This window comes from Microplitis mediator, chromosome 10 (assembly GCF_029852145.1).
Source record: "Microplitis mediator isolate UGA2020A chromosome 10, iyMicMedi2.1, whole genome shotgun sequence".
In the NCBI taxonomy this organism is placed as follows: Eukaryota; Metazoa; Arthropoda; class Insecta; order Hymenoptera; family Braconidae; genus Microplitis; species Microplitis mediator.
Window position 1 is genome coordinate 3472099 of NC_079978.1, and position 275681 is coordinate 3747779.

Genomic DNA, 275681 nt, shown 5'->3' on the forward strand with positions numbered 1-275681 from the left:
AGGAGGGGGCAAAGTGGGCCTCTTAAAATTTTCAAAACTTAAAAAAATATGGGGGCAAAGTGGGCCCCTAAAAATTTTCTGTACACCAATAAATTCGGACGGATAATAAGCTTATCGAAATTTCTTATATAATGAGGGGTAAAATAGACCACCAAAACTGTTGATTAAATATAATTTATTAAGAAAGTTAAAGATAACAAAATTACGTTTTAAAGTTATATCGCAGCAGACTATTAAAATGACTTTTATATTATTAAAATACAATTGTTTTATAGTTATTTGCAAATATCATACGTGTAAAGAATAAAAAATATCAAATCCGAAATATTTTGGAGCGCCCACTTTGCCACTAATTTTCGATTTTTCAATTTTAATGGACGCAGCATAATAAAGTGAAAATAAATATCAAGGGTCTAAAAAGAAATAAAAAGAATTAATGATATTATAATTATTTTCCTTAAGGCGCTCACTTTGCCCTCCTCTTCCCTACTACAATTAACGTCATGTTTTACACGAAATTTTTACTGAAAAATTTCTTCTTTTTATTTGTGATTAAATAAAAAAATTAAGGGAGAAAAAGCCAACCCCTAATTGACAATAAAAAAATCAGCCATGTTCATTTTACTCCAATCCCCTCTATTTGCAAAAATATATTACTATTGGTTTTTATTTTACAGAAATTTTAATTTCGTAAGTACAAAAAAAATATGTATCAAAGGAAAATGATTTTATAAAATATAAAACAGTTTTAATTTTGTCGAATTAGGTGGTCCAGAGTGTAGAAATAAAATAATGAAGTTTATAAAATAAAGTATATTATAGAGAAAATAAAAAAATATTTGAAAGACATATGAACAAAGGTAGCCACCACGGTAGCCACGGGAAACATGGAATTTATATAAAAGCGGCAAGTAAAAAACGATTGATCGCGCGCGGTGGGCCATCGGGAACTTTTCCTAGCAGTGGGAGGTGGCCCGATTTATTTTCTATCCTACACCCAATAACCTTTTTCTTTATTACCTTTCTCTCTACATTATATTCCCTTTGCTCTATTAGTTTTTATTCCTCAAAAAGAAAATTTAAAGTAATAACTCGATCCAAAGCTGTTATTGCTTACCTGAACCCTAAAAAAAAAAGAAATCTACCCTCACTCGATTCGATGTCATTGTGAATTTCCATGCTTATGAATATCAGAGGGTAAATTCAAAGTGTGACAAATCGGAATGACTTGAGGGATATTGTTTGAAAGAAATAAAATAAAGAATTATATATATAATAATATACAATAAAAAAAAAATATTTAAGTATATTAAAAAAAATCTATAATATTTATCACCATAAGAAAAATGATATATAGACGAATTTCAAAAGATCACGCCTATATTTTTTTATTTCACCGGATTTCCGTGTGTATTATAAGAAAAAAATTATATATATCTCTCAAGGCCGCAGGTTTTCAAATAATTTTCGTTACATCCCATAATTATCTACCTACATCAATAGTTTATTATTTTCTGTATCCAAAATTTTATAATAATAAAAAAAATTGTTATATAAATCACGTAAAATTTTACTTAAAGATATTCTATTTACCTAAACCTCTTAATTAAATTTTTTTTCTTAATTATATTTAAATTGCCATAAACAGATAAATTTATAAAAACAAATAAAGAAGTCTACAGAAGAAAAATAATGAATTTAAAGTATTAGTGAGGTAGCCAAAGGTACAATAGATAAAATAATAATAATAATAAAATGAAAATAAATATGTAAAAAGTTTATGGGCAGTGACATAAAAATAATGAAGATAGGGACAATATATCTTAGATGTGGATGCTAACCAAGGATAAAAATAACTAAAAAGATATACGACGTTGTTACAAGGATTGGAACTAATTACCACCCAGAAGCGACTTAGGTATCCCTACTGAAGAGCTTCGTGGCTGGGTAATAGTGAATCAACGGTAGGGTTGACCTCCTATCGCTGGTGCTCGTAGTAAAAGCCCCGACCTCAGCTCATCGCCGACTCGTCTCGGCTCCCGCCGATTTATTCGCTTGTAACGAGCCACGGCGGAAAAAGATAAGGATTAAAAATAAAATAAATAAGAGATGCTGCGAGCACAGAGGAGAGAATAAACACCGTATAGACCGTTGTGATGTGCAGACTACAGTGGAGTGACGATATATAAGTGAAGTAAAGAGTTGGAAGTAAAAAAAGACAAGTAAGTTCGTAACTTGACTCAAGGCGATTATATTCCTGGTCGTCGTCCTCATCATCATCACCATCACCATCATCATCATCATTACTATCATTATCATCTTTCATCGACTCTCGCCACGATGCTAATTGTGAAAGATGTCATTTATAGTCACAACTTTTATTTTATTTTCTAATACCAGGAATCTCGGGTCAATAAATATTACCCTGATATTTTTATTGTCATTTTACTAATTACTGATATTTATAGACAAAAAAATTTTTATTATTGAAACAATAACAGTAATTCATGTTTATGTTATTATGAATAGAGTAAAATTGTTATAAATGTATACTGCAGTAGCGGAGAAAAGTTACTGTGAGCGATCAAAGACATGAGGTCAATAATGTTAACCATGCCTCGCCCATTGTTAAACCAATGTAAAGATACCAGGTACAAATCGCGAGCTGCTCCCGCACTGATAATCAACCACGAAATTAATGACGTAATTATGTGGATTAAATGATTATAATTTAATGTTGAACTTACAAATTTTTTAGATTATTAAATATAATAATGTACAGGCAAGAGCGAAGTACAACCCCCCCCCCACCCCCTAAGCCGTTAATTATTTTTTGTGGCTTTTGTGCATCGGGTACAAGTTATTTTGATTTATCGCGAACAAATTCAGATAATTTTGTCATAATTTTAAATTTCACTACACAGAAAAAAAAATTCTTGACTGAAGGTAATTAATCTTGATTCAAGAAATCTTTTTTGGAGACCTAAATTTTCTCAGATAAAGTAGAAACCTCCGACCAAGATGAATTTTTTTTAACCAAGAGAAATTCTCTTGGCTCAAGAAAATCTTGACTTGGTTCCCGAAAACGTTTGTCTTCAAAAATATTTTCTTGACTCAAGATAACTTTTTTTTCTGTGTAAAAATAGCCGATTAAAAAAAATATATATATATACATACATGTGTATGTATATTTATATAAAATGAAGATTGAATTAAATAGAAATAGAATCACATAAAAGATGCATCTATAAGAAGAGATAGCAACGATAAAGAAGTAGAGAAAGGGCGCAATGTTGGGTCGTATATGAAAACAGGCAGCGGTATGTTGGTTGTCCGCGAATACGTGCCAGGAGTAGTTTCCTTGATGTTTGGTTGTCGTTGTGTGTTGCGTATGGTACTATATACAAACATATATGTTTAAATATATATATATAATATACATTCATATATATATATATATGTACATCTTTCTTTCTCGGCCAGGTTTTTCAAGGTACCGCGCAAGTCGACGGGGCGAGTCCGGTGGGGAAGGGGGGATGCCTGATTGCGCGGGATTCCCGCTTTGAAGTGGCACCGCCGATGTTTCTGAGCATCTCGACTCGTTACCACTCCGCGAAGAGATCGAGACTTGGTTGCCGCCACCTATCAGTACAGCAGAGCTACCACAGTGCGTACATACTGAATACATACACTACACATTGATATATATTTATACATATACAGTTGATGTGTGATGGTGTGTACATATATAACATGTCGCCGCGAGACTCACGGGAGCCTCCTCTGAAAGGATAATGCCAAAAGGCTGTTTGTCGCTGGATCGCAACGCACGTCAAAGTCTTTTTAAAAATATTTTTTGACTTCATGGAATATTTGCTTATGCACTTTGTCCTCGCAGACACGATTGAATTCTAATTGATCCTTTTATTTTATTATTTTTAAATCAAAACATAATTCCCATTAGTTAAATTTTATTTATGGATTATTTTTTTCCCTTTTAATTCCATTCATGAGTAGAGTGTCGATGTTGTGACTGTTAGAGAGGTTTTATTAAACCAATTGGAATGAGTTTAATTAGGCAGGACGTTGGTTGACAGCCACTTTTCAATTTCTCACCCCGCGACTTGTCCACGCAATAAGTGCCGTGAGATCTGAAAGATGCTGCTCTGAATGTCCGAGCATCTTTCATCTGGCAAAAAACACTTTATCACCTGCGTGCGTCGACTCCCGTCAATTTTTAACTCTATTATTTACTTGTCAATAAAAAATAACAGGTGTCGATAAAAAATACACAACCAAGTAAATAAATAAAAATAAAACCTCGCATTGTTTGTTGTTGTAATTAAATTCGAGTTAAGTTTTTTTTTAAACGCCCAAAAATTATAACATGTTAATGCTCCCTTTTCAATCATTTTGACAACGACATTCTCCGAAAAATAAATATTTAAAAATTATAATTACATAAAAATATGTCTACTAAATTATACGACGAAGACAATTGAATCACTTACATATATGAATACAAATACCCTTCGAAAATATATGAGCCTCGTAAAAAAAGTCTACAGAATTCTAATACGAAACAGAAATTTAGATAAAACAAAAAAAAACATGAATCAATTACTTTTATACACAGAAAAAAAGGATTTCTTGCCACGAAAAATTTTTATTCACCCCAAGGAAATTTTTACTTGCCCTAAGAAACTTTTTGCATCATGAATTGAAAACTACAATTTTCTTGAGGCAAAAAAAAATATTTTTGAGCCAAGAAAAAGTTTTTTAGGGCGAGTTAAAATTTCTTGGACCAACAAATTTTTTCTAGTCCTCAGAAAATTTTTATATTCATTACATAATGCCAAAATTTTCTTGCGCCAAGAAATCCTTTTTTTTCTGTGTAGGAGAGGGAGGGGCAAAACGGGGTACTTAAGGAAATACTAAATTTTTGAGGACTCAAATACACTAAATCTTTTTTTTTTAATGATATTCAAAGTAAATAGAAAAAACTTTCAGTTACCATTAAAAAAAAAATTTTCATTTTTTTGGGCAAAATGGAGCACCCCCTAAAAAAGGTAAAAAAAAAATTTCTGGATTTTAAATGAATTTGATTAAGTAAAATTTTTTTGTAAGTAATTTCCATGAAGAAAAATTATATTTTACATGATTATTGGATACAAAATAAGAAAAAAAAATTTTGATAGTTTTTATCACAAAACAAAAGTCATTAATATTTTTCAACTGACAATTGATTTTTGAAAAAGTTTGACAAAAAAAATTCAAATTAATACTCAATTATATTTACAAAAGTGATTTTGGAATGTTTAAAAACCATTTAAAATATAAAATTTTGGGGTACCCCGTTTTGTCTACCCTATCCCCTTTTGCCCCTTCCTCTACTTTTCATCGCAAAAAAAAAATGATAATTATATTTATTTTTTATACGAGTTTTATTATGATTGCGAGGGTTTAAAAACCCATAACGACCAGGATGATTATTGTTTATTTGTGAATAAAGTATCATTAATACCAAAACAAACTTGTTATTTTCTCAAGTGTCTAAACCCCAAGAATGTAAGTCTGAAATAATTATAGTTGTGATCGGTGCACACAGCGTCTTCCATAAATGTATCGATCCTTAGTCGTGGTGGTTGTTGTCATTGTCGCGGTCTTATTTTAACTTAAAGCCTACACACAACAGTGTTATTGCTCGCTCCTTGTTTCACACGGTGCTCGGTGAGCCCAACTACGTCTTTGGTAGTGAACTCGATTACATCTCCCGCACTTCTTCTACTTCTTCTTCTTCTTCTTCTTTGTCTTCTTCACCTCCTATAGGTACTCGATGCTCTTTATACTATCACTCAGTCGCTCTCTTTAAGATTACTTTCTTATGCCGCAGCAACGGCACCTCTTTTGCAGCCGAGATAAACTACGTGATGCTTCGACAACAATTTCAAATCGAGTTTGCGCCAAAGGAAACTTCATTGACGCACGTCCGTCACCATAACTCTATACACATATTTTATTATATATGTGTATATATATGGCTAACAATATTTAAACAAATTTACGGCAAAAAGTCACCCAATGAAGAAAAACTTCCATATAATTAAATGAAAAAATGAAAAAATTTTTTCATTTAAATTCCGGCATTAACTTTGTGAAAAGAATGTCGTAGACAGAATAACGACAAAATTAATGGAGTGACTGAAAATAAGTTAAGTTAAAGTCACTGTTTTATGGTAAGAATTTTCGAGTGTTGACCGCGGCCACGAATTATCCAGGGTCGAATATCCCGCGCGCGCCAAGTAACGGCCGAAAGAGTTAAGAGAAGCATGGGCTAAAATTATAAGAGCGCATGTGAGAGAGAATGAGAGGACTCAGGTAAGTGAGAAGGAGCGAGATAAAAGAGCAACGGGCAATTACATCGAAGAACAATTACAGGTTGGCACGTCCACCTCTCAGTCCAATCGTCGGCTTTTTCTGGCCCAAGATTCCTCAGGTTAAAGAAATAAAGAAACTTTTTAAGTATCGTTCGCTCTCTCTCACTCTCGGGTGTCGGTATTAAATAAATAACTACCGCCAATTGAACTTTAAACAACCTGGACTTGTCTCCCGTCAATATTCATTTTCAATAAACCTCTTTAAAAAAAAGTCTTTTTATTTTCATTAAAATAAATTTTTTTTAAATCATTGGAGTAATGAAATTTTTTTTTACCAATCACTTAAAATTTATTATCCAAAAATTTAATTAAAAACCGGAATTTTTAATTCAAAATTAGATAACAAAATAATTATTAAAATGAAATACAATAAAGTAAAAAATTATGTAGCAAGATAATTATAGTTCTAATAAAAAAAAAATAAATGACAAATATTCATTTCCTACTTGAAATTACGCTATTTACTTTTTAGTTTCTCAATAGTCGCGCCTAAGATATGATAATACTCAAATGAATGTTTAAATAAAGTGGCTTTACTGTCGTGCTTAGGAAGAAGGCAGTAAATTCACTTACTCCTTTTCTATCTTCCCAATATTAAATTAACATTGGAAAGATAGAAAGGCAGTAATTGGTTACTGCCTTCTTCCTAAGCACGGCAGTTTACTCTTATAAATTTAAATTGATAATATTATTGAAGTGTACACGGATAAATTGTTCTCGTTTAAAATGCTATGGTGTCATAGTTAAGCCGAACCATGTTGGTCACCTTACGTAAATTGAAATAAACCCGTGCAAAAATCGATATGACCATTGTAAAATGTCAAATGCTCACAGTAATTTGTGATATAATCGATGTCTATTTTACTATGGCCATAGTAATTTTATTAAATTTACGTCAGGTGGCCAACATGGTCCGGCTTTACTATGACACCATAGCATTTCAAACGAGAATAATTTCTCCGTGTAGAAGTGTTGAAACAAAGTATTTTTTTAAAAATTTACTCTCTAAAAGTGAATCAGTGAAATTCGCTTCAAATTAGTGAATATTCACTGGGAACCAGCTATAAGTATACCACTGGTTGAATTAGTGGTATACTTATACTTATACTTATAGCTGTAGAAATAGTGCACAGAAAAAACAGATATCTTGAGTCAAGAAAATATTTTTGAAGACAAACGTTTTCGGGAACCAAGTCAAGATTTTCTTGAGCCAAGAGAATTCGTCTTGGTTGGAGAAGATTTCTACTTTATCTGAGAAAATTTAGGTCTCCAAAAAAATTTTCTGGAATCAAGAATATTTACCTTCAGTCGAGAATTTTTTTTTGTGTGTGACTATCCACTGGTTCGCGAGAATTTCACTAATTCATTTTTTGAGTATAGTAAGAACACGGAAAAAAGAGCAGTTGAAAAATTACAGTTTCTACAGTATAAATAGGCCTGCCGGACAAAAATCTTTAAACATTAAAGTCTAAACTGTAATTTTAGAGATTTGTTATAGTAATAAAATTAATACAATTTCAAGCAGCAAATTTTATAGTTTATATCGACAATATCGAGTTTGAAACTGTAATATTTGTTATTTCTGTAAAATTTACTGATAAAAAATGTAATTTTTAGAGTTTCAGACTCAGAGCGCTTTACTACTATACGAAACTGTAATTTTTCAACTGCTCTTTTTTCCGTGAATGAATAAGACAAGACCTGATCGCTCACGTACCCGATCGCTCAAGTATCTGTATGTCTATATTTACTAAATTTTACTAAACATATATATACAAATACATGGAGTGGTCGAGCACTAGTTCCCTGATCGGGTACTGGACCTTTTACCTTATATATATAAATATATATATGATAATAACAAGGTGAAAGTGTAAAGAAATTATATTGGTGTCGGTATTGTTTATTAAGGTAAGTAACAAATCAACCCAACACCTGTAAATACTTGTAATTTGGTAAATACTCGATAACAACTTAATTTTATGGTCCTGAGTGGGCCCGATCAAACAAAGTTTAACCATCATATTCGATTGAGTTAATAAGCGTGTGCTAAAAAACAAGTTGAAAAAAGGGATGTAGAACCGACAAGACTTTTGGAGGTGCGAAATAACAACAAGAAAGGCCACGGCCCCGATCAAGAAACTGAGTAACCAACGAGCTCGCTGAGCCTCAACTCACATCAACTCTCTTCCTATCCGGTCTTTTTGCCAAACACGATAATAATATTGCAGTTTAAATTTTTAAAACTCGACTTCTCAACTCGACTCGAGTACTATACACATCCCACCATATGTGGTCTATATGCTTACACACAAATATCTACCCGACATGTACCAATTTGTAATTTATATATTTTTTAACGCCATTATACATTAGATATCAAAAGTTAATAAGTCTTAAAATACAAATAATAATTTTAGTTGATGATACACATTTGTATCAGAAGAATAAAAATACGTATTAAAAAATCCTATAAATCTCAAACTAAAAATTAACTAATAAAACTTTTATTATAGGTTACAGTTGTGAAGACTAGTGTTTGTCTAAATTTATAAAATAAGATTTAAAAAAATGATTTTTTTCCTTTATAAAAATATACAGTGTACACAACACTATATGTTGAAATAAATACATGAATCGTGACACACGCGGACTAGCGGACGACAAACGGCTTCTACTTTTCTATTATTTTAAATTGGAAGAGCCTCAAAATGAATGGGGGATGAAAATCAGGCAGAATGGAAGAAACTTAACCGATTGAAACTCAGAGATAGCCATCGATTTTGCATCGTGATGGCCAGAAAATGTTTCTATACATTAGGAGAGCCTCCAAAATAATGCACGATGATGAACTATAGGCAGAATAAAAAAAAATTGACGGATTGATACTAGGAGGAGATGGCCATCGCCTTGACATCGACATGACATCGAGATGTTCAGAGACATGTTTCTGGGAATATTCTAGGACTCAAAAAAATTTTTTTTTCACTATTTGCTATTATTTTACATCGAAAAAGCTTTGAAAATAATGCAGGATGATAAACTATAAGCAAAATAAAAAAAAATTGACGAATCGATACTAGGAGAAGATGGGCATCGACTATGTGCCTGAAGATCAGAAAGTTTTTCGCGCGACGAAAAAAAAAATTGGACAGTAAAATATCTACTGGATGACTAGATTTCCGAAACGTTTCGCATATAAATGCTGGTATGTCAGCTGGAAATCTTAGGTCACCCCCCAATTTCCGGAACTGCCTATAAGCAGTCGAATTACATAAATTTTTTTAATTTTCGTGGCGCGAAAAACGTTCCGATCTTCAGGTACATCATCGACTTGACATCGACATGACATCGAGATGCCCAGAGACATGTTTCTGGGAATATTCTAGGACTCAAAAAAATTTTTTCTTCACTATTTGCTATTACTTTACATCAGAAAAGCTTCGAAAATAATGCAGGATGATAAACTATAGGCAGAATGAAAAAAAAATTGACGGATCGACACTCAGAGATAGACATGGACTTTACATCGAAATCCCCAGGACATGTTTTCGAGGATAAACACTAAGTCTCATTATAATTAATAGACATAATTATTTACCAAAAATTTAGAGCGAAAATTTTCTACAAAAAAATGTGGTCGAGATTTAACTTGCAAGATTTGTATCTTTTGTCATAAAATAATAATATTTGTAAAAAATAGTTTTTAAACGAGTGATGGTTTTTAGTGAATAAATAAATAGACCAAAAAATATATCAAAGCGACGACCATAACTATTAACCCGCGGGCAAATACTTTTCTTTCATATATTCTCTCGAGGCCTATCACGCTATTGCAATTTTTCGGCTTTACAATCCACACAATAATAGTGTTCGAAATCGTCACGTCAACAAGTCATTGTCTTCTTCAATAACGAATTTCTCCCGAAAAATAAAAATTAATGCTAAACATCAATTGAATTTTATAAAAAATTGCTAATAAAAATTTATAATTTCAAATGAACTCTGACAGATCAATGCGAAATAATCCACTGACGATAAAAATTTAAATAGAAGTCAAATTATATTATTAATAAAACAACCAAATATAAATAATCAATATTATTAAATAACAATTTGTTTTTCATTTGAACCAGATGTTTAACTATATATTTAATCTAACAAATTCATGGTTATATTAACCGTCTGCGGTTTAATATCTGAAAAATAATAAAATGAAGACAGTCTTTTTCTAAAGTATCGAAGACAAGACACTATTTTTTTTTTTTTTTTTATGTTACTATCCTTTCTCTAGACCTCACCAATCAAGCTCTTTCAAAAAATTATCATACACGATATTCATTGTGCTCCGTCCTCCGTGATAAACGCAGAAGCAAGCCGACGAAAATTGGTCGATTGAAAGTTTAAAGAAAAAATAACAAACAAACGAATTAGGAAACGAAAAAAAAAAATTATCACTATACAAGTACAAGATAGATACAATATAAAATTAGGAGGAACGGCGCCCAGTGCCTAATTTCTGAGGTTTTAACCTACTGGGCGCCGAGCTAATGTTATTTAGAGCCCAGATATCCAGCGAAGAAGTTAAGGGTGAGAAAGAAATAAATAGCAAACTTGAATAGCTTTCGCCATTCTATTCAATTTCTTAATACTTATGTTGATGCTTTCACAACAAATAACAAACCTACCACCATTACCATTATATCATAGCACCATCATCATCACCACAACCACGAGACCAACCAGCCGGGCCTTCTAAACAAACCCTGCACCCGTTCTTCTTCTTCTTCTTCTTCTTCTTTTGGTGATTCTTTTCTAATTACTAAATCGTCGCGATCCCAATTCACTGGTTAGTCTGATACTCCAGACGGTCAATCGGCAAATAAAAAATTTAAAAAGCAATAGTAGACCTTTGGTATAAAACCGGCCGCCGCACGTGGTGTGTACGTATGTCGTGTGAGACATAAATAAACCACTAGAAATATATATATATATATATTTATGTAACATACAACTCGTCTACTAAAAACTACAGCTCTTAGCAGAGTGCGTGTGTTGTTTGTTAGGATCATTAGATAAAAATAATTATTAACTCAATTCAACATTTCTTCACCTCGGGCTATCAACAGAACCGTCAAATTGAAATAGGGCGCCATCGCGGCTGCTTTCAATGGACATTTTTTTTTACTAATTCTTTTCAATATGATGTAGAGCAATGCCGGGGATTTAATGCCTGCATACTGTAGTATATTCCTCTACCCGGTATAATCCTAAACTAAAATTAAACGAGAGTAAATAAAAAACATATGACCATACAAGGGATTGAATAAAGTGCGAGTTAAATTATAGGGTTTCCGTAATAATTGTGCGGTGTTCAATGATAATCACGTATCGCGTATTTTATGCAGCACGAAAGGCTCTAGATTTATACAATAGCTATGTAATGATTTTACCATTTGGTTATTTTATTTTAAACTCTAGACTTGAGCGGACACTGTAAAAAATCACCGGGGTAAGTCCAAGTGGTGTAGGTGTTAAAATTGGCGGTGTTAAATTTCAATACCGAAAACGATGTAAAAATCATGCCGCCGCCGGTGTAAATATTTTTTACCGGTGTTAAATAAAATTTTCCGGTGTTAAAATATTTTACTTTCGGAATGTGCGCAAGCGTGTGTGTGTGTCAAGATTTTTTGCGTTTTATAAGCTTTCCAAAGTTAATACTCTGAGCGGACGTAGTTTACCCCGCTTTTACACTGGTTTAACACCGCCGAATTACGCCTTCTACACCAGTGTAATTTCTTTTTAACACCGGTCTTTTTACGGTGTAATAATAAATTTAATTAAAATAATTAATAATAACATTGTATTTAATAATAAATAAATAAATACATAAATAAATTGTTGGAAAACATCGTGAGTATACTTTAAATACAATCTCAATGACGAGATAAACGCGCAATGATCGAGTATATTAAATCGTCAGACGACGAGAATCGTATATTCGATTGCACACAAGAGACAAACCGATGAATTATTTAGACTGAGTGAAGTCGAGGCAAGAAGAAGAGGAACCGAGTTGCGGAACAAGTTCGAGACGGAGATGGAGATACAAATAAATATATAATATAAAATAAAAAAAAAGTAAAATGAGATATAAAACGCGACGGGTGTATTATAAAAGTTGTATCTGTATTAAGACCCGTCGGGTTTTCGACTTGATTTCTCTGGATAAGGAAATGGAGACGTCGTCGACGTCGTTCGGCGAGTCTCTTATTGAGAGACACGACAAAAACTAAAGAACATTATAATCAACTTGACTCATTGAATAAACTAAATGTCATATTCTGCAGAACGAGTACGAGTATACTATTAGTTTTCCGAGAGCAAGTCGCCGCAAAGCCGCTTTGATAATTTAATAAGCTTGATAGTAATTAAGTTAACTAATTGAAGTTGGATGTTCCGAGTGAGGAAGCAGTAATTTCAATTAGTTGTTTAATTATAAGAATGTATTTATCATAGTTGTCAAACAGTAGGATGGAGAGAAATAGAGGGAGAGAATGAGAATGAGAGGGGTGATGATACGGTGGGAATCGTAATAAAGGAGTCGAGAGAGCAGTACAAGTTGATTCTTTGGTATATAACTTGATGTATGATCAAGGTAGAAATGGCTGTCCGCGTAAGAGTGCGTCCCGATAAATCTCTCGGGTTTTTTCGTGGCTGAGGCGCCCCGAGGCCAGGCTGCACTGAAGCATCAACCGTGAAGCATCAGCAGAGCCACCGATATACAGCCACCAGGACGATGGGAAAGGACCAAGTAGATAAAGATGAAGATGGAGATCGAGATGCTGGAGGTAGAGGTGGAGGTGGAGGTTCAAGATGTAATGCTGGAGGATGACGTTCAATGCTGGATGCCCGGAGATTTAAAGAATGAGGTGAAGGTGGATCATACTGAGAAAGGGAAACCTACGGCAGGGGGCGGGAGTTACGCTTATAAATATAACGTTTTCATAAATATTAATGGGTTCGAACCAATTGCGTGGTCATACAGTATCCAGCTCTCCGGCAGTCGCCGATACAAAGGAGCAAAGATAAAATATATATTTATAATGCAATAAGAAAGTTGCTGACTGAGGATGAGGAATCCTCATCCGGATTCAATGAAACTTGATAAAGACATATCCATTACTACCCAACTATATAAAATACATTTGACTTAATATTTTACTCACCCGTTCGCCAGCATCACCAACATCGCCAGTAGATAGTAGACTCGCTTGTAAAACGTTCAAACGGAGAATAAGTCACGGTTGTCTACCGTAAAGAAATTCTCGAGGAATCACGTCTGTCACAGGAACACCCAGGAGCTTGTAACCTGCAAGAAAATCTCCAGACATTGAGAAACATAAATATATATATATATATATACCTCATCATCAAACTACTACTATTCCGGTACACTAGTATACCGTATAGTTATTTACTGTAACAATCGAGACTACCCGCAAGTTGGTCGTTAGCTAGGAATGATCATACTCAACTCACCATTTACATTTAACGTTTGCTGCATCCCTTTAGTTTTAAACTCGTACCAGTTGTCTGCATGCAAAGCAATCCTCAGACTTGGAAATTTAAAAAATCCCCATCCGTGGAATTTACCCCGGCAGTGGTTGCCAGTAAAAATAAAAATGAATCTCAAGCTGAAACAGACAATCGTAGTTTTGAATCAATATCATCAGTAGCGTTTGCTGTTATCATCTAGATCTTGATCAGTGGGATTATGGTCTCACTTACTCTCGTTTATTGAGTTAAGCTGAGGGACTCTTTCTTGTTCTTCCGCAACTCACTTACTCACTCACTCGCTCATTCGCAATATATCTCTCACCACTTTATTTATCCTTCGCGGGGAAATAAATAAAAGTCAATTTTTTTAGCCGAACCGGTTCGGATAAGCGACGGCGTTCCCTCAAACGTGACCGTAAGCGCCTGGACGCGCGCGCGATCAGAATTATTTAGCGGTTTATTAAACTAATTTAATAGCCAACGAAAAGGCTTCCAAGTGAGTAGAGATCGAGAACACGGCCGCGGACGAAGACGCGGATGAGGATGAGGTGGTGGAATGAAAGAGATTGAGGTATTGATGAAAAAGTAAACTAAGGCAAATGTCTTGGCGACAGCGTGAGCCGAATGGCCCATCGTTGATTCGTATTAACTCGTTTACGTTGAGTCGAGTCCGGTGGTGGAGTGGAGATCCCCCGATATCATTGACGACGATTACGATGCGAGCGATCGCTCCAAACGGGAATGTTTTCTTCTAAGGGGACTTCAGGATGCGGCCCTTTATTGGATTTAGTCCCCTAATGATTTCGTCAAGTCCACCGAGAACCTGCCAACATTCCACGACCCAGACTTTCTGCATTCGAATTTGGCGCTACCGAGACCATCCGAGACTCTTATTTTTACTCATATATATTTATTTTTATTTTTTTTACTTTTACCACAATTTCAAAACCCTCACCCCTCACTAAAAATTGTCAACCCGCTCACTTGTTACTTATGGATATTTTATTGTAATCACTGTCACTTTAGTACCTAATTTGAATATTTAAAGACTCACGGACGCGTAATTAATAATTAACACTTATTTTCGCGCTTTGAAAATAATTAATTAAAATTCATTGATGTAATCATGGCAATTCTCCCGCTTACTCCCGTTAGACTGGTCCGCCATCTTTAAATTTTGAATCTAAGCTCGCAACTAATCGACTTGATCGATATTTCTCTTAGTATCGATTCATAGTAAATTCAAAATTCAAACGATTCGATACTTGATGCCTATCGATAAAATAAATTTCGATAATGCCTACAGCCAATATGGCCGCCACTCACGAAAATAATTTTTTTTTTAAATAAAAATATTAATAAATAATTAATTTATAATTATAAGTCAATAAAAAAGTATTCGAATCATTAAAAATAAAAATTTAAAATTATTTAAATGATAGCAGATCAAAATCACTATAATTCTGACAGCGCGCGTAAATTTAAAATTCAAATAATAGAAACTTAATAAAATTCAAATTTAAAATAAATTTAAGTGGTAAATTATTAATTTAATTATTAAATAATTAAATTACACTGACGTAATGACTAAATAATAATAAAAAATAAATAATTAAAAACCGAACGCAGCCATTCCTGGAGTTGCAACTGCCAGTAACTAAAAACTACAAAAATCAGTCACCAGAGTTCTCTCTCGTCTCGCTCGAAATCAGAACCAATCATCGGCTTTCCCCTTAGTCCTTTGATCGTCATTCGTTCTCCCCACCACAAAAACTTTCTTTATCTATTATTCCACCAGCTCTCTCTAAACCCCAGGGCTCGGCAATCTCGTCGCTCTATCTACCAGTGCCCTCTCCTAAAAAAACTAGAGTCGCTCCTCGTTACCTCCGTCTCACGTCAAGATTCGCGAGTGACCGAAGTAACTCTCGCTCTATAATACGCTCGGGTGTCGCGTGTGAATTTTTAAAACAAACTAATATAAACCAAAGCTCATATATTTACTGTCACACAAGATATTACTCAATACCCAGCATCATTTATGTCAACCTGTCTCGCTATTTATCAAACATCTGACACATAACCAGTGCGACTGCAACCACAACCACACAATAACATTGAGAGATAAAATACAATAAAAATAATACATATATATACATAACATAAATATAACAATGTTACAAGTGTGTATGTTAAAAATAATTAATCATAAGGCAGTCGCCTGATTCCCAAGTTATTTTATTTCAGAGTTGCTTGGAATGGACGGACTCCGATTTAAATTAAACTTCAACAATACCTCGATAATTAAAAATCTACACTCACACAAAAATCTAAACCACCAACACAATAATTACACATTTATGTGTGCATGTGTCACTATTGTTGATGATGCACGCTTGAACTTTGGGCGGGCAACGACGTTGTTACCTTCATGGACAACTGAGAACGAGGTGAGTGTACGACCAACGATGCTTCAATATTTTTATTTTTTTATCCTTATCTATTTCTATGCATTCACATCCAACGTTAACACACCTACCCGATAATTTTTACACGATCCAATACACAATCTCTCCTCTTGACACCAACAAAACAGCTACAAATACACCCATAAAAAAAAATATAAAACAACATGACGTACATAACATTTGTAAAAAATAGTTTGAATTCCAAGTTATTTTTTCACGTCCGCCTCTATGATACTGAATTTAGCAGATGTCTAATAGTTTTTAAATTTTTTAAAAAATGATAAGTTATAAAAATAAAAATATTTCAAAAAATTGCACCTGTAGTTTTTTAAATTTTCTACATGTGCATAGTTTTAGTTTTTTTTTGTTTTGTCTCTAATTGGTGTAAAAAAATTTTCGGATTTTTTTCACCAAATCAATTACAAAAAAACGAAACTAAAAATATGCACATGTGGAAAATTTTAAAAACTACAGGTGCAATTTTTTCAAATGTTTCAAAAAATCAAAATATTATAACGTCTGTTAACTTCAGTATTATCTATGATAGTAAAGTTAGCAGACACTTGACAATTTTAAAATCTTTTTAAATAGTGAATTTAAATTTTTATAAAATAAAAATAAAAAAACGCATGTTTAGAGAATTCAAAAGTCAGTACATGGATTTTTTAAAAATTCATTATTTTGATAATTTATATTTTTTATGTAATTAAAAAATTGTATGTCTGCTACATTCACATCTGGGTGCTGAAGACAAACCTATTTTATTTACCATAAACTTTCTCGCTTAATAATAAATCCATACATAAATTAAATATACTTCCGTGTTTTTTACATTAATTTATATAACGCTAATATTTAAAAATAATTATGGCTGAGTTTAGTCATAATTAAATAGTTTATAGAACACATAATAATTTCCTTTGTATCATGCCCCGGTGACTATTATATTATTTTCTCCTGCACTATGTTGTATAGTGCGTTATATTATGGTATACTACATATATACACATCGACATGCACATATGTGAGATATAAACTGTCAATGTATGCATACATTACTTGTAATCTCAATGAATCATCAGTTTAAAAGATAGCCCTGGAGCTCCAGAGGTGATAACTATTTGTGATACGTAATACTCTTGTGCTAATATAATTTATATAGATATATATATCATACATATTTTTATTTAAATAACTTCATTCATTAGTAGATAAGATCTGTTCATTACTCACTTATGAATATATAAATATAATTATTGCCAATAGTAATAAATATAAATAATTGTGTAATTAGTCACTGATTACTTGAAATTTAGATATCAATTAGTTTTACTCAAAAATTTTTACATTAACAAATTATTAAATGGTAATGGTTATCAGCAGTGAACTGGTACTGATAAGTTTGACAGTTTTTATGTTTGTTTGTGTATATGTATGGATAAATTGTTTGTTTACTTTGAGCAGATTGATTGCATGCATCGATGCACAACAGCAATCGGGTAAATTAACTCGCCGAGAAGAGGGTGATGGCTAGTTTGACAGTCGCAACGTCAAGTAAAAACAATTCTCGCGGTAGTTCACCCAACAGAGGAAATTTACTAACTCATCATCGACAATCATCCGCTAACCTGGAGCACGTGCCAAAGATATGTAACACTGCAGTGTAAGCTTATTACTAAAAAAAATTAACAAATATTATTTTAAGGCTTTTTAGACTATGGTATGTATCTGAAGATCGTAACGTTTTTCGCCCTACGAAAAAAAAAATTTGGAAATAAAAAATCTACTGGATGACTAGATTTCTAAAATGTTTCGCACGTAGATGCTAATTTGTCAGCCGAAAATCTTAAGCCAACCCTTAACTTTGAAACTACCTCTTAAGGGGATACGCTACCGGACCTCTTTCTCACACTCAGAAAAATAAACGGGACTGTCTCTGTTGCACTCGTAGAGTAAATGAGAATTTTAAAACAATTTTTCTTGGAGACGAATTAGAATTTGTGAAAATACGAAATTTCTAGCTCTTTGTTAAGGTTATAAAAAACGCTAAAGACTCTCTATTTTACGTTTTCAGTGTTTGTCCGTGAATTAAATTGAATTGAAAATCGGTTACCGTTACCCCTGAAGCAGTCAAATTTCATCAATTTTTTTCATTTTCGTTGTTCGAAAAACATTCCGATCTTCAGGTACACTATGGTCGATTTTAAGTTGTTGGGAATGTAGGTATGATAATCGTAAATGAAACAAATCAATTTATTAAACAAATTAAAATTATTTCTTTTTATTAAAATACGCGCTCTAGGATATGTCTTCACTCGTAAGAGATTTTGCTTAGCCTAACTTATTCTTTTAATATTACTTAACACTGGTCTAACAACCTCTCCTTTATATGTACAACAAAGATGTCTATGTTCAAAATGTATATGACTGCAAATGAAGAAAAACATATTACCTTGCATTCACTTGAAACATGGGCCTCAATCTCTCGTCGACCATAGTACCTAAGGTCATAAAATTTGATCCATACTAGCTTTCTTTTCAAGTAAACATATACATATTTTGAACGACATAAATAATATATATAGGGTAAAGGTACCGTTTTTGGCCAGTTTTGGACACAAAAAATTCAAATAAAATAATCTGTAAAAAACCCAATAACACAATAAATTTTTTAAATATGTCTAAAGATACTTCTATCCCACTATCAAAATGAAAATTTTATTTTCCACTTTTTCATTAATTAAAATAAGGGATTAAATGTTCAAAAAATGGAGCAGTGGCCACAAATGGTACCTCTACCCTTTCGACTTAAATGTAACGCCGTTCGAAATAAAATTTCGAAAAATTTGTCACTTACTGTGTTTTGAAATCGGGCAGCCGATTTGATAATGCTAATAAATCTTGACGTATATCGCATCTTCGTAGTTTTGGCTCTAAAATATAAATTTTATTACGAAGTAAACGCATGTAACCCATAGTTATTAAACTGATAAATTCACAGGGAGAACAGTGAATTAAAATTTTTAATTTAATTTTTACAAAAATTTGACGTTTCGTATAAAACTGAATTTAGACGTCTAATAATTTTTGGATTGTTTTTCAAAGCGATAAATTATAAAAAAAAATATTCGAAAAAATTGCACTTATAGTTTCTTTTATTTTCTACACATGCAATTTTTTTTTTTTTTTTTTTTTAATCGATTTGTTGAAAAAAAAAACCGAAAATTGTTTCCTCATTTTAGGATCATCGTTTCGTCCTTTTATTGGGACATCTTCAGCAACTGGAACAAGTCATCATTATAATCACTTACAATTTTTCGAATTAGATATTTAAATTATACTCTCACAGTGAACATAAATTAATAGGGAGGGTCCATCCAATAAATTTACCATTTTGTTAATTAATCTATACATGATTTTAAATTACATATATTATTATTTATTATTTATTATATAAAAGATAAAAGATAAAAATTAATAATCCGATAATGATGACCCAGAGCTTTAAATACTTTGAACTAAATATTTATTCAAGTGAGCGCGGGGATATTTTACTGCCACATTTAAATTTATCTATTTAGCATTTATTGTATTTATAAATTATTATAATTATTTTTTTTTTTTTAATTAAAATCAGTGGCCAAACTGGAGAAGGTAGTACTGGAAGCGCAGGAAGCAGTATTTGTGGAGCGACGGTTATGAAAAGTAGTTCAAGACAAAGATCCCCAGGTGCAATGGCACGTTCTGGTGATAATTTCGAGGAGTCAAGTCAATCGAATCCGTCCAACGTCGAGTCCGAGGATTTTGTGTCAAATGTCCACCCGCCAACAGATGACGAAGGAGTAAGTTCTGTTTATTTTATTAAACTAAATCATTGCGATCTACAGATACGTCGAGATAGACAGACATCAATAAATAATGGATTGAATAGATTAACTAGTGCAAGTAATTACTATTTATCTGTGGCATTTAATAACTCAAACGTAATGACGTTCGTGAGACCGTGAATTGCTGACCGGGATCGGCGTTGTCTGATGTGTGTAACTGATTGTACATGCAGGGTCACAGGTCACAGCAATGGACAATTTAATTTGCATAGTTATTTATTAAGTATGACTGACAATAAAAGTCTACATGTGAACAAGTTTTTTTTTAATTACGTCAATTATTTATAAATATTTTTTTTTTTTTGTTTTTTAATAAATTTAATACTTTTTTCAGGAAACATTTCATACTACAACTCAATCATTCTTATCAAATGGATCGTCAGAATTAATATCCGAAGACGTCGACTCGAGTGGAGCTCGCGTCCGTCAGGCAATAGAACAAACTCAGAATAAAATAACGAAAACTCGCGAACTCATTCGTACGGAGCAAAAAACCCGCGATGGTGAGTCTTATCATGTTTTTTTTTTTTTTATAAATTTAATAATAATAAATACTCATATATATTTATATAAATATAAATATCTGTGTGACAGTAACAGCGAAATTAAATATGCAAACGTGACAAAAGATTTCCGAGTAAATAACCGGTGTTTGTTGATAAAATAAATTTATGACTCGGTAATTTATTGCTCGCGTGTTTCAGAGAATGTCAACGAGTATCTCAAACTCGCGGCAAATGCAGACAAGCAGCAGTTAGCGAGAATAAAGACGGTGTTCGAGAAGAAGAATCAAAAGTCAGCACACAATATTGCACAGTTGCAAAAAAAGTTGGATAGTTATACAAAAAAACTTAGAAATTACGAGATGAATGGCGCGCCAACGAGTCATCGGCAACCGCGAGAAGTTCTTCGAGACATGGGTCAAGGATTAAAGTAAACGTTTGATATTATTATGATTATTGTTATTAATTTACTTTTACTTTTTTTATTTTGAAATAATTAATTATAGACGTAGGAATCGCGGATTGCTAGTCTATTAATAGTTGACGTGGTATAGAATTGAATGAAATGAATTTAAATGGAATGTATAAATAACTTGCAATGTTAAGGCCGTAAATGTATACTATCTATAGCGCTAAAAATGTATCCGTCTAATTTAAGCTTGTCTTCCAGAAACGTGGGCGGTAACATTAGGGACGGAATAAGCGGATTTTCGGGGTGAGTTAAAATATAAAAATAGATATCTATCACTTTCACTAACGCGATTTAAAATAAAATACAAATAAATCATTTTACTTTCCATTAGCGTCTAAAATATTCCCCTATATATTTTTTTTTTTTTTTTTGACTTTTATTACTCAATAATAAAAAAATAAAATTACAGAAGCGTCATGTCCAAGCCCAGAGAATTTGCACATCTTATAAAAAATAAATTTGGCAGTGCCGACAATATAAATACTCTATCACGTAAGTTAACCCACTGAAAATATTATTGCGCAATTATTTTTCACTCAAATTTCCACACATTTCATGACACCGCAATCTGTTTGGGAAAATCCACGTCTGCATTTTTAATCATCTAAAAAAATAATTATTTGTTGCGAATAATTGAATTTAAAAACTAATATGATTAATTTATCTGTCAATAAATGTGAAATATTTTGTTTTGTTTGGCTGCCACGACAGTTGACAGTAGTAAGTAATAGACAATTAACATGCGTGTTACGCTTTGTTGAACAATGATAGAATACTTAAAAATATATTATTATTATTATATTAAACCAGCATCATTCTTGTTAATGTATTGCTCAAGTTGCTACTGCTGATTCTATATTTATCCTTCCATATTTTACATTCACTTTGAGCACATTGTATATATACGTGTTATTATTTGGCCTCTTAACATTTCTCAGCCTTAAAGATCTGCTTCCTCAATTAATCCGAGCTTTACAAACATTAACTCAAATTCCGCTTACACACTAGATGTGCTTATGAAATTACCTATTTTATTATTTTTTATCTGTACCTTGTACTCATTCTACTGCTGCAGTATGCAATTTACAAATCTCTTTTTACAATTAAGTGAGTCATGTCGCTTAATCATTGCTGGTACTTCTTGCGCCCACAACTAGTTATCCAATACTAACGAATTTACATTTTGTTTTTTACCAAATAAAAGTAATCGTGTCGTTTTAAATTTATTTTATTTGTGTATGCTCGTGTTATTAATTTATTTATTGTTGTCTTTAATTTTCGGGTGTGCGAATAATATGAGTCGAATTGAATCTGATTATTTTGAGGACATTCTCAGACAGTGAGACTTTTTAAAAATTTTTAATGACAGCTGTCATGAGCGTATCAAAATTTTATCAATTGGGAGGTAAACGAAATTTGGGAAATAAATTTCAGCAAAATTATGTCAATTTTGTAGTTAGAATTTGAAATTTTTTTGGGTGAAATTCATCAACAAATTTCGTTTAGCTCCTAATTGATGACAACTGTTGATAATTTTTTTTAAATTCTATCAGAGATATTTTCTTTTTTTCAATTAATGCTTTTATTTTTTTTTTAATTGATAAAATATTGGTAGTTGTTATTTAAAATTTTTTAAAAATAGGGAGCACTGTCTGATAATGACCTTGGTGAGTCAGAATATCCATCATAAAAATACCCATCGCCAAAATATCTATGAAAAATATCCATTGAAAAAATTATCCATTAATGCAGAAAATTAATAACTTATGGATATTTTTCTATTCGATATTTTTGCACTGGATATTCTGGCCTAGAACCAATGGCCTCAATTATTTGAATTTTGATTCAAATTTAAAATTTGAAATTTTTAACTCATGTAAAAAATTAAAAAATAAATTTTCAATGAATTAGATTTTGAAATAATTCAACAACTCAATAATTCTGACTCGAATCATAAATTTTAAATTCACAGAAAAAAATTAAAAAAATTTATCAATAATTTGAATCAAATTTTAAAATTCATACTTATAAATTTGCACACCCATAAATTAAATTGAATGATTTAATTGTATGTTTAGTTTAAAATTTTTATAGACTAGATACTTAGATATTTAGATATTTAAAAAAAAAAATCATGACAGTTACAATTACAATTACAATAAAATACAAATGAAACATCATAATCCAAAAAACAAACATAAAAACCCGAGTTTTATTGTTTGCGGCACGATAGAATTTAAAAATATAAATTGGTATTGGATAACAGAGTCGTCTAATGCACAGCATTGTCTATCCCATCCAGATGGATCTACTTTTTATGTAAACGATCCACCACGTGCAGGTACCGGCGACAATGGCAGCGTCGAGGAGGAAAAAACTCATCACGGTTCAGCGACATTACCCGGTGGTTGTAGTTTAGGTTCAACCCACAGTGCCGCGCCCGTTAAATTTCCGTCGGAAGAGGGTTCCGAGTGCTCGAGCGTCACCAGCGAAAGTGGCCCCGGCAGCAGAGGTCAAGCGCACGCATGCCACAGCAACAATGCCGCCTTCAGTTTGAAATCTATTTTTGCAGAGCTGCAGGAGCATCGGGAAAACTTTGAACGTATGAGAGAAAAACTGGATACGCTTAAGGTAATTTATTTATTTATTTATTTTATATATCAGTCATGTTTTATCTTACTATTTTAAATATCAGACACTTCAACAAGAAGTCACATTTTTATCAAACGCTTTGCAAGAGGAACGTTTCCGGTGCGACCGGCTCGAAGAACAGATGAACGATCTGACGGAATTGCATCAAAACGAAGTTGAAAATTTGAAGCAAACGATAACAGACATGGAGGAAAAAGTACAGTATCAGAGTGAAGATCGGCTGAGAGACATTCACGAGATGCTGGAAAGCTGTCAGACTAAAATATGGAAAATGGAACACCAGCAGCAACAACATCAGCAATACGTAACACTTGAGGGTCTTGACAATAGTAACGCGCGAGCGTTAGTTGTTAAATTAATCAACGTTGTGTTGACTGTTTTACAAGTTATTTTATTACTTGTAGCCACAGGCGCGGGAATAATGATGCCTTTCTTGAGAACGAGGTACTTTTGTAGACATTATCGACGTCCTCATTAGCAAACTTCCTGACTTCATATTTTTTACATAATTATTTTTTCATATTATTGATAGTTATCAATGATAGACATTCTGGTATCAAAAACTCATCGACTTGACATTAAAATTTTTTTTTTTTATTCAAATTCAATTCGATGATCTATAGATTGTTGGTACCACGACAATACTTATAAATTTTCTTACCTAAAAAATATATAAATATAATAATAAATTTTTTTTCTTTCAGTATAAAAAATATCTAAGCTTGCAACGCGTTCATTAAAAAATTTCAATTACAAAAATCGGCGTCGGCACCAAAAATTAAAGGAGACTAAAAAGTGAACGAAATTTTTTTTGCATCGTAGTAAAAAAAATTGAATTCTAAACAAAAATACTTGAATATTTTACTGAATAAATAAAGAAAAAAATTAATTTACTGTCTACTGCCTCCGTAAAATTAAAAAATTGAGTTATAAAGTTTGCTACTGGACGTCGATGTATAAATAAATTTGTTTGTACTTTCTTTTGAAATATCGTAGCTGCTTTAATCTCCAGCCTCTCCTTCAAATTTACGACATAAATATAAATAATCCTTTAGACTTTAGACAAACATGTAGACTAACAATTAATTACGCACGCTTAGTTTTACAATACAATTGTCTTTATCTTTTGTTAATTCATTTCATCAATCATCGGGGACTGGAGACCAAAAGAAAAAAATGAAAAGAATGCACATGGGGTTTCACAAGCTCATCCTTTTTGTTTTTTGTTTCACACGTTTGTTTCAGCTGTACTAAGCCTCATTGTTTCATGTGCAGGGTGCGCATATTGACGACGACGTTGGTCGTGCTGGGCATTGTTTTTGTCCTCAAGCAGTGGCCCGAAGTCCACGACGTGGGAAGTCATCTAATGCGACATCTCAAACAAACACTTGCTGTCAAGTAGCATTGTAAGTTTATTTTCTTATTTATTTATAAATATATATTTATAAACTGCTATTGATTATTCACCCCTTGCATAAATTTTCAAGTTTACCATCTTCCAGGAATTTTATTTCTTAGTAAACTGTATGCATACAGGATCAATAAATTTATTTTCATTATACCAGCATTGAAACTTGAAGTTTCAGTGTCTCTTGAAATGACAGCCAGTCGAAAGAAGTTAATTTCAGTCCAATGCCGCGAATTAATATTAGCAAGCGCGTAAATTTTGAATGCCTTCAGTTAGCGGGGAGAAACAAACTGGTTTCGTTCCTTAGGAATTAGTATATTGCACACCTAGGGAGGAAAGTAGGACATTTTAACCCACGTGTATAATTGCCTAGCCGAGCTGGGCTTTTTTTACGATCTGTACCTGAAAGTTTAAATTTTTGCCTCTGTAGGAAGACTAGCGCACGTGGTAATTTTTATAATTTGATTTCTCATAAAAAAAAGAACGAATTCCTTCGATGTAAATAGAGCAGGAATTTAAAATTTCGGCGCAGGTATGGTGAAAATAATGTCTCTGCCTGCTGACTGAAGGCTTTGGCAATTAAAACTCTGATACTTGTCATTTATTTAACCCTTCAGCACCCGCGCTATGAGTTTTTTTCTCACACGTGACTTGTAATATTTTTTTCCAAGTAATTTCAAATGGAATGACCTAGTGAAATTTTTTTTATCTTAACAAACTTGAAATTTAAAAATTATTTCGAGCACAATAAATATTTTTAAAAGATTTATTTTAAAAATCCATGAGACTTTTTCTCATCACGCGAGTAAAGTAAGGCGTAAAAATTAATATGGTTCGGCTCAGTTGAGACAGTTCCGAATCTTTTCAGCAATCACCGCCATTTTTTTCAGCCGTTACATCTGTCAATACTTAGAAAATTTAAAAATAAAAACAAGCGAAATATTCAAATAAATTATAATTACGCCATTACTAGGAAAGTCCATAATATTTCATTTACGTGAATGACAGTTCTGACTGATAACGTTTCATAAAAATTAGTGTGAATAATAAAAAGTATTTATAGTTTCTGCTCAAGTATAAATTGCAAATGACAATTCACGCTTACGCTAATAGTTGATGATACCATTGGTCGTAAATTACCTTCTTTCTGACTGGCTGCTGACACTGAAACTTCAAGTTTCAATGCAGGGGATCATGAAAAATCTAGTGTGTAACTCAAAATGAAACGGATTTCAGACTGCGGGTGATGTCAGCCAACTTCACTGGTCTGAAATCCTTTTGTTTCATCCCTTGTCTATCTTCTACTTACATGTAATTTTTTTTTTATTAGGGTTTGGATAAATAGCCATTTAAATAATTGCCTCGAGTACCCGGATACAGCAATAAAATATCAAGAAAAAAAAAGTAAATAATAAAAATCGACGGTCGTCGAATCGGATTGAAAGACAAAAAAATAAAATTGATAATTCGCTTAAATATTTGTTAGTAGGTAAATATAAACAGTTAAGATTTTATTATTATTTATATATTATATATTATTATAAATGTATTGGATGTAGATGAATTATTGTACTATATTATTTAGTCAGTAAGGTATGTGATAACGATTAACATGAAATTTAAAAAATATCGAGAGACAACGGGAGAGTAACAGTAATAGGCAAGTTTATATATTTAATAATAATAATTATTATTAATATCAAGGAAATATTCTAGTCTGGATGAGTTTAATTTAAAGAATTTTTACGGTTGAATAAAAAAGAAAACATATTTTTACTACAAATTTTCTATTTTCTTTATTTATACTCAGATAAAAATATAAGAAATTTAATTCATTTTAAGTATCTCTTAGCCCTGATAAAAAAGGTGTGTGTTGGTTCATATCTCGGGCTCTGTCTTACCGATCGGTTAAAATTTGGTGTGCATTTCAAGTAGATGTTTTATAATTACTCTTGTAAATTTAAAATGATTATTAAATTTTTCCCACCGTTTTTTCAGTTTCATTTTTTTAAAATAATAATTTTTTCATTCCCTAAGACTACAAAGTAAAATTTTCTAAAAATGCACACCAAAGTTTTCCAGTCGGTAAAAGAGAACTCGAGATGATACTCAGTCACACCTTTACTATGGCCATCAATAGATCCTTAGAACCCATTAAATTTTAATTTTTTATCCAGAAACTTTTTTTGTCTATTAAAACTTACAGTAAAAATATATTTTTTTTCTACGAAACCTTAAAAAAAATTTAAAAACTCACACCTCCGGACTAGACTACTCCTTAAAATAAACTTGACGATCCGTGGTAATTTATTACCATCAAGATTTGTCATGTGGACAAAATACTATAAAATAATAATAATTAAAGATTGATAAATTGCATGACAGTCGAAGTGAGACTAAGGCTGAATTTGACTGACCGAATCAGCAGTTTGTTTTTTATTTTATTGACAGCATTATAGCTTCGAGACAATTAAGATTGATATGAGAAAATTAATAACAATAATAGTAATACCTCAAAAAAAACTAAAATTAATAATAAAAATTTTTAGTATCACTTTTTTCGTACTGCTAAATTAACATAATTTGATATTTTGATATAAATATTTCGCCATTTAATAATTATTTTTAAAAATGGCATTAAACAAATAATTTGTTAGAGCTATTGTTAAACGATGCACAAATTCAGTATTAAGTACACAGTTTTTAAATGTTCATTTTATTTAAATTATTATTATTTATTAGTAATCTCGAGTTAATTTCAAATCTCGATATTATTTTAATAGTAACTACGCTTAAATAATTATCACTTTACTTATAAATATATAACTATCAATACTTGATATATATTTAATTTTAATCACACCAACAATAATTAAAATAATTTGCTAATTAAGGGCATTCTCAGACAGTGCACTCGACTTTTTAAAAATATGAAATGACTTTCAACTGAACCGTATTCAAATTTTAATAATTAATTAAAAAATAATTAAAACCTTTAGGCCATTCTCAAACAGTGTCCCCCACTTTTTTAAAATATTTAATGACTTTCAATTGTAATGACTGTATTAAAATTTTGATAATTAATTAAAAAAAATTTTAAGCATTAATTGAAAAAAGGGAAACGCAGTTACAATTTCGCCGAGACATAGATTTAAAAAAAAATTATTTACAGTTGATATCAATTAGGAGTTAAACAAAATTTTGAAAATAAATTTCAGTAAAATCTTTTTGTCAATATTATAATTTGGAATGTCAAATTTTTTACGCTAAAATTTATTTAATAAATTTCGTTTAACTCCTTATTGATTTTAACTGTGAGTAATTTTTTTTTAAATTGTAACTGCGTTGTTCTTTTTTCAATTAATGCGACAATTTTTTTAAATTAATTAATTAAATTTTAATTATGTTATGACACTTCAAGGTCATTGAATATTTCAAAAAGTGGGAGGCTCTGGCGGAAAATTTGAATTTGGCCTTTAATTGAAAAAAGGCCAACGTAGAAGTAATTTCGTTGAGATATAAAATTTTAAAAAAATTACTTACAATTAACATCAATTGAGAGTTAAACGAAATTTTTTGAATAAATTTTAGCCAACAAAATTTAAAAATTCTAATTATAAAATTGACACGACGGTTTTACTGAAATTTATTTTCAAAATTTTGTTTAACTCCTAATTGATATCAAGTGTCAATAATTTTTTTTTAAATCTATATTAAGAAATTACGACTACGTTGTCTTTTTTTTAATTAATGCTTAAATTTTTTTTTAATTAATTGATAAAAATTTGATACGCTTATGTCAGTTGAAAATTTTTAAAAAGTGGGAGGCACTGTCTGAGAATGGCCTTAAAATGTTGCTCTCTCGTATTTTAAAAATAAAAACTGTGACTATAATAAGTTCAAATTAAATTGGTAATTATATAATTAATAATTTCTGGGATCAAACTAAAAAAAAATAATTATTATTATACATAACAATATAAAAAAAATTCGCTGACAACCGCCGGATATCTGCCAAAATATTTTTAATTAAGGGGTTAGGGGTAGTCAGAATTTTCAAAAAATCGATTTTTTTTTTTTTGCATTTTCTTAAAGTATAATATTTTAAAAATATTGTGTGAAAATTTGAAGTGAATCCGACAAATTCTTTTCGAGTTATTTAACAATGACCAAAGGACGCTCGGGTGCTACGTGGCATTCGAGAGCAGGTAGCTAGAAACAGCTGCAAGCAACCGACCTTTCGGGTTTCATTGTCATGAATATCTCCCCATTTTAATGTATTTATAATTATATATATATATATATATATATATATATATATATATATATATATATATATATATACATATATATATCCTTCTACATATATTCACAATTTGTAGGTAGTACAAGAACTGAAAAATAATTTTTGGTTGCCAGTATACCTGTAGTCGTTGCACTGATCAGTCGATAGTTTTGTGATAAATTATTTCTCAAGTGAATTAAATTATTAACCATGGGACGTGATTCTAGAAAGGTTTCAAGAGAACTTCGGAGTTCTGAAAAAATTAATAAGTCGCGTTCAGTCAAAAGAAAGAATGTTTTTAATCCGAAAACAGCCGAACGTGATGAAAGTATTCAGAGTACATCTTCTAAAAAATTAAAACAAAACACTGAAGATGATGTACCTGAAGACAGCAGTACTGAATTTCGAATAATAAATTTTATTCAGGTATTCACTGCAATTTCTGCTCTTATAAAATGTAAAAAATGTGATGGAAATGTAGTGTTTCAAACAGCAAGTACACGTGGGCTGGGATTCAAAATTGTAGTTGCATGTAATAACTGTGGAAATGAATATATTCCTTCCTGTTCTTTCGTTGGGCATTCTTATGAAATAAACAGACGTTTCATTTTTGTAATGAGAATACTAGGAATAGGATACGAAGGATTGTGCAAGTTTTGCGGCCTGATGGACATGCCGTCTTTTTTAGATAAATCTACGCATACAATTTTACTGAAACAGATTTTGAATTGTAGTAAAGCCGTCGCAGAAACCTTCATGACGAAAGCTGTGAATGAAGAAAAGCAAGCAATGCCAACAACTGAAAATGAAGATATAAATCATCTAACTGTATCGGGAGATGGAACCTGGCAAAAACGGGGATATACATCGTCATTTGGAGTTTCTTCTATAATTGGCTATTTTACTGGAAAGATTCTTGACATAAACATTAAAAGTGCATATTGTAAGCTATGTGAGTATTGGAAAAAAAAAACAAATACTGTTGAGTTCGAGGAATGGTATCAATCGCATGAAGATGTGTGTTCTGCTAATCATCAAGGGTCTTCTGGGAAAATGGAGGTGGATGCGATGGTCGAAATGTTTTCGTATTCTGAAACTAAATATGGAGTTAAGTATGCCAACTATATTGGTGATGGTGACTCCAAGACCTATTCAGGAATTATAAAATCAGATCCTTACGAAAATACAACTGTAAATAAAAAGGAATGTATAGGGCGTGTCCAAAAGCGGATGGGGAGTCGATTACGTACGCTGAAGAGTAAACAAAAAGGTCTTGGTGGTCGAGGTAAGCTCACAGGAAAATTAATAGACAAACTAACTGTGTACTATGGTTTAGCAATACGCCGGCATTGTGATTCTATTGAAAATATGAAATCTGCTATAATGGCAACCTTTTATCACTACGGCTCGAGTGATGAAAAACCGAATCATGATATGTGTCCAAAAGGCGAAGAATCTTGGTGCTCTTACCAGCGCGCTGAAGCAAGAGGAGAGCTTGATACCTTTTCTCACGATTATTCTCCTTTACCTTCTGATGTTTTAAAAGCTATCAAGCCTATATACGAAGATCTTAGTAATGAAAATTTACTTTCAAGATGTGTAGGTGGATTCAATCAGAATAATAATGGAAGCTTTAACCAACTAGTATGGAAAATATGCCCAAAAACGGTAAATACTAGTTTTACTATCGTACAAATAGCTGCATACGTTGCTATGTGTATATTTAATGAGGGTATAAATTCATTATTAGTCTTGATGAATACACTAGGACTTAATTGTGGGCCTAATTCTCATCGGTATGCAGAAAGAATGGAAGCTGCACGTATCAAAGTAGCAGATAAGCGCGCTAATGATAACACCCGAGAAGGTCGATTGCAACGTAGGCACCAGCAAATCGATATTTTGGAAGCTGCTATGTCGGCTGAAGAGCTATTATATGGTCCAGGAATAGATGACTCAGTGTAAGTTATTAAATAACTCTTATAATTCGACATAAATCCATAGCAAAACTTTAAATGCGTTTTTCTCAAAACTATGTTTTCTGAACTGGTGATCACTGTAACTTAAAAACTGCTCGGTAGATTTCAATAAAATTTATTGTACTTTTGAAATACATTAAAAACTCGTGCCTGATCGAAGGATTTTTTTTTTTTTCAAAAATTTCGATTTTTTTTTAACAATAAACTGTCGGTTTTTTTCTCGAAAATTTGAAAAAAATTTCCTGAGGCCGCCATTTTGTTAATTTCGAAAAAAAAAAAAAAGCTTCGATCAGGCACAAGATTATCTATTAATAAAACTAATTTTTCTTGTCCGATTGATTTTAGATGAATCTCCAAGGACTTATGATGATCACCGCAAAGGACTTCGGGAGGAACGGGCTCTACAAAAACAGCGATAACTTTTTGAATTATTAATTTTTTTTTTTTGAAATTTTCGTGAAGTCAAATCGAAACGTGTTCCTTTTTATTTACAGTTGTATTTTCGTAAGGATCTGATTTTATAATTCCTGAATAGGTCTTGGAGTCACCATCACCAATATAGTTGGCATACTTAACTCCATATTTAGTTTCAGAATACGAAAACATTTCGACCATCGCATCCACCTCCATTTTCCCAGAAGACCCTTGATGATTAGCAGAACACACATCTTCATGCGATTGATACCATTCCTCGAACTCAACAGTATTTGTTTTTTTTTTCCAATACTCACATAGCTTACAATATGCACTTTTAATGTTTATGTCAAGAATCTTTCCAGTAAAATAGCCAATTATAGAAGAAACTCCAAATGACGATGTATATCCCCGTTTTTGCCAGGTTCCATCTCCCGATACAGTTAGATGATTTATATCTTCATTTTCAGTTGTTGGCATTGCTTGCTTTTCTTCATTCACAGCTTTCGTCATGAAGGTTTCTGCGACGGCTTTACTACAATTCAAAATCTGTTTCAGTAAAATTGTATGCGTAGATTTATCTAAAAAAGACGGCATGTCCATCAGGCCGCAAAACTTGCACAATCCTTCGTATCCTATTCCTAGTATTCTCATTACAAAAATGAAACGTCTGTTTATTTCATAAGAATGCCCAACGAAAGAACAGGAAGGAATATATTCATTTCCACAGTTATTACATGCAACTACAATTTTGAATCCCAGCCCACGTGTACTTGCTGTTTGAAACACTACATTTCCATCACATTTTTTACATTTTATAAGAGCAGAAATTGCAGTGAATACCTGAATAAAATTTATTATTCGAAATTCAGTACTGCTGTCTTCAGGTACATCATCTTCAGTGTTTTGTTTTAATTTTTTAGAAGATGTACTCTGAATACTTTCATCACGTTCGGCTGTTTTCGGATTAAAAACATTCTTTCTTTTGACTGAACGCGACTTATTAATTTTTTCAGAACTCCGAAGTTCTCTTGAAACCTTTCTAGAATCACGTCCCATGGTTAATAATTTAATTCACTTGAGAAATAATTTATCACAAAACTATCGACTGATCAGTGCAACGACTACAGGTATACTGGCAACCAAAAATTATTTTTCAGTTCTTGTACTACCTACAAATTGTGAATATATGTAGAAGGATATATATATGTATATATATATATATATATATATATATATATATATATATATATAATTATAAATACATTAAAATGGGGAGATATTCATGACAATGAAACCCGAAAGGTCGGTTGCTTGCAGCTGTTTCTAGCTACCTGCTCTCGAATGCCACGTAGCACCCGAGCGTCCTTTGGTCATTGTTAAATAACTCGAAAAGAATTTGTCGGATTCACTTCAAATTTTCACACAATATTTTTAAAATATTATACTTTAAGAAAATGCAAAAAAAAAAAAATCGATTTTTTGAAAATTCTGACTACCCCTAACCCCTTAAAAAAACAAACTTTTTATCGCGCTTACAGACAAATTAAATTTCAATGTCAGGTGCATAAAAAAAAATAATTAAATTAATGATATTTTAAATTGTTTTATCTAAATTGACTTATTTATTTATTATTTATAACAAAAAAAAAATATTTATATTTATGGTAATTGTCTGTATATGAAGATTTTATGTACATAAATTCTAAATTAGAAATTAAAATTAATTACTTATAAATAATTATTTTAAAATTTAATTAGACGGTAAAATTAATAAACTAATTAGTAAAAAAAAATAATAATAAAGAAAATCATGTCCATTAATTTGCCATCGTCGTAGTTAAGTAAAAGTGAATAGTTTAAATAAAAGTAAAACTATTATCTAGTATGCAATTAAAATATAAAATGTAATTAGTCATTAGCATCGAGCATTCCTCGACAAGCTTTATAAAAATTTATAGTAACGCGATTTTATCTAGTTTTATTTTTAAGCACAAATTGTTAATATTCATTTATTATTTATGAGTATGAATGAACCAGACACCAGACAAATTTAAGGCCATTCTCAAATAGTGCCCCCACTTTTTTAAAATATTCAGTGACTTTCAATTGTAATGACTATTAAAATTTTGATAATTAATTTTAAAAAAGTGTAAGCATTATTTGAGAAAAGGGCAACGCTGTTACAATTTCGCAGAGACATAGATTTTGAAAAAAATTATTTACAGTTGATATCAATTAGGAGTTAAACAAAATTTTGAAAATAAATTTCAGTAAAATCTTCATATCAATATCGCGTGCAAAAAAAAATTGTTAAAAAAGTGTTGACTGTTCTAAACTTCAAAACGTGACACAACAACGAACTTTTTTTAAACGTTCTTTGAACTTTAGAAAATTAAAATGGTCAGAAGTAGTTCAAAATCCGTTTTTTCTGAACGTATTTTGCATTGAAAAATGTTAATTTGTAACATGAAGTCAATGGTTTTTTTCGTACATTTTTAGAATTTTGAAAATCGTTTAAAAAAAGTTCGTCATTATGTCAAGTTTTGAAGTTTAGAATAGTCAACATTTTTTTAACCTTTTGTCAACAATTTTTTTTACACGGGATTATAATTTGGAATGTCAAATTTTTTAGGCTGAAATTTAATGATATTGAAGTTAGCTGACGTCTAACAATTTTTGGATTTTCTTTTAGACAGTAAATTTAAAAAAAAAAAAATTTGAAAAAGTTGCACCTGTAGTTTTTTAAATTTTTTTCATGTGCATATTTTTAATTTTTTTTTTCTTCAAATTTAATTGTCCTAAAAAAATCCAAAAATTTTTAATTGTCTGCGAACTTCAGGATCATGAAATTTATTTTGAAAATTTCGTTTCACTCCTTATTGATTTTAACTGATAAATTTTTTTGAAAATCTACATCCCGGCGAAATTGTAACTGCGTTGTCCTTTATTCAATTAATGCTTCAATTTTTTTTAAATTAATTAATTAAATTTTAATACTGTTATGACAGTTCAAGGTCATTGAATATTTCAAAAAGTCGGAGACCCTGGCGGAGAATTCCCTTAAAATTAATTAATAAAGAGACTAAGTAATTAATAAAATAAAATTTAAAAAAAATGCACTTATCAATTTTTTAATTTTTTAAATGCGCATTTTTTAAAAATTTAATTTTATTAATTATTTAATCTTTTTATTAATTAATTATAAATTTGTTTAATGTCTGCTATCCACACTCATTATTATTCAAAAAATAATTATATTATTTTAATTAATTAATTAATTAATTTAGTTAATTAAGAGGACGTATTATAATTATAAATGATAAATTATATAAATCTATGACGTAGGTTTGGTGCTTGTATTATATTTTAAATAATTGCATAAGTTTATAATAATTAAGTTATCGGAGTTCCCGTAATTTAATTTTAAAAATTATTTTAAATTTAATGACAAATTGTTTAAGACAAAATTATTATATAAATAATTAATGGATTATTTAAATTTATAAATTTTTAATTTTGTACTTTGTCAATAACAATTTGTAAGGATAAATTAATAATAATTAGAAAAAAAAAGACAATTTTATAAGCATTTTATAACGAAAATTTTAATGAAAAATACAGACACGGGAACTCTAGTTGATTTATTATACGCAAAACGAAAAAAAAATATGTTATTAACAATACTGTCATTGATGCCTTGCTTAGATAATTATCATTAAAGTATAGAGTTGAAGGAAAGAAAAAAAAAGACGAAAATAGAAACGATCCTGAAGTTGACAGACAATAAAAAATTTTTGAATTTTTTTTTTAACACTTAAATTTGAAGAAAAAAATACTAAAAAAATTCACATGTAGAAAATTTAAAAGACTACTAGTGCAATTTTTTTAAATATTTTTTTTTTTCATAATTTATCGTTTTTTTAAAAAATCCAAAAATTATTAGACGTCGGCTAAATTCAGTATCGTAAAATAGAAATTGTCAATTTAAAGAACGATACTGAAGTCAGCCGACGTCTAATAATTTTTGGATTTTTTTTAAAACGATAAATTATAAAAAAATGCACTTGTAGTTTTTTAAATTTTCTACATGTGCATATTTTTATTTTTTTTGTAATTGAGGGCCAGTCAAATCGAGTTTACTTTCAATCCGAGTTTAAATTATTATTACTGGTATATTTATATATTCATTAATATACAGATATACTATGATACTAATTTCAACCTGGATAAAAATAAACTAGAAAACCTGCCTAATTTTTGGAAAAAAAATTCCGAAAACTGTTGTCTGTTAACTTCAAAATTATTAATGAATAGAAAGAAATAGTTGAATTGTGCAATGGGTTTTTAAAATATGTGCACTCGCGTGTATACTTAATGCTCTCTCTTTATCTGATAAGTCTCTCTGTACCGCTGATAAAAAATGTAAATGATTGTTTTCTTTTTTTTATTACTAAAGGATGTTTAATTAAGCAAGCTACGATTGTCAAATAATTTCTTTTTCTAAATAATAATTGTCAAGATTTTAAGTCTATTCCATTAACAATTAAATGGATTGTATGTTTATTTTAGTTATAGTTTTAAATATCGGATTATTGTTTATTACCATAAATAAAGAGCATTTTTTAGTAAAATAAATTCTATAGCAAATTTTCTTTGCTGGATGTTTAAACCTTCCCTCCACCGTTCATCTTACGGCATTCGAAACAGCGTAAAATAATTTGTTATTTAATTACGGGATCGTTACCATAAGCAACATATATATTAATAGTCAGGTAAGAGACCCAGTATCCGATCAGTTATATATTAATATACCTATACATTAGGGTGTATCAAAAAATTGGAAATGACGAAAAAAAATACCGTAAGTTATTTGCAATTAACTGAAAATTTAATATAATTAATTTTAAGCAACAAAATTTAGATTATTTAAGAAAATTTTCAGTTAATTGCAAATAACTTACTACTTGTGAGAAATATCGAAAATTTTCTCTAAGATAAGTTATAGGAAATAAAATGCTCTACAAAAAATGTCCTATAAAATTTTCCGATAAAGTTGATGGTTGCGTCAAAAAATTTAAAAAATGTAAAAATTTGTCGTTAATCTAACTTTAACTTCAAATAACTTTTGAAGAAACAAAAATATCGAAAAGTTATAAGAGACCTTTTTTGTAGAGCGTCAAATTTTCCATAAGAATATGTCTTGAACATTTGAAAGTATTGGTCCCACCATGAGCTACAAAATTCCAAAGCTTAAAAAATAAATTTTCCTATGTTATTTAAAGGGGAAATAGAAAATTGCGATGCGGCAGCTGTCAATATTAATATTAAGAGCTCAAACTTTCACAGTATTTTTATTTCGACATTTCCAACAATATTTTCGATATAATGAAGAAAAAAAAATTAGTCGATTTTTTTTATACACCCTACTATACATATATTTTTACTAAATATAAATATACAAATACGTGGAATGATTGAGATGAGTGTGAATGTAACAGACACCAGACGAATATAAAATTATAAATAAATAGTAAATAAAAAAAAAATATTTATAAAAAATGTACTTATTAATTTTAAAATTTTTTAAATGCGCATTTTTTAAAAATTTTATTTCAACAATTATTTACTCTATTAATAATTTAAAATTTGTCTGACGTCTTCTACATTCGCACTCGTATGATTGAGTACTAATTCCCTGATAATATTAAAAAATATAGATAATTAAAAATTAATTTTATTAAGAAATTCGTTTTATTGATACAAGAAATTAAAAATTAACTTGATTTACATATTGAATAAATATAATAACTAATAATAGTAATAATAATATATAGTTCGCGTGTACTACAAGATTACACTGAAACAAAATATATTTAATTTAAAATATACCCAATACAAGATCATATCTAGAGATCTAGATAAATATTCATTCTAACCAGCTATTTTTTTTATATAAAAAAATAATTTATCGATCCTCTGCAGACCCGCGCTGTCAAAATACGTAAAAAAATCAATCACTCAATTAATTATAATCTTATAGTACATAACTTACGCGAAGTGTTGTTTATTTAATTATTAAATCTTTATCAGCAACTATCACTCAATACTTATTTACACCTAGAATATATATATATTTTTTTACATATTATCATGAGATTAATTTTTAATATTATTGTTTAATTATAACAGTATTTATTTTTAATTGAAAAAAAATCTGGCAAATTCGAACTCGATTAGTCACGTGATGAACAAACGAGACAATCACACGTGAGCAATTAAATGCAAATGTTTAATTATTTTTTTTTGTTTACTGTTATTATGATTATATGAAGTCTGTATATTTAAGACTTTAAAAAAAAATTACTGTGGCTCTTATTAATTTTTTTTACAATCAATAAAAATGTAAAATTTTTCATATAAATAATTTTCATATTTAATACCCGTAATTTAATTTACAGAACTTAGAAAAAATTTATTTTCTTAATTAATAATTAATATACATTTTTAAAAATCGGATTCAATAAATAATTGTCAATATTTTTTTTTTAAATTTATCTGAAATTTAACTTTGAATTTTTTACTCTTTATTTAAATCCTATAAATATTCAAATTTAATATTGGACGTAATTTTGTAAAATATATTAGATTTACAATTTTTAAATTAATTATTTACCCTAGTCAGAACTTTTAATAAATTTTATTATCGATCTTTCGATAATACTGTAAAAAATTTGTGGAGTGAACGCGGATTAAATCCGGAGTCAATGACTGCGTATTTATTTAATCCCATCCCTGGTGGAAATTTTCCGGAACTTTTTCAGAGTTTTTCAGAGAAAAGTCCGAAAAATTTCCGCCAGGGATTGGAGTAAAATTCACTGCAAAGGGAAGTTTACTTTAATATTAAAACTCGGAATCGGAGTGAATGTGGATTTAAATAAAATCCAGATCACTCCGAAATTACTCCGCTGAAAAAATAAACTTCCTATTTACTCCGTGTACGGAGTGATTTTTTTTTAAACTCCGCAACTCCGAGTGACGGAGTGATGTCGGATCTAATAAAAATCCGTGATCACTCCCGATTTTTTACAGTGTAGTCAACCATTTTAAAATCTAAGTCACCTAAATTTTTTAAAGTCTTAAATAACTTGAAACTTTTCGTTATTTTTCTCATTATCTGCATTGGAAATAAAAATTTCAATGCCTGGAGCCAGCTAATTTAAAAGCACAAACATTTAGTGGGTTAAAATTCCCCAGTAAAAAAAAATTTTAGTCCGCGACCGCTAAATAACTTCCAGCTCTGGCTCGTCGCCACTGACTCCAGACATTTAAACTAAAATCCCAGTTCCAATGCAGGTAATTATGGTAAATATATCGGGCGACATTTAAATCGCGAGCAGACTCGATGTGACGGCATCCAGGTCTGGAATCGCGTTTTACTTCTCGCCGCAGAATATACAGTAAAAATAATAAATGAATAGTAATAATTAAATCAACATGACAAAGGGTATGTAAAAAATCAGTCTGCATGAATTTCAATGCCGTCAGGAGTCTCAATGACTACATTAATGACGATGTCATTTGCCGAGTCATCGTTACCACTGGCAATATCTTTTTCCGCGGTAGAGTCATTGTCGTTTGGTACGCGATGCTTCTTCCTGTGGCACATCATCGTTGACTTTGAAATAAAAGTTTTATTACAAATATCACACTGGTAAGGCCGTTCGCCGGTATGTAACCGCTTGTGAATAGCCATTGGACTAAACTGGGTGAAAGTTTTCCCGCAGACGTCACATTTGTAGGGTCGCTCGCCCGTGTGTGATCTTCTGTGGCACCTGAGAGCCGCGCGTCTGGCGAATACTTTATTACACATTTCACATTTGAAACTTTTTTCTCCCGTGTGCATTGTTGAGTGTATGCGTAAATCAACGCGCGTCAAAAAACCTTTACCGCAAACTTCACAGAGATAAGGTTTCTCTCCCGTGTGGATACGAAGATGCGTGTTCAAGTAACTTTTACTTACGAACATTTTATTGCATACTTTGCATGGATACTGACGATTATCGGTACCCGAGTGTATCCTCTGATGACTTTTGCAGAGACCTTTCGTTATAAAACTACGCCCGCAAATTTCACACATGTAGGGTTTGACACCCAGATGACGGTTCTGATGATCCAACAGCGACTGCTTGGTCTTGAAATTCTGGCCACAGGTCTCGCAGGGATAGGGCTTTAAATCTGAATGGACTCGCTGGTGAACGACCAGATAACTCTTGCACTGGAACCCTTTGCCGCAGGTCGAACAGCTGTAGTCAAACTGCCCTGTGTGGGTCGCGGTGTGCTGGGCCAGACCTATTTTGCTGCGAAACGCTTTTTCGCAGAGCTCACATTGAAATGGTTTTTCCCCTGTGTGCTTACGCATGTGTTCCTGGAGCTTGTAATTTGTCCGATACTGTTTCCCACACTGGGAACAAATCTTAGGAGTCCATTTTTGTCGTACGCCAGATTGCGATTTTTCATTTCCTTCGGCTTCGGTGTCAGCGTTGCCGACCCCGGCATCAATGTCAGCAAGATCTACTACATTATTGCCGGTAGCTGGAACAGATTCACCAGCTGACAACTCATCTTCCCCGTTAGCTATCGAAGACTTTGAATCATTTAAAAAAGGACACTGTTGCTCATGCTGGTTAAACTCCTCAATGCTGATAAAGTAGGCCCCGCATGAGCAGGAACAAAAGTGCTGGTCGTAGTGGTCTAGTAGAGTGGCCGGTTCGTTTGCGGCTTCATTACAAAAGGGACAGATGTACCAGTTGGCACCAGTCGCGTCAAGCGTCGGATTGTTGATGACATTTTCAATTAAACTGTCTTTTGATTCCTTAGTATACTCTACCAACTCAACCGACTTTGATTCCTGACTCGTGGACGGCATCGTGTTGGCATGGACTTCCGCTTCCGGGATTTGCGAGCCCCGCGCACTGTCAACCTTATTCTCATTCTCAACGGCAACGGCAGCAGCAACAGCGTCAGCAAAGCTCTGAACTGAAGTGCTCGCCTGAATATCACGCGTCGCCGTACCATCACCAGTCAAGTGATCTTGCAGTCTTCGATACTCTTGTTTAACATCAACTCCCTCGTACTCAACATTCTCGCAGTAGTGAAGAATCTGCTCTCCATTCTGCTGCTCCGGAACTATTGCTGTCACGTAATTTATTCCCAGATGATTGTCCACCGTCAAATTACCTACCACAGTAATCTCACCGTCTAAGTGTATCGCTATAGGATGATTGGACACCTGCAATAATAGTAGAGAATTAGTATACCCAAGTAGCACATGCTGGAGCAAGATTCTGGTGCCAGTGCTTTGAGCAAAACTTCTAGTCACTAGTGTCTTTTTCTACGTATGGGTCTTGCGCAAGATCATGTAGCAAGAAATCCTCATCAAGACTTGTGCATGACTTGCTGAAGGCCTTGTACACAAGAACATTTAAGATGTCTTAGATACGGCAGTTTAAAAGTTTCTGGCGCATTTCTTACAGCAGATACTTACGCATGGCTTTCTCAAGATCTGCTCAAAGCTCAAGGTCAATGTTGAGCCTTGAGCAGATCTGCCAGTGTTACAATTCTACTCAAGGCAAGTAGCTACAACTCTACTCAGCCTTAACTCTACTCACAGTATTTTTTACTCAGGTTTAACTTTACTCAGCTACAATTCTACTCACGTATTTTAGCCTATCGATAAAATAACAATTCCTTGTGAGTAAAGTTGTCGCTGAGTCTAGTTGAAGCTGAGTAAAAGGTTTCATGACAACTGATCCCCGACAAGTAATCACACGATAATTGATCCCACTGACAAATTCATAACATAATTAATTACTATGACATGAGTAATTAAAATTCACTATTGTAAATATGAAGTTAAAGTATGTAGATTAGTTGTTGATACAATCAATTGACGAGCAATTGTTGATGGGATCAGATGTCGGTGGGATAAATTTCTAGGGATCACTTGTCGTGGTATAATATTTTTGGGATCAATTGACGGCACACCTGAATAAAGATATAACTGAGTAGAATTATTGTGAGCAAAATTGTAACACTGCCTCTGCATCATACGTAAATAGGAAAAGACACTAACGTTTATCGAACTCGACAGCAGACTTGCTCGAGCCTTGGACAAGATTGTTACATGGGCAAAACATCAGACAAAAAAAAATATAACAAATAAAATAATTACTTCATGCATGTGTTCATCAAGACCCTCCATTCCCGTGACCTCAAGGGACTCCTGAGGGGTAATTTCTTCCTGGCTCACAACCTGCTCACCTCCAGCGAGCTCCATGTCGTCCATAACTCTCATCGAGTGCATACTCCTCGTTTCATTGGCACCCTCAGGACGTCTTGCTGTGCAGTCTTGTGTCTGCATATCATCAATACCGTTCTGCATCCTACTTATATCATCAATACCATGCTGCTGGAGATGGTTATGGTTATGATTGTGGTTATGATTGTGGTTATGACTGTGACTATGATTGTGCAGAGCGTCGATGTCTGTTTGTATGACACTTGACATCTCATCGACACCTGCCAGCGTATTATCCACGATATTAATCGACTCGGTCTTTATTTCCTTCAGCATATCCAAGAATAATCCTTCAGTATGCAGACATTTTTCACGAAAATCAAACAGTTCGTTTAATTTATAGGCACATGGCTCGCAAATTATTTTCGGGAGATCATCGCACCTTGACACCTGATGATAAAATGCAACAAATAATTTATTTACTTACTTATTTATAATTAATATCCAATAATCATTAATGTAAAAATAAAAATTCTTACTCGTACTGGCAAACAAGCGGCGATTTTTTCTTCAATATTTTGCAATCTCTCACCAGGTTCAAATATCGGCAGTCCCATCATCATTATTCCTGTCTTGGCAGCACACAGACGACATAAATAATTAAATTCTTCAATAATCGCCATAGCAATTTAAAATTCAAGTATTTTAAATCCACTTTAATTATTTAAAAAAAAAAAAAATTAATTTAGTAAGCGGCTTTGATAAAAAGTATTGAGAGAAAGCTTTTACTTTTACTCGAATTAATTTTTTTTTTTAATATTTTAAGGCAAATTTTGTCAACTGGATGACATTTATTCTTTTTACTGCATTTTTCTAGTGTTAGCTTTGTTCCATGGTAATTAAAATGTTTTAATTGTCAAAGGACAATTAATAATTATTTAACTTGCACCATTAAAAAAAAAGCCCGACAGTCACTGATGTACATTGACGAGTCGGACGAGTCCTACCCTGGTATTTTTTATTTTTTTTTTTATCACTTTTATTGTTTTTATTTTACGTATGTAAACGTGAGCGAGTGTATGAGTATGAGATGAACAGAGATGATGATCGGTGAGAAAATGATGAGCGGGAGGAAGATAATATGAGACACTGGCTCTCACTGCAGTGCTGGTATTGCACACAAGTTACAAACAGAAACAGCTTTACCACCGGATAGATCCGAGTGTTTTTAAAAAATTAAATCCCTAAAAAGTTGAATGGAAAAAAAAAGACTAGTTTTCTTTGATGATAAAGGCGCGTTGGGTGGAAGTGTTTATTTGAAACAAGAGATGGCGGCACCTGTTTGAAAAAATTCACGCGGGAGATTTTAAAATTTCCAAAGGAACGGGAGACAACTGATGAAAGATGTCCCTGGTGGAAATTTTTCGGAGTTTTCTCTGAAAAAGTCTTTAGAATTTTGAAAAATCTTTAGGGCTTTAGAACTAAGTTGTTCGGAGAAAATTCAGAAAAATTTCCACCGGGATCACTTTAAAAAGGCGGGAAAAATTGGCGAAAACTAAACTCGGAGCGAAATTTCGCTACTCTGGCGCAAAGATGAAATCTATACTCAGTGACAACGATATTCAATTACGAGTGTACTCTGTAATGGATTTCTGATCGTGAAATATATGATGATGTCATCTAGTAGGAGAAACCCTAAAAAGTTCCGGGAAAAATTTATTTTTCGAATCCGGACCTATATGAGGATGAGTGAACATGGGTGTCTATGAAGAGTAGCCCGTAATTTTGTTCCTGTTGGGAATAACCCATCACAATATAAACGTTTTTTGTTCATTATGATGTCCTCTAGTAGGGGAGACCCCCAAAAGTCCTGGGAAAAATTTTTTTTTTAGTCCAGATCCATATGTAGATGGGTGGAGATGAGGCTATGCATGTCTTCCTATGTAAAGTGGCCCATAACTTTGCTCATGTTGGGAATAACCCATCACAATATAAACGTTTTTTGTTCATTATGATGACCTCTAGTAGACGAAACCTTAAAAAGTCCTAAGAAAAATTAACTGTTTTAGTTGAGACCCATATCAAGATAAATGAAGATAAATGAGGATAAGGCTGCTCATGATTTCTTATGAAGACCGGCCCATAACTTTGCTCCTGTTGGGAATAACCCATCACAATACCAACGTTTTTTGTTCAGTATGATGTCCTCGAGTTGGAGAAACCCTAAAAAGTCCCGGGAAAAATTCATTTTTCGAATCCAGACCTATATGAGGATGGGTGAACATGAGGGTCTATGAAGACCGGCCCATAACTTTGCTTCTGTTGGGAATAACCCATCACAATATAAACGTTTTTTGTTCATTATGATGTGACCCGATCCATTGATTTCCGGATTTTTCAGAGCCACCCAAACACCCAGACTAGCGATTTCAATTATTTTTTAAAGGTTTGGAGGCCGCTGCTGAGGATCCTACTCAATTAAAATAACAATTATTTAAATAAAATGAATATTGTTTTAATTTATTAATTCTATTAAGTACTGATTAAAGTTACAGTTGATAATTTAAAGATCGGGAATTTCATGGATTTTATTGTAGATTGTAAATTTTATTTTCAAATACGGGCTTACAGATTTTTATTTTTATATAAATCTCTTTTACCGTGATATTGGTACGGAGAATACATTTGTCTCAATGCTGATTGATTAAATATTTATTTAATCATTACAATTAGATGGTATGTTATGTAATTAAATTTTTTTTTTTTTTATGAAAGTACAATAGTGACATTGAGGTCTGGTAAAAGAGAAATGGAATGAATAGAATAAATATTTTTGAACAATACTACGAAACCTGCTGTATTCCGGTCAATAAATTTAATACACATCAGTTCAGACAAGCTTCTAGTTACTTTTTTTCACTGAATCGTATAGAAATTTCTAATACAAAAAAGCCAAAGCTTTGATATTTTGGCTTTGCACTGATTATTATTATATTTTTATTTTTTTTTGTCATTTCTCTTATTCATCTTTACATCTTTTTTTAATTATTATCATAACGTACAAAATTCTTTGACATAAAACTTTTATTTCGAGGTAAATTTTAGTTATTGATATATATTATATTGTCAGAGCGTATTTTATAAATAAGGACGGGCTATTTTAAATTCAAATTTTTTTTTATCATCCCCGCACTCAAGTATAAGTTTCAATTAGTGTTTAGCCAGTCAGTCAATTAGTTTCTGCCCAATTAAAATCGCACGTTTTTTTTTTTATAAACCTCAAACCAATCATGTGGCATTCGAGCCACTCAATATGTGTCAAAAAAAATCAAACCATAGGAAATTCTATAAAGTATTCGCGATACAAAGTTCGAAATTCGATATAGAGAATTTTCGAAGATAAAAAAATAAAAATACAGTTTTCAAAAATCAATACGAAGACATTTTGACTTTTACCGGAATTTTTTCTTTTATTATCAATCGATTTTTTTTTTCATCAAAAAATTTCGGTATTTTTGCTACGGAGTAAAAATCATCTAAAGTCCAAACTCGGTCATACAAAATCGACATATGTTCAAATTAATTTCCAAACCAAGTATTTTTATTTTAAAATTTTCTAAAGTTTCAAACTCAAATTTACAGACTTTGTATAACGAACTGGAATTTTTAAAAAAAATTTTTTCACACTTCCAATAAGAGCCGATATTCTATTGGTCTAAAATTGTCTCATTTCCGGCTCCGGACATTCAAACTCTAACTTTCAGTGCAGGTAATGATGGAAAATATTTTCTGTGCTACGAAATGAACCGAAATTTCACACTTAGTGTGACGCCACACCCTCACCCCATTTTTGTTAATTCCTCTCCAAAAAATCCACTTCTAAATGCGTCATAAAATAAAGCTCTGACGAAAAAATAATAAATTACAAGACTCTGAGGTGCTTTTAGGCCATAATTTAAGTGTTCGCATTAAATTATAACATCAGTACAATAAGTGATAATGAATAATAATGATAATATATACAAATAAAATTTAAAACAGCAGGAATTTATAGCAATAAATTAATTTTTTAAGTAAATTATTTGTCCCTGTCATCTTACTATCACTATAATAATTAATAATATCTTTATAACCATTTCCAACTAATAATAAAAATAATAATATTTACAATTATAATCTACAATTGAATGACTGTTACGTTGATCGCGCACTTTTGCCTTTGTCTCAACGTACCCTTTTATTTGCCACCGACTATACAATAGAAATTTGAATAACCGAGAAAATTACCGGCTCGAAGCCAAGTCAATTGACCTCGAAAATTTATTGCATTTAATAATTCGAAAAAAAAAAAAGAAAAGAAAATACAATTGCATGGAAAATAAAAATACTAATGATAGTATTTTGCTCCAATTACTAAACTTCTAATTGTATAGTCGTAGCCTCGTTTCTTTTTCTTTTTTTTGAATACTGTGGAGCAACTATTCAGTAGTTTTCGCGATTACAGAAATAAATTTCAATCGCTTTACTAACGAATTCACAAATATATATAAACTTTCTTTTATATATACAAATTAAATTTAATCTGCAACTAAAAACATAAAATTTACAAAATGAAAAATTAAATTATTTTCTTTTTTATGGAAAATATATATCTATATATATGTATACAAACTACATAAACAAGCATCAATGTTACGCATTGTGCGATCGATTTATGGAAATATTCGTCTGTCTCGCGACTCGCGTGGTTACTTTTTTAAGAGACGGTATACATGATTTAGGTACTTCAGGCTTTGATTCTTTTGTGAATTCGTCATCGATAATCTGATTCGTTACCGAGTCGCGAGATTTTATTATTCTTCTCACTACTGAATTTTGTTGACTTTGCGATTTATCTTTTTCTAACTCGGTAACTCCGTTCGCATTTGAATTAACATTTCCATTAATGTTTCCATTACTGCTGCCATTTGGTAAACGAATTGATGCTTGAATTTGTTCATGACGTGATTTAACTGTCCGCGGTCGATCGATCTTCCGATTACTTTTGACGTTACCGCTGCTCGCACAATTACTGCCGATTTCTGCAAGCGATAGCGGTCGTTGTGATGATTTTTGATTCCACGTTTCACTCCAACTAAAAAAAAAATTCACCATTTATTAACGGAGCTTAAAAATTAATTAGCAATTAATTTCCCAGGGGTCTTGCACAAAAAAAATGTAAGGTACCCGCGGGTAATAAGACCTGTCGGGTAATAAGGCCTAAGTGACAGAATTAATATTTAAAATAATCGCCTTGACTAAAGGCTACTCTAGTAGGAGGATCTTGCATAGAGATGTTGCGACAAGTTTATAGAGTCCTGATACCACGTTCCCTGTCTTCTATATTTCATCATCCGTCATATGCTGTTGTAGCGCAGAAGAAATTATAAAAAACAATGACTAAGGACAAGATTTTCACCTTAACTTCGAAATGAATGGTTCGAATGTTTTATATTACGGCGAAAATATTGGTCTTATAAAAAAACTCTTCAAACAAAAGTTGTAGGAAATTTAATTTCCTAAAGAAAATGTCTCTTATGATTTTTTTATACGACCAATATTTTCACCGTAATTCCAAAATTGAGATTCATAATGACTTATTCAAATTTTTGATAATTATGAAAATCTTAATTTTGAAATCACGGTGAAAATATTGGCCGTGTAAAAAAATCATAAGAGACATTTTCTTTAGAAAATTAAATTTCCTACAACTTTTATTTGAAAAATTTTTTTATACGGCCAATATTTTCACTGTTATTCCAAAATTTGTAACCATTAATTATTAATTGTTATTTTTAAATAAAAGCAAAAATCCTGGTCCTAGTGATGATTTTTGACTTTATCTCTAATACCAATTTTATTAAGTATAGTTTAACTATTACAGTTTGTTTAACCCGCAGGCCTTATTACCCTGTCGTAGTAAAATAAGGCCTACTTCATTATATTTTATAGCTAACGTATTGAAATAAACATTAATGATATTCGATAATTAAATGCAATATTTTCGATTCTATTATAAATCTCCTTTAGCTAGGCCTTATTACCCACCAGTACCTTATTTTATATTATCAACTCACCCCACACGGCTAAACGCAGCATGAAAAATTATTTAAATGTGAATTTATTATATTCTTTTTTTAAAAATATTACTCTAGCGATTTAATATCACACTCATGCTTGTATTCAATTTATTAAATAATTCCACAGGTACTTAATAAATATAATACATATTATACAAAAGTATAAACTTTGTTATTTAATTAGTTTTTAAAATTAATTATGAATTTACAAAATTAGTCTCAAGTTTTTTCAGCAGAAGTTCTAAAGGTCACGTGTTTTTTTTTTCTGACGCATGCATTCTATTATTATATTTATAATGATATATTTTTATATACATATAGAGGCACTAAAGATATGCGGAGGTAGGAAATAAACGCAAATTAACTAAGTAAGCATAAAACATGATATTGAATGCACACAAAAGAAAATATCCCAATAATAAATCACATGGACTGACGCACTCTACCTTCCCGATCCTGAAGCTGTTTACGAAGAATAGCGCAGGATCGACGTTGAACCAGGCCAGCAATAACAATTTATTTACATACATTTTTAGAGACTATTGTCAAAAATTTTATACATGGTGTAATGTAATGGTTAGTGGTATGAAATTAATAATAATTATTTATTTTAATTACTGTAAGTAGACATTTAAGGCGATAATTACCTAACGAGAGGCCCCATGCCATTGTCTTGTGGAAATCCTTGCAGTAATGACGGTCCTGCTGATATTGGACGAATCTTTTGACATTCAAGTGATACATTAATTAGTTAATTAATTGGCAGGTTAATTTATTTATTCATGAGATCATCCCAGTGTTAAAATTTAAAGAAACATTATTTTTCTGAGGTAACTTTAAAAAATTACTGAATTATATGGATGGAACGATCCTCCTATCCCTGTTCATGCTCGGCACCAAATAACGCGGTCTCCGTTACCCGAGTAAAGGACTTCAGTGTCTTGACTCAACATTAAGGGACTGAGATATATGTTATGTTTATCTGGATGTAACGAATTTCTATCTGGAATATTTAAATTAAGAGATAAATTGTCGGGGATGAGTTGTCAAAGGATGAACTGTCGCAGGTTTGAATTATTGCGGGGAAGAGTTGTCAGAAGATGCATTGTCTAGGGTCGAAAACGCAGTGGACCGCCCACAGTTTAAAATTTCAAATCCGTCTGTCCTAAAATTAAATTTTTCGACTTTTTATGCAAATTTGATATTTTGGTTTTTAACATCCGCCATTTTGTATTAAAAAAATAATGAAAAATTCCTACGATTAATAAAAACTAAACCTTTAGTCTCAAAGTTTTTAAAATTTTTTTTATCAGATGATTTTTTAAAAATTTATCCCACGTACTAGTCACCCGGGTCATAAAATACGTGCCTAAAAAAAATATATATGTGTCATATCAACCCCTTGACAAATAAAAAAAAAATTATTAATAGCCCAGTAGTTTAGTTTCTATTGATTTTTCCCTACACCCTAAATTTCTAAGCGCACTGAGGTGACCTCTTAATAAAATTATAAATATTAATTGACTGATAAAAACCTTTTCAGTCTGAGTAGCAGCATTAGACATATCTTTAGACGAACTGGCATACGAGACACTACTCTGTGAATCAACGCTGTTTATTAAATCCTGTTGTTTGGCAACTTGCAGTTGTAAATTTTGTATCGCTCTATCCTTGTCTTCTAATTGTCCTTGAAGAAATATAACTTGTCTACGTAAATCAGTCAATTCGTCAGCAATATTAAGTGCTCCGTTAGTTAGTAAACCGTTCGAATCGGTACCGTCTTCATTCAGATTGTGGAAGAGACCATTCTGTACCCAAATAAGTCCATTGCCATTAATAATTAATAATAAATAATAAATCATTAATTAAAAATCTAAACGTACCAGCGAATTGTTGAATGGATTGAGAGTATCCGCCTGTAAAATTAAATCCCCAATAAATCGAGTGTCCATTAAATTAAAAATCGACGAATAAAGCAAAAATTAAAAAAAAAAAAATAATAAATAAAACGTACCCTCGTCAAATCTTTCTCTTCAGACTTGAAATTGAAAACCGAGAAGACAAAACACAAAACAAATAAAAATAAATGTTAACAAAAAAAAAGTAAAAGTGAATGCATGATATGAATTATTAATAAAAAAATAAATGAATGCAGTGCAACCCATAATTAATTAAAAATACAAGTACCTCCTGAATGATGCGCATAAGTTTCAATAACCCGGTCTTTATGTAAACGATATCCTGTTGGTAGTTGCATCGCTCTAGCCTCGGGCTTCCTTCGTCGCCGGAGTCAAGACTCGGGGATTGACCCTGTTATTATTATATTAATTATAGTTAAGTATTCAATTAAATTTTCCTTGATTATCACCACCAATCATCAGTCATCAAGTATCGAGTTAATTAATGATTAAATTAATGAACTAGGTGTTACGAATGACTTACGTTTCCTGTTAACACCGGCCTGAAAGGACTGGCAACCTGTCGGGTTCGCACGCTATCCAAAGAACGCGGTGAATCGGTGCCAGTTCTGCTGCGCAACAGTCGAGATGTTCTTGCACTGCCGATTCTGGATCAAACAAATGCACACTTTATATTATTATTCTATAAATAATAATAACAAAACAACATATCTGCACATAGAATTGATGTCGTACACAAGGCTCAGGTTTAAATTAAAATAAAGCATCAAGTTTTAAATAAAGAGGATACCTTGGGTCAATTTTTCCCCGACTAGCGACTGTAAAATTTGTTATTATTTTGGGTTGTCTAGGAGGCGGAGATCCACCAGTCGGTGTCGTGCTTTCGGATGACAATCCCGAGTCTTTTCCCTCAGCATGGTCATTTAGCCGCAAATTATTTAACTCGAGTGCATTCACTAGACCGTCAGAGCGAATCTTAGCACGCGGAATCAAAGTGACACGTCTTTTGGCACCTTTGTCTTCGGGATTAGATGCCATCGCTTATTTTGTTTATTTATAACAGTGGAATAAAGTTTAGTCGTGAGCTGATCATGCTGAGAAATAACTGTACTGTGTGAGTTTAAGGAGAGTGAGATGATAGTTAACTGAAACGAGAGGCCGGTTTAAGGCTGGAGCTGACTCATCTCAATCCCACACAAAACTGTTCCTCTACTCGATACATTATTAAGCGATGGCTTAATTTAAACAGCTTATCCAATCATTAAGCATTTGAAACTTTAGAGGCCAACTATACTCGAGATAAAAAGACCTGTCATACAACAGTTGTAATCTTAGACTCCGCGTCATAAATTACGGTATAGTATTCAAAGTCAAGGTCTTAGTTTATACTGCTCTCAAGTTATTAACGTTGCTTAAATTAAATTTATTTAATTACTATTGCAATTAATTTTATTTTTACACTCGCCACTTTACGCAATGCGACAAACGCGGCAGGATCTAATAAACAATTTCGCGGGTTTTTATTTTATTATATTTGTTTGGTTTATTGTTATTTTAGTCCACTGGATTTAAATTAAATGAAACTTAAGAGACCGACGCGAGAAAACTGCGGAGCTGCACCTGGAAAGACGGAAAATCGCTCGCGTGAATTTTCGCGCAAGCGCCTCCTGGAGCTGGCTCGGGCGCTCAATATCGTACTCGGATTCTCTAGGGGAAAATAAATGAGAGCATTTTCAATATCCAATAAAATAAATTACATTTAATTCTTATAAATAAAATAATTTTTTTTTTTGTAACACAACGTAATTATTTATTATTTAATTTAAATTTACATAAAGAAATTAATTTAAAAAAATATATATTTAGTAACGACCTTGACTTTGGAAGGAATGGCGCAGACTGCAGTATCCCATCCCCATAAAAAATCAGCAGACCACAAGAGCCAAAAGAGCACTCGGCACTTTAATAAAATAAAAAAAAGTCAACCTCTGATGTATGATTTTGGTATCCCAGCAACCAAATCGCTCGATTCTTGTGCCAAAAACTCAAGTCACGCTACATTATGCAAACTAATTTATTCTTATGTTTATTTATTGTTATTATCATCAGTATATACCGCGAGACGATTTTATACGCGATAGTCTGCATTAAAAAAAAAGTCGCGGGTTAACCGCGAGCAGAAAAAAAATTAACGTCCAGCAATGATAGGATTGTTTTACAAACGCACGCGATATCACCTCGTCCTTGTCCCAGAAAAATAAAAAAAATTACACGATGTAAGCCAGTAATTAAGGTCATCGACTGTTCTTATAGGCCGCAGCCTATATTAGATGCTCGTCAATAATTACTGGACTTAATCACTTATTCCTCGGCTCCATCGACCATTCGGGTGAATTATTAAAGTCAATTTAGAATTAACTGGGTCCTAAATAAATAAATAATTAAAATTATGGTTAGCAAGTGCGCAAGTGAGCGGCGAATGAGTGAGTTAGCGTGAGTACGGTAACTAAATAAATAAAAAGGAAGGATTGAGTAAAAGAAAGCAAAATGGCGCAACCGGACAAAAGAATAAGTTGATACACCGACTGGGCAACTAGTGACGCTCTAATTAACGAATAAATAACTCGGATTATTTTTCCCAATCATGTAACAAAAGCTTTTTCACGTTCTTTCTTCGCCGACTTGAGAATCTTTCAACATTCCTCATTATTTTATATAACAGCCGCTCTGTAAACAGACAGATCACTAAAACACCGTCAATGTCATCGACCTGCTGATTGTCATAAAAAAAAAAAACATTCGTTCTTGGAATAAACGACACTGCTCACAATATTTGACCTCAATGCCAGACTTAGCTCAACATCTAGACCAAAAAATTAAATGATTCATTTTTACGTCGACGATTCCATTCCGTCTGATATTTAAACCAAGTAACGGCCTATCGCAGCACAGCAGGTGGTATAAAAAAATCAAAGCCTTGGTTTCATTAAGTTTTTATTTCCAAAAGCAAACACTAGCTACTACATTGTTATTGTTAGTCATGCTTTAAATAATCAGTAAGCATGAATGAGTTATTAAATTATGCTTTTCATTCTACAGACATGCTAATCAAGTACAAAGAAAGCCGTGTCCGAAGCTACAAGCAATCAATTCTATTGTTCATTATCATTATCATTATTAATAATAATTATCAAGTCAATTAATATGTCCGTGGATTTATCGAGGAATGAAATCTTCGGACACGCGCCCACTTGTACGGACAAAATTTGATGATCCGAATTACAAATAATATTTATCATTTCTCAGATGCATTGCATGTATATGTTTACTTATATATTTTATTTATAAATATAAAGGTAGGGGGGATGCAGATATTTTTCGATTATTTACCCATTGGCTGAAGCTACAGAAGCAACGAGTTTAGATCCGGAATACTGGACAGCTGGTTCCTTCATTGTTGTCTTGACTTTTTTGTCTTCAATAACTTTTTTCATAAGTAGTATTTACTTATTTATGTGTTTATATATTTAAATATATCTACTTGAGAGCAGATTATTTTCCAAGTCAAATATTCCTCACAGTAATGGTGATAGTGAGCACCGGCTACAGTATCATCACTAGTAAAATTATTTTTTTTTACTCCACACTCGAGTGTTTCACTTGAAAGTCACCAAGTGAGTACGTATAATTTTCTCAGGCACGACTTATTATTGTTATTACTCTTTGTCATTGTTCATTATATATATATAGATATATGTAAAGCAATTTTCACTGGTTATTGTCCTTTTTTATTTATTTTCCGTCCAGCAGATTAAGAGATCAGTTTGCACTCTCACGCCCATTTATTATTATTATTATTATTTTTATTCATTGAATATTAAGGATCACGATCACAATCATAATTACGATCGAATGAATTGATAAATATCATCAATTACAAGCTGCTCAACAATATAATTAAAAAAATTTAATTACTTTTAGCCAACGGCTGAATATTTTATGGAAGAATTTTTAAAAATTTTAAATGCTAATACTATTGGAATGGAAGTTAATTAATTAAGTCCTCACTATGACCCGTAGAAAAACATTAATCAGCTAACAATAACTTTTTTAAAAAATTATCTCTACCGCTATTATCTATTGCACTGAATAAATTCAATGACTCATTACTTGAGTGGTACTTGATATGAAATTGGAAAAATATTAACTCTTATCGTATCTACTGATTAATTTCATAACTATGGTACTTTAAAAAATAAAAATTTTTTTTTAAATTTTGTGCGTCGAATTTAAAAATTTAAAAATTTGAATCGGATTTTTTTGAAAAGGTTGATTGGTTAATTAATCAAATTAGTAAATCTATTTCTAGGAATGACTCTACTCGGCTGACAGAAATTTCCTGTCCTGAAAAACCCTCGCCCGAGACACGATCACTAGCACCTGGTGTTATTAGCGGAGTTAGTCATCAAGGGAGGGCTGGTGAGTGTTTGCTAGTTAGGATAAGTCAGTTGATAGTAGTCCCCACCCGTAGCCTCCTCATCGTCGGTTTTCAATTGCTTGACTCGCTTAATTAGTGCACTAGAACACAAAACAACTACCTCTCAATCGACGGTCATCCAATACTTTGATTTTTTTTTTTTTAAATATTTTTATTCAAATGCAGTCCGGGTTTTTAAAAACTATTCGGTACAAAGCCAGTTCTAGCCCGAGGTACTCAAGGACGACGATTATATATTGTTATATATATTTATGATTTTAAAATTAATGCAAAACCCAAAGCTAGCTTTTATTTATTAATTTTTAATGATTTAACTGATGAAGTTCATGCTTGCGATTTTTAAAATTACATTTGCAACACACATGCAGTTTTGAAATAAGCATGAGAGGATTTAGATTTTTAGGAGCAGGAATAATAAATATATATATTGTGATATATTTAAATTTAAAGGGACGGAAAGTAGATACGGTGTAATTTAATCAGACATTTGACTTTTAAAACTTGATACCAATTAACGTAATTGAATGCCGGTAATTCAATTTACGATACCTTCAAATAATTATTTTGCGCAGACGCGTCAGTTTAATTAATAAACTAAAGTGGGTGTAAAAAAATCTGGAGGCTTAATAAAAATATTAAGAGTTAACTAAAAGTGTCGGAAAAAATTTTATGGGCTGAGAGCACTCTGGCAATTCGGTCTGTTGATTAAATGAGAGCACTTGGGGTTTTTCTTTTGTATGAAAAGTAAATTTTATTTTTTACAGTGAAAATGAGGGAGTGAATGAATAAACCATAGAATATAGAATCGACTACAGGAAGCTGATACACTGGAGCGACTCAGCCGAGAGTCAAGAGCGAATGAACCACGACGACCCTAACAAACGCGAGAGCCAGACTACTCGCGGTCGCGATATCTCCGACAGCGAGTTTAGCACTAAAGTCAGCGTGGTGTCTGAAAATATACCAAGCCGTGGGTTCGATCGTACCGTAGTTATGCCGTTCCTGTACGCGTCAACCACCGGCTGCGCCGCCAGCTAACCGTTCAATAGCTTTTAGTAGTAGGGAGTATTATTATATAGATAGACGGATTTTACAACTATACAACTATATGTATAAATATATGTATATATGATATATACAATGGTAGTAAGTACTACTACGATACTATTGCGGACTGTATAGACTACTACTGATGCAGATTGTGGAGTAATATCGCTTCCTCGTGCTCTATAACACTTTCTATAGCTACACCGACTACATTATGCTCCAGAGCGATTGTTTTATTTCCCGTGGTATGGATTCGTGTGACTCATACCGTGAACACGTCAATGAGACACGAGCCACGAGACACACATCACTCTGATGATTCAGTTTGTTTATATGTTGAATAATTGGAGATGGAAACGTGAAAAACCGGTTGAATTTGAATTTGAATTTTTTTTTTTGGTACCGTCACTTATTATCCGCGGATCAAATACTTGATAGATAAAATATCCCCGACAAAATATCTTGTAATATGAATACTTTTCATGTAAATAGTACGGTACCATTTTATCAGAAATGTTTAATATATTTGCACATAAAATTTGAGTGTGAAATTAAAAATAGATCAACTCATAAGTTTGAAATCGTACTGCGCCGTTTTTCACAGATTTTGGGAAGGTTTTATTTTGGAAATAAGTCAACACATATGATTGGAATGGTTCGGTACCCGTTTATCGAAAACCATTAATTATTTTTTCACTTAAAATATATTTTTCTGAATAAGATTTATCGACAGGATATTTTGTCACGAATTTTTGTCTCTGGAATATTTAGTCCGGGGATATTTTGTCTATCGGATAATTTGTATTCGAATATTTTGTCGGGGATATTTTATCCGCGAACTACAAGTCGTGCTACCTTTTTTTTTATAATTTGAATCTAGACAAATAACTCAAGCTGGTTTTTAATAATTTGTTTAAAAAAACATGATCCGAAAGTTAACAGACAATTAATTATTTTTGAATTTTTTTTTAAACGAATCAAATCCAAAAAACAAAAAAATAAAAAAATCCACATGTAGGAAATTTAAAAAACCACAGGTGCAATTTTTTAAAATATTTTTTTTTTTACAATTTATTGCTTAAAAAAAATCCAAAAATTATTAAACGTCGGTTAACTATAGTATCATTAAAAAAACATTGTGATAAAAATTGGAGTATTTAAAATTTGGTCTTAAATCGAATGTTTATTTGAAAAATATAATTTTTGATTCTGGGCATGTTGTCTTTTAAAGGGAAGAGGGTAATTTTTAAATTGTTGTAAAATTTTTTTTGTAATTTTTGAAAGATAAAAAATATTATATTTTTATGTGGAAGAAAATGAAATAAATATACTAATTGATAGATAAAGAAGTCACGAGTACTCAAAATTACGTAAAAAAAATTAATTAAAAACATTTGAAAATTATTATTAGTCTGTTACTTAAATTTTAATTAAATAATCGTCGGTAGCTTTATCGTGTATTTTTCATAAATTTTGTATCAACAAATAAAAGTTTTTGTTATGAAACTTTTAATTTAATTAAATGTATAATTCAATTTTTTTACGATTACTTTGATAAGAAATCTAATGCAGATTAGAGTACACGCCAGTTTAGATTAAATTACAAACCCATTAAGCTATCACAAGTTTTAATATAAAAATTAATTGCTAATAGCTCTAGGATAATTAATTTTTTTTCTGCATGTGAAATTTATGAAACAAACTTGAATTATTTAAAATTCAAATTTGTTAAGCCAGTGTATATTTTTTTTTATATTTATTAAAATTGATTACAAGACGTTTTTATGAGCTGCATGGTGTAGGATGAGTGTAAAGCTGCATATACTTCTCGGAAATTCAATAACTGTCTTAGAATATATAATAAATATGTAAAGTTTATAACATTAGTCGATGACCTGGATACAAAACCGTTTCCCTGCTTTAGTCGACATAGAATACAAGCGTTTTTGACGAGAATAAAAAACAGGCATCATAAGTCGCTCTATAGAACTTCTCTATCGTAAAACAAAACCATCATCGAATTGATTACTCTATCTAAAAATTCCATATGGGAATCCAGCCTAGATTCCTATGTGAGTTCCCATATGGCGTTTTCGGATTAATTCCCATATGGTTTCCTGTAGAAATATTACTCTGTTTTTTTATTCATATATGCGTACACTGTAAAAAGAGCGGTGTTAAAAATGGACTCATTTAACTCCACCCGGTGTTAAAATAAAATTACACCGGTGTAGGAGGAGTAATTCACCGGTGTTAAAAATATCGGTGTTAAATCGGGGTAACCGGCGTAAAAGTGGAGTGAAATCGGTGTAAAAGCAGGGTAACCGGTGTAAAAACGGAATAATATCGGTGTAAAAGCGAGGTAACCGGTGTAAAAGCGGAGTAATACCGGTGTGAAGGCAGGATAAACTGTGTCCGCTTGGAGTATTAACTTTAAAGATTATAAAACACAAAAAATGTCAGTTCTTTATGAAAACTAATAAAAAATATCATTTATTAACAAATATAGGGATCGAGTAAGTAAAAATATTTACAAAGTAAAATATTTTAACACCGGTCTAGAATATTTACACCGGTAGTGGCGTTATTTTAACACCGGTACATAATATTTACACCGGTGGCGGCGTTATTTTCACACCGCTTTCGGTGTTGAAATTTAACACCGCCGATTTTAACACCTACACCGTTTGGATTTACCCCGGTGATTTTTTACAGTGTATCAATAGGCGATAGACATAGAAATTTAGATACCTCAGATTCTATAGAAATTACTTATATAAAAACCCAGATTCCTATATGAATTTCCCATGAAGAAATCCATATATCCAAGTTTGATGTCAAGCTCTCATATGGGAATCCAGATACCCATGGTTTTCTACATGGATTCTTATATAAATCCATACACTCCTATACACACTAACACTTTTACACGCTGAAAAAAAATGCTAACTATCACCACCTTGTAATAGGGAATGATTACCATCTGTATGTGATAATCATTATCATGCTTTTATGTTAACTATTACTATCAGAGATGGTAAGCATTCTTGTCTAGATGGTAACCATTCTTATCCCTGATGATAATCATTACTATCTTAGAAGAAAAATTAAAAAATTTTTCAGACATAAGAAATATTACTGTCGAGATGGTAACTATTACTATCGGCAATAGTAATTATTACTATGAGAAAAAAATAGTTAACATAAAAGCATGATAATGATTATCACATACAGATGGTAATCATTCCCTATTACAAGATGCTGATAGTGAGCATTTTTTTTTCAGCGTGTATGGTAATGATTATCATCTCCATTATCCATGATCCATTATCGACTTAACTATAAAATCATTAGTAACTGAAAAAACACATGAATTTCCATGTTAACTAACATGTTTTCTTAGTTGCTGATGATTTTCTAAGTCGATAATCGATAGTGTTATTTCGGAGTCTTGTCATTAGATAGAAAATTTTCGGAGTAAAGTTTGAGCTTGACGAGAGCTGATTTAGATAGAGATGTTTTGGAGTAATTCAAGAATAGTTTTGTTTTACGATAGACATATTTTGAGAAGAGAAATGCTATGGAGTCTGCGCATAGAGAAATTCTAGAGCGACGTAATAATTCCAAAAATCAACCTCCGTCGTACCAACAAAAATGATGCTGTATTATAATAACAATAAATATGACAAGTGTGCGGGATATTGACTAAAGGAGAACATAAAGCTAACAATAAATAAGCTTATTTACAAGTAAATAAAATTCTGTAAAGCGTAAAAATAATTTGTATAAAATATTTATGATCCATGGCTTGTCTGAATCAATGATAAATAAATTTTTTATAGATATAAGTTTATATTGGCCAATTTGAAATACGATATTGAAAAGTCATGGACCACGATATTTCGTGATGGATAAATAAATACATACCCAGATTCGGAGATTTGTTGATTGTTTATGTTGTTGTTGTTGCTGGAGATCAAATTGTTGTTTGTCAAATTTGAATTTGAAATTTGGGGGTGGGTTCCTAGTAGTGATGACCACTCTCTCATTACTTCTTCGCCCTGGGCTTCTAATTCTGAGAGGATTGTCGCGTCGTCCATTTCATGAATTGCTGGACTTGATTCGAATCTAAATAAATAAATAAATAAATATTATATATTATGTTAATTATTTATTAACTGATTGATTGGATTGTTGGGTTACAAAATATTTACCTGCGATGAGGTTCATCATAAGAGCTGGTTTCGCTGCGTTCATAATCCAGCATCATGTCATCTGACGTTATTGACTCACAGGGTGACAGGGTGTCAACGCTACCGGTTCTGCTGATTCTCCGGCAATTTAACGGACTGTTTTCAATATTCTTAGCTTGTATGGAATCTAAAAAATATAATAAATAAATATTAATTGATTGAGAGTAAAAGTCACGTTGGGAGTAAAAGTAAATAAACAACTTACGGGTCTTGGTAACAGGTTCCATCAGAGTGTTGCTGCTGTCGGTAACTTGTCGACTAATACGACCGGAGTGAGTTTCATGAGCGGTCCGCATTGTGTCGTCGAAGGTCAATCCAGGTTGGTCTGCGATTTCGTCATCGAAATATTCTCTGCCCTCGGAGAGACTCAGGGAATTAGAAGCGTTTGTCGGAGTACCTGGGGAGTCATCGTCGGGAATGATACCGGGACACTTGTCAGCGACGATTTTTTCTTTCTTTGAGGCCTGGCCGTCAGACTGGGTGATACTGGCGGTGAGGCTGTCGACGAGACTGTCTACGGGTGAGGTCTCGTCGTCGATGAGAGTAGTCGAGGACGCGGCGGCGGCAGCGAACGCGGGATCCTCGATGGTGAGCATCACTGAGCGCAGAGTGTTCTTCGGGATAGACAGAGGGGTGACAGAGCTCTTGGGTGCTGGGTTGGAGATTGTCTTGAGATGCTGTTGAATGTTGTTAGCACGGCACTCGTCGCTGGAACTGAAAGAGTACTCATCGGCCATTGCCTCGCCGTGTCCGTACTCGGGGTCGTCTGAGCTGGGAGGACTGAAGTCAGACTTGATAGAGGGAACTTTTTCAGAGCGCGAGCGGTCCTTGAAGACCTTCTCCTCACCCAGACCCTCGTCGTAGCCTTCCGACGAGGTCGTTGACATCGAAGTTATGGACTCTGTTGTACAGTACCTGTTGTCTTTATTATTTGTTATTCTCTGGTGGTACTGACTCGTCCGTTCGCGCACCAATCCCGTGTTGAGATTTACGCTGGCAAACGTCTTTGGCAAGGGTATCACTGAGATCTCAGTGACAGTGTTGTCATCGTCGACGTCGCGCACATCAAAACTCTTGCCATTAACGACCATTCTCAAATTCCGGGGCCTGACTTGTATCCGTCTGACTGCAGATGCGCCATCAAGATAATCCATGCCTCCGCTGTTGCCGTTCCCACCTCGAATTAGTGTCTGTTCGTGCTCGATTAGATAACCCGGCTGACTCCCGATCCCAGAGTCCTCAGTTCCCGAACCGGATTGTGAGCCCGCGGAGCTTTTCGACGCCGTGGATACTTTTCTATTTTGATTGGCAACTGTTTTGGCAATCTTTGGGTTCGTGTCTGCAACGCGGACCGCGAATTGTGGCAACGGAAGATGACTCGTGTGCAGAGTGTACTTACTAACCGGTTCGGGAATATTAGTCAACTTGCGGTTTATCTCAGTCGCGTTGTTCGAATGACTGTAGGCCGGTGGATTGTTGACTGGCGAGGGCCTCAGCTTTGCACTCGGTGGAGTAGCATACTGCTGATTCCTCGCAGATGATCGCGGGACGTGAGTTTGCTCTTGTTGATGCTGCTGATGATGTGTTTTGTCCTGATTAAAGTGACTTGCACTGTGACTGGAACAAATGTCCGCAACTTTGTCGGTATATTTCGCAGCTTGAGGCTGACGAAACCCGAACCGATTCATTCGCACGTTACCAGCGACTACCTCTTTCTTGGGCGGTGCCAATCGCGGTGTTGATCGTCCGGACGAGGCACTTTGGACACGCTGGTGTCGTTGGTCATCGTCATCTACAATCCGTCTTCTTACCTGCTCCGGACCGAGCGACTTTGACCGCTGGGGTACTTCGTCTTCGTAATTTTTTATCGCCTGGCGATTCCCGTCCTCGCGAGATCTTCTACGAAACCCAAAAGATATGGCGGTGCCTCGTGTTTGCGGCGCGCCTCTCTTCGGCGCACCTTTGCCGTCGTCCTGAAATAAAATACCACATAATTAGTATCGATTCAATTATTTATAGGCAAGCAATATTTATATTTATATTATTTGTACGTCAAAATATTTTTTTTTATTTTCTCTCGGTTCGAAACTAAAATAACAAATAAATTATCAGACAAAGTAAACGAATACTGTACAGTTTTAGAGAACGGAGCAGTATATCTTTAACCGAAAATTATAAACCAAGTGAAGCGATTTTTCTGAATAAACCCCACACTGTCTAGAAGCAAAATCTATTTCGAGTGGCAAGTTCCATGCCAGTTAAGAGTCCACATGACAGTATAGTCTGTCAGCACACTCTAAAAACATAACGACCAGCACGAGAAGAGACATGACTCACTATAATATTAACATCAACCTATTAAGTGTGCTAATAATTTCCTTGTATATTTACTCGACAAATTTATACACTTATACATTTATATTACTCGTAACATGACAATAAATAAATGATAATTGCATAAACAAAAACATGAATTGTCACATCACTTTCTTACCGCCGTTTCACTGCTGGCGCAATCTTTCTCGTTGTCCATATCATTGTCCTCTTTATAACGCAATCCATATCGATAATCCATGTCTCTGGCAATAACAAACTGCCGTAGGTGATATGATGGATGACGACTTGGCCAACAGTCTTGCGTACTCGCTAACGATTTAATCCATTTCTCTTACTCTCCTCATTTCCCTACCACTATTTATTCAAATTAAATATATTCTTTTAGTGCTTATATATATTTTTTTTATGTTTTCTACGAACGTAATCACGCAAGATAATTATCAAGTTACCAACCAAGGCCTAGTGGATCTTGCAATCTCAACAAAACTGAGTGTTCTTATCGCGGGATTCGCAGTGGCGTAGAAATCACTGGTGTGGGTGATTTAAATAAATTATAATTTAACTGGTGACAGTATGGCAAAGAGTGTTGATGATGTCACATCTTTGATGGCCACCAACAAGACGAATCCGTGGATACAAGAGTACACAAGAATGCGCCTCTATTCCGAGGTTTCGTCGCGGTTACGCACACAAACGGATAACCCTGGCCAGTCGACGGATAAAAAGAGGATCGATTGGACGCAACGCGCCGGCGTCGCGACGCCAGTGCGCGAACGCGGATCAAGAGGACTCTATAACTATCGTAGAGCAAATAAAATATCCCAGAATCCGCTTTTATTAAGAAAAAATATTTAAAAAACTACCAATCGATAGCATAATTTTTTTTTATCCTGGCATAAATCCTCCGGATGGTCTGGTCCCATTTTACTGCAGATCCAAACTGATTGGGAGTGAAATTAGTTTTATTTAATGATAATTAAATTTAAATGTCAAGTTGAATTATTTTTAGTATAATAATAAAAAGGTAATCTCGTAAAACGATCAATGAAAATGAGAATGTACGGCTTCGACGTAAAATAAGAGTCTTGAAGAGTAGTATAAACTAGAGAGAAAGAGTTTCTTGAATGCTATATAAGCAAAAAAAATCATGACAGCGTCTTTACTCGTTTAAATTAGGGACAAGAGGAGATAAGAGTGTCAGGTTGAGTAGAGGGTTAGTTGGAGAAAGAATTGAAGGGGTGAAAAAGAAAATAAAGAAAGCAAGAGAGGCGAAGGGGCCGCGGACGGCATTCGCGAGAAGATGACTCACGTGGTCCGGCCGGCGCCACCGGGAATCGATACCCGGAGAACTGCGCCATCGTGACGCCTAAAACACATTTACGTTACGGTTCTGCGCTCTCACCTGACTATCCAATCGATAGTGCAGGTTGTTTTGCCCTCCGAATCCTCTTCGACCTTTACCTTTTCTCTTTATCCCTCCGCGACTCTTCTCTCTTCACTTATCTATACTCTTTTGTACTTAAATTAAATCTCCACACGATAAAGTTTATTGTCGCTCAATCTTCGTTTATGTGCAATAACAAAGTTTATGTCAGTTTCTGCAGTATCCGCATTGCGAAATTCAGTAAATTGCCATCCAAATGCCAGGGAAAAACCCATTTTTCGTTTTGGAGTACAGGCTAAAAATAATTAACTCCGGAAGGAGTAGTGGGTATGAGCTAAAACAGGAAAACGCAAGAAAGCGAGTCTAATAAATTTTAACTCTTGTATAATTAACTCCTAATTAAGATATTGCATATTATAATTTACTTTTTGACTAGTGAATTTAAAATATATATATAAATACGTTTTCATTTATTTAGATTGTCAAGCACTTTCTATTCTTAATATTTATTTTATTTCTTCCATACACTCACTCTGCTCGTATACTATTTTTAATTCCAGTTATTGTGCTTCCGGTGAAAGAGCATCACACCCGCGATATATAAATAAAAAAAAATAAATAAATAAAAGTAAAAAACAAATGTCTATATATATAATATACATACATATATAAAATTCATTTAAAAAACGGGGGTATTTAAAAGACAGTTACTACTAAATTTACATATGGCCTCAATACCGTCAATCTAGAAAGTAATTTACGGATTGATACTCATCGTTTTATTTTTTTTTTTCAGGCAATAAAAAATTCTTTAATGAGGATGAGGACGAGCGTGAATATGGGTACGAATGTATGAGAAAATATCACAATGACAGTATACAGAATAATATAAAGGCCCTAAAGGACAATGAACCGAAGAAATATGAACTTGAACCCAATGGAAGGCGCATGCGATCACCTGCGTCACCTTTTACTGACATCAGGAGTTATTGCCTCCACTCCTGTACGCGATCTAATGAAGAAAGACCAGAGTCTAAGCCAAAGTTTAATGTAATAGATTTAAGCAACATAGTTGTGGCTGGTATTTTCCTTTCCTACCTGCAGCGAATACTATTGCAGGATAAGAAGGCATGGAATACCAAGCGGAACGTATTTAAAATATCCGTACGCTTACGATCCTATCGCAAAGCCTCTCTCCTGTATTGTATATATTGTGTACCTTGTACATAACGGTTCACAGGAGTAAGACCTCTCGGGGAATCTCAAGGAGAAATTTAATTTTTCTCACTGAGACCCTCGGTACTGTTTTAATACGGCTACGAATACGAGTACGAATACAAGTACGGGTTCGAGTACTTAAATTGCCTTGAATATATACACACTTAATCGTCCCACGCTCTTTAGAGTTCACGAGCTCTACTCTTCCTCTTTCAAACTCAAATAGCTTTTACTGCTGTGTATAAATATATTAAGTGATCGTATACAGTAATAATAAGACGCTAAAATTACCGTTTGAATATCAACCCGTCAAAAAACAAATTCTAGTTTTGTCCTCAAAAACCTCTATTGCTTTGATGTTTTATTTACCGCCCAAGTAACTCTACTTTAGTACTAAAAATCCTCAATGAGAACTATGAAGTCTAAATGCGAATAATTTATCGATTTTAAATTATAAATAAGACCTCAAAATTCTCAATGAATAAAAAGTTATATTTTGGACTTTGAGAAATTTTAGATAGAAAAGGGAGGGAGAGAATACGTCGAATGAGACTTTAGAGGTTCAAATGTGGATTAACCCGTGTAAAAAAATGTTTATTCATAATAAATTTAGATCTAAATTTCATCCCGAAACTCAGATCGTGACACAAATATGACTCATCATGAATTTGTATCAACAGCTTTAATCACGTCAAAATTATGACAGTAGAATTTTAATCCAAATGATCCGAAGTTCATTCACTAAATTAATTTTATAATCGAAACTGATTTACGTAAACCAAGTACTTGATAGAAGAAGTTTATTGGTAATTTTTAAATCGATAAATTTGACACAAGGTTTAATTCAGTAAAAATTCAGCCAAGTTTCTATCGAAGCCATCCCGAGTCCAATTAAAAGACGTAATAAATTAATTTTATAATTGATACTGATTTACTAGAAGAAAAGTTTGAGTAAATTCGTGATGAGTCATATTTGTGTCACGATCTGAGTTTCGTCATGAAATTCAGATCTAAATTTATTATGAACAAAACTTTTTTTACAAGGAAAATTCCTGAATGTTTTGAGTATTTTGAGGCTCAATCCAGATTATGTTATTCCAGTTTAGTCCTCAGTGGTAAAATTGGCCATAACTACACGGAAAAAAATGAACTATATAAATTGAGAATGACAAGTAATATAATGGTAAAGTGATCAGTAAATACCATCATTCTAAATAGTAATTTTTTCATTTTTGATTAAAACGTTAATAATTACAGGATAAGTATGAAAATTTATTGTCTATGTAAGAAAAATTACTATTTGAACTTTAAAAATCGTAACTGATACTTATTATAAAATTTACTATTTGAATGTTAAAATTCTCCACATGGACAACCGGGTTCCGGGTTATAATTTCAAATACTAATTTTTAAAGTTTATTTTTTTCCCTGTACTACTAGGATAACTTTCTATACTGTTGTCAATCTTAAAACTCAAAATTGATCCTCAAAAACCTCATTGAGAACTTTGAGACTTAAATCCCCATACGAAAAAAATATATATCCGGGCAAATCTGGAATATGTCGTATATATGCAATATATATATAAATATATGTCTCATATATGTAGATTTGCCCGGATATATATTTTTTTCGTATGGGTCCGAGTTTGTTTTCTGACTCAAAACAAATATTTTAACGACTTATTTTACTAAAGCCGCACTTATGCGATAAATTCCTGTCCCGATTAATCTCACAGCTGAATGATAAATAGTTAAATAGATGATAAAGTAAATAAAGTTAAATTTTTCAAAGATACAAGTGTGAAACACTTGTTTGTACCTCGGTCGAGAAAGCGACGATGATAAGCTTAAAATATAACTAATGGCTAATGTTATAATTATAGTGTGGGAGAGCATTTCATTTTCATATAAAAATGGATGTAACATATATATAAATATAATAGTAGAGTGTGTTGAGTATATATATTTGCTACGCAATTAACGGTTGAATTAACCCGGCTTGGATCTTGAGTATCGATACACATAACGCGCGTATTTATACCGTGACAAACGCTTGGCTGATCACGCGATAAGGAATTCATTATCCATCGCGGTTAGATTATGCAGATCATTAAGACGGGCACTTTTAATTATTGTATAGTTATCTCTTGTTAATTAGCTTTTTATCTGCGAGCTTGTACTTGAGTTTGTTATAAACAATTTTAAATAATATAACAATAAATAATAATAATAATAATAAAATACTAATGCGCGAAGCAAAGAGAATGAGATCGCGAATGAGAAATCGGCGATTGCTGATGCTCGGCTTGAAAGCGGGTCACTTATCTGTCCGTACGGATACTGTACCGATTTACTCGGTGATTGTTTCTGATCAGCAAAAAAAAAGTTATATTTTTTTTTGCTGATCAAAAAAATATGAACTGCAGTCGCGTTGAAAGGTTGCACGTAATTGTGTACTTTCGATTATAGAATAGATGTGATATCATTAATGCAAATGATAAATAATAAGTATGGGAATGTAGTTTATGGCTCTGACTCCCACAGATTGGCATTCCAGTATTTATATTGGCGTGGCTCGATGCCTTGATATCCTGCCTGTATCACTTTCAATATCTTTGAGATGAGATAAATTCAATTGAAAGCATGACTGACAAGTTTTATGATATTACAAGAAATAAAATAACTAAATAGCTTTACTTTTGTTCCTGTTTTTTCTCTTGTTATTAGTCTTGCTCTTGTTCTTGTTCTTACTCTTGGTCTTAAAGTTTTATAAGACTGATATATAATACGCAATATCATCTTCAGTTTCATCCGTTTATGACCCAACAAAGAGTAGCATTAATTAAATTTCATTGAGCGTGAATCACGCGACGTATTACGTCTTTAGATATTTTTTAACTCAAATTAAAATTCGAGGAAGTAAAATACTTAAAAAAAAATATACTAAAGATCATGCGATTTAATGGCGATCATGCTAAACAATAATTGGATTGTCGGGTGTCAAGATCTGTAACCGATCCGACAAATAACTCAGTGGTTTTACGCTAATGTAAGTTTACTCAGAGCTGTATATTGTGGGCTGCATTATGTTTATATATAGGAATAAATATAAGTCGTCAAGCGAGTAAAAGGTCGACGCACTCTCAGCATTTGTATGCCTGTAGCTTCCCGTTCCGGATTGGAGAACAAAAAATAAATCCCAAGACGCAGGGTAAATTATCTTATTTTGTTGTTGTTGTTGTTGATGTAATTAATTATTTTTACCTGATTCTTGGCGGGCTTGTCCATGATTCGGTACGACGATGCGGCGATAACAGCGCCCGCCTTACGAGACACGCATTGCCCCATATAGATAACTCAGCTTCTCTGCACCACCTGTTTAGCAATTTTTTATTGTTAGTAATAATAATTATTATAATTAACTACAGCGACACTAACTACTCAATTACCATCACCAGTTTAATTACGCAAACACCTTTTGTAATGAGTCCAAGTTATCCCGAGTCAAAAAAAAAATTCTAGTTTAGTCCTCAAAAGCCTCAATTCCTTCGATGTTTTATTTGCCGCTCATCGAACTATAAGGTCTAAATGCGAATAATTTATCGATTGAAATTATAACTAAAACCTCAAAATCCTCAACGAATGAAAAGTTATACTTCGGATTTTACAAAATTTTAGATACAAAAGGGAAGGGAGAGAATACGTCGATAGAGACAGATTGTGTTATTTCAGTTTAGTCCTCAAAGTGGTAAAATTAGCCGTAACTACTAGGATAACTTTCTATACTGTTGTAAATCTTCAAATTCTAAATTGATCCTCAGAAACCTCATTGAGAACTTTGAGATGAAATTCGAATTTGTTTTTTGACTCGGAATTGTAATCTGAATATTTAATATTAAATGCTAAAGAGTTTACTCTATAGATAAAATCAATACGAAGCCGGTGGCGCCTGATTTGTTATTTATTTATATTAAATTATGTCACATTATTTTCCCAAAGTGCTTAGTTTTATTAAATTATACTTTAGCCAAGTAAACGTGCACTGGAAAAATGTTATCTTTAGTCAAGAAAATATTTTGGAAGACAAACGTTTTCGGGAACTAAATAAAAATTTTTCTGAGCCAAGAGAATTTGTCAGGTCAGAGAGTTCGTACCCAAAAAAATTTTCTTCAATCAGAAATATTTACTTTCAGTGAAGAATTTTTTTGTGTGGATTTTAGTGCACAAAAAAAAAGTTTTAGGTGCCAAAATTTTTTACTCGACTCAAGAAAATTTTATGATATTTAAGTTTGCCGACGTTTAATAATTTTTAAATTTTTTACAAAACGATAAATTATAAAAAAAAATAATTTAACAAATCGCACCTCTAGATTTTTTAATTTTCTACACGTGCATATTTTTAATTTGATTATTTTTTGGAATCGATTTGTTGAAAAAAAGATCCAAAAATTTTAAATTGTCTGTTAACTTCAAATCATGAAAATTTTCACTGCCCTAAGAAACTTTTTGCTCTACAAATTAAAAAGGAAATTTTTGTTTCCATTTCATAATAAAAAATTTTTCTTGCGCAAAGAAATAATTTTTTATGTGCAGATGCTGAAAGATTACTGATGGCAATCTTTAACGGCTACTTAACGTGTTTTCTCGTATCAACGCTTGTAATTAAAATTAATTTGCTAATTTAGGAGTGAATGAATGAATAAAAAAAAAATAAAAAAAAAATAAATTACAGAAGCTAGAAATATGAGGATTTAAAAAGACATTTCAGAATCACCCAGTGTTAAATTGAAGGAACTTTGACCATATAAAATAACAATCGAGTACGGATAAGAGCAAATTATACGCTTTCTCAAGAATGTGCAATAGGAAAAACAAAAGTTTAAGTAATGAATAAAAGTTAAGTGGTTTATATATTTACATGTAGATATGTAATGACGATGATAAATTGTCGTTAATTAAGCGTGTGAGTATGCATGACTGATGTGTGGATTAGGTGAGACAAGAGAAAGTTATAAAACATGTTGACAGTTTTGTTGATCATCCGACAATCGTACAATCGATTTATTTAATTTTTGTTAATCGTTAATTTTCCCAACCCCTGTTCCATAGTTTTAAATTATTTTTTTTTCCGGATTACTCACAAAAATGATAATCGACGGCCTTGAGTGCCGATTTTATTGTAACGATTTCTTACAACCGCTGAAAAAAAAAATTGTTCATTCCAACAGATTTTATATGAACTTTTATGACAAAAAGTAAATAAAATATTAATAAAGTAAATAATGATCCATAAAAAATAAAGATATGACGAGTAGCTGATGGTGTCATTGAATTGGCGAGCGATGCACGCAGACGTCTATTGATTTCAAATGGAGTAATCGAGGATAAATAGACGGGGCAAAGTTCAACCTGTTCGGGGCAGGTTGGAAGTAAAAAAAAATTACAAGACGTACCTTTTCTTATGGAGCTAATTTTTTTGGACAGCTCACGGGAATTCGGTGGATACATTATAAAACCGTGATTAAACAGTTAAATTTGACAGCGCACACAAAGTGTAAGCATCGCACAGGATTTATATTTGTTACTTTAAATACTAATATATAATATAAAGTCTTATTTATTGCCAGTCCTTCTGCACTTAACTAACACTTGTCTTATATCTTTCTTGTTTCTTATATCTTTTTATGTACAGGAAATATCAGTACGAGTACTACCGAGCGCTGTGTACCACCTGTCATTCGAATATATTCGATAGGACAGAACATGCGTCGTGACGTCACCCCACTACACCGAGGCCGCGGAAACTCCCGAAGTCACCGGAAGTTTTACGGAAATTACCGATTCCCACGGGCGGAGATTCGAAATTTAAATTTCGCGCCATCTGATGTCAAAATTTTGAAAATTTGACAGCTGACGTTCTTCATTGTTAGCGGACGCTTGTAAAATTTTCTTTATCATCAGGGGATAAAAAAACCCGCGAAATTCAAATATTTATTTATGAAAATTTAATTATTTGTTTATAATAATGGAATTTAATTATTGTTTTTACAAAAATTTGTGTAATGAAACTGGATGAGTAATCGTTTTAAATACACGGTTTTAAATTTTTAAATAATTGTGGGAGCTGTCAAAGTCGCTAGAGTGTAATTCCAATAAAAGTCATGATACAGCTGGTTTTTATTTTAGTAAAAGTAGAATTTTTTTAATGAGGAAAATGCTGGCGATGTAATTTGATACAAATACCAAATGTGGAAGTGGATAAAAATTAATTTAAAGGCTGTCATTTACGAAAGCTAACAATTAACCTAAAAGTGGAAATTTAATTGTATAAATAAACATTTAAAGTTAAACAAGTTAACAGCAGACAAAATGGTAAGAATAAATTTGATAATTAAATTTTAAATTAAAGTGTAGAGTAATTAAATATATTTATCTCCTAGCAAAATCCAAATGAAGATACCGAGTGGAATGACATCCTCAGGTCAAAGGGAATTATCCCAGAGAAACCAAAAGAGAAGGAAATTACTGAGGATCAAATTATTGATCTGCTAGAAAATACAATCGATCAAAGAACTGGTCGCGGTAATTTATAAGAATTTGAATAATTTGAATATTGACTTTGTGTAAATTATTTTTAATTATTACTTATTTATTTATTTATTTATAGAAGTTACTAAGTTGGATGACAAGAGTCTTGATGAGCTAGACGAGCTCGAAGACGAGGAGGATGAAAAAGTTATTGAGGAGTACAAACGAAAGAGGTTAGCTGAGATGAAAGCACTGTTATCTGAATCAAAGTATGGAGACGTTAAGGAAATATCTGCTCAGGATTATGTCGCAGAAGTTAATAATGCTGGTGAGGGTGTCTGGGTCGTCCTCCATTTATACAAATCTGGGTAATACTTTTTACACTGATATAATAATTATTAATAATATAATTGTGGGTTTTATGAAGTGTATTAATTATTTGTGACTTGTCTCTAGGATTCCACTGTGTACTTTGATAAATCAATATTTGACATCTCTGGCTACGAAGTTTCCAACAACTAAATTTTTAAAAAGTATCTCGACCACTTGTATTCCTAATTGGCCTGATAAAAATTTACCCACGATATTTATTTATCATAATGGAGACATGGTCAAGCAAATAATCGGTCCTATTGAACTCAGGGGAATGAAATTGACAGAACCAGGTATAACCTCACATATTTTATTTATACAAATTATTTGTATGACACTGAAATTAACCGGCATCTCATTATTTTAAAAATTGTATTTAAAGTTTTTTAAATTTTCTACATATGCATAAATTTGGTTTTTTTCTGGCAAATGATTTGTTGAAAAAAATTTGAAAACTTGTCTGCTAACTTCAGGATCGTATTCATAGACTTTCTAAAGACTGATTAGTTTATAATTAATTTATTAATTAATGAGCCAGTTAAAGTAGCAGGTGCTCAGATTTTTTAAATTTTAAACTGAACGAATTCAATATTAATATGAATAAATTTATAAAATTAATATGAAGGACTTTGTAAAAAATTTTCAGATGCCTGCTACTTTTTTATGAGTGCAAAATGAGTGTAAATGAAGCAGACATAAGACAATTTTTAAATTACATATAAAAAAAATTAATCAATTAAATTGATAAAATAAAAAAATGCATCTACTAATTTTATAATTTTCTAAAAGTCCATTTTTTAGTTTTTTTGTTGAAAAAATTTTATTTTATTATTTAAAAATTTTTTAAATTGTTAGATGTCCGCTAACTTTAGTGTCATGAGTGTAAATGGAGCAGGCATCAGAGAAATTTAAAATTATAAATAAATCGAGTAAGTAATTAATAAAATTAAATGAAAAAAAAAATGCGCATTTAAAAAATTTTGAAATTAACAAGTGTATTTTTTAAAATAATTTTTTTTTTAATTATTTACTGTATTCATAATTTAAAATTTGTCTGATGTCTGCTACATCCACACTCATATAAATTTTTTAAATTAATATGAAAGACTGTAATAAATTTATGATAGTAAAGTTAGCAAACATTTGAAATTAAAAAAAAATTTTTTTGACAGATAAATAATGAAAAAAAAAATTTCTAAAAAAATGCACATGTCGGAAATTTAATAAACTATACGTGCAATTTTTCAAAATATTTTTTTTATTATCTATTTTTTTGTTAAAAAAAATCCAAAAATTTTTAAATGTCTGCTAACTTTATTGTCATAATAAATTTTCGTTTTTTTTAATTTTTAAATGTCTGCTATTTTCCATGCCATCAATTCACTGATTACTTAATTTAAATTATTGATAAAAAATAATGAATTAATAAATTTATTAATTAAAAATAATTTTTGTTTAAGAATTGGAATGGATGTTGGGTGAAGCCGTCCCATCTAAAATAAAAGAGGATCCAAAGCCGAAAATCCGCGATGTACTTTTTTCAAATTTGCGTCTCAATGACAATGATACCAATGATTGGTGACACATTAATTAATAAATAAATTAATCAATTAACTTAAATTAAATAAAAAAATAATTTATTTAAATAAACACTAACATTTATAAATTTATATTTACCTGAATTTTTAAAAAATAATTGATATTTTTTACTTGATGTATTAACGTTAAACATTTTATTTCATTAATTAATAAATTTAAAATTTTAATTACTTTTATTTTGATTAATTTCATGTCATCAGTTTGTTAATTCAATTTATTTGGAGGGAAGACAAGAAAAAATTATTTGCGCGGCGCCATTTTGATTTTTTGGCAAACATTTAAAAAACGATTCGAGATATCGATCAGTGATTGCGATAATCCGTTGCAATTAAATTTTTTCTTTGTTAGAAAAGCTCTGGGAAGTAAACGTTCACTTCAGTGGCAAAAAAATGCCGTACGTTGATTTAAATTCGATAATTAGTAATTTAATTTCTTTTGATCGATTAAATTTATCGCCGGTAATCGATCGCAAGTTTAAAAAAAAACGTTTCGTGCCAAATATACTAAAAAAACAGGGACGTAGTGAAGTTGTAAAGCAGGACAAAGTGTTCGGTAAAATTTCCCCAAAAGTAAATCGCAGGAAGCAGAATTTCTTCAGAAGAATTGACCAAGTGATCGGCCAGAAAATGAATGAAAATATCGAGGAAGGTTTGGACCAGTCTCCAATGTGGTATGTAGGAGATACTGATGATTATTTACAAGTCCAGCGTATTGAGATTGTTGATGAATTTAATTTTAATTCGCCTGAAAAAATTACTGATGTTGCTCTTGACGAATGTGACGACCGCGGGTTTTTTGAATTTAAAAATCTCACTTTCGTTGATGATATCGTCGTCAGCGGGCTCGAGTTCGATGATAATTTTCAAGTAGACAATAATTTTTTTATCACCGAAAGTTCTGGTCGTGAAAACAAAGATTTTTACATCGACACGAGCGAATTCGAGTTTGATTTTATTGACAGCGTGGAAGCAAGCGTAAAAAATGAATTTATGGTCCTCGAATTTGATACCGAGATGCTGGAGAATAAAACTGATGGGTCTATTGATCCAGATCCTAGTAAGTTTGAGTACCAAGTGATTGATAATTTCGAAGAGTATAAAAAAGTGTTGAAATCTTCAAACATTAGTGATTTTAAAGCCGAAGTTTTATTGGATCCTTTAAAAATCAGTGATAAAGTTGATGGTGAATTAAAGGAGTGTCAGTGTTCACTCTGCAGAACTAAGTAATTATTTATTTATATTACAATTTGTCTTACAATTTATAGTAATTAATTGTTTAAATAATTATTGATGTTTTACTTGAAATTTTTTTTAGGCCTTTGAAGTTGACACGTCACCTGAAGCAGAGAGAAAAAAAAACGAGTTCATTACAAGATTTATCTTCAGTTTTAACATGTGCGTTTTGTAAAAAAATATTTAATCGTAAGACTTCGCGCAATAGACATGCGGCTAATTGTAGAGCTAGAAAAAATTCCAATGAGCAATAGAAGTTGTTAAATTTTTAAGGTATTAATTTTTATAATATTTTATTTATATTTTATATCTATGAATTTTAAGTTTTTAAATATTTTATTTATATTTTTAAATAATTAAATTGTTATATATTATATTAGAATTGACTTTTATATAAATAAATTGTAATGAATTTTAAATTTAAATGGAAGATTACAAGTTGGTAATTTATGAATAATTAAAAATAAATGAAATAATTTATTTAACTTGGTATTAAAGTTCTTTAATATCTTCATAGTAAACGTTATGAGCAGCAGAGTCTATTTGCCTGCTGACCTAGCTGTTATTCAATAAGTAACCACTACAGTATTTTGAAACATATGTACACATGTTCGTGCTTAATATGCTTTTATCCTGATTTCATGGGATGAGGACGTTTTTTTTTTTACCTTTTTTTCACGTGTAATCTCTTATCACAGTAACTTACCTAGTCCGATAGCGATAAGGACGGAAAGATATGACACAGATGCTAAAATGCACTGGAAGCAAAAGATAAAATTATCAATAAAATTATTTATTACATTATTATTATTCCGGGGTCGAAAAATTTTGTCTGTTTTAAATGAAACAAAAATTTTAAGTTATTTCTATTCAATTTGACTTTTTCCTTGTATTTAATTAATTAACATTTGAAATGTAATTGATTTGTGCCCGTACACTGAAAAGAAGATTTATTTGGAGTAAAGAAATTATCCAATTGCTGGAAATAAGGATTAGTCGGGTCATGTGCTCAAGTATTAATTGCCAAATTTTCCGTTTTTCGTCACAAATTTAATATCTTTACCACAAATATATCATTTACTTACAGTCGAACTCCATTAGCTCGGATTCCATTATCTCGGAACTTCCCCTCAATCTTGACCCCCATCACGAGCTACGCTGCCTCCCACCCGATATTATACATTTGTATGTCTCTGTTTATATGTATCTATACATCATTCATGTAGATGTAAGAGCGCATGCGTTGTAGTTTACTTTTTAAGGAAGAAGGGGTATCCGTTAACTAGGAAATTCCCAGAAATTTCTGCTCCTCCGTAAACTAACTGTCCAAGTTAATGGAGTTCGACTGTACCACAAATAAATTACATATTTCAGTAAAATTATAAAATTATTTGAATCAACTGTCATATTTTGTACTACCAAATATATTTATTTGTCATTAAGAAATCTTTCAAAAAAAGCCACAAATAAATTTATTTATTTGGGACAAATATTTCTTTTTTTCAGTGTACTATTCTTTATTAATATGTAACTGAGGATCGGAACGTTTTTTGCGCAATGAAAAGAAAAAAATTTTCGCATATAGATGCTGGTATGTCAGTCGAAAATCTTAGGCCACTCCAAGCTCTGGAGGTACTTCTTAAGCAGTCAAATTCCATGAATTTTTTTTCATTTCTGTTGCGCGAAAAACCTTCCGATCTTCAGGTACATTTATTTGGTCTATTTTCAGGTTTTTTTTCCACAACTTTTAGTATGGTTTTGGATGCCTCTAGACCAAAATTACACGTTCACTGCCTACTATTTTTATCAGTCTGTTTTTGATCGTCTTTAGATAAAAAACAGCTTAAAATTTTTGTAACAATTTAAAGACAGAGCAATTACTCCAACTACAATCTAGCCAGACTAAAATCTAATGAAATTTTTCGACCCGGGTTATTATATTTTCATTATAAAAGTATTAAAACTATCGAGTACCTCTTTGTAAAAAATTAAGTTCATCGTAAAAATTTTACCAGCAGTTATAGCAAATGGTTTTCTGCAACGAATTATTATCAACATCAAAGAGAGCGATTTCTTTCTTTTTTTAATACTCCAATCGATTTCACATACAGCTCTCGCAATATCGTCACTTTTCTTACCGAGTATTTCACCTAGCCAGCAATAAATAATGAGACTAAATCCACTCCAGAAAACATATAATGCGTTTTCTATTATTCCTGATATATTTTTAGCATGCGCAGACTACAAAAATTTATCATTACATTAATAATTAATGCTCATAATAACATCAAAACCTCATATAATAATCCATCATGAAATATTAAATGTCTGGTTTTAATTTTACAAGCATCAACTAATTAGTATTTTATAATTAAAATTTTAAATTATTAATTAACCTGGACTACAAAGAATCCCATTGCGCAGAATTTAATAATCGTCACGCTGGTTTTTATGAATATAATTTTACTGAAAGAATTATTTATTTCTTCGACAAACATCTCGATGTCCACGTGATGATCGACGATACACTTGAGGCAGGGACAAGATTTTTTAAAATCCCTTGAAGATGACCAAGATTTTGGTGAAGAGTCAGGATGTCTGATTAATCCTCGATATTTATCGATTGTGTTTCTTAGTAACCGCAACTGTCCAACGGAATGATAGACGAGCAAGATAAGAAATCCGTCTATGGCCACTTCGATCAGCATGATCAGAAAAATGGCCGCCAATGTGACAGAAGAAGTCAAAAATATAACGAATGAATTTTCCAACGGAAACGGGTACCAGGCAACTCGAGCCGCTTGTCTTGGAAACTTTTTGCCCAAAATTAGTGCAATAACGTATGGCATTATCGAATAAAATACCAGGCAGAAGGTGACAAATGAAAATGCCATGCGTACAGCGAACCGGGATTTCGATAAATTTTTGTTGATCATTTTTTTTTCCTTCTCGGGGATAAAAGTCATGCCGAGCCAATTGTCGCTCATGTGCTCGACAATTGACGTTATTTTAGTTTTGTTGCTGCGGAATATAAAGATCTCTAGTATTGTGTACGAGACACTCATCAAGTACCCAGTGGTCTCGACAACATTTTCTATGGTATCGCTGAAGAAAAAGTACAAGTACGCAGCAAAAGGCATCCAGAGAACGATGAAAATGAATATTATCACCGAAAAGTAACGTAAATAAGTTGTGCCCGGCCATAACCCACATAAGTGTAGGAAACTACGTGTTAAATAAACTTCTTGATCTAAGTTTCCGTAATTCGCGGGCACTTGTTCACCCATGCTGTACAGTTACAGTAATTTTAAGTTTAGTTCTAGTAGAGGTAGAACGTCTGAGAAGCTCAAATAAAACTGGCTGACAAGTCATGAGGTAGACGGTAATAGAACCAAAGTTTACCAGAGTTAAGGTCTTGTGTGGATTAAATTATAAATATTTCATAGTACGTCTATACGAAATTACTGCTGTGCTTTGTAATCAGAACGATGGTTATTAATAAGAAATACCACTAGCCGCAAAATGATCTTTACAAAGAAATTAGCGGCTTAGTAGAAGGGATAATTAATTATTTGGGTGCATAAGTAATGCCGTCAAGTAGCACATCAGCATCTAAATCGACACGGGAACGATAGCTAAGCAGGTTGAGGCCATTGATTAGACCTGCTGGTAGTAGGCACGGCCAAATATTTACGCTTCTGTACGGTTACGAGTACACATGTCTGTGTGTACACAAGCCCTCTAACGCCACCGTGCTCTCTGCCAACAAGCAAATTTAATTTTATACTGTTTAATATCTGCTGGGGATTGAGTGCAAACATTTTGGACGACAGTGCGAGGTGTTTTATGTTTCAAACCCAGAGCTGATGGTGCCTGCAGTCATTGGAGATCCGACATGGTATTGATGATTGATCATCGCAGCTTTTAGCTTAATTGACGGGCTGTGCAGTCAAAGAGCATAATGGGTCTAATGAAACATCCGGTTGGTTATAAAAAAACTGCTGAAGGATTTTCGTATATTTTTTTATACATAAGTATATAAATATAAAATAATAACAAGAGTAGAGTTAAATTTTTTTAACGTCTGAACCGGGTTGAGAATTCACCCTTCTGAGTGCTCCCCTCGGTTCGGGAACCAACACACTCTTAGTTTCTTGCAGCCCCGGAGTTTGCTCTCAGTAGGGACGCACACACGTTCGGTCCAGAGTTTGTCTGTGTAGTGTACAGGAGTGTGTCGAGGGGTGTTTTTACGCTGAAGGAAGAAGAGCTGCTGGAGCCAGGGGTGCAGGCGGAACGAGAGGGCGAGATCGGGCTGGGGGCTGAGGGGGAAAAATATATAAGATGAAAAGGGGATGAGAGTGGAGAATGGAGAGTACAGAGAAGAGTGGGTACATCATCAGTGGCGCTTCGTACGGACAAAATCGAAATCAGAGCTTGCGCCGGAACGCAGTGATCTCCAGTAGTAGCCCGGTCGCTGTAACGGGCGTAGCTGGATGCTGGATCATTCGTCAGGGTGGCTGCCACCTCGTTGCTCGTACGTAGTAATAAGCAGCAACGAAAGCGCCCGAGAAGGATTTCGCGGCGGGCTGGACCTAGAAGTAGAAGTAGGTGTAGGTGTAGGTGGAAAGCCTGATGATGAGTTTTAATAGTTTTAATAATACTAATTATTATTACAACTATTATTATTGCTGTAGTAATAATAATATTAATAATAATTATTGTTGTTGTTGTTGTTATTGTTGGGTTGACACAGACAGACATAGACTACTTGTTTCTGGCCGGTGTTGATGCTGCAAGTTATTGAGCTCAGAGTGTAATTTGCCCGCTGTAATTTGCTGATAATCGATTATTGATAGCAGGATCTTGTGCCAAGTGTACTGTGATTATTTATTTATATATTTATTTTTAATTATTTTTATTTTAATAATGGGTAATTATGGTATCAGTGGTATTTGAGGTGAGTGAGAGTGATTAATTGAGATGCAGTCGTGCCGAAGAGGAATGGAGCTTACGAAGTGTCGGGTAAGTTATTTTAATTTTTTAAAATTTATTTGTCTGAGCGGCTCAGCCTCGCGAGATTTTGGATAAACTGAGGGAATCATTTGTGCGTGAGATGAGAAAGCTGGAGACGCCGGTTGGCACGGCGTGGGTGACGCCAATGCCGGCGGATTCAGTTCTGCTGGCTCGAGCCGGGTTCGGATGAACGAGGGTACACTGACAGATAAATGGATATGTCAGGAATTTGCTGTATAATTTGTAAGACGTGAGAGTTAAGCCTCGGGTGAGGCGACAGTGCGGTATATCGGGCGGGTATTTTATGCTGATGTAAGACGAAAGCTCTCTAATTGTCAACAGAAATCTCAGTACTCCAAGTTTAACTAAAACTCATACTCATCCGGGTTTGCGGTGTGAGCTTTAACGTGTTTTCCTAAATTTATGCTGAGAGAAAACGCTAATATTTACTTATGCTGACACGTTTAAGGTAAAATGTGGATATAGGATTTGCTATGCGGGACTCTGATTATTTTATCCGATATGTCGAGAGTCATTTAATTTTCACAGTTATCGCGATACTCATCGCCGACGTGAGCTTCTCTTGGATTGAATCTTTTTTTCTCTTTTTTTTTTATTACAATATCAATGAGATGCAGCAAGAAGACTAGTCTATTGTGTGTAGAATGCTCACAAGAGAGGGCTCATAAATACATGATCGTTATAATATTGGCTGGGGGACGTAACAAGACGCAGGAAAATGAGATGGAGAAATTGTCGTACGTTCACGTGGCTGACTAATGGCTATAGATATACTGCACAGATAATATAATAATGTAATGTGTTGGTAGTGGGGGAGCCAGCGGGGGTGAAAAATAATAAAGAAAATAAACGCGGCCTGTGTTCAATTAAATTTAACCGAGACGATATGATAGAGAGTATAGGAGGCAGATGGCGTTTGCGGAGCTGAGGAAAGTGGAGTGATAAAAAAAATAAAATAAAGGCAGGAAATAGGGTGGAGAGGCATAGAAGAGAAGAATCACCAGGGTGATGGATCCACGTGCTTCTCTTAAGTACGCAATAAATTTTTTTTATCTTTAAACTTGTAGTGTAGTCGTTGACGCGATATCAAATATGGGTCCTCAAGGAAAGCGTTAATTTTAAGAAATTTATAAATATTTAACACCTCCGCATACATTTATGTCCATATATATTCAGCATGTTATGTAAAAACAACCGCTGGAAAATCCTCTGGGATTTTTTATTTATATCCCGTATTTTATTTTTGTGTAAATTTTTTATGCCGGGATTTCGGGCAGAAGAGATACGAATAGAAATATAAAAAACAATAGAAAAATAAAGCACTAAATGTGGTAGGGTAAAATTGGGCTGTAGAATTTCGCTGGTCCTCGTCCGCTTTATAGCTCTCTCGCAAGTGACGCGCGACAGGGTGTAGGATAGGGGACAGGAGGAGAATTCGCGAACGCCATTCGATGTCCATGGTGCGATAGATATTCACTCTGCAGTGGACAGACACATGCACAGGGAGAGAACAGTAGATACGGTTCGCCGCGTGAAAATCCCGCTCGGCAAAACACTCAGCGTCTCTGATATGCCGTTGCTGGAAAATTGCGTTCCCGTGGAACGAGTTGATAGGTTAACATGAGCATTTGTTTAACGGACAGGACACAAAATTTTGTTACTCTGCGGCACAGCAACTAAAAATTATCGAGATAGTCGATACGTCAGATTGCTCTGATAATATTATTATATATTACGTTTACGATCCATAAATATTTCACTTTATTTTTAAACCGCTGCTCCACATTCTCTGCGGATAATTTATATTATTCATTACTGGAATTTAATTCTATTATTTCAACTGTAACTTTTCATTTTTTTTATCATTATTATTATTATTATTAATAACTCCGCTCGAAATACAATCCATTGATTAAATTGTTCGTAACTTGGGTCATTGGAATGGAAAATTTTTTTAAAAATCAACTTTCAATTCACGTGTGCAAAAAGTTATAGAGTCGAGTGAATTTTAAAAGTGAATATTTGTTTGATAAATATTTCACATGTTGTTTTTATTTTTAGAATTAGAAAATATGAATTTATAAAAGCAACGATTTATTTGGCAAAGATATTTTTTGGAGTGATGTCTGGCGGTGGCCAGTGAAAACTTCAAAGTTTTTCACAAAGAAACTAATAATACAGAGGAAAGTTGGCAAATATTTATGTTCGAACCGTGAATCGGTGTACATTCTGGTTGGATACGTGTGAAACATCAGCACGTCAATACTCAATCCTGGCAAGGAGTATCGGATAAATAAAACGAGAAAAAGTGTTAAAAAGCACCGAGTACTAGAATAGACTGAAATAAAACAGGACAAATCGATTGGAGATCTGGTTGTGTAAATGTAGACTAGACACTCATTTTTATCGAGATAGTTTTACATCGGCTCAGCTCTGAATACACCAGAGTCACAGAGTCTATTCTCGGCTTCTCGGGGTGAATCCTCAGCTCATGACGATCGTCACGTTCGAGTATTCCTTGAATAATTCCTCAAATTTTCTTCCTTAGCATTATCACTAGCTAGCTAAATATTTGAAACAGTTGTTTGTCTTTGAGGATTCGGAATCGCGTATACAAGATGATATATCAGCAGTACACGCCTCTTGGATACTCGCCCGATGTCTTCAGCCCTCCCCCTTCTCCTTCTCGTCCGGCACCTTACACTGGATAATATTAATCGCCAGGAAAACTGGGTCGTCTTTAAGCTCTTGGGAGAGATCCTCTTCGGAATCCTTCTCACATTTTTCTCCTCACCTACTCCACTTTATTTTTATCATTTCTTAACGTTTTTTTTCATTACTTTTTAACAAGTGAATCCATTTAAATCACCAGACGTAATTGCGTAACCAGAAAATAAAAATCCGCTAAAATAAACTCTCGGTGAATTGTAATTACAAATCTCCGCAAAGTAGAACTAAGAGCATTCGGTCAGACACTAAGTGAAAACGGCATTTAAAGTTCACTTTCACATTTAAACTTTCTCCAAGTACTTTTATGTGATTCTTATGTCCTTGGAGCTTAACTACTGCCGGATCAAAGCTTCCCCAGCATCCTTTACCCCCCGCTGTCTCGCTTAATGGATAAGAATCTCCAGCAGTACTGGCAGTACACGAATTGTGTAGCAGTACCATCACCAATACAAGTACCATCACCAGCACAAGTACAAGTGGAAGTGAATGTCCGATAAAATAGATTTAGTGTATAACGGTGGCAAGTTTTGGCGAGGGTAAGGAGGAGCGAAACGATTCGGGTAGAGAGCAGAGCGTCGAGAGCAAACGGGGCTCGAGTTTACACTCGGTAATGAAACTCAGCTTCTGGCTCTGCTCTCGATCGTGGGGCTGCGATCAGACAACCGACTATTACTATACGTACTACAGCATCTAGTGTCTGGTCCTCCACTCATCTCTTTCTCCCCACACCCTCGAACCAGTTTCGCTCGTTATTTATTAAGTAAATATACCCCGCGATAATTTATATTTTTCTATGATAAATTGAACATCGGCATCGACGTTATTTTATAAAAATACCAACCATCATCCGATTAATCAGGCTACAGTATATTAAATTTTGTTATTTATTATATTTTTACGAGTATTTTCGTTAGTGACGAGGGTTAGCGGGATTCAATTGAGCGCGAGGCGGATAAAAATATTTATCTTGATTAGCCCTTGTCAAAAATCGTTATCTACTAAGCGATAGATACTCTGTTGAATTTTTTTTTATTTCATTATTTTTTTACTACGTCTGGAGTGGATTCTCGAGTGTAGTACACTGAAGGACTAAGGCTGTTACTCCATTAGACGGATCCTGACGCTATTCAGAATACAAAAAACCAGTACCGCCCGACAGGATAAAAAGAGATCCGAGCGCTTTTTTTATTTATGCTCCGCTCTTGACTATCGTTATTATTATTATTATTATTATTATTTTTTCTTGTTTTGTATACTTAAATTCCGTTTCCCATCACAATCACGAGCCAATACCACGAGGCGGCGCAAGTTGCCGACGTGCCTCCAATTTAAATTGCAGTAATACATATATATGTATATTTAGTTTGGCTGATAGTCGTGAACTGTGTCTACTTTTTCCTAGGAATTGCTAAAGAAAACTTTTATAAAGACGAAGTGAGAATAAATTTACAAGTGTAAAGTTTAAAAAATTCATGACTTAATTACCATAATTTTTATTTTTATTTTTATTTATTATTATTTTTATTTTTTTTTATTATTATTCTATTTAATGTCTGCTCGACGAATGAGGATAAAGCGTTCGGATTACTTGCTACACGTATAAAATCTCGTAAAAATTATAGCTTTTCCAAGCGCCGCCATTACGCTGTAGCGAATTAATAAATCCACTTTTTAGGATACAGTTAAAGGCTCTACTTAAAATACCAATTAATAACTTTTTTTATTTTTTCATCTGCTTCTTAGCCAATTCAGAGGTTAATTAATCAGTGAATAGGATTTAAGTAGACGTTAAAAAAAAATTAGTTTTAGTGGGAAGGAAGAAACTCAAGGGCTTTACTGAGACTTAACTCAAGACAGTAAAGCGAAATATTGTGAAACAAATTTACAAAATTATTTAATTTTAAAAATTTTAATATTTATATTAAATACCTAAATAATGTAATAATCCTTTAGCGAAGTTTGTGCGCAGAGTAACTCGGTTTATTAGTTTTAAAAAGTATTTAATACTCTATTTCATTTATGTATTAATTTTATTCTCGAGTTATTAAGTCAAAAAAAATACATTATTATTTCTAGTTATTTTTAATTACCACTTACGCGGTAATTAAACTAAACAAACATCTTCTGAGTTCTATATAATAATTTATATTCAAATATTTTTATTTAATTCCCGGGTCACGGAAACCGTCGAGCAAATATCAAAACTAATTTAAAAGCTCAAAGACGCTGGTAAAATGAAAAAGATGAAAGGATGCCCTCCAGTTGTCCTGGAGAGACAATCGAAGACGTAAAAATAATAAATAAATAAACATATGTATGGGGAAGAAGGGTAGGAGGAAAAGGGGGTGGCGAAGGGGAGAGATTGTCGTCTCTCTCACACGCCAGTCAATGGAGAGACAATATTGGATCTATATATAGTATATGTACGGTACACTATAACAATAGAGTCTATGTTTATTAAATCACTATTCGATGTCAATATCCGATGTCTTTGATGCTTCATCGTCGTCCTGCTGCTGCAGTTTCTGTTCCAATACAAACATACATACTCTCTTTTTCTCTCTCTCTGTTTCTGTCTCTGTCTCTGTCTCTGTCTCTGTCTCTGTCTCTCCCTTTCTCTCTTTCACTCAGTGTGTATTGTTTTCGTAGTATTCCGAGAGACAATGATAATTTAGCATCTATTAGTTGGAATTAGTTTTGCGTTTGACGTTAAAAATATGCTGTGTAGGCTGGAGGGTATCCGAGGAATAAATATAGTATATAAAATTCCCGAGAGTCAATCGGGTACGATTACAAAGTGTCCTCGGGGTATATCTCCAGCGAAGCGACGGCGTCGATTTACATAATGTATACGAGATGCAAATTTAACTGCAACGCGACGTCTCGCGCTTTCGTCTCTCTCTATCTCCCTGTATCCCGTTCTGGCCATGCACTGCGAATCCCGTCAGGGTGTAGCGAGACGACGCTTACCCGACGCATCAATACCCGGGACAAAAGTTTAACTCGATTAATATAACAAGTAAAGAGAAATTTAAAAATAGACGACTCGTAAGTCGGAATTAAGAAAACGATGAAGAAAAAAAACTTACGATGAGACTCGATTAAAATTTTTATATGAATAGAGACAAAAAGCCATTGTGGCGGATTGTCGATAGATCTGAGACCAAACTCTTCTATTCATTGATTGATTGATGGGATTCGTTTGTCAGCGGTTTTTTATCTCCTTTGCTCCATTTATCACTCGCTCACTCGCTTGATCTTGAGTCGTACTGCTCGAGACGATTGTCGAGTGATAGAATAAAAACCCGCAAAAGTACCTGATTACACTGGTGACGATGATGATGATGATGACGTTGATGAAGTAAAAGTTTTAGTCCAAAAGAATTAGTGAAGAATTTATATGCCAGCTCGGTTTGCGGTTGGAATTCTCTAGTGGTATTCAGTAATTAGTCTGCGAGTTCCCGATCGTTAAAACAGTGGCGCTTGTATACAGTATACACTCGTACTAGACTTGCTCTAGCTTGCAATACCTTTGATATTATATGCACACATACATGTGCATATATCATATATATGTATATACATATTCGTGTATTTATAATGGAATGTGGAAGCAGGAAAAAGATCAGAATGCCAGCAAGTATGAGAAGTTAAAATGAGAGAAACACCCAAGGCAATCCTTCTTGGTCCTTAACTGCAGTTACAGCTCTGGTCTACTAATTTAGTCTCCTATTCTACAAGTCTGCAAGTCTACTGTACAAGTCCACTAGAGTATTAGAGCTGGTGTGGCTGTAGCTCGTTCTGAAACCCCCGTGAACAAACGTTACATGGATAGCAGAGCTGGCAAGTCACGGGGGAGCTAAACTTCGATAATCGGACTATGCAGCGTTTAATGTTCGCCAAGGATGTAGGTGTATAAATGGAAATCACTTTTCACTACATGCTCACCTCCGTTATCCATACCGTTATGGAACTAAACCGCCCTTCCTTGTTTCGCGATGAGAATTTCCCTTATGCTTAACAGTATCACGTTGAGTAGACAGAGAAACTAAATTACCATCTGGACTCATATGATTATTAAAATATATATTTTAAAAATATACAAACACGAGTTTGTTGTTCAATTTTCACCTCTGTGGTCTCTGCTTAGTTTCCTGTTTAATAGACTAGTTATAAACGCATTTCTCTGCTCGGTCGCCGCTAACTGGAATAAACTTTCTCACCTCAATGTGTTTATAATTTTTATTACTACTGTCATTATTGTTGCTGTTGGTATTTGCAGAGCGAGTGCGAGTGGTTTTAATGAAAATGCATACATGGAAATATAGTTCATCTAACGATTGAATAAATTAAAGAGAGTCGAGATGAAGTGAATAGGAGTACAGAATGTGTTGGGTGTGAATAAAAAAAAATGTAAAGGAAATACAGGAGACGTGATAGACGTGAGATAACGATCAACGCGTGAAGATATTTTTGACGCACGCGCGTTAAAAAGTGACGTCACGCAAACATACTTATGGGAGTACGAATGAAACACGAGTTAAGTTAAGTGTTATGTGGTGTAGGTATATGTTATATAGAGGGAACTATATAGACCTACGCGTTGTACATTTTATTTGAGTAGATAAGAATTGTAAGGTGTGAATAAAAAAAAAATATGACTATTTGCCACAGACTGTGGACTATGGACCGACTACTTGTCCGTGTACGTGAGAGAAAAAATGTTGGAGGGTCACTCTTAACATCTTGTACCCACATAAATCATCGAGTGACTTAGCCTTTAAGTATATCTGTGTGGGTATGGTTAAACTCAGTGAAGCCGAGGAGAAAAAGGTCCTGGAGGCAAAAATCGAGTGGTATCGATCGCGGCTCGTACCCTTAGGGACTCTCGAAGGCTCTGATGCCGTGCGAGCTGTACACAGTCAAAAGACGAGCCGAGAAAAGTCAAGGGAAAATATTGTCAGACTGCGATCGATCTGCTCGAGGAGAATTTCAATGGGGAGCCGAGAATTAAATTAAACTGTGACATGTTCCGCGATACCGAATGACAATGATGATAAAAGTGGAAGGGGTGGAAGAGGGCTCGCGAATTAGTCGACGTGGGTTGTCGGAGCGTTTAATTCCGAGTCCAATTTTACAGCGATACAATGCAGTGACCTGTGCAGCGACAAGGTCGAGTCGACCGGAGAAATCGCTCTCGGCTTCTTGCACTCGTATTTATATATATTTATCTGTATACAGTGAGAGCTTGTTGGTGTGCTACTGCAGCAGTCACTGCTTTGTAGTTTGCCGGGAGTTCTGGTGAAGAAGTAGCAGCAAAGCTACACGGCACTTAACTCCCGAATTGCGCTAATTATAATTATACCCCGGGCATTCTTCTTCTTAGAGGCTCATGTAAGCGTGTAGAGATGCAAAGCCATTCTACATTTGATGCAGAAAAATGACTTTATGTATATATGTATGTATATCTACATATATATCTTTGATCTTACAGATGAGTGAGTCGTGAAATTGAGAATTCAATATATAGCGCTCCGCGCTGCGGCAAATATGAATATAAAATATATATGTATATATGAAAAGATGGGAGAGAATGTTTTTTATTATTTTCGTTATTTAAAAAATAAGAAAAAATTTAAAATAAAATGGTCGGTTTCTGACAACGAAGCGGGTCAAGGAGAGAGGGGAGGAATACGGAAAAGTCTGAAGCGGATAGCGAAATAGGCAACCTTCGCCTGAAGCTAGTAAGCTGGCGGAAATGAGAAAAATATTAACATTAGATGACTCGAGTCGAGAGGAGGGCGGAGATATAAGATTTCTGGGACCAGTCGCCAGAATCCCAAGCTATTTTTTTCCTTCTACATATTTATGTTTATGCTTATGTATGTGTATATATGTATATATATATATATATATATATATATATATATATATATATATACATAATTTGTTATCTGTATATAGATATTTCAGCAAAGTGTAGGGAAGAAAACGTGAAAGAGCTGAGCGACGGATTACACTCGAGCGATTGCACTCGTTCCATCACCGACTCGAGATTCTATCTACGAGGCCTTGAAAAAACTGAGAAAAATCTTAAAACTGCTGCAAGAGCAACGCCTAAGGCCCGAGAAACTCAGCGCCTCGAGTGCAATCATGTCTGTCGTGTTAAAAAATAACCACGAAAAATTGGAATAAGGGAAAAAAGTTACCGTGGGAGGGGGAGATTAGTTAGTTACCGCGAGATTTTCCTGAGGGTTTCGGAAGACGGCAACACGCGAAGCTTTTTTCGATTATTTTCTTTTGCTCCGAGATTCTCCGGCTCCACATTTTCCAATGTATCTGATTCCACGTCAATTAAGCTTAAGACCAGATTTTATATTCGCCGGCACAAAAACCCGAATGAAAATAAGCTGTTGAAAAAACGGGTAATTTATGATGTTAAACAAATAATTTAGCGGTGTGTTGCGGGGGTGGAAAAATAAATAAAAAAATTTGAAAGTTTACTGAGGGTATTTTTTAAATTCTCTCTCTAATTGACCTACATCGCGGTACTTTCTTTTGTCTCTCAATCCTTTTCTACGAGTTTATTGCGGTTCACCGCGTTCAAGATTATCTCATTATTGGATTACTCGTCTTATCTACCGATATATATTCTTCTTCATCCTCGTCCTTTGGATACAGCTTGCCAGTTTATAATAAGAAAGACACATTTAGTACAAAGTTTAAATTAAGAAAGGAAAAAAAAATCAATGATGTTGATGTTTTTTTTTATTCTCCAGACCTTTCGATGAAAACACTCATCAATAGTGAATTGATCAACACAACAATCTCTTGGTGAAGATAAAAGAGAGACTTTACAAAGTAGTTGAGTGTATAAAAGATAGCTATCGACAAGGACCGAGTCATTGAGGGCCATCGTCTGCGTCGACGTCGTCGTCGTGGTGACTGTAGTTGTAGTCGTAGGTGCAAGTGCTTTACTTTGCCTCTCTTTAGCTCGTCGTCAATCGGGAGTTTTTCACATGAGTGGAGGCTGCTCCAAGGGCCTGGAAATATCACTTGTAATTTTTCACCCTCCACTCTCTCTAATGCTCGCGCATAAACATCTTTACTCTCTTTCTCTCCTACGTCAGCTCACCGCAGAAAACCCCGTCTATAAAATGTCCGAGTGGGCTTTGCCTCGGTACTTACATCGGGTTCGTAAAAAAATAAACACACATTTTTCTTTATCTTTTACGAGTTGACGAGTTTTACGGGCGCCCGATCTATATCGCGAATGGAAAAGCATCCATGTCTATAAACTATACTTTACACACATTTTCATAATGCTTTTAGTCGGGGCTTTAAAAAAATCGCAATTACCCAGCCCGATAATGGGCTAAAAATCCTAGGATTAAAATAAAAACTGAAAGTATATAGAAATAGTCTTGATAATTGACGTTAAATTTTCCTGCCTACGTGATGGCTTTTAAATTCAATTTTGTTCAGCTTTCGCGATATACCAGATAACACATTTTAGTCGTTTCATATTTATAACAACAATAATATTAAAAAAAAAATATCACGTAAAATATATTTTTATCTTTTATATTCCGAGTTGAATTTACTATTTCTCTTGCATTGTTTGTTCCGCATGTAGTATTACGTGGGTACATTATATGTTTGTGTGTGTGTGTGACGTATGTCGTACATGGCAACGTAAATTTGCACTTAGCTCGGATAGGAGTTTGTTGGTGTAACAGTCTTTATTAAAAGTTAATATTAGAATTGACGGGTGTGTGAAAGTTGTGGATAAATATTTCGGATTAAAATGCTGTGGTGTGTAAGAGAGTTTGGTGTATAGAGTAAAGAGTAAAGAGTGGTAGTATAAGTAACTCGTGCGGTGAATGTATGTTTGTAAGGGTTATATAGTTATAGTTCTTTGAGTAGAGTGAGGGAACGCGTCTTGAATAGCTCGTGAGTTGTAACTTTGAGCCACTGACAGCCACTAAACCTTGTTCAAACTCTCATGGAACTTGCTCCAGACTCCAGACGGCTGTCTCTCTTGTTCAACTCGTTATCGCTCGTGTATAGAACTTGCCGGGCCACGTAGACCTCGTTGGGCAACAGAATGCATCCCGGTACATCTTTGTCTTCGTTTACACACAAATACTGTTTCACCTGGAATAAGCTGCATATATATGGCATAGATAGACAGAAAGAGCGAGACGGGAAGGAAAACTCGAGAGCGGCCACGAAACTACAGTAAATCCTGTCACGCGACGTTCCAACAGTGAAATTCCCTATCCCCCTTGTCTCTGATCTCCTCAGAGACATGCCGAGATACTTGGGATCTTCATCAAATTGTATTTTTTATCATTTTTTACTATAGTACAACAAACTATTTTTTAATGAAAAATTATTCTGAATAAAAAAGCTTTTTTTTTACTGACTGATGCGCTTTGAAGCTTTTTTTTTGTCAAAGAAGCAAAGTCCACTAGGCGATTTATCATTTATGTGCTCGCACAAGATGCTACAGAGCCGCACGCGAGCGCGAGGCTAATGCAAAAAGGGTAAAAAAAAAGTATTAAAGAAAAAAAAACTAGAGAAAGCTTATACAAGAGTAAAAGAGCTCGCGGGAAAGCCAGTGGTTGGCTCTCCGTCCGCTTTTCTCTCCCCGCGGGTAGTTGATATCGACCGGAACATAACCAGCCGATACGCAAAGCTACGGCCGCGGTTGCGACCCCATACGTCATTCTGCCTCCACATATACGCACAGGTGGTGTATTATTTTGAATTTTCTCCCTTTACAACCCCATCAAATACTAAACTTTATTATTATTATTACATTTTAAAATAAACACAACGTGTGACAAGCACTCACTGCTTTACCAGCGTATATTTTCCCAGCAATTAAATGATAAAAAAAAAAAGTAAATATTTTTTTTTTTTTAATTATTATCTGTTACTTTTATTTTTGTTGTTATTTTTATACTCTAATCTACGGCTATATATTAAACATACGATAAACATTACACGGATATATTGATAACAGATTTTAAAATTTATCTTCCATATTTTTCAAATATCCATGATTAATATTTTTTTTTTTTTTTTTTTTTTTAAATGTTACTTCCAATAAACTACGATACCTGCGTCATTTTTATAAACCTTTATTTAACGTTAATATTAAAGCAAATACCGAGAGCTATTTTTTCCAATAGATTATTTTCTCTATTCTCGTATTGACATTTACTCGGTCTCTATTCAAATATTTTTTATAAAAAGCTTCAATTTACAGTTAACTACTTGAGATATTATTAAACATGATTTAAAACAGGGGACTGCATTGTAAATTAAATTTGAATAAAAACCGGGCAGATAAAAAAGTAAATTTAATTCTTAGCCAGGAGTGAACGGAGCTGAGAGCTAAGAGAAAAGACTGGAGACCAGAGACTGTGGAAAAAGTATAAAACTGGGAATATAAATTCCAGGTTGCGAGTCGTTAGTGAGCCAACTGATGAAACGGTTGCCAAGTTATAAGATCTAAGAGTAAGCAACTTTCTTCCTTATTCCCCTCCATTTCCTTTGTTTTCATTCTTTTTTTTATATTTGCTTTTCTTTTTTTCTTATTATCGTTATTTTTTTGGGAGTACGCCCAAAGTCGTTTGACGCGACAAGATCTGACATCCACTCTTGTCCGGACAACGACCAACACTGCGGATACAACCAACGAGACTAAAAAAAATTTATATATTACATATATATTTATATGTATAAGAGTGGTTGACTCGAAAGGCTGACAAAGTATAGTGTAGACTACTCGAGTGTAGTACATGCTATAGAAAGTAGTTGTGGCATAGAGAATATAAAAAGATGTGCCGCGAATCGACAAAGGGAACCGGCGCGCAGTTGCACTGCTTCTTTTCTAGATTTCATTGTTAAAATTTTATTCCTTTGACGGATATCCTAGACTTCAAGTCATGCTCTAGGCGTCAACGACACCATCTTCAAACGAACTCTACTTTGTTATTATTTTTATTATTGATTTTAATTAACGTGATAAAAATTATTGAACATATTTCATGCACTGTAAAAAAATTTGGTGTACGAACCGCCCCCGAGAACTTTACACTGTGAAAAAATTGCGGAGTGAATGCGGAGTGGATGACTGTTCATTTATTTGATCCCCTAGGAGTCAAATTCACTCCGAAGGGGAGTTTATTTTAATATGAAAAGTCTGATAAGGAGTGAATACGGATTTAAATAAAATCCAGGTCCGAAATCACTCCGCTGGAAAGACAAACTCCCTATTTACTCTTTATGCGGAGAGATTTTTTAAAAAACTCCGAAACTCCGAGTGAATTCAGATTGAAGTAAAATCCGTAATCACTCCCGATTTTTTACAGTGAACGTGTAGAGTAAAGCAATGGTGTAAAAAATCCTCCGTGTAAATTATCTATCCGTGTATTTTTAACACAGTGTAATCTACTTTTTTTACACCATTCCGTGTTACTCGTTATAATTTTGAATAATGAGCAACAAATGATCATTGAACATTTAAATATTTTTTTGATTATTTTTCTTGACGCAAAATTATCATAAATTACACATTGACACACTTGCAAGTCATGACGGTGTAAAAGTTTTTATTCGTACCACCAAATTTAATACGATATTGGGTGTAATTTTCACACCTAAATTTTTACACCAAGTCATTTATACTACACCGAGTTCAAAAATTTTTTCAGTGAGGTCTTATTCTGAAGAAAAAAAAAAAAAAAAAAAAAAAAAAGTTAATAAATAGAATAAAAGCGGGAGTTTGATTTTTAAATTTATTCATATAAATAAGTGAATTATAAAATTTAGATATTTATATAAAATAATTTAACCAAAAGTACATTCTTGTAAGACTTGTTTTTGAAATAACAAACATAAGCTTGTACAAAGCCACGTTGTTCTCTTAAACCGCTTATAATTTCTTGGAGGCATTCCCTTTATTTTTATTTCATGAATACGATTACCGTATAGCAAACATCGACCTCAAACTTGAACAATTTATTCAATTTATATTTATTTATATATATTTTAAAACTAAACAAGAACTGGAAAACTAAACAACTTTAAGAGAAACAAAGTTCAGAGACTTGTGAATATTTAAATCCACAAACTTTTCCAGTAATCCCCCAAATTTTCTTTATCCAACTTTCGAGGTTTCCAATTTAACATAAAGGAGGGATTTTATAAATGAATTCAGTCCACTGCACTGCTGAACTTAATCCGACCTTTCTTTCCATTATTATTCTCTATTATCGGTGCAGTTATTGCTGCTGTTATTATCATCTTGTTTAGTGTAATTTCAGTTTTCTTCGAAAACTACTTTTCAGAATGATCCAAAATTTTTTATTGAGAGCTGCCTGGAACATTTGAGAAAAGTTTTAAACTTTCAAGAACAATTCAAAAAACTTTAGACCTGTCTCGCGCGTTCTTCAAAATTTTATAATATCCACAAATATTTTCAAAAGTTGGATTGTCTTCTACGATTACTCTAAAAAATTTTTCGAATTGTTTAGAATATTCCGGAAAACTCGAGATTATTTCGATAAATTTCAACATTTATAGAAAAATTCCAAACTTTTTTTAAATGCCTTACAAAGTTCAAAAATCTTCGAAAATATTTTGAAACCGATGCAATACCAGTAAAATTATTTTGTGAAACATTTCGAAAATTTCAACAATTGCAGGATATTTTTAAAAAATTTATTGAACAGAATGAAAATAAAAAATAATTTTACGGTGGATTAAAATACTAGTACTTTTAATAACAACAACAATAATAATAATAATAATACCCGGGTCAAAAATAAAACTTGATTCAGGCTCGCTTCGCCGTATTTTCTTTTGAAGTTATCGATTTGCCGACGATTTTTTGATAAGATCTCGACTTTTTCGACTTAAATTAAATTTTTTTCAACTTTTTTAACTTTTTTGATCTTAGTTTCAACTTATTCGTCTTTACTTTGAGCACGGTAGTCATTCACATTACTTTTGACTTGCTAAACCAAGTCGAAAAAAAAGTCATCTATTCGCCTTACTTTCGCCTTAATATATAAAAATTATTTCACCTTAGTTCTGACTTTTTCGACTTATAATTTAAGTCGAATAAGCCTACATCAAGTCAATTTCGACTTGATTTCAACTTTTTCGTCTTAAATCGTGACTAAGTAAGCCAGTTAAGTCTAAACCAAGGCTCAAACTCAATGTACTTCATATCTCCGTAAAAAAATTCGAGTTTGTCTTGTGAAAAACGGCTCCAAATTTCGACTTGGTAAACCAAGTCTAAATCAAGTTTTATTTTTGACCCGGGTAATTACATAAAAAATATGAATAGGGGCAGAGGCAGCCGATCGGTTTTTGTGTTGCTCGTGTGATCACCAAAGTTAAGCAGCACCGAGCACGGTTGCTACTAGGTTGGGTGACCGCTTAGCCACGCATTGAGCTTGATCGGATGTCTCTGTCAAAATTATGTTATTTTAGCTAGGGTTTTTTAAATTAATGCTCTTTTTCTCATACAGCTTATCAAAAAGTGATTTAAAGATAAATAAACCTCATTATCATCAATTTAATTGAGGTTTACATAAATTATAAAAAGATTGTTGAAACCGAGCGCTGCTGACACCAACCAGAGTTATCTCTAATTTATTATAGATTTAAGAAGATTTTTATTTAGTTTATTTACTTCATAATTATGCATGACTTTTTATTTTTGGCAATAATAAATAAACTCTTAACAAAAAAAAAAAAAAATCGGACGTCTCTGTGCGCTAGGCGCGGACTGAAGATCCAGTGATCGGTAAAATGGGAATTTTATCGATCACTGGAACTTCACCCGCTCCGAAAAATGACAGCTGTACTGGCAAAAGGTTTTCTCTGTGGTTTCTCTTTGCCGCTATACTCCCACAGTAAAAAGGTGGGGTATAGGGCATCACGTAATGATGCAGTACAGAAGCATAAGTCGGTCCACAGCCGCATGAAAAAGAGGAGGGAATAAAAATAATAATAATAAAATAATTACATAAAAAATATGACAAAAATTTTTGAAGTACAGAAGAATAAATATACACTAAAACCGACATTTGATTACACAGTGGAAGTACAAGTGCCGAGAAACAACACACCGAGAGTGTGAATTTTGAAAGAAGAAAAGAAAAAGGTTGCAGGTGTTGGTATTTACTTGAAGGCGTGAATATGTCACGGCACTTGTGGCACTAAAGAGATACATATATACATATATATGTATGATGTGGGTTAGTGTTTATGTCTTTAGCATCCACTGCAACTTCAGCCGCCTTCAATGATGGAGGTCGCAAGGGTGAAAAAAGACGCGCGGAAGACACTACAAGCACGAGGATGACTCACGGTACATTATATAGGGTAGTTGCTTTAAAAATAGCATGAGGACTCTCTACTTGTCGAGGAAAAAAAACCGAGGGAAGCGCGAGAAGAGCGAGATGGAAGAATAAAAAAGAAGAGACGCAAGGTCGAGGTGAGTGACGTGTGTGCACCGAGCTCTTCTACCTGTGTATGTTATGTACATGCTGAGATCTCTATAGCAGGATTCTCTAGAGGAGAATTACAGGCAGAAATAAACAGAAAAAGTAGCATTGAGCTATATAGGTATATATATATATTAAATAAAATATTAAGTCTAACAGTATTTCGTTGAGTGAAATAACTTTCTCTGGAAAGTAGATTTAATAAAATTATTTACTCGCTGAAAAGATAACAGAAGTGAAAATAAAATTGTAACAACATTTTTTATATATTTTTTTTTTTTATTACAATTGCAATGACTGTTTATTTATTTTTTTTTTTTTTATTGTTTCATTTAAAGCGTTCGAGTCATAAACGTTTTTTTTTGCGGGCTTTTATTTTTGTAAACGTCTTGGTAGCACCCTCAGCATTCTCTGGAACATAAATTTGGCGCCGTGCGGAACGCGGGACGTCCTTTTCAGCGTCCAGTGCAAATGGAATTCCCGGTGGTTGGTCGATAATTCGATATATATACTCAACAGAGCGGTTAAACTGACGACAACAAGGAGAAGGTGGAGAAAGTGCTAGATATAGAGATGGAAGAGGTGAAGGAGATGGAAGAGGAGGACCTAAAGTGACGGACTCTTTAGCTGATGTGTGAGAAAGAGCAGCAACCCGTAAATGGAGAACGCGAGAACATGACACTTGTTGTATATACGGTAATCCATCAAACATATAAACGATGTGACTTTTTTCGAAAAATAAGAAAAATTACAAAGACACGAATTGACGGTTAATGGAAATAAGGAAAAAATTTTAAAAATACACAAAGATAAATGAAGATAGAGGGCTGTGTTCTGGTATTCTATAGGAAAAACCACTCAACAGTAATACCGGGTACGAAGAAAAAATAATGGAGATAGCTTGGAAAAAAATATATAAATGAGAGGAAAAAAATAAGAGTATATTAAGTGTATATTGAATGAGTATAGAGGAGAGCTCCGGACATGACGCTCAGGTTTTTCGAGTCATCGTTTCAAAAAACCGGGGCTGGGGAGTGACTTGAGCTCTTGTTGAAAAAAAAAACAAACAGAATTAAGGGTATGAAGATGTTGGGAAGTAAATTGCGAAATAAATTCTCGGTTGAATATTTTTTTCAAGATGTAAAGCTACAGAGAGGAGGAAGCGAGGGAGGGGCGCGTATGAATATAAAAGAATAAAAAAGAAATAATACTTGAAACATACAGTTGCTCAGAAGTTGTAAGTTGAAGAGTTGGAAGAGTAAAAAATAACCGAGAGTTTTGTACGCAATAAGGTCACGTCCATTAGCGTGTTGTGTTCGACTCAGAAGTAGTCTTAGAGTTTGGGTTTATGGTCACTGCGGAAGCCGTAAAACGGCGAAGAACTAGCGTCGGGCTGTGAAATTTTCGAATTGAATTGAGTGCCATATAATGGAATTGCAGGGTAGAATGGAATGGAAACAATATATCGGGTGGGACTCCGGAAGAATGAAATACGTTTAGTGGAGGTAAAATGACGCTCTCATGTTTTTTAGTGCCATCGAGCGTCTAACTTGGTGCAAGAGTAGTCCGCCTCACGGCCTTATAAATTCAGTCAGTTGTTAGCCGACTCGACTGGAGCTTCATAACTGACATCGAGGTCAGCCACTCAATGCAAACAAATATCCGTTAAGTAAATTTGTTTGAAATCTCTTGGGCGAAGTTTTTACCGTTTAAAAATTCAGTTCATGTGAGTGGAACGAGAATGTGGAAATAGCCAAGCTGCTGCAGCAGTAACTGTAGCGATAGCAGAGCAACGATCGAGCAATATCATCGATTCCAGAGCCCAGAGACGCAGTTTCCAGTCTATGCAGCAGATAATGCTTGAGAGTATTCCCTCGTATAATATTTATGTATATATACATTTACAAATGGACCGAGATCTGAGAGCTTTATTTAAAAATAAATATCCCGATATGTTTGAAGAAAAACAATTCAGGGTCCATTATATCTACGAGACAGTGATGGATGAAGGTCAGACGAAATTACAGCATATTTTTGTCTCGTCATCTACTTTTATGGACATGAGTATAGAATAGAGTAGAAAAAGCGCTTCCGGAAAGTATAAAATAAAAAAATACTTGTTCCTTCCGAGGGAATTTTTGAGCTCTCAGCTGATGATATCGCTTCCTGTCTCTCTCCCTCTCTCTCTTTTATTTATATTTTTTTAAAACTTGCACGAGAATCGACAAAAGAGATGGTGATTGAAAAGAACAGGGTGGATGTTGCGAATAACAAAACAGGGGAGTCACCTTTTCGAGCCGAACATCTAGGACGTCCGATTGAGTTTCTTTTGGAAACGATCTAAAGTGTTGGAAGAAACGGCGCCGTGCGCTCTCTTGAGACTCGTCTATACAACAAAAAGCTCAACTCAACTATTTCTTTTATTCTTCATTTTTTTTTTTAAACTTTTAATACTTTTTCACTTCTTCATTCTTCTCTTCTATTCCTTTATATTTTCCAGCGAAACGGATCGACGTAATTTGTATTTTCGTTAGCGGAAGCAGAGAGAATGAGAAGTGAGTCAGCACAATCGCTTTGATTCTTCTCCACTTATAATAAGTTTTAAATTATCCGGACATTGGTAATCTCTTGTTTAATCTTATCAAAAGAACAGCTATTTCCTAACGGCATTGATTTGTTGCGGGAATGAAATGGAATGGAGGATGGAGCAGAGGCTCGCCGAGTCTCCAGCGAACGCGTATACACCCGAGAATCGATAAAACTTTTATTCTTCAACGTAGTCCGCGTGCAATTTCGTTAATGGGCTTTCGAACGCCTGAAGCTGGCACAATAATTTCTTGTCTGCTAGAGAGCAAAGCTAAAAAATATTAAAAAAACCTACAAGAAAATCCTAAAGACTGGGGATCGGGAGTTCACTCTGGGAAATAGAAACTCGAGCTTTCTGATTCTATATTGTATATGACATATATATTATTATATATAAAGGAACCTGAGCTTTTTTAATCGAACCGACGCCGTTAGTCATCCACAAGTCGGCCACGTGGAAGTCCAAGATAACTCACACGACGTGACTCAGTTCCCACGTACCACCAAAAATATAAGAACACATATATTTATATAATCTTTTATTGTTTTTTTTTATCCCCAGTCATTAATAACTTTTCGGAAAAACGTAAAAAGGAAAAAGGGAAAAATAAAACGACGGAGCTTTTGTGGGAATTGAATTTTATATTGAAATTAATTTAAAACTCGAACAGGACAAAAGTTCTCATTTGAAAAAAAAAATATATATAGGGTCGGGTGTCATTTCTATTCCCCAAGGAAAGGACTGAATGTACTGTAGAAGCTCGCCGAGGAAAGTCTAAACGACTTTTCTCGAGTAATCGTCAAGTTTCTTATAAAGTTGTTGAATTAACTCAAGCTGGCGTTAAAGTCGGCGCGACACCTCGGGTTTTCGTCCTTCCAGCACGTCGACCTCGTATCTCTGGCTCGCCTCAATCGATTCTAATCTCCAAGACGTACGGATACTCTCGAATATGAGAAACCCTAAGAGAATACCGAATACCAGACTCTGGAATAAAACAAAACCATGTCAGCTCGCATCACCAGCTCGCACAAGAGCATCCAGCTATGCAGTAACTGAGTAAGAGAAATTATTCATTTACTTTAAAGTAATATATTTATGTACATGATATATATTCCTCGAGAATAAGTTGGCAGCCAATTTCTATTCCATGGCTACTGAATCAACTATTTCTCTTTGGTTCCGGCAGTTCCTTTGGCTTCTGACTTTGAACTCTCCGCTTATTAAATGATTCCGTCTCTCGTGTTTCGTTTCCGGTCTCCACTGATGATTAATTCTACTCAGCTTTATCAAAATATACTTACTGAAGCTTGGGTGCTTTTTGGAGAGATTAATTACCAATGATAGGGTCGAATTTGCGAGCTTCTGAAATATCGAATTCGGTAGAGAAAAGTCTGCTGGGTTGAGTATTAAAATAATTCCGTATGAAAAAACAATATGTGGTTAAAATATATAAAATCATATATGTTTGCAACAAAAAAATATATGATATATTATAAAAAATCATGCAGAGATTTTGGCCGATTTAATATAAAATTATATACAGTAGTAAATATGTGTATTCCATATATGCAACTTAAATGTTTTTTATATCAAGCTATATATACATTTACATTTACCTTATTATTAATTATATATTGTATTGATGTATTTCCTTTTATATTCAAGAATATAAAATTTTTATATGAAATGAAATATATGGTAGCATATAATTTATATTATATATGGCACCATATATTTTCTTTGTTATATATTTAAGCATATATTTTATTCGGTGTATGTATATGTATATAGATACCTGTCAAAAACTTGCCAATAACACTAATTTCACATAATAAAACATTTGAATTAATAATAATATTATTTATTTAAAGCCGTAAGATAGACGGTGGCGTCTGAAGGTTCACCTAAATTTTACAAGTCCAATAATATTCATGCTTGTACTCTTTGATTACTTGAAATTGGTTATTTGTCAGTTTTCAATCAGTAATCTATCGGTCATCAATCAGTCATCTCGATGGAAAGTCTACAGAAAGTGTCTGGGAAGTGTCTGGGAAATGTCTGGGAAATATCTGAGAAGTGTCTGGGAAATGTCTGGAAAGTGTCTTGGAAGTGTCTTTCGGACATATTTCGACCAGATAGATATTCGCATCAAATTAACTAATTTTGAAAATTTTAACTGCAATTTAAAGAGTATATTAAAATTTAGATCTAATTTAATTGGAGTTGGTCATACAAATAAGAAAGTATTTTTTTCCATACACAATATATGTTTTTATATATGATCAGAATATTTTTTTTTGTATATGATAGAAATATATATTTTTACGTATGATAAAAATATAGGTTTTGTATATGACAAGAATATATATTTTCATATATGATAAAAATATATTTTTTGTATATGATTGACATATATATTTTATACATGCTAAACATATACGGACTCGTATATGATGAATATTATATTTTTTAATATAAAAAAAAATATAGTTAAATTGGCCACATATATTTTCTGATATTTATTATATATTTTGACCATATATGTTATTTTCATACGGGATAATAGTAATTATTATTATTATATTTGTTAAACAATAACTTTTTTTTTTTTTTTTTTATGAACTGAATGAGTTTCATTATAAACTTTACAATAACCAGAAAAAATGAACAGCAAGATGGAGTGGAGCAGAGACAAAAAAATCGAGAGGTGGGATCTGAAAGCATCTGAACAGAAGCATTTTTCATGTGTGACGGTGATGGGGAAAAGACAAAAGACGAATAGGCTGGGCTGGGGACAAAAAAAATAATCTTGACGTGTCCCTTTCACTTTTATCCGCGATCGATTCTGTCCCACGCTGCTCACGCGAAGATGCAAGAAAAGCGTAGGAGAAAAACAAAAGGTTAACTCTGTGACCTTACAAAGTTCATAGTTCATCATCTCGCTTCAGATGTATAGATTAGTTTTAAATTTAACCGGTTATCCAGGACCAGCTAATTGAGACCCGACTCCCACTCTTTTAATAAAGCCTCGGACTGTGCGCTCGATACAATATTTAGACCGAGGCTTTGTCCGACTCGAAAATTCCTCTCCCGATTCCAAAATCCCTGTTCGTTAATAATTTTATACACATAATCCCTTTTGAAAGATAATTTTATACAGTTTATCTCTGGTTGTTTGTGACAAAGCCCGAGATAATATTAAAATACAGAGCTATGCTATTCAATATAAATATAATATTTCATTGTTTAACTTTGTGAATGACAAATAAAATAAAATATATTTTTTTATGGCCACAAACATGCCTCGATTTATTCAGTAATCACGACACTGATCACGATACGAGTAATCCATTTCACTCTCATATAAAATATACCGTAATATTATTTAGCGGAGGGTCGGGCAAATGGGGACGCTAATAAAAAAATATTTTTTTTTTGTCCTTCGTACACTAAATCTTATACTTTTCACTGACATTCAAAGAAAATGAGAAAAATTTTAAAGTGTCATAAAAATATATTATTTTTTTATTTTGGGCTGCTCTGAAAAAAATGAAAATAATTTTTCAAATAAATTATCAGCATATCAAACTACTTAGGAGTTATTGTGATAGCAATAAATAATGATTTTAAAATATGAGTCAATTAATTTTCTGCTGAAAAAAAAAAATTCTAGTCAATTTCATTTTTTGAATTTTTTATAAAAATTTCTCGATACATCAATTCGATCTCCCATTCCCTACTTCCTTCAGCTACGACTGTAGCTGTCATTAATCATCGAAACATCACAGTCGGTATAAAAAAAAATTTCTTCAGCTTTTACACACTGAAAATTTTCTACTTCGCGTTAATCCAACCCCCAGGTCCCGGTGTCCTATCGTCCAGTACCGAGTCGAGTACCGGCGAGATTAAATGCGTGTCAGAGCTTGATATCGATGTAGCTGTATATTGGCGACGATGACGTCGACAAAATAGTGATTATCGAGTATCACTAGTCTCGCCATCATCTTTGTCGTTTTTCCATCAAGGTTTTTCCCTTCCGCATCATCTACATACTGTTATATCGATTCCCGTTCAACGAGTAATTGGATATTTTTTATGCTACATAACGCAAATGTTTGTTTTATTTTTCACCATTCAGCCGGATATAATTATACTTTAATTACATCGATAAATAAAATAATGAGCCAATCCGATGATTTAATTTATATCCTAGTTATTTTTAGCCGGAGCTGTTTCACTTCGCCAATAGGCGGACAGGAGAGAAGTAAATTGGAGGTTTTGATGAAAAAACGGTTGGAATAAAATGGAAAAAATATATATATATATCTATATATTGCGGGTAAAAAATAAAAGGGAATGCATTGTGTCCTGTCGCAGTACTTTGTGACGTAAATGCCACGTCAAAAAAAGCCTGATGAAAGCCGGAGCACTGGATCAAATGCGCAATTCGCGAGTGCGATTCGGATGGTTTCGGGTCGCTGCGACCACTTGCGCATTTCACGTTAGACAGACCAACAAAATAACCGGCAACAGAAAAAGACGTGAAAAGAGTTGAGGGAAAATGTTTTTGGTATGTGCACACGGTATAATATATAAAATTTTAAAAAAGAATTCCATTCGCTCACTCGCTCATGAAAACTTTATCTCCCTCCCAGTTTGTTTTTATAATCCAGAGCGTGTATTTTTTTACGCCAAATGCACTTGGCATTCCCTTTGTCTGTTGTTTAATTTATTTAGTAAACTATAGCTATTTTTTCTTTGCACACTTCTGTTGATCCGCATTAACTATTAAAGAATAATCTCTTTGAAAAATATATACATATATAGCCCGCTAATAAAATACCCGCTGGTACAAAAATCAATTAAATATTTCATTACGTATAAATTATCCCGTAGGTTTTAATTAAAAAATAATATTTTATTTAAATTATCAATTAATTATTTCTCTAAACTTTAAGTTTTCCTCACCAAAAAAATTATTAAATATTTAGCTCCTTTAATAAAATATTAATTCGTAAAAATGCCCGTAACATTCATTCCATTTCAAGTATTTTATTGGCGGAAGATAATTTAAACGAACTGGCTGTCAGTAATAGGATTCGATTTTTATTAATTATGCTAATTGGACTAATTAGAATAATGGAGAGAGAAAAATGAGTTGAATAAATATAAACACTGTATCAAACAGTACAACAGAGTACCGGTAAAATAAGTTATTTAATAATAATCAAGTGGATTAATAATAATAACAATAATGATAACGTGGAAAAAAAAATTGATCCGGGAATTATCCTTGAAGAGTGGCGGGTTATATTTAGCCGCAAACTTCTCTCTGGCGTATCTCATCTACACATAACAGTGTGTGAATTATTTCTCGCTGGTCACGTATCGAGAGGGTTGTGCTCTGCGCTGGATATACACGTCTGATCGCAGAGACAACCTGATCACTGATAGCAGCAGCAAGAGTGAGAGGGAACTCGTGCCGCGTATGGAAAAGAGGAGAGAAGAGAAGAGTATAGAGAAACGGTCCAAGGGGTTGTTGGATGCTGGATGCTGGACGTCCCGCGCAGCGCCAGAACGCCGACTCTGAACGAAACGTTGCCGACGTGGTGAGTCGGGCTCGAGATCGCTGGTGGTGGAAGGCGCCGCGACGCTGGTTGGCTCTTCAGCCAAAAGCCTGCGAGAGCGAGGGAGAGAGCAGACGGCAGATAGTAGATAGTAGATGGCAACACGGGAAGAAGAGGACAGACGGACAGAGGGTTAATGCGGTGGCGGTAGTGGGAGTGTAGTAGGGGAGACGGTTGAATTCTATTTATAGAAACGAGGACCTATACATAGCTTGTAAGAGAAGTATGCACAGACTCGGGACTCGGCAGCACTCGTATCTATCGCAGGGGTGGATGTCTCTCTCGCGCTCACTCTTCAGTGCGGCAGCATCCCTCCCGCGCTGTACCAACGTCACTGGATGCTGGGACCGGGTGATGCCTGACGCGAGCGCACGAGAGAGAAAGACTTGTAACGACGACTGCAAGAAAGAGGAGGGTTCAATGAAACCAGGCCACCATCCCTCTGCATTCAACCGGCTCTCTTACTCTCTTGTGAATCCAATGCTCGCATTATATTTACGCATATTTAGATTTTTGTATTGTTTATACACTACAAGGAATAATATAAACAATCCTTTAGTCTGATCACCCGCCAGCGGTCTCCTCGCTCTTTAATTTCATTTCCAACCTGTTTTTAATTTTTTTACAGCCTTTTTCCTTTTCATTTTTTACTTTTTTATGCTTACATTTGATATTATTTCATACTCTGGCAAATATTTGTCTATCGGTTTTACCGTTGCATTGAGTTACGTTTGCTCGTGAGTTATCACTGGATTAAAAAATTTTATTTCTTCATTCAACGATATTACTCATCGCTCGGTTCCTATTATTATTATTATTATTGTTATTATCTTAAGTGGATTTGAGAACTGTTGAATATTGACAATTTGTAGAGAGTGAAACTGGGTCACGGACGCCGCCTCCCCCGAGAAAACTCACAACTTCATTCAAGCGACTTTTTTCCCTGGTCATATATATATTGTTCTGTACACACAAGACTTCTAGCAGTACCTGGATATTGCAATCGCTGTTGCTCCTTTGTCATCTATATAACTTTTAGCTCGGTCCCTTAGCAGCCAAGTGTCAAGCGCACTGCCCATTGGGTTTAATTTATAGCTTATTAAATATAATATTGATAAATTAAATCAAGGGGACGTGTTATTTGTACATGTATCATGTGTACTTGTAATTATTGCCGGACTATATTGTACAGAGTCCGCTCGCTTGCTCTCCATACTGAAATTACCTCATTAATGTTGTACACGATACCTACATATAAATATACACATCACACATTTATTTATATATTTATTCATATTCCACTAGTTGATGATTAATCGCCGTGATCAATAATTATCCCGGGTCAAAAATAAAACTTGACTCAGGCTCGTTTCGCCTTATTTTCTTTTGAAGTTATCGATTTGCCGACGATTTTTTGACTTTTTCGACTTAAATTTAATTTTTTTCAACTTTTTCAACTTTTTTCATCTTAGTTTCAACTCATTCGTCTTTACTTGGAGCACGATAGTCATTCACATTACTTTCGACTTGCTAAACCAAGTCGAAAAAAAGTCCATTTATTTGCCTTACTTTCGCCTTATTCCGGGTCGAAAATAAAATTTGATTTAGACTCGGTTTACCAAGTCGAAATTTGGAGCCGTTTTTCACAAGACAAACTCGACTTTTTTTTACGGAGGTATGAAATATATTAAGTTTTCGCCTTGGTTTAGACTCAACTGGCTTACTTAGTCACGATTTAAGACGAAAAAGTTGAAATCAAGTCGAAATTTACTTGGTTTAGACTTATTTGACTTAAATTATAAGGCGAAGAAGTCAAAACTAACGTGAAATAATTTTGATATATTAAGGCGAAACCAAGGCGAATAAGTAACTATTTTTCGACTTGGTTTAGCAAGTCAAAAGTAAGGTGAATGACTATCGTGCTTGAAGTAGAGACGAATAAGTTCAAACTAAGACCAAAAAATACAAATAAGTTTAAAAAAATTTAATCTAAGTCGAAAAAGTCGAGATCTTATCGAAAAATCGTCGGCAAATCGATAACTTCAAAAGAAAATAAGGCGAAGCGAGCCTGAATCAAGTTTTATTTTCGACCCGGGATTTCACAGTTCTGACTTTTTCGACTTATAATTTAAGTCGAATAAATCTAAACTTTAGTTAAGTCTAAATCAAGGCGAAAACTTAATATATTTCATACCTCCGTAAAAAAAGATGTACCTGAAGATCGTAACGTTTTTTGCCCTACGAAAGAAAAATTTGGAAAGTAAAAAAACTACTGGATGACTAGATTTTTAAAATATTTCGCACGTAAATGCTAATATGTTAGCCGAAAATCTTAAGTTAACCCTTACCTCCGAAACTACGCCTTAAGCAGTCAAATTTCATCAATTTTTTTCATTTTCGTTGTTCGAAAAACGTTTCGATCTTCAGGTACATAAAAAAGTGAAGTTTGTCTTGTGAAAAACGGCTCCAAATTTCGACTTGGTAAACCGAGTCTAAATCAAGTTTTATTTTTGACCCGGGATCCTGTAAAATTATCAGTGTTTGCGCACTAATGACGTAATTCAATATCGATGTGTAAAATGTTTGGTATTAACGATTTATTTGACAGCGTAATGAAGAATTAGTAAATGAAATAAAATGATGTAAAAAGTGTCGGTGGGCTGAACATATCGGAAAACGATACGATGATAATAATTCAGGAAAGCGATTGGCTGAACGAGTAGACTGATGGATCAAAATACAGATGAGGAAATTTAATATCGAGCGATCGCATTATCTCGGCGGATCATGACGACGTTGACATGCTTTTACACGCTCATCAGAACGAGCTGCTCTGATGGGGAAAACCGTCAGGCAATTGCTCTACTGCTGCTACAGCTCTAAAGCTCACAGCCAACTTGTACATCTTGTTCTCAAACATTTTCCATGATTACTTGTTAAATGGAAAACTTTTTGTTCGTATAATACCGTTTGCTAAAATTACTTGCTTATTTTTTTTATTCCCCCGCGTTATTTCTCTATCCGTACTGCTAATAATAGCCGTCAGAAAAGAGATAACAATTTTTTATTTTAATTTCAAAACTTTTTTATCAAAACGTAATTTTACCGGGAGAGATAGCGACGGAAAGAGAACAAAAAAAAAAAAAAAACAAAGTTGTGTACAAAAATCGATAAAACTTTTCTCTTATTATGCATTCACTCTACAACTGCATCAGTGTCAAATAATTTTTTATAACTTTCTATTTTTAAATTCAACTCAATTCAATTCAATTCACTTCTCTTCCATTGTATTTTATTTTTCATCCTCCCACGTGCTTTTATCAGTTTACCCAGTAAAATTTTTCCAATTACTAATTCGGAAAAAATGTTTAGTAACTCCCAGAGAAATCGTTTAATAGATTTCCAATGGATTGATAATTTTTAGTCTGCTCGTTAGCGCAAATACTCTCAATAAGTGTAATTTTGTCGGCTCAATAATAACGCGAAGCATCGACCACTTAACAAGATAATTTGAAGCAGCGGTTGTACTGTGGGATGAAGAATGCCAGGAAGCGCAGTGACAGAGAGGTTGAATCGGAGACCGGCAATTTTGTGTGAATATCAGACAAGCGATCGTACTATCCGAGGATCACGCGATCCGGAACTCACGCCAGTAATTCGTATCATCAAACATGCATACGTTATACCGACACCTCACACTCGTGTAATTAGTGATCTTGGTTATAATTAGTCCGAACGAACGGTGTATGGTTACACCGGCGATGTCCTCGCTCATTAATATGAACCACAAATACACCAATTAGACTAACTCGGAGACATGGCAGTAAGAGAATTCCTGACGACTGGAGAATCGGATATCAATGCACTCTGTAGTTATATATGGATATATATTTGGAGGTATATAGCGGATAGTATATTATAGAAGGCAGGCACAGTAGTCAGAGGATATCCTATTGAGGTGGATTTGATATACCAGCCAGTAGTGGAGTCCAGTAGAATGTTTACGGCAATGCCACTCGAGATTCAGCTCTTGCATGGTATCGTTCTATTGGCATCGGCAAACAAATGACTTTGAGTATTTGCGGCGTTTCTGCAGGACTAATCGTCGGCACCCGCGCGCGATATTCTATGTCCGATTGGCCTCAATTTTCACATAATGCCAGTACGATTATGCTAATGAACGCCCGTAAATTTAATCGCGTGAGTTAACCCGATTGCGTGTATATATGTGTATATATGTATGTATAGCCTGCAGTGTACTGGTTTATAGGCTATATAGCATACCGACAATAGGAAATGAGTTCAATAACGTTCACTGAATCTCTATTATACCTAATTAAAAATCGTTTTCACCGGCTGCCAATTTATTTTACTTTCTCATTGTTATTTTAGTTTTATAAAAACATTATTTTTACTTTTAACGAGACGGGTTTTTATTTAAAATAATACGACTTTGTCCGGCTAAATTACTCCGTTTTAATTTAAATTTAAATTTAAATAAAATAACTTTATTTTTAGTTTTATCGTTGTCTATAAATACAACTTATTTGTTTCCGAGACAGTGAAATTAATCACGGTCGATTTAAAAGAAACTCGGGCATAGTAGCCTCCGAAAATTTAAAAATAAATTTTTAAATATTTTTAGAGTGAAAACGTGAAAAAAAATTTATAAAAATTATCAAACCCAGTGGCCCATTTTTCGAGGTCCTTGCGATAACAGAATAATATATATATATTTTTGTCGCAGCATATATATTTTTTTTACAGCCGTGACGAATGAACGCGGCAAGAAATTTAAATAAACTTTACGACAAAGTCCTTAATGGCTAAATATAAAATTTTTTATCGTCCTGGTGTAATATTCTGACGGATGCATAAAAAAGTCCGTAGGGATTAGGGAAGGTGAGGGTGGGAGAGGGAGGAGGTGGTTATTTTGTGCAATTAAATGTGTACCCCGGGTAAAGCCAAATGGGGGAGGAGAGCGAAGTAGGTGGCTACATCGATCGACGTCGCCACCGTAATACCTCGTCCAATTAACGCCGGCAACATCACAGGAACATGGAAAAGTTTGCTAATATATATGCAAGACTTGATATACAATACAACAACGGCCTATTATCCGTAATTATTAGTATCGTGTATACACCACGGTATCAATGGAAATAAAGGAGTATTATAAGTTACGCTAATAATAATAAACATTATTGTTATTATGGTAATAATAATAATCATAACAATAATGAGATTTGTGCGAGATAAGTTTACGGGATAAATCTAGTCAGGTTGTTGTATGAAGATTTAATAAGATTTAAGAGAAAAGAGCACTCGGGAGAGAAGAGTGCAGAGTATAGACAGATGAGTAGACAGAATATATATATATAGATATATATATATTAAGAGTTTGCTGAGAGGACGACGGGTTATATGTCATATAAAGCTCTTTCAGCTGAGTTACGCGAAACAACGGAAACAATATCGAGGTGATTTCCTCAAAATGACATTCATTACCGGTGTATTTCAGGACTCTGTCAGGAAACGACAAGGATTATCCGAGCAATGTAGATAGAGAAGGACTGAGAAAGGGAGAGAGATAAGCAGTGAGTACTCGATGAAACTCGAGACGCGAGTGCACTCTCATCTCTCATGAGAGCCAAGAGGGTCAGTGCTACAAACTTCCATTGAGTATTAATGCTCAAAGATATTTTATGGAAAACGAAGTAAGGAGGGACTCGGAGACCCAGCATTAATATTGAGAGGGTAAATTATTTTATTAATAAGTTATAGGGCTGCTTGATGGGCAATGAGAATTTATTAAAATTTTAAAATATTATTTGTGATAAAAAATATTTTTATGAGTTTAATACTCGGAGAGTTTTAGAGATTTAAATAAAAATTTTTATTTTATATCGGTACTAAGACGTGATAAAAATTGTCAAGTATAGCGGGAAAAAAAATTAAGTGAAAGCTTGAATATTTAAAGAGTAAATTAATATTTTTCGTAAAATGACGGTGCTCATTTTTACAAGTCTCCAAGTGACGGAAACATATACGCGTTTGAGTAAAGTGATAAAAATCCAACGAATCCCAAGATTGCCGGGTAAAAATAGCGTCACTGTAACGCCAGAGTTAAATTTATCGTTGGTGTGTCTGGAGGTTGTGGAAATAAGTAGAAGAGGTTCCTTATACTCACACTTAGATCTAGTGACAAAATCACAGACACTGGGAGTAAAAAGGAGCGTAGAGGAGGCGAATGAACGATAAAGCAAAGCCTCAGACGGCGGGTTATTCTTGAGGCTTTTCTCTCCATACTGTCCTGGCTCCAGACACACAAAGATCCTGAGTTTAGTTGTATTACGTGGATGTCTAGTGGTGTGGTAGTACACAGAGCAGACGAACAGAGGGTGCTACACGGGGTCAAGTTTGTGCGGAAGCGTTGGGGATCGCGGCGTTTCGAGGCATGGGTGTACCGCATTGCGGGTACGTTATCGCGGCGACGGGTTACTATACGGTGTTACGGTATATTTTCCGTGGCGCGTATGTCCATAGGTGAGTTGGTTATCGGTGCAGTGGCCAGAAACCGCTGGCTCTTGCTCTCCTCACCGTTAGTATACAGACACCCCCTCCCCCATCCACGACGTAATACTGCCAGTGTACGCAGAATATAATAGTTTTCGTATCCCCCAGGGGGTCCGTGATGATCCAGATCTCTCTCGATTTCCCGGGACAATCGATTACGCACGACCACCACCACTATCACCCAGTCGTTACAATTTATACTGCCTTTCCGTTTGTTTCCTATACTCTGACTCTGACTCTAACTATACAGGCAACAATAATATTTGATTATTATTATACCGCTGCTGCTGCTACTAATCCTGCTACTGCTGATGTATAAAGACTCCTTTATGTACTTTATGCTGATTCACCCGATTAATCATTTGATACTGCTGTGTATAAATTTTTTTCTGCCGCACAATGGCCGCGCGGTGTCTCTATTATTGCGGGTGATTAATTATTTTGACCTGATTTAATATTTTCAGTAAATCGGTGGGCTGACAAATTCAATAGTGTTGTCGTCAGTTATTGGGGAATCCCAGAGGCATTGTTACCACAATGGAAAAAGGATAGGAAAAATTTTAACTCAATCTGGAGGTAATAGAGGGTCGGGTATGTGCTGGTGGTTTGATGCGGGTGTCGATAAAACTGTCAGAGAAGGTAAAAGATTTCGACTTGTCGTACATGAGATATTCATGAGCCAAGAGAGTTAGAGGCATAAAGGCTTTGGTCTTGTGTATATCAAGACGAATAGCAGTTGCCTGCGAAGGTTCAAGGTATAAAGTGAGGTATGAAAGCTCATGGTATAAAGATCTGTGTGTCTGTGTGTGTAATGGGAGGAAGAAAGTGTAAGAAAAACTCGATGAGAAGTCCAACTCTCGGTAGAGCTAAATTTATCATGCCCGAGACTTTGACTGTCTGGACAAAGTGCATCCGGTTATTCCGCAACCTGGCCATCTATCACTTAAATTATTTTATGTGTGTCTGTGGATGACAAGTGAGGTCAAAAGTTGTTTATAAAGAAAAATGTTATTTCAGTGGGGAAAATTTCTCGGCGTATTTACGTCCTTGGAAAAAAAAGTTAAATAAAATTCTAAGAGAATATCATTAACTATCGAAATTTAGTTGGAGATAAAAGCACGAGAATCCTGTCAGAGCTGGCGTAGAAACTGCGGAACATGAGAAGAACCATAGACAGAAGCAGAAGCAGAGCCGTGAAGAGAAGGAAGAAGAGGGATAAAAGGAAAATGTCAGGACGGATCGGGATTATTGACAGCCTACGAGGAGAGTTTGTGTGACGCTGCCAGCCTCCTGTCCCTTTACTTTGTACATTTTACCGTCTTTAGTTTCCTTCTTCTCTCTCACGCGCCCTCGCTCCTTCACTTCAGAGCTCCATTAAATTTTATCTCATTTATTGATTGTATTTTAAAAACATATTTTAAAAACTTTATTTTCATATCCCCATTACTATCATTACTGCTGATAAAAATCTACTTGATCTTCTCTTCTCGCAATATACTCAAGTACTCGCCAACAAAATAAACACAACTCGAGTGCGCTCGGAGGTTTGAAAGCAAGTGCACCGTATCCGGGAGTTAATTACAATGTACATATATATATATATCTATATATACATATTATAAATGAAAGGATCAATTACACAAGTATAGTTTAGCCCGTTTGAATTACACAATACGAATAATAGCTTAGCGTATCTCGTGTTAATGCTCGACACGATTAAACTCATTCAACGGGGTTCCGCATACCTACTCCTCCTCAATCTCGTTATATGTACGAGTTACCACGGATAGGAGGGACCCAAATCCCATCACTAAGTTACCCGTGAATCTGAGGTAAGCTACGCACCAGTCTTCCTAATCCCTTTGGTAACTATATGTGCCGCATTATCTTGCCGAGGCACAACTATTCCAATATTAAACTATCACTATTACTAGTGTATATAGAACTACTGATCCACTAATAATATAGCTATCCAACAAGACCGTAACCTTTAAAGTTATATTATGTCCTCTTCAGTAGCTGCTACTGCAGCAAGAGCAGAAACAGAAACAGACGTACAAGTTGATGTAGAAGTTCGAACACAAGCATGACGTCATTCCACTTGGACGCACGTCATTCAGCGGCTAGAGAGAGGATTCCTGTCGGAACCCATGTGGTTCGGTAGCTGCTTCTGTGGCTTTCTCACTCCTATCCATTCACATTCATGTCTCGCTCCCCGGAAATTCGATCACTCAAATGTATATATAGAGATATACATATCTGTATTCATATATATATGTATTTAGATATCTATGTCTATATGTATCAATTACCTCGGTGTAGATTCGGAATAATGCTTGAGGAAATTATATTTTGACATAAAAGCATTTAATTTTTTGTATGGATGATGCGGGAGCACGAAATGCGGTTTTGGTACTGGGAAAAAAAAGTAACAGCACAGAGAAGCGGGTATAAATATTTGAAAAGTCAGGATGAAGGAGTAGCTGAAGCTCGGGATAGATAATTTCAGAGACAAACATTGATTGGCTATTGCATACAAGGCAGAGAACTCACACGTGTAAACACCGGCTTAGACAGACAGTGAGTGTGCGGGCGAGTGTGAGTGACAGGAGAGGTGTTGGGTGTAGTAGTGAAACTGTTGATTGTGCGGTGTGCGAACAAGTGAGAGGAGATCTATACCGACTAGTAGTGCAGACCAACCACGAGTCAGGCGCATTGGAATGGCGCGATTAATTCCAAGGATCATGCCGCTCCCAGAGGCCTCGTTAGCCGAAGATTGATCGATTTAGAGACTCGGTAAAGAGTAAAAAGAAAGTATAAAGAATGAGTGAACAAAAGCTCTTTTTGATAAAAAAAAATCGGTGGAATTTTTCAGTTGGTTTTTTTGCATTCCATTTATTGGAGAGCTTAGAAAAAGTTTAAAGAGGAATGCTGGGAGCCATTTAACCAAGGGACCGATTGAGTGATTTAATAAATCTTAAATATCATTGACAGGAATTGGAAATCGCTCGACCAAATTTACCAATCTCTCAGTACACGTTTGAGTGACGAGCATTAGCCCGTTACCATGGTAACACAAGCACATTACAAGGAATAATTGAAGCGCATCATCAGTCATGCTGCAACTCGGTCGTTCATTCGATTGCTCCCTTGCTTACTGCTCCCACATCGCAATCCATCAGAAGAAAATGAAAAATCCATTACTCCTGTCTATTTGTCGTGTTTCAAATTGATGATGATACTTGACAATTTTCATTTCATTTTATTTTATACCTCTTTTTTTTAAAAAAACAAGTCCGCATTCCGGCTTACGATGTTGTCAGTAGTAATTGGTAGTCTCGGCGGTGGTAAGCTTTAAGCACTCGGTCTCGTCTTTCAACAGCGAGCAAGTTGGAGAAAGTGCAAGCAGCATCAAGACACAAGACTCTTCGGTTATCTTCCAGTAGAAATTTTTTCAGAACGATGAGACAAGACGTTCTCCAATTCCAATTAGAAGACGTACTCAACAGTTTTCTTCTCGTTTACACTGAAACTACAATATTACGCTCTTACACTATTTAGTTTTTTTTCATTTTCTTATTCCCATTAGTTCTTGTTTCTCTGGAAATCTACAGATCCCGTGATACCTTAATGATTGTAATACGAACATTATCATCATATTATTACTGTTATTATTCTTTCGATGTTTCATTGTGCGTACTTTTAACGACGCCAGAGTCTACCAACGTCATAGCGATCCTTAGTAGCCCCCATTATCTTTATGTCGGTCAAGGACGTCCTCTCCCTGGTATAACGACAAGCACATAACGATGAGTATCACCAGCTGTAAATCTCCCACGTCGATACAAATTTATATACATATATATTTAACATCTTTTTATTCTTATTCACTTTTTACAACACATTTTAATACCGTAATTTATATTTCCCTCTGTACTCCAGTCTTCTACAGATGCTCGCGATATATCCCGACCGGTCGCGATGACAGAAAAAAAAATCCATATAATAAAATAAAATATTTAAATGATAAATAGCAACTCATACAAATTGTTGGCGTATTAAACCGGTATCGATTTTGTCCCAAGATAGATTATCACGATAAAAAAAAAATAAGAAAAAGTATAGGAAAATTTGAGATTCTTGATCCATATAAATTTATAACCACTCGAAGGAACTGCAAGAGACCATAAAGTGAAGGCCGTTCTATAACGACAGAAATGCGACTACTGTAACTGCGGTGGTGACGGTGACGGTAACGGCGACGGCGACGACTACCCTCCTATCCCAGAAAGGTATAATTTAGCGAACGAGCTTTATATAAACGGAAATAATCGAACCGCACACCGCCCAGGAATATCAAATTTTATTATCATTCTCCATGCACTTATTCTAGTCTCTCTACACACACTCTACATCTACACGGCAAATATTTATTATTCCAAATTTAATGCAAGCATTCTCTTGGTCGTAGTAGAAATTTTTTCCACCGCGGTATTTATTTTAATTATTTATTTATTTATGAATAAATAAATAGAGATAAATAAATAAATAAATAAATAAATATATATATATATATAGTAATAAAACAAAACTCGACCGACAAGATTTATTTGTTCAGACGCAATGTTTACGCTTTACAGTTAACAATGCTGTCGAAACAACCAAGAAACAATGGGATAAAAAATGTAAATGCGTGGAAGCGCTGAATTGTACTCGTGATATTTTGTTGATGTGTACTGGTACCCATTACCAGTTTGTGTGCGTAAACCAGTTATATACATATATATTTATATATATAGAGCTGAGCTAAAAAAATAAACGGCGTGACAGCGGGGTATCGTGAGTCCGAACTCTTGGACAGCGGAAAATCGCCCGCGGCAACGGATCTCTCTATTCGGGTATGCGCACTATTTCCCACGGTGTTGACCAAGTTTTATCGTGGTCACATGAAAAATGCATCGACGAGCACGCAGTATCTCTTGGCTCGTCACAAACCCGGCATCGCGTCACAGATTTGTTGTTGACGCTCCATGATATGCCTGCACGTCAACAAACCGATCAGTTTGTCCGCGTCCTTGTAAAAATGCGAGACTCATCCCAGTAAATTTATCGATGATAAAATATATTACGGCACTTTGATACTGAATTCGAATTTAGCATCTCATAAAAATTCAACCTGAATTTCAAGTATTTTTTAGAGCGACAGTATTTTCTTTTATTTTATAAATAAAATTGAAAGAAAATAAATGGGAGGTTAAATAAATAAAATTTCCGATTATTTAATGGAAATTTAAAAAAAAAATTTATGAATCTCTGAAATAGCATTTCTATATCAAGTTCTTTATATACATTTGCTAGTGATATTGCTGTCGATAAACGTCAATTGATTTCCACAAGTAGCTATTGTCCAATGGCATGAAGAAAAACCTTTAAAATTCATGAACTTGAATTCAAAAGATGTTTTCACCTCTCTTTGGTCATATATATCGCTGCTGATACTTTATCTCGGTTCAAAATTTTTTTTGCTCAAAATCCGGGCTCTTAACGTCACAAGTGAATAATCTCTGACGTCGATATACAGGAAGCAGAGAGAATGTGGTTTTTCTTGTTATTGTATAATATTTTCTGGTATTGTAAGATCTGTCATTGTCAAAATAAACTAGCGATTGGTGAAGATAAAAATCCAGTGAGAATTGATACGAGAGAAAATTGATTTACGTTGTCCGATTATTTTCTCTGATGCGCTTATGTTTCAGTAGAACTGAGCAACCGAAAGACTGGGTGTCTATAGCTGTGTATATATTGTATATATATTGTATATATATTGTACAGCAGACTGGCAAATGAATCGATACATATAACTTGTGTTACCGCTATTTTTCAACTCCGGCTTCTACACAACTCTGACTGGCATACTGGAAGTAGCATCTGCTGGTCTTACCTTTTTCCCACAAGACTTTGCGTCAATCTATAGCCCGCTATCTATCTACTTTATTTTTATTTTATTTTTTCTGTTTCCAAGTCCCGACATTAAAGTTAACTTTACTTTTTTTTTTTCTTCTCCAAGCACTCTGTAGATAATTATCTGGGCAGTTTTTGGGGTAAGGAAAAAAATTAACCGACACCGTGCGGTGAAATAAAAATAATTCATTAAGCAATTTATAAAGTTTTTATTTTTATATAACTTTATAAAGTCTGTAATTTCATGCGTGGCTACCGAGTTAATCCGAGATAAGCGAAAGTACTTGTTCTGAAATTTTAAGTGCCGACATTGGAAAGGAAAAAGTTTTTTTCGAAATGGAATTAAGAAAAACAGTTTAATTGGGAAGATGAAAGGGGAACTGAGTCTCGAGAGTTAACTTTAAATGGATGGAAAATGTTGAGAAAAAGTTTGATAAGACAGTGACTGTAAGTAGCTCCGAATGTGGCCGTTAGTTCGATTCAGACTCGGCTAAAGAGATGAAGTACAAGTGGGTGAACTGCCAGGGGAAAACGCGAAAGAGATGACTCGAAAGGCTAAAAGACCTCTCTTGAGTATTGAAGAGAGGAAATATACGGTAGCAGTGCACCCGGGCGTATGATAACGTCTAGTGCACGTCAGAGAGAGCAATCAAGAAGAAAGGACCCTGGCTATTTGTGTAAGTGTGGGCGTGTGTGCAAAATTCTCTATGGTCTCACTGGATTTCCTGCCGACTAATGCTCCTACTGAAACCTATTAAATTTTCTGTATATAAATAAGCGTCCATTTACGATGTTTTTCTATTTATGTTATTTTTCTGAACAGATCGAAAAATATATAAAAAAATGTTAAAAGCCAAATGAACTAGAGAATAATTCATGGGGATTTACATTAACTAAAATGTTAAAACGGATGACTGATAAATCCCACAAGTAATTTATCAGTCCCAGGTTGAATTATTTCTTCAATTTATAGATAGGGTGGAAAAAAATATTTTATGCATTGAATCCTTGATTTTTTATTTTCATTACTTTGTTTATTTACTTTTTACTCTCCGGAGAGTGTAAAAGATGTATAGAGCAAGTGAGGCAATTAATTTTTCGGAAAGAAAGGGCAATAAACGTAAAGATTCGCCGATTAATTACAATGTGTATCATAGAACTGTAAGAGGAAACGTTAAAATTTAGTTGATAGTCAGAGGTCATGCAAAGTAATTAATCGGATGTTGTAGCCAGTTACCAGTAGCATTGCACACACGCGGCGACCCGTCAGTTCCTGGACAATGAGTTTTGGACAGATTCCAAACAACGACAAGTGGGAGAGAGACGGACAGACGGGAATTAAGAGAGAATGAGTTGTAATAAAAAAAGGAAGACATAATTTGATGGCGAACATACATGCAACACACACACACACACACACACACGCGTTATTAAATAGAGTTACTAATTCAGCTCACCTGGCTCGAATTTTGCGCGCATCCTCTATATGTTCACTTTACTGGCGAGAGTGTATACCCGCTGATGAGAAATACTACCGCCGGGGGCTGTTTTAAGGGCAAAAGGATTTTAGCAAATGAGATCCTCGTGACCTTTGGGTATATAATTGGAATAGTTTAATAAGTTGGCATATTCAAGTATTTTGAGATAGAGAAGAGGTTGAATCGAGAGCCCAGAAGCGACAGGAGAATGGCTTTTGAAAGAACTAGCCCAGGGGGATGAGATGGGAGACAATACCAACATGCAGATAATATAGAAGGGGAGAGCAACTGCATTGCAGAACTGTCGTTAGAATTTCCGATCCAGCACCCGCGATTACTAGCAACTGGAAATATTACTCGTTTACGACACCGATAACTTTATATATTTGCTGTTAATTTACATTTAACTGAAAAAAAATAAAATAAAAATACTGGATGCAAAGTTGCTGCTCGCAACAACTCCCGCGGGTTTAATTTATAAACGGACGTAAATTTTACTACGGCAGTCATTATGTTAACTGTAAAATCTACAACCTCAAGCTGAACCTCTCATTTACACGTAAGCACATTTCTAAAAGCTTTAAATGCATAATGCGAAAATTTATGCAAGTATGTTCGTAAATACAGACAAATATATAGATATATAAATATATATATGTATGATGTAGGTTGTACATAACAACATCAACCAGAGAAACTTTGTGAATCTGTTTAGCAACAGAGTAAATGATACCTGACGTACAAGCTTGTGAAGGCAACTCCAATTTCGCTTGACGATCTGCTCGGTGGATTTGAGTGTCCCTCGTAAAATCGGTCGAGATAGATTGGATTACTTTAGTACCCAGTGTGCAAGTGTAAGTATATATATGTGTGCGTCACACGAATGGTCGCATGCACAAGCAGCATTAACTTGGTCTTGGTTCCCAGCATCTATATCCCGATGTCGTAAAAACCTCCGATTACAGGCGTTTTCAATAAACTACCAGGATCCCCCTTGCTCATGGGCACATGTCCTGTCACATGTGCTGCTCAAACATTAAACAACTTATGCACATAAAAAGTAACTATAAAAGTTGTGGGTAGGGAGGGAAAAAAAGGTAATAAAAGTAGAGTAAAGTAAACTAGAATTCAGGTAGCGGTTTATTTTAGGAGAACAAGATCGAGTTGTGGTTGTGGTTGAGGATGAGGATGCTTCTTAATGATATGAAGGCTGTGCATTATTACGGCTGATGGAGATGACTTGTGCTTACACGTTGCCCGGTTTTGGTGTGATGTAAGGATGTGCAAACACCTGTGTACTGTGTATATATATATCTTATATATATATATTATACAGTACGGCACGACTAGACGCGGTGGGCTACGGATCATGAATGTATGCATGAGCTCCGAGCATACGGCGTCTTCCGGTTATACATCAACAAGAGTACTGAGTACTGACTATATACACGAGTAGGTGTATATATATGTACATATATATAGAAAGATGTTGTATTATTATATGTACTTGAGATTCATGTATGCATCTGTACGTGCACGGTCCACTTTGACAGACTCCCGCGAGCTTCTTTCAATGGAGTGAGAGAACAAGAGCGGCTGACTAGATGAAGGATGAAGGAGAGTTAAGCAGGAGTTGTGCCTAAGGTTACTGAAAGCATAACATGGGGCTGTGCGCAAAACGAATGACATAACAAGAATATGCCCCGGGCTCTGTTGGCCCGCCCTACCCTCGTTCTCGCTCCAGTACGCTCCCTCGTCTTATTTCTTCGGCCAATTGTTTTGTCAAGATAAATGAAAAAGAAAAAAAATAAATAAATAAATAGTATAGGATAAAAGTTGGATCGCTAACGATACTGCAGAGCACCTGACAAACTTACTTTACTACTTGTTCCGCAAAAGTATTTTTTAAATTTTTTATCGGCATTTTTATCTCAAGACGGTTTAGCAGTTCCGAGCGTCGAATCGCTCAGATTAAATGAAGCTGCCAGAAAGTTTACTTTTCAATAGTTTACTTTTTTTTTGGCTTTTTACTGCCGTGTCGGCATCCATGTATATATTGAGAAGTTTTGTTTTTTTTAGTGAGGGAAAAATTTTAGCTGGACAAACTCGTTTTTACTTTGTGCAAATATATAACGAGTGAGTGAATATAAAGAACGAATTTTTAGACTCACTCTAATTTTTTCGAGGTGAAATACTGTTTGCATAAAACTAGAAAGAAAGAAGCCAGTGGCTATATATACATATACATACATACATATATATACATATATAATCAACGCTCGTTAGAGTTTGAAACTCACTTAGTTAGCCTGTATATATACATTACCGTCAAATAAAATTCATAAACCTGACGGGACTCTTTCACTTGCGCAATTGTATAAGCAGTCACGTCAGCAAGTGCTGCTGGATATATATTAAGCTATATATTTACACTAGATCGTTTTATTATATATGGGTTTATTAAAATAAATTTGTCATCATTACTGTCATACCCAGTGTTTAGTATTAATTAATTTATATGAACAAGTTTCCCACGCGTTAACTAAATAATATATACGTATATACAATAAATTGAATAAAAAAAGTTTATCGTCTAGTTTGAAGCTTGTTATCGATGAACAAGCATTGTCCATACATTCTTCGGCCCGTGACGTATTCTCGATATTCATCAAGAACGACGTGTTCACAGAGATGCTAGAGAGACGGAGAGTTTGCTATAAATATATAGATATAGATATATATATAAATCGTTGTAGAAAAATTTTCATTTTCATCCTCTAGACCGAGGCAATCTATCACGTCCTCTCGTGCGGATCATTCCTCTGCAGTTCTGTCGCCTCGAATCGATACCTCCCTCGGTCTCTATTTCCACTGGCGTCGCCACCCTCGAGATCTCCTTCTCCGTCTCAATCTAGCCTCGATTCGCCGATTCATTCATCTCGGCGACGCGACACCAAGTTTCTCCTCCCCGTTTTTTAGTCTCCTCTTTATAAAACATAAAATCCCCAACGAATTATTATGAATCTTCGTATGCCTGAGAGCGGTGCCAGATGCTTTGGCACATCTCTATTCTTCCACCCACCCGATCGCCCGCTGCATATGTATGTACATATGTAAGTATCTCATATGTATAAATAATGTACATATATAGATCCATTATTCACCCTCGATGTCGGACTAACACACGAAAAGTTTTACACACATGCATGTACTGACACTGCACGACGATACAGTGCCGTAACAAGTGTTACACAAAGTTTGCCTCTTATATTATCCGTTTCCAAAAATAATTCAAATCATTACCGTCAATTTTGTTCGTCCAATTTAACTGAAAGATTAAACTCTCATCAATAGTATGACGGCAGACTAAAAATAAATAGTTTGAGAACTCGACAGCAAATGGAATAATGGTAAAAGTTCAGACGGATAATAATGTTAGGATATGACATATGAAACCGCTTGCCCGAGATCATTGTCCTGCGAGCGTCCAATTGTAGTTTATTTTTATCTCAACACTGCTCGTCTATTCCCAGCAAACGGTGATATATATATACATATATATATGTATATATATATTGACTGAGCTGGAATTCTATCCCATTGGGTGTGGAGGTCTCGGAGGTCTCCTCAGTGTGCCTACAGCCTGGAAGGCACTGCCGTGGTATAGGGTATAGTGATGAGCGCAGACGAAATATCCAGCATTCAATTCATCTGAGGAGAATCCCGGAAGTCTTGAGCTAAGGGCCGAAGGCCGGAAGCCGAGAGATAAATGTTCCGACGAGTCCTGAGGCCTCGGGCTCATAAAATAAAACGTGATGAATAGTCTGATGAGAATACATTAAATCTGTTATTCATGAGCTGCCCGCTTTACTGGAATTAACACCACAGTTTCTTTAATTTCTCTCCTTCTTTCTTGTGCTCCATCCAGGCAACCTCCAGTTACTTTTTTACAAAAACTTTTATTTCTCAATCTTAAAGTTTAATGGCTCGATTACTGTTATTTCCGGTAAATAAAACGAAAGGATGAGTAGAAAATACGCCCGAGGAATACAACCGTGTGCCGATGCAATGTCTGAGAGAGCACTAGATGATATTATTGAATAAAGCAAGAGACAATACTCGAGTATTATTGAATCTACGACCTCATAGTAATGTCGGTGTACTATTCCCGGTGCACGGGAATTGTAAACCCGGTACTCTGTACTCAATGCCTGTGTCTGTCGTCGCGCAAAAGACAATAGAGAAAACTGGTGCGATCTAAGTGAGTCTTACCCTCATTACCATCTTCCGACACTTCCGCTTTTCATCATCATTATTATCGTCTTCCTCGACGACCAATCGACTTTTTTATTGCCCACTTACTATGATTATTATTTCATTTTATTATTTTGCAACATGTCGTTTTTATTTCCTCATTGCGTCCATATATTTTCTCGTGACGCTCTCGCCCGACTTTAGCCCGCGAAATCGAGACCGACATACAGCATCGCCAATAACATAACATGAAAAATAAAGTTATAACCCACGATCCCATCAACCAGACCATAGATAATTCAATTCCACCGAAATAAGTTTAAAATGTCTCGACTCAAGAAACTTTGAGTATTTTATTCCGTTCGTGTCCTATGAATTTCGAGGTCCTTGCGATAATAGAATAAAATAAATATATTTTTTTACAGCAACTACAACCGTGAGGATTACTTTCTTGGGAGAGTAGTTCGGTGCTCACCACTAGATGGCGCCTACCATTTGTAGTGTCCCTGGTGAGAAACTTATTTCAGAAGTTTTATATTCAAAATTTGATAGCAGTATTAGTACCAATATTTTTCTGTCATACAAATTATTTAATATGTATGAACTCGATATAATACCTTTACTTAATCATTGGTATAATGCCAAAAATAATAATAAACAAATATTGTGAATAATTATCGATTTATCTACCACTGATACGCGATGCAAAATGTCTTTACAAAATTGAGTGAATATAGGTGCTGATTTCAAAATTGTGTTCTTATTCAATCCGCATAAAATTACGCACTGCTATGTTGTTAATTTCGTTAATATAAACTTATAAAATTCGTTGGCACCAACAACTCTCGATGCTATGATCCTACGGAACTCACTGAGTTTGGTCATCAATTTTTTCGAATTATTTTTCAGCTCTTTATTACGGTCTTCCTGACATTCACTTCCCTCATCACCAGGCTGATCCAGCATGTATATTTTTGCATTATTTATTTTTACTATAATGAGACAGAAATCCCGAGTTGAATTCGTATTATTTCGAGTCGACTGCTGTGCAACACATTGTGGAATGGGTTCTGCCTGGGGCATTGTGGCGTACTCAAAATCAGAATCGTTAGGGATAGTATCAAATGCTTTTTTATTTAATACATCCCAGCATTTCTTGCTAGCCTCAATACAACCCCTGAAAAAATTTAAAAAGTGAAAGAGATTAAATGAGTCATTCTGAAATAAATTTAATTCATTATTCAAGGTGGGTCATTCCATGTCAAATCGAGCAGAGATTTTGCACGCTTGTGGGCCGTTTTTTGTGTCATATTTAAGGACCCTGTCCGTAAAGTAGCTCGCTACAATTTTACGGAAGTATTCTAGTACGTTCATTTCCTCAAGAGCTCGCATAATGCAGTCCCAATTGGCGGAGTTGAAAGCATTCTTAATATCCAAATTTTGAATTTTCCAAAAAATTTTTTAAAATATCTAAAATTTTTTTCAAAAATTTGTTCAAAAACTTAAAACTGAAGTAAAATATTCTTAAATATTCAAAATTTTTTTTAAAAAACAAACTTCAAAATTACAAAACGATTCTGCAACGTTAACACCATACTCATGTAGATTTTACATGGACTATAAGTAAATATTACATAAAGTAATAATGCATAATCTACAGAAAAAATATGTAATTTTTGCAGAATATTATCTGCTAGTATTACATGATGTTATATTTATAAAAATAACATTTATGAATTTGTAAAAATAACATATTTTATCTGTAAATGTTACCAATAATATCATCAGTAAATTTTACAGATTTTTTTCTGTAACTTTTACAGAACTGTTTCTTCCGTGCGGGTCTAAGTCGATAAGGCGTTTGTCATCAGACAAAATGGCCTAACCCCTTCGACTTATACATTTAAACTGTAATAGTATTTTTGGGTTGGAGAATAAATAAGTCCAGCGACGATCCTTGAGATAATCAATGGACATGGAAGTGGGGTTACACCTGCCATGCCAAACTATGTAATGCAATGCGTTACCCCGTGTTCTAAGAATGGAAACAATCCGCTTAGCTTACCGCTTTGAATCACTTATTTTCTTATGGCAGAAAAAAAAATATTTCATCTGAGAAAAACGACTCGACCTCTTAGTTGACGTTGAACCCCTGGGCTTTATGTATTTCTTAATGTTTTTCCTGCTAACTGACGTCGTCTGAGTTCCTTAAATATGAATAACTGAAAAAGAAAAAAAAAACTGGAAAAATTTAACTTAGAAAATTTAATACGCGACTCATACACAGGGCAAATACATTTACATTATAAATTTTTAAATTCATATTTTTGAGTCCTCACCTCTGCGACGGCTCTGTCTTCTATTTGGTTATTTTTCAGCTTTCGTGAAATCCACTTTAATCTCGGAACGCCGCGATGGCTTACGCATTACGAATTCTCATCGCAGCTCGCGCCGAATAGAAATGAGTGACTGAATAGAATGAATGAGTAAAAGAGCCAGGGAAAAATCTAAATAAAAATAAAAGTTATATTTGATATTTCGGTTAGAGCAGACGTGAGTCGCGAAATGAGAGCGCATAAAAATTTTTCATCGCGAGAGAAAGAGAGCGAGCACATGTGCACATGAGCGAGTAGCCACTCTAGTCATAAATGAGCTTCACTGTCTCGTGTCGGGGGTTAGTGCCATACCAAAGATTACACTAAACGAAGTGCAAGAATGAGAATAATAATAAAAATGATAAAATTCAAAAAAATATGCGCGCGATTATTAATTTTCACTCGTACTTATTTTTATTCTCTTTTCACCTGCAGTGTCGTTTTTTTAAAAATAGTAATGAAAAAATTGTGAAACCTTGGGTGTATAGTTACACGGACTTCTTTTCAAACTCTTTTTCCTCCCTCTCTAACACGCGCTCTAGCTCTATATTCCAGTACTCTGTACTCTATACCCACTCCTATTTATTTTCAAAGCAAAAACTCGGGTGTAAAAAGTTTTACAGAGAGCAGGCTGTGAGGGAGAGTAAAGCGAGCATGAAAGCTCTCTCGATATCCGTATGCTTTTTCTCTATATGCCGTTGAAAAATGTGTAGACATCTTGGCATTGCAACACAACATATTACTGCTCTTACCCAGTACATTTACACGTGTGCAAATGTATATAAATGTATCGAACATGAAGCCTCTAAAATTTCAAAGGGTCGGAAAAAATTTAAAATATTTAAAAAAATGCTTTATCACTCGGACCATATGTCAAGAAATCTTTATCCGATATTTATTGCAGTTATAACTTTACACTGAATAGAATTTTTTTATTCATTTTTCCATTTTCTCTTTATATGTTTTTATATATATGAGCAAATATATAAATAGAAATAGCAATACTTGTATTATGTATGTCGATGCTTGTATATTATTTTCTTTATTCGAAGAAATGATGCCGAGCGAGAGAAACTTCCGTTCAATTTGCCTGGATGAAATTGCTTTCGGGTCCGGCGAACGAAACACTCAAACATTCGGGCGATAGAATACATCATACGTCAGTGGAGCACACACTCCAGTAGTAGTATTGGATACTGTAGAGGACGGTGACACTTTCCGGCGCGATATGAGATGATAGAACGAAAGAGGAAGCGAATCGATCCATCGATTTAAAGCTCCTTCATCGTTTTAACTCCTCTACCGTTAATAATTTACAATCGGGGAAATTAAAAACTCCGAAGGATTCAAACTTTTCCGTTTGATGTTGGAAAAAAAAGAGGAATATGAGTCGCGCAATAAATTCATTTGGGTCAGACAGTTGGCCAAGTAAATTTGGTACTAATTTCGACAGACCGATAGGTTGTTTATTATCTTAAATAGTAATAATAGTAATTTGTTTTGTGCTCTGATTTCAGCGGCGGGAATAAAGGCCGTGGCACACTAGTTTGAGGAATGGCGTCGACGTGGCGTTGGAAAGAGCGGAAGCACTGCCATATCATTTCGCTCGAGCCTTTGTTCTTTACAAAGGAAACCACAAAAAGGACTGCAGGTGAGAGTAGTTTGTATCCTAAATGACTCTACATTTTCTTTACGATTACTATTGTACGTCCAAAAGTTATTTATTTCCCGACGAACTGTGAGTTACTACTTTGCCAGGTCATTAACTGAACCCCCATACACTGGACGGCGCGCTTATTTCGATAAAAGTCATTTGTTGAAACAAACTGTCAGTATATTATAAGAAGGGAATCAAAAATACTATTGATATGGTCCTGGGTAATTTATTTTTATCTTTAAGCTTTTTTTCATCGTAATTTTGTTTTTACACTTTTTTTTTCGAGAGGTTAAAGGTAAACGTGAACGTGAACGTAAAGTCGCTGTAGATCCGTTTATTTTCTAGCTCAACCCTCATTCTTGTCTTTTGGTCCCTCTCGTATCTTTTCCGACCAACGGAGTATACAGAGGACGAGTCTCCTTTGACTTTTTCCCGTCACTTTTATCGGACGATTGTATCAAAGCAAAATCGGCCTTCGCCTTCAACCGGCTTCTCTTTCATTCCTCTAGTCTAGTCTCATTGACGTCATTCTTCCATATTGTATTATAAAAAATAAAATAAAAAAGTATTCTTTAACTTTTAACTGAAATACTGTTGGTTTTATTTCAGAGAAACGAAAGGAAATTGTCGTCAGAGGTGCACGAAACCCAAGTCTGAGGAAGCGGCCAAGCGAAACGGCCCTGTAGCGACTACGGTTTTCGAAACTAAGATTCTGGACCAGTGAGAAAGGACACTGATAAAAGATAAACAAAAGCTCAAATTAAAGGTAAAATATTTACAATACTCGCTAACAATCACAAATATTTCAAGACTTTTATATCCTTGGCAACTCAAGTAAAAAAACAATAGACCAAGTCAGGCGACTTTTTAGACGAACTCAAAGATTTACCACTGACTTGTTACTGACTGAGCCGTTTGTTTATAAAATATTAAGTTTCAGTCTTTTCTCTTATTCCAGAGTTCTCTCCCTTTGTAATTAACCAACTATAAATAGAGAGCAATTACACGAGAAAATTTAGATTTGTCGGAGTCCCAGCGCTATATTACCCTGGTTTATTAATGATCAAGTCAAAGACGGTTGTGAAACGTCGTAAATTTATACCCAGTAATTATTCAAAAGCTGGAACTTATTGAAGTGAAAATCGCAATAGTTTTAATTAAAAAATTTAAACAACAATGGGTTGTAAAAATATATCGGACCGGTTTAAAAGTACTTTTGTATGTTATATTTTTAAAATCACCGGCAACGAGTAAAACTCGGGAATTGACTTGCAAAAAAAAAATAAAATTTAATATTTATTTAGCATATTATACAAATACTTACTGCATACATAAATTTATATTTTTTATGTATCATAAATATGAAAAATTTATTCAGCATATAAACTTTTCCTCGCTAGAAAGTTATAATTGTAGATAAGGTTGAAAAATGTTAATGAATTCTGAATTTATACGTCTCCGAATGTTTTGTATTTAAAATATATATATATATATACGAGCTCAAGTTATCTCACGTAATTTTATTAAAAGACAATGCTGAGTTTTATTTTTAATATTTATTACTAATTATTATTTTTTGGGTCAAAGGTGATAATAAATTACATGTGATTTTAATTACAGGTGATTTAAGTTGTCTTGTAAAAAAATAAAAAGAAAAAGATTGACTGGCAAAGACGAAAGGGCTCACAATGGGCCCGGTACTTCACGGTGTATTCCACTGAGCGATGCAAGTAGTTAGGGCCGAGGCCCTGCTAGTGAGCATGTGGCTCACTAGAGAATGAAGAAGCAAAACGTCCGGACCCTATCGTTGATCGTCTGCACGTTAACCTATCTCCTTATCGGCGCTGCGGTATTTGACGTCCTCGAGTCCAAGACGGAAAACCGGCGCAAAGAAGCGTTAGACGGTAATTATTACTCTGTTAAATTATTATCATCATTAATAGAAACAATAGTTTTTAAAAAACATATGTATATATATTTTAGCCATCGAGAGAATGGTCAAACGCAAGTATAACATAAGCGAAGACGACTTCAAAATAATGGAAACTGTCGTGCTGAAGACGGAACCACACAAGGCTGGCCAGCAGTGGAAATTCGCCGGGGCATTCTATTATGCCATCACGGTCCTCACTACTATCGGTCGGTACACACGCTTATTTCCCCTAACGCACTCCTCTACCCGCTTATCCCGTCATAGCAAGCGAACTCTATCTGAACAAATCACGCGCTGCTCTATCGCGTAATTTCATAGCCGCTTAAGTGAATTAAAGTGTTTGAAAAGTTATTTTTTAGCTGTAAACTTTGTCCCTATTTTTTGGCTCACTCAAGTTAACTTTCATTATCAGGTTACGGGCACTCGACTCCAAATACGATAGGCGGTAAGCTGTTCACGATGTGCTACGCGATAATCGGCATCCCCTTGGGCCTCGTCATGTTTCAAAGCATCGGAGAGCGTGTAAATAAATTTTCATCCCTCTTCATACGCTACGTCAAACAAAAACTCGGCTGCGAGGACGTTCAGGTATCAACTTGTGCATTCAGTAGCCCATGCTATGGCCGAGCTTTTGACCGATCTAGTAGTAGATCTCATAATTTAAATAAGAGAATACTTATTTGAGTATTTTATTTGTTTGATTACAGGCATCGGAACTAAACCTGATTTGTATGGTGACATTTTTCTCAAGTCTGACGGTAACGGGTGGCGCAGCTGCATTCTCACAATACGAGGGCTGGTCTTATTTTGATTCTGTGTATTACTGCTTCATAACACTGACAACGATCGGCTTTGGCGACATGGTCGCGCTACAAAAAGATAACGCCCTCGACAATAAACCCGAGTACGTTATATTCGCACTTGTATTTATTCTATTTGGACTGGCGATAGTTGCCGCCTCTCTCAACTTGCTCGTGTTGAGATTTGTTACGATGAACACTGAAGACGAGAGGCGAGACGAGGCCGAAGCGCTCCAGGTACTTATCAGCAACAACAATAATAATAATAACTTTATTATAAATTTATAAAATTGTGTATAATTTAAGGCTGCGCAAGGAGCAGTCAGACTGGAGGGCGATGTGATAACCGCCAACGGCTCGATACTCTCGGGGCAAATAGGAAATCAGGGAGACACGATATCGCTGGTAGACGATGCGTCTGTATGCAGTTGCAGGTGTACTGGTTTTTACAGGAAGCAACGGCGACCGCGGTTCACAGTACGGCGTTCGCCCGGCAAGATCTCACATCTGCTGCCTATGCAGCAGTTTCCGGCCTCGAGTTTTAGGGATGACATTCGTCCGCCGCCTCTCACGCCGCTGCTCCAACTACCGCCAATTTACCCGCACAGAGCCAGCATCTGACGACCCCCATCGGTTGAAACTATGCCCACACCCGCTCACGTAATACTGCAGTACCAAATGACGCGACGAGCGTCTTTTTGAACACACACTTTATCCATTCCCTCTGCTCCCCTTACTACTCTACTCATATATATTTAATATAACTACATCTACATCTATTATAACACTACTAATATTAATAATAATAATAATAATAATAATAATAATAATAATAAAATAACTAGTGCGAGAATTATATTAAATATTAACGAACAATTATAAATATATATAAATATATAATTCAAATGTGATACGAAAATAAAGTATTGTTGGGAGAATGGGACGTGTGTCGTTCCAGATAAATATTTCTCAATCGCGTGCCATAAACTCTAGCCAAATTCCAAAGTCTCGATGATGATGATGATGATGATGATCATCATCAAGGGAACTAACTTGTAGTACCAATCGAACTAGTTTTGTCGAAACTAATAATCATCTATTACTATTATTATAAACTTATTGCCACAAAGAAAGAGAGTAAATCTTGTTTAATCTTACGACTATTTCCTCGCTCAAAATATCGACTAGACACAAACGTTAATGCGTTAATCCGATCCATGTACTTCCTGTTAGACTCAGACCGATGCGACTCCTCTCCTCAGTAGCCCCGTCTGTCCTAAATCACGACAGATTCCCGAGCCGGTGATTCGGAGTGTCATTCTCTATTAAATATGTACATCAGACTCCTGTTTAATCAGTCGCGGACACCGAAGCTCGGAATCTTGGTAATCTTGTACAAAGAAAAACGAAATAAATTTATTATTGTTTTATTAATTATTTATTATTATTATTTTATTATCGCAAGCAAGTGACCATGTGTTCCGTAGTGCGAGAAATAACAAATGCATAACATAATATATATATAAATATATATAAATAAATATGATATTTATATATTTACGTTCAAACTTTAAAGAGAAGTAAAATTTTTCATTAACAATTTTGCAATTTATATGTATATATAAATATAAATAATAAATACAAAATAGTTTTAGGTGCTACGAGTTGAGGCGACTTTGTGCCTCGATGTAAATATAAATAATAATAATAAGGGATGAAAATACAATACAATAAAAAAAATAATAAAAAGACACAACGCAGATGCGGTGACGAATAAATTCCGAATTTTACACTTCTTTAGTTTTAAGGGGTAAATCAATAGACTTTGTTGGTAATATGTCTCGTTGGCAAAAGTGTATCTAATTTAATCAGATGATTTAAATGTCGATTTAAATCACGCGACAATGATCCTTTGCGGCAAGACGTTGTAACAAATAAAATTTTGAAACGGGTCAATCAAGTATTTGAAATATTCCAAGATCTACATGTACAAATATATAAATAATTAAATTAATAATAATCATAATTATATTATTGATAATATATATATATATTTAATCCTTGATATTATTTTCTAAGCCTTGTAAAAATCCATAAAATTAGCAGCTTATTTTAAATCTTTATCTCTTACATTTAAATCGATTTGAATTTTAAAAGACATTTGATTATTTAATTAACGCTTGTAACTCTTATCTATCATAAAAAAAAATAATTATCAATAAATTTTATCAATGAGACAAAAGACATTTCTAGATGTTGAAACTAGGGTTGTACTGATAGTGGAGTAAAGTGATTATACATTTGCAATTAATTAATTCGTAATTAATGTACCTCCTACACTTACATATATTTTGACATAGATGTATTATGTTTATCATTGTGATTATATATTATTGTACGCCATTACATTATACTATTTTAAGAATAATAATAATAATAATAATTATCATTGGAACACTAGATGTAAAACCGTCAACTTAAGACGACGGAGCTTAGTTAGAAATGGGACACAATTAGTGATATGAAGATAATGTGCTTTGCTGGTTACACGAGTACAAATGGCTATAATAATGAATGAGAGTGAAGGGATACGTAAGCGGATTATTAATCTACTATAGGAATATGTGAGCGACATGTGAGCGAATATTTCTTATAACGCGAGTTCGAAGCTCGTGCTCACATTACGTAGAGTGTGATTGTTAATAAAATTGTAAATTTAAACAAAAAAAATTGTAATATAATTATAATAATTAATTTATTAATTAATAATAGTAATAATAATAATAATAATAATAATAATAATAATAAAGCAAGAGATGAATCTTTTGCACCTTACGAATTAACAGATATGGCCTTCGTAAAATGTCATGTCGCTGATGATCAGCTGAATAAATCTATAAAAATAATTATAGTATTTAATAATTAATTAAATTATTGATAATTGATAATATATATCATGCATGATATATACGCATATTTTACCTCTTATTCTTCTTCTTCTTAAACTTAAAGTTATTAAAATAATTCGATTATTCTTATATTATTATCCGGCTCTATCTCGTTAACGATTTTTCCATATTTAAAATTCTATAATTAAATATTTCGCTTTGTTCTCCTCGCGATTTTATTATATCGCCGATTAATGTTTTATAATTTTAGCTGAACCAATAAATTTATATATAATTATTAAAAATTAAATTATATATGTATATATATAAATCACGTATCGAAGAAGAGTAAATAAATATTAAATAAAAAAAAATGTCTGCGTTGCCAACGAATTTTAGACCAAATTTTCCAGCGTCGACTAGTGAGTTTAAGATGTTAAGTGTAAAAAATTTAATAAATTGGTTTACTATATTATTATTATTATTATTATTATTATTATTATTATTATTATTATTATTATTATTATTATTATTATTATTATTAATAAATTAAATTCGATTTATAAATCATTATTCAAGGACTCAGTCTGATATTGGCAGTCTCAGGACTGGTTCCCAGTATTTGTTAAGTACCAATCCATTAATTATTATTATATATACATATATATATTTATATATTTAATGCTACGTTATAATAAAACGGTTTATAATTTAATTGCTAATTTGAATATTTTCCATTAGCTTAATTTGATGGCTAGTCAAAGCGTATTGTAGTGTTTCCAACTGCACGCATTCGTAATACACTTCAAAATTATCTCAGAAGGATTTTATGCCTGGATATATTTATATTTACATTAATTTTATGTTCATTGTCATTATACTCCAACTCGCCGGTAAATTTATAAATTTATAAAAAATTAATTTCCAAAGACGGTAATACTCCGATAGATATATAAATTATATATATATATATTCGTAATAGTTATTAAATGATAATTGAAAAAAAAATCTGAGTCAGCAGGGCAAAAATACGATAATTTTTTGCTATTGTTATAGCAGTAAGTGTATAGTTATGATAAAGTTAAATAATCTAATGGATATATTTAAAAATAATGAAATTTGTGCATCGAAAGAACGCGAGTGTCGATTATTATGACAGATAATAATTGACGATTCAAAATAGATTCCGGGCTAAGGGAAGTATTGAAGAAAAAAGTAGATAGTAATGAATAGGAGTCTTAAATAAAATGGAACTGTACTGCGAAAATTTTATGGGACTGTAGAAATAAATATAAAAAATATATAAATAAAAGTGGCCAAATGTCAACAAAGATAATTTAAGTACTTGAGCAAAGAAAGAAATAAATAACCAGCTGATAATTTTTAAAAATTATGAGTGTGAATGTAGCAGGCATCAGATTACTAATAAATTTTAAATAAATAAATTGAAATAATAAAATTGAAAAAAATGCGCGTACTAATTTTTGATTGATCTAAATGCGCATTTTTTTATTTTTACTCTACTAACATTTTATTTATTTATTCAAAAATTTAAAAAATTGCCGCAATCTTGAAGTCAGAAGACCATTCAAAATTTTCGGGTTTTTCTAACAAATAAATTACAAAAAAAAAAAAAAACTAAAAATATGCACATGTAGAAAATAAAAAAATCTATAAGTGCATTTTATTGAAATATTTTTTTTTTTTTGTAATTTATCATTTCTATAAAAATCAAAAAAATTATCAGACGTCGGCTGACTTATGATCCTGAAATTAGCAGACAATAAAAATTTTCGGATTTTTTTTTTCAACAAATCAATTATAAAAAAATTTTTAAAAAATATGCACATGTAGAAAATTTAAAAAACTACAGGTGCAATTTTTTAAAATATTTTTTTTTTTATCATTTATCACCAAAAAAAAAAATCAAAAAATTATTAGACGTCGGCTAACTTCAGTATCACGGCTGACTTGAGTATCATAAAATTCTCACTTGTCAGTCACATTCACACTCATAAAAAAATTTTGCTTTTAAATAATTAGTGAGTTGCAATCATTTTGAATTCCTCTAGTTTTAAGATAATTTTAATTGCTACTTAATTGGAAAAAAAATAATGTCGAACTAATTAACGATAGCAATTAAAAGAAGTTTATAACAAAACATCTTCCAGCGTAGACGTGAGTGCCTATTGAGGAAAATAGAGGATTGTTAATAAGTGTTTGGAGCGATTCGAGTGGAAATAAACGTTTAAGAAATAATGTTCCACATATCTCTTTTTTTCAATTTAAAATAAAAAAAATAAAATGCCGACTCGCGAATCTAGCAGTCGCGCTGTACCAATTTGCGAGAAATAATAATATTCACTTTGTTTATCAATTTGAATTGTTCTCGCTCGTGAATTAATAGTGATTCCGATAATAAAAAAACAAATAAATAAAAAAACACGTCGACGTGTATTAAAAATAAAATACCAACTTTCATGTACCAATTTCAGATCGCATAATAATTTGTAAATTACAATGGACTACCGATTATATGCTGATATATGATAATACATGTGTTCTGCCACAATAAAGCAGTTTTGTAAATTAATCAACTTGAATTATTATTCTCTCAATCAATATATCGATCTATCCCTTTATTTTATTCGAACCTCCATTGAGCCGCTTCGCTTGCCGCCGCCTAAATTCAAAACCGCTGGTGCCATCTTTGGGTTAGAAGTCAATCAACAGCAGACTGGCAACTGGTAAGGTCACGTGTCATCATGAATATTAAAATTAAAAATAAAAACTACCTCACACCTGGCCATTGATACTAAAAACAAAACCAAAGTGTATTTATACCATAAACTTCAATCCAGGAAAGTTTAAAAATTAACCCCCGAGTTAACACAAAGGAAGCAGAGTTTTTAAATGAAATCCGGATCGAAAGTTCTCATGGCGGCACCTAGTGCGCAAAATAAATTATTTACAGCAAAAATAGGCCGCTTGCTCGTGATTGGCTGTCACCTCGGCTGCGTCTTCTCCCACCCTGGTCTTCTGTACTCCTTTGTCCTCTGCGGCGTCTACCAACAGAACAAAGAGCACCAGGTACCAAGTGTGTGACCGAATCAGTCGACAGTAAAGCGAGGGAGAGACAGAAAATCGGGGAGAGAGAGGGAGAGACAGAGAATCGAGAAAAGGGAGGGAGAGACAGAGACAAGTAAGCAAAGAGCGTCAGCTTGTACGTTGGGTCGTTGCGTTGCTCGGCCATCTGCGATCGATACTAGCGCCCGGACTCACCCGAAGACTCACGGCAACGCCCGAGGCCATTTTTGTGCACACGCTATAGCAGGCAGGAAGAACGACGACCATTATCGTAAAACCACTACACTGTGAACTACAACAACCTGGTTGATGGTTTGTAAAACTGTACAGTCCGTCTAGTCTACACTCCGCTGCAAGCTATAATACGATCCGGGTTTAAATCAAGTCGGTGTCGGTGACGTCGGTGTGTATCTGGGTCTGGTGTGCTCGCTCGTGCGCTCTAGCTCAGACTCTGTCTCTTGGAACAGTACAATCTCTGTTTCGTTAGTGCCGCTCTCCATAAACGAACTTTTATTGTACTTACGCGTCCAACGGGCGCGGCTTGGTGTCGCGAACTGGCGTTTTTAATATCAAAATCATGTCCTCCTTTGATTATTTGGATTTGTGCCGACTGTGTCTTGTGAAGGATCAAGTATCCGTGCCGATATTTGAAGGAGATGGTGATGCCAGACAAATATTCCACAAGATATCCTTCTGTCTGCCGGTCAAGGTAAGCCAACTACGCCATGCATCACTCGATCGCCATCTTGACGACTCGAGTCTTTATGTTCCTTTACAATATTATCTATTAAATGCTTCTCAATCACTGAATATATCATATTTTTCATGCGTACTCACTTAATTATTTATTTTATCCATAACGTACTGTACATCCAGCCGCTATATTTATTTTTCATCAACGGGACATTTTTAAACCATTGCTGCTGATAAATTATACATTTTATTTTGTTTTATTTTATTACACTAGTTTTTTTTTTTCATCAGCAGGACGCGTCTGAAAACTTTGCCGCGCTTTTGCCATGTAAATAAATTATCACTGATGCCATTTGAATTTTATTTGTATTTGTTTTTTTAATTATTTTAGATGTGCAACTGATAATTTAATTACTAAACAGTCACCTGTAGCTCTGGAGAATTGAAAGTTCATTTGAATTTCCTGGGAACTATCAAATTTAAATTATCAAAGATTTGAATTTTTTTTAATTTTAAATAAAAAAGTTACTGGATTTAAATTAAATATTTATTCATTAGCACGTGACGCTAATAAATAAATAACGAAGTAGTACGCTGTGTTTTTTTTACATACGGGTTAATGACGGCTTTGTCTTGAGATCGATCCGTTCGTTCCATTTGCTTACAAACTTCGGAGAATTAAACGCTATCTCCAATACTTTTAAAAGACGCGATAAAAATAACGAATGATACTGAAGTTAGCCGACGAGTAATAATTTTTGGATTTTTTTTAAACAGTAAATTATAAAAAAAATATTTGAAAAAATTGCACCTGTAGTTTTTTAAATTTTCTACATGTGCATATTTTTAGTTTTTGTTTTTTTGTAATTGATTTGCTGGAACAAAAATACGAAAATTACAAATTGTCTGCCAACTTCAGGAGCATTAAAAATGGCGGGTGTTTAAAAAAAATAATAAAAAATCTTTAGAAAAGGTGTTGGTTATTGAGTAATAGGTATTAATAAATTAATAATTGTTGTTACAGGTGGACAGAGAAGACAAATTGCCAAAAAAAATATGCGACGACTGTGCTTACAAAGTAGAACTGTGTTATCAGTTCTACAATACCACAGCTAATGCCGAAAAGCAACTGCTGCAATGGCTTGGAGAGGTTGGACTTGAAGACAAGCAGGATTATGAACAAGAAGTCATGAACTCGGTAAATATCTTGTTCAATATATCAACATCACTAATTGGTCGGGTAATTAGTGAGCTGATAAATAAATGAATTAATTGATGATGGGTTTCAGGAGATGATGAAGCAGGAACCGGACAACAGAATAAACGTGACCGTATTGTCGTCGGAAGAGCAATCAAACAACATGGAGATAAATATGATTGATGGGATGAGCCTGAGCTTGCCGATCATCATGACAAATCAGCAAATGCCCGCGGTGTCGATGAGCTCGACGGATAACTTGCAAACTATCCAGTCGGTAGCTGGGACCAGTGTCCAGACGACCCGGCGCATGCAGAAAGACGGGCATGAGGAGATTGAAGACACTGAAGAGGACGATAACTCGGAGGACGAGTGTGATGTTGACGAGGGTATAAATCACTGACGTTTTATTATAATTTAAAATTTAAATGACTTATTTTTTAATTTATTATAAAAACAGCTGGAGTTTGTGACTAATTTTTGGTTTTGAAACAGGAATGCAAGTCGTGAAAGAGGAGAGCGAAAATTCGACGAGCGGTAGCAGGTCTATGGAACCGACGACGTTTGTTAACGTCGCGTTATGCAACGAAGCCGGACCCTCGGGTCTACAGCAGCAAAAACTCGGTGATATGACCGAGATGAGTATCCAGCAATCGTCTGAAGGCGATACGAAAACTGGGTAAGTTTCTTTAGTTCTGTTTGTAAAAGTGTGAACGGCCAAAGATGTATTAAATGTTGTGGCGATCACAAACAATTTTTTTTTTAACACAAACAACTCTTGCTTTTAAATATCAAAGTCCTTTATTTTATTCTGCTGCAAATTAATTAATACTGTCATTGCAATTTAACTGATAATTATTTTTCTTTTATTCATTTATTTTTTTTTTCTATTAATAGTTGAGTCTTTATTATAAAACGTAAATTCAATCGAGTTTTTGTCATTGAGGTAAGTGCCTACACACCCCACAACCATCTTTGGCCCTCAGGTGTCCAGCAATTTGATCAATCGTACTTGGATAGTATTATTATAATAATATCTCTCCCTCGTTTTTTCTTCACTTTAAATATCACCGGTCTTCTTACAATCGATAGTGAAATAAAATATGCAAATTGCTGGACATCTTTAAATATTGTATGTGTATTTGAATCAATAGCATGTGTCTGACGGCGTTCATATCAAAAGACATCAACTGCAAATTATAAATTTTAAATTCAATAATTTCCCGCCACTAAATTTATAAATCATTTAAAATAAATACATATATTAATATAATTTTAATTGTTGATACATTTTGGTTTGAACGCTCGTCGGTCTATATATTTGTTCACTGCAAACAGATAAATTTTTTAAAATGAACGAAAGATTTATAGTAAAAAGTCTTTTGATTTTAAATGATCGAGTACTTGCTGAGTTGTTATATAATTTATCTGGTTGCATTGGACAATAATTTGTTTATGTTCATGTGTCGATAAAGTATACCACGCTTTACGTGATGGCACTATGCCGCACTCGGTCAGAGCTGACCGAAACAAATCACTGACAATCGATAGGTCGTGAATTTCGTAACTTGCCTATTACTTCGACTGGCCAAGGATTCACTGACCTCCATCCACTCTGACAAATTAAAAAAGTACTCTTATTAATATATATATACATATATATACAAAACATGTTCCACTAAAAAATGTACATATTTATTTATTTAATTATTTATTTATTTATTTATTTACTTATTTATTATTATTATTAATATTTTACTGTTATCACAATCGATATACTATTTATTATTACTATTATTATATTTTATTATTGTCAATATTTTTATAAAAACTTGCGAGCGCGATGTGTTACTATGGAGTATGAAAATCAAGGCATTTAATAATATATTAAAATACGGGAATTCGCGAGCGTGTTTTTATCTAAAAGTGAAATTTGAAGCTGGTAAATTTAAATTGAGAGGTAAAGCCGTCGATCTAGTGCTTGAAAAATTTTATATGACTGAGTTGTAAGAAAATGAATGAAAAAAGAAGAAGACCTCAATATTTACTGAGGAGTCAAGAGGAGAGACAGATAAAAATTTATTCTAAGGCGAGTATTGATTTTTTGTCCACTAGGTTTTTTTATTTTGACTAGAATTTTTTGGTTTTGTAAATTTATACAAAAAAAAATTTCACGTAAAATTATTTCACGTGAGTTAGTTGATTCTCATTTTTAAATACTTTTTTATTTATTTATGAGAAAATAGATTTATTTTTTTTGTTTATAATTTTTTTTATTTTTGTTGCGTACAAAAGGACGTTATCTTGGTGCACTAGCGAGTGTGTCCTTCGCGCGAACACGAAAGAATAAAATTGATGAAAGGGTGCCTGGTATTTTAGTTTGGCGAACCGGTTTTCTGCGAGCACCAGCAGCGGCAGAAATATCGCTAGTGGGTTCTCTGGCCGTGACTTAACCGAGTGTTGGATGACCGCGGCCTTTGCGGTCTCCCCGATCACGTGCTGCCCGAGCTGTTTGCTGTCGCATCCGCGGTTCAGCCATTAAATTTTTCCAGAGCACCTTTTTCTCCGTTCGACACTGAGATGCGTCCGTCTTTTTTTAATTCTCATATTTTTTATGAATTATTTTTTCTAATGAAATTTTATAAAATTATTTTATTTATTTTTACTGCTGATTACTCGGCTGCATTTTGCGCCAGTGTCAGGCTCTATACTTTATGACAACTTTTTTTTCTTTTAAATAAATTAAATTACTAAAATAAAAACTAATCAATACATCAAATTGATGTGAGTGCGAGTGAAACATAATGATCTTGAAGAAATCACTTGCACAGGCTGTCCAGAAGATTTATTATTTACGGAGTTGGATTATCGTTTTAAGGTGAGGTAAATTATTTTATTATTATTAAGCTTCAACGGTATAGAATTATTATTTATATTTTTTTTATAGAACAGTAACAAGACTTTTTTATTTTAAAAACTACAAGCGGTTGTATTTTTTAAATCCATATATTTATATAAAAATTTTTTTAAAATTGACAATAATTAAATAAATAATTTAAATAAAATAATTCGCGTATAATGACAGTATCAGCAATGCTCAGCACCTTGCACAGCCATTTGGCAGACTCACTCGCAAAATATACATCCAATGATTTTTTATTATTACTATTATTTATATTATATGTCATCACCGCCTGCTAATCGTGTTAACGTCTGCAACTGGATGCAAAAAAAATAAATAAATAAAAAAAAAAAAAACATTACAAAAAAAAGTAAAGTCCACACTTTTGTAAACGGCACCATTCTCCGTAGGATTGTGTCGATGGGTGTTTGTGTCAATTACAGGGAGACTGAGAGCTTTGGTGGTTTGTCTGGAATGCTACGTCAAATTCTATCACCATCACCGGAGATCAACGACGGTGCATTTCTCAACTGCTGCAATCTGCAGTCAGGCATCTTCACCAACTACACGAGCATGATGTCACCAGGGGTTCAGTACATTGCTCCGATGTCCTCGCCGTATCTTCATCCCTCGCATCCGTCCTCAATGATACCGCTCGAGCAGATGGCTCCGCTGGAGCACCTCGAGGTCCACACGGAGTCTCATCAGTGTCTGAGCTGCGGTCTCGAGTTCCGCAGCGCTCTCAAGCTCAATTATCACATACGAATGAATCACCAGATCAATACCAACGACCTGCGTCGTCGTCTGGACAGTAACGACAACAACGGCCAGATAAAATACTCGTGCTCAATATGCGGCCGACTGTTTCCTAACTTGGGTCACTTGCGTATGCACGAGACTTCGCATCAGCAAATCATCCATCAGCAGCAGCAGCAACAACAACAGCATCACCAACAACAACAACAACAACATCAGCAGCAGCAACAACAGCAGCAGCAGCAAAATAATGTCATAGTTTCAAATACAACGCTGATGTCTCCACCACCAGAGCAGACAAACGACCAGACCTTCAACTGCGATCGATGTCAAGCGAGCTTTCGATATCGCACCCTCCTCGAGCGCCACAAGAAGATCCACCTCACTGGGCAAGACAAACCCTACACCTGTCCACGCTGTCCCATGCGATTCGAGACCCGGACTCTTTACAATCATCACGCTAAGACTCACAAGTCCATAATTCAAAGCTCGCCGACGCAGCCGATGCTGGTTAACAATCCATCCCCCACTAACAACATCAACCACATCACGATACCTACCTCGACAAGCAACGTGGCCATGGACAAGTCATCGTTTGACACTCCAGTATCTTACCCATGTGACTCCTGCACCAAGCAGTTTCACACAATCGAGTCACTGACCAGCCACAAAGCCGTCCACAGATCCCGGCCGCTAGTTTGCGACGTCTGTGGCAAGGGTTTCACTCATCGCAAGTACTACGTCGTGCATCAGCGTATTCACACGGGGGAGAGACCGTATCTGTGTGCGATGTGCGGCAAATCATTCACCCAAGCCTCGACACTCACTGTACACCGACGTTATCACACTGGCGAACGTCCGTACACTTGCACTCTGTGCGGCAAAGGCTTCGTTACGCGTACAATAATGCTCAATCACATGAAGAAACACTGAACATAATCAGGATTATTATTATTACCATTTCAATGGCTAACGGTGGATTGGATCCTTTATTATCAATCAATACTATTAAAATTCACGTTTTTCCTGTGATAATTGTTTCTTATGTTATTATTATTATAAATATATGTATACATATTGTTATTACTATAGATTAGACGGCGAGTTTGGAGATTTGACAACAATCTCGTCAATAGTATAGGGCCCGAAACAAAACTTGGATGTAGAAATTATTCATTCCATTGAGGTTGAAGACCCAGTACCTAATCAGGGAACTAGTATCCGATCACTCCTTGTATTTGTATATCTATATTTAGTAAATATAGATATATAAATATATGAGTGATCCAGGTACTAGTTCTCTGACCAGGACTAGTTCCTCAATCGGGTACTAGTTCTCTGATCTGGTACTAGTTCCTTGATCAATTACTAGTTTCCTGATCGGGTACTAATTCTCTGATCGAGTACTAATTCTCTGATTGGGTACTGGGTCTCTTGTCTTATAGTTTTTAAACGGCCGGCCAATATTAATATGTGCCTTTGATATGTCAGTCGAGTTGCCTTTATTACTCGAGTACTCGAAACAACGCGATCTCGCGAAACTTTTTAATAGTAATAATAATAATAGACAAAGAAAAAAAAAATTTCTAATTAAAAAAGTAACAAAAGAATTCAAAGTGCCTTGATTATTATAAGTGAATAAAAAGGAGTCGCTTGTAGAATCTTTTGATAAGTCGACTCATAGTTTTTGCCAAGTTGATAAAACGTAACTTTAGACTTACCGAGGGTTGAAAGTATATATCATAGGTATAAAAAAATAATAAAAATATTATAATCAAGTTGCCAAGTGCGGGTAAGCCGGCGGCAAGTATAAGTTGTAAACAGTGATATTATATTAGACTAATCGATTGTCCGTATAAACGTTTCATATTGATCATTATTACTACTTATATATTCTATGTTATTTTATGTAATACTTGACGGCAATTCGTGCCTTTATACTCTACAATTACATTACTCGGTTGTTTTTTTTTTTTACTTTCTTTTTTTTTCTTTTTTTCATTCCGTCTATATATCAAATACTCAATTCAATAAACAAATATTCAAAATGTTTATCAATCTCTTAAAATTCGTACATTATTACTTTTTTTTTCTTTTTTATTTTTATTTTATTTCAGTTCTGGGTTCAAATTAAAGGTAAGAATAATTTAAATACCAGCGCAGTAGTTTTCAACAGATCGAGAGTCGAGTTGATTCACCTGATGACCGTCAGCTGAATGAAGAAAGCAAACCGCGGTAGGATAATCTGTCGTTTGTTGTTTTCAGATATCGCTCACTGAAACGTATGAATAGAATAGAAAAGAAAAGAAAAAAAAAATATGAATACGAATACGAATACTTGAAACAGACGGAGGGATTGTAACTGTAATTGTTAAATTACCAGATCGATTACAATTTAGTAAACTGTACAACAGGCAGATGTTCCCGTTCGCAATCCACGCGCCTGCGTCCATCAACCGAAGAAGAATCGATACGATAGCGTTTTCGCGGGCTCTTTGTACTACGCAACGTTGGGTGACCAACTTAATGCACAAGCTACCGGTCAACGACTTTTTGTATTTTTATTTTATTATCACAAATGTACGCAGGGTTTACATATCCGTCTGTCTGTTTGTCTGTCTATCTCTATATCTATCTCTATATCTACATCTACATATATATATCTATTATTCTATATGATTACAGTATGCAGTGTGTATTTTTTTTCTAGAACTCTTCAGCCAGTCAATTGAACCAACTTTAAATAAATAAATAAAGTCTCAACAACTATTAACGTCGTTTAAAATTAATTTATTCTTCTTAAGTCAGCTAGCTTCATGCAATTAACAAAACAAAAAAGAAATAACGATATTAATTAATAAATAAATAAATAATAAATTAGTAAGAAATAATGACACTGAAACGGTTTGATCAGAACTCTCTTACAAAATAAATAGAACAAAGTATACTAAGGAAGCAGTAAGATATTATAAATAAATAAATAATAATAAATAAAAAAAATAAAAAAATAAATAGTAATAATAATAATGTGGTTGATTGATTTAGTATTGTCTCTTATTTACAGATTTTATGTATCAAAAATCACGACGCTGTCACCGGACCAGTGCCACGTCGGTGAAATGAAGGTACTGTGCGAAGGCACAACCCACGAGCTGGTGCTGACTGAGCAGACTCTACAAGTGGCTAAAGATGAAAATCTCGACGAAATAGTTGTACCTGTCCAGACTATCAGTCAGTGCGAATTGTGTGGGGACGGATTTATAAGTGAAAAAGATCTTGAGCTTCATCTTAACACCCATGATCATCTGAGACCAAGACACGAGTACCAACTGATGGAGGACGTCGAGGAAGAAACTGCCGAGGAGATTGTCGAGTCCACGGAGATCGATGACGACAAAGTTGTTTACGTTTGCGAACACTGCGGACGGAGTTTCATGAATGCCGCTGTTATGAGTAAACATCAGCAGCAAATGCACAACAATAACAGCCCGCAAAAATTATACTCTTGCGAGCTGTGCACTTACACTTCACCCCACCGGCAGAACCTCATCAGCCATGAGAGACGTCACAATCAAGAGTACAAGTATCACTGCGATATTTGTGGCAATGGATTTTACACGCGTAATAGTTTCGAAGAGCATCAGTTGATGCACTCTCAGGAAAAGCCATTCCAGTGCGACATTTGTAACGCGACCTTTAGATACCGACAGGGCCTCCGACTCCACGCGAAACTCCACCAGCCTGATTACGTACCGCCTCAGAAAAAGCATCTGTGCGAGCTCTGTAACAAACGATTCTCGCGGAAGCAAGTGCTCTTGGTCCACATGCGGACCCACGGAAACAGCGGACAGCAGAGCGAATACACATGTCCCATATGTGGCAAAGGTGTGTCGAGTAAAACCTACTTAACGGTCCACATGCGCAAGCATACTGGCGAGAAACCTCATGTTTGTGACCACTGCGGCAAGAGTTTTATATCACAAAATTACCTGAGTGTACACAGACGCACTCACACAGGGGAGAGACCACACAAGTGCACTCACTGCGAAAAAAGGTTCACGCAGCGGACTACTCTGGTGGTTCATCTACGAGGACACACCGGCGACAGACCTTACCCGTGCACTATTTGCCACAAGTCATTTGCCTCAAAGACTATGCTGAACAGTCATCTCAAGACTCACGCGAAGCAGACCGCCAGAGAACAGCAGCACGAGCTGCATCTCCAGCCAGAGCATCTAGAAGAAGAAAACTATCACGACCAATTGGAGATGCATGATTCGATGCAAGACTCAATGCACGACTCAATGCACGAGCCAGACCACATAACTGAACATATTACTGACCACCTACAAGTTGACGATCTGCATCCAGATGAACTTCATCACGAGGAACTGCAGGATCAATCCCAGACACGTGTTATTGAGACTGTCTCTGTTTTGCTGTCCGGTTAAATTATTAACTATTAATTATTGAATATTATTATTATTATTATTTTATCTTTTCGTGATATTTTGTCGGGATAATTCTGGGTCTGTTTCGCAGCTTAGATAATTTAAATAACGCCTCGAACAATATACAGTTTTATAATTGTAAATATTATCATAAGTTTAATTAACTTTTCATTTTATTTTAACTTTTGTTCCGGTCGATTAAAACACTTGAGTTTTATGGACCAACTCCGAAGCACAAAAATAAAAGCCTCAACGTTCGCTAAATATTTAAGTTTAAAGTAATGAAAATAAAAAAAAAAATAAAAAATAATAATGATTATAAAAAATATATGTAATAGTAAAGGTTATTGAAGATATGAGATTATATTATTACATACTCTATATATAATGGTAAAATAATTGTACTGTTTTTACGCGAATGTTTATTTATTTCTACATGAATTCAAGTAAACAAACTATTATATATATTATATATTATATATATAAACAATGTGAGTTAGCTATTAGCTATTGAAAAATCTGTCCGTCTGTAATCAATGACTCGCGTTCAATACTTTGTCTGCTCGTTATTATTTCTTTACGTGATGTAATAATTTTTTTTTTTTCTTATTAAAGTAAAACAAAACTACCGACATCAGGTGGGCTTCAGTATTTTTTGTTTATCTAAGAATCGTAATGAAATAATTGCGGATTAACTTTTTAGACTCGATTGTTTGATGATAAATGTATATAAATCAGCAGTCAACGACTTGATTATTAAATATAAATAATGATGGTGATTGTCCAGATATTATTTTGACTTCTTTGAAGCAAAACAAAGTTTCTGTGCCTTAGTAAGAGAAATAAACATGATAATATTATTAATTAATAAATATAAATATAAATATAATTATTAAGGGCATTCTCAAAGTGCCCCCCATTTTTTAAAAATATACAGTGACTTCAAACTGTCATAATCGTATTCAAATTTTATTAATTAACTAAAAATAAAATTGAAACCTTAATCAAAAAAAGGACAATTGAGAATTTTCGAATTACTTACAGTTGTCATCAATTAGGAGTTTGAAAAAAAATTTTTGAATAAATTTTACCTACAAAATTTAAAAATTCTACATATATATAAAATTCCATGAAGATTTTAATGAGATTTAGTTGACAAATTTCGTTTAACTTCTAATTGATGTCAACTGTCAGTAATTTTTTTAAAATTTATACCTCAGCGAAATTGCCATCAATTGATACTTTTATAAAATTTTGATGCGCTTATGACAGTTGTCATTAAAAATTTTTGAAAAGTAGGGGAGGGGGGTACTGTCAGAATGGCCTTAATTCTTGGAGTTAACGATCACATTGATCTGTCCAAGCGGCATTTGTACAGAATTAATCAACTTTATTATTATTATTATTATTATTATTATTATTATTATTATTACTATTAATTATTAATTATTATTTTTAGAAGCATTTTAATAAATAAAAAAATTTTTTTTCAATAGATAATTAAATAATTGGCAGTTTTATTTATTACATTCCATAGTATTCGCTTAAAATTATATGCAATTAAATTGACAGCAGTTTAATTGACTATTTACATGCCGCCGGGATCAATAACTAAATCTATATCTATACATAAATAATTTGAATATTTAATAAAAATGTTGGCTGGTGAAAACGGATAAATAACTAGAGTTTTATATGTAAATAATGTAATTCAATTAGTTTAAATAATTATATTATTTTTAAAATGAAAATGTTGCCTACAAATGAAGTAATTTTTGTATGTAATTATTTTGATAATTAAACTAGATAGAATTTATATTTATCATTATTATCATTATTACTAGATTACGGTTTTTTTTATAGTTTACTATCAATATAATAAATAATTACATTATCACCGTCAACGACTATTTTTAATATATTTTAAATGAAATTTATTTTCAAAGGTGTCTATTTTTCTTCAATAAATTTTTTGATCATTATGTATAAATATCTAAATAAAAGTACATTATATACTTTTCAAATAAACAATGAATTATTTTTCTTATTTTATTTCCTACTTTACTGATAAATATTTATAGTAATTAGAATTAGTGATAATAATTAGCATAAGTATCAAAATAAATTGCATGGCGTGATGAAAGTTATTTAGATAGGACAGAGTATTGATTAAATCCTGGCTGAGTGATAGCATGTCCAGTTGGAATCCCAGTAAGCGAGTCAGTGATTTTGTTGATCGTCGGGCCAATGTGTGTCAGCATGTAGTCAAGTTGCTGGTTGAACGTTGGCATTTTTTTAATTGCAGAGACGGAAAAGACTTACTAGTGGACAGCGAGCGCTCTTCTACTCCTGGCTCGAAAAAAAAACCTAGAGGACGAGACCGTGTGAGAGGAAATAAAAAAGCTCCTTATCGTTGCGAAACATGCGCGGAAAATTTTGAAACAGAGTTAGATTTACTGGCCCACCATACGACGATTGACGACATCGGCTGTTGTCGCTCCGAGACACCCAGGGCTTCTAGACGCAGATCTTATCGGAGATCGAGGGGTCACAGTTCCAAGTCTGACTCGAATGACAGCGATGGCAAGCAGTCGAGGCCGTCGACTCCAGTCAAGACTCACCAGCTCAAGTGCTTCGACTGCCAGAAGACGTTTAAAAAAAAAAAGTATTTGAAAGTCCACATGGCTCTGCACGGCAGCCCTCATGTGTGTCATATATGCGGCGCTAAAAAAACCTCCGAGTACGATTTGAATATTCACGTGCGACGGCACAACAAAGAGTTCACCGAATTTTGCCCCGTTTGCAAAAAAGGTTTTTATCTTAAAGCCAATTTGAAAAATCACATGAGCAAGCACACCAGCGTAAAACCTTTCGAGTGCGACGTGTGTAAAAAACCTTTTGGAAACCAGATTTATCTGAAAAGTCACATGAGGATCCACTTGCAGCCGAACACTAGGAAAAAATACACCTGCAGCGTTTGCGGGTTCGAAACTTTCTACAGCTACTGCTTCAAAGAGCACATGTGGACGCACACAGGAGAGGGTCAGTTGCCTTGTCAGTACTGCGGGAAACTGATTCGCCGCGACTACATGAAAATTCACATCAGAATTCATACCGGGGAAAAACCGGAGGTGTGTGAATTCTGCGGGAGAACTTTCGCTTCCAGAAGATATCTTGTTAAACATCGACGCATTCACACGGGGGAGAAACCTTACAAGTGTCATCGTTGCGACAGAGCTTTTACTCAACGCGGTACACTCACTAGTCATCTTCGCACTCATCGAACTCCTCCTCCTTCGCCATAATTATTATTATTAATTATAAATTGATTTTTAATTTTTATTACAAAACTTTTTTAGCCCGAGTACCTTCTAGTCGATTTGTTCCGTAATCTGTTATCAGTATTAATTAAAAATTTGTCAGTATTTATTATTAATTTATAATGCAGTAGAATTTATTTTCAATGTTTTTTTTTTATGAATTAAAAAAATATATTTGAAGTACTTTCAATGTGTACAATTATTGCCTTATAAATAATTAACAAAAATAGATGGAATTGAAAATAAGTACCGTCGGATTTACGCGTCAGGAAGATCCAACTTGACGAGGATTAAGTTAGAGTTTTAAGTATACGATATATTGTTTTATTTTATATATATATGTATAAATTTATTTTTAGCTACTCGAGAAAGATCTTTACCTAGTCCCCGGACTAACCCGGGTGATAAATTTTCTGTTGACGGTAAACAAAAAAAAAATAATAATAATTTAGAATTAATAACTGAAAATTGTCGAATAAAGTAGTCAAAGGTTTGTTGCATTGACACAATTTGTGATTTTCAGGTGTCTCACCAAACTGCCAGCGTCGTATGCATACGCAAAGTACCCGAGAGTAGAGCAAATACCGATAACGTCCATCAAAAGTGAATATGTAGGAGATGTGATAAAAGCAAAAAACGCCAACGGAGAGACTGTGATCTCATCAGACGATAAACCAAAAGTAAATGTTATTAAGATAAAGTTACTGAGAGTTAATTGCGCTACCAAGGAGCCGCCGCCGATGATTCCGCTGTCTCTGCCTCCAGTCCCGCAAAAAAAGTCGCCGGCGAATTCCAAAGCAGCTACAAAATCTGACTCGAAAAAAACCGACGACAAATCTGCGCCCAAGACCGGCAAAAGGTACAAGTGCAAAATTTGCGGCAAGGAGTCGTGGAATTTCCATCAATGGGAGAGACATTATCGCCTGGATCACGGGAAACCCAAGGCGGAAAAATGCTCCCAGTGCGACCGCATTTTCTACGACGACGAGAAGCTCGCGAGACATGTCGTTAAAATGCACCAGGAGGAGCGGCCTTTTCCCTGTCACATCTGCAACAAACCTTTCAAGACCGACAAGTTCCTGAGGATCCACTTGAAGCAACACAACAAACGGTACTCCTGTGAAATCTGCGGGATGTCTAAAGTGTCGCCGTACGACTTGCGTCTGCATATGATGAAGCACAACAAAGAATATTACGCTCACTGCGAGTACTGTCAGCGGGGATTCTACACCAAGCAATCTCTGCAGCGACACATCCTCACGCACACCGGGGAGAGACCTTTTGTATGCAGGATTTGCAATGCCTCGTACGCCAGCGCGTCTTACTTGAGTTTGCACGCGAAAAGCCACACGGAGAGAGAAAAATTCAAGTGCAGCCTCTGCGACTACGAGACTTATTGGAAGACTTCTCTGAAGGGTCACGTCAAAAAACACACCGGAGAGAATCGCATAAAGTGTGAAGTCTGCGGGAAATCTGTTTCCAGTCAGTCGTACCTGCAAGTACACATGAGGATACACACTGGGGAAAAACCAAATATTTGCGAGGTATGCGGCAAGTGTTTCAGTGTCAGGAAGTACCTCATAGTCCACCTCAGAACTCACACGGGGGAGAGACCTTACGAGTGTAAAATATGTCACAAGAGATTTACCCAGCACGGGTCACTCAATTCGCACATGAAGGGCCACAAGGGAGACGTCACGAAAGTCGAAGAAATCGAGGTGATTGAAGAGTTGGAAGAAGAGTATCAAGAGTATCAAGATTAATAGTACTGTAAATTCCTGATACTTATTTTCTAAATGTAAAAACAGTTACGTGTCTGTCTTACCATATTTTAAATACAATTATTTTATTCAAGACGTTTGTTGTTTATTGGAATTCATTCCTCGTGATTTTTATTGTTATTTAATTACTTACTTATTTAATTAGCTAGTGTAGTTTTTTAGGTGACACAGAGGTACGTATGTGACAAGTGAGTAATATTTCAATTAAATCTCCGTAGTATCAGAAAAAATAAAAAAAAAATTAAACACTCTTATTATTTTTCAGATCGATCATTTTGACGTCTACTTTAGAATTTATCCGAGCGTATAATTATATATTTATATATACATAAGTTAATATATTAAAGTAAGATAATGGAGTGTTAACAATAATTGAAAAATCTAAATACCACAATATATAAACAAAATTATTTACTTTCAGATTGTTGTCTTCCTCAAAAATAAAGACGGAACATACGGAGATTTTAAAACGTACCGATCAAAAATCAATTCCAGCCGAAGAATCGTCTGATACAAAAGACAAAGAAACGGAAGTTTCAGTTAAAGATAAAGATAAAAATAACAAAGAGTCGTATGTCTGCAAAATATGTAACAAGCACTTCCGGTTAAAGAATCTCTTCGAAGGCCACTTGGTGGCTCACAGTGACGCGCGTCCTTACCAGTGTGACATCTGCAACAAGTCATTCAAACGCACCAGCACCTTGGCCGTGCACCGGAGGATCCACACCCGCGAGCGCAATTTCATCTGCGACGTGTGCGGACGTGCGTTCATCCAGGCCTCGCAATTGGCGATGCACCAGCGCCGGCACTTCGAGAAGTACATCTGCTTCTGCGAGCTCTGTGGCAAGGGATTTTTCACCAACGCCGAATTGCACGGGCACATGAACATCAAACACGGCGCGAAAGAACACGTGTGTCATCACTGCGGCAAATCCTTCCCAAACAATCACACTCTCGCGAGACATGCAAACATGCATGACCCGAATTTCAAACCCATTAAACATCAGTGTGAATTCTGCGGGAAAATATTTGCCTACAAAAATTCCCTAATGGTCCACGTCAAGTCGCACACGGGGGAAAATAAATACGACTGTCATCTCTGTGGGAAATCGGTGTCTTCCAGGGGCTCGCTCCAGGATCACTTGCGCCTCCATGGAGGTGAGAAATCTCTGGTCTGCGATGTTTGTGGTAAAGCTTTTCACAAACGGACCACACTGGTGGTACACAAGCGCACGCACACAGGAGAGAAACCCTACAGCTGTGACACTTGCGGAAAATCATTCACTCAGCACTCGACCCTGGTGATACACAAACGTTATCATACAGGTCAGCGTCCGTATCAGTGCACAGTGTGTACCAAGTCGTTTGTGTCAAGAGCGCTGCTCAATGTACACAACAAAGCCCACGTGGTGGTCGTTCAGCCCACGTAGCTGCTGTTCCATCAATCAGCCGTAAGCTCTAAGCCGTAACCCGTAAACAAGTGATTTATTGATCACCCAAGTGCTTTACCTTAAAAATACCTTCGCAAGAATTTTATATATTTTTCATTAAACGGAACAATTTTAAGTATTAATCTTTATAAATATATATAAATATTTTAAAAGTATACTCTAGAGCAGTGATCGTGATAAAAAAAACTTTAAAAAGTATTATGAGAGTCGAGACTTGTAACAAAATGTACGAAGAATTTTAAAAAAAGTAACAAATATAGATTATTAAAAAAAAATACTGAAAAAAAAAATGGAGATTTATCAAGTTAAATATTAATATCACCTTAGACTTATAATTTTATTTAAAATATACACTTTACAGGGAGTATGTTATTTTCCACTATGCGGTGTACGAAGACAGTTAAGCAAACAAACCATAAATAAGTATATAAAATAAAAGTTAAAAAAAAATTAACAATAATAGTAATGAACTAAAAAGCAAACAAACAAAATGAGTACAGATAAAAATGACAACTGAAGAGGTAAATAAATGACTTATGGATACGTTGAATTTTACTTTTCAGATTCACCCAGACTCGATGCCGCAAAATCTCACCGTATTACTCAATAGCAACAAATGATGAAGATCTAAGACTGACAAATGGTGATCCGGTTCTTGTTCAGATGGATGATGACAAGATACCTGACATTAATCCAGTTTATCCGTCCATTGAGATGTCTCGTAAGTCAGACACTGATGTCCCCCATAAATCAACCATTGATGTGTTGAAAGTTATAGATGAGGATTACGATAACCAAGAGGACATGCCGCTGGCTTATTATTGCAAGCTCTGTGCCAGATTTTTTGCCTCCTCGTTGCTGTTCGAGCAACACAAAGCTGATATGCACGAGAGCAAGCGGAAAAGTACTTGCGACCAGTGCGGTCGGGTTTTTCGTACCCTGGTCAACCTCCGCAAGCATATGAAGAAGCACAGCGGACAAAAAAGTAAAAAAGATTACGCTGAGTCGTCAGCGGAGCACTCGGACGTCGATGCCAGTGATAGAGACATCGAGGTCAAGAAAGAAAACAGATCGAGGCGAGAGTTGGCGTGTAAAATTTGTAACAAAGTCTTCCGACACAAGAGTAATTATCAGAAACACCTGGTGAGACACACGACCGGTGACCTGACCTGCAAGCACTGTCCCAAGAAGTTCCGTCTCTATCGTGACTTGACGAGACACGAAAAAACCCATTTCTTGCCGAGCTACATGTGCAAGGAATGCGACTACGAGACTACGGTGCTGGCCGCCCTGACAGTTCACATGCTGAAGCATACAGACAACGCGGGTCTGCCCTACAAGTGCAACGAGTGCGACAAACACTTTAGGAAAGCGACTGATTTACAGGAGCACTACAATATCCATTCCGGCGACAAACCCTTTGTGTGCGAACAGTGCGGAAATTCGTTTTACTTAAGGAGGCAACTGTCGGCCCACTGCCGACGCCTTCACCCTGAAATTAAGGCCAATAAAGTAACCAGCACGACGTGTGATATTTGCGGACGAGTTCTCGCAACAAAGCGCTCGCTCTTCCGGCACAAAGAGAGCCACAATCCAACGAAACTGTATCTGTGCGATTTTTGCGGCAAAAGTTTGAGCAGCGCCGAGCATCTGAAGAAACACAGGCGCATCCACACGGGGGAAAAGCCCTACGTGTGTGATATATGCGGCAAGGGATTCACGGACTCGGAAAATTTACGGATGCACCGGCGCGTCCATACAGGCGAGAAACCCTACAAGTGCGATCAGTGTCCGAAGGCTTTCTCCCAGAGATCAACGCTGACTATTCATCGTCGCGGACACACCGGGGAGAGACCGTACGTGTGTCAAATCTGCCAGAGGGGATTTTCGTGTCAGGGTAATCTCACCGCCCATCAAAAAACCACATGTGTCTAGATCTAGATGTAGATCTAGTGTCTAATGTATAACTCTAGGAATAAATAATGAAAGGAAACATCTTTTATTAATATTATTATTATAGCAGAGTATCAAAAAAATTGTCTTAAGTTCAAACTTAATCTATATTTTAAATTGTCAATGACGATTTTTTTTTTACCCAAGTAGCACATTTGGATTTTTGACATCTATAAGATAGCAATTTTGAGACTGTTTTTTTTTATCTCTCAAGGCACCAAAATGTTGACAAAACAATTAGAAATTTATCATTGAAAAGATGTCTACTTGAACAACTGGACATAAGTGACGACACGAAGTTGTCAAATTAAGACCAACATCCGTACATTTTATTTACATAAAAAAAACTTGACTTTGAGACAAAAAAAATTTTCTTGTCTTTTTAATTGACATCTTAAAGTTGTCTCTGCTACTTCAGAATACCCGAGTAGCCCACGGCTTTTTGACATCTATAAGATATCAATTTTGAGGCTGTTTCTTCGACCTACTAAAATCAGAAACTTGTCATCGAAAGAATCGGGTGAAAAAACGTTGACACGTGACGACTAAAAGTAAATTACAAATTCATCTAACCGATTTTTTTTAAATAACTTTTTTAAGACGAAAAAAAGAACAAATCTTCTGACTCAGGACCAAATCTGTCCGTCTTATTTATTTAAGAAACTTGAATGAGATAAAAAAAAATTGTCTTGCCTTTTAAATGACATCTTAAAGTTGTCTCTGCTACTTGGGTCCTTTAAAATGAAGCTGTTGCTATAGTGATTTAGTGTTTAATCATGAAAACGTTTATTTATAATAAGTATTGTTGAGGGAATGATGAAATTATAAAAATTAAATAATAGTATTGTTGAAAGGTCATGTATTAACTCATGTATTACTTTAATTATACATCACAAATAGATTTTATATTTACTTGGTTAAAATAACTTCTGTTTTCTTATTCACTTCCTCGATCCAGCTCGTGAATTAAAATTTCCAGGTCTGTCTGCAGGTAAGCTCGTCTATTTTACTTGATAATTTATTATTAAATTAATTAATTAATTCAATTTCTAATTGTAAATTTTTATTTTTCTAGATCGTTAATATAAATCAAGATCTCTGAAATATTTATTACTACGAAAGAACGAGTTACCAAAAGAAAAAGTTCACTTGTGAATATAATTACGGATAATACGGGCTTCCTAGTCCTCATTATCTTTATTTAAATATTCATAGTCTAGAAGTGGAACCGAAAGTTTCATTAAAAAAAAAATAATAAATATTCAAGCGCAAGTTTATTAATATGCGAGTGTATTATTTTTATTATGGTTTTATATTGTCTGCATGTGCTCGTTAAATTTATATTTATATTTACAATAAAATTAATAATAATTATTATTATAATTAATTGAGTTAATTGACATTTTAAAATTTTTTTTTAGGTATAACCGGGTACTGTCAGTAAAAAAAAATTTACTCATGACAAAGTCTCTAAGTGTATTAAGTAAAAAAAAATCACCGGTAATTTATGAAAACGAGATTATTAAATTTTGTGGAAAAGAAAAAATTTCCGTAACCATTAGTGAGATCAAAGAACCACCGGGAATTAAAATTGATAATAAAAAAGTTACGAGTAGAAAAAAAATGAAGAAAAAACAAATAGTCTCGTCATCGGATGAAGAAGAAACTTGCGCGCTAATGAAATTAAAAATAAATAAAAAACCCGAAGAATTTAAATGTGAAATTTGCGCTTCGTCATTTGATCTTAAAAGTAAATTGAAGAGTCACTTGCTGCGGCACAGTAACTCGCGGCCTTACAAGTGCGCGATGTGTTTCAAAAATTTTAAAACAAATGTGTACTTGAATAAACACATGGAGACTCATCGCGAGCAGACGGAATTTTTTTCCTGCAGTGTGTGCGATTTTAAAGCAAAGTCCAAAGCTTATTTGAAGATACACTTCATCCGGAAGCACACCGATGAGTACAATTACCAGTGCGAGGACTGTGGAAAAAAATTCAAAGTCCTGTCGGACTTCACCACCCACATGAAGGACCACAGCACGGAATCATGTGTGTGCGATACCTGCGGCAGCTCTTATCCCAACAAAAGCTCGCTCTACTTCCACAAGTACTACAAGCACAAGTTAAAAATAAAAGAGTACGAATGCGTGACTTGTAAAAAAAAATTCAAGAGCCAGAGGAACTTGAACAGTCACGCGGAATTGCACAGCATTAAATATGTGTGCGAGCAGTGCGGAGTCGAGTTCAAATTCAAGCAGGGACTTACCAAGCATCTGAAGACACATTCGGGGGAAAAATCTTGTCTCTGTGCTATTTGCGGGAAAACTTTCAGCTGTCTGAGCTCACAGAAAGTCCACTTGCTCACACACGCCGGCGAGCGGCCTTACGTGTGCGATATCTGCGGGCAGAGTTTCACCCAGCGCTCGCCCATGATGTTGCATCGCAAAAAACACCCAGGAGTTCATCCCAAGCCCCCGCCGATCAGAATCACTGAGCTTCTGCACGGCGTCAAAGACAAAGTTGAAGATGACAGACAAAAAAAATAATTTATTCAAAGCATCCGATGACGACTGATAATTTAAAGACCCAAAGATCTGCGAATTCAAAGTTCCCGGTCAAGGTATTTATTATTTAATTATTTTAATTTGTTAAATAAAACTTTGCAGTTATCGAGATCTTTTAGTGATGTTTTTTAAACGGCAATTAATGTTTTAGGAGAGACGAGACTTGACAGCAAAGAAGTTGGATCGATATCATTGTTCTGCTGCGGAGAAAACGGAGAATAAAAAATAAAACTGGGAAAAGCTCTCAGAACTTATAAATCCACAATAATTGGCTATAAATTAGCAGTCAGAACTCGAGTCTCTGGAGAGCTCGGAGAATTTTAAGCCGTTAAAATAATCGAAAAATTAAGCAAATAAATTAATTTACTTAAAAGTAAAGGACATTCCTATGGAAGTTGTCTATTTAAACTCAATCGACGCAATTAATAATTTTAGTATAAATTTTATTTGAAACTCCAGGAGATATTGAACCTAAATAGAGATTATTTAAATATCGGGACAGGTGCACATGCCCATTATGTACCAAAGCACTGATGGAGATAAAGTATAATATAAAGTTGAGCGATTTAAAATGCAATGGGATTTAACTTTACCATAAACTTTAATATCAAACTGGTGGCATGTGCGGTTGGTCTTAAGAGCAATTATTAACCGCATAACGCAACCATCGAAAAGTTTATCGTTTAAATGATTGCAAATTTGAATTACGTGCGCTGTCTCTCGAGGATTTTATATTTAACCGGGAAAATTCATATGGGAATTAAACTCTACCATGTAATTGCTGCGTAAAAGTTTCCCGACAGCTGACGCATTAGTCATCTGCCCTTAAAAAAATTATATGATAAAAATATTTATACTTTTTATGTAAATTATTTATAAGACAATAAATATAATTAAATTTTGTACTGATTTTTATTTATTGATTAAAAAAATAATTAAAGTGATTAAAGTGATGTGCAGATAATTACGTGTTTTAAAAAAAATAAAAAATATAAAAAAACTTGATAATATTTACTGGAGTAAGTAATATTTCGAGAAGACGGTAATTGAATTTAAGACAGTAATGACAGTAATTTTTTTTGTTCTAGAGTGAAACAGAGGAAAGATTCGCTGATACTGGAACCTACGAAGATGATCACGAGGTCCCAGAGTAAAAAAAGTAGCCCTCGGGCGACTCAAGTCAGAGCAATAAACAATTACTTTTGCGACAAGTGTAACATTAATTTCCCACTGGAGAATATGTTGAATCGGCACAAAGTCTTTCACAATATCAGCCAGCGGTTGAACAAAATGGTGCTGAGGAAAATGGTCCCCAAGAAATTACTCAATCAAAGAAGGGAATTCAATTGTCGGCTCTGTCAGTTTACGTGCGACAACCAGGAGGAGTTGATAGCGCACAGGGAACGGGAGCACACCGCGAGAGTGGACGAGGACGAGGACGAGATTAATGAGGATCTGGATATCAGCGGGGGTGAATTTAAAATAGTCACTCAAGAAGAATTGCTGGCCGAGCTTAAAGGTTTTGAGAATCCGCAAATACCCTCGGCTGCTGATGTCATTGCTTTCGAGTCTATACAAGAGGAAGCGCTTGAAGACGGACAACAAGGACAAGAGGGAGTTATTGATGAGCAAGCTTTACCTTTAGATGAAAATTCAAGCGGAAGCGAAGATGAAACTATTGATGAAGAAGCCTTGGATGAGGAATTGCTCCAGGAAAAAGAATTTCAAGAATCAATTGGTCAGCTGCAATGCGATTCCTGTGAATTTCAATGCGCTAATAAAAACACAATGTACTCTCACAAACGTCGCCACAGGATATTGGAAAATGAAAATCTTATTCTGTCTTGCGACGAGTGCGGCTACAAGGCCATAAAAAAATCATCGCTGCACAATCACATCTTCAAGAAACATACCATGAAGTCTAACGCACCGGAAGTGTATAATTGCAGTCTCTGCGAGTACAAAAATAAAAACAAGTATGAGCTTAAAATTCACATCGCGCGAAAACACACCCAGGACTACAAGTTCACGTGCGAGTTCTGCGGAAAAAAATTCAAAGTAAAAGGCGACCTGACTAATCACGTGCGCTTCAGCCACAAAGAGCAGCCGGTAATTTGCGACGTCTGTGGCAAGACATGTCTGAATAGCAACTCGCTGTACGTTCACCAGAAATTCGCTCACTACAAAGCGCAATTCGAGTGTCATATTTGCAAACGGCGGATGGTCACCCAGGAAAATCTTAACGAGCACATGATAAGACAGCACGAGAAGCGCGAGAAGGCCGTTTGCGACGAGTGCGGAAAGAGTTTCTCGCGCAACAGTCGGCTTAAAATTCACATGAGGATTCATACGGGTGACAGACCGTATGTTTGTCAGATTTGCAGTAAAACTTTTATCCGACGAACGGCTTTGAAGCAGCATCTATTGATCCACACTGGCATCAAGCCTTACGTCTGCGATATCTGCGGAAAAGCCTTCACTCAGAAGCCCGGATTAATCAGTCATCGTAAATCACATCCCGGAAATCATCCTCCGCTGCCTCGAGTTCTCATTGATCATCTTCTCGGCAATATTATGACTAGCAAATAAATATAAATAAATATAAATTATTCACACATTTTTTTTTCCAACATTTTGACATAAAATATGATATGTTTATTACTAGTATAAATTTATGAGCCGTTAATTATTGATCTGTAAATTTTCGCTTAATTAAAAAAAATAATAATATTTAATTAATTACTTAATTAATTTGCTTGATGTACATAAAAAATAATTGTAGTACAATTGGTCTGTAAGAATAAAATCACATGCACATGTAAGTATTTTTTTTTAATGTTTTTTTTAAATTTGTTTTAGGAAAAACCAGTGATAAAATGTAAAGTTTCAAGTGTGATTTTAGTTGAATAATACTTATAAATGTTATAAAATTGAAGTGAGAATATCTGAAGACCAAAGAAATATTAGAAAGAAGATTAAGAAAACACTTGAATAAATTTACAGTGCACTTAAAATTTTTCCAAGTTTAAAACTGATATAAGTTTAAAGAAGTAGTAAAATAACTTTTTAGTACCACGAGTTCATTGATATTTTATCTAAAGATCTTGATTATTAGGACGTAAAAAATTTTAATTATTTGTTAGTTTAATTAAGTGTTAATATTTAAGCGAAGAAATAGATAATTATTATTAGGGAAATAAAATGTTGCTATTGAAGTTTAATGTATTCTATTAGTAAATAAATGTTTGAAAAAAAAAAAAAAAATTTTTTGATAATATCAAAGTATTTATTGATGACTAATAATATTTTTATGTTGTAGCCAATCACTGCCAGTGAAACAAAGCAATGACTCCGATACACGTAACTTAATTACTATAAATTTAAAAATAAAAAAAATGCTGTCAGTATGAAAATAAAGTGAATCTATAAAAAAAATAAAGTATTATTAATAAATCTACGCACGAAATAATCGAATAATGACGTTGTAACCCTCGAAAAATAATGACTAACAAATTCATCCGCTGGTGTTTCAGATACGTCAATAAAACTGCTACTGCTACGACAAGAGCGAGGAATGAAGAGGAGTCTGGGGATCCACGGGGGTTTTTCATCTTTGAAAAAGAGTCGGTGGTGATGAGAAAGTGGCAAATATTGGAATTCGATGGGAAACCTTATTATGCATTTGTACCTGAAAACGAAGAGCCGATAAGTATGGAGAACATCCCGAGTAACGATGATCAGGGCGGCGATGATGATGATGATGGTAATAATAGTGACGAGATTGATTACATTATTCACCAGCAACAGCAGGATCAGCTGGAACACGAGCGAAGGAATGAAATTTCAAAATTGGCGGGCCAGTGCAAGACCGAAGGTCCGAGCGAGGAAGACGAGCACGAGTTGGTGTCTGTCGGAAACGACGCCAGCTTTTATGATTATCAGTATGATGTCGATACAAATATTATAAATAACTCAGATGAAATTGATGAGACTGAAATGAAGCCAATTTTAATAAACGATATCCGTCGGACTGAGAACGGCAAGGAGCCGACCCGAGGCGATTTGTATCAATTTAAAGTTGAGGGAAGCGTTGTGACGATTGAAAAACTTGCTGAGAACGTGATTTCCATAAAGAATGACGATCATGATAATTACAATGATAATGACAATGAAAATGATGATGATAATGACGAAAGTTGTGACGTAGATGAACATCATGAGGAGATTCAAGTTGAAGAGGAAGTTGTTGAACCGGAAGAAATTGAAATGGACCAGGAGCACATTTCGCAAAGTGAATTTATTGAAGCCGAGGAAGTGGACGGAGAAGAGGGAATCGAGGACGAGGAAGGGATTGATGGAGAAGAAGAGGTAGAGGGAGATGGAGATGGTGATAGAGATGAAGATGGAGATGTTATGGGCCAAGTTGAAGAAGAGGAAGAGGAAGAGGACGAGGAAGAACAAGCCCAAGAAGTGCCGCAATATATCGATGCGGACAGTATAGATTCGCAAGTGATAGAGTACGTCAGTGAGAACGAAGAAGACGTAGACGATGTTGAACCCGTTAGCGAGAAAACTTCCGAAGCGCCTGAGGGTCCGGTGCCCGTGGCGATGGCCACCAAGAGCCAAAGACAAACAAAATATCGACCGATTCTCCCCAAAGGCACGCCAGCACTAAAGTGCAAAGCTTGCGCCGAGACCTTTACTTCGGCGGTAGCTTTCCGGAAACACGTCGCCTGGACTCACAAAAAGAAAGTATACATTCAAGAGGACGGCGCTTACATTTGCGCGGTCTGCGACTACCGGACACTCAAAAAGAGTCTCTTTGCCGCCCATTTAGAACGGAAGCACGAGACCTGGCCGAAGAAAGGCCCCAGCAATTTGGAGTTTCCCTGCGTGGTGTGTGGGTTCAAGTGTCGGTCCAAGCACTCGCTCCAGTCTCACTTTATCCGGAAGCACACCGACACCTACGAGCACCAGTGCAAGTTCTGCCCGAAGCAGTTCAAAGTAAAAGGGGACCTAACGAACCACGTGCGTTTCCACCACAAAGAGAAGCCGATAAACTGCGACGTCTGCGGTAAGCTCTGTCAGAACACCGGGTCCCTGTACGTTCACCAAAAATGGGCTCACTACAAGCCGAAATTCGAGTGTGCGATTTGCAAGCGCAGGATGGTAACGCAAGAAAATTTAGACCAGCACATGGTGACGCAACATGAAAAACGTGAGAAAATAGTGTGCGCAGAATGCGGTAAAACCTTCACTAAAAAAGATTCATTCAAACGACACATGGCTGTACATACGGGTAGCAAACCGCACAACTGTCCTATTTGCAACAAAGCCTTTGCTCGGCAGTCTCAATTACGCCAGCATGTACTTATCCATACGGGCAAACGTCCCTTTAAGTGTGATATATGCGGCAAGGCGTTCACACAAAAGCCCGGGCTTATTTGCCACCGCAAGACTCACCCCGGATCCCATCCCCCGCTTCCCGTCATGCCTATCGCCGACCTCGTTAAAGAATTCACCGCCGAATATCTGATGGAAAACGGAAACGCGAATGACATCAACGACGAGGTTGAGGCTATCAGCGATTGATTATCTTCTTTTGTAAATTATTTTTAATAAATAAATAAATTTATTAATTAATCAACGTCTTATCAGTTGTCGGTTTTCTTTTATATTTTTTTTCTGTCAATTCATTATCGTAACGAGAGCTCGCTAGTTGTTGAGATGACAACTCTGTTAATGTTAATCAATTTTTAATAATAAAATTAGTAAGTTATTAAGATGTGTAATTCTAGAAAATATTTTTCTAAGCTAAAATTTATTGATTAAGTATTAAAGTATACTATGTACAGTTTATGAGTTTAATAAATATTTCACACCACCAATATATCGTTTTATGTATTTTTGCTTCCTTATTTATGTCGTCTGACGTCAGCTGATAAACGCCGAGCTGATAAATTTTCGGGCGCAGTAAGCAAGTAAGTGTCTATTAAAATGATGATAAAGTTGATAAGATATAAGATATTGATATAAATATGTTTTAGATATATATTTGAGTTGGGAAATTCACCCGAGCTTTAACTCCGAGTCACTGGAATCAATTGTCGGACAATAATTCAAGCTAAGTAATGGCTTTTAGATTTTAAAGTACTGAAGCATTCGTAGGCAACAATGCCGGCGTCGTAATAAATTTAATGGCATCCAGTCTGGAAAAGTAATAAAGTCTTCTATTCTGAAAAGTCTCCGAGTAACTGGAGCGTATAATTTTGTTGAATTTAATGTGTATTAAATTAATGTGTACTGTAAATAAAATTATCATTTATTTTATTTTCAATAATTATTTTACTATTTTTATTTTTTTTATTATCACGTAAGTACTCGCAGAGTATCAAGTCTTGATAAAATATAACAAAATATTTTTTTATTTTCGTGTTTTAGATGCGTAAAGATTGTGGACTCTACTAGAGTTAAGGTTCTGAGCTCAACAAGAGTTAAAATACTCAAGCTGCCGAAGGATGAGACCGGGAAATTAAACGGATGTAAGCCCAAGACCCCGGTGGTTAATAAAAATTCGGTTATTGCGAAGGAGCCACTATTGAAGTACTATTGCAAAAGTTGCGGATATATTTACTCAGGGCGAGCAAGTGACCCGCAGACGGAAGTGTTCAAGCGAATGCATTCGAAGAAACACTTCACCAAGTGCCTGCAATGCCCAGAGACATTTGCGTTGGCCAGAGATTATCTGAAGCATGTGGACGAGGCCCACGAGCTCAAGTATTACAAGTGCGAGCAGTGCTGGTACCGGACGACGAGTATCCGGCAGTTTGAGAGCCACAAGAAATCTAGACACAGGCAAGTTTTGATGCAGGAGAAGAAGTACTCCTGTGGTAGGTGTTTGAAAAGGAACATGACCCATTCCCAGCACCAGAGTCACCTGTGCTCGGAAGACGACATTGCAAAAAAACGGGAGAAAGACAAGGAAGGAGAGATTTCGCTGTGCGAGTTCTGCGGCTACACGTCGCGGAATAAAAAGTCGATCAAGTTACACATAAACCAGTATCACGCTGAGCGTAACATTGGGTGCAATATCTGCGACAAGAAGTTCACCAGCGAGCAGGGGCTGATAATGCACATGAACTACCACAAGAATCCGGTGGTCAAAGTCGGCAAGCTCTTCTGCGACCACTGCGGCAAAGGTTTCAAGGACAAGCCGGCTCTGAGGTTGCACATCATGAACACCCACATGGGCATGAAGCTGGCCAAGTGTTCAATTTGCCACAAGTCCTTCGCCAAGAAGACGACGCTGAGGCAGCACTTGCTTACCCACAGCGGCAAGCGCCCGTACACTTGTGATATCTGCGGAAAAACTTTTGTCCAGATACCTGCGCTCAGTAGCCACCGCAAACAACACCCTGGAAAGCTTCCGCCCATGCCTGTAGTTTATATTGATTCTTACATACGAGAGCTTGATCCCTCGATGGTCACTTCCTCGATTGTCCCGGTTCCGAAACTCAGAACAGAGTCTCAGACTTTCGAGGATTTCAGAAGTAAATTGAAGCCTTAATTTTTTTTTTCTTTTATCTTTAAAATAAGTTTTATGTTTGCTCATTATTATAAGTGCCATTTAAAGTTCAAAGTTGATAAAATATTTTTGTAATACAGTTAATTATTTATTATTATTATTATTTTTGTATTAAATGTTTCGTAGTTTTGTAATAAGACTGAAGTTCATGTAATAATTTAAGATGATGAATAAACTGCTGAGTTAATAAATGAATTGATATTTAATTACGTAATTTTTAGAAAAATTTTCTAGAGTTAAGTAAACGAAACAAAATGAAAATAAGGTCACTAATTTCTTTAGCTGTTTTAAATTAATTTCAGATGTCAAGGGTTTCAGCGGATAAATCCTAAAGGGAAAAAATCTAAAGATCCACACAAGTGTGTCAAGTGCGACGCGTATTTTTTCCACATGACTAAGCTAGTCGAGCATTTGAAGAATACTCATGGCATTGAGAACGCTTTCAGCTGCGACGAGTGCGGGAAATCCTTCAAAAGTCCCATGAATATCGCGCGGCACAAATTGATCCACTCGGGGCTTAAAAAATTCTCTTGCGACGTCTGCGAGTACTCGTGCCACCAGAAGGCCAATTTAGAAACGCACAAACGGAGACACGCGCAAGATTATGCGTTCAAATGCGGCGTTTGCAAAAAAGGTTTTATCGCTAAAGCGGATTTTCTCGAGCACGAAATCTTGCACACGAACGTTAAGTTCCGCTGCGAGGTCTGCAATAAAAATTATTCTTACAAGCGAAATCTGGATGCGCACTTGAGGCTCTGCCACTACGAGCTGAGGAAAATGAATAAGACCAGCCAGTACAATTGTAACGAGTGCAAAGTGGCCTTCGCGACCCTCAGAACGCTCAAGAATCACCAGCGGAATCGTCACCGCGTTAAGAAGCGGCAAGAATATCTCTGTGACCTCTGCGGCGCGAAGGTATCCTCGAAAAAAGCTCTCGATATTCACACGCGGACGCACACCGGAGAGAGGAACGTCAGTTGCGATTTATGCCCGAAAAAATTCACCACCAAAGAGAACCTTAAAATTCACAGGAGAACTCACACGGGAGAGAAACCGTATGTGTGCAACGAATGCGGTAAAGAATTTGCCCAGAGGTCTCCGCTGGTAATTCATTTGCGTTATCACAACGGCGAGACTCCATACTGGTGCCCAGAATGTGGCAGAGGTTTTGTCACCAATAGTTTTCTCCAAAAACATCGAAAAGATCACGTTGTCGCTCCGCACTTCAAATACGAGCAGCCGCTTCGTTCTAAATCTTTAAAATAAATTTAATGTTATGTAAAAAAAGTATTTTAATGTTGACGATATTTTTTAATAAAATAAAAAAAAAATTTTTTAAAATTGAAAAAGTCAAAAAAAAAAAGTATTCAAAAATAATGGAAATTAAGGTACAATTTTATTTTCGCCATGAACTCCTCGACTCAGCTGAATGTTACGATGACGACGACGACGGAGGATTGATCTCTGGAAGGTAATAACCCAAGATGAATATAAAATTGACTCGGCAATAGGATCCATTCGGAAAAAGAAGTAAGACTGCCACAAAAAGACACTTTATATTCATGTAATATTTTTTTTTTTATCCCATTTGAAAAATAAAAATTCTCATTGCTTTCAGATGTAGGAGAAGATAAAGCTCGGAAATTTTTTCGACGATTCCCATTTAAAACTCCTCTCGCTGTTATATGTGCAGCGGGCATTCAACCAACGTATCGCGAGATGCAGTAAGTACTTATCCAGCGAATCCGGCAATTCATACTCTGTACCGATGTTACTCCGCGTTAAGAAGACTCGTTCTGAGCTGGGAGCTGTGAGAATACTTCCATATGGAATGTAATTTAATGGGCGTGTCAACTACGTGCAATGACATCGCAATAAGAATCACCCCGCACAATAGATACACCCGGAATACTTTCAGGTTCTCCACCCACGCGAGGGTGAATTTATTCGTTTTCCTCCACAGCTTCATGGTTGCCTGAAAACAAGTCCTCTGTGATCACACGTCGTCTCTCTTTTCCACACACTGATAAAGTTTTACTCTGTCTCTATCGCGAGTCTTTGACAATTTACTGACTAATAACTTGCGGAAAGTAATGACCTCGCTTGGCTATCGTTATGTAATTAATTGATTAACTTTGTTTGACAGCTTGACAGGTATTCAACTTCCATAATAATGATTTAGACAAAGGTTCAGCTTAGAGAGGATTCAAAGGAAATATTGATGACGATTTTAATGAGACGAATTCAAACTGAAGGAATTAATTTTTTTTAGTTCATAACAAGATATTTAAGAAATCATTTATATAAATATATCAGGGTGTGGGAAAGATTTTTTTATTTAAAAATTATTCGGGAGAATCAGATTAAAAATTGGCTCGAAATTCAAATTTTAAAAAAGGAAAATTTCTGGAGCAGTTGCTATCAGACAGAAATCGATTATATATCACACGGAATTCGTCAATATATTATGGTAATTGTAGACATTATTTAGTTGCTCAACTTGATTATTATTTTCAAATTGTAATTAGATATTGCGGGATATTGGATTTGTGCTGTCGGTTTCTGTGTGATAGAATCAGCTCGAAATTTTTCTAACTAATTTGATATTTTTGTCTGATAAATAAAATTAGACACTAGTTTACTAGATTAAGGGAAAAATTTAATGAGAAATTTGAAGCAAATATCGAAATTTGACAATCAAAAATTTAATTATAAGATCCAAGTTCCGGATTATTCGAAATTTTTAATTATTTACGATTACTATCCGCACACCCGCAATGTATATATATAAAAATATATGAAACATAATTTTAGATGAATGACATTCATAAGGACTCAGAATGTCACTTACATTTATTGAACGAACTCAAGGAATTTGATATTCTCAGTACTTGTGCGATCAATGCAGCGGAGATTTAACCAATATTTTATACTTGTACATAAAAAAAAATAAAAAAAAAACTTGGTCTATTCCTAGTTCTCCTTTAAATAAAAAACGTCATATAAAATGTATCTAAAAATAAATTTCTATATTTTTATTAAAAAAAAATATCATGTCATTAATTTTGAAAAGTAATTTACAAAGTAATTAAATCAGTAAAAATTAAAAGCCGGGTCGTCAATGCGGAAGTCGACGCCTCTGTCCATCAATTTGTGGCTGTAGCGATAATTGATGTCGTCCAAAATAACGCGATTCTTTAGGCTGAGGTTGCGTGGCTTGACGTGGATAGTTTGGAAGTAAGTTTTGTTGTCTACTTGCAAGCCGAAAATCTCCCTGAGGGTATCGACGTCCCGGATGATCCCGTCGTATTGAAGTTTCATCAGCCGCTTGCAGCGTTCCAGCATCGATACGAGCAGATCATCGAGAGCCTCACGGTTGTTTCTCAGTTGCAGAGTTACTTCAGCTATCAAACAAGTTTATACTTAACAGTTTATACCAAACTCTAGTTAACTTTATAATTATCGTATATAATTTAATTATTTAAATAAATTATAATGTTTAATACTCCGTGCTCTTAGATAAAGTTATTATTTTACTCCTTACTTAGGGTCTTGGTGTAATAAGTTATGAGAAGTCCGACCGTGCTCCGAAAGTTTCTGGATCGACTTTGATCCCAGACATGACCTCCGTACATGTGAAAACGTGCCAGGGGTATGCTGGGTAATAATAGATAAGCTATGTCTTCATAATGTGAAATGTTTACTAAAATTATTAATTTATTACTTTAATTAAAAATTTATTTAATTAATTTATTATTTTTTGAGGGAATGGGGAAAAATGGTACCCGTAAAATTACAAAGATTCAAATTCATCCTAAAATTTTTTTTGAAAACTACACTAGGGGTAATATGAACACGTGGGGCAATATGGGCTACTAAAAATTTTTATTTTAATTTGAAAAAGTTTTTGTTCAAGTTTATCAAAATTTGGTTAAATTATTGTTTTTTTAAATTTTTTTGAAAGCTCATTTTACATGATCCTGAAGTTGGCAGACATTTTAAAATTTTTGAATTTTCGTATTTCAACAAATCAATTGCGAAAAAATAAAATAAAAATATGCACATGTAGAAAATTTAAAAAACTACAGGTGCAATTTTTTCAAATATTTTTTTTTTTTATGTTTTATCGTCTAAAAAAAGATTCAAAAATTATAAGACGTCTGCTAACTTCAGTATCATCATTTTACCCCCCATTGAAATTTTTTTTAATGCCTGGTTCTTATCAGTATTAAATTTTGTTAGCGACTAAAATTAGATAAAATTTTAGAGGGTCCATTTTGTTTTTTTAAATTTTTTTGAAAGCTCATTTTACCCCACATTAAATTTTTTTTTAATACCTGGTTCTTATCGGTATCAAATTTTTCTAGCGACTAAAATAAGATAAAAAAAATTAAATAAAATTTTTCAGAGGATCCATTTTGCCCCTTCTTCCATGTCCATTAAAACTCTTGCCATTAAAAAAATGAGATTAATTTCGTGTGAATTAATTTTTTTGTTAATTAAATAACAACAAGAATTTAAATGGAATTACTCTATCAAGTATTTACCTACCGATTGTGTAAGAAACTGTTAGTTGAGGACAAACAGTTACAAGATTGAGCCAAGCGTCGTCTTGAATAGTATGCTGACGTGAATCCGAATCACGAACGGAGATATGCAAGTCTCTAAGTACTTTAGGTGCCGCAGTGGCAAGTGAATTGAGAGCCAGATCAGACAGCGCCGGGTAGTCCAATTTAAATGTCGTCAGTGTGTGCAGTCTTCCAAGGTACTCAAGGTATCTGTAATTTTAATTATAATTATAATTAGTTTCTTATCTCACTGATTGAATTTATTCAAATCCTCAATTAAGTTGCCTGGTAAATAAACTACTGATAATGACCTGGAGTTGCTGTGCGGCGCCTGCCAATCTTTGAAGGCTCCTCTGATGTCCAACTGCTCCAGAGTCCCGCCGCAGGACCAAGAGACAGCCCGGAATAGTCTCAAGACATCGCTGACACCCAAGTTTGCGTTCAGCAGACTCAGAAAGTTCAGCTTCTGCTGACACCTGTAGATAATTTATTTTCCACCGCGATAAATACTCCAGGAACTTTTACTCTTACTCTTATTCTTACTGTTACTCAACTTTCAGTGTTTATTTTTATCGTGTACCTCGCGTTGTAAATACGTAGCGCAGACGTAAATTGTCTTACTTACCTGAGAAAGTGTCCGACTGCATACAAAAGTTTGCTGCGATGGTTCCAGTTAGTACCAAAGAACCAGTTTGTAAGTACAAGCTGGTTCAGTTGGACTGTTTTGTCCTTGATAACCCCTATAAATTCAATACCCTCCTTGGCCCGAATATTCCAAGTGGCTCGAGTTTCGCGCGGCAAAATGTACGGCCGGGACCAAGCAAACTCTAACTTTCTGATATACTGTCCATACTTGGCCTACAATAACAGTAACAACCAAGATAGTTACGATGAAAAAACTCACAGAACTCTCGTCTGACAAAATTAGCATCAACTAATGAGAAATTAACTGGGCGGCACTAACCACGAGCTGTTTGGTAGGAGATAAGTCGCCCCGTAAGTCTCTGTCTATGGTAATGGTGATTGATCGCCAGAGAACTGGGGCAGCCAGCGCTCGACTCCATGACTGACAGGTCCGGTCGACATTGAACCGGTCCCGGCACTCCAAGTGATCAAAAATTAACGTCAGTATCAGCTCCGGCAGCTGGTCCCACATCTCATCGCGTCTTTCCTCATCTCGTAAACAAGCCTCGTTTTTTTTTATCCAACTGTCACGGGCTGCTCACTTGTCTCTTGAATCCTTGACTTTTATTTGTTTTCGATAAAAAAAAAATAAAGTTTCGATTGATCGACTCGTTGCCGCTCAACAAATGCCACGTGCGGTAAATATTTAAAATAAGAAGAAGAATAAATAAATATTTGGACGTATACAATTATTTATTTTTATAAGTGAAGGGGAAGGACATAAACAGCTTTGCTTAATTTAAAACTTAATACTTATAAATAATGATTTGTTACGTTTTATATCGAGTGCGTAAACAATACGTTTGTTGATGGGGTGTACACTCTGTATAATATGTTTCTTATATTTTTTTAATTATAATTTATATATATATATTTATTATATCGCGACTAAATTCGTCCCGTTTAATATAATAATTTATTTACAGAACGTATTAATTAATTAATTAATTATATAATCAGATTCTATGATACAAAAAAAAATCCCGTAGTGGGAAATCTGAATGGTAATGCCGTAAAATCCCGAATAGTCTTCGGAATTAATACAACGGATAAATTAAAAGTTACTCGAGGAATGTTTTCGACGACTTGAGATCCTTTCAGAGATTGCAAGTTTGAGTTCCCTGTCGGGGAGATACTCGCGGTGATGATGGGTCAGGAGACGGGGGACTTGATATAGATATTGGTCATCGTCATTTACATTTAATTTAAATTATTTAACAATTGTATTTAATGTAATTAATATTCTTTTCTCTCTACTCTTTTATTGGCTTTGATGGGAACTTTTCGAGCTTCTGAGTGACTTTTGTTGGTTTTTCGACGGCGCTCGGTCTTGGCGAGGTGTTCTGAGTAGTGGACAAAGTGGCCTGCGTTGGTGCGCTGCGTTTCTGAGGAACAAAATAAATGGAGTTGAATAAAAAGTTTTAGAGGAAAAGTTGGTTAAAAATTTTTCTATTAAATCACCGGGTCAACAGAGCTGGCGAAACCGATCGCAAACTTTTATACAGTTTTCTAGGGTTATCGGAAAAAGGGAAGTAAAATTCCGCAGGTAAAGACCAAGTGAAAAGTGGAAGAAAGGCTCGCGATCCATTGAAGCATCGGGTCTCGAACGAAGACGAGGACAAGGGCGAGAGCGAGGACGAGGGTGACGGTTGTTCTCGGGCTACAACTTTTGCAATCGGAACTCGACAAGTTTCTTTAATAAATTTTTTTTATTTACTTTTTTTGCTGAGAGCATTCTTTGGTATCATTGCCGGCGCTTTTCCCGCGGGAGTTATCGAGCACGAGTTGCCTGGAAGTAGATATTTTCACGCTCTCGGGTAACCGAAGCCTCGAAACTTTTCCTGATTCTTCACATGCTCACGTACTGCTAATACTTGCTCGTATTTTTCGTACTTTTTTTGGCAATTACGCCGGTGCACTCCGGACTCGAAGCACCAAAATAGAACATTAAAAAAATAATAATAAAAGAACATGATCGACCACCCGTTGCTCGGTAAAATTGCGGCTCGTACCTAATTGCGTTCGGAGTTTCAAACTCACAAAGTTTTTCGTTATTTGGACAAGCACCGGTCGTTCGTTGGTAAAATTACAATCCGATTTTTTGCTTCTGTTTTTTTTAACGATATTTTACTTTTTTTATTTCTACTAAAACTTTGCGCGAGAGTTAAATCTGCACCGGATATCTTTTGCTATTGAACAAGGCATCAAAGTATCGTTTGTACACTTTCCTGAAAAGTAAAACTGAAACTAAAACTCTTATCTTATTCTTTTCGAGATAATATATACGCCGGTATATTTAATTAACGATCTAGCTGTTTCGCAATCTCAAATTAAAGCGCAAAAAAAGTTATTGCCGTAAGTTTTTTTTTTTACTTTTGTATAACTCGCAACTCAACTCTTTACTTAACTTATATACTGAGACGAGTTTGGTGTATAAAAGTTTTATTTACAATAAGCAAAGACGAGTTTCGTATATTGTAACTCGGCGAGTCTCACCAGGGCGTTTGTTCTTCCGGAGAATAAAAAAATACCTAAAGTGAGTGAGTGAGTGAGTGACTGAGTGACTGAGATAAATATAAAATAGAGTAGAGCAGAAAGAAGAAACTAAACCGGAGCTATTCGTCGTTAACTTGCCCGTCCACTTTGGCAAGAAGCCGGTTCGCTTTCTTCGACTCTAGAGTTACCCAGGAGTTTTCGTTAAATTTGCCCCGAGTGTCTCTTCGCCGGAAGCAAAGCTCCATTCTCTGGGGGCTTCTCATCGTAATTTCGTTCCCTTTTCTGCTTTGTAAGAGAGACCGTAAGAGAGGACACTAGTCACTCTACTTATCTCGGTGTTAGTTGTTTTATTAGCTTCAGTTTATCAAATTACTCACCTCTATATTATTTTGTCGAAGTTCCTCGAGTTGATATTCCAGAGGGTCTGTTTGATTTCTCCTCTCGGGTCTGCCCACTTGTGTCTGCTGATGTTGCCAGTGGCTGTGAAGTAATTGGCTGGTCGGGTCATCGCGATCAATAACACCTGTCCTCAGCGGATTATCCACGAAATTTTCCTCGATATCGTTTTTCCTCCACTCGTTGCCTGGATATTTTGACGGCGACACTGCCGAGACGGCAATAAATGCGTTCCTGGTTCGCGACCCGGCTTCCTCGGGTGTGGAACCAGACTTACTAATTGGTGCAGAATTAACCTTGTGGTAGGAAAATTGCTTCCACTTTGGTGGCCATGTAGCACTGGCAGCACCAGCAGTATCAGGACCCGAGTGACTCGGCTGCTTGGCAAATTCAACGTTCCAGTTTGTTAATTTACTCTGCCAATTGGCTTCGTTGGGTCTCTCTGACCATCTAGATGTTCCGGGATGCTGGAGCGACTGCTGCTGCTGCTGCTGTTGATTGTAAGACGTCCAAGTGGCCTCGTCAGCTGGCATGACCCAGGCCCCCACGGACTGGATCTTCGGCGACATTTTCATTGGCCACATTTTCCTGTCGCTGGTCCATGGATTCGAATTACTCGGACTGTTATCTTTAATATTATTACTTGTATTTTTAATTTGATCGCCTGTAGACTTTTTATCGTCGTCTTTATCTAGCAATCTCTCTTGCTTGTCTAGACCGAGTTTTCTCACGAGATCCGCATTCGGATTATATGACTTTCCGTTTTTATCTTTCGGCCAGGGTTTGGCGTCGGAGAGTTTAAATGGCCAAGTTGCCGGATCGGACGTCAAACTATTCCAAGTTTTCATGGTTATCTTTGGTAAGGCGACATTCTCATCCGCGGTTTGCTTAGAAGACTTGAATGCTTCATTAAACTCTGAATGATTTTTGTTTTTATCTCCGACTGCTAGTTCACGATTGTACCCTTTTGATCTTGGCGAGTCATCTATTGAACGCCACGGCGGAATTTGCATACTCTTATCGGGAGACCAAGATGCGGAAGAGGAAGACGAAGAAGAAGGAAACTTTCCAAAGAGCATCCTTCTTTTAGCCTCATCCTCATCTTCAATTTCAAATATCGGTCTCCAGAAAGTTTGCCAAGCGCGATACCTTGTGGCCCAGTTACTCCTCTCATCTTCGTAGTAAGGGTCGACAGGCGGGCTCAAATTGTACTTTGAGTACTTCCAGGACTTGCCGTAGGGGCCCTGATGACGTGAAAATTCGTTACTCGGATAGCCCAGCGTGTCTTGATAATCCTCCAATGCTTGATTCCTCACACGTTCGCCGACAACATACGGCGGTCTGTATCGATCGAACCTGTCGTTAGCACGGGCTCTTGACGGCTGCTCATGATGGTATACCCCTCGTCCCCCCATCTGGTAATCAAGGAGCCGCGGGCTGCTCGAACCCACCGCCGCTTCACTATCAGCCTCGTAAATCGACGGCTCCGAGTCATGTTGATTCAGCGGTGAGTCCTTCTCATGAGTGTTTATCTTACCAAAGTGGAATTTCCTTGACAGCGGATACTTGCCACTGGCACTCACACTCATGCCATGACTGGAATCCAATATCCCTGGTACTGCATCGTTGAGATATCCACCAGCAGTGTTATCGTCCCGATTATTAGAGGACAATGAAGGCTTCTGGTACTTTCCCGATACAGCGTAATGGATCTTGGCCAAATTAGAAGGCTCTTTGTGCAGGCCCGGCTGTGAGCTACGAATCGGGGATCCAAATAAATCCGGAAAGATACGCCATCGTGTTGCCTCTGTCGATGTTGGAGTGGGCGCCGGTGCTGGTGTCGGTTTTTTAGTTGTAGTCGTTGTCGTAGATGGGGTAGTAGTAGTTGTAATAGTAGAAGTTGATGGCATCTCTGTAGACAGTTGATGATATCGTGGCTTCTTCTTTTTCTTCTTTTTTTTCTTTGGCTTTTCCGTTTCTGGCTTGAGCTTTTCTATCAGCGGGGAGTCAGTCGATAGGCTGAGTGCTTGACGAAAGTCGTAGCCGCGTTTACTCGAATCCGAGGCCCTCCATAGCTCCAGGTCGTTCTCCATGTCTCCTGAGGAGAAAATTGCATACATTATTAAGAAAATAAAAAAAAAAAAAAAGGAATAATAAATGAAATAAAGGCTAAAATGCTTTTTTATTATAATATATTCAAGGTAATTTGAATTCAAGGGGATAGAAAATAAAAGAGTCGTTGGAAAAGTAGGGCAGCACTCTTATAGGATGTTATAATGTGTAATGACGACGGGTTGCCGCTCTACGAAAGATAATTAAGAGGCGAAATAGCCCCGTGCTCCCCGTGGATTCGGTTCTATATAGAAAGCATGCTGCGGCGAAATTGGCGGCACAATTGTTGGACTAATAATCCGTCGGGTTTCCTCCGGTTCGAATGGCGCGTTCAGCATTTCAATTGTCCTTCACTTTCTCTTGTGTCTTTTATTACTGATATTATTATGATCTAATAAATTCATTAAATATAAACACAACATGATGATAAAATTCAATTATGCTGTTGTTTGATAGGCTATAAATATAACAGGAATATCGGTTGTATGTATGCAGGTTGTATACTTACTCAGCAATTTGTGAGTCCGCTCCCATCGCTTAGGATTCTCGGCGAGTTTCACCAATAACTCCATTAAGTTTTCAGCCAGAATATACTCCTCCGCCTGGTCAACAAAGCAAGAAAGTACACTCAAGTTAAGAGGGTTAAAATCAACAGTTTGGAAAATAGAAATAATAAAAAAACGGATACACGTATAAGCTATATAGAGAGACAGACTATATTTTTAAACTCATAATAATTTATAATTCAGCAAGAGGTCAAGAGTCTATTTATTATTATTATTATTGTTGTGGTGGATCATATATATGAAGAAAAGGCTTTTAAAAGTTTTAATAGCTAGAGTTTAAATGAAAATTAATCATTGATCTATTTGGGGTAAGAATCGACGGAATTGATAGATGAGATTTCCTTCAGAATTTATCCCTAGTGACACTCCTTCGACACATGAGGGATTGATAACCCAAGACTCTTTCCCCTGATTTCCCGCGGGGATTCTACCAAGAGAGTGACTTAATCCCGCACGTTTAAATTGCGCTTGAATGCTGCCCGGTGTGATTGAAACCGCCGCATGGGTACGTACACAAGGTTGAGCAGGAGCGCGAGCAGAGGGTGAGTGCCAGGACGAGGCGAAGAAGGGAGAGAGAGAGAGAGGGAAAGAAAAGAGATAAAAAAGAGAAATAGATATGCAACCGGCATTTCGCCAGGAAATTGACTCGAGAATTGTACGAACAAGAAATGTAGCACTTTGTCATATGACCGAGGGCATTGTTCCTCTCTCCCTTCCACCCCTCCCTCGGTCCTGTTTCCACAGTCTCTTTTTCCATCATTTCCGTTTTCGCGTTGCTTTCCTCTTTTATCCAGTCCCTTAGGGATCTGCCTCCAGACAAAATTGGATCTCCCTTTCACACACTGAGATTCAGCGACGCAGATACCTTGGGAGTGAGTATGCCGCTAAAATTGAGAGCAAAAATTTGTAGTCAGTAGAAAACGTAACAAGGTCTCGGTTTAAATTTCGGTCCTCTGTAGGTACATTTATAGATTTGTCGGAACTAGATAGTAGACATTCTTAGTATAAAAGTTTTTCAGTTTCACTGCGGCGTCTTATCGGGACGTGTGTTTAAAAATGAAATACACTCAACCCTTGACTCTCGCTAGCTCGGAATCTCTTAAGTTCGAGTGTAGTGGCAAATCCTTACTCGAAGTTCCTCAAGTTTTCTCAGCTTCTCTAACTCGGAGGTGTGCGTAGCCGGTTCAAGATAAGTCTCGAGACCCTTGAGATCGGATTGCTGTCTCTTGTCGAGTTTTCCAAGGATTTCCGTCGGCGCATCTAAATCCATATATTCCTCCTCGTCTACGGCCTCCCTTTCGCCATCCAGAGACCTCCTCTCGAGGTACGATTCCCCGGCATTAATCCCATCGTCATCCAACTGAAAGCACTTCCAACTATTATTACCACTCCCGTCACCTGCTGGGCGATTCCCGCTGAAAATGCACACCAGCTTTTTTGATAAATAAAAATATATTTTTAGCAATACAGTAACTATCGTAAAGTATGATCATTCATTGAAGAATGCATCGACCTATCGATTTATCGGAAATATTAAATTCTTTAGGTATTTCAACAAAATGAAACTGTCTAAATTATTCAGAACATCTCAAGTAATTTTACTATTAAATTCTCATAAGTTAAAGTTCCCTATCAATTTACAAGATCCGAGAATCGCCCAAAGTTACGCTGAAAGTTACATACCAAATCGTTGTCAATCTTTTCACGACTCCCCGTAACTTTTTTACCCAAAAGTTGACTCACAGACCCTTTGACCGCATCCTCATTAGTGTCGTTCCTTTGGAGCCGTATCTGTGAACTCAATTCCTTTTTTACGGTCGGTACGCGTTTAATTTTTCCACTCGTCTGGCGTTTGAACTTCAAAAGCTCCTGTATCAGCCGACACAAAGATGAAACAAAAATAAAAAAAAATGATTATTAAATTTCACGTGAATAGTAAATAAAAAGTTAATAACTGAAGAGTAACTTTGTGAATAAATTAAAATGTATATTCACCTGGGTGATGGGTCCAGAAACTTCGCCGCTGATTGCCTCGTTGGAGGTCATGCTCTCATCAGAACTCTCTTCAATGTTTTTCTCATACGAGTCAAAGTTTCTGGTGCCTAGTGTCTCGCTGGGAGACGACACACTCGTCTCGGAATTACTTAGACTGTCAGAGGAATTGCTCCGCTCGTCTCTGGACATGGCTTCATGTGACTCAGCTATGCTCCGTAATTCCTCCTCGTATTCGTCCACGTGATCTTTTTCTCTGCTCACTTTTTTTCCCGGTCCCTCCGCCTCCACATCCTCCGTATCCTCATCTTCCTCCCCGTAATCTGCACCAGATTCTCTCCCAACTCCTAAATTTCTTTCCGTTGTCGAGGACGACGCAGTCTAAAATTATTACCACATTTATTTTTATTTCAACTCGGGTATTTTCATTAACTGTTGAATAGATTTAATAAAATAAACTCACCCTTACAACTCCCAACAATTCTTCTCTCTGCTTATTTTTGTTCTCATCTGCAACTGATTAAAAAATAAAATTGTTAAAAAAAGCACCTGCGCATTCAACAAAAACTACGGGCAATCAGATATACATAATTTTTATTTTCGACTCTTTTTACCCTTATTATTCTATGCTAATTTTTTTTAATACCACACCTTACTCATCCTACCGGTAAATTTAACTTTGAACTTTTTACATGCTTGTACTTTATAATTTTTTTATTTGCCCTTTTATTTTTAGATCCTTTATTTTTTAAAAATAATACATAAGAGATGTTAGTTTTCTTTTTTAATTCAACATTGCGCATGCTGGCAACAGATGCACCCGATGAATATTCTTGTTACCCTCATGTATATACATACACTTGCCGAGACTTTTAATTGACCGCCGTAATTTCACCCGCAATAAAGATACTAGGACATGGAGGAAGAAAAACCGCGAGAATTAAACAAGGGGTCTTGAATCGATGCCAGTCACTCGCTCGTAAGTTATACTCTAAATTTTATTAATACTTTCATTATACTTTTTCGCTTTGTTTAAACATTTCTTTCTGTTAAAGTTTTTTTTAAAACTTTATTATTTTTTCCCTGGAGTAAAATTTTTCCGGCTAAATTACGACTCTCACCATCGCGCCCAAAAGGAAAAAAAATAAACCTGTGAAAAATATTACATATACAAAATATAAAACACACACACGCACACGTTTATACGACACGTGAAATAAAATTTACACTCGGTAGAATAAACGCCGTAAGCAAAAAAAAGTATTAAAAAAAAGTGTAAAGAGACAGTAAGGGAGTTTTTTTTTTGCAGCGTTTGCATTGTTCTATATTTTTTCTTTTCGTTCGCGCGAAATGACCGGGCTGGAAAAGTACGTTTACACTGTACGTGATCGGTATATATGTATATATATTTCCAATATAGCCAGAGGTAAACACGTCGCGGGCATATAGTACTGTAGAAGTGGAATATAGAAAGGACACAAGTTATGGTATACAAAATATATGAAACCAGGGGACTTATATCGAGCCAAATGTGTAACGCAATGGATCGACGGTCCAGTTTTCCGATATCCCATTGGCCGGCGGTCCGACAGATCTCTATCTTTGTCTCTATCCCTTTATATTCCACTTCGGTCGAGTACCGGAGTACGTTATTTTTGTAAATCCCATCGACGCATTATTCACTACACATCATGTTTCGAAACCACAGCACACAGATTCGCTCGAGGCATTTTCCAGTGGCAGCAGCATCATCGCGGCGGACGAGGCTTCGGCTAATAAACCGGAAAGCGGTTTTAAGCATTCTCGTCATCGACGCAAATATTACGTGAGCTGCCAGTTTAAATAAATTCCATCACTTTTTTTATACCCACGTATTTACTGCATCGAATAAATAAAAAAAACCCGATGTTTCCGTAGCATTATTTTTATACCCGCCTCTGATAACTGAAGAGTATCGAAATTCGAATAATTGATCCGCTTAATTTAATAATGGAAATAACCAATTTGGATACTCTATTTTTTGTTTTATCGAAAATTGAATTAATTTGAAACAATCCGGGAGTTTTACAATTAGTTTATTGAAAAATTTAATATTTTACATCAAGTCCACTGGCGGCGGGTTGATTGGAAACTAATTTTTAAACTAGGGTTCACAACCTCTTTATACTCGAGTCGTGTGATTGGTTCGTTGGCTTCCCTTCCAATGGATTTCAATGTAACCATTTAATTCAAAGGGATTTAAAGTAAATGGTTTTATAAAGTACAGTTTAAACTTGAAAGTAATGGTTGTAGTAAAAGTTTATTTAATTCTAAGAACTCAAAGTTATTTTATGAAACCTATTTGTTCTACAGACAAATCAAGAATAATGACAGTAATTTTTTTTTTTGTTATTGTACTTGCGAAATTATTTCAAGTTATTAAATTACAATAAAATTAAAATATGGCCGGAAAAATGAGGAATTTTCAGAAAAAATGAGACAAATTTTAAAAACCGCAAAAAATTTCATTTTATAAAAAATTTTGCAAAAATAAAACTTCAGATTTTTTAATTTTCCGAAAAAAAAAAATTCGTAACAATTTTTATGATACTGAAGTCAGCTGACGTCTAATAATTTTTGAATTGTTTTCAAAACGATAAATTGTAAAAAAAAAAAATATTTCAAAAAATTGCACCTATAGTTTTTTTAATTTTCTACATGGGCATTTTTTTAGATTTTTTTTTTTTAATTAAATTGATGAAAAAAAAAAATTCAAAAATTCTTAATTGTCTGCTAACTTCAGGATCACCAATTTTTGGGTGGCCCATTTTGCCCCGTTCTCTTTAACGTACATAAATTTTCGTAACATAATCAATAAAATAATTTACATGAATTGCAATATTTTGCAGATAAATATAACTTCCGGTCGACAGAAAAAATGAATGGAATAAAAAGAATTTATTTAATCTGACACAGAAACCGAAATAGAGAACATGAATTTCGTATTATTTACAAGTGACGTGTGAGAGTGGGAGTCAATTGGCCCAAATGGAGTCTAAAAATTTTCCCGTGGAAACAGAACCTATATATCGTAAAATTGGTAGAAATAAGAAGAGTCTACGAGACAGAAAACTAGATTTATTGAGGGCTAAGCAATTGCACCAGCCGAATCGATTTGCCATAATCGATACCTTACACACTGTATATTAGTAAAAATAGAATATATACAAAGATATAGACATAGATCCATAGATGCACTCAGAAACTCCACCGTAAATATTCTACGGTTCTAAACTATATATAAACACTTTTAAATAATTCCCTGGCGTTTCTCGATCTAGATCCGCGGTGATAAAAACCGATAGGAAGTAACTAATAAAAGAATAATACATCCGGGTCTTTCATACATTTAATGCTTCTGCACTGCACGTCAAGTTTCTTTAGTTGGCAATTTGGGAATCTTCAATAAAGTTTCGTCTGTAGTTTCCGGTTTCGAATTGGCATTCACTTGGTATCCGCGGCGCCAACGACTAATGTATAAGTATATATTTTGATCTATATATCTATATCTATAGAGCACGAGCACCAGGAAAGACCGACATGTGTGTGATCTGTTGTACGGGTCTCCAAATGCATTTACCCATGGAATGAAAGAGAAAGACTAGAGAAATGTTATAATAGATGGAGTCTATTGGTCAGGAGTTTAGTGATGTGAAGGGATCGGACTCTGGATATGTCGAGTACAGAGTTAGAGTAGAGTACTGTAGGAAACAACCGATATACAGAGTAGTACAACAGCAATGCTCGCGCTTATCGTTCTGCAAACTGGAACCCATTATATTCGTAGGGGTTGAAACACCCAATGCATTTCCGTTTATTCCCCGTGCGAGTATGCATCAGACCACTCTCTGTTCTCTTCTCTGTACAATTCAATACCCCTGTATATGAACATTCTCTACTCTGATGTGATGCTGGAAATGTGTGTCGTACTGTGAACACTGGACATTGTCGAGCAATTTGACAGACTCTTGTTTCCTCGACTGTGTACTATACCAACTACTATGCCAATGGTTATTACTGGATTTTCATTACGCTATTTAATTGAGATACTCATGTAAAGAAATGCCTTTGGTCCATTGTTATCATAATATCACGAGCTCACTTTATTCATGTACATGAGATACGTTAATTTATTGTTAATTAATGCTTGTAAATGCGCAATATCAATTTGTAATTTCATCAATATAAATTTTGTATAATGTTAAATGGTTATTTATTATTTATTAACAATTAGCTGAGTGAATAGATCCGACGACCGGAAATTTATTATTCTAATGGATTTTAAATTTAATTTAATTAGTTTTTACTTTACTTAAAATTATTTAAAAAATATTGAGCGAAAAAAAATTATGACGTCCAAGTTATTGGATAAATATTTTAAATTAATAATAATAATAATGTGGGATTTCACTTTAACATTTTGAATAAATTACTGGCGGTAAAAATGTTTGAATTATAAAATAAGATTTAAATATAAAATTCATCAATTTTCCTTGAACAAGTTTTAAATCCGCGCCTGTACATAATTAATGCGGCTTAAAAATTAAGAAGCAAGTGAAAAATAATTTATAACTTGACTCTGTCTCTATATTTCTGTATCAGAGCTAATAAAATAATTATTATATTTACTATAAAATAAATAATAAACGCACACGGAAATAATTTTTTGATAAAATTTACTCCAGACTTAAGAGTAACCCTGGGCCAAAATCAAAATAAATACGAAAAGGGTAAAAACTGATTTCTTTTGTTTTAAATTTGACTCTTTTTTATTTAAAAGATAATCGAAATTGGGTTTTTCTACCCTATAATTGAACACTGTCTAGAAACGGAAAAGTAACTATTCATCCAGGCTCAGTTTTACTCAAAATTAACGAGTAAAATTTAGTAGATAATTCTTTCTGTGTACACAGAAAAGAAGCATTTCTTAGTGCAAGAAATTTTTGTTTGTTCCAAAAAAATTTTTACTTGCCTCAAGAAATTTTTCGAATTATAGGGGACGGAGGGTCAAAAGGGGGTACTTAAGGAAATACCAAGTTTTCGAGGACTCAAATACGCTAAATCTTTTTTTTTTAATGATATTCAAAGTAAATAGAAGAAATTTTCAGTTACCGTTGAAAAAAAAAATTTTTCATTTCTGCGGGCAAAGTGGGGTACCCCCTAAAAAAAGTAAAAAAAAAAATATTTCTGGATTTTAAACGAATTTGATTAAGTTAAATTTTTTTTTTAAGTAATTTACATGAAGAAAAATGATATTTTACATGTTTATTGGATACAAAAGAAGAAAAAAAATTTTTAATAGTTTTTATCATAAAACAAACGTCATTAATATTTTTCAACTGACACTTGATTTTTGAAAAAGTTTATCAAAAAAAATTCAAATTAACGCTTAATTATATTTACAGAAGTGATTTTGGAATGTTTAAAAACCATTTAAAATATAACATTTTTCAAATTTTGGGAGTACCCCGTTTTGCCTACCCTACCCCTTCCCCCCCCCCCCCTTCCCCTAAATTGAAAACTTAAAATTTCATGGAACGAGAGTAAAGTTTTTTAAAGCAAGAAAAAATTTTTTGAACCGAGAAATTTTTTCTTGTCTTAAGAAAATTTTTGTTTTCAATTTATAACACAAAAAATTTCTTGCGCCAAGAAAATCTTTTTTTCTGTGTACAGTAAATAAAGGTGGAATTGCTATCTGTGTGTGGTATTACTATTTATTCATAACTAATAAATTACAAATTTTTAATTTTTAATTTCTACAGGTAGAGAAGGAAACATTTTAAAGAAAGCAAAATTTAAAACAAAGAAAAAAATGAAAAAGATACTCGTGTATTCTATACATTGAAATAAAGAATTTTTATTAATAAACGTACAGTAAGGCTTTACATAAATTTTGTTTATTTATAAACAGCAATAAAATCAGATTGATTTTTATTTGTAGAACAAGGTATTCAAATAGCTCCCGTTGGTCATTTAAACGTCGCTTTGTTTGAATTTCTCTTGCAATATAACACGTTTTCGATGCCTACCTACAGTGTACTAAATACGCAAATACTTTTTTTAAAACGGACGAGGTTCACTTGCGGGTGTGTAAATTCAAGCGTCAACGTTTTACTGTCTATATATATTATATACGCGCATTTATATACCAAGAGCCGAAGTATGTGCAAATTGCCTGGCAACTGTAAATATAAAGCTGGAAATGGTTTGATGTACAACCGGCTATCGGTGGTCGTGAAAAATTAAAACAAAAAGAGATTTACCTTTTTATTCATCAAGTGAGTAATTACAATGTCAGCGGTAATTTACTTTTGTTTAAATGAAACAATAGTCGAAGTGAGCAACAAAAAACTGTTTACATTTCTGTTTACGCAAAACGGTGTATTGTTTTAGTAGAGATATAAAAAATCTGCGTGAAATTTCATATAAAAAGTTTATTATGAGCAGGTGAGACGCGAATAACAATCGAGAAGACGAAGATTGGAAGCTTTGAGCGGCTTTGTCTTTTCACTTATCGGTTGCTTAACGTTATACGTGGAGATAAAAGTCTTGTCTGCTAGATGAACCGGCAAGGGTTATGACTCAGCACACAAAAAACTCGGATAGATAAGGATAGAAAATTATATCGCATATTTTATAGATTTTTTTACTTCAGGCGAAGGCTAAAAAATATGTCGGGTGAAAATATTTTAGGAAACACGTAGTGTAGGCAAATAAAATGGAATAAGAACAAACAAACTTTGAAAAAATATCATTGAACACGTCGCCGTAGTTTTTGGATAAATTCGAGGCACAATATTGGTTTTGTTTCTCTTGCATTTTATATAAAATTTTGTTTTTTCTTTTTTTTTTCTGTTTGTTTCAAAGGGAAACGGGCGACACAACAAAAGTGTAGCAAATAAACGGGCGTAAAAAAATAAAACTGGCAGTAGCGGCGTCTCTGACAAAGGACAGGCGAGAAAATCAAAAGAGAGCACGTACTGCTACGAAATCTTCATCCCACCTTGTGATTTTTTTTTCTCACCCTTATTATTTTTATTATCATTGTCGCTGAGGGTATCAGACACTAAAATTTTTTTTTTACTCAGACTTCTTTTATGTCTTTTCGCCAGCGGCCTTCGAATTAGACGTCATGAGCTCAGGGGGTTAGAGAGATTTCCCGATCAAAGGGGCCGGCCATAAAAAAAGTATCGAGTGTAAAGTCCGTTTATTGCTCTCGCAATATATTTTTTTATAAATCGATCACGTAGAGATGGGTTTTGCTCAAGCTCTTTCTCTTTATCGAGCTGTCCATAAAAAAGCTTAGCTCCAATAAAAAAACAGCAATTTTTAAATTTGTTGCTCGTTCTCGAGCTTACAATCAACTGCGTCAGTCTGCGTCCGGAGGATTTTATATTTCTCTAAAATCCTACATTTCATTCTGCACTAGTGTTTTATACACTCAAAGGGTCACTATGTAAGAATACGGGGTAATGGAGGGGCGGGGGAGAAAAAATGGAACTACTGTACTAGGACAGTTGTGAAAAATGAAGGGAAAGAATAACTGTTGGATTATTTTAATCTATTCTTTTAGTGATGTGCAGACTAGCGACTTGTGTAGCTGAAGTGCAACTAGACTTGCGCACGTATATATCTTGCGATATATATATATATATACTATCTAAAAGACGGAATTTAATCTACGGTCTCTTCGAGTCACACGTTTGCACGTCAGACAGTCGAGAACTTTAAAAGACAGAGACAATGAAAACTCTGTATAGCACAGATACATATATAAGTATATAAGTATCAAGTAGTTTTAGTGAATTGCCGCTGCCACAGATACTTCGCTGAAGAATGATTAGATTTTCACAATATTAAGGCCATTCTCGCAGTGCCCCCCCCCCCCCGCTTTTTAAAAATTTTTAATGACATTCAATTTTCATAAGCGTATCAAAATTTAATCAATTGATTGAAAAAAAATTAAAACCTTAATTAAAAATTACTTACAATTGTCATCAATTGGGAGTCAAAGGAAATTTGTTACATAAATTTCAGTAAAATCTTCATGATAATTCATTGATAATTTTATCAATTGATAAAATTTCGATACGCGTATGACAATTGAGTCATTGAAAATTTTTAAAAAGTAGGGGTTAGTACACGGTAAGAAATGTTTCGCGGATGTCACTACACGGAAAGAAATTTTCTATAAAAATTACCGTTAAATTCACTGTAATCGTGGGACATAATGCGGCGCTTTTAATTATTACCATTTTTGAAATAAGAATTACGAAAAAATTTATTTATTTTGTGGTAAACTTCATAAAATTTACCGAAAACCGAATAAAATTTACAGTAGACTACGGTAAAATTTGTTGAAAAAAAGTTAAAAATTATCTCACTTACCGACAAATGATTAGCTCGTGCCATTCGTCCCACGATTACAGTGAATTTAACGGTAATTTTTAACGAAAATTTCTTTACGTGTATGGGCGTGAACGCCATACTGTATGGTATCGAAGATTTTACACGTTGTAAGATTGTATGCATGGATGATTCGACCATTGCGGGAATAGTAACATTGGCGATAGTTGTCGCGGACGTCGCAATGTCAGTATGGCCGTCAGGCCCATACTGCGTTGCCGTATCCACAATGCTTCTGGCAGATAGACCTAGTCTAACGACATCTATGTAGTTTTGGCGGTAATACGAGTATAAATTGATTGACACGCCAAAAATTAGGGCGGGAAAAACTAGTAGCATTGTGCCCTCGGCATTGTAATATGGGTCTCAGGGCCATGCTGTTTCGCCGTGCTTGCTATGCATACGTGTGAGCAATACAATAACCCGAGTACTATACAGTATAGTAAATAACGCCATACTTCTGGGACTTGTTACAATACTGTCTTGGAATACTTGACATACTATTTTAGTATCTGTCTTGAGACCATACCAGCATGGTGTTGAACGCCATGCATTTTTTACCGTGTAGGAGTAGAAGTGTGTCGGTTAGTTATGAGCGGTAGCATTAATTCAAAAATAAATCGGGAATTTAATAGAGAGTAAGATGGCAGGCAGAAATAGGCGAAGCACGTAAAACAAACGCATTTGCCTTATAGTTACAAATTCGTCGTGTAAGAGTTTTCAGTCCATTAATTTCGAGATAAATCTACCAGAGTTTGTGTACCTACTACACTACGATCCATAGGAACCGGCCGGGGGAAGGAAAGTTATTCGAGTGTAAAAGCCAGGCCGCGCTCTGCTGGGCATCTTATCGCTGTTAGTGAGCAAATTGAGAAATGAACAAGTTGTGAAAAACTTTAGCTTACACTACACATATTTATTATATACATTTGAATGTGTACATATATCTATACAGATGTGTGTGTGGTTGGATAAATATTTACTATGTGTATGTGTATACATTATAATGAATGGTAGAGAGAAGGGGGAATAACAACAAGTGTAGTGAGTTCGTTGGGGAATAAAGAAAATATGATAAGAATCCTTGAACTTACATACACACGACTTATTGTCTGTGTAAACCCTGCGGGTACCTTTTCTTTCCATAAGTCAAGAAAAAGAAATAGTCAATTATGCACGAGACATAAATAAGTGGATGCGCTCAGTATACGGTCAGGCGAAAAGAAATACGTCGATAAATATAATAAATTTAGTAGTTTGTGTATTATGTTAACCGATGATGAATGTGCGCTAGTAGCTATAGAAAATTTACAGTAATTGAACATCAAATAATGATGTAATGCAAAATCAAATAAAATAAACATTTCAAAAGTTTACATTTTATTATTTTATAATCGTGATTATTATGCTGCTGAACATTTTTCCGATTAGCGAATCAAGTTAAATGAGTTTAAGTCTATTAATAATTATGGCTTGTTAAGAGCTTGGTTAATTAATGGTAAGAAATGAGATGGAGATTGGTTTTCAATAATTAAATAAAGACCTGCTCCGGAGATGAGTTCTTCAAGCGGGTGCTCCTTTTTATTCGATATTTATTTTTTTTTATTATCATTATTATTACTCTTTTATTCAGAATAATCTGAACTCCACGACATTTCTTGAGGAATTTGTAGTGGTCTGTGGGTAAAGGGTTAACGAGTTCGTTTCGCAAGTGAACCATTCGATCCCTCAAACATAAAGGATTCTTTTCTTCTCCGAAATTAGATTGCGGAAGAAAATTACGTCACGACTGAATTGAATGACTCTGCCAATAGAAAACGGGTCTGACAAAAAATAAAATCTTATCAATGTCGTACACCTGTTCGACAAATTTCCTCTCGGTTTTTTATATTATTATTATTATTATTATTAACGCTGTATTTTCATTTTGTCATCCTTTAATTTCAGAAAGTAATTACTATAAATTAAAAGAGCATCCCGTGTGTCGGGACAAAAAGTCAAATGACGCTAATGACAGTAAAAGAAAAAACATGGAGTAAAAGTGAAATAGAGGTAAAAAAAAAGTAAGCAAAGCCGGAGGATCCACAGGGGTTTGTTACCGCTGAGCGTCATTTCCATTAGCGTCGCGCGTCGCCGGCGGACGCTCTTGGGCTTCCGTGTAATTAAACCGCGCGTTGGGAAACCGCATCCGGTGCACGTTTTCCGTAAGCCACAGATTCCCAATTAACCCCCGTTACGAATGTATAATCGTCGTTGTTATTACGTCATTCGTCTTTGACTGAAAATAAATACAAGACAAAAAAACAGATGACAGAAATACAAAACTTATTTATTTTTTTTCATAGCCAATAAAAATTTACGATGACATTCCACACAATGCTGGTAAAAATACTGCGACTGCACAACGAGCTACACATCAATACTCATACATGTAGATGTATCTGATATATATATGGTGACACAACTACAGCAGAGTGTGTTTGGAATACAGACTAACAATTAAAGGAAATACTATCTCCCTGCTCGCGTCTCTTTCCACGTCATCCGCGGCTCTGTTTACGAGACAAATCTGATTTACGTGGAACCGAGTGAAAGTTTAATGTATACTACTGGTGCACAACGCAGCGTAGCTACTATTCGTCGGCATTGGAAGCTGCCGTGTGAATCCTTTGCCATTCAAATGCTTATTTTATCTCTCTTCTCTCCTTAATGTAATTACTTAACCCATTATTATTTTTTATTCGCCTTCAAATAAAAGTTTACTGGCGATGTATACAACGACAATTATCGTTAATTTTAGGCGGCAGACGTACTGCGCTGAATAATTAAATTAATTTATAATTACGCGTTGCACGGGAATCCGGGCGAGATATTCTGCTAGACAGGTCTGGGAAGATCGGAGCTGAGTTATAGTCTGAATCTCAATTTCACTTGTGTCTATTCTCTGGATAAGACACTTTGTGTGGAGATCAAAGTTGTTGCAGAAGCCAACGGTGTCTTAATTTAGTGTCTCTATTATCGTCCAGTACAATTATAATGCAGACCATCGTCTAAATTATTGGATGCTTTCTGAGGTGGGAACTTTAAAAAGTTTATTTGTCTCTCGGCTCGATTTAAATTGAGTTATTTGGCTATAATGTGATTTAATTTTATTATTGTCTATTCTGCAGGCACTTTATTGATTTTTATTAGTTTTTTTTATTAGCCATTTCCCATCACCGCATTATTTTTCCCTGTTTCAGTCCCGTCAGCTATTTTCCGCACTTTCTCTTCTATTTCTACTCTCAATCACTCTTTTCCGTTATTTTACTTTTTTTATCCAGCTCCGAAACTTTTTTACGCTGCTCGTAAAATTCGATTCTTTGTCAGCCACCGCGAATTCGAGGCCACTGCCTATACCGTATGAATAAAATACTGAACGAACTAGTAGCTCAATGCAACTCGTAACAATGCCTTCAAACGATACTCGTATTGTTCAATAAAAAATTTTCATTAAAAAAAGATTGAATCTAGAAAATTTGAATAAAATAAATTTTAAAACTCTTACAAACTTCTTGTTACAACCCGGGGAAAATTAAATATTTTATCTTCATAGTATATTAATAAATTTTTCTCCATTGTCCGATCGAGTATAAAGATACTAGAAAGCAATTGAACGATTATCTCAACCATCTAGCAACTAGAGAGACTAAAGCATCTCACAACGTTTGCTCTGCGTTAACAACATGGCTGTCTGCCAATATCTTGCCTCCTATCCACGCTACTGGCGTACACACACCCACACACACCCGCACACTCATCCGTGGATTCAACCCCGGAATATTATACAGGACAAAGAGAGCAAGCAAGCGACAGAGAACTACTGACTCTGCGAAAAACCACCGAGCCGAGATGATGACCGGGCAAACGGCTCTTGGACCAAAAAAAATAAAAAAAAAAAAATAGAGAATAGAAAAAAAAAATAACAAAGACTACACTTGTAATATAAAACTTACAGTAGGCAGTTTTACATTCGACAATCGAGAGAAAAAACTCCGCTCCCATTAATACAAATGTCTTTTCACCGAGTTGGACAAAAAAGAATGATAAAGCAAATGAGTCTCCCCCTTTTTATCCCCCAGCAGATTGACCTGGAAATTTAGTCACTGGTAAAATAAATAAAAAAAAAAAAATAAAATAAGGTTATGGGATCTTGGAGTGCGGCAAACGAGAACGGAAATTGTCGTTTATGAATTATGCATGTCAGGAATCGTTCGGGCACGCAACACTGCAGATCGATCGATCAGATCCTCATGTGTCGCGAGTTTTATTATTCGGACCGTTCCGCGTTCACAATATGTATCTACGTGTTTATATATATTTATAGAGATTTATGTATAGATATTGGTGTGGATAGAGAGAGTTTCAGGGGATAAAATAAATTAAAAGCTGTCATAGTTAATTCACAACACTAGAGAGCTCGCATTGACAAACTATTAATTAGTAGTCACATGCACACAGCAATCAAAAAGTTTGCGCGAGAGTTGTTTAGCGAATTAGCAATTAAGATGAAAAACAAATAATTGTATGTAGTTTAGGATTGAGTTGTGCGGTGGGTGAGGCAGTGATGAATAGGGCACCGAGCTGTATATTATTATTGTGTGTCGCGGGAGTGTGGGTACTCGGCACCTCGACGTAACTCGTGAACGTCCTCAACGAATGGTCAGACGGTCTCCCGTGGTCGAAGATCGATCTGCGTCATTAGAAACGACCGACCAGCCACTTGGTCACCGCCTCGACCCATTTCCTTGACAGTCTTGTGTGCATGCTCGTCAGTTTAATAATAAATGGGTTCATTTAACGTAAAATTAATCAGGCACCACGCGACGTCGAACCATCACCAATCGATAATTATTAATTAGCACGTGTACCTGCTCTCAGTATAATATTATTTCATATAATATAATTCACTACATATACATAACGCTCAGTGTATAAACTCAATCAACTCGAAACTTTCAAACGAGTTAAATATACTAATATGTATGTGTATATAGATATATATTTCAAACTTGTTCACTCAAGGGTGCTCCGAAAGTCATTTACAATGTTCGGGGTATTAATAATTCTGGCTACGCTCGTTATATTAATATTGAGGTTAAATAATCATCGATTTAAAATTAATTAAACTTTTAACTTGAGCTTTTTTTATTTTCTTTTTAAACTCAAGCACTGAAAACCCATTTCACCGTGAATCATATTTTTTTTTTATATTTTAAATAACGTATCATTGGGGATTATATTTTTATTTTTATTTTCCGAAATACATATATATGTATATATATAGATATATAAATTTATATTGAATGGACTATAAAACTTTGGCCAGTCCAACATATTATATTTTATAAATATATAGACGTGTACTGTGGAAAGAGAGAAAGAGATTGGCCAGCATGGACTAACAGGTATATATATATATACATACATATAGATTTTCATAGAGCGTAGCGTACTTGAACTGGCAGCCGGTCATATATAAGAATTATTTAAACTTTTAAAATATATCATTGTGACAGAGTCGCGCCCCTTTACCTACAACACACATATACGTATGTGTATATATACATATATTTGCGCAAGCTAGATTAACATTTATCACACGGCATAAATCAAGAAAGCATTGCCGTGCGTAGTGGCCATAAGAGGGAAACATAGATTGGGTGGTCTAAGAATTTGTTAATTAGAGCAAGTTAACAAGTGTGTTGTTGCCATCGGGGAGTACGTTTCTGTGATTATAAAATGAGATAATCACCGGGACAATCGTGGTCGCGTGCAAAATGGAATAATGGAATTTGTGGTATGCTTTCGGCTACACCGCACATATCATCCGATTATGACACGATTTGCGGAAGGACGAGCCCCCAAACCACCAGCTGTATAATCGGATAAATCGCCGGACGTCGTACGTCGGATTGCCGGACCGAGAGAACCAACAATTTATCACGCGTCCATGTATACATCCATCTATGCATCTACATATATATGCTCACTAGCTAGCTGGCTGACTGGCTGCTGGCTGCTGGCTACTGTGCATACACATACGTCTATCTGTCTATTGGGCACGCTAGGGTAGGTGTTAAATAAAATAAAGAGCTGGACAATATTGCCGGCAGACAAGTCTTCGGATTTGGCTTCAGCTTTATTTAAATCCAATTGGTGGCCGGGCTTTCAGAGCCAAAATCCGTTGACGAGGCCCGATAGGTTTCCGGTCAATCGACACCAAATCTATACCCATATAAATAGATATAGTCGACAGCCAGCCCTCGTATCCACAGCGAGCTTATCCCGACGCCCAGGTATTAGCTGGATCAAAGCAATTATACACTGATTGCCTTGGGTCTCGTTTTGTATACTGATCGCCAGTGTGCGATACACGCTGCTGGGAATCAAACACCTCGCGTATCGCTTTGCTGGAATTTTCCTCATCGTTCTGCATGCGCCGCTATAAATAATCCGACCGAGCAACGAGCCAGCTTTTATTGCCACTAAAAATTTTATTTACATTGTAATTGATCATTATCTTTCGCCGGGTATTTATTGAGACTCCTCTTCTTGCAGGGTGGATGTATTTCATTGGAGCGTATAATGTAAGCGGACGTCGGAATGGGTTAGTTTCGGATCTGTGTTGCACTGTTGTATGTAGTTCGAGCTTGCAGAGGGCTGGTATCTGTCTCTAGTGCACTGGCTGTCTCCCTTACTCTGGGTAGTAACCTAATCAGGTGCCGCTACCTCGTTAGTCCCGTGCCTGAAGCTCCGAGTCACGTAATTTCGAGGACGTGTCTCAGATCCGGCGAATAGTCAAGAGGGTGTCACTCCATGGTCCCTTGAAAATTCAACAGACTTTACTTGCTCTCTCTCTACTCTTTCTTACCCTCTTGTCCTCTCTGTGTGCATGCCCTCGCGTAAATTTTCCTCGACGCTGATAAATAAACCAGCTTCTCTTTGACTTACAAAACTCATCACTTAATTACTGAATTAACTGCTTTATTTGTTTTGACATTTATGATAATAATAATAATATTTTATTTATGAAGAGTATCCATTTTAAATTTATTATTCACTCCGGAATATTTTCAGTGCATAATAGATGTCATTAACACTTGCGTGGGTGTAATGGATCCGTGGTTATTTATAATGAATAAAGTGAAATGAATCAATAAACATGAGGATATTATGTTACGTGACCGTCTAATATTATAAGGAGATTGTGTGCACCCAGGTGTGCGCCACGCAACGGGAGTAAACCCCTTTGAATATGATCAAGTAACGCGACTCTCATTATACTCAAAATATATTCCGTCATCTTTTACCACAGCTACCGTCTACCGCATCATCAAAGTGGATGTGCAACTTTAAAATAAGTAAAAATGAAAAAAGTATGGAGTAAAAATAAGTTTTAAAATAGTAAAAGAGGTACAAGTATCTGAAATGATCCAATAGAATGAAAAGAATGTTGCCTCAGAAGTTGTTAACAATTTTACATTGGGTAGAAAGAGTTAGTTTAAAGCATTGGGATTTTCTGCGGTTGTTCTGAAGAATATATGTATGTATATATACCCACATTCAACATACATATATATAAAATCTGTTTGAATCATTCATGCGCACTGGGCTCGGATACCGTCGATAAAATTTCTTAGACTTTGTGTATGTGTAAAATAAAATCTGATGGTTTAATGAATTGAGAGGAGACAAAATGACATCCTGGAGTCATTCGGCGCCAAACGTTTGATATTACGGAGCTTTAAATGACTGAGTTTCGTCTCTTGCCCGAGCTTTAGCTCCTGCTCCTGCTCGTGTTGGACAGATAATTTTGTTAATTTTATTTACGTCGAGTAGAGTACGGGGAGATGATAAACGATAGATGAGAGTAGACAGATGACAGACGACAGACAAACGATAGATGGCAAGGCTCAAGTATTGAGTGAAAATAAAAGAGGGTGATTGAAACTAGAGAATGTTGTATGAAGAGGATAAGTAAAGAAGAAGAGCTAAAGGAGATTGGATGAAACGAACCGGGTGATCCGGTAATCCCGGGTCGCGAATTACGATCACGGATTACAACACGACTCTTAATTCCTCGAGCTTTGGATTTCATTGAGTCTATTGAGAATTTAACAACCGAGAAAGAATTATAATGGAGAGTTTTAATGGTTGAAAATAAATAAATTGTATGAAGTTCAAAGAAAAAATGAAAAAGAGGTGATGGATTTTTCTATTGAATTATGAAAGTGATATATATATGTCTTGAGGAATATTATTTGTGCCAAAGTGTAACTAAACATGAGTCTTACATATATCACTATTTGGCAGTGCTAAATAACTCTAGTTATATTATATACTGAGGAAGAAAATGATTTTCTCTGGACCGGTCATGAATCAGGGTATTATTGACGGCTAGACCGGAAGCCTGTGACTAGACATAGAACGTTTTCATAAGCGCTCACTGGCTTCGTAGTTTATTACTGCCGTGTGCTGGCTAAGACAATCGATTTTGTTTGCATGTCAGAAAAAATGACTCGATCAATTGAAAAACCTCATTTATTATGAATTTCATTTACCCTCATGCTATCTCACTATTATCAATAATAATAATAATAATATAAAGTCCGATAATGATAAAATACTTTCATAAAAAATAAACTGACTAATTTTTTTTCATCATAAAACTTTTACGTCCTCTATTTAACTTCGCAAGCTGACATGGAAAAATACTGCTGACAAATTACTGAAAATATTTTGTGTGCTCTATTTAATGGGAAAATAAAAATAATAACAATAGTAATAATGACGAGGTGCGAAACGCACGCAACGGAAAAACCGTGAATGCGAGAAAACCACGAAAGTATTTTTTTTTTTTTGCATGACGATACACTGCTCCCGGGACGATTAATAACGCTTGTACCCGGATGTATCTCGTTGTTTTTTTTTTTTTTTTGCTACGCTTTTTTAATTCTCATCCTACTTTATTTCCGTAACTTTAACACGACAATTTTTCAAGCAACTGCGTCATTGATACGTTTTTTCCATCACTGAATTGTCAATTCACCAGATTCCTCTCAGCTGAGATAAATTTCTTGGCTTGTTTACCGATAAATAAAAAATAAAGTTTTCCAACTGCTGAATATTTGCTGTAGAAAATTTTTCGACAACAAACACCAGATTTAAGTCTGTAAATTCAAACACCGTTGACAATTTAATTCAAACTCTCTGCCTTCATTTACCGATAACAACAACAATAATACTGATAATAATAATAATAATAATAATAATATTAACACAATACAAATAGCTTGCATCGCGTGACAGACCAAAAGTTTACTCACTGTTCTCTCGACTAGCACCGCTACCAAGAATTACATCATGATTAATACAACAACTTGAAGATACTACCAGAAATCACTAACTCACTTGATTATTGTTTCGGCAAGTTAACCCCGAGCAATCTTACCCACGACTCATCACATCAAAATATCAGATCATTTAAAGCGCTCAAATAAATATACTTGATAATTATCCTCATTAAAATGAGAACTAAATAAAAAAAGTTGCTCATTTATTTGAAGGCTTCTTTGTCGATAAAAAGTAGGAAGAATAAAAAAAAAAATATAAGCGGTTTTAATAAGTATAAGAAAACGGTTCGTTAGTAAAGTTGATGAGAATGATCGATCTTTAATTGCAATTATATAGCTTGCGTACAACTACCTCTTCCTCACGATTTGATCCGTTGGTGTGTAATCACCCGAACTATCGTACGAGCACCTCATCCGTTTCAAGTTGCTGCTGCTGTTCGTTCGTACAATCGGGTTCGTACATCCCATCGTACATCTACAACAATACCCGCACCTACTGCATCAACTATATACAACTCTGCTGCCACCCACCCTCGTTGTATACCACTCAAATCTATATATATATAAACCTATACTACGACTGCGACAGTGAAACGTCGTGTTGAATTTCTCGTTGACTAGAACTAGTTACGGTGGCTTGATAAAAAAAAAAAAAAAAACCACAGTCATAACCAACTTAAAATCCTGCCAATAATCCCTCGAAGTTGTTATAACTTTAATTTCTACTGTATACACTTTAGTTTGGTTATTTTGTTCGGTAATAATTCAGCGTTCGTGCGTATGTATGAATAATGCAACCAACTATTTACGAATCATTTTCATCCTATAAAATAATAATAATTATATTTGTGTGTAAACATTTCAGTAGCAATGGTTTACAAGCGAAAATAACAACAGCAACAACTTCACTAATAATAATAATAATAATTTGTATTTTATATAAAGTTAAAATTTAGTGCAGGGAATATAAATTCGCGGATCGAACGTGTCAGAAATAGTCATGGATTAAGCACTGAATAGGCAATTATATTTTCCAGCTTACGTTTTTTATTTATTTATTATTATTATTCACGCCATTGTAAAGTCTACTCCATTCTCTATTTTATTTTATTGATTGTTTGGGCATACGGCAGAGGGCTGATGTTTGTAAAATAAAGAGGGCAAATCGGAGGGCGCGGCGTTAAAGTATCAAAAGAGGAAAAGCGAGCAATTTGGTGGGCGAAAGTGTATTTATCACGAAATACGAGTTACCGAGAATAGGAATAAGAAGCTGGATGTGAATTCTATTGGAAGGAAAAGTGAAACGGGAGCTGAAGCTTCGAGAGAATAGAAGTCGGTAGGATAAGAGGGCTGATGGATAGGGGAAGGATAGAGGATAGAAGCAAGAGAAAATTCAACAGAGTAAAATCACTGAAGAGATTCCTGCGGCCTAGCTTACTCTTCCCACTATATACTGCCGGGTTGCTATACATGCCGAGGCAAAGAGCCTGAATATACTGTGCCACCATAGTTGGCATACTTCGGCATTAGCACTTTGATCTTTCCTTAAACAATTTGAATTTAACCCTCAGAAAGTTATTATTTATTATCCTTATTCACACTTCAGCTTAAAGGGACGAGGGGCAGAACGGGTTGCCCCCAAAATTGTATAAAGAAAATAAGTTTTCTTTTTAAATGTTTTTCAAACATTCAAAAATCACTTTTATAGATATAATTGAGCATTATTTTGAATTTTTTCTATTACTTGAGTCAAAAAACAAATTTGGGGTTAAGTCTCAAAGTTCTCAATGAGGTTTTTGAGGATCAATTTAGAATTTTAAGATTGACAGCAGTATAGAAAATTATGCTAATTTAGTCTCAAAATAACATAATCTGGATTAGTGCCTCAAAATATTCAAAACATAAATTTGAACTTCAAAAGTCTCATTCGACGTATCCTCTCCCCTCCGTTTTCCATATAAAATTTTTCAAAGTCCGAAATATAACCTTTCCTTCGTTGAGGATTTTGAGTACTAGAGTAAAGTTACTTTCTGGGCGGCAAATAAAACATCAAAGGAATTGAGGCTTTTGAGGACTATACTAGAATTTGATTTTTGACTCAGGTATACTTTTTCAAAAATCAATTGTCAGTCGAATAATTATTTTTTTTAACGGTAACTGAAAATTTTTTCCATTCACTTTGAATTTAAAAAAAAGATTTTGCGTATTTCAGTCCTCGAAAACTTAGTATTCCCGTGAGTACTCCATTTTGCCTCCCCTAATAATAAATTTATTTTAAATATTTATTATTTTAACGAGTGAATAAAGAGTCTTCTCTTAACTTTTAATGGTAAAGTTTCGGTGATATTAAATTGAGAGAGAAAAAGTAACGAAATTGCAACCCGAAACATATTGTACGTTATGTGTTAAAGTGTATTTGCAGAAGTACACTGCTGATGTATATTGTGTATATCTGTCTCTGTACATATATCTATATATATACAGATATAGAGATGTTTCTAGCACTCCCCTGCCGGCCACTGGTTGAATGTTATTCTCGCACTGGCGATATTCCCGAGACCGCTGCCTCTGGAGTGTGTGAGTGTTCCAGGGTAGGAAAAGTGGTCAGGAAGAAACGGAGCGAAGATAACGCTAGGAAATGAAACAAGACGGAGGTTAAAAAAAAAGCTAACGAAATAAAAATAAATGTCAGCTGGTAATTCTTAGTTACGTTGCTTTACTCAATGGGAAATAAATAACTTTATTGTGTAGTTTTTATCATATTTTCGAGTTGGAGCCATTTCGCTGGGCAATATTACGTGCACTTGTATCCGTACTTAGTTTTACTGTAACTATTCGCCTCTGGAAGTTAAAGATAACGATGTAATTCAAGAATTATTGTACCTGGAGATCGAGTTATATGAGAGATGATGATAAATGACGAACGTTGCTCTTTACAGAGTATCGTGTTATCGCAAAACTATCAGTCGTATTGTATAATATTAGTGCTTTTGCGAGCCAGGATATTGGATGCTACCCACGACCGGTACTGAGAGTATTACGCGATAGGAACTCTACAAATGGATCCCGAGGGAATTATATAGGTACCCATGTTCTAGAGCTATATACTCACTCGTAATTGCAAACACTATCCATTTTCCTCAGTTCAGTTAAATATACGTATTACGTTAATTACATCAGGATACTTTGTATAATTTTATGAATAATGATTTGCGTAACTGATAGGTATTGTATGACGGGCATTGATCGGGCAAGCTGAGTTGCATGGGCGGTTTTTAATTTACGGAATGGAATTTTTTTCTTCGTTTAACTCACATTCAAATTTAAACTATAGTTTTACTGATGAAAAGTTTCCAGCAATCAATGGATATTTAAGGGCGTTCTCAGACAGTGTCTCTCCACTTTTTTAAAATATTCAATGACGACTGTCATAACTGTAGTAAAATTTTATTACTTAATTAAAAAATGATTGAAGCATTGATTGAAAAAAGGACGATTTCGCTGAGATGTAGGTTTAAAAAAAAATTACACAGTTAATATCAATTGGGAGTTAAACGAAATTTGGAAAATGAATTTTTACCAAATTTCGTTTGACTTCAAATTGATAGCAACTGTAAGTAATTTTTTTAGAAATCTAGATCTAAGGAAAATTGCATCTGCATTATGATCTTGAAATTAACAATTTTCAGATTTTTTTTTCAACAATTTAATAAAAAAAAAAAAAAAGATCTAAAAATATGTACCTGTAGAAAATTAAAAAAACTATAGATGCAATTTTTTGAAATATTTTTTTTTTATGGATCGTTTTTTAAAAAAAATCAAAAATTATTAGACGTTGGCTTACTTCAATATCATTCTGCATTTTCTTTCTTTTAATTATTTTTGATAAATTAATAAAATTTTAATACGGTTATGACAGCCGATTGAATGTTTTTAAAAAATGGGGTCGCAGCACTGTCTGAATGCCCTTAATTACAAAAATAAAATATTTCATTTTAAATATTATGGTTATTATAAAAGTTAGACAATTTTTTCGTTTTATTTTCAGGGATTTTTACTAAAATTTTTTACGGCCACCTAATGGACTTTAATAACAAAGAAAAAGTAAAGGCTATTTATTACAAATGTTATCTTTTTATAAACTAATGACATTCGCCGGACTAATTAATCCCCAACATCCCCATTTCCCTAGATTAGCACTCTATTTAAATAATCTAAATTTATAATTATAATTTATTTAAATAGTGAATAATGTGACGTCGTATTTAAAACATTTTGTAAAATGCGCTTTAGTTGTTTAACGAACTGAGTAGTATCGTAACTGTGCCGAGTAAAGTAGAAACAGAGACCTAGGGATTTTCCTCAGTATAATAATTACAGCTCCATCCAGTTTCGTCGCTCCAACGGGCCTTTGCTCTGAAATATGACTCAAGCACCGTCTCGAATGTACAACCAGAAACTGAAAGAAAAACAAAAGAGTGTACACCACTGGCAGTGCATTTATGCATACACATAACGGACGGCAGTGCAATTAACCGTACAACTATGCCACAATTTAACCACATTTTCTTGCTTATCTTTTTCTCCCAACTTCCAAGTGTCATTACGAGTTACAAAAAAATGTTATCCAACTTTAATAATGGGTAAAAAAGTATCTCGATGACGTTAATAATCCAGGGCCGGCTTACGTGACATAAAAAATTTCATTTCCTCATTTGCTGGCATTTTTTTTTGTTTACTATCAAGAATTAATTTTAAATAAAACGCTACTCGCTCATCTCTCGTTATATTTTCACGGCTGATGCGTATCCAGTGATGCTACACTGTTGCATATATATATAACCCGGGTTTGCCTTCATCACTTTTTCTATTGCTCGCCTAGAATTTCACTTAAAAGACTACTCGTCTACGGCAGTCGCGAATAATTCAAAAATATTTCAGCAAAGAAGAGCCGCGTCGTCGAGTTGAAGAGCAAAGGCTCCACTGAATAGATTATTTTTTTATATTTTATTTTTATTTCATCCGGTGCCCTTTTCAATACTTTTTTAACCTTTTTTTTGTAGACATCACATACCACAGAACACGTAAAAAATTTACCTGGTACAAGTTCAGACTAAAATACACCGTGAATTTATGAAGACAAAGTGGGATTGCCAGAGATAAAGAAGCGTAGGAAGATAACAAGAAACAGAGGGGAGTAAAAAGAGGATGAGGAAATGAGTGAGTGAGCCAGCCAGCCAGTGACAGAGACGAATAGAGAAACAGCCGGTGCACTGGATAATTAACGTTGACTCGTCAAACAATGCAAATCTAATTGTCGAATGATTAGGCTCGGGTCAAAGCGTAGGTGCTTTGGAAGACATATACATCTATATATATATATACAGATATCGTATAAGGGTAGAGAGAATGTCGGAGAAATTCCCGAAGGCAATAGGGAGAATATAGAGGACACCCGGGAACCGGGATCCGACTGCTAGGAGGATTACGGGGGCAATGCCAGAGGCAACGTCAGCGCTAAAAGCTAATGGACGGTACTCGTGCCTGCTTTGCTTTCAGCTCTTTCTCTTTTACTTTATAAGGTGTCTTGCTTTAGGTATATAACGCAGCTACCGTAAGCTACAGCTGAAAAGCATCAGTTGATCTTGAAGCTTCATTGTCACCGTCGGCCCGCTGAATTACCGAGATCCCTTGAGCTTCATGCACGACTGGAAGACGCGAGCAAAGAGATGAATTAAGCTCCGACGTCAAAGGATACTCTTAATAGACACAATAGAAGACGAAAAGAAATGCAGAAAGATTAATTTAATCACGCATTTATACCGGGTAAAAATATTAAAGAGAAAAATTAATTACTTAAGTAGAATGTACTAGTGGTGTTACGTTTTAACATAATTATTATAAATCCCCATCGTCGGCTTAATTAACTCCCGGCATAACGCGAAATTTGAATTATTATTTGAGAATTAAAAGCGTTGCGTAAGAACTCGCGCAACTTACAAAGGATGATATGCAAATTAGGGCTTAGGAGATATGATCATATACCAGCGCTCCAGATGCTGAGAGGCAAAGAAAGCTCGATGTTCACATCACTTCTTGTTAAACTACATTAGTATATATGATCGAGGTACCGGTAAATACACCCACGACTTTGTTATATTACAATGTGCACAGTATAGAGGCTTGGCATAAAAGCCACTTTAATCAGATGCTAAGATCGATTTGAATTTACCGAGCGACTTAAGTTGTCTTATTTTATTTTTTTTATACTTTATTCTTATCTTTACTTTGTGTTTTTAATAATTATTAAGAATATTATATTGGAATCGTTATTCGCCTTTACTATCATTATTATTTCTGAGAAATGTAAATAGAAAAAATGTTTTCTTTTATCGTTTAACTTTAGGATTCATACACTGGGTACATATTTTTGCAGTGAAACTGGCCAACTAAAATATGTGAGGGAACGAACCAAATACTTTTGTCGACTGACGTTGTTTAGCAAAGTATTTTCTTTATATACCTGAAAATATATATGTATATATACATGAAATAAACAAGGGAAAATAAAATAATGCTAAAGCAAGTAACGGAATAAAGGAAAACATGATAATAATAACAGAGAAAAGAAAAAGCCCTTTAGGATTTCATTGCTAATTTGTTGCTCTGAGATGCATACGAATAAAAAAGCAAAATAAGAGAATAATAAACAAACATATTTGTTTGAAATTATGCTGTCTAACAGTGGAAGCAAGTGATGTCATTTCCGAGGATCACAAATATCCGGCTGCTGCTGGCAGCTTGGGGTTCATGTCTCTGTACATCAGAGAGCAGCTAATAAAAGAGAGTATGACATTTCGTGGGAAAATTGCCTCGGGGAAGTTGACGATTATCTCGGGTATTCTGTCTTGTAAATTTTTCTTTGCGTTTTCCTTTGATGTGCATACAGATACACATGTATATATATTTAAAATAAAACATAAACTCGGGCTTCGAATACATGGAAATTGTTTTGTAAAACATTTTTACGTCAACGGAGCCTTTGAAAAGCTATTTTTGTTTCTGATGCCGTACACGGATAATGATTTTTTTTATTAATATGAATTTATATAGTGTTTTGATGATCAGCCGCACGTTAACGTACACTTTATCCGTCATTTTTGTTTGATATGACGTCAATATAGTCGGTGCGTGGGTTGACAGAACCCAGAGCTCGGGGAAAATTAATTAAACCCGGTTGTGTTATTGGTCTCTGAAATAGTAATAAGAGGAAAAGCCTTTTTCTTTTTTCATTACGTTTTTTTTTCACCTTTTGTAGGAGGATTATTTTTAGCCAGAATATGTTTCTATAGAATAGAATTTGATATTAATGTATGAATAACTTAAACTCGTCGTCCCAGTGCCGTCAATCATTATTCCATAAATTATAATTCTAATAGTATTTTAATTGAATCGAATCAATTTTCCTGTCGACATTATTCTATCACAATTAATAAATTTTTGATAACATTAAATGCATACTGGGTAAATTTTATGCATTTAATTTATTCAAAATATCTACATAATATATTATTATATATATTTAATTACATATATTTGCGTAGGTTTGCAATTTAATATTATTGGCTCGGGTTTCATTTCAATGTAAAATGATACGCAAAAATAAATTATTTACCTACTGTTAATATTTATTATTTACTAATAGAAGCTATCGAATCGATCAGCTCTGGTTGAAAAAAAAATTTAAATAAATAAATTAAAAAAAAGCAATTTGTGTAATGAGGACACTGCATTAATTTATCATGAATGCCATTAATGAAGAGCAAAAAATCTAAATAAAAAACTGTGATCTGGGAATGTTCAGTGTTGCGTGTGATCACATCCCGACTAAATATATCATCCCTTGAGCGTCACACCGAGCTTGCAATTCAACAATTCCTCATTCCATTTTTTTTTCTTTACCACTTTATTTTTACTCGAGACGAGCTGGCTTTTAACATGCAAGAAGAATCTTCATAAAGCATTAATTTTCGTGCAGCTACCGCGAAAGTCGCTCCACGAATCAGCATACATATATATGGACTTATACATTTAAACCTGAATAAATAATCCCCTCGAGTTTACCGAGAAAGATATCAGCGCGGAGATTTGAATTAAGTGCTACCAGGTTGCTAGAATAGTAATTCGTTGAAAGACTTTGATTGAACATACGATAGTTAAACTTACCATCAGCAAGACTCGAGTCGGTTGTTAAACTGATGACAATAAACCCAGCGATCATCCAAATGAACAAGCTCCCACGCAAATTCATTTTTTAGGTAAATCTGCGGAAGCCCTCGGATGGACCGTGACGAAGATTTTAAATTTATTTACTTCATTAGATTCAAATTATCCCCCGACTCGTAAAAAAAAAAATTATAAACTTTCGAGCGACAAACTTTGTTTACTTATTATTTGAATCTCGTGTCCGTAGTTTCGAACGATGTGACAACGTGGTGACGTGCTGTAGGCCCGTTGTGGATCGCACCAAGGTGGCAGTCCAACGCTTACTGACAGAAACACGACGTGAACGCGTGTAACCGCGCAGCATATCTCGCTTGGAGGTTTCACCCCCGCGCGGGCTTTTTCCCACCACGGCAGCACCACCACCGGGTTTATGAACAAAACTACCACCGAGAAGACCCGAGCACGAATTCCGAATTGTTATTACTTTGTTTTGAAGCTCATGTGTCCATTAATATTGTTGTTCTCTCTCCAGTTCTCTTCTGCTAGCTGTTACTGATGATGAATTGAATTATTAATAAGACTTAATATTATTCTAACAGAGTTTAATGTCATGATTATTATTTAAATAATAAATACTAATAACAACGGGAAGGATTTATGATTATTTAATGTCAGGACTATTGTCCAATAATTATAACGATCGTTATTGTACTGGTGTGACAAGAGTAATGAGCTTCGAGCGTGTATCTGACAGTGGTAACGGAAACTGTATATATATATAGAGGGATTGTGGGATGTGAGAGAGAGTGTACACGAATAAGGGATGAGAAATAACACGCGGTCCTCTGTATTTGCTTGAATTTATCGTCGAGCCGTCCTCGACCGATGAGCATTATCCACCAGCACCAACCCTGTCACCACTGTTTCCATTATCGTTGACATTACGGGCCTTCTCCGGGGATAGTATCGGTGACACCTCACAACCCGGGCTCCGGCTCCCTGTGTTCACGTACAAGATCCATTCCCGAGGCTGCGATGAGTCTATTCCAATACAGAGTCAGGCTCGGGTGACGTTCGAAGGGGAGACCATTGTCCGATGCTGGTGACAGCAGGATCGTGGACGTCCTGATGACGAGGAGAGACCGAGAGGAACAACAAAGAGAGGATCTTGGTAATGCCTGGTCAGTCGGACCACAGTCCAGAGCTGAGCCAGAAGCCCCGAAGAGGATTCCCGAAAGCTCGCACGTTGAATTTAGTCTTGTCTGCTCCAGAACCAACAAATCCCGGCTGCCAGTTTACTTTTTCATTTCTTTAAAGTTTTTCTTTTGCTGTCGACTAAACATGACAGTATTGTGTTGCTTCTGTGTGTTTATAAATGAAGACTTCTCTATTCGCTTTGGAAACTCGGGGATTTTAAAACTGTCCAGTGGAAGCCAACTTCTATGCATCCCTGTCGAATCTTGAATAAATTCCGAGTCTTTTGGAAATTTATACTCATCCTACTGGTAAAACTACTGCTAGTATTAGATTCGAACTAGTATTGGAACTCGTGCCACTGGAACTGAACAGTCACCGACGATTGAGTAGGACAGAGACGTGGGTTAAAGTTTTCATAAAGAATAGCGTTGGGGTATATGTATATAGATTTAGTTAAAAGAAGAAGAAGAGTAAGAAGAAGAAGAAGAAGAAGAAGAAGAAGTACAGCAAAGGAAAAATTGAGAAAGTAGAAGTAGAAATAAAATAAAATAAAAAATATAAAAGCAGTGAGACTGGCAGCGAGCAGTTAATTCAACTCCGGGTCACGAAATCGTGAAACGTTGAGTCATTGTTCAAAGACGAGAAGTCGTCGTAAAAAACCAATGAACAAGACGGAGAACGAATAAGTGTTGTTTTGTTCTCCAGGCGTCCAGTGAAACCCCCGACTGGCACTGCGGGCTCTGCACATCACGTGTAGTGCCGGAATCCAATTTTCTCAGCAGTTAGTAGTTACCCGTAATTAGTGTGTCCTGTACAATTGACGCGTCTGCTATACACAAGTACAAATTTTCATTCTACCCCGGGTTAATGGAGCTTCATTAAATTGTTATTACAGTCTAACGAGAATCGTCTCTCGACAATTGAAACTCTCTCTGTTTGGCTGGGCTTAACGGTGCCACCATCAGGGCGTTGAGTTCCTAATTGCTTACCAGCTCACATCGTGGTTTCGATACCTTGTTACAGTTGATTAATTTTGTTTAGCTTTCGTTACCTTCTTGTTTCTTTCTTCATATATTTATATTCTTTATCGCTTCGGAAAGTATAAAGTTTTGTCACCTGGTCTAGCTACCAGGGCAGGAAACAATGCACGTGGTATAGATACACAACACACTAAACACAACACACGTTACATCGATCGCTGATATATATCTACGTCTATGTACATGTACTCTATACCCATCGGAATATGTTGAAAATTCATATATAAATAAATATATGTATTGATCGTTGTCTCGCGGCGTATGCATGTGCAGCTACTAGAGCCTCGTCCGTCCAATGCACTTTCAATTATCTACATGACGACCCTTCAAAATCATCACGTGCAATCGACGGCTGATTGAAACCTTTTCAAATTTACAAACAGCTGTACTGTAATACTGAATGCGTTTTGGGAAATTAGCGGAAATTTTATGGCCGATTAATGAAGCTTACGCGGAAACGCTGCGAGGGATTTAAAGTAAATTGTATAGAATGATGTTATTTATGTCGATCGGGTTTTAATCAAAGCGACGTTACGTCAAGGGAATCTAGGTCGAGATTAATTAATTGACAAATGAATTAATTTATCCCCGACGCCCATGTCCGTAAGTTTCCTTCTCTCTTTTGAAAATTTAAATATGTATCTATATATATAATATACATATACATATAAAATATCTTTATATGGTGGTCTCGAGTACGGATTACTGAGTATTTCTACCGCTAAAGCTCTACTTGGTTGCTTGGGTTTGAACTCGCCAGAGAATCACGAGAATAAAGAAACGCGGCTCTGAATCGGAGGCAATTCAGATATTATGGAATCAACGAGGCGAATATAAAAAGGAACTAAAGATTATTGGAAAGTATTCAGGTTCATGAACCGAGTGAATTTTTTTTGTCACTCTGTATTGAAAAATTTATTCATTTTTTTTAAATTTTTTATCTGTTTGAATTTATAATTTACATAAAAATGTAACATTTAACATTTAAATCGATGACGAATTCACCTAATTGATAAATCAAGAGCCTCAATTATTTGTTTAGCTCCGCAGTTCGTTGCACTCGAAAAATATTTAAGATTTAGATCCAAGAGCTTTTGAATAATTTATAAATTTGTTTTTAGATGAGACGTTAATTATTAAAACTCCTTAAAAAAGTATAAAGTCGAAGGAAACCCGAGTCGTTGGATTGTCCTGAGCTGACTGTTCGGCTCTCGGTAGTAAAGAAATTCAATTTACCATTGACAGGAACTAAGCATTTAAATAAAATAAAATTTATTTATTTATTACGTTTTTTTACATTTGTTTTATTTTGTTTAACTGGAACTTTTTCTAGCAATGCCTTGTACTTCTCTTCCAGGCTGACGACGATGTCCGGCACCCGTTTTATCAGCTCGTCCTTCGAAGTCTTGCAGCCGTCCAATAGCCAGGATTCTCGGAGAGCGTTTATCGTGTGCGCCATCAGCTTGGGATGGGGCACATGTGGCTTTAAATCATTCCCGTTGACTGGAAACTTTGGTGGGTTCCATTCTTCGAAGGATTTCAGCAGCTCGAACGCGCCTCTATACTTCATAACTTCGTTAATATATTCCCGCGTGACAATGCCCTTTGGCGAGCTCAGCAGTAGACACTGGAATGGATACAATGGATAGGGAGTGAGTTCTTTATCCCGGTGTGTCGTTATGAAAGCAGCCATGTCTCGGTTGTAGGCAGAGAGCTTCAATCTCTCGTGGAGTTTCAGAGCCTGATCGGTGTCTTTCAGCATCGCGGATACCATAGTGATGGGCTGGAGCTTATGCCCATTAGATCGAGCACGCTCGCTGATATGTTTGAAGTTTTCCATGTCAGGATTTTCCGGCAGGCCGATGTATTTGGCCATATTACACTCCATCATCTTGGTAGTGAGCTCTACCCCGAAATTACCCTCGAGAATTTTGCTCCACTCGCTCCAGATCCGCTCGCCGGAAATCCTTGAGAGACCTTCGACATTGTCCGTGATGGCTTTGATGGTCGCCTCGTCGTGGCTGTCCGGATGCTCTGCTATCCTGCCGTAGAACCTGAAGTACCGGAGAATCCTCAGGAAGTCTTCTTGGATCCTGGTGGCGGGGTCGCCGACGAAAGCGATCCTCCTGTTCTTCAGATCCTCGTAGCCGAAGAAAAAGTCAAACACGCGGCCGTCCAAGTCGAGGTACATGGAATTTATGGTGAGATCTCTTCGACTGGCGTCCAGCTTCCAGTCCGTCGTGAACTCGATGTCCGCATGACGACCGTCGGTCACCACGTCAATTCTTAGAGTTGTTATTTCGAAATTTTCCGCGTCGTTTATTCTGGCTGTTATGGTGCCATGCTTCTCGCCTTTGGTGTTCAGCATTCTGATCCCCTCGTCGGTGAAGAGCTGCTTCATCTGATCTGGAGTCGCGGTGCTGGCAAAGTCCAAGTCCTTGGGAGTTATTCCCATCAGTATGTCTCTAACAGCACCTCCAGCGATTCTTATTTCATAATTGTGTTTTTTGAACAGCGACACCAGGGTGTCCAGCTCTGGTGTGAATATTGAACGGAATTCTGGAGTGTCTAGTTTGGTTATGACAGGATCTGCTCGAGTTCGTGGCATGGCTGAGTCTGTGTAATCTTTCATTCGTCTCCACTTTGCCGGGTCTGATAAATTTTTTGCTATACTCTGTAATTATTATTTTTTATTAGTAATGATGAGAAAAAATATTAACCTAAAATGTAAATAATGTAGAGTGAGTATTATTAATTTTAGCACTTACTGAATATTGAACATAACTTTGAATTATTTTAAATCGTTTTAAATGCAGTGAAAATATTGTCATGATATTATTTATGTTCACTATGACATTATATTTGCAATGAATACATAACCATGCGTTATTTACGTTCTGCTCGACTTTTGTTTAGTTTTTTTTTATCGAATATGACTGAATAAATTTCTTCATTAGCCGCGAATGATCAGAGCGCGGAAGTTACTGGCAGCAGTGCCGTAGGTAACGAAGTTGTCAGCAGTACCGGATAATTTCAAACGGACAAAAAATTATATATACACTGAGATAGCAAATTTGTTGAGATTTAACGTAAAATTGATGCTAAAATTTCAGCAACTCGTTACGCGCGCACAGTTGACAGCAATTTATTGTCAAATTTAATGCAATTTCAGCGAGAAAAAAAGTTGCTAACAATTTGATGTAAATTTTCTGCTGAAATCGCAACTTAATGGCACAGTTGACAGCGATTTGTTGCCAAGTTCAATGCAATAAATTGAGTGTGAAAAAAGTTGCCAGCAACAAATTTAAATATTCGAAAAATAAATTATTAGAAATTGGAGAAAAATTAAAAATCGTAAGTCAAAATAAAATGGCGGCAGAATATGGTGGAAAAATATTTTAAAAATTAAAAAAAAACACTTGAGTGTTTGAACAAACCTTGGTGGGAAAATAATATGCAGAAGGGTGTCCTAATACACTTGGAAATTTAAATTAAATTGCTCCAAGTGCATTGCAGCTAAAAAACGTCACTTAACTGCTATTTCCCCACCAGACGATGCCAGATGATTTTGCTCAGGAACTTGGAAGTCATCAGCATCAGCCATCAGCAACACTTTACATTAGCACTGAACACTTAACACTTCACCACACTACAGACACTTTGCACAATTTATATTTTACAAACACTGCACATTCTAATTAAACAATAATTATGAGCAACAAATTTTATGAATAATTACACGACGCCACTGCAATTCTGTGTTTTAATTCAAACGTAAAGAAGGATCTGGACTACTACTGCCATTGTCGATGATACTGACTGTCGCTATCGAACCGTCAGTTGATACACAGCAATCGATTTTGCGATTCATTCGACCGCCCCCACTCTAGCGAAAATTTGAACGTCGAGTACAGCGACGCGCAATAGCGCCAACGGCGCGAAATTTCAAAATTAAAATTTAATCATTTTATTAAAATTTATATGTATCAATAATTATATTAATTAGACTAAAATATATACTTGAAAATTTTTATTTTCATTAATAATTTATGAATTATTCTCATTACTTGCGCGGTAAATTTAAATATTAGAAAAATAAATTATTAGAAATTGGAGAAAACTAAAAATCGAACGTCAAAATAAAATGGCGGCAGAATATGATAGAAAACGACGTGATTGTTTATGTTTAAAAAAAATAATAAATACATTTAAATTCCAGTGAAGAACAGCTCAATAGTATTGTGGAGAGGACGATTGTTGAAGCTGACGAGAACGGTGTCAGCGGCGCGAAATTTCAAAATTGAAATTTAATAATTTTATTAAAAATTATTTGTCTCAATAATTATATTAATTAGAGTGCATTCTAGCTGTAGCTTTCACTATATGGCAACACTTGGCTAGAGCTAGAGCTAGAGCATTTCCGAATGCACCCATAGAAAATTTATGCTGTAGGTAACACCCTATTTCTACTGAATTCCAATAGATGGCATCTGGTACCCGAGATTTAAAAATTTGAGTTGCTGACTAAATCTTATAATTTAATTTTAAAAAACGAGTATTCCTATTCCTTAATTAATGAGTAAGAAAAATTCTAACATTTATAATAAAAATTATTTTTTATAATTAAAAAAAATAATTACCGAAAAAATGAACAGAAAGCAGCAATGAAATGAATTATTTTTCAATAATTCAGTAAACAAATAATTCATAAATAAATATGCTAATTATTGACAAATTATCCGTAAATTAACAGCAAACAAACATTATTTGAACAATAAATAAAACGATTAATTAGTTTTTTTAATAACCACCCAAAGTATTGCCGGGTACTCAGTAGATGGCAGACAACATTCGGTATTTAAATGAAAAAATATCACTGATAGAATAAATAATAAAATAAATAAACAAAATTAAATAATAAAGCTAAATAAATATGATAATAAAAATAATGTTAATAGCCGGATACTGTTTTTGCGGGAAATATTTAAAAAATATAATATTTACTCTCGGGAATGATGATAAATTAATTTAAAAAACCATTTGTACATCCCAAGAGCGATGCTTAAAAACATGACAGAATATTTTGTCGAAATTATCCTCGCGGTATGTGTAAATTTACCACGTGGTAAAAACGGGGATAGATTGAGTAAACATTATTTATAAAACTGGAGTCTCGCTGAAAATCCTCGCTGTTTGTTTCTCCCAATGAGAGACAGAGAGGAGCCTTGCCCCGTATGCAAATTGATCTGCTGTGTATGTACGAGCTAATAATGTGCGAAATTCCGTTCAAATATAGCTCACATACATAATTAACCGATACGCTGTTCTTTACATAAACGTTTTTTTTCCTTTTTATATATATTATTTTTATTACCTTCTATTTAATTTATTTTTTCCGCTGCTGACCAGTTCGTTGAAGGAATAAAAATACCGGGGGTGGGAGTCATTGATGCCGATCTTTATTATTCAGCGGCATCTCCAGTAGTTTGATGTCGATGAAGAATAAGATCCTGTAAGTAAATAATTAAATAAAATTATTCCTTGTTACTTTCATACCTTTTACTTATATTACATTTTAAAAAAAACACAGTAGGGCAAAGAAATATAAGAAGAAGAAGAAGAAGAAGAAGAAGAAGAAGAAGAAGAAGAAGAAATAACGGATGAATGTCAATCATAAACAAGTAAATTTATTGGACAGCGGTCTCGGGAAATGATCGATCGGAGCTTTGGTACTCATAGAAATCGGGATAGCAAATTTAGTAAAGTAGATATGGGTAAGAAAGAGGGGAGCAAGACAAGTTTAGTTGAAAGAGTAACGGGGAAAGATATAGGGTCCGACCTTATCTGCGGAAAGCAGGCAACATGTTTCCACCCCTCTGTCGTCGTCCTGCGCCCAACGGTCGTGTCCGTCGACGTAGACGACTACGATGACGACACGCCATGATGAATCGGCCATATTGCCTTACTGCCCTCCGCAAGGAATTATGAGGACTCGCCCGTTATCTATTTCGTACAACATCTATTTACATATTATGCAAATAAACCGACGGTAAAAATCACACGATTAATAAAATAGTTTTTAGAATGAGATGTTAATTACTTAGCGAGTATGCGTGTCATGAATAACTTTTTCGATGGACATGTAATAAAAAAAAAAACTAAAATAAAATAAAATGAGTCTTCTGAGAGCGAATAAATGGGAGGCTGGAGCTGGAGGTCAGACACCGCTGGGTGAGATCGGAGTAGTCACTCTCAGCTTTTTCTTTTCTCCAAGTCACAGAGAACTTATATAATGCATGCGTAAGAAGAAAGGACCACCCATGCAGATGAGAAGAAGGTCCTCTTGACTCTCTGCTCGGTCTCGAGGACTCTTGAGGGTTGAGCGCGCGAACCAACCACTCTATCATATACGAGGAATATATATAGACATATAGATATTTATAGATTCTGATGTACAAAACTTTGCCGAGCTAAGTTTTAGTTTAAAACTTGCAAGATCGGCTGTAAGCCAGCCGAGGACTTGTGCGCTTTTTCGTACCTTTAATATGAAAATAAAAAAAAATAAAAAGTGATTTACTGTAATTTTTGGCCCATTTACGCGGCTGATACTTGAGAAATGTCTTGTGCACGAGGAATTCTCGAAACAACACTCGTACCCATTTTCTTGCGCCAGAAAGCCAGAATCCGAGGAGATTCCAGGCCAGCAAGTCTCGAGTCTCGAGTGCGTAATGGCATCGACTCATAATTCAAAGGACGGCAAAAGAGTTGTGTAAACTTTCTTTGGATTCTAAAAACTCGAATCCCTTTTCCTTAACTCGTCGCGCCCTTTTTCGCCTCTTTCATGTCAATTCCCAGAACATCCTACACTAAAAACCAGCTTTTGTGTAGCGCAATATACACATTGGCTCTATTAATACGACGCTATGCTGGCAACATATGGAGAGTACAATTTTTCTTGGCAAATATATCGAATAGGCGTAGAGAGTAGATACGCAGAAGAACAAGGATCAAACGCTGCGTGTGGTCCTGGTCTCGAGGTGTTAATCATCAGTCCAGCTACCGTACATCGCCGACGGTCCCTTCAATTAGTATATACATCTACCCACGTTTCACCTTTTGACTCTTCCTCGGCCTCTTACTACACACTCGTGTCGTCAAGTCCATATGTTCTGTGCCATACACCATTCTTTCATCACTTTCGAATATTTATCCTTGACTACACTCATATATATTCATAAATATATATGAATACATCTATATGAATGATGTTCTTGGCACTCTGGACCGGGTCTACAGAGCACGCGTCTACATCGCCACAGTGGTTCATTGTTTTTTAAGGTACCGTTGTTGATGATAAAAAAATATTAACATCAACATCCACATCCACGGCCACCAGTTTGGTTCCTCTCGAGACAAAACCTGTTTTTAAATTATCAACGCTGCAACTAAAATTACAAAATCAAAACCGAAACGTATCTGAGAACTAGTGATGATCTCATGTGGACTTTCGACGAAATATTACAAGTACTTGTACGTAATTCTATGAAAGTAATGCTGGGTATGAGTAAAAAGACGGCAATTTAATCCAAGTCACTGGAGACGCAGTTCGGACTCGGACTTCTCGGGCACCTGTCGCGTGTGAAGGGGGTGCGGATTGCGCGAAGGCGAAAAAAGTGAGGATGTTCTTGAATAAAGACGGAGGGGCTGGAGGCACGGACGGACAAGAGAGAATAAGAGCGATGGTCAGGGTGCCAGGAACACGTGGTTCTATTTGCAAAAACAAAGTTTGCACGGGACAAACACAGCCGCGCACACAGACGAAGAGACATCGACCTAGTGTAGAGTGTACAGGTCCCGGGGTCAAAAGCGCAACAAAGACACGGATTACGATTCGTTTTCATGTGTACCGATGTCTCTGCTCTCTGTCTATTAATTTAAATCGAATTTTTTATACTTTATTTTTTTCATATTTTTTGTTTTCACATACGCGTCAACGTCATCCGTGGCTCAAACACTTGATCAAACCGACGGTTGCTACAATTTTCATTTACTTATGATAACAACGTAATGTACATTAGTAGGTTGAGGTTACGGATTATCACTTAAAAATTCGGGAAATAGTTGAGATTCCCCCTCTCCTCCTCCCTCACACTTGTGTGGGTTATAATGGTGATAATTGAATTCGGAGGTCGTGTGACTGACGGCTTTTTATATTGTTATTGTGGAAGAAACCGAAACTCGTGTTTTTAATATCAAATATTTTGGATTACGATGATGATGATGATGATGATGATTATGACGAAATAATAAACTCAACAGCCCAAGAGAAACAGTCTTAAAAAAAAGGATTAACAAGACACTGAAGATGCCGACAAGTGTTTGCGTTACCTCGCTCTTATACTCCTGACCCAATAATATTATCGTTTGTAATAAAACACGTATGTTTGATAAACGGGTTAGAGAGTAAGAGTAAGAGTCGTAACAAAGTGCTCCGCACTATAAATATACAGTGTATATATTTTAGATAAAAATAAAGGGTCCAGAGTGTCGGTTTTAAAACGCACGGCATGGATGGAGGGCGGGCAGAAATTAAACCTGAGATGTCTATAGATACGAGAAAAACTAGTAAGGGAGATCCAGGGGATGAGAAGAGAGTCGTCTGACAGCGGTGGTAGTGTATGCCGCAGCAAATATTTGCGTGTCAACACAGAAGCTTGCGTTTCTGGTGCCTCCCCTGTTCCGTCATCGCGAAGCAAGAGTAGCATAGTCGCAGTTACTTTAGCCTTTTTTTTAACCCTGCTTGGTGCTGGTTACGTGTCACTGTCACCAGTTTGCGCTCCCGATTCCGCGACAAAGCATTTACTAATTCGACATCGACATTCGACAAAGTGGCAGTAATTATTTACTCTTTTTTTCCGACTCGCTAATCGTTTTGACAATTATTAAATGTTTATCCTTACAGACTTGGCTGTGTAAACAGTTGTATCAATTCACTGTGATAAAATTCATATTGTACAATGACAATATTGATAATAGTAAACACTAAAATATTGATATAGCAGCAGCACCAGCAGAGTATAAAGAGGGAGAGAGAAAGAGAGGGAGCTGGAGTAAAGAAAAGAAGTTAAAACGACTACACACTAAACGGTGGTTGAGTTACACAAGCGTTATAAATATTTGCCAGAATAGTTTGCCGTGATTATTTGTCATAAATTAGGCGCAAAAAGACTCCGACAAATAAATAAATAAATAAACATGGAGGAAAATGAAATAAAAATGTGTAAAGACGATGTATATCTTGGGCAGAGTATATGTATATTGGGTGTTCACCTGATTCAGAGACAGAACCGGTGAATTCGGCCTTCATGCTCTTGTGTTCTCTCACTTATTCTATTCTCTATCCTCTGTGTGCTTTTAATTTACCAGGCGGCAGGCAAATGTTTGCACCACTCCCTTTCGATCGTACAATCTCCCTCATCCACCTCCTACTCATCCTCCTCTCGAGCTTCTCTGGCTCTCCATTGACCTCCAACGTATTCAACCCCTTTCGGGTCTCCGGTCTCTCTTCTGGCTCTTTCCCTCGCTACATTCTATACCAACTAGCCTGTAGACTAGATCACCGTACTGGTGTGCTGAATATATTGGCCAACTTTGACCACAGTACCGAGTCGCCCGAGTAATCTATGTAAATACACCTAAAGTCGTTCATCGGAAATCAATTTGCAGGCTTATAATAACTCACTTTTATTCACCGCTCCACGTTACCTTGTACTCGTTTGATTGTCTTGCTCACACATTATCGTCAGATGTCACCTGAAAAAAATATTTAAAAAAAAAGGCAATAACTCGAAAGTTGTAAAATAGACCAATTAAATTTATGATAGATTGTAACCTTTTAAATTCCCATCGTAAAAGTGTCGGGCCTCGAGACGTACTGACGTAGTCATGTTAATAATTGAGCCGTGTCTCGAATGGTCTATACCAGGTTGAATTGATGGCATCGGGCTCTGAATGTCCATCTATCCGTCCAGTAAACAACAATTATCGCGGCTTCAGCACGCGCCTTCGTCTTGATAAACGACCCATAATTAAGGTTTACTCGTTTAACCCCGGGCTGTGTAGACCAGCGGACTCTCGGTTCTCTCGCCGACGGAGGTGTCCACGCGACCGGAAACACGTCCGGTCGTCCAGTGTGTCACTCTTGCTGATGATTGCGTGTGAACTCAATGCAATGTTTGTGTACTTACTTGTACTCATCTATACATCTGAAAGTAAACATGAGTCCGAGTTATTAATAAGTAAGAAAATTAAATTAATAAATAATGTGCGACTGTTTGCGCGCGGTTATTATCGGTGATATATTGCGGTGATGTTGATGTTGATGACGAAGGCACCTCTTGGTTGGTTGGTTGGCGGTTCTTGTGAAATCTAAAGTGATACAACGCGTTTTATCTCACTTACTATAACTCTTAGAGCAAAGCAGGCGACTTGATGGTTATTGCCTCTAGAATAGAGGCAAACATGCTCGGCGCCTTTGTAAAAGTCCTTTGCTCGCTTGCCAGTGCAAACACACGGACTAACCGATAAACTAAATCCTAACTGTGATTTACTTGGTTGGCAATCGCCGAGTTTGAGATACTCGTTTTTTAGGTCGTCGTTGGAAAATTAAATAAAACAGAATAGAAAAAAAAATAAATAGATAAACAAGTTCAGATGTAGATGTAGAGCAGGAAAGAGTAAACGGAGAAGTAATTGTGGGAAGGAAAAGTGTCTTTGAGTTACTTTGGGGCGAAAAAGGATGCGATGAGAGCGAAAGAAGCTGAAAATCCCCGGTGTCCCTTGGCTTTGAGAGGATAAACTCCGCTGAAGAAAAAGAGATGCGATGTTTACAGATCCCCGACTAGATGGCTAAAGTTTATTAATTAGCTGGGAATTAAAGGACGCTTCCAGTACTTAAGTCTGGGGGAAGATAAAAATTCTGGAATTAATGAATATTCGGCCGGAGCCGCTCTCCCGCGTCTTCTGTCCCGGAGTAAATTTGAGGTGAATATAAACATGAAATCAATCTTTGAATAAATAACTACTTCTTTGTACGGCTGTAAAAGCCAGTAAATCATAATGCTATTAACATGAATAAGGAAATATAGTATACATTAGGATAACAATGCAGAGCACTCGAATTAATAAAGCGTATATACTGCAGTGGGTTTATTATAATGTGGGTAGTGCATGCTCTCAGCTAGAGGGTCAGGTTGTACATAATGATGACCGATAATTTGACTAAACGACGAATGAATAAGAAAAAAAGACCCTCCTTTGGTTACGCTTCGTTAAACGCCACAAAATTTTTATTGCCTGATTAAATGCCATGAGAATAAAAAATAAATACACACAATGCACAACAAATATATACTTTTGAAAGAGGTTAATATATATGTATATATATAAATTTTTTTTTTTTTTTGTTGAACTGTATTCTTTATAAAAAATTTATCAATGTAAGGTTTCCTCAGACATGAGCAGCATCGCAGACGGAATATAAGCGGCCGCGGACTGGCATGGGAGGAAGTAAAAGCCTTTTGGGCTTGTTTGACTTTACTTGAAGCTATGTAATTGAATATTATACCAGCTCTGCAGCGTTGCTGTAGAAAGGAAGGATGGAAGGGTTGAAAACTCCTCGGGTAGGCGAGGAACGAGGAAATTCCTCCATCATCTAGAATCTACAGCCGCCAAAGAGTTGAGATTTTCATGGTAAAATTTACCGGAAGTGTGTTTACCCATTATTGTAGCAGGTTTCCCGGCAAGAGGTGCAGGAACCCGAGTTGAATCCGCCGGAAAATAACTGGTAGTCCAACGCGCAAACCCTCAGGCAACTCCATCATTTTCAACGAGATACACATGTTTTTTTTTTTTATTTTTCGTTTGCCCTCCTCGTAAGATACTCCCAAGTTAAGTCTATTTGACTTAGCCAACATCTCTGTATCAACCCTTTCCGCGATGCGAATAATAAATTCCGCTTTCGCATCATCTCTGTGGAAAAATCTCTCGATTTAAATTACACGAGGGGTTTATAATTAATTACAATTTTCAAAAGTGGTGTCGATTATATGCTAATTAATAAATCAATTAATTAGTTATTTAATTTGCGAAGTAAAAGAGGAGGGCGGCGATGCTGGTAGTTTTGAAACCCCTGGGTGGTGGTTGCTGGTGACGGAGAGAAATCGCGTGGGCATGTTTAATGCCACGAATTCATCCCCTTTGTGAATGTACAGTAGCATATCCCCCATGATCCCCGCTGACAAATTCCCCCGGTTGAATAAACCCCCCGTCGACAGATACAAACCGAAAGCAGCTCACAAAGCGCACACTGCTGCCATCAAAAGTCATTTTTAACGTGTTTTTTTGGACATACACAGATATATATGCTTTCAGTACTCAATACTCAATGCGCTGTGTGATGTTTTTGGTCGTTAAATTGCAGCCAATAATTAGTGTGACTGATCGGGATCGAGCTCCGATTGAAGTTTGAGTAAACTAAATTCCCTTGTCGTGGTTTACAGGAAAATTGTGCGTAGCTACTCACAAACGGGTTTTATTTATTTTAACAAATTGGATTCTACTCTTTCGATCGTACCTAAATCGTCATGTAAAAGAGCCCAAAAATTGCACTGCAAATAATCAAATTCCCATTTTAGTTCCATTAACATCAAATACGATCTCAATATAAATATATACCTTTGTAATTTATAATAATAATATTGATTAGGGTGGGTTGAAAAAAAACTTTTTTTTTGTTTTTCTTAGCATGGGGGTAGAATTTGTACCTTATAAAAAAAAAAAATTTTTCAAGAAAAAAAAAAATTTTTTACTCAACATTTTGAGGTGGCCCACTCGTTTTTGAAATAAATAATCGATCAAACGGGGTAGTCTCAACGAAAAAAATCGGTCTGTCAGTTGACCCTGCGGGCCAGCCCCAAAACTTCCCGCTGTTTTCGAGCTCGCTGAGCTCGAAAACATTATTGTGAATATATTTTCGAGCTCTTCGAGCTCGCAAATACTTTTGTATGCCATTGTTTTGTAAAAAACCATTTTTTAGCATTTCTTTCTTCCACGATATCTCGCGAACGAATTAACCGATATTGATGGTTGAGGTGGCAATCGACGCGTTTTATCAAGTTCTAAAGCTGGTCGAATTTTGAAATTGATTTATTCAGCCGTTTTTGAGAAATTTCAAAAAAACCAAGGAAAAAATTTTTTTTGAATTCTTTCGTCAACGGTTTCTCTTGAACGAATGAACCGATTTTGATGGTTGAGGTGGCATTCGACGCGGCTTATAGAGTTTTAGAGCTGATTAGATTTTGGAATCAATCCATCGAGCAAATTGGAAGTTATCCAAATAAAACATTTTTGAAAAAATTTTATTTTTGAAATATCTCTGAACGCACCCTACCGATTAAGTTCAAAGTTCTACGGCCTCAAGACATTAACAAGCCGCGTCGAATGACACCTCAACGATCAAAATCGGTTCATCCGTTCAAGAGTTATGAATATTTACATACATACATACGTACGTACGTACGTACGTACACACATACATACACTCGGACATCATCGTGAAATTAGTCAGGATAGCTTCCTAGGACCTCGAAACGTCGACATCTGATGGAAATTCGATTTTCGTAAATCGGACCGAAACCAATAACTTCCCGAATTTTTGAAAATTTACAATTTTCTTAGCGGGAAGTTAAAAAATTCTATGGTGTTCTAAAATCTGTAGGGTGTCCCCTTAAAAGCTAATTGAAAGTCAGAAGTTGAAAAAATTTTTTTCCTATTATTTTTGTAATTTAAGTAAAAAATCCAAAAATGAAAAGCATTTTCTTTTGAATTAAAATGAAAGTGAAGTAAAAAAAAATCACATTCGACAATTATTAGATGTTTTCCACGAGTTTCGACAAAAAAAAATTTTTTTCGTTGGAACTACCCCGTTTAATCAATTATTTATTTAAAAAACGAGTGGGCCACCTCAAAATGTTGAGTAAAAAAATTTTTTTTTTCTTGAAAAAATTTTTTTTTTTTATAAGGTACAAATTCTACCCACATGCTAAGAAAAGCAAAAAAAAAAGTTTTTTTTCAACCCACCCTAATATTGATATCGATAGTAATGAATTTACTAAAGACTGAGGACGACGATGACAACGATGAGGTTCATTACTATTCATGTCTTACAAGCACGTCGATCAATTGCGGGCAAGAGAAGCATGACATTGTAATGTGCGATGCTTACCGACGTATTTAGGGTCGACTGTTGGGGGTTGACGTAGTCAAGCGAACACTGGAGGACCTGGCTCTTGGACTCGATCACCGTGGGCACATACTAAGGCTACATATATGTATATGTGTATATGTATATTAGGAAAGGGACGAGGACGGAGAGGGTGGACCGACGACACACGAGGCGGGTGAGGCACTAGTAACGAGTATTTGCCGGTCGGCTCGATGCATAGTTAATGATTTGTCAACTCTGAATCCCCTGTACTGCTAGAGCATGCCAAACCTGACTAGGACATACATTATGGCTGGCCATATACCGGGTGTTCGGATAACTGCCCTCAGCCACCATCAATACGTCCATTTGTCATCAGAGCTTTACTCTTTCCATGTCTCTCGATTTTCGCTTTTGAATATACGATCAAAGTATTCCCTTTACTTATTTGTTTGCCAACATGCGAATCATGCATTGGACCCGTCCGCTCTTTGACGGTCGACAGACAAGAATCCAAAAGTTATCTGTACTGTTAATTTTTTTTTATTTTTCTTCTTTTTTTTTTTTATAACCTGACCCTCTTTCACGGTTCACCGGCTGTGGTTTTTTGGACACGCGTTACCAGGACTAACGACACGAAACGATAAAAAAATGATCGTAATTTAAATAAATTGGTTATCAATAATTCAGCGGCACTTGGTAAAATAGTTGTTGTTCCATGATTATGATACCCATGAGGTATATTTATATGTATATTTATGTATTTACGTATGCAGATATATATTTGTGGTGGTATTAGTCACTTTGTCGTCTGTGGGAGTGTATTATTAATTAATGGCAGCTACGATGAGCAGACTCGATTGACTGACGAGATATGGAGAGCAGCATGCCGGGGCTGCGGGGAGACCGAGTGTAGATATAGGAAGCCACGAGAGCGGGGAACCGGGACGATGTAGACAATCTCCAAATATTTGCGAGGCCAAATATCTTACATAAACAGCAAAGTGTCACGCAGTCTCCGTCATCCGTCAACGAGTCAAGTTATCTGAATTTCCCTCTCCGTCAGACTTAAATTATACTTCTCAATTAACTGCCGTCAATTAACTAATAAACCCCTTTTAAAAAATAAAACCAAACCAATAAAAAACACGTGTCTCAAATATAAAACATCCTAAATCCCAAATTCTACATCGACGTTCTACTTTATTTACTATACTGGCAATAAAAAATTATTTCGAAACATTTGATATTACGTGTGCCCAATAGACTTGACTTTTGTCTCCATTGTCCCCTTGGTGTCGGTTTCCTGCTGCGTTACGTTTGTCCATAATTGTTCGTACCCCAGTATACGGTTTTTACCCCACCTGGTACTGCATTCAGGTCCATCCTATTCATCCACCGTCGCCTGGATACCTCATGCCCAAGCCCAAAAACTACCGATCCATCTTTCTCTCTCTCTTTCTCCGCTTATTCCTACCGGTATTGCAGCAAACCATACAACATACGTTAACACCGCTACTATTTGTCACGATTACCCGAAGATTACCGGCATCGCTGACAGTTATTCGTGGTAATATCCTCCCGCTTCTCCACCCACACTATCCCATTGTACTTTGCGCACACACACGTGGACAAAAAAAAATAATAGTAAAAAACTTACAAAAGAAAACGATAAATTAGCTTTTTAAATTATCACCACGCGTTATTTACATTTATATATATTTACAAATTTATTATTTAATAATATAAATTATTTAATCGTGTGCTGCTCGTTCTCTGCTTCGTTCGCATTAATATAATATACATACCTGTGTTCATCACTACATATGTTTATATATATACATGTGTAGATGTAACACATACGTGGCGCGTTACTCGATCTCAACTACGGCGGTGTACGCGATGTCAATATTAAACGACAAACACACTTAAATAGGCTTAAAATACTAACATATCCACCTCGTTTACCACCGTACTCAATCGTGTGTACACTCAGACTTTATATAAGTGTGTTGATAATCACATTTGCTATGTATTTACAACTAAACAGAGATTCATTATTATATTCCCTACCCCTTATTAAATACATATATATAAATACATTAACCGGAAGGTGTACCTACGGCACACAAATTCCTCTCCTGCTTGGAATCATCTCTTCGGCTAGAGATTTTGCGGCCGGACCTTATTCACAATAGCAGTATGTGGATATAATATTTGCTTGGACGGTTGAATTTACGGCATTGTAACGAGAATCTAGCGAGTATAAATTAAAAAGCAATTAGACTTGTTGCGTATATTATTTATAAGGCAAATTATTATTTATAGTATTTTTTTAGTCGGCATATTAATATATCAAATATATGAATAGCGTGTGTACAAACATTAGCAAAGACGAAGAGTAAATTTCCATTAAGAGTTTATAAATAATTGATGATTTAGCTCGACGCAATCGCAATCAGTGCTGAGATATGTGCCGGTATTATTAATGTTAATAATATTGTAAGGTAATAAAAGGTGGCCGGGAAAAATTTTTGATGAATGGGTGTGCGGGTGTGCGTGTAACGCAACGGTGAACTTGTATGCCGGCTAACGAGATCAGTGCTATGGATGTGGATGTAGATATAGAAAGCTACACTGTATATAAGAGTATAGAGCCACCGGTGACTGGATATTTACTGATTGGCTTAAATCAACGCTAAGCCGATCCAATCCAATTGGTGGCCTCAGGCACGGCGGCCCCTTTCTGCCGTTTACAACAATAAATACACACACGCACACAATCCGTACCAAACTCGATCTATTAAATGATCCACGACATGGTTTTCGGTCGATCTCGATGTCGATGTCGATGTCGATGTGGAGACCGGTGATCCCGCAGGAAGCGAGGTCCAGTGATACATTGAGGCGGCCTGAATTTTGAAATGAATAAAAAACCCGCGGTAGAGTCTGTAGTAGATGTTCTGGGGATTTATGAATCGAGGTTGTCGACTATTGTTGAGCGATTAATCGACCAAGCTGACATCCTTTATGGGTTTAAGGCCTTGTAAATTTGGTAGCAGACTCTTTTTAGTCATTAATTTTGTGGTAGCAGGCGACAAATGTTTGTTTGTAAGACATGGAGATATGAGAGGAGTTAAGTCGAGCCGAAATTTGTCTTAGTAGACTCCAGGTGTCTGTTGCTGGCCCTGCCGTCGGATTACAACCCCCCGTGGCTGATGCTGCTGCTTTAACTGCTAGACCAGTCCTTGGCTCCTGCTGGGAGTCTTGGGGCGCGATCTAATCGGTTAACCGCAAGATCTTGGGTCCTTTGTTTGGTGTGATCTTGTATGTCTTGTAAAGTGGATTATCAGCTTTCGGTTGGTGACAATTTAATCCTTCTGATGCAAGTAGTTTGTAGTTTTGATATTTATATAGATTTGATACATATTTTTTTTTTTTTACTGAAAGTTTATGATGGGAAATTTTAATTTTTAAAGAAAGAGAAGCGACGGAAATTCTGTAATGGTCTGTAGAATGGACAAAAGTCACGATGTCCGGATGTGAAGACTCATTGTTGTGATGGTGAATTCAATTGCCGTGAAATCTGTGTTGTGCCTCTTTTTAAAACTTCTTTTGAGATTCAGTAGCTCGGTATAGAGACCTGTTCTTATGCTCAGTCACTGATATATTTTTTTTTTCTATTTATATTTTTGTTATTGAGGATCTGTAGCGAAAATTGTTTTTTAACAAGGGTGAAAAAGAGGCCAGACCGATGACGGGGCGTTTATGGGCGCGGAATCAAGATGATCGATTGTGAGAAAGTTATCTCGTAGGCGTAATTCACAATTCAATATCTAAAAAGACCTGTTTGAAAATTTTAACTAAAGAACTTATGGAACTTGTCGACTCTTCACTTCCTTGAGGAAGTTCACACGGATCTGAATGATACGCAGGTAGTTTTTTATCGGACACGCCTTCTATCTTCGACTTTTCACATACGCAATCTATTATTTCCTATTACTAAGTATGTCCATTGATGATCCATGAAATTCACGACAAAGGAAAAATTTTTTTTCTTCAATTTAAAAAAATCTATTTAATGAAAAATATTTTCCGTTCACGCGAAATGAAAAATAAAAAGTGAATGAGACTTGGCAGCAATTTGTCGATACTGTTGTTGTTGTGACCCTCAAAAATAAAATAATTATCACCAACGAATCCCGCCTAGATAAACGCCCTTACTGAAAATATCTGACACACAAGAGCTCGTAACGCCTCAACCATCCCCTCAGATCAGCTAAACGGGGTCGTTTGACCTTCCTCTTCATTCATCATCCAACACATACACTAATACATCCAATATCTATACATTTTATCCATAACAATATAATAATTGAATAGAATAATTTGATGACTAAAAAATTTTTATGTAAATGAATTTACTCCTCGATCGGCAGATCCAAGTCGCTGGGGTTTTGGTGACACATATCTTGAGAACGCAGCTCGGTTTTATGAATGAAATGGATCCGAGTGTCCGTGATCGGTGTAAAATAATAAAAAGACGCGCGTGTCACGCAGCGAGTGAGGCCCGATCGTTGGAACAACATTTTAAACGGACAAACATGCATAGAAAATGGTAACAATAGGGCGTGACTGGGGCGGAACACATGTCCAAACATCAGACACAATGATCCTGCTGGTCCAGAGAATAGCTGTCCATTCACCCCTCGCTCTCTCTCATTCTTACTCTCGTCATATGACGTTTGTTCACTTGTATTTCATTTCATATATTATCTGTCACTCTTTTTGACTATTATATGTATATGTAAACGTATATATATACTACAAACTATAATGGGTGAAATGTTTGCAATGCGTTACACGGTAATTCGGACAATAACGAGATGCTGCAACACTAAAGGATCGTATTAATAGTAAATGTCCTTCTAAACACCAAAGAAATATGTGTCCAGCTCAATTGAACCGAGTATATATATATATATATAGCTATAGAGCAGAAGCAAATGCTCGGTTCGGGCTCAGTTGTATAACAAAATTTCATAAGATTTAAATGGGATCGCAAACGTTTGTACAGCAAGCATCAGCCAGTATTCCCATGGAGAAAATTTAATGAGGGGAACCACATGGGAGCTATACATATTATAATATAGCTATCTCTTTGCTCATAATTTTCGGCGTATCTGAGCTCAGGGTCTGAGACGTTATACGTCAGGACCGGCAAATCACCAAGTCATTATAGACGCGGTTATTTTAAACGCGAGATAAAATTCCCGGAAGCTCATGCTCGTCCTCTTGTTTCTCTCCGCGGGATCGTTGGGTATTGTTTTAACGTGTTTGAGTCAAATATTGACGCAAGACGAGCTGCGAGGGACCACCAAACGGATAGGAATACCACACGGAGATGGAACCTTGCTAAACGACCCACATATAACGTCATCCTTCGTTCCTGGCTTATTCCTCGTACCTCGCTGGTCGTTTTTCGCAGTAACGAACCTCCAAGAAACTATATACATATACTTATATATATACTATATACTCTGACAGAGTTAAATACCCGATGTATATATAGATATAGATATAAATGGAGAGACTGAGAGCGAAGTCGGCGGATATGACGAAAAAATATATATATTAACTGAGAGAAATGTACTCGGTGTCGCGCTTTAGCGGCAACCTTTGTTCTGTGGAATTTCCAGGAATTCGTGCGAGATAAAATAAATTTCTTAAAGACGTTTTTAAAAATTAATCCGTCATGATGAATATGAGTTTCTAACAATTGTCATATTTTTTTTTACCGGTTGTACGATTCAGTCAGTACATTTGGTATTTAAAACCAAAGGGTTGTTGGGGAGTTTGGTTTTGGCTCTCGAGGGTAGTAAGGAGTAAAAGCAGAAGCAGGAGTAGCGTTTAAACCGCTTTGACTCTCATAAAATCTCATAACCCGAAGGCATTAATTCAGGGGACTAGAGTTTGGATGGCTGTACCCCCGCGTCTCTTTCTCTTGACAAAACTCGTCTACTCTTCTCTGTTCTCTCATCTCTCGTCCTCTCATCGCCGTCTGCACTATTCCCCAGCGGTGAAAATTTCAATGGGGTTTGTTTGTTCTTCGGATCGCAGAGCCGGGCCTTATGAGCGACGATACAGCATATACCTGCGTCAGAAAAGCATAATACATATAGCAGTATCCATGTATACCACGAGATGATATAACATCTATAGCGTGTGCCGCGTTTAGTTTCTTTACACACAAAGACACGTATATACCTGGATGACGTGCATCAGTTTATCTCCCGCGGAATTACACGAGAAAGAACATAATAAAAATCGGTGGATTTTGTGTTAAAGACTCTCGTCCGTCATTCATCTTTTATATATACATATATATGTATACCAAAAAGACTAAATTCCATAAAATATTGTCCTGAAATGTAAACATCGGACGCATTTTATGTTCCACTTTGTAAAGTCTCATCACATATGTGACAAGAGTGGGTTTGTTTGCCCGCATCAGCAGGCAAATGTGTTTCCTTAGGCTCTCTCGACTAATATGATGTTTGGACTCGAGTCGTCGTCGGCTCACGAGTGTTATTCCTCGTACCAGCACCATCCGATTTATCTGTACACTCAAAGCTCGCACCTAAGCTTTCTTTTATCTCGTGAATTATGTACTGCAACACAACTCTAAAGTGAAGAATAAAATCTCAACATCTCCATTGAGACTTTAAATTGTCGCCTGGAAATTTATTTACATCCCTGTCTCTCGCTGCTCGGTCTTACTCTGGTCTGGCAGCATCTACGTGGCTCTATATCTGGGCACTCTAGCCGGTCGGTGTTTCGATCAAAGCGCCTTGGGCTCGGGCTTGGAGCCGTTTACCAACACACTGGAGAGCAGAGGGAGCTGAGTAACGACAAGGAGGACGGCGATGCATCATTGCAAGTAAAGGCAGAATGTCCCAGCATGATAACAGAGCACATCGGGCTGGTGAGCGTGTTAGCTGTTGGGTTCGCAAACATGTCTGCAGCGTTGTCAGCCGGGCAGGAAATTACGTCTGCCTTTAGCCGGTCTCTATATTACACTCGCCTTGCCTCCAGGTCCCTGAAATAAAAGCGCTGCGTCGCCACTATATGCTGTTGCGAATTCGGTATGTGGATGTTGATGTTGCTATGCTACTACTGCTCCATTATAAACATCAGCATCCAGCGAATCAATAATTTAAACCAAATTGCTAAGGGTTCCAGAGTAGGTTAAGGTTGTTCCTCAAATGTCACCGCCAATATATACATATTCTGGCATGGCCTCTGGGGCTGGTTGGTTGGATAAATACTCTATGAGTCACTTTGAGCAAACATGAGCATATTCTATCACCGAATAATCACGTGGGCGTTCAAACTTGAGTTTGATCTTAGAAATTATTTTATTGGCTGTATCCATCTCCCGACAAAAAAAACAAACAGAGCGTTTGTCAATTTTTTATTAATCATTATTATTATTTTTATTATTTTTATTTGTCTCTCCTCAGTTTTTATTGGCTTCAAACATGAAATAAAAAATTTATTTAATGCCGTTGTTGTGTGTGAGGAAATAAAATACAAAGCGACAAGATGTTTAAACGAAACAGAGGGTAATATAGACTCAGCGGTAAGGGGATAAGAGTTATAAATGCCGGCTTTTAATAACACCAGGACTCAGGCCATGCAAAATAGTTACTCTCGAGGGTTACATCTCACTTAGCAATCGACTGTTTTCATTCTTTTAACTGGTGGATGTTTTCCTTACCAATAAACTGCCAAGAAAATATTTATGCCTCTAATACGATTGATCCGAGTCAGTGCAGCAGGAAACTATCGCGGAGTTTCTACACTGGTAGAATGAGTTCTGTGTGTTTTTCATTTTTATTTGATACCGAAAACACCTGCAATTTTTAGATGTTTTTTTTGTTTTTGTTAGCGAGGAGAATGTAAATGGAAGCAATATCGCTATGTTGGCGCCAATGGCCCACGGTTGAGTGACTGGTGCTGATTGATGTTGCAATGTTTGAGTAGAGGGTTGTTTCTGCGCTCAGCCAGCATCCCCCAACGGACCCAATAAGCACCTCGCTCATGCTGGACGTTTATACATATACATATACATATATATGTATATAAACTCGTGTACGGCATATATATGTATGTAATGTATTCCTGTATGTATGGAAGATATATCGAACCACCCACATGCGTGATGCCCGCACGAGAACGATTGTTTGTCCTCGCTTGTGAGCCGTCTGTCACGGAAAAGCTCGACTCGACTCAACTCCCTTATACGCTACACAAACTCCCCGACATTATTCTTCTCCTTGTAGCCGACAAGTTTTACTCGGAAATTTCGGAGCTTTGTAGTTTTCCCTCCTCTCGCTCATTATTATCTTTATTACTTTCTCACGTAATCAGAGAGGGGAAAGAAAAAAAAAAATCCGCACGTTTATACATCCAGGAAAATTTACTGGAAAGACAAACAAAAAATATCATCACGTAATCATATTATTTTATGTATTTATTTATTTGTTAATAAATAAATAAAACACGAGCTATTTAATGTTTTATTTTTCCGCAGGCATTTTCAATTTAATTATTTGTATAATTATTATTAATTTTACCTATAATTTATCAGCAATTAAAATTTAAAATATTATAGAAATATATAAAAAAGACACACTGTGGGAAATATTTACTCAGGGCAAATGGGATTGATGAATAAATTCGGGCTGTAAAGCGAAATGAATTTCGGCGACGATTTGTTGCGATAAGCGGGCGGGGAGGAAAGAGGGAGGGCCAAAAATCTAGTTAAAATTGAACATGATGTTCGGTGTTCCATTGGGAAATTGAATGATGGGCAGCCATGCGCGACAGTCGTCAACTCTTGATGCTTGGAAAATTCGGAGCACTGGCTGGCTGGCTCTGTTTCCGCACCAAAAACACATTAATTATCTGTACAACGTGTAGCGTGGACGGAATGACGATGACGATCCAACAAAACAGTCATATGTACATACCTATATATATATCGTATGCAGAGACGAGGAGCAAGGCAGAAGAGCAGGCGGTAAATGTATGTGCGCTGTAATGCTGGGTGTGTGTGAGCGTGAGTTAAACGCTGGCGAATATTTTAATCTACTTAAAAAGCCATCCGTTTCAAAGTAATTAACAGAATAAAATTAAAACGTTGAACAAGTGCGCTCGTTTTCTGTTTATATTTCGCGGTTACGCCATATACAAATCTAACTAATCTAAATGGTAATGCAGCTCCACTCTCCGGCGACGCAATTGCGACACATATAAAACAACCCAAAACATCACTGTCATCATTTAATACTTAAACTCTCTTTTACTGTCTCTCTTTCGCTCGGTCATCGCTGATTATTTTATTTGTTCAATTAAAACTCATTAAAATTGTATTCGCTATTTTATTACTTTATTATCTGACAATGTGTACATCGATTGTGTACTTTTTAATATCAATTACCGTAGGTGTTGTATGCTTTTATCATTATAACTGCTTTTTCTTTTTATTTTTCTTCTTTTAGTTTTTTTTTTTTTTTTTTTTTTTTCATTTTTTTCAGGCCGGTAAAAAATAAAAACGAGAAGGAGGTCGTGTGACGTAGTGTAGGTTTCCAAGAAAACTTGCATTGACATCTCAATATTTGTCCAAACGACTCTCGAGTCTCTCTACACCACTTTAAAAGTATGATGTCCTCATAGCAACATTTAAAAATTCTCTCTCAGGATGTGTGGTGACATATCTTCGGACTTGTGAAGCGCCAAATACCGTTAAACATGTTAAGCATGAATTATTGTTACCACGAATTCATTTTGACTTCAACAAATATATATATACCTATATGTATATTTATGCATACATCGCATTACAGTCGCAGACTCTAATCGCGTTAGTCACGAAATGGCGAAAAGCGACGTATTGCCCGGCAGAATCGAGTAGTCCGCAGCAATATATTCACCACTAGGAATAGTAGTTTGCAGTTATAGTAGTAGCATATTGATAACAGCGACGACAGCAGTAACAGTAGCAGCAGAAATGTACGTATGCTGGTGGCACGTAAATCCCCAGTCGATATGCCTCGAGCACACGGTTGCATTATCGGTCCAGGGAACTATACTACATTGGCTAGCCTGGACATCGTCAACATGTTCCAAGAGTTACTGAGCGTGGACTCATGCATGCACATACTCTGTGATGACAGTATGCGGGTGTGGGTGGGAGTGGATGTGGGCATGTGTGCATGTATGTGTGTAGACACAGAGAGCTGGGATTGGTGCGGTATGTACGAGGTGAACGTCCACCCCTAGGGTCTACCGGTTCAATAGATGCAACGAGAGCATGTATAGCTGTGTGTGACGTGATTAAATCTCGAGCTGGACAACATGGCCGCCGCTAATTAGCGACTAATTATTATTTATTACGACGTGTACACTTTGCAGAGGGAAATATGCTGGGGATGTATGACGATAATATTACGAAAGGAAATAAATTTCGTCCAAGTTTGAGAGTTTGCTTTGTTGTAAAATGATAATGCGGTAGTACGCCAGCGACAAATAAGAGATGGGTTTTATGTGGGAAAAAAAGTATATGATGATTCTTTGCCGCTGAGTGGGTGCTCTCTATTTTGAGAGCTAGACTAATTGACAATCTGCATTTTGATCTGTGCGGAAATCCATGGCATGAAATTGAAGAAGGGGTGAAGGGTTATCGCGAGAGGACGGGGCTTGCGGCTGGATCGGTCGAGTCGACTCTGGGACTCGAGTAGAGCAGAGATACCAACAGGGCGCTCGCAAATATTGGTGTTTGGCAAAGACTATCCTTGATCCATGTCTCTCTTTCTCTCGCCCTATCTCGCGATCTCGCTTATTCACCTCACACTCTTATTCTGTCAGCGACGGGCTTACTCACAGAGCAGACTTTATCTGCTTTTTCTTTGTCATTTGGATCGCATGACATGACGCCTGCTACCAGAGTACCATTTTCCACTTTCCTGAAAATGGGATAACTCACCGCTAATATATATTTTCCTTCTCTTCTCTCACTCTTTTTATTTAATTTACCTTTTTCATCTAGTCGACGACGACGACTAAGTGCCGAGGTTACAGGTCTGAATACACTTTAGATCCAGTGTATGTATGTATGTCCTAATACCTCGGCACTCGAGGACGCACTGATACCAACATCAAATAATTGTCTAGTATGTCTAGTGTGTGTGCAAGTACACACTGAAAATACTACACGAGGAACCTGCTGCTGCTGCCACTGACACACTTGAGATATCTCATAATTCTTCATCGTTTATTCTATTCTTTTTCTTCATTTTTTATTATTATTATATATATTCTCTGTGCAGTGCTCAGTCTACTGTACACATTTATGGTTATTATGATAGTTTTTAAATAATAAAAAGACTAAAATCCAGCTTAGAGACCAGGCACAACCACCAAGGTGGCAATGTTGAGGGCTCACACATTATACTCGGGTACAAAATAAAAAATGCCACGCAGTCAGTTGTGGAGAGTCGAGTGACCTGAAGTGCACCAGACCCCTCTTCTCTTTTTATATCGAGTGGCGGTTTCACGCTAGATTGCGTCAGAATGCCTGAGGCCCCGCGGGGGTGCCCTCAGCATCCAAGAGCTTTTCCAAAACCACCAGCCAAATGTTATCGCCTTTGTTCCATCGATGCCAAAAAACATCTCGAAAAATCAGCAAAATATTTTAAATCTACACAGAAAATAAATATCAAAAACAATCTAATCTTGATTGAAAAATTTCAAAAATGTAAATAGATTTACGTAAAACCAGAAAAGTGATTTTAAAATTCAAAAATTATAACAAAAATGAATATATATTAAGTGTATCTTTAAACCGTAGGTTTTAGAAATACCTTATATAAGTCTTTGGGACCGATAGGCTGTGAATACACACAACAGCGGAAAGGTTGGTGTGTTACGACGTGAACAAACCCAGTCCCAGGGACTATAATCTCCAGAGCGATAACGTTAAGATAACGTCCGCGGCATTGTTTGCACTTCCATATCCAGCAGGCACCAACAATTCCACCATTGTCAGCCAACCAAACGCTCTGCATGTTGAAGAATTATTCAGTTAGTTCTGCTCATAATAATAGACCGTTAATTGTCGAAAAATCTTGGTGATATTATAATATGAATGCTTGTTCTGTATATAGCCTCGAAAAAACTGGAAAGCTATAAATTTTGAGTTTATGTGGGCGTACATATATGTTTATATGTGAATAATATAACATAACATAAAAGCAAGACTAAGTAAACTGGTCCAGGCGATATATTAAGTTGACGTCGACACATCAGATCGCCCCAGGACAACAATAAAACTCCTAATTGGCCCGGGGCATTGTCCTTCTTTTATATCCTGCGACCCTCGGTCTATATATCTCGATATCTTTTATACCTTTTAAGCCCTCGATTGACCCGTAGAGACACGAATCGCGATAATTATGTCGATCCCGATGCTCTCGTTTGATAATTTGTCATGAAGGTGACGCCGAGTAGGGTATATATATATATATTTATACGCAATTACAGTTTAACGTAACGTGCGATCACTTGACACAAATATCGTAAGGTCTTATTGCGTGTGAAAACCTGGGAATTGATAATAGATTTTCATAAATAATACTTTGGGCAATGATAAGATAAACAAATAGTTGTGCCGGAAGTGTGATGCTCGTTCGTGACTTGACACGCGTATGTGTGATACTTGAGAATTAGGAGAAGCGAGGGGAGGGAAAAAAATAATAGAATGAGGACATAGATGACGTAGGTGGAAAACACCTGCCACATATGTTTCTCATGTTTTTCAATTCTTTTCAATTTCTAGCCTTTTTATTACATCTTCTGCTCGAGATACTCAAAATATATATCATTTTATTTATATACCTATAATAGCTGATATTAATAATAATAATGGTATTAATTGTTATAAAATGAATAAGAGAAGTTAATGATTGCTGATGAAGGCACAATGAAAGTTTTGAGCGACACAAATTCGAAAGACCGTTCAACGAGTTTACAATAATACACCAAGTGGTAATTTTAGATTTTATTCCCTTTTTCCCCGAGGCATAGATCCAACAAAACTCTTTAGTTATTCATTTATTCATCAATTCCCGGTTATACTTCTGACAATATTTGTGCTGCCGTCAAACAACGTTAAGCTATAAACTACCAACTATCAATTTAAAAGTTGTAACTTTTAGTTTTTTTAATTTTTTATAATGAACACAATGAAGAGTCGGATGCACACGCAACACATTCCGCAGATACAATTGTCACCTTATTTGTTTAGAGGCATAATAGTAATTATTGTTATTATTACCTGTGTGCGTGCCGGAAGAATTTGTTGTGGGTGTGTGTGTTTATAAGAAGACTATAATAGGCGACATAAAATACACGAGGATCAATTTCTGGCACTTTAGCGGCCAGTAATTACACGGTTTGTAATGTTGTCGTTGGTTTTTGTGAAACGTAAAAGAACATATGGTGGTCGGCCGTGATTTTACAACCACTACTTAGGGTTTAATCTCTTTTTTCTAGAAAGGGTGCGGGAGTAAAAAGGACGAGGAAGCCATTAAGTTTTGCTGGGGGAAAACTCGAAAGCTATACCTGGGTCTTAATACAAAGCCTATTAGTTAATGCGGAGGTGTCTGAGGTGCAATTTGTTGCACAATAACCTTTTAAATGTTATGAATACACAGCCGGAAAATAAAGAGCTTTGACAGATTGTCTAGGTATTACCGTTATTAAGGAAACACAATGCCCAGTCCTTTACGAGGTAATTTTGTCCTAAAATATTTATTCATGGCGCCGAACCTTCCAGTGTTTTTCATTAACCAGAGTTGTATTGATTTTGTTTACGGCTTTTTTGGTTGTATAAATTTGTTATGGAGATTTACCAACAATTAACAGGTAATAAGGACCGTAAAATATTTTGTTTTAAATTAAAAATAAAACTGAAACTAGGAAAAAATAATTTTAATAAAAAAAAAATGAAAACAGGTGCCAGGATGTCTGGAATTTTAACAAAGCGCAATTGACCACAGTAATTATTCATCCATTTCACGGGTTTACAAATAAGTATAAGACTCGAGTTGGGCTGTGGTCATTTTTTAGACTTGGCTATGCCAGGGATCTTAAATTTTTACCGTGAAGTTTTATTTTCAGTCTCAATAGAGAAAGCCCTAGTACCCCGGTAACCCCGGCCCGAAACTTGTTCTTCCTCTTTCCCTAGATACCCATTTATTCATCTCGACAAAAGGATCTGCAGTCTCGTAAAATTGACAATCAATGAGCCAAACTCATATATAAAATATAAAACGCTCCCGTTTAAAAAACGGGATTAGGATCAAACTAATCGAGATGAGTTAGTTTCGGTAAACGCGATATAAATTTTCGACGGAAGAGAAAATTTTATGGGAAAAAAAATCAACTACCGGCTTTAGTTTTTTTCCTTTTTTTTTTTTTTATTTCATTATTGTATTGTAATAAATTGTGATAAAATATTTTTCACAAAAGTATATATATATTATATAGGACGAGGTGAGTTGGGAGAGTGTCTGATATATTTAGGCATCGGTTCTTCACGCAAATTTCTCTTTTTCTGAGTCCAATTTGGCGGCGGGTGCGGAATTCGGGGTCTCGGGATTATTCTGTCATCTTGAGGTTGTTTTCGGGCTGGCGGCGGTCGTTTGCGACGCGGTTTAGCGCTCGGTGCTCGCGGTTTTTTAACAGCGCGTTTTTTTTTTTTCTTGCCAGCTTCTTGGACATTTTGTGAATTACTCGAAAATCCTAAATCGAATCTACCGAAAAAAAATTATATAATTTAAATATTCAAACCGTCATGATATTTTTTTTTATACCTGTATTTATTGTTTTCTCTTTTCAAAATACCGAAATCAATGCCCCGACGAAGGGCAACGAAAATCTGTTTTTTTAAACCTTTGCCCGGTACAATATTGTGATCTTGACTCACACGTTCAATAATTTCTTTCGGAGAAAATCCATCCTCTCGGCGTTCACTTCTCAGTAAATCGTAAACTAGCGTCGATCTTCGCACCATCGCTTACTTTTTATGTAAATTTATATCACAAAAAAAATAAATAAAAATATATTTAAAAAAAAAAAACAACTTGGCTTCTTGACATAAAAATAAACAAATGTCTAACATGAAGTTGACGTTTGTAAAAATAAAACGCTAGATTTTTGTTTTCATCAAAACTTAAGTTCAATAATATGAATAACGAATACATATATATATAAATATATAATAATAATAATAGATGGATGTATTGAAAGAATCGGAGAAAGCTGGCCAGGGATCGCGTTGCCGTGAGCTAGAGAGCAGAGAGCTGGAGCCGGGTTTGTTTGCCAAGAGGGATGCGAATGTTGGAGGGTTTAGAAGCTTCAGAGATCTCCACCGTTGGGACGAGGACGAGTACAGCGTGTGCAAGGGGATGCCAAACGACGAGAGTTCTACTAGCAGAGATGGCGGATGGACGGCAACTTGGTGGTAGCTAGTGCTTTGAGGCTGCTCCTGCTTCTACCGTCCTCTCTATCTCTACTCTGTGTGTTACGTAAGAGAGACAGGAGTTACTTGCAGGAGCTGAATCGAGAGTGTTGGCGAAATACATCCTTGTATATACGTGTAGCAAAAGCATACAAGCAAAGGAGGAAATATATATGGGTTTCTACCCAAAAGCGGGGACTCTTGATGATTTCCGTGGCGAATTCCGTCGGGAGTTTCGCACGAGCAACTTCAGAGTTCCCTTTAATCATTTGATTGCCAGCACTTTGATTCAATACGTTTCCCAAAACTCTAAATGTTGTCTGATCGATCACCAGACTTTGATGAGTTACCAAAATATCTGCACGACCAATTAACTTATTTTTAGCCGATCGGCAGTTTGTAAAAAATTAATAAACTTTGAATTTTGTCTGAATAAATTATGGATATTTTTTTTTTGTTTATCAAGTAGTCAGTGCATGGGATCCTGAATGGAATGAAGCCCTCGGAAGGCCTGAGTGGATTATTGATGGGGGCAAAACAATGGCACACTTTTTTATTCATGTAGACTAGGACTGGTGAGCGAGGATGAAGCAAAAGGATGAAGGACTAGAGTCCAGAGTGTAATATGTTTGATACGCGAAAGGAAAGAAGAGAGCTGGCTGTCAGTGGTACAGCAGTTTAGTGCATCAAGTGGACGTGTATAAGCCGGAAGAGTGGCTTCAAGCGACAAGTCAAGTGCGCGAGGTACATCTGGCTGTCTGATCGCTGTTTATGGAAAATCATATACACAAAACTCTAATTGTTTAGCGAACCACTCCCAGCTTCCTCTGAAGCTTTGTTCTGGAGCTTCAATAAAATTTTTTATATCACAACTCATCGTTGAGAATAAGTCTAAGTACTACATTATTATATAAGATTTTTTTTTTTGTGTGTGCATTATGTTGTGCTCGGACGGCTTCTGAGCTTTTGATCGATAGCCAGCGGCGGAGCTTCTGAACGAAGACGGAAATTTTTTTTTTCTGACAAGAAATTTTTATTTTATTTAAAAAAAATGTTTATAAATATTTTTGATTGATATCAAAATTAATAATCGACTTTTTTTATTTTATTTTGTTATAAAATTACCATCGCTTGAGGCCACGATTTAATATCTAGTTTATTGGCTGCCGAAAAAATGCCCCGGGGTAAATTAATAATTCGAACGAAGACTTATGTCGGTTGGATCAAAAACTGTGAATGAGTGGATGAAGGGAAGGAAGAAAAAGAATGAAAAAAAGATTAATTTGACACCCCTTATTGAACGGTTACATTCTGGTAGCAAACATCATCTCCAATAGCACTCGCACTCTCGCTCGCTGAGAGCTGAAAACTAAAATAAAAATACTCCGGCAAGTGTCTTTGGTTTAAATAAAAATGACGTCAAATAAGTGCTCCTTTAGCGGTCGAAAGGTATATACATTTTGGTAAAGACCGAGCAGATAATCTTTTGACAACACAAACGTTACTCTGTGGATTGTAAATAGGACAAGGGAGACGGGGGTAAAGGAGCTCAAGAACGCTGCCGAAGACAAGTAAAGAAGGACGAGTGCCAGATTGAGTGCTCCAGAGACTAACAGAGAAGCGCGACGGTGAATTTAGAACGCGAGCAGAAATGTTTGAGTACGCCATGTCCCGCTGGGGTTCAAGCTAAAAGAGGACTTTACTCAACAGACTTCTCTCCATCCCTCTCTTTCTCCTCATCCTGTGTCACAGTTCTGCTCCATCCGCCGCCGCCGAGAGATCCAATATAATCGTGCAATAAAATTCACTCACCAAGACTCATCTCCTTTTCCCTCATTCCTTTTCTGAGCTGTTTTTTTCCTCCTTCTCGCTCCCAATCTCCGTCCCTAGCACCAGATTCTCTCTATCCCGCTTCGGGCGAACTATCGTATTGCCAAAAAGTATTAACGTCCTTCCGAACTCTTGTTTTATTTTTATTTCCGTTTAAAAGTCAATTTTTTTCGTATCAACTGATTTTTTTTTTTTTTTTCAATTAATCATGTTATTCAAATTACTAAAAAAATACTTGACAGTGGACACTGTGTATATATTTATATATTTATGTTTAGATTCACACTTTATTTTATTTATTAAACAGAACTTGTGGACCAATACGATTAATCGAAAGTCCTCCAGCCGTTTGGCGTCCATTAAACCACGAGCATGCATTATTTTTTCTCTTACACGACAGCAGCAGCGTACATATATATGTATGTATATATATGTCGGGCAATGAATGCTCGGTGTGTTTGCATAGGTCCCCGAGGTGCAATAGACTCACTTAAAGGGAGAGACACGGAGAGAAAGATAGAACGGACGTACACAAAGAGGATAACAGAGATGGGGTAGAAACACGCTCTAAAAGTTTACTGTAGTTGTACAGATATACCGTATATATGTGTATGTATATGTACAGATAGGTATAGGCACCCGTCGAGGATAAGAGAAAAAAAAGAGAGAATTGTAGCTGGGGAAAAAAGGAGAGGTTCCTATGTACACTCAGCTGTCGGGCTGTTTTTGCGTTCAAGTTATATATATATATTTTTGGGCAAAGGTAAAAGCCTCCTCGATCATCATCATCATCATGGTTACAACACCATTAGGTTGTATCGACAATTCCCGGCGCCGTAAATTTACTTTTAAATTGCCTGAATTTATTTAAAATGTTTTTTTTTTTTACTTACTTTCGAAAATAAATCTTTAAGAGACAAATTTTTTTTTTTTTTTTTTTTTTTTTTTTTGGTGACAGTTTAAATATTTTCTTACGCAAACACTTGATGAAGTTTTTAACAGAATTATATGAAATAATTAAATTAGAGGGAAAGTTTTATTGTTGACTGTTTTATTGACTTTTGATGTGGGCCAGTAAAAAGCACATGTTTGAATGTCGGGATATCAATAAAAAATTTTCATAGGAAATTTAACTATTTTGAAGATAAAAAATAAATAAAGTTTAAGAGTACAAAGTTTTCGACACGAGGATAGGAGTGTATTTATGCCTTGGGACTTTTGCGAGAAGGGTGATGACACAGTAGACGGGAAGAAGAAGAGGAGCAGCAGAATAAGAGAAGGACCGCGATAATATACAGAGCGATGGGAAAATCGAGGATGCTGGTTGGCTGCTGTAGACTCCGCCTCTAAACTGATGCCGCGGATATACACCGTAACCTCTAGTGGAGTAGAGTATGGTATGGTATACCTAACTTACGCGTTCTCTTTTCCCCCTGGTCCCCCTTTACTCCAACATCATCCAAAGTCTGCCAGCCGTGCTCTACTCCGGCACTGTGCGGACTGGGTGCATGTATGATGATGTGCTATTCCATCTCAACCTCATGAATTTCACCCTAGAGATACCTGGAGCGCGAATGAGCGTGTAATTCGAGCTACGTGTACAGTAGTTGCCTCCAGAGGAAGATAATTCGCTTACACGTGACTCTAGTTTAAATCAACGCAGAACGAATCGCGAATCCTTCTTCCACCGACGGTCTCATGCATAATATAATCTCTTAAGTTTCTCTGCTCTGTAGATTTAGTTTTCGAACTCCGCGGAGTGTATGACTGGATGTACAAAAATAAGAGGATGGAAAGTAAAAAAAATAATGATAATAAAAGGCATAAATTGGGCAAGAGATGAATGCTCGCTGTGTGGACTCAAAGTTGCACAATCAAGTGCGATAGTCACCATTGTGCATGTTGACTGCGGGTATATTTGTCTAGCAATGGAGCAGAGAGAGAGACGAGTGTACTCGACGTAAATTCGTGTATCTATTGGATCCGACTCGCTATCCTAGTCCTAGATACATTAATTACTAATAAAGTGGCATTGACCTGTTTAAAGTTTACTAATGACTTAAACTCTGTTGTGTAACTTGGGCATCTGGATCTTGGTATTAAAACTTTTTAAATTAATGAAACTTGGGCAGTGGAAATTCTTAAAGAAATAGGCTCGAGACAACTGACGAAGCTTTTAAGCTAAAAGTAATGAAAAAATATTTTAATTTGGTCTTTGAATAGCGAATACGAAGCGGTGGGAAAAGTGTTGCTATTATTTTCCGAAGGACATTGTAATCTATTGAGTATATTACGGTATATTGAGTAGGGAAAAAAAGTGACATCGAGTACTCTTAACCGGTCATGTGGGAGTTTGTCCAGACATAATGCATCATCAGAGTCGCGTGAGAGACTCTGATATAATTGCAACATTGGAAAACTGTGGTCTTGGTGTCAAACCCCAGAGATCGGTGACAATGAACTTACTCAAGAGTACTCCAAGTCCATCACATCCCCCGAATTTGTCAATAGCATCGGCAATAACAATAATAGCAATAATAATGAAAAAAAAATAAATCCACAAGTTTCCAGAATCGAGGAATAGACAAATGCGAGTTGAATAAACCTTCGGCAGAGTAACAGACAACGGAATTATTTAGACACGTTGCACCCTTTATGCGACGAAATCTTCGGTTGTATTGAAATAATGCTCCGAATAAATTTCGCGTACCGAGCAGCAATATGTAGCGTTTAGCCGCACATTATTCGCCCGAGATACTCGTGTACAGACGGATATAAACACATAACATTGTATGGGGCATGTATTTATACATAAGAAGGGGCAAGTTAAACGGGGGTGGTTTCAGTGGCGTGTATAGCGCACGAGGGGACAAACAATTGCCCGATCGCGAGAAGGGCCGTGCGTGTATATACGAATACATCCCCCGTGATTCGAGCAGCTATTTAACGCTACCGAGCAATGCGCCCCCGGTTTCTCAACGCCTGAGGGGGTGCTAAGCCTGCACCCTGTCGCTCAAGCTTACCCACGATTTGCTCACATTATTCTTGCGTTCAACTCCGAAACTAGTATAAGCTAGCCATTGAACTGGCTGAGATCCCAGCAGAGCTGGCGCCCGCGGCAATATCTTTGCTTCATCCCTTGTTCTATCCCTCTCTCTCCCTCTTTCAGTGACGCTGCCGCCCGAATCATCAACTGCTAATCCTAGATACAGATAGAGGGTTAAGGGCAATCTGTACAATTGTTTCCGGACATGGCATTTGTGAATTGAGCAATTGTCTTTGGGTCACAGGTCGGCTACAACTGCTCTATTCAGTAAATGATCACTGAATTAAATAAATTATTTGTTTATGAGGATCATGCTGATGGCTGTCATTAATAATCAATGGGTTTATTACAATAAATGAATAATAAATTTGCGGGAGTTTTTGCCTGAAGGCTACGGAGCTCAGACACTAAAGAGTGTCACCGTGTTAACAGTTAATTAACTATCCAGCGGTCAGTCGGATGAAGACGCAGAAATCCATTAAATATTTAACACGCACGCTGACGTTTGCGCTTGAGAAAATTTCATCTCGAGTGAATATTTAAAAACTTTAAACGGAGTAATTAAAACCGGTGCGGTCATCGCTAATTATAATAAATAAATTGTTTAAATAAAGTCACAGTAAACGGCTCAATTGATGGCTGGGAGTAAAAAAATCCATGCGTTAATTTAAAAAAAGTTATTTTAAAAAACACGTTTTTAAATATTTAATTTATATATAATAAAAATATTTGTTTATATTTTGTCAAGTTCAATAAGTAATAAATGCTTAAATTTTATTTAATTCGATAACGCAAAGTATAATATTTGATATATGTATATAAAATAAGTGTGATACAATAAACAAATTTATTTTAGTCAATACCGGGAGATATAAAAAGTAAAGTTGTTACTGTTTCTAATATAAGTCAAACATACTCGAAGCACCAAAGCATCATCTCGACGATTGACGCCCGGTAAATATTTGTGGTAATTTATACGGTTGTGTATGTGTATGTATGTGGCGACGGAGCTCAGTAGTAGCTGATAGAGGAGTAGTACCATCAGTACAGGTTCGTCAACGTATTTTATACTCTACTCTGTATTTCTCACTCTCTGTCACACTTTATCGCAACTCTCTACATACATATATATGTATATAAGTATTAGTGAATCGATAATGCAAACGAGTAGTGACAACAAATTTGTATCCCACACCAATACACTCAAAGTGCGAAAGAGATAACGTTTAGAAAATAGACATCGCGATAGAGTTCTCTCAATATGTATGTATTGTACATATAGATATTCGATTTTATGATAATCGTGGGGATAATCTTTGATACTAGTAGTGTATAAAGCAGTGTGTACTGTAGAATTGACATTTTAACGCGTGCACACGCTAATAATTAAATTTGATTTCAGCAAACGTCCCGCGAAACGCTTTGTATTAGCCGTACTCATATAGACACGTTCATTCCAACCCGGCAGAAGTTTGACGACAAAATATTTGTTGCTCAAACAGCTATGCGATCCTGAGAGTCCCTTGCGCCTCGCTTATGAATAACTCACACTCGTTCACTTCACTCATACTCACCATCACACATATCATGCATAGGTACACATTTTATGTGTGTGTGTGTGAGTGGATGTGTATGACAGACATAAATATACAGACGTCGTGTGCACACATACAAAACGGAATCGCTTTCGCTCAAAATTAATAGACGTGTGTATATATACATACATGCAAGCAAGCAAGCATCATCTCTCATTCACTCTAAAGTCTATACTCGACAAATAAATTAAATAAACAAATGAAAGCCGAGTTAATGTCGAGCAAGCACCAATTTTATGTTTACGTTATATATATACTCTCGCGGCACTTATTCATATGTGTATTGATAATAATAATATTATTATTTACCGCGAGCATTTAAAAATAAATATGCAGATCAATTTTATTTATTTGCATTAACATGTTTTTGTATATTTTTACTGACGGCGAATTTCTTCAACAATAAGCTCGGTATATTTATATATATATTTATTACATAAGTGATTGTGGTATTTCAGTAGGTCAAACACGTGCCGAGTGTCTTAAACCCGTGACAAAAGGTATGTGGATGTGTGTTGAGATGAACAAGGCGGTAGTGTTTATGCACACACTCGATATATATAGGATACAAAGTTACCTTGGACCACGTTACGTGTTAACTAGACTAACCAAGATAATCGCTCATTACAAGCATTTAGCGCAATACAGACCCGTGAAAAAGAAGGTAACAAGCGAGGTGATTGGCGGTGCTTTATTTATACTGCAAATACACCAATCACTTCTCGTCTCTGGTGATTAGCTTCTGCAAAAAAAATTATCTCCCAAAACTAGACGACTATTCTTTTACCTTCTTACGTACTGAGAGAAGAAAATAAAAAAATAAAACGTGTTCCTGAATGCATATTAAAGAGCACGTCTTTTATCCCGTCGGACCTCGAGTATGCGCGCGCGCGATTCGCATATGGCCGCGGAAGGTCGAGTGACGTAGTAGGTATATACCCGAGTCCCCGGCTGCGCAAATATTGATCGAAGTGTTGGCGTGTCGAAAAATTCCACCGAATAGAAATAAAGTGTCGAGAGAGAGCAAGAGTTAGTGCGGGGAGCGGGGGTGTATGCACGGTTTTTGTCTCTCCTCGTCTATATAAAAAAATCGTCGTATATATATATATATATGGATGTATGTATGAATGAATGTGTGTGTATATTACCAAACGGAATAATTAATACGATCGAAAACAGAAGCTGCACACAATGTGTGGTGTATATAAGGTCGTAGCGGTTGATGCTTTTTTTTAAGTACTCAAAGTGTATTCACGTCCAAGTACACAGTAAGTAGGGGCCCCGACGCCCAGCTGCGAGCGATGAAGAGGTCCCCAGTAGCACACACACCACGGGGGTGGATGACGGCGGTTTGACGCGTGCTTATTTAAACCCTCTGTTCGTTAGCCACCTGTTTATATCCACGGGAAAAATTGCTGGCAACTCGGCTCCGAACCACGAGTGTTTTCTTTAATCGTTCAATTACCTAATGCACTGGAGACCGCGGTCGCTAGACCACAAAATTCTACATGTAGGGCTGTACTGTATATATAGATCCAGACCGAATTAAGCTTTAATTAATGAGACAATTGTAGAATTGAGAGCACAGTAAATGGAAATCGTCCCAGACATAAGTAGTTGGCAAACATAATTTTCACGATTCGAATAGATACTGAGTGATCGATGTATGTACTGTAGTGTGTATGGAGATTCTTTATTGCATATAGAAGGAACATATCATCCCGGACTACTCGAGTCGGCCGGGTATCCCACGGTTACCCTCATGCTCGGTTGCAAGCTCGATTTAAAAGGCAATCGCCTCAACGATATACAAAGAAGGGTGAAAGTAATCACGACTACCCACTTGGTAGATGTAAACCACCTTTCGATGGTCCTCAGACCAAGCGGAGACCGATTCCCTGAGGCGATCACCCACCAGCAAAGTCTATCCCACGTTTCCTTCTCGCTCCTTAAATTTTTTTCCCATACTTTGCAAATAAATCACGTCGTCCTTTATTTTTATATTAAAAAAAAAAAAACCGTAAAGTAGAACAACTGTAAAATTATTTTTTAGTATTAGGTATATACATATGTATATGTAGTACGGAATAATAAACTTACGCAGAGTAAATAGATGATCTAATGCAATGAATTAGACGTTTATTAATGCTCATTAATTAAATTGAATGGCCCGAGGCGTCTCCCATGACTGGTGGATGTAGGCAATGAACTTGTTGAAATTTCCCATGCGCTTATCGTGTGTCTTTACAGATAGACTGGAGTATTTTAAATATATAGATATATATATATGGACCGCTTAGATTATATTAGCGAATAAGGAGTTGGATGTAGTAATATTAAAGTTCCCCCGAGGGGTGTGAGGCCGGCACGCGGCTCTCCCTCTTTTAGTTGCTCATAGCGAGTGATCATTGAGTCGGTGGTACCCGGAATGTTTTGACAGGGCGGCGGGTCCACGTGGCGCTTAGCTGTTTGTAAAACATCCACGGCTCCTTTGTCACGGCGATATTAACCGGGCTCTCGACGACCGAGACGAGGTGGCCAAGTTGAGGGCGTAGGAGAGAGAGAAAAGGGAGAAAGGGAGAAAAAGGATGACGATAAACGCGTGGCCGTGCCAATCGTTTTATTTGGCATTGTTGCGGCTCAAGGGCCGTCGAACGATAGCTCATTGTAGCCGCCGCTCTGAAGCTCGATCATCAACCTCGGGATTTATTTATTTTTTTTTATGTTTTTATTCACTCGCTCACTGCTACTCCCCACACTAATTTTTACTCGTTCTCGCTCGACCGATCGTTCACTGAATATAATAACACGTATCACATTCAACCGGGCCGCAATATCCGATTTAAATTAATTCTCAATCGCTCTCTACTGTACTCGTCAATTATTTTGTATACACGGGACTCTTTAAACATCGCGCGCTATCTCGCTCCTTCATCAGCGTGGATTAAAACAATAAAGTTATTATTTATCAATATTTTATGATGCAAATGTGCACGATCGAGTCAAAATATCATCTTGATCGGTTATTTTGATAATTATAATTTGAATATTTAATTTATCCAACTAACAATAAGCGCCGCGTGATACAGTTTTTTATTATTTTGTAACTTTTATGTAAACAACGCACACCCTGGGGACAAGGGCACAGGTGCGCTGAGAAAGGGTTAGAGTTAAATGTATAAAAAAATTTATTTAACTAGTGTTACATCAGGGCCATACCTGTCACGCGATTCGATTGTGTCGAAAAAGTAATACGAGGGTTTAATTTAGTCGCGTATAGTAGGAGTCAAAAAAGAAGCAGAAGAGAGAGAAAGAGAAAGAGGGAATAGAATAGAATAGAATGATGATGCATCAGTGGTATGGAGTGATCCACGCGAGAAAAACGAGCGGATCGTGACGGGTACAATGTCCGCCATTGTTTGCACAGCGAAAGTAGTAATGTAACTCACGACTGTTTACGCCGGGTAAATAGGCAAACAAGGAATTGCGAGCGGTGTACATCGACTTTACCTGGAAAACTCTCGGGAGAAAATGATTACAGCTGTGAAGTGATAAGAATGAGTTTTATACAGAATACGGATAAAAAAAATAATAATAATAAAATAAGTGACAAAGACCCCGAGAACCGAGAACTAGTGAATGGATATATTTATATGTATATGTTGGATCTCTCCCCCTTTTATATATATAATGGGCTCGGACCGACGACCCTTGAGACTCTTACTGTATCAGCAGTTCCTAATTAAATCCTGAAGGGTCAGCAGTGGGTTGCCGCATGGGTTAAAGATTCTAGACTTGTTTGAACTCAGATTGTGGTTCTGATTTTCTCAAATCTAACATCTCACGTTCATAATACTCTATATACCTAAAGTTATCTTCTGTTTAAACTTTATCCTTTCGGTCCCTCGGTGGGTCGTAATACGCGTCCTGACTCATCCGAAAGTTTAACCCGAAAATATTCATAGTTGTGTCACGAAAAAATTTATAACTTGAACCTTATCGCAGTCGGTCTCTTGTTTGATTTGGTAACTACCATAGAAATATAATGACGAAAACTTTTAGCAGTAGTCATCGTGACGTATTTTATTATTTTTAATTATCCACGCGTGATTTAAGGAGAGGGTCAACGCGATAACGCGATCCCGTTTGTTATTGAGGGTTCGCGAGCATGAATTCGCTGGGACATATGTCTAGGTTTGTACCAGGGTCAAACAATCCGACGTGACATGGATAGGTAGAGGTATAGGAGCTGGCAAACTTTGACTTACCGGGTGTCTAGCGCCACGCAACCTACTTCAGTAGACTAAATAAGGCTGACTTTGCTCTGAGCATATGAGCGAGTGCAAACTTGCGCCATATGCCTCTCGGTGTCACGTCAATCCAGGCTTTAAATGTTTACTCCACATCAAGAGAACATTTGCACTCAACTTCCGGTCATGACTATCATAAACAAATCATGTGTCGAAAATCTGTAATTTTAACAAATACAGTGAAACCTGGATAAGTGAGAAACTTCTATAGGTGAGATTTTTTCTCAGATCCCGGTACCTCTGCACTGAAAAACCTTCTTAAGTGATATTGATGAACCTCTATAAGTGAGACATTTTTTCAGGACTTACTAGTTCTTTTCTTTCATATTTAAAGCTATTTATCCCATTGTATTGGCAACATTCTTTTAGTATGCGTTCATTAATGCGTATTTAGTATTCGTCACCTGTTTATCTACAAATTACTTTATCTTTTCTATCTATTATGACATTTCTAATCCATCCATTTTTCTTCAGTCACTCAGTATCATTCATTAATCTGAGCCAAAATGTCGAGAAGAAAATTACATTGTCTGTCAGCAACCGAAAAATCGAAGTTATAAGTGAATTACTGTATTTCATTATTCAGTACAGTGATGTATATTCTCTATTTCTATTTATTATTCTCTGACCTTGTCTATCTGAGTTTCCCTCTTTGTGTGAGAAACTCGGGTAAGTGAGAAAAAAATCTTAGTTCCTTCAAGTCTCACTTATACAGGTTTCACTGTAATTAATTTATTAGTAATTAATTAATAGATGTCATTAAATTGAAGGATAAGAAAAAAATAGCTGATGATATGACGACCTCATATATTGAGGGGTCAGTTCTTTGAATTGATGGCGCACTCGAGCCAATCGGACACGGCCGGGCTGTATAGAGAGAGCTCGGGACCATCAGAGACCACGGGGATCGTAAAAAATTCATTACTCGCCCGAGGAATCGATCGACAATCCGTGTAATTACGTAACCCCTCGACATCCCCGCCGCGGTTTATTCTCTGCGGCAGTTGAGCTGAGCGCGATGCACTCGCTGATGATGATGATGATGAAGAGGATCGGATGGAACTGAATTCTCGAAACGTTTCGAATCAACTTGGCTTGTTAAATGTCCATTGAACATGCCGTACATTATTGCCGTGCGTTATCATCGTTATTGCAACTGCTATTCTCATTATCTCGTAAAATTTTTCGACGCGCTTCGCAGCTCTTATAATCGCCCCGTGATTTTTAAACGCGAAATAGATTTTTTTTTCTTACTTAATGCACTCAGGGTTTTTTTTTCTTTCTTTTTTTTTTTTTCTTTATATTCAAACGGAAAAATATCTCACTCGATTTCAGGGCGAGATAAGTGTTATCAAGTGTGAGAGCTGTTTTGTTTTTGAATTTTATGTTTTTTTCAAGAAATAGTCATCGCGGCAAGTAATTCATCATCCGGTTCAGGTTTTAAATAGATTGTCTACGTGACTCATGTCGTCAGATACAAAAAAATATATTTTTTAATACGATATTTTTTAATTGCGCAAAAGAAATAGAATAAGGTGATGTGGATTTAGGTAGCGTGAGTTTTTAAAAACGAATAATATACATGTATATATAGATATATATACATAATATTGTAAGTAGAAGGAGAAATTGTGAAGAAAGGAAACTCAAGTCTGTTATTTCGAAGAGGTATAAAACGTCACCCGATAACGATATTTACTTTTCTACCACACTCTAGTGCGGTGATGAAATATCTCTGTGTAGTAATATATATATATGTATATAATACACACCGACGAGTTATTTTCAACGGTATTAAATTGTCAGGGAATTTAGTAAGGCCATTAAATGTGTGTTACACTTAAAAATTAAATAATATATATTACAGTTGATGATTATGATAATAATAATTAAAAAGACCTTAATAAATTACACGGAGTTAAAACAAATGGTATTTAAGAGATTTAATTATAATTTTGTAATTAACGATGATTGTCCGGAAAAAAGTGGATCCTGATTAGAGGAAGACTGGAGGAATGAAACAAGAAAGCTCGTCTCGTCGCTCGTCTTGTTCTTTCTTTCGCGATTTGGTTAATTCGATAGAGTTTGTGATGGTGCTGCTGGTAGCTGTACGAAAACTCCAAGAGTTAAGGCGGTAATTAATTATACCAACGTAGCGTCTCTCGACGACTGGCAGAACGACGAGCCAACCAGCTGTACATGATTCATCTAACGAAGCAAATTCTTAAATTAACGAGGTGTACAGTCTCTTCTTTATTCTTTTTTCTCACGATTAACTCTCTTGCTTATTCTCCTTGCACCTTTATACTCTACCTTGCTCGTATTGATGCTGATAAATCAGCCGGAATGAGCGTGACGCGAAATCAAATGAGAGGGCTCTGAAGTGACGATTTATTCTGCTAATTACGTCAAACAAAAAATATACTTTTCAGCAGATTATTATTTTAAATCGACGTTTTTTTTTCAGCCTTGTATGTTTTATTTTATTAAAGTCTACTGTTAAGTTGCCGAACAGCACTTGGAATAATTGAGTAAAAGGCTAATGGATCCAGTTACTCCTATTTGCACAGTTTTAAAACACCACCGAGTTTTAAGAGATATCCGAATTATTTTACGAACAAAGGTTACATCGATATTCTGACGTTGGCTTTAAAAAAAAAATTATTTTTATTTTTTTAATAAAAATTACGAAATTTAAAAATTAAATATTTTTTCAATAATTTAAATTTACTGACATTTCAAAAATTTTTCGCAAAAATTTATGTTATGACGCAGAATTAAATTTTTCATTTTTAATTCCTCATAAAATAATTTTTCAAATTTTTTTTTTACCGAAATTTCTAACTGAATATCAGAGCATTGATATCGAAAAAGTAAAAAAAAGTTTTAAAAAGTTGTCAAGTTAAAAATAAGAAGTTTAAAAATTAAATATTTTTTCAATAATTTAAATTTACTGACAGTTCAAAAATTTCTCGCAAAAATTTATGTTATGACGCAGAATTAAATTTTTCATTTTTAATTCCTCATAAAATAATTTTTCAAATTTTTTTTTTACCGAAATTTCTAACTGAATATCAGAGCATTGATATCGAGAAAGTAAAAAAAAGTTTTAAAAAGTTGTCAAGTTAAAAATAAGAAGTTTAAAAATTAAATATTTTTTCAATAATTTAAATTTACTGACAGTTCAAAAATTTCTCGCAAAAATTTATGTTATGACGCAGAATTAAATTTTTCATTTTTGACTCCTCATAAAATAATTTTTCAAAATTTTTTTTTACCGAAATTTCTAACTGAATATCAGAGCATTGATATTGAAAGAGTAAAAAAAAAGTTTTAAAAAGTTGTCAAGTTAAAAATAAGAAATTTAAAAAATTTATTTAAAGAATAATTCTTTTATTTATTCTCTAGTAATAAAAATTACGAGACCTTGTTATATATTTGGTTTGAAGAAAAAAAAAACAGTAAAAAATAATTGTAGGTGAGAGATACAGTCTCACGGAAATTTCTAAGGATATATCTTATCATCGTTGGGACGGCGTCGACACATGCACTGTTATCAGCCAAATGTATTTATGGGGTGGGATATAAATATATATGAACTGAGACTTACGAGGACAAAGAGATAGAGCCGTTAAATTAACGCTGAAAAATTATTCACTCGGCAATTATAATAATTATTATTACAGCAATATTTTAAATTATAAGTTAAATTACATACATTAAATAAAAAGAAGTTGGCAAAAATTAAAACATTTACGATACGTATTTTTTAGTAATATTTGTCTGATATTTATCACAAATCCAGATATATAAATAATCTTATCATAATGAAAAGTATAAAAGACGCAAAGGAGACAAGCCGGGCCTGGTTATATTAATGAATTACATAAATTATTATATCAACGCAAAAAATAAATTCGTGCAATTGTTGCGCAACTTCTTTTTTATTCTCTGATTTTTTCATCTTTCGTTTCCTCTGCAACCAGCTCGTCTCGCACATTTGAAGCTGCGTCTACATATAGCTGGCAATATATATATATACATATATAAGTATATGTGTACATAAGTTCGAACTGAAACGTGGAAAACAGTTAGCGTCGCGACGCCTCTTGAAACACTCTTGCAGCTCAGCACTCTATAGCTTTCATAATAACCAGGCTTGCCTTAGGGTCACGTATAACAGATATTTCGAATCGCAAGCTGCTCTCTCGTATAATGTTTGCACAAGTGTATATCGCTTGGTTAATTACTCCATGCTCATCTAATTCGTCCTCATAAATCATTATTAATAATTTATTCAACCTGATTTCATAATATCTATCAAAAAACATAAATCTGGAAAACGGTTGACCCGGAAATTATTAAAAACACTTCAAAAATGGAGACCCTGGTGGAAATTTTTCGGGATTTTCTTTGAAAAACTCAGTTCTAAAGTTCTAAAGACTTTTTCAGAGGAAAGTCCGAAAAATTTCCACTAGGGGGAGAATCTTCATAAAAATAATGACACGGTAAAAAATCGGGAGTGATTATGGACTTTATTTCAATCCAAATTCACTCCGTCACTGGAAGTTTTGGAGTTTTGAAAAAAATCACTCCGCACATGGAGGAAATATGGAGTTTGTCTCTTCACGGAGTGATTCCGAAGTGATGTGAATTTTTTTTCAATCTGCATCCACTCTGATACAGAGTTTCAATGTTAAAATAAACTTTCCGGAGTAAATAAACAATGACCCACTCCGCAATCACTCCAGATTTAATACGCGTTCACTCCGCAAATTTTTTACAATCAAAATTAGTATGAAGCTCAAAAAAAATTTGACTTGAAAAGGTAAATGTATAAATTTTAGCAGATTCAACCGAAAAACCAAATTTATGACTTTTGTGCAGCTTTTGGGTCAAAATTCTTGAATTTTTATGATAGAAATCACTCGAAAAATTACATCCCATTGAAATTTCGACTCACAATCACTAATAAACTATAAAACAATCAAATTTTAAAATACAATCTAAAGTTTTCAGAAAAAAATCCCCGAAATCCGTGATTTTTGTGTATTCTGACGCCTGTAAATCAAAATTTGGAGACTTTTTGAAGATAAAATAACTCAAAACGCTATTCTATGAAAAAAAAAACTTGATTTCAGTAAAAAATTCCCCTATTTTCTATTTAAATTAAAATTTTCATAGCAGGAATTCAAAAATATTTAAAATGAAATTCTTCAACCCCTTCCATTTAATTAAAAGTAAATGAACTATTAAGCGTAGAATGAAGTGCAAGTATTTCCTTATTATTTAAAGATCAAGTCAAAAATATTTGACCGACGATTAAGCTCATTCACTGTATATACAGAGTGATTCAGGAATCAAATAGCAAGAGTCAACCGCGGGGTAGAACTAGGTACATATTGTACTGACTCAATATATATACTTTGTATTTTGTATAAGTAGAAGTAGTATAGACTTAAACATTAGTGTGTATGTGTACATTTATGCACACAGATAAAGCGAGGGGCTGAAGAATATATAAAGAGAAAAAAAAATAAACCCAGAGGTTATAAGTAAAAAAGAGAGCCGGGAGAGTAAAAAATAAAAAAAAAAGTTTGTTATAAAAAAGAGAACGCAAAGCGTTACTCCGACATTACTTGAATATATTTGACGTACTCTCACCATCTCTCTCTCTCTCTCTCTCTCTCTCTTTCGCTCGGAGGCTCTTGTGGCCAAATATTTATTTATTTACCCGATTATCTACATTTATGTTTCGCTGCTCCTGATTATGTTATGAGCACTCAATATTATAGACACTTCGCTACAAACGTTAAGTGTACAGAGCATTTAAATCGTAGGTATTAATACTACGGACAATAACCCGATTAATTTATAACTCAACTTGGAGTTATTGACCCTTTATCGTTCAATTTTCTGTTACCTATCACACGAACTGCGGCTTAATTTATCTTGACCCCTCTTTTATCTGATGGAAAACGTCTTTATTTTTATTTTTAATTTTTCACAATTAACATGTGCAAGACATATTTTATTATGAAATGAAAACAAAAATTTTCTGGGGACTAGAAAAAATTTCTTTCCACAAAAAATTTTATGATTCTCAATTTAGCAGACAATTAAAAATTTTGAATTTTTTTTTCAACAATTTAATTTAAAAAAAAAAAAAAAAAAATATGCACATGGAGAAAATTTTAAAAACTACAGGAGCAATTTTTTAAAATATTTTTTTTTTTTAATTTATCGTTTTTAAAAAAATCCAAAAGTTATTAGACGTCGGCAAATTTTTTCTCGCCGCAAGAAAATTTTCGTTTTCAATTCATAATGCGAAGAATTTCTTGGGACAAATAGAAATTTTCTTGTGGTAAGAAATCCTTTTTTTTTTTTTTGCGTGACTTTGATTGGAAATTACAGAGGACAGTGGTGATGTAAAAGGAATTATAATATTGAGCTAGGTCATGAAAAGTGTCTCGTGTGTTGAGGAAGGTCTTGAGTAAACGAGTAGGAATCTAGTGTAACAATATTGGCAACAAAATCCGGTAAACCAGTGGGTCGAGCGTTACTCCAAATATTACCAACTCAAACAGTGATCCGAGTGCGACTACTTCCCACTCCTGAATCAAAGGTAAAGATTTGTTCGGCCAAATAATAGCTCGAGCTTGTGCGAGTGAGAGAAACCCAGTAAAAGGAAATAAAAATGTTGGGGTTGGAATAAAATTGAGAGAGCAAGAAAGTGGATATACAGAGGATAGGAATGAGGATAAATATAGGATAGAAAAGGAGTAGAGCAAGAGAAGAGAGGAGGAAAATAGAGTTGTATGGTTGTAATAAAAGTTTACTCGGATAAAAGCTGGATAATCTGTGAAATTAAAATTCTTGAAAAAATATCGAGGAATTTTTTTAATAAAAAAAAAGAGTGAGTAATATAAAGGAAGAAAAAAATAATGTTTCATCATACGTGTGTCGTAAAAAAATGAAATTGTTTCGAGGGAGCAGAGCAGATAAAGGGTCCTCGACCTCACGAGAGGACAGAGATAATGAGAATAAGAAAAAACGCATACATGACGCTTTAATACACTTTTATATGCTTCTTCTATTATTCTTTCGTCGCGAGTACGAGTAGAGCGACGACAGCTAACGACGAGGACGGATTTGTTCTTGAGTTTTACACTTGGAAAAGACCACACACAGCTATCGAGATAGCTCGCGGATAATTTTATCGATAATAATTAAACGATAAATATCACATCGTTTTGTTTGCACCCGACCTACATTACTTTGCGATAATATCGTACGGCGCCCCCGCGGCAACAACACACTACTCACTTGATCGTGTGTCGAGTGTAAACATTATTGTCAATTGTGATGCATCTTATTCAAGCACTACCGAGATATACATATACATATACATATACATATACATATACATATATATGTTGCAACTTTTCTTTATTAGAAAAAAATAAAAACTAAATTTTTTTATGCTGCATTATTTTCGTTCTCTCTTGACGACAGTTTAAAAAAAGTCCGCATACGTGTTAAATTTAACCGGTGGAAAATTCGAGGCCACGATGCACCGAGAAAATAATTGTTTTTTCGTCGCGTGCAAACATGACTAGACTAAAGTTTATGTGAGCAGAAAGCCGAGAAATATATACATTTGCACTCAGTTGATCGCTCGGATCCATGCCAGGAAGAATACCAGCCATAAAATATTTTTTAAGACCCACATCGCAATCTCTATATAAATTGTAGGAAAAAATGTTAGATAAACTGCTTTCGAGTATAAAACCAACGGACATAGACTTTCGAAACTGCAGGATTTTTTTTCCCATGGTTTGTTGGAAACGATAAATTTGGTAAATGTTAATCATGAGTTAGCACAGCTCGTTAGCGTCCCGTGAAAGCCCAAGGTATCCGTTACACGTGTACATTCATCAGCATCATCAGTCTTAGTAAATTCAAATATGTAAATATATAACATATAATAATCGTGAAACCTTTTTTGAGAACAAAGTCGTGGCCGACAGACTAGGAGGTGATGTTTGGCCGTAGATGTTTGTCTACCGGTGCGAAGTGGAAAACCCGAAGAGAAAAGTTATTATTAAAAATAGAGATAGACATATATATTATGTAGTATATTAAAGTTGATGCTGGATGTAAGAGTCAGCGGCTAAGTCGGCTAGGCTTTCATTCCATACGAGAGATAGACAGGAGAAAAAAGTAGTTGTAATGTAAGCAAAAGACACTGACCGGGGGTGTCTATTTGCGTAGAATCCGAGATCGGACAAGTGCCCAGGAGGCTTTTGTCGGAGTCCGCCGCCGCTCTACGTGGGTGGCTCCTTTGCACCCTCAGCTTTTCTGTCTCTTTTGACGTTTTTCACGTACTATGCTTTTCACTACTGTCTTTGACATCGTCTGAGATATTTGTACAGTGTAGTGAATTTTTTTGAACGTAAAAAAAATAGCTTGAGTATTTTATTTTAATAAATTTTTTCTGCTGAGAAACCAAAGACTGATAATGATAATAATGATGATTATTACTGTCAAGGGCGGGAGGTATTTTTTTATATTTTCATTAAGAGAATATAATAAACGGCACAGGGTAATTTTACGCGTGCGTAATACGTCGAGTTAAGAGATTGGTATTGATTGGTCTGTTTGCGAAGAACACACAAGCAATGTACGAGAGACAGGGTGGCGGAGGTGGATCACGGGAGGACTTGGAGCGTAGAACGAACTGCTACATATATATGTCTATGTATATATATATATAAAGACTGAGTGAACTCTACGGCTAATATTGGCGCGGAAATTATACGTAAAACAAAGGAAGTGTATCGTCAATCATCTCTGTAAATCATTTAATCAGTCGTTAAATTTAAAAAATAAAAAAGCCCATTTTAAAAATAAATATTAAATATTAAATATAAAATATCAGTTTCGTTAAAAATACATAAATATTTTTAAATATTGAGAGATGCGGTTATAAAATGTTGGATGACGGTGCAACCTTTTGGAAGTATATATATATATATATTTTTTTTTAAAGTCAAAGCGCATCACGTCGGTACTCGAGCAGCAGAGTCTTATTTTTTTATTTTTTATTTTCCATCTCGAGGCAGGCTGAATTTTGAAAGCAGAGAGCCGAGTCAAGACTTTTTCAGAGTAGACGTCAGTGTGTCCTGTAGCTGTGTGCACATAAAAAGATATACACACGGGTCCATAAAGCTTTAGTTAAGAAAGGAAAGGAGTGTGTGTGTATAATATCGAGTGGGCCCTTTCGAAAAATTCAGAAAGTACCGCTGTTTAACTAGCCAAGAGCAAACATTGGATCGTGTCCATTTTAGCCTCGGCGGTCCTCGCGGGAAAGCTTACAATTTTAAATAGAAAATTTAAACCGGCACCACAAAAGCTTACGCCGCTCTTGATGTGTCGAATCCCACAAGAGGAATCGACCGATTTTATGTCCCAGTAGGTTTCTCGTGTATGTTTGCATACGCCAGTCAATAATTTTTTTTTGTAACTGGATTTTAGAATTATTTTTTTTAATCACATTTTTCCTCAGGTAAATTATTGCAGGGCGCGTCCTGATATGGAGACGTTCGCGTGACAATAGAGTTTATTTAACCAGCGATAACTCAACTTGGCGCCCATCCTTACACAGAGTTCTAAAAAACCCAAAAAATATTTAAATACTTTTTATGAAGACTCCAGACTCCATAAAAAATATTTACGATACGATAATTTGAGTAGAGGGCATACATTTACGAGCGTGTCAGATTCAATAATATTAATGCGTATTAATATAAATAAAGATTAAATAAATAATTGAAATAAACAAGTGTTTGGGAATTTGTGATGACAAATCGACAGCAAAGGGCAAAGAAGTGCCGAGAGTAGAAACAACCCCCTGCGATGTGAGTCGTATGTGCGATTATGATGCCAAGGGGTCACAATCACTTTGAAATCCGGCTTAAGACCTAAACGTTTAGTATAGAGACTAAACTACTGTGCAGGGTGTTGGTCATGACCCCCGATCTATATGCGACCAAATTGTAACACCCTCAAATAAAGACCCATGAAACGGCAACTATACGTGTTGCGGGTGCAGCTCCCTGCTCTTGTATACACAAATCCGTATTGTGCTAATGTTCATATACTACTTTCGCATCTACACTCACCCTTTTACGTTTTTCCTCTTCAGCGAACTCGGCTTCAGTACGCCGGGATCCGAGGATGAAAATTGTCCGCGTGGGCGCATCCGGCACACGGGATAGCGTACGTGCTAACTAGCATCAGAATCACACACATTCAATACTGGAATTGTTTGGCAAACATACACCGAGTTTTCCAGGCTGCTGGTCTACTATATATATATATTTCCGGCTTCACTTGCTCATCTGCAACAAAAAGGGAAAAAAATTTTTCCTGGTGAAATAAAAAAGCTGCGATATATGAGTGTTCTTTATTGATAAACTTTGTGCGCTGTAGGTGCTCCCAGAAGTTGACTAACCGCCGGATCCATTATTCCATCAGGTTGACCGGGTGTCAAAGCTCGGTGATAGATGACGGTGATTAATTATTCTGTCCTGTCCTCAGTCTTTGCTGGTGTAAAAACCTTACATTAAAACCCCGCGTGTGTCCACATGTGTGCGGGCTGTGTGTGTTGGGTGCTCCACCTTCATGGCGACTTCGGTTCTCTTGCCATCCCCATATATAACACACCCTCGAGCAGCTATATTCTCCGATACGACGTCGCTGGACGCTGATATATTCATTTCATTGAGTGGGCGGACGAAGATGGCGAATACACACGCACAAAAGCTACCAACGCCTGCGCACATTTTTATTTAATACTTACATGAGATGTTTGTACAGATACTCATGTATTTTTTATTAAGAAAAATTTTTCATTTATCGGATGGACGTACGAGGGCAACTCGGAATTTAGGACAAATTAATTTATGTTGTGTAATAGACCACTTTCTTGGACTACTTGACATGACATATATTTAGTGTCATTATATATTTAGTAATCGAAGCTTTGATTATAAATAAATAAATATAAAGATATAGGTTTAGTTCATGTGTTTGTCTATGGCATAACGTTCTTTATCCTCAGCTCCGCGACGTGCCGCAGCGAACGGCGGGTGGATTTGTGACCAACGTCCACGTCCAGTTCACTTCTATGATGCAGGCGAATAATGGCAGGGCTAGGGACGGATCTACTATCGAGTTTTGCCAGAGCTTTCAGGGAATCCCAATGATTAACAGCAGACGTCCAATCGATTCTTATTTATTTCCAACAGTAACATTATATATACATATATATGTACATATTTTTTTATACAAACATTTATGGGCTCATATAGTAATCATGCAGCAAAGTAAAGATATAATGACAAAAAAAAACACATATTGATAGCTGGTTATTTTTTTATCAACTTGTCACTCTGGATTAAATAAAACACGGGACGTTCAGCGTTTGATCCTATTAGAATAATAATAAAGCTTAATTGGGCACGGAGCTTAGAGATCGGTTGCTCAGAGAAAGCAACATGTGCGGCATGAGTTCTGATCCGTCACACCTGATCGGCGACCCTTGAGCTGATTTTTCTGCTCTGCGAATTAAATCGGCTTGTCCACATGTTACTCCTCTATGTATATATGTATGCATATATGTATACCCAGTAATAATATATATACGTATAAATACTCCTCAACAAATTTATTTTTATTTATTTAACATATGACAGCATTACTAATTAATTATAATACAAAGTATCCTTTTACGGCGGTTGTTAATTTCTTAGCGTATATTTTTCAGTGAATCCGCGAGTGCGCAAGACTGGGCGACAGCATCAGTAGACTCTCAACTCCTCGTTATAATACTCGTAAACGAAATCCACACATAAATGGTAACCTCCAGAGTGGTAGAGAGGTTCATACATGTCTGATATTGTGTTGTCTGTGTGCCCGTTACCCAGCAGAACATCGGCCATGTTGAACGATTCTGCGTGCTAGACACACGATACTCTTTCGCACTCGCTCTCTACTCATGTCCTCGTCCTCGTCCTCCTCACTCTCACTGTTCTGCTGTCCTCAACATTTATACCGAGTAAAGAGTGTAGCAGTGGTGGTTCCACGTTCCACGCGCTTTAGCTTGGCGCGTCAATATCTCGACGAGACACCGCGTACACCTCTCGCGACTCCTCACCTCTGGCATACGAGCGTTTGCTGGCCTCGCGCGGGTGTGCAGGGACAGACGCAGCTACACCCGGCCAACCAGAGGACGAGCTGATACCCGCCGGCGTAGCGATGGCAACGCACGTCGTCGTCGCGCGCGCCAACTTCTTCCATCATCACTAGCAAGACGAAAACAGAACGAGAGAGAGAGATAAGATAAAAACTAAGGGAGAGAGAGGGAGAGATGCGATGATAGTTGTACAAGTACTAGTAGAAGCGACGTCGAGCCAAGTAAAGGGGGATATAACTAAACGTGTGTAGTTGCTCACCGTGCGAGAATAGAAAATATTTAAGGAAAAAAAAGTAAACTAAGTAAAGTTACTGAAAGGAGCCAAGAAATTTGCCAGAGCGTTGAGCTGAAATTGTTCCTGCAGCAGAACTCCCTCGCTCTTGATGAACTATAGTTGTAATGACATGTAGAAATATTATAAATTTTCTAATTAAATGTACAAGTTGAAATTACTTGTCTCAACGAGAGAGTACTCAACCTTTTTAGTTTAGGTAAACTCAACATTTCAACGGGATTTCTTGTTCTTTAACTGACACTAGCGAAGAGCTGTGAATTATTAAGACGCCCGCGAGACATTGAGTCGTAAATGTTGAAACCTCTCGCCGTATATATAATACAGCTCTACTCGCAGAGACAACTTTCTTTCTGCGATTAACAAGACGAGTAACTGAAAAAAAATTTTGCCGAGGAGCGTGAAAGCGTTTTGTACTAAATATGTATGCCTGGACCATCACAAAAATTATTTTAACATATTTTCTTCAGCACATGTACATCTATATCCTCGGATTTACAGTCTCAGCCAGTCTGTAATGCTCCAAGTCCCATTAAGAAGAGGATTATATTGCGATTAACAGACGAGACCTTATATTTTGCCTCGCTTTACTCTTCTCCACATAATCCCTTAACGAAAATTTCAATTTCTCGCCGCACCTAAGTAAACCCAAGGTCCACGCCCGATTCAATGTAAACTTCGAGTGCCCAAGTCCAGTTACTATACGTACTGTAATACTCGTGCTACCACGATATACATTTACATTTATATATACATGTATATGTGCATACTAACTGTACCAACCAAGTCCGTCAAGTTTATCGTCCCTCCGAATTTCCAAGGTACACATTAGTCCGAGTGACGTACGAGTACATTCGAATCAGACTGGAATATATCTCAATACATCCTAGTGCTGGTTCTGCTTCGGCTTCAACTTGAGAGTTAAATTCAGATCGTGTGGAATAATATTATATATATCTGATGTATGAATTTGAAGATGGAGTAATAGCTTGGATAAATTATAATATAATATTACTGAGCAAATTTATATTATTAAATATACCAAGTGCAGACAATTTAATTTAATTTAATTTAAATCAACGCGAGTTATCATCAGATGATTATTTATTATTTAAATATTTGTAATTCGTTCTAGGATCCGCCAGACGAAAATTCGCAACGGCTTAAATTCCGAGCATATTGATAGATATGTAGTGTAAAAAATTTTGAGTTGCGGTAGTGAATGATTTGGTGCTAAAATTTAAAACTGCTGGAGTGAAAGTTACGCGATGCACGATATTTAATTTTTTTTTTAAATAATTGACATCTATGACAATAATGATATACTACTGCAACCTATATATTATTTGATAATTTTGAACTACAGATTGTATTACACAGTAAAAAATTAGCGGAGTAAATTCGGAATGAATTCGGATTAAAATAAAATCTGTAATCACTCCCAATTTTTTAGTGATATCAGACAATATTTTACACTGAGAGAACAATAAAATTTGTTTCAGGCAAATAAATCCCATATTTGAATGGACCCAATTAGTATTTATTTGAGACACGGATATGGTTCATTTCAATGGAATAATGATTTGTTTATAGTTAAAATATCTTTATTTGTAATATTTTTTCAATCTGTTAACTATAAACAAATATATATTTGAATGAAATAAATGATTTTGTTCAGTCAAATAAATCTATTAATTTGGCTCAAATAAATTGTTCTCTCAGTGTAGGTGATAACACCGTACGGTATAAAAGAAAACACTCATGCCGTGTTAAAAATACCCCACTCAATATTTCACACCAAAGACACCAAGGAGAAAAATAGAGACAAAAAATTCCCGAATTTTTAGTATGCTCGACCAAATTTGAAACAAGAAGTTGAGTCATCAAAAAATTATATGCTGCACCATAATTATTATTGTGCTCTAAAAATTTATTATTCTCTACTATAATTCCTAATTTGAACAAATAATTTTCAAAACAATTTATCAATAAGTTTTAAGTGCATAATTTTTTTCTAGTGCAGCATAATAATTTTTTGGCGACTCAACTTCCTGTTTAAAATTTCGCCGACCGCAGAATAAAAATTCCAAAATTTCTCAAGCTCAATTTCTTCCGTGTAGTCCTCGGGGATCATTTTCCCACCAAAATTTTTTAGTGCATACACATGAATGTATGAGGAATTTTTATCTAGGACATAATATATCAAGTATTGACGGATGTGTAACACAAAAGTGAAGCCTGCAAGTCCGATAGTCACCCATACAATTGAGCACACAAGTCCGTGGGTGCAATACCGGGACGGTTGCTCTAGTCAGCTCGTGGATGAGCGTCTACTCCGTCGCGGCGCAACTCCACCGCTTGCATATATGACGTCGACGAGTGTGTACAATCAAACATTGTTCATGATTTAGTCAAATATTGGCGAAATACACAGCTTTGTAGTGGCTCTCAGCAGTACCTGTGTATCATATCCAATAATTTTACGGAAATTGTACTTGGATTGCTCGTTCGCCTGTTAACTTTCATTGCTGAGGACTTTGATAAATTATTTTTTCATATTAACTGTAAATTAAATTCAAATTTAAGTAAACAGTTAATTGCATGTAAGGCTTATTTATTATTTTATATATAGGTATTGAGAGGATTTAAATGAAAATATTTAAATAAAGTGAGAGAAGGTTGAGTAAATAATTAAATGACAATAACCTTGATTCGTAGAAATACGTAAATTTATTGAAACATGTACATCTCCTTAGTGGCATTGTTAATCGTCCTTTATTTTACTTTTAACATAATAATTAGCAATGAGAGGAAGGTCGAAGAGACTAGCTCTCCCGAGACGATAATTAATCAAAATTTATTTGATAAAATTCTGACATATTTTCCATACGCTCAATTGCTGCGATAAAATAATAGTAAATAATAATTAATTCTAATAATAAGAATAATAATAAGAACTAAGATAATAATAAAAATAAAAATATGCGACAGTTATAATGACGATGGCCTCTGAGTCGGTAATTAATATTTACAATTTTTTTTTTAATTTCCTTTTTGAAATACAAGTACGCAGAGGTGCGACTCCATCACTTGATTATCAATAAATTAATTTATTTATTTATTGATATTTAATTAATTAATTAATTTTTTTTTACATACAAAGATCCGGAGACGCACCACTGACAGTAGTACACAAGGACACGAGATGCGTATGCATATTAGGTATTTGCGTCTAATATAGATTGTATTTATTTTACTTATACTTTAAGTTATTTAATATATTTATATTGTATCTATTTAAATTTATTTATATATTTATTTGTTTATTTATATATTTATATTTATATATTTATATAGAACTCTTTATAACATACAATAATAATGTACATCATACACGTTACGTTGTGCGACTATCTACATTATCATACAAAAAAAACACTGGACATGTGTTTTCGAGAGAACAACTTTACTCATTTTTTTAAATATTTTTTGTTTAAATTTATTTTTATCGTTGGTAGCGTCAACTAAACGTTCATCAATACAAACATACCTCCCGGTAAATTCATATATTTTTTTTATTTACTTATAATTTATAATTATAATTTTTCGCGAGCATATCACAATTTTTGCTAATCGTTTTTTTCTTACTGACCGTGAGTAGTTTAGAGCACCGATAGCGTATTTTATAATTTATAAATTTAATTATGTATTACAACAATTACATTTATTCGGAGGCAATTAAATGACCGGACGGAAAGTAAATTCGTGCGAAAGTATTTTTTTTTTTATTTTTATGATCCGAAATTGACATGAGTGTGAATGTACCAGACATCAGACAAATTTACAACTATAAATAGAGTAAATAATTAAAAAAAAAATATTTTTAAAAAATGCACTTACTAATTTTTAAAATTTTCAAATGCGCATTTTTTCAAATTTTTTTTTTTTAATTATTTACTCTATTTATTTATAATTTTAAATTTGTCTAATATCTGGTACATTCACACTCATAAATTGACAGACAATCAGCTATTTTTTTTTTTTTGTTTTTCAACAAATCAATTACAAAAAAAATAAAAAATAAAAATATGCACATGTAGAAAATTAAAAAAACTACAGGTGCAATTTTTTCAAAAATTTTTTTTTTCAAATCTCGTTTTTAAAAATAATCCGAAAATTATTAGACTTCGGCAAACTTCAGTATAATTTCTTTTGCACGACTCGTGTGCTTTACGAAAAATTCAGTTTGCCTTTTTTTTCCATTGATGCTAATTAATTATTTGAATTGAGAAAAATAAAAGTGAGGAAAAAAAGTTATAATAATTCCAGAAAATAATTAAGCGTAATTAATTTGATTTAAAGTTTATAAAACCGAGATATCAGAGCCTGCTTAGTGTAAGATATCTCAGACAATCTCAAAATTAGATATCGGTATCATAAGCGATGACAAGTTTTATGTTACTCAAATGAACATACATACGAATATTATCTAAAACTTAATTTTTCTTGTAATTAAACATTTAATTATAAATTATTTTTCTTCATCTATACTTAACTCCATGTACAGTACGTCAATTTAAAATTAATCTAAGCAACATTTGTAAGCATATAGATTGTCCATCGATTAGCATTTACATCAATGTTAATAGTAATAGTAATAATAATAATAATAATAATAACTATAATAATAATAATAATAGTGGTAATAATATAAGAGTAAGTAAAATAACAAAACGAAGAAAAAATAATTTAAATTAAAATTATTTAAATTACTCAGTAGCAGTAATTACTTTGCAATAAAAAAACTAAAATCAACGAAAAGAAGGTGTGTCTGCTCAGTCGCGTAATAGCAAGTGAAGAACGCCGTTATTATTTAGTAAATGTTGTTTTAAACCTTATTTAGTACTATACTTATTAAATTGATAGATATCGTCGTCGTAATCATGTAAAGTTCAAACGTCCTCTGAGTAAGAACTTCCGGGATTGTGGTCTTGGTCATCCTCGTCCTCGGGATCATCTTCTACGCCAGCAATGACATGCCAGCTGATATGTTGATGCTGCTGTTGCTGTTGCTGTTGATGTGGATGTGGATGTGGATGGTGAATCTCGTGTCTGTCATCAACACGATGATCCGCACGCGCTAGCACACTGGATCTATGCATTAGAGATCTGCTGTCGTCAGCGTTGTCGTTGGTGCACGCGGCTTGGTGGGCCGCTGCAACGGCGACTCAGGCAAGTGCGTACGGGTGGGTGGCGTGATGTCACAATCCCGGTGCCGCGGATGATGACACGGTGGGTGGTACGCTGCTGCTGGAGACGCTGGTCGCGTGGTGGTACAGCGGTGGCTGGTAGTAGTCTTGGTGATGATTCGACATGTTGTGCATGGTAGCGACCGAGTTGGGACCGGAATGCATTCCGTTGTGATGATGATGAGACGGTGGGCCCGAGTGCGGGTGGTGATGTGGGGAGCCATAGTTGGCATAACTTTGGTGCAATTGCTCGTACATCTTTAGGTCCGGGTGCTTTCTGTCCTGTGCACCAGGAGATGTTGCTGCTGTCTCACCCGGGAGTAACCTCGTGATACTGAAGGGATGATTTGCGGCGGTGTAAGGCGGCTCTTGCTTCAAACTGCCTGCCATCCCGTGGTGAAGAGCCGATGGGTCGCTGAGTAGATGAGGATGGAGACTGCGGCCTACCATGGCAGCCAACTCGTCGTGTGTGGCGCCCAGGTCCGGTCCTAATAAACCACCAATATCATTAGCGTCACTTTTAATGCCACCGTGATGTTGATGAAGTCCCGTCGCATGGTGGTGATGCGAGGATACGAGTGAATGGAGATCTTTATCATCAGATTGATGAGTTACGGTATGATGAAGTGATGACCCGGTTTTTTTACCTGCGTGACCGAGATCGTGAGACGTCGGACTGCTGTGACCAGTAGCCCCGCCAGAGTGATGTGGGTGCTGATGCTTCGTTGTTTGTCTCGCCTGCTCTTTCTTCTCGTCTTTGAATCGTTTTTGACGACGCAGATAGCATCCGTTCTCGAACATGTTGCCGCTCTCGGGATGCAGGGTCCAGAATGAGCCCTTTCCGGGTTTGTCAGGAGTCCGTGCGACTTTGACAAAGCAGTCGTTGAAGCTGAGAGAATGCCTGATTGAATTCTGCCAACGCTGCTGATTCGTTCGGTAGAAGGGAAAGAGATCCATTATGAATTGATAAATTTCAGCTAGTGTAAGCATCTTTGAAGGGGCGTTCTGTATTGCCATGGTTATGAGACTAATATAAGAGTATGGAGGTTTTGCATGAGTGTAATTGCGTCTGTATGATTTGTCATTACGCGCACGTTGAAGCGCCGAATTTGGTGAGTCCGGCTCAGCAAGAGACAAAGGATCGCGAGACGTCGGAGTCCCGCCGACGTATCCGACGGGAGTCATGCAGGCGCCTCCACCGCCCATCGCGGCACTTCCATAGCCACCCATTCCACCGCCTCCCATAGATGCCATTCCCATGGGACTCATGGTACTCATGTTGAACCCACTGGCCCCTTGCGGGCTGCAACTGGGACCAACACCCATGGTCATACCCATTGACACACAACCCATTGAGTTAATAGAACTGTACGTTGGCGCCATGGTGCCCATACTTGACATAGTCGCGCTTGTCATGGCGTTACCGAGGCTCCCAGCCTCGCTGTACAGTTTTTGCGACTGAAGCATTGTCATAGAGATAACCGGGTTAGTGTTCACGCACGGCTGTCAAATTTCACACCATCGATAGACGATCGATGGTCACTCCAGCCCTCGCAGCGCTCAACACTGCACTTAATTGTTCACAAACCACGGCAATTAAAACTATATTTTACTTAAACCAATCGTTTGAACAATTACTGTTTTTTTTTAATTATCGATTTATCGACACTGCAATTTAAGTCTGACATACATTGACGCACTTATACATCAAGAATAACTTTCTGTCATTTTTTAAACGTCAAAAAAAAAACAAACAAAAAAAATTAAAACAAAAAATTTTAAAACTTTTTATGAGCAAAGAAAATTAAATAGTCACAAACAATAATACACTCGCGGTAAATTACGACCGTCAAACGAGTAAATGAAAGACCGTCGGCTGATCCGAACAATGTTGTATGTCTGCACAACACTCGATGACGCTGCGATAGGGGTAATTGTTGTTCTAACAACAACTAAACTACAGAAGTATGTGTATGCGTATATCTATTTATCTATCTGTATAAATGTATATATATATCTATATATATCTAATACACTGTGTAACACCGTGGCGTTATTTGCGGGTGTTTGTCGAGCTTGCGCCCTGTCTCACTCTCTCACTGTGTGTAGTGTGGATGGATGCCGGTAAGCGAGTGTACTCTGGTACTCTTGAGCGGCCGAGTCTTGTTCAAATATTCCCCTCCATGGCGCGCGATCCAGTCAACTTATAAACACGCCCAGTACCCTGATGACGCCAATCCGCGGTGCGGGTCTCCCACTTTATCGGCAGACTGCCAGTCGACGGCACCAGCGGTCGCGGGGGCACGTCGAAGGGACTCCGAGAACCCGAAGAACGTCACGCCCTCGCGACGTTTGTGATACCGTCTCGCGGGAGCTCTAGGGAGATCGCGGTGCCGATATGTGCGTGCGCAGCACGCGAAATCCACCCTGGCCTACTCGCGAATGGAGCGACTTACTAGCGCGCTTGCTTGCGTAATTTTCGCGGGACGTCGGCGTCTCTCATCGTGACAACGGCCACCAGCACGGTGACTAGCTATTTCACGTCATGTCAACTGCCACCACGTCTGACACCCCGTTAAATATTACTCGTGTTTTAAATATACTTACTTATATCGCGAGTGAAATAAATCCTTGACCATCATCGTTATCACTGTCGCCGTTATCATAAACATCGATGGACTCAAATAACTCGTAAGTTCAAAAATATATATATCTATTTATATATATCTATACATATAATTACACATTTTTATAATGATAATAAGTATAAAAACTTTTATTATTTCACAGAAATACCGTGCATTGTACTCCCGCGTGAGATTATACTCGTAGTAACGACATGTCTGATAAAAAATAAAAGTATGAAGGTGAGTAGACTTGATATTACCTCCAATCGTCAGGTAATACATAACAATAAATTTCTCAGTACATTGCTATATAATTATCTATATATGTATTTATTAATACTGAGCTTAAGACGTAAACGAGTTGGTTTAAACTGAGGTGAGTTCCGATTAAAACTACTGCCGAGTCGATTAGTCGATTTGATAAGGAGTCGAAGTATTATAGGCAGCGTATACCGGGTGGAAAGATATATAATGACTGTAAATACTATTGTTAATATTAGAACAAATGTTTAAATCGACAGGGTGTTTGTACGCGATCTTTATCTGTAAATAATAACCGATTGTTTACTGACACTCTAGAATGATCTCAAATAGAAATATACTTGAACAAACACTCATACGACTTATCCGTTCGTTTGCCACCAGTTATTCATGCCAATTCTTACACATTACTGATTATTGTACATATATATCCACAAATACCATCTACATACTTAATATATGTATATATTACACATAATACCATTAAATATAAATATATATATTTATAATTTGTCAATGAGGTTTCTTAAAATATTTACCAACATATTTGTCATACTCGATAAATTCTTGGCTCTTCGGCTTAGTACAAATGTATACTCAATATATGCTCGGCTATACACTTTGTTCCCACTGTAAATTGCATTAGATTTTAATCTTACAATTACCCGTTCCGATTATAAATACCTTTTATAATCTCTTATTTTTTTATCTTTTACTATCGCTACAAATATTTTTAAAATATTGCAGACCAGTTGATTTTATGGAGAAATAAATACCAAACTTGTAAAAATGGAATTTAAAAAAATATGTATACACATAGATACATATACATATGATATTCAAAGTGAATAGAAAAAATTTTCAGTTGCAATGGAATTAAAAAAAAAATTTCTGGATATGAAATAAATTTTTTTACAAGTAATTTACATAGAAAAATTAATTTATACATAATTATTGGGTGCAAAGGAAGACAAGAAACTTGTAATAGTTTTTGTCATAAAACAAAAGTCATTAATATTTTCCGATTGACACTTGATTTTAAAAAAAGTTTGAGAAAAAAAATTTTAATGTTCAATTATATTTACAAGAGTGATTTTGGAATGTTTGGAAAAAAATTTTTTTTTTTATAAAATTTTAGGGGCATTCCGTTTTGCCCCCTCCCTACATGTATTTATATATATGGGGCGTTCCACGCCGAATCGACTACTTTTAAAACCGACTACTTTAAATTTGGCTGAAAATGTTTTCTTTTTTTCTACCCCATCAAAAACGTTTCTCGTAATTTTTTCAAATTTTTTTACCCAACCAAAAAAAAGTTATAAATTTTTGAAAAAAATGGCTTTTTTTATTTTAAATAGCTATAACTTTTTCAAAATTCGACTGATTCGGATGTTTTTTTTTTCAAAATTTTTGTTGTTAAATGTACTTTTCGAAAAAAAATACAAAAAAATTATTGCAACTTATCTTCATTGTTTTTTTTTTAGATTTTTGGAAAACATTTTTGATGGGCTAGAAAAAGAGGAAAAAATTTCAGTCAAATCTAAAGGGGTCGGGTTCAAAAGTGGTCGATTTGGCGTGGAACGCCCCATATTTGAAAGGATTTCTGTAGTGTTGGTATTTATTTCTTTATAAAATCGGCTGGTCTGCAGTGATTTTAAAATATTTCTAGTGATAGGAAGATATATATATGTATATATATATAAGTATATATATATAACACGAAGCAATACAATGAAAAAGCTTTAGCAAATATTACATATATGACGCATCCTTTTTTCGCTTTTTATTTAAACCGCGAGTCGATATATATATAACACACGTGAGTAATTGAACCGAGCAAACGATAAAACCGGACATGGCATAAAACCGAGAAGCCCGGAAATGAATGTACGATCTACAAAATTACCACCCGAAGCTCTAGTATTAACTCTAGACAAAAAGATATTTTAAACCGGGGATTAAACGTTCCAACGAATAATCAGTACTCAGTATCGAGTGTAATGAAGGAGTATTAGCCTTACAAATATTTATGTACATGCCTACATGTACCACAAGTATGTGGTATTAAATAATGAAAATATAAACCGATTAAATTTTTATCTTGATGCAATTTGAGGATAAATAAAAGAATATTTAAGTGATGTAAATAGTAACCAGAAGACACGTGGCTGTCAGTCAATAATCTGTTAATATTTTTGTTTGTTTATTTATTTATTATGTATAATACGTAATACTGTGGAGGATTGTGTCAATCTTTACGATTAACTAGCAATTTATTATTTACAGTAGATTACAATGCTATATCAATTTATACATCTTTTTTTAGCTACAGGTCTTCGGCAATTGTTTGCTGATTGTCTGATTATTTTAGATACATATTTGATAATGAAATAAGGTGTCGGAGACTTTTATTCGATATATTATGTATAATAATGTATATATTTATATAGATTTTCGGGTGAACCGGGGAAATATATATGGAGTTTTTTTACCCGTGTGTAGAAAAATACGTGAGATGAAGAGGAGCGATGGCCACTAAATAAAGTATATGTATAAGTGGATCCTTCGGGAGTTTAAATATATGTGTGTATATAAAATAATATACCTGGTTGCCCACATGGGTGGCCTGAGGTTCGCCACTTCGTATATATTAACACCGATGATAACTCGGCATACATAAAAGACTAGGGTTTATTTTAATATTGAATTGTTGGTAGAGAGAAAAAAATATAAAAGTGGAAAGAATAGACGCAGGAAAGGAGGAAAAATAAAGAAAGAAAGAAGGTCGCGCATCGTTGAGCGGAAAAGTATTTAATTAGTGGGTTTTGTTTTATTATATTTTTATCTCTCTAATGTTTTCTTTTTCAATTGGAAATATCAAACAATAAATGTCCCCCATAAAACTGACACGCTTGACACCAAAACCGAGAAAAGGTAAAAAAAAAAAAAAAAAAAACGTATATAAATATATATATTTTAATATTTATGAAAAATAAACTGAATAAATTTATTTTTTGTTGTAAAAACTAAACGTGACCTACTGAAAATAAATTCACCTGATTTTTAAAAATCTTTTTGGTATTAAATATATATTTTAAAATTGACTTTTCGGCTAAATAAAGAAACATAGCCGTTTAAAACAACAAAATCTCCATATATTTATTTTTAGTCCAGCGAAAAACTTTGGACCTCGACTTGCGTACTCTATCACAGGTATTTTCTCGTCTTGATTTTTTTTTTTTTTTTTTACAACACACTCTGACAAGTGAAGAGTCTCAAGATGTTTTTATAGGGCACGTCAGTCTTTAAATTTAGCAAAAAAAAATCCTCATACATGTGACATAAATCGTCAAGTCTGTTTTTATTATTCATTTTCCTTTAAAATATTTTCTTTTTACTCTTAATCCCCAGTGTTATTTTTTCATAAAATATTAAACACTTCCATAAAAATTACGGCTGATAAAAATACACAGTAACTCATCGACACAATGGAAAATAAATCGACCAGATTTAAAAAAAATGGGAAACGTCCATAATAAGTCCATAATTCACTTATCAGTAAAAACATAAAGGGATTTTAAATTTCCCAGAGGATTATAAGACGAACTTTGTTTAAAAGATAATTTTTAAATTTTAAACTGACCAGATGCCGATATTTAAATAACTTACTGAGCGAACTTTATTAAAAATACCTCAGCTGTGTACATATATAAGTAATGTGTGTGACATCCAACCTGTGAAAATTTTCATTTACTTAATTACCGATACTTAACTAAACATTTTCTCTTGTAATTTTCTCTAAACTATCTCATAGATCCTTAGCCACAGAAAATAGTAAAAGACCTTGACCTTGACCCTCATAAAATCTACCTTTTTGTGTGGACATTTTACGATGTTTTACACCGAAAATCATTTAATCAGGGTGACAACAACAAAGCTTTTCCGGACCGGAAAAATCTGTCATTTGTTCGCAGAAAAATAAGACAGGCGTGGAAAACCCCAACGTACGACGCGCCGTGTATTAAAAGGTGGAGTCGTGAGGTGGAGTCATTACGAAGGTACGAAAAGTAGGAAGCTTCAATCTTCATCCTAGACCTATCTCAAAATCTGTGACCATGATTCAAGACCTGGGACCAAGATTCAGGCTCAAGGACTACGAAAATCCTATTAGATAGTAATCTAAATATATAAAGGCTACTTAAGGGCCGAGTACAGAGTGCAACTAAAAATCGACTAGATTACAAAAGCTCATCGGACTTATTTCAGTACATATTTATGAAAACCTTAAAGTATATGGGCATATTTGAACAGGAATTTAAAAAAAAATAAAAATAGACAAATAAAATAAGGCAGGTGTGAATGAAATATTGTTAGAAGTTGTAATTTATGGCGAGAAAAAAATCGATAGACAACTTGAGATACATTATTGAGAACGGAGAAAAAAAAGTTATTATTCGAGTGTGCTTTATCAAGCTCGACGGGTTGCAGACGGATGAGAGCTCGGTACGCGTGCCTCGGAGAGCGTTTCCCAGATTTGCAACCCCCGGCTCCGCTATCTCGCTTTTCTCGACACAGATACTGTTACTCATGACCCGAGTCCCCTAGGGACGTCCAAACGTTAAAATAATAGACTACGTCACCCGCCACCCCGTCGACTTTCCTGATGATTGCTCTCTATTTTTCTATCGTACAAAGTCGAGAATGCAGTACACATCACACGACTCAGTCTACAAATATTTTCTTAATGATGAGTATCCAAATGTTTCATATTTTTCAGCTTTAATTTTTCTTTTCATTATTTTACATGCATTTTTTTCGGTATTAAGATAAGACGGGGTTATAAATATCGGTGAGTCATATTGACACTCGTCGAAACTTGAAAAAATTGAATAGATGATAGATTAGTGTACAGGCGTCCCGCTAACACTTCGGTATTTTTCACGGCCGCAGTACAATAGAACTGGTGATACCATTCAACAAAAAAAACTGGGATACCGATGGCGAGCGATAAATACCGGAACGTACTTAATATTACTCATTTGAAACTTTCACTTTTGTTTTTTTTGAGATTAGACTCGTCAATACCGGTCATACTTTTTTATTTATATTTGCTGATGGTCTATTTGACGTAAATATTTTAAAAGAGTCATTTTGTGTGGAGCCAAAGGTCTTATTTTCGGTGGCTATGAGTCATTTTTTAAAAACACAATAGAAGTTTTTTTTTATTACCGATAATTGCTGTCCGATCCAGGGGATCCTGATGATTAAAAAAAAATAAAAAGGTGGTACGCAGGTGGTAGATGAGTCCGCGGATCAGCTTAAAAATTAGCCGCGATTTCATTTAACTCGTGTTGAATTGTATGGAGACCCCACGTGCATCAGAATAAACGGAGAGTACTCGAGTTGAGTTCGAGTCAATTTTAATAATTTTCACCTAGCGTCGGTGGCGATGACTCGTCGAATTCCCGAAGGCACGTTTCAATTAATATATCCCCAGGCTCACTCCCACGGTCTGCTATATATTATTCTTCATATTTATATTGATCGTACTTGTATATATATATATATATATATATATATACATATATATACATGTATACATGATCGGTATAGTGGGTGCTCTGGGCGACACAATGAAAATTTAACCGGAAACGAGTGAAATAATAATTGAGTCGAAAATGTGACTGCAGACGCACTGATGCATGAGACATATATGGGTATAAATTAAAGTTTAATTATTCATCAATGTTCTACATATATACGGCCCTTAATATATGTAATTGCTAAAACTGGCAATCAACTCGTGAACAAATTATCGTCAAATTTAAATCTTATTATTTTCAACTTATTGGAGCATCAATTATGATTTTTAGCCAAATAGGGAACACACAGAGAATTTTTGAGTGAAATTTATGCATAAAGTTTGATATAGGGGAGGGTGGGGCAGAGCGGCCCCCTTGAAATTTTGATCAAAAAATAAATTTTTTTTTTTTTCGACTAATTACTATAAATCCGATATGTTTGCGCATTTTTACCCCTACGCATGACATTTGGGGCAAAATGGACCAGCCGAAACTTCCGAAAAAATTATTTTTTCATATTTTTACGCCGTTTCTCTATGTAAGAGGCAAATTTGGTCACTAAAAATTTATAAAAATTAAATTTTTTTTTTAGTTGATAAATTTTGAAATAAAGTAAAAGTATAGAATTGCTTTTTTTTTTTTTTTATTAAATAACAATTAGTAATTAAGGTAATCGAGAGTGAACGATTTATTACTCTTTAAAAAATTTTTTTCGAGTAATATAAAACCAAAAATAGTTGTCAAGAGAAAGAAATACATTCTTAATGATGAAAACAATTTAAAAAAAAAAAAAAACGAAAAAAACAATTTTTTTATCACTTTTTGGAGGGGGGCCGCTCTGCCCCACAAAAAAATTTTTTTTTTCAGAATTTTGGCAAAATGTCCATAAATTTGTTCGAAATAGGATAAAAGTAAAGTGATCTTATGGTTCAAAGCCACAAAAAGTAATAATTGGCTTAAGGGGGCCGCTCTGACCCACCCTCCCCTACTATAAGGACATTTAGTCAGTAACTAAATTTTTACTGTCTTGTAGAAATTGCACTTCATTTGCGTACTTGAAGATCGGAAAGTTTTTCGCGAAACGAAAATGAAAAAAAATTATGTACTTTAACTGCTTAAGGGGTAGTTCTGGAGGTTAGGGTGGCCTAAGATTTTTAACTGACATACACTCGTTGTCATTAATGCCTGGTCCCCCAGACTATAGAATCTTAACCAGACAGAGGGCCAGTCCAGTGCAGCCAAATCGCGGACGAAAAGTTCCCCTTCCCAAGCACCGTTTAAGCTGTGAGTGATGCTAAAATGGGGCGAAGGAAGGGGAACTTTTCGTCCACGATCTGGCTGCACTGGGCCAGTCATTAATGACAACGAGTGTACCAGCATCTATATGCGAAACATTTCAGAAAAGCGCGATAGGGTAGAAGTACCGTTTTTGGCCACTTGAGGGCCAGTTTTCGCCACTTAGAAATTTTGAATAAAATAATTTGTAAAAATACGCAACAACATAATTTATTTTTTTAAACGTGTTTGAAGATATTTTATCACACTATTGCAATTAAATTTTTTTTTAATACGGTTTCGTTATTTAAAATAAAGTTTTAAATGTCCAAAAATGGAGCAGTGGCCACAAATGGTACTTCTACCCTATTCATTCGCGAAAAACGTTTTGATCTTCAGATACATCTTAATTTACATGTTATCGAGTAGTATATTTTACAATGTACGAGGGAGAAATTTATATATTTACTACACGTCCTCATTTCAAACATTTTGGGTAATTTTTACTAGAAATTTCTCTGTGTGTAGGGGTATCGTTTTTGACCACCTTAGGGCCAGTTTCCAGTTTTGGACGGTTGAAAAATTTAAATTAAGTAATTTATAAAAGACACAATGACATAATTAATTTTTGAAATGTGTGCAAAGATTTTCTCACACAGTTGCAATAGAAATTTTATTTTATACTTTTTTATTAATTAAAATAAAATTTTAGGTCAAAAAATGGACCAGTAGCCACAAGTGGTAATTCTACCCTGTACACTGTAAAAAATTGGGAGTGAATTTGGAATGATTACGGATTTTATTTAAATCCAAATTCACTCGTTTTAGAATTTTAGCGGAGTAATTTTGGAGTGATCTGGATTTTATTTAAATCCGCATTCACTCCGATTCAGAGTTTTGATATTAAAATTATGTCCTTTTAGAAGTGAATTTCACTCCTAGGGATCAAATAAATAAACAGTCGTCCGTTTCACATTCACTCCGGATTTAATCCTAGTTCACTCCGCAAATTTTTTAGTGATAATTTTTATTTTCCTTTAAATGCTGCTTTTAAATTTTATCTATCGTGTAAGAAAAAAAAATTCTACTCGGTGTTAAAACTAAAATTGTTTTTACGAGGGCAGAAATAAAATGCATGCCGGTGTCATAAACTCATAATCGATTTATTATATAATGCCAAAGAAAATTTTTAGAGTGCCGGCGGCGTATTAGTGTCGGAACCTCTTTTTCCTCTTAATGCCTAAACATATATATGTATTTATACCTCGACCTTTACCTTAGCTCTTCACTTATAATCTTGTGGTTTTAAGTGAACTGATGGTTCCACTTCAAGTATGAGCAGCTCTCAGGAAGATCATAAAAGGCCCACCTACATCCTGAATCCTGGATCTACACTGTACAACTCATGGCAAGGATTTTTTGACAATAATTTTCCGTTTTCAAAACCTAAGCCAGGGTTCTATAGAAATCCATAGAGTATTGTAATGGTCTTTATCTTTTAATGATAATTGTTATATAAAAAAATATAAATAAAGAGCTTAGGACCCAGAGCTGACGACCTAAAGGTCGTTTACACTTTGTTGTAAAACATAATAAAAAGGTATTATAATTACAATCTCTCTTTTTCAATAGTTTCCTCTATCCTCTTTAAGAATTAACAAAATTTTAAAACATAATAAGACACATTAAAATTTTACAAAAGAAAAAAAAAACGATTCTTAAGAAAGAAGTAATTTTTATGATTTCAAATTCGAAAAAATCTGGACATTAAAATTTTTAAAAAGAAATCTTTCTTCTCGTACTAGTACACTCAGAAAATTATGCTAAATTATTAATTCCAATCATCTAGAATGATTGGAACGTTTTTTCATGAAAAAATAGTTATGATGATGAATTTAGCCGACAGTTAAAAATTTTCGGATTTTTTTTTTTCAACAAATAAATTACAAAAAAAAAAATCTACAAATATGCACATGTAGAAAATTTAAAAAACTATAAGTGCGATTTTTTCAAATATTTTTTTTTTATTATTTATTGTTTCAAATAAATTTCAAAAATTATTAGACGTCGGCTCACTTCAGTATCATAAATAGTTAGTGTTATAATTTTTTTTAATAGAATTAATAATTATTGGATGATAACTTCTGCAATAAATTTCGTAACAGTTACTATCAGGACGAAACTCAAGTTGGTCGACGTCTAATAATTTTTGAATTTTTTTTAAACGATAAATTATAAAAAAAAAAATATTTCAAAAAATTGCACCTGTAGTTTTTTTAATTTCCTACATGTGTATATTTTTATTTTTTATTTTTTTTTTAATTGATTTGTTGAAACAAAAATCC

General features: G+C 35.2%; 16 protein-coding genes and 1 long non-coding RNA gene across 37 annotated transcripts; 9 read left to right on the plus strand and 8 right to left on the minus strand.

Annotated features, from left to right (window-relative positions):
• Positions 1 to 15829: 15829 nt before the first annotated feature.
• On the plus strand, positions 15830 to 29417 carry LOC130675381 (transmembrane and coiled-coil domains protein 2). 10 transcript variants are annotated; one of them, XM_057481021.1, is made up of 12 exons: positions 15830 to 16177; positions 16242 to 16444; positions 17927 to 18125; positions 20100 to 20304; positions 20684 to 20852; positions 21054 to 21282; positions 21511 to 21567; positions 21734 to 21816; positions 23627 to 23955; positions 24020 to 24420; positions 25222 to 25382; positions 26715 to 29417. In XM_057481021.1, exons 3-11 carry the CDS (start codon positions 17989 to 17991, stop codon positions 25376 to 25378), a joined length of 1767 nt encoding a protein of 588 aa, XP_057337004.1. In that variant the 5' UTR covers positions 15830 to 16177; positions 16242 to 16444; positions 17927 to 17988; the 3' UTR covers positions 25379 to 25382; positions 26715 to 29417. The 10 variants fall into 10 exon arrangements, with proteins under 10 accessions (XP_057337004.1, XP_057337003.1, XP_057337010.1 ...); XM_057481020.1 differs by having other exon boundaries at positions 15830 to 16444; XM_057481027.1 differs by having other exon boundaries at positions 15831 to 16444; positions 23666 to 23955.
• Positions 29418 to 29752: 335 nt separating this feature from the next.
• Positions 29753 to 36613, plus strand: LOC130675383 (uncharacterized). 2 transcript variants are annotated; one of them, XM_057481032.1, is made up of 3 exons: positions 29753 to 31337; positions 31420 to 31630; positions 31994 to 36613. In XM_057481032.1, the coding sequence occupies exons 1-2, from the start codon at positions 29880 to 29882 to the stop codon at positions 31423 to 31425; spliced, it is 1464 nt and encodes a 487-aa protein (XP_057337015.1). In that variant the 5' UTR covers positions 29753 to 29879; the 3' UTR covers positions 31426 to 31630; positions 31994 to 36613. The 2 variants fall into 2 exon arrangements, with proteins under 2 accessions (XP_057337015.1, XP_057337014.1); XM_057481031.1 differs by having other exon boundaries at positions 29754 to 31337; positions 31438 to 31630.
• Positions 36614 to 37466: 853 nt separating this feature from the next.
• Positions 37467 to 43526, minus strand: LOC130675904 (zinc finger protein 227-like). The gene is made up of 3 exons (XM_057481805.1): positions 42902 to 43526; positions 42297 to 42812; positions 37467 to 41354 (listed from the first exon to the last, which is right to left on the minus strand). The coding sequence occupies exons 1-3, from the start codon at positions 43043 to 43045 to the stop codon at positions 39582 to 39584; spliced, it is 2433 nt and encodes an 810-aa protein (XP_057337788.1). The 5' UTR covers positions 43046 to 43526; the 3' UTR covers positions 37467 to 39581.
• A 1559-nt stretch (positions 43527 to 45085) lies between these two features.
• On the minus strand, positions 45086 to 70870 carry LOC130676489 (uncharacterized). Of its 7 annotated transcripts, XM_057482758.1 has the most exons (14): positions 70593 to 70870; positions 68404 to 68514; positions 60404 to 62171; positions 60160 to 60325; positions 59873 to 60073; positions 50924 to 51047; positions 50669 to 50791; positions 50496 to 50519; positions 50365 to 50397; positions 50017 to 50289; positions 49129 to 49202; positions 48928 to 48943; positions 48479 to 48487; positions 47354 to 47496 (listed from the first exon to the last, which is right to left on the minus strand). In XM_057482758.1, the coding sequence occupies exons 2-14, from the start codon at positions 68485 to 68487 to the stop codon at positions 47488 to 47490; spliced, it is 2904 nt and encodes a 967-aa protein (XP_057338741.1). In that variant the 5' UTR covers positions 68488 to 68514; positions 70593 to 70870; the 3' UTR covers positions 47354 to 47487. The 7 variants fall into 7 exon arrangements, with proteins under 7 accessions (XP_057338737.1, XP_057338736.1, XP_057338739.1 ...); XM_057482754.1 differs by lacking the exons at positions 48479 to 48487; positions 48928 to 48943 and adding an exon at positions 70281 to 70338 and having other exon boundaries at positions 45086 to 47496; positions 70593 to 70869; XM_057482759.1 differs by lacking the exon at positions 48479 to 48487.
• A 394-nt stretch (positions 70871 to 71264) lies between these two features.
• On the plus strand, positions 71265 to 73805 carry LOC130676492 (viral IAP-associated factor homolog). The gene is made up of 5 exons (XM_057482761.1): positions 71265 to 71511; positions 71580 to 71721; positions 71807 to 72035; positions 72124 to 72332; positions 73500 to 73805. Exons 1-5 carry the CDS (start codon positions 71509 to 71511, stop codon positions 73619 to 73621), a joined length of 705 nt encoding a protein of 234 aa, XP_057338744.1. The 5' UTR covers positions 71265 to 71508; the 3' UTR covers positions 73622 to 73805.
• A 140-nt stretch (positions 73806 to 73945) lies between these two features.
• On the plus strand, positions 73946 to 75303 carry LOC130676491 (uncharacterized). Its single transcript, XM_057482760.1, has 2 exons — positions 73946 to 74860; positions 74953 to 75303. Exons 1-2 carry the CDS (start codon positions 74028 to 74030, stop codon positions 75122 to 75124), a joined length of 1005 nt encoding a protein of 334 aa, XP_057338743.1. The 5' UTR covers positions 73946 to 74027; the 3' UTR covers positions 75125 to 75303.
• Positions 75304 to 76638: 1335 nt separating this feature from the next.
• On the minus strand, positions 76639 to 78157 carry LOC130675743 (uncharacterized). The gene is made up of 3 exons (XM_057481584.1): positions 77267 to 78157; positions 76845 to 77111; positions 76639 to 76695 (listed from the first exon to the last, which is right to left on the minus strand). The coding sequence occupies exons 1-3, from the start codon at positions 78155 to 78157 to the stop codon at positions 76639 to 76641; spliced, it is 1215 nt and encodes a 404-aa protein (XP_057337567.1).
• A 1180-nt stretch (positions 78158 to 79337) lies between these two features.
• On the plus strand, positions 79338 to 132869 carry LOC130675882 (two pore potassium channel protein sup-9). Of its 2 annotated transcripts, XM_057481779.1 has the most exons (9): positions 79338 to 79474; positions 79624 to 79892; positions 126542 to 126675; positions 127291 to 127447; positions 128302 to 128585; positions 128665 to 128820; positions 129027 to 129202; positions 129322 to 129651; positions 129721 to 132869. In XM_057481779.1, the coding sequence occupies exons 5-9, from the start codon at positions 128459 to 128461 to the stop codon at positions 130033 to 130035; spliced, it is 1104 nt and encodes a 367-aa protein (XP_057337762.1). In that variant the 5' UTR covers positions 79338 to 79474; positions 79624 to 79892; positions 126542 to 126675; positions 127291 to 127447; positions 128302 to 128458; the 3' UTR covers positions 130036 to 132869. The 2 variants fall into 2 exon arrangements, with proteins under 2 accessions (XP_057337762.1, XP_057337760.1); XM_057481777.1 differs by having other exon boundaries at positions 79346 to 79892.
• A 2736-nt stretch (positions 132870 to 135605) lies between these two features.
• LOC130675605 (zinc finger protein 62 homolog) lies at positions 135606 to 162075 on the plus strand. Of its 2 annotated transcripts, none has more exons than XM_057481385.1 (5): positions 135606 to 136098; positions 137107 to 137280; positions 137372 to 137669; positions 137776 to 137959; positions 157548 to 159621. In XM_057481385.1, the coding sequence occupies exons 1-5, from the start codon at positions 135967 to 135969 to the stop codon at positions 159046 to 159048; spliced, it is 2289 nt and encodes a 762-aa protein (XP_057337368.1). In that variant the 5' UTR covers positions 135606 to 135966; the 3' UTR covers positions 159049 to 159621. The 2 variants fall into 2 exon arrangements, with proteins under 2 accessions (XP_057337368.1, XP_057337367.1); XM_057481384.1 differs by lacking the exon at positions 157548 to 159621 and adding an exon at positions 159993 to 162075 and having other exon boundaries at positions 135608 to 136098.
• Positions 162076 to 162215: 140 nt separating this feature from the next.
• Positions 162216 to 164152, plus strand: LOC130675609 (zinc finger protein 14-like). 2 transcript variants are annotated; one of them, XM_057481388.1, is made up of 2 exons: positions 162216 to 162832; positions 162901 to 164152. In XM_057481388.1, exons 1-2 carry the CDS (start codon positions 162741 to 162743, stop codon positions 164024 to 164026), a joined length of 1218 nt encoding a protein of 405 aa, XP_057337371.1. In that variant the 5' UTR covers positions 162216 to 162740; the 3' UTR covers positions 164027 to 164152. The 2 variants fall into 2 exon arrangements, with proteins under 2 accessions (XP_057337371.1, XP_057337372.1); XM_057481389.1 differs by having other exon boundaries at positions 162216 to 162676.
• Positions 164153 to 164434: 282 nt separating this feature from the next.
• LOC130675744 (gastrula zinc finger protein XlCGF7.1-like) lies at positions 164435 to 165310 on the plus strand. The gene has a single exon (XM_057481585.1). The coding sequence runs from the start codon at positions 164435 to 164437 to the stop codon at positions 165308 to 165310; it is 876 nt and encodes a 291-aa protein (XP_057337568.1).
• Positions 165311 to 167061: 1751 nt separating this feature from the next.
• On the minus strand, positions 167062 to 169904 carry LOC130675607 (F-box only protein 39-like). The gene is made up of 6 exons (XM_057481387.1): positions 169577 to 169904; positions 169238 to 169470; positions 168924 to 169088; positions 168596 to 168822; positions 167589 to 167747; positions 167062 to 167448 (listed from the first exon to the last, which is right to left on the minus strand). Exons 1-6 carry the CDS (start codon positions 169766 to 169768, stop codon positions 167138 to 167140), a joined length of 1287 nt encoding a protein of 428 aa, XP_057337370.1. The 5' UTR covers positions 169769 to 169904; the 3' UTR covers positions 167062 to 167137.
• An 81-nt stretch (positions 169905 to 169985) lies between these two features.
• Positions 169986 to 203269, minus strand: LOC130675604 (uncharacterized). Its single transcript, XM_057481383.1, has 8 exons — positions 202925 to 203269; positions 177322 to 177374; positions 176862 to 177239; positions 176550 to 176735; positions 175996 to 176226; positions 174809 to 174902; positions 172170 to 174286; positions 169986 to 170681 (listed from the first exon to the last, which is right to left on the minus strand). The coding sequence occupies exons 1-8, from the start codon at positions 203007 to 203009 to the stop codon at positions 170550 to 170552; spliced, it is 3276 nt and encodes a 1091-aa protein (XP_057337366.1). The 5' UTR covers positions 203010 to 203269; the 3' UTR covers positions 169986 to 170549.
• A 3147-nt stretch (positions 203270 to 206416) lies between these two features.
• Positions 206417 to 208097, minus strand: LOC130675606 (CCA tRNA nucleotidyltransferase 1, mitochondrial). The gene is made up of 2 exons (XM_057481386.1): positions 207930 to 208097; positions 206417 to 207835 (listed from the first exon to the last, which is right to left on the minus strand). Exons 1-2 carry the CDS (start codon positions 207990 to 207992, stop codon positions 206438 to 206440), a joined length of 1461 nt encoding a protein of 486 aa, XP_057337369.1. The 5' UTR covers positions 207993 to 208097; the 3' UTR covers positions 206417 to 206437.
• A 25860-nt stretch (positions 208098 to 233957) lies between these two features.
• LOC130676139 (uncharacterized) lies at positions 233958 to 234661 on the minus strand. Its single transcript, XM_057482143.1, has 2 exons — positions 234364 to 234661; positions 233958 to 234303 (listed from the first exon to the last, which is right to left on the minus strand). The coding sequence occupies exons 1-2, from the start codon at positions 234561 to 234563 to the stop codon at positions 234030 to 234032; spliced, it is 474 nt and encodes a 157-aa protein (XP_057338126.1). The 5' UTR covers positions 234564 to 234661; the 3' UTR covers positions 233958 to 234029.
• Positions 234662 to 262308: 27647 nt separating this feature from the next.
• On the minus strand, positions 262309 to 265752 carry LOC130675703 (silk gland factor 1-like). Of its 2 annotated transcripts, XM_057481538.1 has the most exons (2): positions 264239 to 265752; positions 262309 to 264079 (listed from the first exon to the last, which is right to left on the minus strand). In XM_057481538.1, the coding sequence occupies exons 1-2, from the start codon at positions 265062 to 265064 to the stop codon at positions 263604 to 263606; spliced, it is 1302 nt and encodes a 433-aa protein (XP_057337521.1). In that variant the 5' UTR covers positions 265065 to 265752; the 3' UTR covers positions 262309 to 263603. The 2 variants fall into 2 exon arrangements, with proteins under 2 accessions (XP_057337521.1, XP_057337520.1); XM_057481537.1 differs by having other exon boundaries at positions 262310 to 265751.
• A 164-nt stretch (positions 265753 to 265916) lies between these two features.
• Positions 265917 to 274985, plus strand: LOC130675704 (uncharacterized). Its single transcript, XR_008991326.1, has 3 exons — positions 265917 to 266282; positions 266382 to 266458; positions 274647 to 274985. It is a non-coding gene; the product is annotated as an uncharacterized LOC130675704 (long non-coding RNA).
• The last annotated feature ends 696 nt before the right edge of the window (positions 274986 to 275681 follow it).

Coding starts and splice junctions, on each gene's coding strand:
- LOC130675607 (XM_057481387.1), bottom strand. CDS start 169,768: ATGTGGGACCAGCTGCCGGAGCTGATACTGACGTTAATTTTTGATCAC. Junction 169,471..169,576: donor CTCCTACCAAACAGCTCGTG/GTTAGTGCCGCC, acceptor CTGTTATTGTAG/GCCAAGTATGGACAGTATAT. Junction 167,449..167,588: donor TTATTACACCAAGACCCTAA/GTAAGGAGTAAA, acceptor CTTGTTTGATAG/CTGAAGTAACTCTGCAACTG.
- LOC130675904 (XM_057481805.1), bottom strand. CDS start 43,045: ATGGCGATTATTGAAGAATTTAATTATTTATGTCGTCTGTGTGCTGCC. Junction 42,813..42,901: donor CCGCTTGTTTGCCAGTACGA/GTAAGAATTTTT, acceptor TTTTATCATCAG/GTGTCAAGGTGCGATGATCT. Junction 41,355..42,296: donor TTGATGAACACATGCATGAA/GTAATTATTTTA, acceptor CTATTATTGCAG/GTGTCCAATCATCCTATAGC.
- LOC130675882 (XM_057481779.1), top strand. CDS start 128,459: ATGAAGAAGCAAAACGTCCGGACCCTATCGTTGATCGTCTGCACGTTA. Junction 128,586..128,664: donor GCGCAAAGAAGCGTTAGACG/GTAATTATTACT, acceptor TATATATTTTAG/CCATCGAGAGAATGGTCAAA. Junction 129,203..129,321: donor TCGGCTGCGAGGACGTTCAG/GTATCAACTTGT, acceptor GTTTGATTACAG/GCATCGGAACTAAACCTGAT.
- LOC130675606 (XM_057481386.1), bottom strand. CDS start 207,992: ATGACAATATTTTCACTGCATTTAAAACGATTTAAAATAATTCAAAGT. Junction 207,836..207,929: donor AAAGTTATGTTCAATATTCA/GTAAGTGCTAAA, acceptor TAATAATTACAG/AGTATAGCAAAAAATTTATC.
- LOC130675744 (XM_057481585.1), top strand. CDS start 164,435: ATGACTAAGCTAGTCGAGCATTTGAAGAATACTCATGGCATTGAGAAC.
- LOC130675383 (XM_057481031.1), top strand. CDS start 29,880: ATGGGACGTGATTCTAGAAAGGTTTCAAGAGAACTTCGGAGTTCTGAA. Junction 31,338..31,437: donor GGAAAATATGCCCAAAAACG/GTAAATACTAGT, acceptor TGAATACACTAG/GACTTAATTGTGGGCCTAAT.
- LOC130676489 (XM_057482753.1), bottom strand. CDS start 68,487: ATGGGGCAATGCGTGTCTCGTAAGGCGGGCGCTGTTATCGCCGCATCG. Junction 60,326..60,403: donor GGAACCTGTTACCAAGACCC/GTAAGTTGTTTA, acceptor TATATTTTTTAG/ATTCCATACAAGCTAAGAAT. Junction 60,074..60,159: donor TATGATGAACCTCATCGCAG/GTAAATATTTTG, acceptor TTATTTATTTAG/ATTCGAATCAAGTCCAGCAA.
- LOC130675605 (XM_057481384.1), top strand. CDS start 135,967: ATGTCCTCCTTTGATTATTTGGATTTGTGCCGACTGTGTCTTGTGAAG. Junction 136,099..137,106: donor CCTTCTGTCTGCCGGTCAAG/GTAAGCCAACTA, acceptor TTGTTGTTACAG/GTGGACAGAGAAGACAAATT. Junction 137,960..159,992: donor GAAGGCGATACGAAAACTGG/GTAAGTTTCTTT, acceptor CTGGTGTTTCAG/ATACGTCAATAAAACTGCTA.
- LOC130676491 (XM_057482760.1), top strand. CDS start 74,028: ATGCCGTACGTTGATTTAAATTCGATAATTAGTAATTTAATTTCTTTT. Junction 74,861..74,952: donor TGTTCACTCTGCAGAACTAA/GTAATTATTTAT, acceptor AATTTTTTTTAG/GCCTTTGAAGTTGACACGTC.
- LOC130676139 (XM_057482143.1), bottom strand. CDS start 234,563: ATGGTGCGAAGATCGACGCTAGTTTACGATTTACTGAGAAGTGAACGC. Junction 234,304..234,363: donor AGAGAAAACAATAAATACAG/GTATAAAAAAAA, acceptor TTTTTTCGGTAG/ATTCGATTTAGGATTTTCGA.
- LOC130675703 (XM_057481537.1), bottom strand. CDS start 265,064: ATGACAATGCTTCAGTCGCAAAAACTGTACAGCGAGGCTGGGAGCCTC.
- LOC130675743 (XM_057481584.1), bottom strand. CDS start 78,157: ATGGGTGAACAAGTGCCCGCGAATTACGGAAACTTAGATCAAGAAGTT. Junction 77,112..77,266: donor TGGGATTCTTTGTAGTCCAG/GTTAATTAATAA, acceptor AAATTTTTGTAG/TCTGCGCATGCTAAAAATAT. Junction 76,696..76,844: donor ACTTAATTTTTTACAAAGAG/GTACTCGATAGT, acceptor TTTTATCTAAAG/ACGATCAAAAACAGACTGAT.
- LOC130676492 (XM_057482761.1), top strand. Junction 72,036..72,123: donor CTCCATTTATACAAATCTGG/GTAATACTTTTT, acceptor ACTTGTCTCTAG/GATTCCACTGTGTACTTTGA. Junction 72,333..73,499: donor AATGAAATTGACAGAACCAG/GTATAACCTCAC, acceptor TTTTTGTTTAAG/AATTGGAATGGATGTTGGGT.
- LOC130675609 (XM_057481388.1), top strand. CDS start 162,741: ATGTGTATTAAATTAATGTGTACTGTAAATAAAATTATCATTTATTTT. Junction 162,833..162,900: donor TTTATTTTTTTTATTATCAC/GTAAGTACTCGC, acceptor TTCGTGTTTTAG/ATGCGTAAAGATTGTGGACT.
- LOC130675381 (XM_057481020.1), top strand. CDS start 17,989: ATGGCTAGTTTGACAGTCGCAACGTCAAGTAAAAACAATTCTCGCGGT. Junction 20,853..21,053: donor GGAGCAAAAAACCCGCGATG/GTGAGTCTTATC, acceptor CGCGTGTTTCAG/AGAATGTCAACGAGTATCTC. Junction 21,568..21,733: donor GGAATAAGCGGATTTTCGGG/GTGAGTTAAAAT, acceptor ATAAAATTACAG/AAGCGTCATGTCCAAGCCCA.
- LOC130675604 (XM_057481383.1), bottom strand. CDS start 203,009: ATGAATTTGCGTGGGAGCTTGTTCATTTGGATGATCGCTGGGTTTATT. Junction 177,240..177,321: donor AATTGTTGGGAGTTGTAAGG/GTGAGTTTATTT, acceptor TAATAATTTTAG/ACTGCGTCGTCCTCGACAAC. Junction 174,287..174,808: donor GCGGACTCACAAATTGCTGA/GTAAGTATACAA, acceptor TTTTCTCCTCAG/GAGACATGGAGAACGACCTG.